Genomic DNA, 288,358 nt, shown 5'->3' with positions numbered 1-288,358 from the left:
ATATATACTGGAGAGTGTTAGAAGAGAGGAATGGGAAGAGAGTCACAGAGGTGTTGCTACTGAAATAGAAACTTGAAAGATGAATAGGAGTTAAATTGTCAGGACAAGAGAGCAGAAGACATTTGGGCAGAATGCCCAAAGGTGTCAGAAAGCTACCCTACTTCAGGGGCTCTGGGTAATGAGTGTGGTTTGCCTGTAATTTAAGGGACACAGGAAAAAGCGTATTTCTTCATCTGCTTGAGTTACCATATTGCCACTTCCTTGCTAAGACATCATTTCATACTTTCATGTAAATAACTGATACCCTCTTTCCCCTTCAAGATGAATACAATAACAAAATAAAACAATATTATTCTTTAATGCCTTTTTCCACTTTCACAAAAAGAAAAGTACAATCTGTCAAGGTCATGCTTCATTTCTTGGTAGTCTTTTCCTTCATATCTGTCTTTGGGGAAAAAAAGTTTTCTTATATGTATACTTTGTTGGAGAGTAAGCCCAACTTTTCCCATATGTGTGTGTGTGTGTGTGTGTGTGTGTGTGTTTTAATTATTCACTGCTCTGTGATACACGCAGAAGTTCTTTCTTAGGATTCTTGTTTGCCCAACTACACTTTAAATTCCACAAATTCATAAGAAAAATTGTCTTATTAAGAAAAGCAGAGGTCGTGAGTGTACTATGCCTGAGAGTTTATAGTATAGAGAGAAAACAGGGTACAATTTGAGCATGGAGATTTAGGCAAGTGTCAGCTGTTTAAAAGCCTTGAGCTTTTCATAAAGAAGTCATTTGAAGGAAGCAGCATGATCATATTTGTATCTTAGAAAAAGTTTGTGGGGAATGGACTTTAGGTGAAAAGACTGATAATGTGAAGGGAGACTAATTATAAAACTGCTGCCTTGCAGCTCAGCTGGTAAAGAATCTGCATGCAATGTGGGAGACCTGGGTCAGATCCCTGGGTTGGGAAGATCCCCTGGAGAAGGGAAAGGCTTCCCACTCCAGTATTTTTGCCTGGAGAATCCCATGGACAGAGGAGCCTGGTGGGTGAGTCCAAGGGGTCGCAAAGAGTTGGACAACACAGAGCAACTGAGCATTCACGCATGAGTAGAGAAAAATACTGAATTTAATTCTGGATATTTTTAGCTTGAGTCCCTTATGGGACAATCAGATCACTATTCTTTTGGAATATTTCAAAGCCAGTAAAAGGTGCTATAGGAGCATATTCAATTTTTCAAACACTGACAGTTACTTTAGAAGTGGAACTGTTATGTAAGTGTATTTGGTGTGAAATTTTCTTTTGTTTTTGTTTTCTTTTCTTTTATAAAAATCAGTTACATATGTGTTTTTTATAACCTTACTATAATGCAACTTACTTTTGAGCCCAAGTTGTAGCATAAACTAAAGACTCATGAAAGACGGGTATGCTTAGGCAATCAAAAATGAGATTAAATGCCTAGAGTCAAAAATAAAGGAAAAAAATTAGCCGAATAAAGACTACTTCAGTCAAACCTCCTCCACTTCCCTTTCATCTGCTTACTCAGTGCCATGCCATATTTTTATCTGTCAAGTCTCAGGTAATATTTCCAATGAAACATTGTTTCTTGACACTTCATCATGTCTTCCACAATGAGATAAAATTCCTTTAGTAACGTTCCATCTCCTTTTTGCAGATTCTAAAATAAGAAGACTTTAAATAATAGAAGAGAAATGCATTCTTAAATATATAAATTCAGAAAGTGGTCAGTCTCTTAGGAGTTATGAATAGCCTACTTTCATGGACTATCATAAAGAATTATCTGAAAATTACTCTGAATATTAAATTGTAATTATCTATATGAATAATGATGAGATCTTAAAATACTATATTTTTCTTCAGGGGATTAAAAATAAGCAAATGGATGTACATTACAAATCTCTTCATTCACATAGTCAAGGTCATCAACCACTGTAGAGAAGCTATTCACACCCAGTAAATATTGCATTTCCAAAAGGAATAAAATTGTTGTCTTACAGCTTTTTCAGACTGGGTTATGGGTGATATTCTCAGGAGACTTCTGCTTGGCAGAACAAGTGATGGTTGTATTAAAGTTTATCGAAATGCCCAATAGTCTAAAACATGGAAAATAAATAGAGGATGGCTATATAGTGTAGAATTATAAGAAAGTTTTAAATTCCTAAATAATAACTTTTAAGACTATAGATACTTTTTACCCTGAAAAAATGGATAAATTTACTATGGTATTCCCCAAGTCTACATTGCAGTCTTCTATTGATCCAGTTTCTATAAATATGTAGTATATTGGAAATGGCCAAATAACAGTCTTAATTTATAAATTCAATGTTAAATAAATATTTGGATTTCATATAACAATCATATGGAAAGGAGTAAGTTTTAAAGTCTATACCATTTCATAAGGCATATGAAGTGATATGTTCAACAAGTTTTTAATAAACATAGAAATACATTTATGTAATAAAAAAGGCAGTGAAATAAGAATTAAGTCTTCCTCCCTCCCCATCCACCCGTACCCATGTTCTGCAGCCTCCCCAACCTTCCTCTCTACCAGTCTACCCTGGAGGACCTACTGTCATCAGTTATGAGTTTTTTCATATACTCTACTGGAAAAATCATCCAGATATACAAGTATATATCTTATCTATCTATAGATCATTCAGAGATAGATCTACCTTTTTAACACAAATATAGGCACACCATCACTCATTATGAAGTTTAATTTTATTTTTAATTAATATATCTTTAATATTGTTTCATATTAATTAATAAAGAACTACCTTTTTTTTCATAATGAAAGCATGATGTTCCATTGTATAAATGAGCAATGATATTAGAAATAGCCTTTTCCTAATGATTGGGCTTCCCTTGTGACTCAGCTGGTAAAGAATCCGCCTGCTATGCGGGAAACCTGGATTCGATCCCTGGGTTGGGAAGTTCCCCTGGAGAAGGGAAAGGCTACCCACTCCAGTATTCTGGGCTGGAGAATTCCATGGAATGTATAGTCCATGGGGTCGCACAGAGTGGGATACAACTGAGCAACTATCACTTTCCTAATGATTATATAGGTTTGGCTAGAAACTAAACTAGCCTTTGAAACTCAAGAGTAGAATATCCACTTGCTGTTCAGGTCAGTAGCAATTCCACTTCACTTCTCTGAATAATTTTATAGGTAAAGGAATAGTCCCCTCAAAATATAGGAGTCCAAAATATTTTCCCCCAAAATATAGGAGTCTCAGATACTCTGCTCTGCTTTGGGGAGTTTTAATCTTACAAATACTGACTTTCAGAAAACTTAGATCCCTGCCATGTTAAATTTTAAAAGTCTTTGTAATAACAGTTAGATATTTCCTCTCTCTTTGTACTTAATCTGAACCTTTGAAATATTTTATATTGAACATAATATTCATTGGGCAACTTGTTTTTATAAACAATAATAAAATAAAGAACTTCAAGAAGATTGCAAGGTCAGGGGAAATTCTTGATCAGAGGAAGTTCATGCATCTGACTGCTCACAAGAGTCACAGATGCCGTTGGGCAGCTTCTGCCTGTTGCTTAATAGACTGGGATTCTTGAGTCAGGAACTGAATTCCTGAGATAAATAATCTGTGGGAATTTCTGTGTCTTTCTCAGATTCTTTTTTGAAGACCATCAGCAGAAATGATTTACCATAACAGAACTTAAGGAGAGAACTGGTCTCAAAAGTTGACTCAGTTTCTAAGCTTCTATGTCATGAATCCACAAAATCAACGCCTACCATCAGAGCTCACAGACCAGTAAAAATATCACAGACCTGCTCTTCCCCAGACACTTCTCAGAAGCCCAACAATCTGCTTTGTAAAGATCCTGGCTCCTCTAATTTAATAAAACTGGGAATCTTGTGGGACAGTGTGTTTCTCTGACAATATTTTTCTGCATAAATTTTCCTTTTTATTGTCAGAGAACTGATCGTTCAATAGCATTTTATTGAAAATAATACTGAAACTTGATAGTATAGGCTTCTATTTTGAAGGATTACAGACGGAGAAAAAGAACTTGGTGTGTATGCAAGCATTCCTTTATTTGGGGAGGAAAGAATATTCCTAACCGCATAACCAATTCAGTACAGCTAATACTTGAAGTATGTCCCCTTCCCCAAAAATTTGGCTTTCCATATGTTTCATGTTGAGCCAGACTATTAGAATTCAGCCTGGGTTTCCTCACCTAGGATTCAGTTGTTCATTAATTCTTCTAGATACCAGTGGTTTTCTATCTGGCAGTGAAGTCTACTGAATTCAAAGCTGAAGGATGTGCTCCTTTCCTGGCTCTGTATCCTGTCTCCACACTTCCTGTCCTCTGTTCTCCTATGTAGAGAAAGTTCTCCTAATGTCCAGTATTTGTCAAGAATTCTGCTACATTGCTGAACCCACTAGGCTAAACCACCTGCTATTAATGAACACATATGTTCATGGGAGCTTGCTATGCCCATCAGGCACTATGGATTGGGCAGCCTATGCATGGAACAGTTTGCTGAGGCGGTTATCTGTGGCTAAATGAATTTGCCCAGTTCCTTCCATGCCTTAATCTTTGATGAGATATTGATTACCTTTTCCTTAACACCTTGTGTTATCCCAGTTGTAGAAAGTAAAGTTCTGAATTTACCTGAGTTACCAAATTCACATTTGAGGAAATTCTATATAATAACTAGATCTTCCTTTTCTGACCATCAGTCATATCCAGAGCTGGCAGTATTTCAGTTGATAAAACCATGTTCTCAAGAAAGCTATTCTTGATCCCGTAAGACAGGACTGACTGCCTTCACTGTTTCTGCCGAAATACCTTCTATTTATGCCAGTTGGCCCTTATCACATTGTATTGTAACTGACTGTCAAAACTGTACTCTGCTCACCATTAGAATCTAGAGTCCATCACAACACCTGGCTTGTAAAATGCTCCATGAATATTCACGAAATGAGTAAGTGAATGAAAGTTGGAGTCAAAGAACAATCAAAGAGAGGGATATAGGAACAGAGAAGAATAGAGGTGGGACATAGCCACCGCAGATCATTTCTCTAAAAGTATGTTTACGTTAGAAGTTAGTCTGACACATAACCGTGAGTAAACCTTGTAAAAGCCTGTCCATATATGGCAATATGGTAAGTGAGGAAGTGAAATGGATTCTGAGATAGAGAATGGGGCGAATTTTGAGAGAAAATGTGTTATAAAGAACAGTTGGAGAAGAAATATAAATGCACTTTATCACAGATTGTTTTAAAGGCATTAACATGCAAGATGGCAAAATGATATTTAAAGAACATGTAATCTTATGTGATTTGTGTGTGTGTTTCTTTTGGAAGTAAAACTTTAGTGAAAAAAGTATAATATAATGTTAACTGGAAAACAGTGATGCAAAAATGTGCAAATGATCCAAATACCTCTACCACAGCAAAAACATATGTGCCGTGAAATAAAAGGGAAACATCTCAAAATATTAATAATATGTTTGGTAAAATAATTATGGGTGGCATTTTTAATACTATTCAGTATTTTCCAAATTTTATTACTAAGTATATACTGCCTAAGCCATTTCTTTTCTTGCATAGGTTAATCTAGTGAACAAAAGAATGTAGTTCCCATAGCAACTAGACAAGTTGAAAGTCTCTTATTTTAAGTAAACATAATTTAACAGTTGACTGTTATCAACACAAAAAGCAGTAAAACTTCATTTAAATAATTGTTAATGCTAAAACCAAACATATCATATCTTTAAGATAAGTACTATATTTATTATTACCAAAATAATTTGTTAATGTTGTAAGTTGCTTGCAGGCAGAGACCTGTATTTTTTAATTTTTAAATAACAAGGGTCTCCAAGAAGATGGGGCACCAAAACATAGTGAATAAGAGTTCTCACTTATCTTTTCCCATATATAAATGCACAATTATGCAGACATAGACATAAACACATAACACAGACATACTGCAAGTGTCATATATGAATACAGTGCTCATTTCAAGAAAAGAGACAGTGTATAAATGGGATTTAGTTGAGCAAACAAACTACCATACCCATACTCTGAGTGAACATATTTTATATGTATATGTAGATACTCTGTGAGCAAATTTATCTGTATATGTGAATAGACAGATGTATATGAGATCTAAATATATCATAAGATATATCAGAATAAACATTTCTCAACTTTTATCAAAAAATAGTCAAGATTTTTGTTGTTTTTTACTACCAAATTTGGTTTGATTTTTTTACTACCACAATTTTACATTACGCCCACTTATTTTTAAAATCAAGTTACAGAAGCTTTAAAAGAAAATTCTAATTATTTATATAACATAGAACTATTGATTCTGGTCATAATATCATAATGTAACCACAGATAATATCATTTCAGGCAAATGTCACTTGAAATATGGTCTTACTTGTACAGCATTTTGCTCACCAGCAAAATTACTAGAACATCAATTAGTAGAACATCCTTCTTTTTAATAGTTTTAAAAACTGTAAATTTCCGTTCTGACCATTCATTTACAGAAAAAAAAATTCTTGAATTTTAATGGCTTCTGTAATACATACTCTGGCTTCAATAATTAAATTTCAAACCGACAAAAATTAATAGGTTTTATAAGGGAAAATCATAGAAGTTAAAGTTTTTAAAACACATGGAAGAAATAATATAATGATATTAAACTTTATCTTTGAGATTTAATTAGAAAGTGCATGAATATCAGGATATCATAGCTAATCCATAGAAAAATCAGAATTTTCCTTTTAGCTTGTGTGGTTAATATGAATTTTATTAAATAACTTTTATGAAACATTTTGACAATTGACTAACAAACTTGTGAATTTTATTCTCTTCACATCATAGAAGTTTCATGTAATCGTGTGATTCTAGTGTTTTATCATTTCTGCATCAGTGACTTCCCTCCATCTGATGTTTCAAGGGCCCTGTATTCTTCTACTTTATGTCTCTTCACCTCTAATATTTTTATAAGAAATAGCAAATTTCATTTACACACAATATCAAAATGGAACTCATATATAAATATAAATTCAGTAGTAAAGATTTTGTTTAAAAAAGTAAAGTAATATTGCCTGCATCATGAAGTAATACCTTGTGCTTCTTTGAAAGTCTCATTTTTGAAGTTTTCATGTGTGAAATTGTTTCTTCATTAGTGTTTTCAAATGCTTACAATATTAGAAATTATAATGCTTACAAATATTAGAAATTCGATTGCTATATCACACATTTCTATCATGTAAAGAAATAATTACCAAATGAAAAGTCAATTTTGTCTATTGGCTAATAGTTCTGTTTTGATCATTTTAACCTAAGGACTTCGATAATCTCCATCACTGTGCTTTAGATTTGAGCTAATTTAAGAAAGGGTTGCTACCTATTTGACGATTGAGTTGCCTGCATTAGGCCATTAAAAACATTATTTAGGAATGACTAAAAATTTGCAAAAATGCTGAAGTTCTATTTTTTAACAGACTGGTTAGAGAACAATTAACACACACACATTAAAAATAGGGAAATCATTATTTCTCTTTTCTGTGTCTCCACATTATCATTTTTTATTCTATAATTGATCTTGACCAACTAATTAATGTCACCTTTTAAAGGGTTTATCATTTTCTAGTGTTTGAAATCCATTAAGTTTGCATTTGGCTGCTTTCTGCAAAAAACCAAGCTATAGGGGTTTAATCAGTTAGAGTGTTCATTTTTCTCATATAACCATTTGTCTGAGGGTAGCAGTCCAGACTGATGAGGGAGGTCTGTGATGTCATCAATTCCCCCTTTATTTTCTGCCTCCACCATATGAAACATATATGTTTCCATCCTCATGGGCGTAAGCTGATCTTATACCTCTAGTCATCATGTCTGTGTTCTGGGCAGGAAGCAAAGAAAAACACAAATAACAAAAGTGCTTTATCATAGCAAGCTTTGCCTTTTTATTGAGAAATGAAATCCTTTCCGTAGGGTCCTCTCCTCTCTGTAGGGTCCTCTCCCAGTACATATAATCTAGTAGTGGGTCTCAAAGCCACTTCAGCTGCTAGGGAGTTTGTTTTCAGCTGGACATATTATTACCTTAAAAACAAGAATCAGAGTTCTCTGAAAAAGAAGGATTCAAGTAGTTAGGGTATTTTGTTTCTTAAGAACCATATTTAACATTTTGACAATTTCTTATTAAATTTTATATGGAAAGTTAAGATAAAAACATGCAGCCACATCTTCCTGAATGAGAATAATTTATTATCCTCACTTTTCCTAGATATTTGCAAGTGTATTGCAGAGTTGTCTTTGAATATATTGTATGTTTTTCAGATATAATTTTTTGCCATTTTTAAACTTTTCTGAAAAAGCTAATTTAATGAGAATCAAACTTAGATTCTATGAAAACTTAATTTTGATTTCTCAATAGGTTATTATGTCAGTCCTGAAATGGATTTTATAATTTTTATCAAAATCCTTTGTATTTGTATGTCTTAGGCTGTGTGTATTGAAGAACCTGCCATATTCTGACTGCTTATGTTCAATATGTGCCCAAATGTTCACAGTGTAGTAAATTAGTATGTAAATAGACAGAATACACATTATTATCTTATAATTCCAATTTATTGCCTTTTAACCTGCCTTTTTCTGGTTTTATTCTATAAATAAGAATGAAAAAGTTAGGTTTACATTTCATAGGATCATCATGATTATATTGTCACAAAGATTAAAAACATAGATAGTCCTGCAAAATTCTGGAAAACAGTAGTAGATGAAGATGTTGTAGGGCTATATGCTGAAATTTATAAAGAAGATGCAATTTTGAGATAATCTCTGCATTTAGTGTATGTCAAAATAGGCCTTACCATCATTGCTGAATGTGACCTAAATACATACACAAGTCCGATCTAATTACTTTTTATATGTGGTCAAGGAGTTAAGTGTTTCAACTTATCTTGATGCTGAAGGCTTGATTCACATTTTAAGAAGACTTCTTTGAGTAAATATAAAAAATAAAACCAGAAAGGAGAAAATTTTTGATCAATAAGACATGGCGCTTCATTTCTGGTTTGTTCACTGAAGATTATTTCTTGAGAATATACAAATTGGCATGATTTAGCTCCAAGTATGGAAAAGGAAATGGCACCCCACTCCAGTACTCTTGCCTGGAAAATCCCATGGACAGAGGAGCCTGGTAGGCTGCAGACCATGGGATCGCTAAGAGTCGGACACGACTGAGCGACTTCACTTTCACTTTTCACTTTCATGCATTGGAGAAGGAGATGGCAACCCACTCCAGTGTTCTTGCCTGGAGAATCCCAGGGATGGGGGAGCCTGGTGGGCTGCCGTCTATGGGGTCGCACAGAGTCGGACATGACTGAAGCAACTTAGCAGCAGCTCCAAGTAAAGTCTCAAAAAATTATAATTACTTTTGGTTCATGTTTAATTATTTTTAGGTAAGAAAGAGTGTATTTTCAGTGACTGACCACCTATTTTTAGGTTCAATTCTTTATATAGATGCTCTCAAAGATTTTTCCTTATAACTAATACTTAAATATTCTTTGTTAGCTTGGGTAAGAGTTCAACTTTGGAATTATGAGAAAATTTCAAACTTGGTCATTTTAGTTAACTTAAATTCTCCTTGGTTTCTACTGAAAAGTATACCATGTATTGCTCTACATTTAAATAAACTTAAATATGTTATTAGTGGTCATTAGTTTTCCTACATGTTTTTACATGTACAACAATAGAAAGATAATAGTACCATTTATTAAGTATTTTCAGTATGTCAAGTCTTGTGTTAGGTACTTCACATAAGTTATTCCATGTAGTTTTCACAGTAGCTCCGTGTATAAGAATCATTTTTAAATCCATTTTCCAGAAAAAGAAAACCGGTGCTGAGAGGACTAGGACAACATGGCCAAGGTCACAGCTTATAAGAAACAAGGTCTATAAGAAACTATAAATTTACAAGTTACAAGGAAACTGTAAATTTTATCCCTAATCAATCTAATTCGATAATAAAAACTTCAAGAGGTCTGGAGAGATGAGTGATGAAAAACATGGCTAATAATTTTGAAATTATCTCCATCTGTTGATATATGAACTATATTATGAAAGTTTTGCTTAATCCTAATCTGATGCTGGGAGGGATTGGAGGCAGGAGGAGAAGGGGACGACAGAGGATGAGATGGCTGGATGGCATCACTGACTCAATGGACATGAGTTTGAGTAAAGTCCAGGAGTTGGTAATGGACAGGGATGCCTGGTGTGCTGCGATTCATGAGGTTGCAAAGAGTCGGACACGACTGAGTGACTGAAATGAACTGAACTGAACTGAATCTTAAGAAAAGGACATAAAGGAAATGATTATGATACGGAGAAGGGTATTTGGTTTTTGAATCATGAAGACAAGCCAGATAATGTTCTCTCCAATTATATCATATTTTAATGAACGTTTACCCTAAGGTTGTTGTTGTTCAGTAGCTAATTCATGTCCAACTATTTGCAACCCCATTAACTATAGCATGCCAGGCTTCCCTGTCCATCACCAACTCCCAGAGTTTGCTAAAACTCATGTCCATCGAGTCAGTGATTTCATCCAACTATTTCATCCTCTGTCGTCCCCTTCTCCTGCCCTGTATTTACCAGCATCAGAGTCTTTTCCAATGAGTCAGCTCTTTGCATCAGGTGGCCAAAGTATTGGAGTTCAGCTTCAGTAACAGTCCTTCCAGAGAATATTCAGGGTTGATTTCCTATATGATTGACTGATTTGATCTCCTTGCAGTCTAAGGGACTCTCAAAAGTCTTCTCCAGAACCACATTCAAAAGCATCAGTTCTTTGGTGCTCAGCCTTCTTTACGGTCCAAATACTAACGGATTTTAAGAAAAATCAAGGAAATATGCATAATAGAAACTGTTCCACAGGTATGAATGTGTATTCCTACAGACTAATACCTTTTTCTGATCAGGTGACTTTGGGAGCACTCTGAATTCTGGAAACAGAGGGAAAGGAAGTAACATAGAGATGATCTATAGGAATTCTACAAGCTAAAGAGAAGCTATTTTATTTGCTCATTCTTAGAAGCTCAAATCAGAGAAGGCAACGGCACCCCACTCCAGTACTCTTGCCTGGAAAATCCCATGGACGGAGGAGCCTGGTAGGCTGCAGTCCATGGGGTCACGAAGAGTTGGACACAATTGAGTGACTTCACTTTCACTTTTCACTTTCATGCATTGGAGAAGGAAATGGCAACCCACTCCAGTGTTCTTGCCTGGAGAATCCCAGGGACGGGGGAGCCTGGTGGGCTGCCATCTATGGGGTCACACAGAGTCGGACACGACTGAAGCGACGTAGCAGCAGCAGCAACAGCAGAAGTCCAAATATCTTCCCACCAGATTCTAAGACTAGTTCTAAACTGTCACATCTTTGTGTAGCCTTGGGTTTGCAAGAGCAGTAAGGGAACAGGGGCTGCTTCAGCATCCTTCACCTTAGGTACGCAGCTTAAACTGGTACTGAGGCAGCTTGACAACCAATAACTTTTGGGGCAGACCTTAGCCTGGGGAAATATTTAATTTTGTAGATGTCTGGATTGTTTTCCCATGTTACTGAAAGAGTGGAAATCTGGAAGCTTTGTTCCTTGGGTCATTTGCCCAGACTAGGAATCAGGATATTAAATTCAGATATTCAATACCCTTTTGACTGAACTGCCTTATCTCTGACTTCTATTCCTCTAAATTGGAATTTGCCAATATGTGAATGTCACAGCACGAAATACAAAATAGATTTACAGCAAAAAGATTGGAGACTGAGTTCACATTTTTTAGGTGGTGAAAAATAAAGGGGTAGACTAGCAAGATTTCTTGTTGTTCCATTGCTCAGTCATGTTCAACTCTTTGCCACCCTTGCACCATGCCAGGCTTCCCTGTCTTTCATTGTCTCCTGGAGTTTACTCAAACTCATGTCCATGTACTCTTGCTTAAGAAATCTGATGGACAGGGGAGCCTGGCGGGCTGCAGTCCATGGGATTGCAAAGAGTCGTACATGACTGAGTGACTAACATTTTTTTCTTAGTCACTCAGTTGTATCAGGCTCTTTGTCACCCTTTGAACTATAGCCCAGTCTGCCAGGTTCCTCTGTCCATGGGTTTTCCCAGGTAAGAATACTGGAGTGGGTTGTCGTTTCCTCCTCCAGGGGATCTTCCCAACCCAGGGATCGAACTCTATTCTCCTGTGTCTCCTGCATTGCAGGCAGATTCTTTACCCACTAAACTATCAGGGCTTCCCATTAATCATCAGGGGAAATGCAAATCAGTACCACAATGAGCTGTTACCTCACACCTGTCAGAATAAGTAAGTAAGTAAGTGAAGTCGCTCAGTCGTGTCCAACTCTTTGCGACCCCATGGACTGTAGCCTACCAGGCTCCTCTGTCCATGGAATTTTCCAGGCAATAGTACTGGAGTAGATTGTCATTTCCTTCTCCAGCGGATCTCCGCAACCCAGGGATCGAACCCGGGTCTCCCGCATTGTAGACAGACGCTTTACCATCTGAGCCACCAGGGAAGTCCAATAGATATCATCAAAAAGACAAGAAAGACTAAGTGTTGGTGAGAACTTGGCGAAAGGGGAAACCTCATGCACTATTGGTGGGAATGTAAATTGGTGCAGCCACTACAGAAAACAACGTGGAGGCTCCTTGAAAAGTTGCAAATAGAAACATCATACGATCTAGCAATTTCACTTTGAGTATTTTTTTAAAATACATACAAATACTAATTTGAATAGACATCTGAATTCCCATGTTACTGTTTACAGCACTAAGACATTGAAGCAATCTAGGTGTCCACTGATGGATGAATGAATACAGAGAATGTGGTATATATACACAGTGGAATACTATATAGTCTTAAAAAGAATGACACCTTGCTGTTAGGGCTTCCCTGGTGGCTCAGCTGGTTAAGAATCCGCCTGAAATGTGGGAGACCTGGGTTTGACTCCTGGGTTGGGAAGATCCCCTGGAGATGGAATGGCTACCCACTCCAGTATTCTGGCCTGGAGAATTCCTGGGCTGTATAGTCCACATGGTTACAAAGAGTCAGACACGACTGAGTGACTTTCACTTCACTTGCCTTTTGCAACAACATGAATGGACCTTGAGAGCATTGCGCTAAATGAAATAAGTCATGGGAGTTCTCTGGTTGTCTAGTGGTTAGGATTCTGGTCTTTCACTGCCATGACCCCAGGTTCAATCCCTGGTTGTAGAACTGAGATCCTGCAAGCCAAGCAGTGCAGCCAAATAAATAAATAAATAAATAAATAGATGAATGTTGGCATGCCCAACCTTTAAAAAAGATGTCAAACAAGGGAAGACAAATACTATATGATTTCTTTCTTTTTTCAATTGAAGCATAGTTGATTTACAATGTTGTGTTAATTTCAGGTGCACAGCAGTGATTCAGTTTTATATTCTTTTTCAGCTTTTTTTATCATAGATTATTATAAGATATTGAATATAGTTCCCTGTGCTGTTTTTTTTTAATATAGTAGTGATCTTTTATATGTGAAATCGTTAAAAAAAGAAAAGAAAAGAAAAACAAGCTCAAATCATAGATACAGAACAGACTGTTGGTTGCCAGAGGCAAAGGGTGAGGGGGGGTTGAAGAAATGGGTGATGGGAGTCAAAAATAGAGTAAAACTTAAATATGGATTCTCCAGTGGCTCAGTAGGTAGAGAATCCACCTGCAAGGCAAGAGACACGGGTTCTATCCTATGGGTTGGGAAGATCCCTTGGAGAAGGGCCATAGCAACCCACACCAGTATTATTGCCTGGGAAATCCCATGGACAGAGGAGCCTGGTGAGCTACAGTCCAAAGGGTCACAAAGAGTCAGACATGACTAAGTGACTAGGCACGGACACACATAGCACAAAAAAACGTAGATTTTTCACTGCCATTAGCCAATTTTGAAGTGTTCACCAGCCATGTGTGCCAGTGACCACCTTATTGGACAGCTGAGGGAGACCATTTCCATCCTTGCTGTAAGTCCAATTGGACTAGTATAGTGAAAACAGTACAGGTTCTGAATTTAGACAAAATTCAATATCAAAATCAAGTTCTGCATCTATAACACTTATTTGGGGCTGATTCATTTGAGGCACAATTTCAATTTTTAATACAGAAATATTGTTTTCTGCTTTGTCATTGTTATTAGGATTAAATGTTGTGTCATAGATCAGGAAAGCCCAGTTTAGGGAGGCAGTATTGTCAGAGAGTTGGAAGCATGGACCCTGGAATCCAAAGAACCTGAGTTTGAATCCAAGTTCAGCTACTTACTAGTTCTGTGGTTTGGGCAAAATACTTAATTTTCTAAACATTAATTCTACTTTATAAGGGTTTTATATGCATTAGGGGATTATCTGAGAAAATACAAGTATAATACTTTATACATCAGTTCAGTTCAGTTCAGTTCAGTTCAGTTGCTCAGTCATGTCCGACTCTTTGCGACCGCATGAATCGCACCATGCCAGGCCTCCCTGTCCATCACCAACTCCCGGAGTCCACCCAAATTCATGTGCATCGAGTTGGTAATGCCATCCAGCCATCTCATCCTCTGTTGTCCCCTTCTCCTCCTGCCCCCAATCCCTCCCAGCATCAGAGTCTTTTCCAATGAGTCAGCTCTTCGCATGAGGTGGCCAAAGTATTGGAGTTTCAGCTTTAGCATCAGTCCTTCCAATGAACGCCCAGGACTGGTCTCCTTTAGGATGGACTAGTTGGATCTCCTTGCAGTCCAAGGGACTCTCAAGAGTCTTCTCCAACACCACAGTTCAAAAGCATCAATTCTTTAGCACTCAGCTTTCTTCACAGTCCAACTCTCACATCCATACATGACCACTGGAGAAACCATAGCCTTGACTAGACGGACCTTTGTTGGCAAAGTAATGTCTCTGCTTTTCAATATGCTATCTAGGTTGGTCATAACTTTTCTTCCAAGGAGTAAGCGTCTTTTAATTTCATGGCTGCTATCACCATCTGCAGTGATTTTGGAGCCCCCAAAAATAAAGTCTGACACTGTTTCCACTGTTTGTACATGGTAAATATTTAAAAATACAAGCTAATACGTGTTATAATGTTAGTCACCTATCATACCCAAGGCAAATCTGTATGCTACAAAGAACTTCCATAAATCCCATAAGCAAAAATATAAAAACTATGAAATGCTACCAAGTACAAAAGTAGCGTTAATAGTTGTCACTGCTATTATTGAGTGAGATGTTCTATTAATTCAATTAGGTTGCTACTAAAACATTTTCCTCATATCAATGTTTTAAATAATGCTTTTTATTTCATAATTAGTTTACCCAAAAGAAAGTGACAGTGTTAGTCACTCAATCATGTCCATCTCTTGTTGACACCGTGGACAGTAGCTGGTCAAGCTCCTCTGTCCATGGACTTCTCCAGGCAAGAATACTAGAGTGGGTAGCCATTTCCTTCTCCTGGGGATCTTCCCGACTCAGGGACTGAACCTGGGTCTCCTGCATTTCAGGCAGATTTTTTTACCATCCAAGCCACCAGGGAAGCTTTACCTTAGTGAGAATAAATTAATATATAACCATTAAACTGATGTTAAAATAAACTCAATAAAGTAGGTTTTCTCTGCTGTAGTGGTACTTTTAAGTAAACTTTATTTTTGAGTATGCTAAAGTGTCTACACAGATAATGGGCAGTTTCTATACCACATCTCAGTTTTGAAGGATGACTTGTACTGTAGATCTCATGACCACAAGAGTTACATTTTGAAACGATGCACGCATGGGATTATTTTATTTTTAGGTACTTCCATGCATGTACATTAAGTTTACTCCACAGAAAGTTCTTCAGTGGCTTTAAATTTTCTTTGGAAAATGCTTGAAACTTAAAAAGAAAGATTTCCGTGTGTTGGTTGGTTTGTGGTTTTACCACCATGATTTTTATATGTGATGATTCTTTAGAGATGGTATTTAAACTTTACACTATGTACTTTCATGTTCTCCTTTTAATCTGTAAATCTTTTACACTGTATATACTTTATTAACCATATTTGTGTGTGTGCATATGTGCATAATAGCTTAGAGCAATAAACTATATAAGAGAAATTTAAGGTAAAAAAGAAGTGATTATCTGCTTATTAAAAATTGTAATATTTATATAGTTTATATAAAAAGAATATTTAAAGTGGAAGATAAAAGCAGCTTTAAATTGTAAAGTCTTACTAGAAAATATGGGCAAAGCATTTGGCAGAGTATAATTATTTACAAACACTATTTTGAAAAGAAAGAAAAGAAAAAAAATCTGTGGTGTTAGCAATTCAATATCATAGTTTCTAACATGGAAATGAATACAATCAATACTATGGTAAACTTTCTTAGCTTAATTTGGAACACTCATGTTTAATGTCCTCCAGAAACAGTTACTTCCTGAAATGAAAGATTACTACTGCAGTAAAAGCCAACTTAAAGTTTCCCAGGACTACTATTTTAGTACTGACAGTATATATTATTAAATAAGATAAACTCCATCTTTATCCAGTCTTTGGCCAGTTTATGAATTACATGTCATCTTTGAGTAGAGAAAAGCACAAATTTTAAACAAGTGTCTGTTCTCATTATTCCTAGATCATAATTTCAAAATCCTGCTCTTATTATTTGTCAGTTTTTTAAGTGAAGCATTCTTAAAAGGCAAAGGAGGAAGACTTCATAAAATCTTATTTTTTGGTTCTCTTTTCAAAAACTGTCTCTGAAAGATCATTATATAATACATAAGAAAGTATTTTCCTCTATAGACTGAAGTTACCAAAAAAGAGAGAGAAAGGAATGAAACAATTCGTTAAATATATCAATTAAACATCATTTGTGTTCAAAACCCTGATGTTAATCACTATAGTCTATACAGTGATAAATAAGAAAGAGTCCCTGGACATAAAAGGGTAGTCCAGAAAACAAAAGTAAAATTTGAACTAGAAGGGCAAGAAGTAATAGGAGGAGAGTGTTATAAAGTCCTGGAAATGGCAAACATGAGAGATGTGCTGGGTATACAAAATATTTCAGTTTGATTGGAACATAAAATGTTAGAGAATGTTTGAAGTTAATTGAGAAAATGTTCAAAACTCAAGATCATAGAGAACCTCCATACTGGGTGCTATATTGAGTAGAAAGTTAAGAATCCTAAAATCATTTGGTCGCAGGAGCAACAAGAACAGTGTTCTTTGGAAGCCTGAAAGAAACATTAAGGCAAGAAGAGATTAGATCTGAAACTTAATTGGGTGATTTTGCAACAACCCAGAGACAAGGTGGGGTAGACCGCAACCAGGAGGATAGTGGTAATGGCATTGAAAAGGCATGTGGAAATGTGCTCTGGAGGTAGAATCAGTAACACCTGGCAACCAATTAGATATGGGTAGCAAGAGATTTCCCTGGAATTCCCTGGCAGTTCAGTGGTTAGGATTGTGTGCTTTCACTACGAAGGGTACAGTTTCAATCCTTGGTTGCGGAACTAAGATCATGTAAACTTTCTATGTAGCCAAGTTTGGGGGGCTTCCTGGGTAGCTCAGACAGTAAAGAATCCGCCTGCAATGCAGGATACCTGTGTTTGATCCCTGTGTTGGGAAGATCCCCTGGAGAAGGGAACAGTTATCCTCTCCAGTATTCTGGCTTGGAGAATTCCATGGACTGAGGAGCCTGGCAGGCTATAGTCTATGGGATCACAAAGAGTCAGACACAACTGAGCAACTTTCACTTTCAGTTGAAAAAGAGAAAGAGAAGCCAAGGAAGTCTGACCATTTGGGCCTGGCATTTAGGAGATAATGGGAACACCAACAGAACGAGAGAATTCAGAAATGTTAAGTGCTCAGGGATGAATTGATGTGTTGAAATGATGAGCTTAATTTTTATTTGTACTTTTAACAAATATTTATTGACTTCCTATTATGTGCCAGAAACCAAGCTAAGTACTGGGGATAAAATACTGAACAGGAACAGATAGATTATATTGTGTTAGGGGTGACTGCTGGGCTATTTGATAATACAGACAAATATAAACTTACAAGTATAACAAATGTGACAAGCACTACCAAAGGGAGATACCTAGTTACCTTTGAGGTGACAGTAAAAGGAGTGCTTTTGGTGCCTCTAGGGGTGTGCTTCTCCCACTAGAATGACTGTTTATCTGATATCTGAAGACTAGGTGATGGGAGCCAAATAGAAAAAGAGAGCAGCAAAGGGCCTTTGAAGTTGAGTGTGTGTGTGTGTGTGTGTGTGTGTGCTGTAAAAATAACCACTATCACTGCTACAGCACCTTGTGGAGGAAAGGAGGGTGGCATGTGTGAGAAATGGGAAGATGGCCATGTCATGTTGCTGAAGTGGAGGCCGTGAGAGAAGGTTGGGTGTGGGAGGGTAGGTGTGATGTTGGACAAGAGGGTCAAGAAAGAAGTTATCCATGCAGACCTTTGTTGTTGTTCAGTTGCTAAGTCATGTCCAACTCTTTGAAACTTCATAAACCAGCACACCAGGCCTCCCTGTGCCTCACCATCTCCCGGAGTTCACTGAAGTTCAAGTCCATTGAATGAATGATGCCATCCAACCATCTCATCCGCTGTTGCTCCCTTCTCCTCCTGCCGTCAAACTTTACCAGCATCAGGGTCTTTCCCCATGAGTCAGCTGTTTGCATCAGCTGCCGAAGTGTTGAAACAGACCCTTATGGTTTGTGTTAAAGCATCTCTGACCCTAAAAGCAATAAGATGACTTGAAAATGTTTAAGCATGAAAGTATCATAATCAGGGAATGAGGCTGTAACACAGACTAGTGTCAGGGTAGGAGGCAGGGGAGAAGTGAGCTTGTTTAAGAAATACTTCAGAGGTAAAAAGAATAGAACTTTATGATGGTTTGCAAACTGACCATTAGGGAGAAGGAAGGGTCGAGGCGAGTTTCTATATTTTTGTATCATCCAATAGGATGGATGAGATGGGCATTAGTGGACAAGGTCACAGAAGAGGAAGAAACTGTGAGCTAAATTTTGAACATATGCAATTTAAGGCACTAAGAGGATTTCCAAATAGATGTATTCATAGCTATTAAAATTGAAGAATCGATGTCCCTGAAACAGGTGAAAAATGCAAGTGAAGACTAGAAAGTGACTGACAGGGAAGTGATAGTTGAAGCTTAATTATTAGAATAAATAAGACCCTAAAATAGATCATAGAATGAGATGAGGGAGATCAAAGACAGAACTTTAGGAAATATCTGCACGAGGAAACAGAAAGAGACAGAAGGTGGCAGAGGAGGAATAGTCACAGAGGTAGAAGTAGAGCCTGAATAATGAAACACCATCGAGCTTCATGAAGCTATAATTGCCCACTGTTGATGTGTAATCCCTGTTATTTACTTAATGATACGAACAGTTTCAAAATGTGCAAACATTGCCTTTTCTTATCTTCTAGCCACCCTTTCCCCACCACTCCAAAACACACACACACACACACACACACCCTGCTGTTAGTTAACTATGAATAAATGGTTATGAAATAGGGTTCTGTTCCTCAATAATAGGTCTATATTCAGACCAACAGGTTCTTCCCATGTTTTATTGTGATCTAAAAAATTAGATTAAACTGAAAAATTACCTCTAGCATTAAGTATCAAGAGACTATAGCTATTATTTGTCTAAGCTTAACGTGTTGAGATATTGTGGCGTAGGGCCAGCTTAACTGAACAATGGATGGTATCATCATGTAACAGCAAAGTCACAGGCTCACATGAAAACTATAAAAGGATACTCACTGTATTGTTCATGCCCTTGGAATGCTTCTTCCTTCCTTTCCTGTTTTGTTGCTGCCGTAGGATGTCAGCTCAGATTTACTGTTATTGTTGTCATTTGGCCAGTGTATATCATGAAATGTAGTAGGCACTTAACCTTGGGTGAGTCCATGAGCAGACAGTCTGAAGTCTGAGTCCTCTAAGGAGGTTATCACATTGACTGAATGTTCTTGGAATACAAATGTGACAGTGAGGGTCGTCTTTTTTCATTGCCAAGGGAAATGCACCCTTCAGAACTGCTTTCCATCTTGTATGAAAGTTATAGCTTTGAAGAATATAACCTGCCTTCTCACAGATTTTCAAAACTCACCTATAGACTTAGGTAGCATCCTTATATTTCATAAAAGCTCCACTAAAAACAGAGACCTATTTCCATGGGAATAAACCTAAGGCCAGGTTTCTTAACCTTCGCACTGTTGCGTCTTGGGCCAGATCATCTTTGCTGTGGGGGTTTGTCCTGTGCATTTTTGGATATTTAGCAGCATCCCTGTTAACTGTCATCTACATGTTAGTGGCACAACTCTCCCAAGTTGTGATAATCAAAAATATCTCCAGACATTGTCATAGTTTTGCTGAATGGAGGACCCCTTCCAGGGCCCGAAACTGGGCTCTTGTCTAACACTTGGAAATGAATTGTCCAAGGAGACACATGTGCTGACAAATCAAGAGACTTTATTAGGAAAGGGCACCCAGGTGGACAGCAGTAGGGTAAGGGAACCCAGGAGAACAGCTCTGCCGCTTGGTTTGCAGTCTCGGGTTTTATGGTGATGGGATTAGTTTCTGGCTTGTCTTTAGTCAGTCATTCTGACTGAGTCCTTCCTGGTGGTGCATGCCTTGTTCAGCCAAGATGGATGCCAGAGAGAAGGATTCTGGGAGGTGGTCAGACATGTAGTGTCTCCTTTTGACCTTTCCTGAACTCTTCCAGTTGGTGGTGGCTTATTAGTTCCATGTTCCTTACCAGGACCTCCTGTCATAAAACAACTCACGCAAGTGGTTATTATGGTGCCTGGTCAGGGTGGGCAGTTTCAGTCGGTGTGCTTCCCCTAACAATAGGTCCCTGAGGTGAGGCAGGGGTACAAAATCACCTCAGGTTGAGAACCGCTGGCCTAAGAGAAGTGCCTTAATATAAAGTAAGAGTAAATAGATTTTGTAAGATATACATTGTGGAAACATAATTTCCCTTTGTCTTTCCGTCATTACAAAGTATAATTGTACAGAGGATAAATCTATGGATAGTAATAACTTCTTAATCTTTTCTGTCCTAATGAACAATTAGGTAAGCAGTCTGAGGTAGTATTTTTCCTGTACTGTTTTTTATGTTTTATATAGCAGTTTCATTCATTGATTCATTCAGTAAGGATTTGCCAGGCTCCCTCTCTGCTCTAGTTGTTAGATGTTAGGGAAGAAACAATGAGTGAGATAAACTACGGTGCTGCTGTTCTCAGAGCTTAAACTCGAGTGACAGAAAATACAGGGCACAAATAAAATGCAGAGAATCAAAACAGTTTGGTGTCATTGAGCAGGCATTGGCAAACTGTGTTGACCTGCTTTTGCAGATAAAGTTTTATGGGAACAAAGCCACACTCATTTATTTACATATTGTCTATGGCTGCGTTCCTGTTGCAACACCAGTCAGTTAGTTGTAACTGTGAACATGTGGCCAGCAAAGCCTAAAATATTTGCTATCTGGTCCTTTATAGAAAAAAATTGCAGACTTCTATAAGAGTGTGAGCTTGAGGGGGGCCATTTTTGATTAAATAATTGGAGGACAGTTTTTATATTGAGATCATTGATAAATATGTATTTGGTCTTTGCCTGTCTTGGCAAACAACTCCCCAAACTCTTGGAATTTCTTAAGTGGTTAGAGCTATAAAGGTGTCTTTTGCTATTTAGAACAAGCCCCTTTCAACCACACCTGGTTATTTATGTTAATGAGGAGACTTTGGAAAGTCCCAAAGGAAGGGGCTGACTGTTGGGGGAACAAACCGAGTAACTAGACATGATTAGATCCGCTTCAACCATATAACCCCACTTCTCACCTGTTAAATGAATAGAGAGTGACTTAATCCCCAATGGCCAATGATTTAATCAACCATATCTTCATAATAAATTCTTCATTAAAGACTTAGAAAAGGATGAAGTTTCAAGGAGCTCCGGATTGGTGAACAAGTTTGACACCCCCAAAACTCCACAGGGACAGAAGCTCCTGTGCTCTGGACACTTCTATACATCACCCTGTGTATTTCTTCATCTGAATGTTCATTCATATCCTTTAATGTTCTTTGTAATAATAAACAGGAAATCTAATCAGTAACAGTTTTCTTGAGCTGTGTGAGCTGCTCAAGGAAATTAGTAAAACCTGAGGGTAGGGGTGGAGGGAGGGGGGGGAATCAAGGGAAGCTCTGATATCTAGCCAGTCAGTCAGGAGCACAGGTATCCATCTAGATTTGTGATCTGTGTCTCAGGTGGGGGTGAGGTGGGGTAGTCTAATGGGACTGAGCCTCTAACCTATGGAATCTGATGCTAACTCCAGGTATATGGTGTCAGAAGAAATTGAACTGTAGGACAGCCAGCTGGTGTCCATCACAGCTGCAGAACTGCTTGATATGGGGGGGAAAAACTCCCATACACTTAAGAGTACACAAGTATTGAGTGAGTAGTAGGGAAATAACAGGTGAGTTTTTCCTAGACAACAGCATACTGCACAGATGACATTTAAACTGATAGCTGACTAGAAGGCATCCATTTTGAGAAGATGAAGGCAAAGAAGAGGCAAAAGGAGAAATTGGAATGAAATCCCTAAGATAAAAATAAGCTAGCATGGGAGAGGGATAGGAATGGTCTAAGATGAAATCTGAAATAATTGGGGCCTGATTAAGTAGGCCTTGTAGGTAATACTAGAGATGAGGGCTTTTACTCCATGTAAGAAGGGAAGTTGAATGAGATAGGAGAGTTTTGTGTGATGTGAACTGTCACATGTTAACAAGATATTCTGGCTGTTTTCTGCAGAAACAGGATATAGGAAAGGAAGGAAGATAATTAGGATGCTCATAGTCAAGCCAAGAGACAATGGTGTCTTGGGCTGGGCTGTTAACAACAAAGACAGAGAGTGAGCATGAATTTGGAGTAAGTTTTGAAAGTAGAGTTTACATGACTTGCCAATAATGAGGATTTGAAGGATGAAGAAAGAAGCAGTGTCAAGAGTAATTTCTAGATTTTTGTCTCAAGTATTTGCATGAGTTGCAATGCTGTTTATTAATGGTGGGGGTGAGGGACTCAAGGGAGGAAGTGTAACCAAGCAGGACCCTATGGGGCCTTCTTGGGGAAGACCCTTTCCCCATATCCTCTGCTTTAGCTCTGCTCTGAAGGACCTAGGTAATAGCTTCTGATGCCTATTTCCTGAGTTTTTCAAATGCTAAAATACGACCAAATGAAAGAAATTCACTATTCAATACTTGAGGATCATAAGCACATAGCCCCCAGACCTTCTAGCACCTAAGGACTGATGACCATCAACCAAAAATCAGAAAATTGTGCATGAGCTGATCACACACTGGGACACTCCTGCCTCACCTTGCCTTTGAAAATGTTTAGCTGAAACCCTTGGGGATTTCAGGGTTTTTTGAGCATGAGCCACCTGTTTCTCTTGCTTGACACAGAAGTAAACCTTTATCTGCTCCAACTCAGATGTTTCAATTTGTTTGGCCTCACTGTGCATCAGACACACGAACTTGTGTTCATGAACAGAAGTAGCTTTGAGAATCTATGATTATCAGAGGTTCTGTTTCAGGCTTATTATTCATTAAAGTGGAAATATTAAATACATACTTGGTTATATGTGTCTGGTATTGCAGGGAGAGGTCAGAGTTGGATGTAGGTATTCAGAATGGATATATGGATGGTATCTAAGTCAATGAGAGTAGATGAGGTTGTTTAAAAAGATGTTGTAAATGGAAAAGGGCAGGAGGTGGATACAGGAGAGAACACTAGTTAGTTCCACATTAGAAACTATCTATAAGAGAAGGATAAAGTGGAAGACAAGGAGTAGCTGGGCAAGCAAAAGGAAAACTAGGAAAACTGTCATCTTGAAATTTTCATTCAACAAACAAAACACTCCATCGTCTTGTAAGACCAACATTTATGTTTTCACTTTACAAAAAACCTGAAGGTTAATGCTATTGGGTAGCTGAGTAGAACGTAGTGGTCAGTAGTGTGAGAGCTAGTTTCACATCTTACTCACCTTATTTCTTATAACCACAAGATACCTGAAGGAACACTTAGTTGTTGTCCAGTTATCATCTAGACCTTTCTACTCCACTCTCACTCCATTGAGACTCGAGTGAGGCCTTCTGTTCAGCTCTTCTCCTTTCTGGCTCTACGAACTGTTTGGGGGATGGATTCTTTATATAAACCAACCTAATCAGAGTCTTCTCTGGGAGCTCCCTCAAACTCATTGGACAACAGAGAGAGTTTTCACAGGGATAATAAGCTGTGAGAATGAGAAAAATTTAGAATTGCCAGTGGCTAACTTATTCCCATATGGGGAGAGCTTGCTTACAAGTAGGACCAACACAATGGGTGTTTGAGCACCTGGAAACCATGTAAGTCTGAGCCAAAAGCACCATTCCCTATACCCTCTTTCCTTATAATTTTACTTAAATGGATTTGAGTTGGGGTTTTACTACTTGATACCAAAAAATTTTGAATACATACTTTTTCTTGTTGACTCTTTACCAGCATACCTCCATTTGTACGTAAAAGGTGCCCAATAAATGTGCATTAAATAAAATTGAAATGTCAATGTTTAATGATAGTAACATTTTGATTTAAAATTAAGCAATCAATTTAGCTATTTAATATAGATAAATTAAAGAATTTTGAAAGCTTTTCTTCCCATTAAAACTCAGAAATATTCAGTGATGGGAGAAAAATAGCTTCAACCAAAATTGTTGGTCTATTAAAAACATCAACATTTTGAGAATGGAATAGGTTAATTTCATTTTGATTTAACACCACTCTCTTCTTTTCCTCCCCTTTGATTTTATAGTTTGATGGACAGACAAATAAATATTTTGAGGCAACATTCTCCTGATGGTTTCATTTGCGTTTCTATCCAATCTTTAAAAGTTTACTATCAAATTAACTCTCTTTCTTACCATTGCTGCCCTTAAGGTCCTCATCATGCTTTTTGATCCTTAAATTGAAAATAAATTTATAAAAGGCAATTAATGTTATTATGACTGTTGACATAATGTTACCATTATTATTATACCCAGCTGTTGGCCTGAAAATTCTGCTTCTGTAAGCCTGTATCAATATACTTTCAGAGTGAAGATAATTAGAAGTACAGGTGATTCATTGTTTAGAGACTGGAATAGGATTTTCAATTAGTTATCATTTCATTGAGATCATAGAGAAAAATCTGATTTCTGTATCTAATCTAAGTTTCTGTCAATCTCAGGGTAAATATTTGTACAATTGCCTTGGTAGCATTATTTCCCTTCTGAAATTATAGACACTGTTTCCTTTTTTGTTAACAGGGGAGAGTAATCCGCTAATTTCTGGGACTATTTTTAGGGCAAAGATAATAAAATTTTAACACCCTATAGAATCTTTACTTATAAGTGCCCATCTCCAGGGCCTGTTAATATTCTGATTCTTCCTACCATAGCCTTTATATTTCTAATGTCTTTACATCAGAAACTAAAAATTAATCTGGTTTCTGGCTATGAACAGTGTGGGTTCCATTGAAGTGCAAGAACCACAAACCTCTACAATCAACTTTAGTCCCTATATAGCTCAATCCCTCTGCAGCTATGTCTTTTTTAATCTCATAAAAAGTTATTAATTCAAGCTCTATTCACACTTCTTCTGGCCTAATCTGATTCAGTTTTGTTTTTTTTTAACTTTTTATTTTCTATTGGGTTATAGCCAGTTAACAAGGTTGTGATGTTAACAATGTTGTGATAGTTTCAAGTAACAGCAAAGGTACTCATCCATACATATATACACACCCATTCTCCCCCAAACCAAACTCATTCCATCAAGTCTGCCACATAACATTCAGCAGAGTGCTATTTGGTAAGTCCTTGGTTATCCATTTTTAATACAGCAGTGTGTAAATGTCCATCACAAAGTCCCTGACTATCCCTTCCTCCCATACTTCTCCCTGGCAACCGTAAGCTTGTTCTCAAGTCTGTGAGTCTGTTTCCCTTTTGTAAGTAAATTCATTTGTATCATTTGTTTTTAGATTCCAAATAGGAGGGATGCGATGCAATATTCTCCTTCTCTGTCTGACTTTTATTTTTAGCATGTTGGGTTACTGATTAAAATTACACTGAAATAAAGAAGTTTCTGTCAATCTCAGGAACCCTCTCTAATTTTTTCATTATTTGGAAAAGCTAGCATGTATTAATGGAGAAGGCAATGGCACCCCACTCCAATACTCTTGCCTGGAAAATCCCATGGGCGGAGCAGCCTAGCAGGCTGCAGTCCATGGGGTTGCAGAGAGTCGGACACAACTGAGCAACTTCACTTTCACCTTTCACTTTCATACATTGGAGAAGGAAATGGCAACCCACTCCAGCGTTCTTGCCTGGAGAATCCCAGGGAAGGGGGAGCCTGGCGGGCTGCTGTCTATGGGGTCGTACAGAGTCGGACACGACTGAAGCAACTTAGCAGCCGCAGCAGCAGCAAGTATTAAATACTTATTTTCACATATATTGTGCTTTAATGGCTGTGCTTAACCTCTGTTCTATTTTAGCATGTATTTTATGATACAAACATCATTAAGACCTCTTTGGAATGAATCCCACTCTTTCCATTTCAGACCTCAAGTAAACATTTTGTTTCTACAATGATATGCTTCCCTAACTAGTTAACTGTTACATATTAAAAGCAATCCTAAAAGAAGATGCTGTGAAAGCGCCGCACTCAGTATGCCAGCAAATCTGGAAAACTCAGCAGTGGCCACAGGACTGGAAAAGGTAAGTTTTCATTCCAGTCCCAAAGAATTCTTTGGCAATGCCAAAGAATGTTCAAACTACTGCACAATTGCACTCATCTTACACGCTAGCAAAGTAATGCTCCAAATTCTCCAAGCCAGGCTTCAACAGTATGTGAACCGTGAACTTCCAGATGTTCAAGCTGGATTTAGAAAAGGCAGAGGAACCAGAGATCAAATTGCCAACATCTGCTGGATCATTGAAAAAGCAAAATAATTCCGGAAAAATACCTACTTTTGCTTTATTGATTATGCCAAAGCCTTTGTGTGTGGATCACAACAAACTGTGAAAAATTCTTAAAGAGATGAGAGAACCAGATCAACTGACCTGCCTCCTGAGAAATCTGTATGCAGGTCAAGAAGCAACAGTTAGAACTGGACATGGAAATATAGACTGGTTCCAAATCGGGAAAGGAGTCTGTCAAGGCTGTATACTGTCACCTTACTTATTTAACTTATATGCAGAGTACATCATGTGAAATGCTGGGCTGGATGAAGCACAAGCTGGAATCAAGAGTGCTGGGAGAAATATCAATAACCTCAGATACACAGATGACACCACCCTTATGACAGAAAGCGAGGAAGAACTAAAGAGCCTCTTGATGAAAGTGAAAAAGGAGAGTGAAAAAGTTGGCTTAAAACTCAACATTCAGAAAACTAAGATCATGGTATCCTGTCCCATCACTTCATGGTAAATAGATGGGGAAATACTGGAAACAGTAAGACTTTATTTTGGGGAGCTCAGGATCACTGCAGATGGTGACTGCAGCCATGAAATTAAAAGATGTTTGCTCCTTGGAAGAAAAGCTATGATCAGCCTAGACAGCATATTAAAAAGCAGAGACATTGCTTTACCAACAAAGGTCCATCTAGTCAAAGCTATGGTTTTTCCAGTAATCATGCATGGAAGTGAGATTTGGACTATAAAGAAAGCTGAGTGCCGAAGAATTAATGCTTTTGAACTGTGGTGTTGGAGAAGACTCTTGAGAGTCCCTTGGACTGCAGGGAGATCCAACCAGTCCATCCCAAAGGAGATCAGTCCTGAATATTCATTGGAAGGACTGATGCTGAAGCTGAAAGTTCAAAACTTTGGCCACCTGATGGGAAGAGCTGACTCATTGAAAAAGACCCTGATGCTGGGAAAGACTGAAGGCTGGAGGAGAAGGGGATGACAGAGGATGAGATGGTTGGATGGCATCACCAACTCAATGGACATGAGTTTGAGTAGGCTCCAGGAGTTGGTGACAGGGAAGCCTGGTGTGCTGAGATTCATGGGGTTGCAAAGAGTCAGATACAACTGAGAGACTGAACTAAACTGATGAAAAAGCATAAACCTAAAATATCTATTCAGAATTAAGTATATTCTTCTCAAATCCTAAGTCAGCACACCTCTTTATGTGCTATGTATATAGTTATACGTGATAGACCACAGTAGTGGCATAGAGGCTACCTTGGTATTAATAAGTCATAGTCTATAAAATGGCTAAGTCCAACTACCCTCCATAATGGTACCATATTTGCGAGAGCCTTCATATCGGAACATTTTTTTTTTTTTCAGATTTAAGAAACTTAGAGCAGTTTTAAGTTTATAGCAAGATTGAGAAGGTACAGATATTTTCCATATGATCCCCTTGCCCCCATATATGGATAGCTTCCCCCATTATCACCATGCTTTACCAGAGTGTACATTTTTTACAACTGATGAACCTACATTGACACTGTAATCACCCAAAGCCCATATTTTATCAAGATATCTTGCCTATTTACATGTGTTTATTATTTTAAGGGATAACAGATAAATTGGAGTGTGGTCAGAGAAGAAACACCAAAAGGACAAGGATAAAAACCAGATACTTGAGGACTGACTTAAAGTCATTGATCCTAAAGACTAGAAGGTTCAGGGGACTCTATGCTGTTAAATTAATATACTGAAGAGCTTTCAACCAAAAGGAAACTTGCATTTTTCTCTATGTTCCCAATGACAGGATTGAGGTCACCGAGGTATCTCAGGGTACACAGGATGTGGCCCTGTATAAGGAAAAGCTTTATTCTCACACTCAGTAGCTTTATTCCCACATCCACATGGGAATGGGATCTCCCCTTAATTTGTTTAACCAAAGGCTATTATATCACTAACTGGGGTTGTGTATATTGAGTTGAAGCTTGGTCTTCTTAATATAGAGATTTCTTCTATCATATTTCCCCATCTATTAGATGGGTAATTATTTAGCCAGTAGATATTATGAATAGAAGAAGACAGCGAATCTCTGTGAAAAAGACCTCATTTAAAAAAAGTTTTTTTAATCATTTTTTATTGAAGTTTAGTTGTTTTACAATGTTGTACCAATGTCTGCTATTTAGCAAAGTGGCCCAGTTATACATGTATAGATATTCTTTTATAAATATTCTTTTCCATTATGGTTTATAACAGGATATTGAATATAGTTCCCTATGCTATACAGTAGGACCTTGTTGTTTATCCATCCTATATATAATAGTTTACATCTCCAATCCCACACTCCCAGTCTTTCCCTGCATCCCCCCCTCCACCCCACCCTTGGCAACCACAAGTCTGTTCTCTATGTCTGTGAGGCTGTTTCTTTTTTATGGATAGGTTCATTTGTGCTATATTTTAGATTCCACATATAAGTGATATTATTTGGTATTTGTCTTTCTCTTTCTGACATACGTCAGTATGATAATCTCTAGCTGCATCCCTTTGCAGCAAATGGCATTACTTTGTTCTTTTTGATGACTGAGTAATACTCCATTGTATACATGTACCACAACTTGATCCATTCATCTGCTTCTGTACTTGATCTTAGCCAAAAGCCCAAGAAGTGATCCATTCATTTGTTAATGGACATTCAGGCTGTTTCCATGACTTGGAGCTTGTGACTAGTGCTGCTATGAACATAAGGGTGAGTGAAGTGAGTGAAGTCACTCAGTCGTGTCTGACTCTTTGCGACCCCATGGACTGTAGCATACCAGGATCCTCTGTCCATGGGATTTTCCAAGCAAAGGTACTGGAGTGGGTTGCCATTTCCTTCTTCAGAGGATCTTCTCAACCTGGGGATCGAACCCGGGTCTCCCACTTTGGAGGCAGATGCTTTACTGTCTGCAAAAGACCTCTTTTATCACCTAAGATAGTCTCAAGCCTCAGTTCAGTTTAGTTGCTCGGTTATATCCGACTCTATGCAACCCCATGGGCTGCAGCATGTCCAGCTTCCCTGTCCATCACCAACTCCCAGAGCTTGCTCAAACTCATGTCCCTCAAGTCGGTGATGCCATCCAACCATCTCATCCTCTGTCATCCCCTTCTCCTCCTACCTTCAATCTTTCCCAGCATCAGGGTCTTTCCAATGATCCAGTTCTTTCCATCAGGTAACCAAAGTTTTGGAGCTTCAGCTTCAGCAACAGTCCCTCCAGTGAACACCCAGGACTGATCTTCTTTAGGATGGACTGGTTGGATCCTCTTGCAGTCCAAGGGACTCTCAAGAGTCTTCTCCAACACCACAGTTCAAAATCATCAATTCTTTGGTGCTCAGCTTTCTTTGTGTCCTGTTCATTTTCTACCAATAAAAAGATTTAATTGTGCATTGTAATCTGCATTCCACAATAACATTGATTTCCTACTATATTAGACTAAAAACGTATGTGGTAATTCTCTGTCAGTATCCACAGATAGGAGGAAGTGCTTCCATTGGGTGCATTATAGCTGAGAGGCACAGGATAAGTTATCTACATCAGAATTTAGACAAGAAGTTTGCTTGAAAGCTGAATGAGCCATATCAATTTGTTGTTTTTAGTTCTACCAAGAAAAGCTCATTTTGTGCAAAAATTACCTTTATCCTGACCCAGGGCAAAGGGTCTCTGGCTCTTTTCTATATACACTGATGCAACAGTAAAATTATTTAATGCTTTAAAAACCAAGAAAAGAAGAACACAAGAAAAAGAAAAGAGACTTACAGGCTAGGAAGAATTTTGCTTTGCTTCATTCTCAGCCCTCCCACCCACCCCTGCTTTCTTCCTTTCTTTGCTTTCTCATTCTTTCTTTCTTCCTTTTTTTCTCTTTTTCCCTTTCTCTCTTGTTTCTTTCTGACTTCTTTGTAGCTGGAAAAAAAGACTTTAAAGATTTAACCACCAAGAAGAGATGAAATGTTTATTTTCCCCTAGAATTTTTATAAACTTTTTTTTCAAATTCTCCTTTAGGAAATTGACTAAATTTTGCAGGTAGTAGTTAGTCTCTCTCGCTCTCTCTCTACTGTTGACATTCAATCCAAACAATCCTATCATTTATCCTTTTATGTACATTAAAAAAATCAATGTTCACAATTTTGATTGCCTTCTTAGCAATCTTCTGGTGACCTGTGAGAGTAAGATGGAAATTGAAAAGAGGTCATTTAGAGAGCAGGCGCAGGGAAAAGAAGAGTAAGAAATCAATTATGTTCATCACCTTACTCCCTTCCCAGAGGATGCCTTCCAAAATGCTACCTTTTATTTTTGAATTCATTTTTCTTCAAACTTAGATGCAACTGCAGCTATTAAGAGAGCTTTTGATCTATATTTCATAGGTAAATATTACTCATGTGTTTTCCTTTTCATTACTATAGAAAATATAAGCTGCACATATCTCCTGGCTGAAGTCTCTGCCTCTTTTCCTTGCCTGCTAGCCATGAAACTGTATTTTTAAAATATGCTTGGTTTCATATTAATAACAAAAATTAGATAGCAACATGAAGCCCTTGTGATCTTCCTTTGTAATAACAGAAATAGATATTTTCTTCTGGTCGGCAGGCAGAACAAAAACAAGATGTGACAGGGAGAATAAGAATGTAAGTGGGCTAAGTGACTTCCTTTTGAGGAGGTGTCTGATGTGATGGTGATGGTGCTGGAGGGGTGCATGTAACCAAAATTATCAATCCTACTACCCAAGCCTGACACTGAATAAAACACTACCCAATGAGGACATCTTTATTATCCTGGAATAAATGTAATTACTTGGAAAAAGTAATACTTTGATCTAGGATGTAGGAGAATGGGGAAGATAGACGGAGGAAGAGAGAGAAGTGGAGCTACCCTCAAAAAAATCGAATACAATCTGAATACAGGGTGTACAGTGGGGGTAAACTGACATTAAAGAGCACAGATAGATGAGTCCTAGAAACTTGAGACTGGTTAAATAAAGTGGATTTGTTCAGATGGGCCACACGAAGGCGTGAGTGTGTGTGTGTGTGTGTGTGTGTGTGTGTGTGTGTGTGTGTGCTGCGATGCTGGTAAATGTGAATGGGGTAACACTGTGAAGTGAGGATGGAGTGCTCAGTGGGAAACCACTGATAATGACCAGATGATTTCCATCATATTGAGGTTCGGTTCTTATTGAAAACACTGGAAATCTAGTTCATAAGTGGTGTAGTCTGATAACAAGTCTCTTGAAAACTGCACACAGTTGATGGAAAGAAGAGTTTTGATGATGAACTTAACACTGTTGATGTTTTTAGATGATCAGATGAGAGAGACTGGGCTTGATTAGTATTCCTTCTGATTCTTCAGCATGCAGCATCCAGTTAATAGAAATGAATGTGTGTTAGTTTCTCAGTCATGTCCTACTCTTTGTGACCCCATGGACTGTAGCCCACCAGGCTCCTCTGTCCATGGGATTCCCCAGGCAAGAATACTGGAGTGGGTTGCCATGTCCCCCTTCAAATGGAAAGGAATACTGCTGGTGAATATATGCCCTTTATTCATAGGTCAAGGAATTAAAATGTCACATAGTTGGGCATGCAGATGGCAACCCACTCTAGAATTCTTGCCTGGAAAATTCCCACGGCAGATGAGCTTGTCAGGCTACAGTCCATGGGGTTGCAAAGAATCGGACACAACCGTACCAGTCAGAAAGAACTGGCACAACAAAGCACAGCACAGGGCATGCAGTAGTCCAGAAGGTTGTCCGTGGTGTATCCTGTTTCTGTATGCCTTCTTCTAAAGCCACTTTCTTTTTATGTGATTATTGTTTGATATAGCATCATGAAAGGGCATGTACAAAGTTCACTTCAGTTCAGTCACTCAGTTTTGTCTGACTCTTTGCAACCCCATGAAACGCAGCACGCCAGGCCTCCCTGTTCATCACCAACTCCTGGAGTCCACCCAAACCCATGTCCATTGAGTCGGTGATGCCATCCAACCATCTCATCCTCTGTCATCCCCTTCTCCTCGGCCCTCAATCTTTCCCAGCATCAGGGTCTTTTCCAATGAGTCAGCTCTTCACATCCGGTGGCCAAAGTATTGGAGTTTCAGCTTCAACATCAGTCCTTCCAATGAACACCCAGGACTGATCTCCTTTAGGATGGACTGGTTGGATCTCCTTGCAGTCCAAGGGACTCTCAAGAGTCTTCTCCAACACCACAGTTCAAAAGCATCACTTCTTCTGTGCTCAGCTTTCTTTATAGTCCAACTCTCACATCCATACATGACCACTGGAAAAACCATAGCCTTGACTAGACAGACCTTTGTTGACAAAGTAATGTCTCTGCTTTTTAATATGTTGTCCAGGTTGGTCATAACTTTCCTTCCAAGGAGTAAGCATCTTTTAATTTCATGGCTGCTATCACCATCTGCAGTGATTTTGGATCCCAAGTGGTTAGAATATACAAATGGATAAAAAGTGAAGCCTTTTGGGCTTTAAAATGTCTTTTATAATCTGGGGCAACTCATACATTTACAAGTAGTAAAATGAATTTAATAGTTTTGTTTTTTAATGTTTTATTATTTTGTGAAAAACATATAGCCACAAATATTTTAAAGCAATATTTTATTAATGTGAGAAAGTATCTTATTTTCTATTTTACTTGAATCACTGGAATATAAAATTTTCTACAAAAGAAATGTAGTATTTAAAAACATTTAACCATACATAAAAGTATCTTGAGTGAAATGAAATGCCATGTGTAATAATGTGAAAATTTTACACAAGTGCATGCACACACAATGACCAAGTGGAATAATTTCTTTTGGGGTTAGATTATTATGAGATGACTTTCCTGGGAGGTTGAGGTATTGCACCCTGTTAAAAAGATAACTTTCTTCTTTTCTATGGGCTGTTGCTTCCTTCCTGGCCCATCTCGATCCCAATAGTTCATCATCTGTACTACTCTTTCACCAAAAGCCTTGATCTCTTTCATTCTTGTATTGGGTTGGCCAAAAAGTTAGCTCAGCTTTAGGTAAAACTAAGATACATTTTTCATTTTCACCAAGAACTTTAGTGAACAGTGTATTCACTAACCGAATGAACATTTCAGCCATCCCAATATTTCTGCAGCACCTGCTCAATCAAAGTACAAAACTGTTTTGAAGCTACAACCTTCCTTTTTCCCAGAGCCTGGCTGGAGAAACTTATAAATCCTGCTAGGTTGGCACCACTACCCAATGCCTCATCTTCAAACTCCATTGTATCTTTAGAATAGATTCTCAGTCTTTTATTTAATACTTGTCCTTTTCCTTAACTCAAGGTCTTCATCATTCTCAAGTTTCTTTCAATCTGAGAAGACAATTTTCTCTGTTACTTCATCCAGTAGAATTGGAAGCCATTGAGCATGGTTGGCATCAACTTCTTACCATCTCTAGAAATGTATTTATAATAAATCTACGCCTACATAGTTTTATAGATATCATTATTTATATATTTCCCTGTCTCCACTTTTTTTTTTTGAATTCTCAGAGGTCTTTTTGGTTCATTCTTATGTGTCCTTTAATCTTTCTAATTTATCTCTAAGCATAAACATTCACACTGATATTTCTCTCATTTTTCCATCCTTATACATATTCCTTAATAGACTGCTGCTGCTGCTGCTGCTAAGTCGCTTCAGTCGTGTCCAACTCTGTGTGACCCCACAGATGGCAGCCCACCAGGCTCCCCCGTCCCTGGGATTCTCCAGGCAAGAATACTGGAGTGGGTTGCCATTTCCTTCTCCAATGCACTAAGCTCTGCCTTTTGTTCATCTCCCATTCTGTCACGGAGAAGGCAATGGCACTCCACTCCAATACTCTTGCCTGGAAAATCCGATGGACGGAGAAGCCTGGTGGGCTGCCGTCTATGGGGTTGCACAGAGTTGGACACGACTGAGCGACTTCACTTTCACTTTTCACTTTCATGCATCGGAGAAGGCAGTGGCACCCTACTCCAGTACTGTTGCCTGGAAAATCCCATGGATGGAGGAGCCTGGTAGGCTGCAGTCCATGGGGTCACGAAGAGTCGGGCATGATTGAGCGACTTCACTTTCACTTTTCACTTTCATGCATTGGAGAAGGAAATGGCAACCCACTCCAGTGTTCTTGCCTGGAGAATCCCAGGGACGGGGGAGCCTGGTGGGCTGCTGTCTGTGGGGTCTCACAGAGTCGGACACGACTGAAGCGACTTAGCAGCAGCAGCAGCAGCAGCATTCCTGTCAATCCATTCTTTAATTAACATTGTTCCCACCAAGGTCCCAAGTGATCTCTCAATTGCTAATGCCTTGGATATTCTGTAATCTTTTTTTTTTTTTTTAATTGGACCTCTTCTGGGTTGTTGTTAGCCTCATGGAAACATTGTACTTCCCTGGTTTTTAGTATAACCACACTCAACTGGTTTCTTGTGTGATCTTTTCCGTGTGTGTAATTTCTTTTTTCTCTGCTTTTCTCTGAATGTTGATCCTCAAGGTTCAGCTCTCAAGTCTGCTCTCTGCTTACCCCACACAATCTCTCTTTATGACTTAAGTCTCAGGTATTAGTCACTTGTCAGTGTTGCCAAACCTCTGATTATATATATGCTATCATTTAATTAATTATCCTTCAGTTTATTCAATAGATGTCTTACATTTTTTATTTTTAGAAATCAAATTAGTTCTCCCTTTTCCCTAACTAGACTGTCTTTTCATATTCTTTATGCTAGTTGTTGAGGCTGTCTTTTGCCAAGTCATTAAACCTGGAATATTAACCATCATTCCCGACTCTTCCGTTTTCTGCACTTTTCCTATTTCTGTAGTTATCAGTGACTACAGAAATCACTATAGCCATCATGGTCATGTAGCCATCATGGTCAACAAAAGAGTCCAAAATGCAGTACTTGGATACAATCTCAGAAATGACAGAATGATATCTGTTCATTTCCAAGGCAAACCATACAATATCACAGTAATCAAAGTCTATGCCCCAAGCAGTAACACTGAAGAAGCTGAAGTTGAACGGTTCTATGAAGACCTACAAGACTTTCTAGAACTAACCCAAAAAAGACGTCCTTTCCATTATAGGGGACTGGAATGCAAAAGTAGGAAGTCAAGAAACATCTGGAGTAACAGGCAAATTTGGCCTTGGAATGCGGAATGAAGCAGGTCAAAGACTAATAGTTTTGCCAAGAAAATGCACTGGTCATAGCAAACACCCTCTTCCAACAACACAAGAGAAGACTCTACACATGGACATCACCAGATGGTCAACACCGAAATGAGATTGATTATATTCTTTGCAGCCAAAGATGGAGAAGCTCTATACAGTCAGCAAAAAACAAAACCAGGAGCTGACTGTGGCTCAGATCATGAACTCCTTAGTGCCAAATTCAGACTTAAATTGAAGAAAGTAGGGAAAACCACTAGACCATTCAGGTATGACCTAAATCGAATCACTTATGATTATACAGTGGAAGTGAGAAACAGATTTAAGGGACTAGATCTGATAGACAGAGTGCCTGATGAACTATGGAATGAGGTTCATGACATTGTATAGGAGACAGGGAGCAAGACCATCCCCAAGGAAAAGAAATGCAAAAAAGCAAAATGGCTGTCTGAGGATGCCTTACAAACAGCTGTGAAAAGAAGAGAGGCAAAAGCAAAGGAGAAAAGGAAAGATATAAGTATCTGAATGCAGAGTTCCAAAGAATAGAAGAAGAGATAAGAAAGCCTTCTTCAGTGATCAATGCAAAGAAATAGAGGAAAACAACAGAATGGGAAAGACTAGAGATCTCTTCAGGAAAATTAGAGATACCAAGGGAACATTTCATGCAAAGATGGACTCGATAAAGGACAGAAATGGTCTGGACCTAACAGAAGCAGAAGATATTAAGAAGAGGTGGCAAGAATACACAGAAGAACTGTACAAAAAAGATCTTCATGACGCAGATAATCATGATGGCGTGATTACTCACCTAGAGCCAGACATCCTGGAATGTGAAGTCAAGTGGGCCTTAGAAAGCATCACTACGAACAAAGCTAGTGGAGGTGATGGCATTCCAGTTGAGCTATTTCAAATCCTGAAAGATGATGCTGTGAAAGTGCTGCACTCAATACGCCAGCAAATTTAGAAAACTCAGCAGTGGGCACAGGACTGGAAAAGGTCAGTTTTCATTCCAATCCCAAAGAAAGGCAAAGCCAAAGAATGCTCAAACTACTGCACAATTGCACTCATCTCACATGCTAGTAAAGTAATGCTCAAAATTCTTCAAGCCAGGCTTCAGCAATACGTGAACCGTGAACTTCCTTAAGTTCAAGCTGGTTTTAGAAAAGGCAGAGGAACCAGAGATCAAATTGCCATCATCCACTGGATCATGGAAAAAGCAAGAGAGTTCCAGAAAAACATCTATTTCTGCTTTATTGACTATGCCAACTGTGTGGATCACAATAAACTGTGGACAATTCTGAAAGAGATGGGAATACCAGACCACCTGACCTGCCTCTTGAGAAACCTATATGCAGGCCAGGAAGCAAGAGTTAGAACTGGACATGGAACAACAGACTGGTTCCAAATAGGAAAAGGAGTACATCAAGGCTGTATATTGTCACCCTGCTTATTTAACTTCTATACAGAGTACATCATGAGAAATGCTGGGCTGGAAGAAACACAAGGTGGAATCAAGATTGCCGGGAGAAATATCAATAACCTCAGATATGCAGATGACACCACCCTTATGGCAGAAAGTGAAGAGGAACTAAAAAGCCTCTTGATGAAAATGAAAGAGGAGAGTGAAAAAGTTGGCTTAAAGCTCAACATTCAGAAAACGAAGATCATGGCATCCGGTCCCATCACTTCATGGGAAATAGATAGGGAATCAGTGGAAACAGTATCAGACTTTGTTTTTTTGGCTCCAAAATCACTGCAGATGGTGACTGCAGCCATGAAATTAAAAGACGCTTACTGCTTGGAAGAAAAGTTATGAGAAACCTAGATAGCATATTGAAAAGCAGAGACATTACTTTGCCAACAAAGGTCCATCTAGTCAAGGGTATGGTTTTTCCTGTGGTCATGTATGGATGTGAGAGTTGGACTGTGAAGAAAGTTGAGTGTCGAAGAATTGATGCTTTTGAACTGTTGTGTTGGAGAAGACTCTTGAGAGTCCCTTGGACTGCAAGGAGATCCAACCAGTCCATTGTGAAGGAGATCAGCCCTGGGATTTCTTTGGAGGGAATGATGCTGAAGCTGAAACTCCAGTAGTTTGGCCACCTCATGCGAAGAGTTGACTCATTGGCAAAGACTCTGATGCTGGGAGGGATTGGGGGCAGGAGCAGAAGGGGACGAGAGGATGAGATGGCTAGATAGCATCACTGACTCGATGGATGTGAGTCTGAGTGAACTCTGGGAGTTGGTGATGGTCAAGCAGGCCTGGCGTGCTGCGATTCATGGGGTCGCAAAGAGTCAGACACGACTGAGTGACTGAACTAAACTGAACAGAAATCACTAATCTGGTTAATTAACTGATCTGCCTCAGTTTCTATGTAGGGTCACCTGGGAAGCTTTAACATCATCCTAGCTCAATTAAAGAAGAAACTCTGATATTGGGGGCTGGAAATTTGTTTTTCTAATGGGCTGCTGCTGTTGCTGCTAAGTCACTTCAGTCGTGTCCGACTCTGTGCGACCCCATAGACGGAAGCCCACCAGGCTCTCCCGTCCCTGGGATTCTCCAGGCAAGAACACTGGAGTGGGTTGCCATTTCCTTCTCCAATGCATGAAAGTGAAAAGTGAAAGTGAAGTCGCTCAATCATGCCCGACTCTTCGTGACCCCATGGACTGCAGCCTACCAGGCTCCTCCATCCATGGGATTTTCCAGGCAACAGTACTGGAGTAGGGGTGCCACTGCCTTCTCCAATGCATGAAAGTGAAAAGTGAAAGTGAAGTCGCTCAGTCGTATCCGACTCTTCGTGACCCCATGGACTGCAGCCTACCAGGCTCCTCCATCCATAGGATTTTCCAGGCAAGAGTATTTCTAATGGGCAGACAGGAATAAAAACCACTTTTCTCAATATTTCTCACAAGTGTCACTCACTCATCTTTCATCTCCAGTTCCACTGTCTCATTTTCGGTCATCATCATTACTTATTGCCTGTGTCCTGACCAGCTCCCTGCCTCAGTCTCATCCTTCTGCAATCCATTATCAATCTGACCATCCTGTGAACATTTAGAAATATAAATATTAAAGTGCCATTTCCTTTGCTTTTCTAATGCAATACACTCTCCCCTGGTCCAAAACACGTAATGACTTCCCATCAAAAAAAGGATCAAACCCAAGTACTTCAGCTGGGTACCTGAGGCCTTATTTTAATTTACTCATCACTTGACACATTTTGCCTTTTATTTACCTTTCTCTGCTTCCCACGAAATGGACCCACTTATTCCTGCACATAATGTGCTTATGTTCTTTCTTTTTCGCCCTTGCTCGTGAGGTCTCTGACTAGAATACCCTTCTGTGTTTAACTTTAATCCTATTTACTTTGCAAGTCTTGACTTTGTGATCACTTTTTTCCAAGCTGGCTTAAGTGGCTTTACTCAGTTTCTTGTGATGATCTCTGCCTGAAGAAATTACTGTTTTTGCTGCTTGATTTTATAATAATCTTTTATATGCCTGCTTTTTTTTTTTTCTGAAACAATGACTGGTACTTGATCATCTTTATATTCCATGGGGTCTAGCATATATCAGATGCTCAAAAAATATTTATTGAATAAATGAGTCAGTGAGCAGTTAGAAGTTATAGCTGATAAGATAAAGATGGATGCCTAATAGATCTTGTGTCCTGAAACAAGAGATTTAAAATAGAAAAGGATAATTATTGTACATTGAGAATAGGAAACTTTGAAACCAGTAGAGAAGACTTTCTGTAGGGTTAGAATATATTAGATCTTTATTGACATTATTAGAGTTACTCCTGCAGATAATTTATTCTGATTTATACATTCATTTTGAGAATCAGTAGTCTTTATTTGTTTTTTTGAGAAGAAAAATGAATGTATAACTGGTCTGTATTAATAGTGGTCTGATTAGCAGTTATATTTCCCACACAATTGTTTTTTATACTACACATTAATCTCCTGTGAATTTGAATTTATTGTCTATGTTTTTTTAGGGTCCAATCACCTTGAATAAGTTTGTCAGTTTCCAGATTTGCCAAACTTAGTAATGTGATCAGCACTGTGATCCCCTTCAGCCTTGAAATTCTGAATTTACATCTGGTTTAATTGAAAACTGAAAATTCAATGTTGTATCTGTGTGTTATAAATCAAAAGGTGTAAGGACTGTAGATAAATTATTGTGACACATTCTATCACATTTCACATTTTTCACACAAACTCTTGAGGGAAAAGAAAATTATCCACATTTCCCTGAATCAAGGCATTATTGGAAAATGTACTGTGAAATAAAAAGAATGCAATCGGGATACAAAAGAATACAGACTGAGACAAAGCAGTAGGTTTATTTGTCACACATATACTTATATGTACCCTGTATATTTAAATATCTTATATACATCTCATATATAAACAAATATCAGTTCATTTCAGTCGCCCAGTCATGTCCGACTCTTTGCGACCCCATTATTCACAGCACACCAGGCCTCCCTGTACATCACCAACTCCCGGAGTTCACCCAAACTCATGTACATCAAGTCGGTGATGCCATCCACCCATCTCATCCTCTGTTGTCCCCTTCTCCTCCTGCCCTCAATTCCTCCCAGCATCAGAGTCTTTTCCAATGAGTTAACTGTTCGCCTGAGGTGGCCAAAGTATTGGAGTTTCATCTTCAGCATCAGTCCTTCCAATGAGCACCCTGTATGTTTATATATATATAAACATACTATATAAAACATATATATGTTATTCTTGTATTCACACATATATATATATAAACATACTATATGAAACATATATATATTATTCTGGTATTTCAAATTTTTATTATCTCATGCCACCTTGCAATCTCAAGTTGTTTTCAGAACTGATCTAATAATCATAAATTTATTTCTTGAACAAGACCTTTGTAATAGTATTTGCTGGTGTTTTGCTAAACATTTATTCACTTCTTTCTCTTTAGAAACAAAACTCAAAGTTTTAGCTGGCTATATTGTTTTCTGTAATAAAAAATACATTGCTTTCCAGACATTTTAGCAACTGAGTTTGGCCATCAGACTGAATTCTGGACTTAAGCTATTAAAGACAAATATCTGTGGGAGTTCTCTTAAAATTACTTAAGGAAAATTGATTCAGGGAGGAGTTTGATATACCCTTCTACCTTTCTTCTTAGCTTTTAACCTGAAAATAAGTGGTGATAGCTAGAGCACCAGTGACCATTTTGGAACATAAGGTGATCTGAGGGTGAGAAAGAAGGTGCTGGGATGATACAGAGGAAAGACAGGAACTTGGGTCCTTGGAAAAATTGTGGATCCATTATCCTTACCTGTACTTCCCAGCTTCAGACATTTTCTAGGTGTGAAAGAAATAAGATTCCTCTTGCTATAGCATTGTTATTTATTGTTGCTTTTGTTGCTAAACAAGAATTCCAGTTGATCCCAAACTAGTATTCAGACTCAGGTAATATCTGATAAGTTCATAAATGAGCGTCCCTCACTGCTAGCTACTGTACGTGCTGTTAAGGAATGATGGAAATCTATTCTCCTTAACAAGGTGGCGGTGGTAGTTTAGTTGCTAAGTCGTGTCTGACTCTTGTGATTCCATGGACAGAGGAGCCTGGCAGGCTACAGTCAATGAGATTCTCCAGGCAAGAATAATGGAGTGGGTTGCCATTTCCTTCTCTATAACAAGGTAGACATGTAAACCAAAATATAACTAGGTCATAAGCCACTTATCTGTCTCTAACCTGTGAATCTGTATACCTGGGGGATTAATGTTTTGTGTTGCGTCATTATGATTTTGAGTTGGAGGGGCACTGTAAATCTACCTGGTAGGAAAAGTAACATCTTGTTTGAAATTGTGAATAAAGTGGACTCTCCATTACACAGAAACAGGAAAACTTATACTTTCTACAGAATAACCTTAAACAGTCAATTCATTCAACAAATATTTTTTGAGAGGCTATTTATAGATCAAATAAGTTACAGGGAGACTTTGTTATTTAGTCAACTGGTCTAATATCACATGGGTCACATGTGAATTTGGAGAAAGTAGAAAGAAGAAAAATTGAATCAAATGGAAAAAACTGTAAATGGTTTCCCTAATAGGTATCTTATTTTTAATTCTTTTTCTCCAGGTTTAAAGACAGGATTCTAAGCTGAACTTTCTCAAATGGCACCAGCCTGTACAAGCATTAATGTCAGGTACTAATGCTCAAATAACAAGGGTTCATGTCTGCCATTATAGTTTCTCAGCACCACTGCCATAGCATCTCCCAGTTTTTCTCTGAGAATCCTGAGGGAAGGGTCTCACATAAACTTACAATCAGCTTGTTTATATTATTCACTTCTTGGCTGTTAGGGTGCATGGAAGGAAGGCTCTTTGTTAGGAGTTACGCCATTCTCCCTCATGCCAGGATCCTCCAGGAGAACACTCCTCTCCCATAAAGGTGTCACATCCAAGTTCTCTCTAGGTCACAAATATCCGTGTTTCTGAAGAGTAGCACATTCACCTTAAAGTGCATCATGTTTGAGATCGACTTATACATGTAGAAATTAGCAATGTATTTATCTAGCCAATTCTGTCCCCTTGAAGTACTACTGCTTATGCTCTGAGTATCACAACGTCTCCTATGAAAACATTTCTTTGTGCTTTTATTTATAGCCCTCAGCATGCAGTACTTTATTATATTCTATCTCTTCTGTCTTCATTGGAAGCATCTGGGATGTGAAGTTTCAACCCAGCAGGTCTTTATTCTCCCACAGATATCAACTACTCATGCTAATAGTTTGCAGGGAGGGCTACCACTCTCTCAGTTCATCAGACACAAGCAAATCCTGAATCCTAGTTCTGGTTCAAATGGGAGCCCTGCTGCTGCTGCTGCTGCTAAGTCGCTTCAGTCCGACTCTGTACGACCCCATAGACGGCAGCCCACCAGGTTCCTCAGTCCCTGGGATTCTCCAGGCAAGAACACTGGAGTGGGTTGCCATTTCCTTCTCCAATGCAGGAGAGTGAAAAGTCAAACTGAAGTCGCTCAGTCAGGTCTGACTCTTTGGGATCCCATGGACTGCAGCCTACCAGGCTCCTTTGTCCATGGGATTTTCCAGGCAGGAGTACTACACCAGAACTTAACTTAGACTCAATATGATTTAATAAAATACCTGGTGGAGAATGAAGCTGTAATTTTTTGGTATTATTTATAATATATAAAATAAATTATGTGTGCATTGTGTATATGTGTGTTATATATATATGATATATAATATAAAACCATATGCTGCAAAATTTGTAATTTGTATCAATGTGATATGCTTGATACCATAGTCAGTGCTATTTTCTTACTAAGTCATCTCTTTTAGTTGCAAAGCTAACACCAAAAGAATGCCACATGCTATAACATGTATTTTACTTATTCTGCATTTATCTAGATATGAATATGAGTGTAATATTAGAGTATATGAGTATAGACTATGAGTAAGAATGTATATACTTAGTTGTAATGTTTCCTTAAGCTACTCTTTTCCTACATGCTGAAAAACCTTCTATACATATATTCTTTTGGGATTTATTTAAAAGGTGACCCAATAAGTGGTTTTTTTTTTTTCCTTTTGAAGTCTCTCTTTAGTAAATTTAGCTACTGTCACTATGTGTAAAGGAGATCTGCATGGGTAGAAGAGATATGGAGAAGCCAGTTCTTTTATAGATAAACACAATGTGAAAACAAGGAACTACTCTTTAATTATTGGCATAGAAATAATGGCAAAGAAACAAAATTACTTCCTGAACCACATTTTATCACCTGACCAGCTGCAAAGACCACGTTTTGCCTGTTTTAATCAAATGAAAACTTTAACCATCTGTATTGCGGGCTGTAAAGAATGTTAACAAGAAGTCAGGATCCTTGACAGTCATTATCACTGGACTCAAACGGTTATTTAACTAGAAAGTGGTTAGGACCATTAAGAAACATCTTATCAGGTTAACTGGTTAGAGAAATATTTTGAAAATTAACAAAATGTTACAACATCTGAGAAACCCAAGGTGTAAAGTTTATTCCACACTGCCAACTGAGGTGGAAAAAAATTCTGAAGCATAACAATCCAGAGCAATTGTTAGTAGCACCTGTGGTGGGGCTGGAACTAATAGAAGACATTTATTTAATCTATGATCTTGTTGAAAGAAGGACCCCAGAACAGTAGCTTTTTCTTTTTAAGACTGGTCAGATATGGGCTTTTCTAAAGACATTGGGGTGGAGCCACAGCAAGATTACAAATGCTGGGAGAGAATGGCAGACACAGAGTAAAGGTGACTCAGACAAAATACAAAAGCCGTTTCCTCTTCAGTCATTTACACAGCAACTTGCAGTAAATAAAAAGGTGCAGTGTATACTTTAGCAGTTCCTATAGTCTGGTTCTTTTACTCCCCAGGCATGATTAGTGCAGACAATTTGGCCTGCGTTGTCAATTGTTTACTTTTTCAACAACCTGATGTCTGATCAGCAATTCCTCCAGAACTAAAAGCAAAAGGGAAACAAGCTCAGAAATTAAGGAAGTTTTGGTTGGCAATCAGGTGTTAACCCTAGTCTATTCTCTGAAAGGCTTATACTTCATTTTAGAAGCTGAATGACTGTGTGCTGTTTTTTGCTAGTCCACAAGAAGCCATGCTTTAGACTCGTTTGGCTGCTGTCCTGGGTAGAAGTTTGGCAGCCCTAAGGAGATGAATTCTTCAGCCTCGTATCCGCCCAGAGTAAAGAAGCAACACCCTCTCAGCCACTACTCTGTTGCTATGAAACAAAAGACTAGGAAGGTGAGCGAAGCAGGAAGTCCCGCCTTTTAGCCAGAGTCCGCTTTGGCTCCGTTTCCCAACGCTCACGCCCACCCGCCCACTCCTTATTGGTTAATTCCCTAGTGCCTTGCATCTTTGCTTCCATTTCCTTTACGACTTTCGTTCTCGGGTGAATCCAGTCCCCTCATTTGTCTCCGAATCCTTTTCCATTTCGGACGTGTAGCGAGAGGGCCTTCCTCTGGGGCCATTGTGTACTGTGGGAGACGTGGACCGGGTGGTAGTGCGAGGAGGACGGGCGCCTCCCGTCCATTGGCGCCGCCCGCTGTCGGGTAGGGCATGGGTGCGCTGGATTGGCCTAGCTCCGAGCGGCCCCGCCCCCAGCCCCGCCCCACGCCTGGCTCTCTGTGTGTATCCTACAGGGGTGGGGTGGCCAGCGAGTGGTCTCCTCCTCCGGCTAGTGCTGCTGCGGCGTCCCGTGGCCTCCCTGAGAGTCGGGCGGGAGGGGAAAGCGGGCGTGGATTGGTTTTGACGGTAATTGTTGCGTTTCTCCACCTCGGTGGCCGGCGTCTCTGCGTCGCTCCTTCCTCGGGAGCGGGGCTTTTACGGTGATTACACACACCCTGCCGGGGCTACCCACGCACCCTGGGCTTGTGCGCGTAGAGTCGGACCCGCGCACCCGCGTGTCTCTACGGCGCCGGGACGCCGGGAGGGAAGGGGGTGCCGGGGAGGCTCGGCGCTGCTTTCCGCCCAAGGGGCTTGGGGCAGCCCTACGTGGGCCTCGGAGGAAGAGGGGACAGCCCCGGTTTCCAGCTGCTGTCGCCGCCGCCGTCACACTTTGAAGAGGGGTATTTAAAGCCGGGACCCGGGCTGGGCCGGGGAAGGAGGAATAGGGAATCAGGGGAGCCGGGGGGCTGGGATTGCAGACAACCCGGCGAGGAGCGTCCTCCAGGGAGCTGAACGCGGAGCGCCCCAGACGCACGGAGGTGCCCGAGCGGGAGGGGTTCTTCGTCCTTTCTCTGTCCACCTCCCCCGCCCCGCCAAGCTGTGGTCCGAGAGTGGCAGGGGAGGAGCCTGAGCCGGGAGGCACAGATGTCCCGAGACAAAGCTTTGGACCCCCTACCCCCACCCAACTTGGATGAGATGAAATGCAGGAAGCCTGAGAAATGAACTCTCTCTCCTTTCTGTGCCCGCTCTTGTCAGTTTCTCACTCTCTTTTAAAATGGGCTGTCTGTTGGTTCGTTTGGCTCTTAACTTGGGAACAACTCCTCAACCGCGTTATTTGAAGAACTGTGTGCTCGTGTGTTCATGAGTCCGAACTTGGTGGTTTTAGCCGGGAAAATCCAAGTCCTCAGCCTTTGTTGACAAAAGTCGTGCCCTTTCTGCTCCTGTAGAATAATCTTTACGTTTATATAACTTGGCGAAGTCAGACAGTTAAAGTGCGGTTTTTGAGTGAGGCTTCCAAAGTGTTTTCTAGGGGCTTCAGTTCTGGTCTTTTGAACTGGGGTTAAGTCAGGGAGAAGGGAAAACCGATGTGTTCTTACGTAGTTAGAGGAAATCTAAGTTTTTGTTACTGTTTTTTCTTAACTGTGTATTAATCAAACCTTCACTCCTTGCCATGTGAGAATGATGCATCTTTAACTCTTAGTGTTCCCAAAACAGATCTAAGGCCATTGCTCCTGAACCTGTGTGTTGTGTGTAAAGATTGAGAGTGAAAAATTCACACGCTATTGAAAAGTGGCATCTGGGACCCTGGATTTTGTTTTCACTGATGGAGGAGGATGTAATGGGTACAAGTTAACCTGTTTACTGTTGCATAAGTATTTTCATGACCAACTAACTTTTTTTTTCCTTTCAAAGAGCTAAGATTCCAGATGGCAAATTCTATGAATGGCAGAAACCCTGGTGGTCGAGGAGGAAACCCCCGAAAAGGACGGATTTTGGGTTTTATTGATGCTATTCAAGATGCAGTTGGACCCCCTAAGCAAGCCGCAGCGGATCGCAGGACCGTGGAAAAAACTTGGAAACTCATGGACAAAGTGGTAAGTTCTGTCTGACTGTGTCTGTACAACAGCAGGGTTGACCCTGGATGTGGTTTCTCCAGTTTTGTTTGTACTGTCATTTAGTAATAATTATTGGTATGGCAACAGTCTTTTGATTCAGATTGACCATGTTTCTTATATCCGCTCTGGGTGTTTTGAAAAGTTGGATTCAGAGCCAAGGCTTGTTTTTTTTTTTTTTTTTTTTTAACTCTTGTCCTACTCTTCAAGGTTCAAAGTTCCTCTATATGACTCAGATATGCAAAGCTTTTACTGTTGGCTGCTCTTTGTTGGTGCATGGCTTAGAATCGTTTGGAAGTGTTTGTTCTGTCTTATGTAAGGTTGTGTTGCTCTTAGATAACAAAAGAGTGCATACAAGTAATTTAAGAAAAGTCTCCGATGGACTACTCATGACATCCACAGTGTGTGATGCTGAGAATGATTACTGGGGAAAGAACCATATTAGTCTTTAAGTGAGGAAGCAGTATTTGAGAGTTTCCATTTTCACCTTTGAGAATTCATCTTCATTAAGGAACTTTTTGGTTGTTGTTAATGGTAGAGTCACAGTTTGTTTCATCTATTCCATTTTGAAACAGGAAACCTTTTTGATTGCACATTGTTTATTGTGAAAGGAAAATTCATGATGGAGGTGGTGGGACTGAGAGTATCAGAAACCTCTGTGGTTTTTTCTTGTTGCTTTCAGATGAACTACAAGTTAACAAGAAGAAATGGTGCTGGATGTCAGTACCCAGACAAGTCTAGGAAACCTGAATACTTGACAGAGGTCTGCTGAGAAAACTGTAGCTGTCACTGTCCTGTCTTACTAAGTAGGATTATGAAATAAATATGATTAAGATGTAGCTTTAGTCACTAACTCACGACCATATGGACTGTAGCCCACCAGACTCCTCTGTCCCTGGAATTTCCCAGGCAAGAATACTGGAGTGGACTGCCATTTCCTTCTCCAGGGGATCTTCCCGACCCAGGGATTGAACCCCAGTCTCTTGCATTGGCAGGTGTGTTCTTTACCACTAAGCCACCAGGGAAGCCTAAGATGTAGCTTGCTGCTGTGCAAAATTAGTAGTTTTGCTTTTGCATCAGTAGTACTATAAGCTATATATTGGTAGATGTTTGTAGCCCTTTATAGTTTCATTTGATAGATATTTGGGACTGATTATAAAATTAATTGATGCAGGGCTGTTGATATCTTTATACCTGCAGAAATGGAAGTTTTTAAAAAATATTTCTTTGTAGCTGTGTGCTAAAGCCTTCATGAAGTCATATTATGAAGAGTAAAAAGTAAAGCAGTTACCTTTACTTTTTTCGTAACTGTTCAAATATTTTCCACGAAAAGCCACTGTTGGTGGTGGTAGCAATACTGGAAGGGAATAAGATTTACTTTATTTTTGTTTATCCTTATGAAAAGCACAGATGGGTAGATGAACGATAGGCCTGGCATTCTATGGCTGGTGGCACTAAAGGCAGAGCCAGAATACTTTTGTCAGATAAATATCCTTAGTTTTGGGCTTCAGTGTGACCTATTTAAGCTTCTGCCAATTATTCAAATTGTGATTTTAAAGTACTTCACATAGAATGATGTCATAGTGTCAGAACATTGCAACTTGCTGCTTGAGGTCAGGTTTTCATTTTAACATTGGATACTTAAGAATGAGGAGCATGCAGTTGGAAAAATTGTGTATATTTGGCAGGCACAATACTAGCTGTCTTTGCTTTTCTGGGGAGTAAGCAATTTAAGGTCACTCATGCTTGTATCACTAGTTGGGCTTAAGAGAAGGAGAGTCAAGGTTTTTCTTTAACTTATCTGTTATATGAGTGGGCAAAAATGGGTTAGGTTATACCGGGCAGGTCTCCTCTCTCTCCACCCCCTTCTTGGAGTGGTCAGAGTTTGTAATATTGTAAGGAAATAGTAGAACATTAAATGAAAAAGATCTGTATGAGGAAGTGGTAAACTATGGTTAATAGAGTCATTGTTTTTGAAATGTAATTTTGGCCTGTAACTGATTGTTGACCTAAGTTTTATCCTCTTTTAATTATTTCATCATGGGTTATGGTAAAATAGATGGCTTATGGGTTATGGTAAAAAAAAATGGCTCCTGCCATTGTTTATTTTATTAACCCTTTTTGTGGGTTTGCGTTTAGCCTCTCCAACTGAGAATCTTGACTCAAGAGGAAATCTATTACCTGAAGTCTCTATTTAGTGGAATGTGGGTACAGGTGTTGGCAAAGGTGCATTGTGTGGCTTTCTCTATTTGTCTTCATTATCTGTCAAGGCTGAAAATTGTTGTGTTCGTTTATGTATGCATTTGTGGGCTTTGTGGAGGGAAACCATGTAAATCATTATGAAAGTCTAGTACGTTTATTGCTACTCTATCTCACAGTAATAAAAAAGCACTGATAGGTACTAATTGGAAGAATATTTTATTTAATTGTATAGTGTAGAAGAACCCCCCACATGTGTTTATCTTTCTGCTTGTCAGTGGTGAAGGAAGTGATTCATATTATGAACACTGTCCTGGTGATTACATCAGGAACTTTATTATTAGTCCAAAAGGTAATCCCTTGACACATTGCCTAACTGTTTTGTAAAATAACTGCCATAGCTGGAGTTTAACTTGTGAATGACAATAGTAACTTTCAAATCGAACTGGTAGTTATGTAGAAGAGAGGATGAGGTATTCAGCATTTTTCTTTATAAAACCTCTTCAACAAGGTCAAATCTTCGAAGTGTAAATTTGTAAACAAGCTCCAAGTACAGTATATCTCAGCTACCTACAAAGTAAAATAACTTATCTCACAGGGCTTATGAAGCAGTCTTAGACTGTAGGGGAAAAACCCAGTAAGTGTGTAGTTACACCATTCCCTGGCCTCTAGAATTTAAAACAGTCAACTGAGATTCCAGTTCTAGCTAACTGTTATGTTTTCAGAGGGCAGGCTTTCTATGCAAGGTCACTGAGAGTAGGAGGGAGTAATTGCTCAGTTGTGTTCCTTGTAAGATGTAAAGTGTTTTGAAAGAAAACATCAGTGGCACAAACTTAACATGGTACATTTATTGAGGAAAAGAACAGTAACATATCTCAAAGCATCTCATTTATTTTAGATATCTTTTCTGGTCTTAGCTCCATGTGTCAGTGGAAGTCAATAGCTGACCCAAACTGTTCAGATCAGTGGATGCCTCTCTGATACAGAGAACTATTAGTGATGAATACACAGTGAGGTTCATATATACCTGAAATGTGGAGTCTGTTCCAAAACCCTTACAGAGATGGAGGTTCTTAAACACTTAAACATTTATTGAGGACCTACTGTGTTTCTATGAAGTTCTTGTTACCTGGAGATGCAAAGCTAGACAAGATATAAATCTGCCCTAGACCTGTCAAGGAAGCTCCAAGACCATTATCAGAACCAGGCATGTAAGTGGGTAATTGCCATGACATATGGAGAGGTCTGTAATACAGACCTATACAAAGTACATTGGAAGCAGAGTCAGGAACATCTGCCTTGTTTTTCTTCTGGCCACTGCTTAGCCTGTTGTCTGTCTGGGTTCTGCTGGCCACTGCCTTTAGGAAAGGCATTATTGTATTCTTGTTGAAAATGCTGTGGTGAGGGTAAGGAAATGATTGCTAATCAGTGTGTAGGAGTGATGATTTATTAATGTGAGGTTCCTGAGTATGGTTTTCACAAGCATCTTAGCCAGGTGATGGAAAGTGGAAGAAATAATTTTCCATCTAATAAATACTAAATGTACTGAGCATACATGGATGTTCAGGAAATTAAAAAATAATTAATTGATGTCAAAGAGCAAAACAAGTTGAGTACCTGCCTATGTTTTTGTCTTGCTGTCCTTGTCACTTATTTGAAATTATATTACTGACAGTTTTAAAAGCATTTAAAAAGTGATGATGCCAAACAGCCTTTTCCTGCCTTTTATCCTCAGTGCATTTAATACATTTGCAAGCTTGGAATTTAATTTATTCTGTCTTTGTAATCTCATTTCAACTATAATATATTTTAAAGCTTTTCCGTCAAAATGTCTTAAAATACATACAGCTATTAAAAAAGTCAGTATTCTTTTCTAAGTTAATTTACTCATACCTCTGAAAAATATTGCATGTAGACTAAAACTTTATTTTTGGATGCCAGTTGTTTGTGTTTGATGGGTTTGAGGATATCACCGTCCTTGGGCTCTTGGAATAGAGAATATCATTTATTTGAATTATTCTTCACATATTTCATTTTCCTCAGTGAGGTTGTTCTCTATTAGCAGGATCATGGGCCCAAATAGACTTGGATAGAGGATAACGCAATACATATCTGGGTTATTTTGTTTAGTACTGAGTTAGGTTTTTGAATTTGTGCTTAGATAAATGAAGTGATCCCAAAGTTTGCTTCCTGTCCTTTCTAGGTAAAACTTTCGGATAAAGTAAAAGATGTAAAGGAATCTTCCCAAGAGTTCCCTGGGTTTATTCTTGTGATATAGAGCAAACCTTTAATAGGGGGGTTCATTAGTTAGTTATCATTTAACTCCTATAAAATTATAACCATTCAGATTTTTGAACCTTCTTTCAAATTTGCTTGCTATGCTATTAATGATTTCATCATTCATTAATTATATGCCAAGTATGGAAAGATAGGCAATCATAAATAACCATGTTATCCTGGAAGATATAGTAAGTGCTGTAATACGGTGTAAATAAGGATGGCATCATCTACTCAATGGACATGAGTTTGAGCAAGGTCCAGGAGATGGTGAGGGACAGGGAAGCCTGGTGTGCTGCAGTCCATGGGGTTGCAAACAGTCTGACACGACTGAGGGAACCACAAAGTGCTGTAATGTAGTATGTGAGTATCGTTTGCTAGGGTGGAAAGTTGGTGTAGGCAGTATGGTGTAGTATAGCTGGTAGTATTATCTAGCTGTTTTTTAGAGGATGTTTTGGATTCCAGTGAGGTGGAGGACACATCAGGCTGAAGGAGAGATGGGTAAAGGGAGATGATGGAGTGATCGAAGGAAAGTTAGAGAAGGTTAAAGAGACTTTGAGTGTTTTGTTAAGGAATTTGGACTTTTATTTAGTAGGCAGAGGACCACTGAGATGTTTGAGCATAATGAGAGAATGTCAAGGCTGTGTTGTCAGTTACTCTCTTGACTCTAGAAAGGATGAGTTAAGAGGGGGGAAACCCCTTTAAAGGTAGAAATAATGACCAAGAGAAATTAAAACAGACTGGGTAAGAAATAATACAGGGCTGTGCTAGAAAATTGACAGTAGATATAGCAAATGTGGGAGACATTTTGGAGTAAAACCTAAGGTCCTGGTGACCCTTCAGAGATAGAGGATGAAGGAGAAGTTGAAGTGAAAGTGGCTCTTGAGGTTTTCAGCTTAGTTGACTCTAAAAGCAGTGATGCCCTTAATGAGATAAGGAACATACGAAGAAAAAGAGGAAGCTTGGGGCCTGGTGCATGATGTTTGTTTCTTGGCCATGTTGAGTTTGACATGCCAGAGTGAAATATCCATTTTGAAGTCACAAAGTTGAATATGCAGTTAAAGAGAGAAATTAAAACTAGAGGTGTGTGTTTGGTAGATATGCCCATAGCGGTGGCATTTCAAGCTGTAGAACAGCAAGAGATTTGGAAGGCAGACTAGAAGGTGAGAGTTGGGGAGAAAAAGTCAGAGATTGGAATTTTTGGCTGTATTGGTTTTATATCTATAATTAGATGGTGGTGAAGGAGAAAGAATCCTACAAAGAACAGTGATGGAACAGATAGGAAAGGAATGAGAGCATATTGATTTCCTGGGTAGAGAGAGCTTTATAAGGAAGTAATTTCAACATCTAAGAAAACTAATAAGCTTAAATGGAAAAATCCAAGCTGAATGAAAATTTAAGAAATCATTACATTTCTTGAGTCAAGGCCATTGTTTATCTTTCCATGTCACATCAACGACAGCTAGATTAAATTCAGTATGTGAATTCAACAAAATTGTTCTAGAACTGGGACAACTAGCATAAAGAAAGAAAGTTACGGTAGCTTGAGGATTTGAGCAGAGCACAGCCTTGTGTGTGTGGGGATGCTATTGTAGAGGTTCATAGAATTGAGGGGAAGGAATATAGGTAGGGAGCGATTTAAGATGGAAGAAGAAGTAATTGATAAAGTAGTATTGTGGATTACAGTGTGGGAGGGAAAGGCTCAGAACGAGTAGAAAGGTAATCCTTGGTAGGTAACTATTTATGTGTAGATAAGAGGGAAATGAGGAAATATACAGCAAAGTTATGGAGGAATTTGTAAATTTTACTTAGGGTTGCCAGGAAGTGTTTTAACTCATATTTGTAATATTTAAACCATATTTTCAAATTGCATATTATAGATTAAACAATATATATCTAAGCTAGTTTTCCAGCAGTTAACTGTGTAGGTAAGTTAAAAAAACTGAAATGGAAATCAGTCCTGAACCTTTATATTAAGATCACCTTAAAACATGCTGCACCTTAAATGACACCACAGTATTGTTTGTATCTACTCTGCTTGGGCACATATTTAAGATTGTTTTACAAATTTATTTGTAAGATTCTGATTTTCTCCTAGTCATTAAAGAAATGCTTGGAAAATATCTGACGAAATTTTTAGCTGTTTAACACATTAATATTTAAATAATTGTTAAGCTTGCACTATTTTTCATTAGGAATTACAAAAATACTACTTCAGTATTCTACCTTTCAAAAGATTCCAGATCAGCTGAGTACCGATGTACTGATTCCACGTGAGGAGTAGTGACCGGGTCTTATTTGCTGCTATTCTGCCCAAAGCAGGAGACCTTGTAAGGATTTCAGGTAGTATAACAAACTTTAGGAACTAATTATGGGCTTCAGCAATGGCTCAGTGGTAATGAATCTCACCCACGGGAGACGTGGCTTCAATCCCTGGGCCAGGAAGATTCCCCCTGGAGGAGAAAATGACACGCCACTCCTGTCTTCTTGCCTGGAAAATCCCATGGACAGAGTAGCTTGGCGGTCTATAGTCCGTAGGATGCCACAGAGTTGGACATGACTAAGTGTGCACATGTCTACACACACATGCGCTAAATGAAAGAACTCTTAATGATCCCCAACAAGGTGGCCAGTGCCTCTGGTCTAATTCTCCTTCCTTTGCAAAACCTGCAGTGGTTCTGCTGTATTGTGGTATAATATGGAAGGGGAAGAAATCCTAAAAAGTTGCCAGTGCCCACTGTGTGCCAGGTGTTGTGTTGAGCACTTACTTTTCTTTTTCTGAGACTTTGTAACATCTTTAGAAGTTTCCATGGTTTCCTGAAGAAGAAACTGGCCCAAGGTTGTAAAGCTAGTGAATGCCAGGGCTAGATCCCAGGTCTGATTGATTCTCAGGCCCGTGTTCATGGTACGAATATTTAAGCACGTGTGACTTATGCTCATGATATGAAGATTCAAGTATGTATGACTGACTCTTCCTGTTTATGCGAGAAATAAAAGGACCTTTACCTCTGTATTTGTAATGATCAAGTTCTCCAAGCTTTGTACTCATGTCAACAGATTTATTCAGTATAGATGGGGATATTCTTTTTGTAATATTACTTCTGAGAGGTTCCTCCTTATTTCGTTTCTTTCCTCCATATCTTCCTACTTCCCTCCATTGAAATTTTTTACACCTACTATATGCAGGATCTTATATTACGTGATGGAGAAAGACCAGTGAGACAGATATGCCCTTCACCCTTAAGAAGTTCCATTCTCATATGGAGGGATAGTGAACAAATGAATAAATAATTGACCTCAATACAACTAGACAGTTGTTTAATGGTGCTTTTTAATATATTAGTCTTCTAAAGAAAACTTTGAAAACCATAAAAAAAGTTGGTGGTTTTCCCAGATCCTACTATGAGTAACTTCCAGGTTCATAACCAATTATATGTTAACCTTCTGGTTTTGCCCAGTTAATAGTCTTATGTAGAAAGAGTTCTATTTTATTTTTCTATTTTTTACATTTTATGCTGTACAAGTTCTTATACTTTTATATACTTAGTGGTGATTTGCTGAGATAAAATGTAAAGAATCTGAAGAACTCATAGATACTTATTATTATAACAACATGCTGTTAAGTAACTGCAATAAGGAATCTCTTAGAACAGTTAGTTACCTGGGAAGCACAAATAAGGATTTCTTTCAGACTTCCCATACTGTCTTTAAAAAATGGGATATTTCACTTTGAAGGTATAATACTTGATTTAATACAACTGAGTGCTTCATGAAGTGAGGTGTATGTTATAATGAATGTCTGCTGTGGTATGCACCCAGTTCCTTGCTGTTGAAGTTTCCATTTACTTAAATAAATTTTTTTTCATAGATTTCAGGGGCTGGTTTGAATCTTGTTTGCAGGAAATATGTTAGCTGACCTAATACTTCTTTGTTACCTTTTGGTTAGAAATTTTAATTAAAGCACAGTCAGGAAACTGTTTAAATGCGAGAATGTTCCAAAAATAAACGGCTTTGAGAATTCTTATAGCACTAGTAAATCCTGTGTTTACATTTGTGCCTTTGCATTGATATGTCTGAATATATATTTTATATATCTGAATACATATTCATGTATTTATTGAAATACACAGTGTATATATAATATATATAAAATGTATTTTTGATGTGTGTGCGATGATGTATATATAGACATATACAGAGAGGTCTACTTAAAAATCTTTAAACACATTTCAAGAATTACATCAGGCAGCTGTCTACCTTTAAGGAGAAAGTGCCTCACTTGTAAGTTCAGAAGGCGGGATTCTGAGCGGTAAACTCCACTAAGTTCCATTTCTGTGTTTAAGTGTTGTCATGTCACAAGGAAGGAGTTGGTCTTGGTGATCTCCAAAGTCTTCTTTAAAACCCTTTGAGTCACTGACTATAATGGAATTTTTAACCCAATTCCAACACTAAATGTTTTACCTTTCAGTTCAAAAGCGAAGAGTAATGAATCAATCCTTTTGTGTACCAGTTGGTGCCTTAAAAAGTCCATCATTGTATAATGTGACTGTAGATTTGTTCTCTGTGAAAGTTCTTCTGTGTTGGGACCCGCTGTCATTCTAGGGAGCAACTTAGACAGTTCTAGAAGACATCTAAGTCATTTGAATTTGAACTTGAACCTTGTGGTGAGCTTGATTTTTCTCCTTAAAATACTGTTTTTATAAAAGCATTTTTTATCTCCCTGGCTTTCGCAGTTCCTTGCACATAGCAGGCACTCAATAAATATTTATTGAATTGAATTGAATTTGACCTGCTTAGAAGTAGTAGTCCTGGTATAAGGTTATTCATTTTCTGCAGGAGCTGTCATAAATCACAGAGTTTAATACTAACCCAGCTGATGAACTGCACACTTAGTGGCCTACGGTAGTAGTTCAGCATTTTATGTTGCACTTGCCCAAGTGCAGATTTAGAAAACTGTGTGGCCTACAAGGGCTGAACTGACTCTCGCCTATTTCAGAGCTCCTCATTCCACTCACCACGGGCTTCCTCTGTGTCCACCTTTGAGAGTGATTGCATTGACTCATTTTCACACACCCTGCTCTCGGGGGCCTCTCAGCCTTTGCACATCCCTTTGCCTGGAATGTTCCTTTTGCAAATTTAGGTATGCCTTACATGGTCCTGCCACATGGACCTGTCTGCTTCATTCCTCCTCCAGCACTTTGTACTCGCCTCCATTACAGCGCTCCCATTTTCCTGTCATTCTTTTTCAAGCCACTGATTTTTTTTCACTAGAAAACTCCTTGAGGACAGGTCTTTGATTTATTCCTTGCTGTATTCCCTAGGGCTGGAAACAATGCCTGATGCACCAACATTTGTAGAATTAACAAATGGGTCCTGAAGTTCATGTAAATTCACAAATGGAATAAAATAAAAATGTAAATGAGTTTAGCCAGGGATCATTAATTATATGCCCAATTCTAATTAGGTTGTGATATAGTTAAAAAGAAGACCAGCCTGAGATTCATAAGATGCAGACTCTTGTGTTGGATTAATGATTTTTTAATAGTCCTTTAATCTTTGTAGTTCTTAGTTTCTTTATCTGAAAATGAATGGATTGGACAGGATCTTTACTAAGATCCCTTAGAGCAAGAATTACATTGCTCCTAAGTTAATTATAGAGAACTAGGTCTCTTCTGCCAGACTTCTTAAGGCAGGAAGTGTGCTCTAGTCATCTATAATTTCCTGGCACTGAGCTCAGTACCTGGTATATAGTAGTTATCAAACAATTTTACTGAATAAAGCAATAAATTCTCAGATGGAATTACAGTTTAAATAGAGCAAATGAGAAATAAGTTCAGGTAGCAAATAGGAAATGGAAAATCTGTAATGTTTAGAAGAATCTATTAAATTACAGTACTTTGCAATGTCTGAAAAAAATACCTGAGAGAATTTTTTTTATTTATCAGTTAAAAAATTCACCAGTTAGAGGAAATGAATTTAAAACTGCCTGGTCCCCTAACTGCAGGTTAATAATTTATCAGTCTGGTGACATATTGTACAAAGTTTTATGTTGCTAAAATTAAATTACCTGTTGTAGTATGTTGTTGGTGATACTTCTGAAATTTGTGTGTATTTGTGATACTATCTTTTAGTTTTAAGAATTGAGAAACGTTCTTGATTTAACCAGGATTTGTTAAGTCATTGATATATTTGAGACATCATCAGTCTTTAGGGGAAAAAAAAAAACAATTATGTATAATTCAGTCATGAAAATGAGAAAGTAATATAATATTTGTGTGTAAAAATATATATAAAGAATTTCAGAATCAAATCAACCAACCATTTATACATCCATTTATTAGTTCTGTACTACATGCTGGATAATCTTTAGGAGAAGGGGACGACAGAGGATGAGATAGTTGGATGGCATCACTGACTTGATGGACATGAGTTTGAGCAAGCTACAGGAGTTGGTGATAGACAGGGAACCCTGGCGTGCTGCAGTCCATGGGGTTGCACAGAGTCGGACATGACTGTGCGACTGAACTGACTGATATGCTGGGTAATTATTTTAGGCACTGTATACAAAAAGGAGGGAGATAAAATGCCCATTGTTAATGTGAGAAATGTTTGTCTTAGGAGCTGATGCTTGATAGTTAGAGTCAGATTTTTCTCCTCACAAAAGATGATATGGTTATTTCTCAAGAAAGCAATTGAGAAAGTAAGTTTAAGAGAGCTTTCTTCATTTGTTGTTTCCTTGATTCATTGTGTTTGTAGTTCTTAAACAACTCTTTTTCATTTAGTCCCAGCACTTTTATGGGTACCCAGAAGTGCATCCATGTTTTGTGGAACCTGAAATTTAGAGTGGTCCTTTTAAAGAGAAAAAGAATACAAAATTGGATGTGAAAGTGTATTTTTTTAGAACAATAAAAAGTCACAAGTTATAAATTAAAAAAAAGTTAAGTCCACAAACATCAGAGAAATAATCTAGGCTCTGTACACTTTATGCTTTGACTCTCTTACATTGCTCACATATGCCACCAGTCCCGGGTACCAGGAAATTCACACGTGACCTTTCTACTCCTGTGCTGGGCTGGTCAGCATCAGAGACACTTGAAATGTTCCTGAAGCCATTCTTTTATCACAGCTGCTGGCAATGATATAACTAGTTTCAGAAGTGACTGTGTTCTTTACATTCACTTTCCATTAAAGTCAAACTAAATGTATGTTCAACCCAAATTTGCATTAGCCAGACTCCAGACATGACCCTCACCACTTCAGTGCCACCCAGTAGAAGGCTCGGTTTGACAGAAAGGATGTCACACTGGGAAAAAGACAGAAATCTTAGCCAGCTGTGTTTAAAATATCTTGCTCTTGAAAACTTTGCAGAAAGATTTATGATGAAAGCTTTAGAAGGGGGCCAAGTAATCATAAGCTTCTCAGTAAATCTGCCTTTAGGTGTACATTTTGCCTTTTGTTAAAGTGGGCATCTTTATGTACAAACTCATGCAGTTCCCAATGATTACATTTAAATGTTTAATTGGATGGCTCTTTATACTGTGGTTGGAGGGGCAAGAATGAGATGGGTTGACTTACTCTTGACTAAATCACATGAACGTGTACCAGCGAATGTAGTAGTAGAATTCAGCCTTTTTTTTCTAACAGAAGGTATTTTCAGTTCTGCACTTAGCCCTGAATGCCCCAGTGGTTGGGTGACACCTGATGGAATGACTGAACCGTTATGTAGCAGGTGTTTCTAAGCCTTGGATGTAATGTAAAGAGGTGGAAAAGACTTGTTCTGACCTAACACCCATTTGCTACTTAATAATTTGGTTATTAAAATCGTACCTGTTTTAGTCTCCTCAGTGTTTGGGAACAGCATACCAAAACATAAAATCAATCAAATAGCTTTAGTTGGGAAAATAATATCTGAATGTGAGACATTAAGATAGGCCAGCAGGTAAGGCCTGTTCCCTCATTTTTGTTTAAAATAAAGACTGTTAGTGATATACAATAACTAGCATGTTGGTGTTCTGTTAAGCTGTGAACAATGGGATATTGAAGAGAGGATGAAAACTTTGGGGTTGAGAGTAAAGGTCTGACAGAGAAACTGAATGAGAGCAAAAGAAAATAGGATTTAATTGAGAACAGATGGGAATTTAATTCTTTGTAGGTTGGTGATTATAGTTTTAAAGTCAAAATTTGTTTTATGGAAAGCAAAGAAATAGTACATAGTTTGATAATTTTTCAGTTTTTCTGTGGAAGAAGGTGTTGCAGTTCACATGAAAATGTTTTATTTCTGTCCTTGTTTCTTTTAGGTCAGACTGTGCCAAAACCCCAAACTTCAGTTGAAAAATAGCCCTCCATATATACTTGATATTTTACCTGATACTTATCAGCATTTGAGACTTATATTGAGTAAATATGATGACAACCAGAAACTTGCCCAACTCAGTGAGAATGAATATTTTAAAATCTACATTGATAGCCTAATGAAAAAGTCAAAAAGGGCAATAAGGCTCTTTAAAGAAGGCAAGGAGAGGATGTATGAAGAGCAGTCGCAGGACAGGTAAGATTATTTCAGATTTTATTTTTCTTAGTGTTAGTCGATGTTGCTTTTTGTTTCATGGTTAGGATAAATGTCACCATGTGTGTGTTTGAAGGGAAATATTGCATTTGTATATTTGCTTTTCACATTATTTAAACCTTGTAATTTTATACAAGGTTTGCACAAAATTATCTGTGTCAGTAGCTAGTTCATGAGACGGTGTTCTTATTTTCCCGAATAGGCATTATTTTTCAGAGAAGTTTTAGTTTGCAGAAAAGTTGTTCAGAAAGTAGAGTTCCATTTACCTCCTTCCTCCAAGTGCCAGTTTCTTCTTAACAGCTTGCCAAGTATGGTACTTTTGTTATACTGATGAACTGATGTTGATACAGTATCATTAACTAACGTTCATAGTGTCTGTTAGGGTTCACTGCTTGTGTTGCATGGCTCTATGAATTTCCACACATGTATAATAAGGTCATGTATCCATCTCTGTAGGATCATGGAGAATAGTTTCACTGCTCTAAAAATGCCCTGTGCCTGACCTGTTCATTGTTTCCTTATCCACCTGCCTCCACCACACCTCTTGAAGCCCTGGCAGTTGTCATCTTTTTAGTCCCTATCATTTTGCTTTCTTCAGAATGGCATATAGTTGAAATCATGTAATATGTAACCTTTTTAGACTGGCTTCTTTTACTTAACAGTGTGTATTTAAGGTTCCCCAGTATCTTTTCATAGCTTAATAGTTGATTTCTATTACTGAGTGATATTCCATTATGTGGATGTAGTACAATTTGTTTAACCCACTCATCTATTGAAGGCGATCTTGGTTGCTTCCAAGTTTTGGCAGTTATGTATAAAGCGGCTATAAATACAGATGTGTAGGATTTTGTGTGGACATAAATTTCAGTTTCAGCTCATTTGAGCAAATACTTGGGAGCATAATTACTTGATATTATGATAAGCCTAAGCCTTTTGTAAGAAGTTTCCAGATTGTTTTGCAAAGTGGCTGTTCAGTTTACATCCCCACTGGCAGTGAAGAGTTTCTGTTGCTCAACTCAGCCAGCATTTGGTATTGGACAGTGTCTTTAGGACAGAGTCTTGATTGGATGTGTGATGTGCTAGATATGAGTGGCAGATGTAACTTCAATTCCTAATCTTTGTTAAGCAAGAACCTGGAGTGTTGATGCCTGAAGTAACATCAACTGAATCCTCATTTCATAGCCAGAATTTTTGACTTGTAGATTCTTCATTAAAGTTTGTTGTTTGGCTTTTTCAACATTAAATTTCATGATCTGTCTTTAGCTGAATAGAATAAATAATAGCGTTTTCCGTTTCTGGGACATTATCTAGAATATATCTAGATAGTGATCGTCTATTTATATTTCCGGACTGTAAAACAAATATTAATTAAAGTATATAATGTCTTAATGTAGTTGAGGTGAATTTTAGTTTAAGACTCTTAATGTCTTTGGATTTTAGTTTCTTTAGATATTGGAAAAACTTCTAAGAAATTTCTATTACAGGTCAGAAACAGTTGCCTCTTTTAGTCTAATGAAATATAAGATTGTATAACAGAAAATTCAGTTATCTATGTATGTAGACACTGAAGTTGTAAATACCAGCCAAACAAATACCCAGAGTGAGTAAAACCATCAAATTTAAATGTAGGAAAACCCTCTGCCAAAGGTAAAATGGCATGAATGTTTACTTATTTATAATTTGCTCTCTAAATTAGTGATGAATCCTAACATAATCATAGGAGTCTAACCAATTATGTAACTGTGGGCTCGTCACTTAATATTATTGGACCACAGTTTACACATCTTGAGGGTGGTGAATCTTCCAGTTAGTTGCCTTTTAGCTTCAAGCTCTGAGACTCTGTCCAGGCCTATTAATGGGAATTTGAATTGCCACAGGATTCTGGAAATAAGGAAGAGAACTATCATAGTGTTGGTTTCTTACAGACTTTCCAAGAATGGTCCAAGGTTATGGAAAGGCACATGTTTGTGTTTAAAACTGTATTTTTACCTTGTAATTTTGCCACTGAGCTAATAAAATTAAGTTGTTTTAGAAATATCTTTCTACATCTTAAGCAGATTTGGTAGCCCTGACATTCTTAACCTAGTAGTGCCGTCCATCAAATTTTACTTTTTAGGTTATCAGGTCAGTGAGAAAGTGTATAACTTCTAGGATCTAGGAATTCAAGTGAATACAGTGTTTTAACTGGATGTAGTAGTATTTAATGGGGTTAGCTTTATTTCACTTTATATCATTTTTAGAAACCTGAAATATTTTTTAGCTCAGGAGATGTCTTATAATTACCATTTCATACATAAGTTTTGATTTTTTTTGGCTTTTTATGTGTGAGCATATCATGGTGAAATTTTATAAATTTCGATTGATCATGTATAGATTTCCATAGATGACAGATTGCATAATGTTAAGTGATCATATTGAGGCAACTCTGTAAATTCTGTGTTTTAAGTATTCAAGTGAATTTTGTCACTGTTTGAAATTCAACCCTACACTTACTAGCTTCTGTGCTGGTGTAGCATATTTCTAATTGGATTTTTCTTTCATCCATGTTCCATTTTCTGATAATGTTCAATGGCCGCTGTTTATCCAAAGCTTGCATTTGATAGATGTTTGATCATAATTCATAATGATATACTGTCCTTGGTACAGTGTAACAAGATGCAGATTTTCTATTTGTGTTTCTTTTAGTGGTAATATATTTTTAAACAATTCATTCTGTATTTCCTTAGTTTTTCAAATGTTAACTGAGGCTTAAGCATGCTATTGTACTTGGAGCTCTGGGATGTCTTACTCTATAGAATTTGAAAGAAACTTAGAATCTTCTCATTGTTGTTAGCCATTTGAGTATTCTGTTTAGTATTATGACTCTTACCTAACATGTATGATACACTGATTATTGGGAATATTATAAATTCTCTGAACAATATGTTTTTTTAAGTTTTGTAAATAATGTTGCTAGGGACATCAGTATTTTTAAGCTAAAAATGAAGGACAGTTAAAGTAGAAATAGTAATTTGGAGTTCATTGACGAAACCAGCATTTCCCTGAAAGATTCTGTACTTTATTGAAGAAAATTGTCCTGAATGAATACATGAATCAAAATTTTATTTTAATGTTCCTGTTGTATCAAAAATAAACATCTTTGTGGATTTCTTTTAAATGTAGGGATTAGTGGGGAAAAAAATCAGACATCAGTTTTGAACCAGCTGTGCTTTAACTGATTGCTTAAATACGAGCAGCCGGAATTTTTAAGACAGTTTTCACATAAATGTGATAAATATAATAACAAATAGAAAAATAAATAGATATAGCAAATGGCATGCAGTGTATTCCCTGTGTAGAGGGTGAGAGGTAGAAATTAAATACATTTATTTGCCATGGAAACAGATATTAAGAGCACATAGTCCAAGCCTCTTGCTTTGAGAATGGGTGGAATAATGCTTTCTGGTAGAAGCAGCCTGTATGTCTCACTTGAGTTTTATAGTAAACTTCTTTCTGCTCCAGAATCACTTTTTCCCCATATCCCCCGTCCCCAAACATTTGAACCTCACACTGAGTTGGTGCTTCCTGAGCAATGTCTACACCATTCTTAACTGGTATATCTGGTAAGAATAATTCACTGGTCTCTGGCACACATAGCTTTTGCAAATGTGGAGTAGGAGTCATGTAGAGAAGGGACAATTTATAGTTTCAAGCACAGAGAAGAGGAGAAACTTTATAACACATTTCTTAAGTTTTAGTGGCAAAAGTCAAAGTGGGTGTGAGGGTAGTTACAGGGTGGCTACAGGTGACAGTTGTGAAGTTGACAGGAGATGCCTCTCTTCAATGATGTGCCTGGCAGTTTCATCAATTGATCATTTTAAAAGAAAAAAGAGTTTTCTTTCTCATATAAAAAGTTATGTATTAATCACCTGTTCTTCACACTGTTTGTTGGGCACTGTTTTTGTAGAACACCCAGAGGTGATGGCATAATGATAATCAGATTTTCCATGTTTTAGAGCTGCTTCAGTGAACCAGAGTGCTACAACCCATTTTTCCCTCCTACACTCTGGTTTGCAACCACTGAAACAAAACCAGAAGTCAACTGAGATGGAAAAATAGCTCTGCGTTTGATAGCCTATGTGAGAAGAAAATAAAGGCTCTAAAAAAATTCATGCCAAAGAGTAATACATAGAAGTTGTCTTATTATTAATATCATGTGAAAGCCCCTGGGCCATTCTTGATGTACATGTATTGTAGAAAACAAGTCATAGTGTGCATAGCTAGTATAATAGTACTCATTCCAAAAAAAGATTTTTAAAATGTATTTTGACATTAAAAACTTAATTCTAGAAAATGCTAGCCTTTGTTTAAAATTCGTGCAGGAGCATCAGGCAAAAATCTTTTTCTGTCTTGACCATTTGGCTGAGCAAAGAAAAATGTATAGCCTGCTCCATTAATAAAGTGCCTTTCTCCTTAAAGAACCACAGATAACTATGCTTGATGTTTATGCCTGTGTTGTAAGTCATGAAATAGTGTACCAAGAACATTTTGAAACTGATACACTAAAGATAAGTTGAATCAAAACAGCATCAGCTACAACAACAGCAGCAACAATAAGGGCAACAACAAAATACAGAGCCACAAACCAACCTGCTTGCATTCCTCATACAGCTGTATGACATCATTGCTTTGGCCAGAGACTAGTTTTGTATTAACTGAAATGTTTAAATTATCATAAACATGAGTACATGTTAGCAGTTTTGAAATTCCTCATGGGTTTTCCATCTCACCATATAAAGATACTGACCTTTGTGTTGTGTGTGGTAGTTTTAATTATTGCTGAACCTCATAGGTTAGTGGCCTTGTTTATAATCCCTCATCAAGTTCCACATTTTCTCCTGGGCAGCCCTGGGCATTGTGAGAAGGACGTGAGGGAAGAGTGCAGGAATCTTGTGGTCTGATGCCATTTCTCCTCCAATATTCTTTGTAACCTTGGTTGCTTTCCTGATTGCAGGATGTGTTTTTTAGTCTTTTATTGTTTTCTGGATATTCACAATATTTGTTGGTTCAGACATTTCAACATCAAAAAATGAGGCGTTTCAAACTGAATGTCCCTGTTGCTCCATTAGTCTCTTAAATATTTTTTCAAATCCAATAGTAGTTTCTAGTAAAAAATGCTGTTTTTTGTTATTACAATAATCATTTGCAGGAGAGTTAATCTTAGGAAAGTTACGTCTTCTGTAAATAATTTGTGCGATATTAAATGCATTCCATTTGTTTCATGAAATACCTATTGTTTAGTGATGCACGAGAAGGAGTGGTTTATCCTCCTTTAAGAAAACAATTTTATATTTTAAATATTAACCTAATCTTTCTATTTTCTTTTTTTTTAAACTAATGGTGAAAATTTCAATTCTTTTGCATTTCATGAGAACAAGGGACAAGCTGCATGTAGAAAAATATGATTTCTAAATAAGTCAAAATAGGTTGTGGATAGATTTTTGAACATAAATATTTTAATATAAACATACTCCATTGCTATTTAATTTTTTATATGTGTCTGCATTCTAGGCATGTTTTCCTTTTCAGTGTAAGAGTAGAGGAAGGAAAAGATTAATTTGTGATATTTTAAAATGATGATATGTAATTTGGATACAGAGGAAAATAGTAATCAGTCCAAATGTGTCTGCCAAGTAGGAAATGGAATTTTCTCTAGAAAAAGTGAGCATCTCCCTGAGATTAATTTATCATGAATGAATAGTTTATTTAGTCTTGATAAGAATGCTTTCACTCATATTTCAAGGATCTGAGAGACAAGGATCTGAGAGACATGAATATACTTTTCTAAAGTTTGGACATGAAGGGGCTTTTTTCTTTAATATTCTATGAACATAGAGGCCACAAGAAAGTTGTTTAGATAAATCTTTCAAAGTTAGACAAAAGGAATCTGTTAGAGTGGGCAGGTCAGAGCTTGCAGAATCTTTGACTGCTAAGGACTTTATGAGCAACTAGATCCATGCTGCTTTTGCTAACTCGATACAAAGTAGTTTGTTGATTTTCATACAAGTCAAAAGAGAAAGGGGTTTCTTGAGCAGTTTCCTCTTTGGGATATATTTTCAGAATGCAAAATAATACAAATTATTCTGCTATCCAGATACTCAAATTTAAAGCTGGATCCAGTGCCCACTCCTTTTAAATTTTAACCGAAATGTTTACATTTAGCCCATTTATTTGGTATTTATTTACTTTCTTTCCCCAGCCCTCTATTAACACCATTCAGTCTATAACACCTGGTTTATTAGGTATTAAACATTTCATTGCAATTTATTTAAATTCCTCCCAGGCCATTATATATATATATTATATACACATATTTTGATTTTAAAATTGGAGAATTTTTACTTGGAGTTGATTAACATTTTTGAGTAATAACCATTGTATCATAAGACAGTAAAGCCAGCTCACACGGCTCAAGAGAACTCGGCTTTATGGTTGAACACCTTTTATGTTTTTCAGTCTTAAGGCAGCTTATTAAAATTGATGTTTTCCTTTCAGTAAATATCCGGTGACATTCAAATTTGATAATTAAAATCCAGAAGTACTCAAGAAAGAATGCCTGTTTTCAGTTTCATAATAACAATACTCCCACAAAGAAGGTTGATGAATGATGTGTTTCAAGTGGCAGATTTGTTATTTATTGATAGTTAAAGTGAGCCCCTTTGGCAGTTTTTTGCAAAACTAAATTGAAGTCTGTTTATAAAACAGAAAAGCTGCAGTGATAATTCTATAGCCTGAAGAATGCTTGGAAATCTTGCCCAAGAAGCATTTCTTTCTTTCTTTCTTTTGGTAATTTAATATAGAAGTGGAGTTTCTGGGAATCCAAACAGATTAGCATCCAGCACTAATTGGTTAGGTCATAAAATAGTCCTCATGTTTCACTGTTTTGAAATAAAGTGCTTCAGGAGTATTCAGTTTTCTAAACCCATTTTTAGTATTAATCTTTTGTCTCTTAAAGATCATTATTGTTAGAGCGTGAGTTCTTGTTGGAGTTTTCATTTATGCATGAGTTGTTTATAGATAGATGTATTAATTGTAGCAGGTTACACCTAAGGTCATTGCAGAAGGTGCCCATTTATAGATTTAAATCATAAAGATTGAGACAGCTTGTCTCATTTGGTAGAACCACTGAGGAAGAGATTAAACTCAAAGATAATTTAGATTTATTATTGACATGTGTTACTTTGAACATCTGGTCATGTGATGTGATGACATGTAATCACAGATGTGTGACTGTATTGATTTCCTAGGGCTGCTGTAATAAACGACCACAAACGGAATGGCTTAAATTGTGGTATATGTTGCCTTAAGTTGATTCTCTCACACTTCTGGAGCCTAGAGCCTGAAATCAAGATGTCCAGAGGGCCATGCTTCCTCCAACCCTCTAGGGCAGTGTGCTTTTGACTCCTGGCAGATTCTGATGGCCCCAGGCACTCCTTGACTTCTGGCCATGTAACTTCAGTCTCTGCCTCTAAAGACTGTCATTGTATGTATGTATGTGTGTGTGTGTGTGTGTGTGTGTGTGTGTGTGTGTGTGTGTGTGTGTCTACAGATTTACCTCTTAGGAAGGTACCAATCACCTTGGCTCAGGACCTAGCCTAATGACCCTATCTTAATTTTATTACATATACAGAGAAATAATATACAAATAAGGTCACATTCCTAGGTAGGGTTGAGGCTGGGATTTCAGCATATATTTTTAGAGGGCACAGTTTACCCATAACATGGATCAAATATAGCAGTGTAAAATTTTTACTATGGAGGTGGAAGAATATTGAAACTTATTACAATATATGTCATGCAAGAGTGAAAAACTGCCCAATAGAAGATAATGCCAAACAAATTACTGAAAATTATTTTTTGAAGGATCTGTAGCTCCAATAATTTTGTAGTTTTTTTTCAGGTTTATAATGAAAAGCTCTGTGAATTAATTTATTAAGTTTTACACATATTGAAAACTTGATGAAATTTGACTTTAATCAGTAATAAATTATATAAGTTGAAATAAATGAATTCATAATTACTTTTATTTCAATGTATAAAATGCCATCTCAAGAAATTATTAGTACTATGAGTATGTATATTTAAGTTATAATATTAATAGCCCTGATTATCCCTTGATTAAGAATCCCTGTTTTATTCTATTATTTTGTGATAAGCTCTGGAGTATTAATTAAAGTGGTTAATTATGACTTGCTTCATTATCATTAATTCTGTTTAGGATGTTTTCTGTATTGCAAATTAAAAAAAAAGATGTGGGAGGTGTTTTCCTTGTTGGTGGCATAGAGGCGGTTATACTTCCATGTTCATTTTGTATCTTTAATATCAGTGGTAAAGAATCTGTCTGCCAATACAGGAGACACAAGAGATGTGGGTTCAATCCCTGGGTCGGGAAGGTCCCCTGGAGTAAGAAATGGCAACCTAGTCTAGTATTCTTGCCTGGGAAATGCCATGGACAGAATAAGCTGACTGGCTACAGTCCATGGGGTTGCAAAGAGTCAGACATGCCTGAGCGTAACCGATTCTGAATTCTGAAAAGTGTGTCACAAGTATGATTTCAAATTAAGATTTTAAAAAATAAACTCAAGAATATTAGTAAAACAAGGGTAAATTATTTCTAAAAATGACAGGTTGAGTGACTTAAACCAGGGGTCAGCGAACTACAGAGCTAGACAGTAAATATTTTAAACTTGCCAGATGGTCTTTGGCAAATAGTTAGCTCTTCTTTATTATAGGAAAGCAGATACAGATAGTATGTAAATGAATTGGAATGGCTGTGTTCTAGTAAAACTTTATTTAGAAAAATATTGTGGTAGACTAAATTAGCCCTGGGGGTTTTGGTTTGCCAACTCTTGGCTTAAAGTAGGGTTTAAATTTTGTCCAGATTTTGGACAGTACAATTTTAAAAGCATTCTGTCAACATAAGCTGAGTATATAAGTTGCATAAATTAGGAATGTGTTTGGATGAAAGTAGTAATATGTGAGCAACAGTTGTTTACATATATAGGGATATGTAACTCTCAGCATGCTGTCGGAGACCCAAGCTCTTTCTGGCTTTGTAGTTTACTTCCTTAGTGTGTTGGGTTCATCTTCATTCTCATGGTTGAAGTCACCTCTCATGGTTGTAGAATTCCTGCTGCAGTGTCATTTTTTTTTCGCCTACAACACTGAGGAAAGAAGAGTACCACTACGTACGCCTGTCCTCTTTGTGCTGTCCATCAAAAAGCTGTTCAGGAACCTTTCTACCAGCTTGCTCCCTCCAAGCAGGTTCTCTTAGGTCTTTTTAGGCCTGAGAAATTGTTGTATCCAGAACAGTAGACATAAGTTTTTTCTCTTCTTGTTGGCTTTCTAGAGGAAGATATTTAAAATTAAAGAAAGGAAGACTAAGACAGTTTCATCTTGAACTCATTATCCTTTAAAAGAGAAAACAATTGTTTTCTGTTTTCATTGAGTAATACCTCATTCTCTTCTAAACTTTGACAACTGAAAACTTAAGTTCAGACCCACTTATTTGAAAGCGAGTAATTAGTTTCAATAGGTAAGGAAGAATGAAATTCTGTTTTATAGGCCTTGTATTACTATCTTTGTTATCAAACATGCCTCAGAGATGAGTGCTAAGTATTCCAATTCCATTTTCTATATGGAGAAACTAAACTGATTGGAGGTTACATGACTTGACAGGAATTGTATATATTCAGATGTGATGTGTTTCTAAATAATATCTTATTACCAGTCAACATGTGTGAGCCTGCAGCTGTCGGCAGCTGAAGGGTATCAGCATTGTAAGCCCTTTTCAACTTTCTTTTAGAAAGACTCATTTGAACAATTAGCACATTTTATACTTGTGAAAAGGGGTATTTCCTCATCTTTATTAAGCCGTTGTTGATATATGTCAAATGGTCAGTAACAGAAACTTTTTTTTTGCGAGACGGCATATATTAGTTAAATTCAGGATTGTTTGTTGAAAGCTTCGTTTCTGGAACATGCTTTTTTGTTGCATTTATCTGTGAGAGAGTGTGTGAGAGACAAAAGTTGCCTGTGACTTTTAAGACTTTTAATTCCTTTGAGGAAATAGGAGAGGTTACTTAAATATTTTTGGCTGAAATATATTAATGAAGGTAAAATGTTAACTCATCTTCAACATACTGAAAACATTTCAGTTTTTGTTCTGAAGGTTTTTTATGGAGTATATTGATTTTCAGTGATAGTAACAGCATGTGGAGCTGTCAGTTTTATTCTTTTCCAGAAAAATGTAGAAAATTTTAATTTGACTAAAGATGTCTGTTCTTGTCAGCCAGGTCTCACTTATCCAGTTAAAGTAGGTTTGCCCGGATTCAGTTAAATTTAGTTAAATTCTTCAATATTTAGTTAAATTCTTTAAATTTAGTAAAATTCTTAATTCTTATTAATTTCTTAAATACAAAACAGCAAATTCCCTTTAACCGTATTTTTGGTGTGGTTTTTTTTTTTTCCTCTGTATAATTCTAATTTTAGTTTATTCTCCAGAGTTGGATATGTAAGATTTTTGTTTTTTTATAAAGCAACTGAAGTAAAGTTGGTAATTTGACACAGTCTTTTCCCCACTTTATCAGTATATGGTAAACTACAGCCCGTAAGCCAGATCCAGCCTGTGCTTCTTTCTGTAAATAAAATTTCAGTGGTACGTGGACATGCCCTTCTGTGGCTACACTGACAGATGTCAGTAGTTGCCACAGAGACTGTATGGCCCACAAAGCTGAAAATATCTACTGTGTGAGCCTTTACTGAGAAAGTTTACTGACCTTTGCACTGTTGATATAATCTTCGATGGTAGTCTTAGAAACTTGGCATTTTTAACTTAAAACTTTTTTTTCTTCCTCTTAATTTTTGTTCTGTTCTGCTAGTGATGCTTTATGCATTGCTGATCCTTGTGATATTCTGAGGACAATAAAATGTTAATGGAAGGGAGTCAATGATTGAGAGCTAAATCTTTATTAGACCCCCATTTTCTGTCTTGTGTCAGTATGATGTATATAAATTGTATAAAGTTTTAATGGGTGATAAATTTAAACTTTTTTCATAGGGTATTTTTTGAAACATGAGATACGCAAGATCTATTATTAATGTTTTTGGCAATCATCTAATCTAGTGGCTTCTGTACATAGCCCAGACCAAATGATGCATTCTCACCCCCTAGAATGGCTAAGTATAGATCCCTGACTTTCTGCAGTACCTCTGCCTTTACCAGTTGAATTCTAAATGTATCCACATTTTTAAAAAGTGCCCTAGTTATTTCTGATATTCTGCCTGCTCTTAAGATTCCCTCAGTCAAATCATCTCAGTTAATGTGTACAGTCCCCTGGGATCATTGAGATGGCACAGGTGAGGCTAGAAGAAGCCCAGATCTGTTCAGCACTCCTTTCGCTTTACTGAACTTCCTTTATCATCACTGTAGGTAGATGACCACTCCCAGTTGTCACTCAGGGTCCCAAGACAGGTAAGTTTCTGAAAGGCTTTTGGAAGAGTTTTGTTGGACAAAAGGGATTGGAATTCTTTTTCATATTTTTCACAGATTGGCCTAATCGCTGTCCTTAAAATTTACCTTCACATGCAGCCTTTTAGCCTGCTAATTCCTCTTCATCTTCCTATGCACCCCCCATTTCTGCAGACCTTTTCTATTATTATATAGCTGAAGCTCCCACTCTGTCCCATCCCTATCTTATTTCCACATTTGCTGATCGCTCCAGTATCTTTTCTCCTCCGGTATTTATCAAGACCTTTCATGTGACCCTTAACCACATATTGTCATCTTTTTAAAATGGTGATAAGACAGATCATTTAAAGTGCCTCAGAGTAAGTTGTTTAAAAGCAAAAAGCACTCCTGTGTTTCTCCCACAGTATCAGGAACAGTGCTCCAGAATTGGCCAACACTCATAAAAGTATAGGATCGTTTCTCTGGAATTAGTGTAAACTTATTTGAAGGTTCTGATTTATTCCTTGTTTATGAGCTACTAGGGCCTAGAAACATGAGAAAATAAAAGTGTTACATGGTGGAGGGGGAGGCCAGTGAAGTGTCCAAAGGCTTAGTTTTTAGAATTTGTAGATAAACTCCGAATGTCAGCTTGTTCAGATTTGGCAATAAGTGCCATTGATTTTAGAAGGAAAACTGTCCATAAGCACAATAATACCACTATTTATTATAGAATGGTTATATTTTACAGCAATTCTTAATTCCTCTCTCTCTCTCTTTTTTTTTTGACTGTCTGGCTTGTGGGATCTTAGTTCAATCCCTGGATCGAACCCATGCTCCCTGCAATGAAAGTGCAGAGTCTTAACCACTGGACGACCAGGGAATCCTCAATACTTAATTCTATGTATATGCAAAAATGTCCTTAATGTAGTGATATTTTTGGAGAAAGTTGGTAAAATTGCTTCAGTTTGTAAGCACTCTAATGGAGTGTCTTTATGGTTACCCTTAGTACCTGTGATATAAACCCCTGAAAAACCCATTGTGTCACCATTCTGCTTGTTGCTGCAAATTGCACATGGCAATGAGCATATTTTACAGCTTTTCTATTGACATACTAGTTCTCCATCTGAACTCCTATGTTTTCACTTCCTCTTCCTTTACCATTTCTTCAAAGACTGTTTTTGTTTTTATGCTGTGTTGTATTTATGACCCTGAATACCCAGACCTTCTCAGCAACTGGGGAATCCTCCAGAAATCTATGCTTTTGACATGAATAGTCCAGTTTCGTTTGATATATATTATTGACAGAAGTGCTTTATCCTCTTTACAGCTTGCTGTGCAGCAGATGGTTGTTAAAGTATTTCATGACTCTTCCGGGAGTGCATAAATACATGTGCACAAATGAAAAAAGTCTTTATTATGGTGGTCCCCTTGTGTTTTTACTGATGGAATTCCCTGTTACAGATAAGGATTTTCAAACTTGAAAATTAGTTTTCAATTTTTAGCTAGGAGGTTTTTTCTGTTGGCATTTATATATATTTCCTTAACTGCTGTTTTTTTTTCCTTCCCTTTTAAAGGGCAGGGTTGGGCAGTTAGATCTGGAATTCCTGCTGTATAAGCGGAAAGCTTTTTTCCTTTTTTTTTTTTTTTCCTTTGGCATGAGCATACCAGCTCAGAGGGACATCTGAGACATTTTGAATATGTAGACAGGGCTTTTAAAGAAAGGAATTGCTGTTCTCTTACATCAACCATGCAGACTTAGAAACAGACTTTAAAGGAAAACAGAGACATGTGTGTTCTCACTGTGTATTATTATTGCGCCCCCTCACATAGCTGTGAGGTTTTGTCAGCAGTTTGTTTTGACTCACTGTACCAAGGTGGGGGTGGTTTTGTGTGTTTTTGTAAGTTAACTAGTGTGGGATGTCAGTAATCTCAACTTTACCATTTTGATTGGCCATGATCCATCCATTTCTAAGGCCATATTTTAATACTGAAACTTGCCTGAAAATCTTTGCAAATACTTTTCCTCTTCCTGTAACTGTGGAAGTCCTTAAGATTATAACCTTTTGTTTTTTTGTTTTCTGTTGCCTCTGTGATGCTTTCATAGCATCTCCTCAGACTAATTTAGGAACCTCTTAAGTTGTTCTTTTCAATTTATCTTAATAGTTCTTCTTACATAATAAAATTTAGTGTTATTTAGTCAAGATTGGGGATACTCCCAAATTCACTTTTCATTTCCAGGGAGGTGGTTTTAGACACAGATAACCATGATAAATTATTTTGATCCTGGATGAGGAAGTCTTTAGTGGCATCTGAAGGAGAGGACATGGCTCCTGGATTTGACTGAATGGGTCTTCTGATTTCAGAAACCATTGACAGAGGGAAGGTGGCCTAGGCAGATGTGTCTTGATGCTTTTACTCTTTCCTAAGGGAAGTGGTGCTCCAGGAAGTTGTGCAGCGTGGTGGTTCTAGCACATGTTTGGCATGACTTTAAGGCCGGAAAGTAAAGTCTTGTAAATGAGACACAAAAGGCAAACATTATTTTCCTCTAGTTACCCAAAATACCCATTACATTTAAAGATAGTGTGGATGTCTTTTGTCCCTGATAACTTTCCATTATGTAACTGCTCTTTATTTACTTGCCGTGCTATACATGTGGCATGATTCCCACAGCAAGTTGAGAGTCTTCTTGGTATGCATTTATGGTAAACTGTCATTTATGTGGGAGTAAAATAACTAGAATTCTTCTCGCATTTTCAGTACTTGACATTTAAGAAGGAGACAGATGGCAAGTAAACAAGGTGAGAACGGGACTTTATTTGCTGTATTACAATCCCAGGCTACTGTGAAGAATTTTAATTAGATGTTATTTCGGTAAGTTTCCAATTCACTGCAGGTCACTGAAGCTTTGAAAGAAGCAGAATGTACACCCAGTATTTTAATATATCAGCAGTCTACTGCATGTAGTTGAGAGTTCATCTGGAACTAGTAGGTTATATCCTTAAGGGTGTGAAAATTTTCCTGGGTCTCAGTATGCCTTAGAATGAAAGTATTTTTCTTTGTAATTTTAAATTATGTTATTTAAAATTTCTGGTTGGAGTTCAGAATTAAGTTGGTTTAAACGTTTAAAATTTCCTAGTGTTGTCTTGCCTCTCCTTTTTAGTAAGGTCATGTTCATTTTTTTTCATGGTGATTATTTTTAATTTTCCATAGCTCTACTGGAGATTTTCTTCACTATGAGATAGTAACTGTTACAGATAATTCACAATTCAATTCTTTGGTTTTCACAAAGAATTTCTGTGAAATATGACCTAAGGTTTTTTTTTTTTTATTTTGAAGATAGTTTTTAGAATGATTTATTATAGGAAAATAATTCATGTATGATGCCTTCTTAGGTTATTCTTTGTAGAATTACATATTGCATCTATACAAAGAATATGAAGATCTCGAATAAACATTTGCTTCTCACCATTAAAGTAAAAATAAAGAGCCTTGGAAAATGGCTGGGGCTGAGAGTTCATGGGGGTTAACAAGTGATAGGCAGAAGGCAGACTGTCCTTCAGTTGCAAAGTGTTAACAGTTTGTACAACTGACCAGCACTGGAGATAACATGTATTCATAGTTTAATTGGTAAATAAGAAAGCTTCCAATGAAAGTTCCAGAAGATGACTTTTCCCCTTAAGATTATAGCATTTCTGAAGAATGTAGACTCTCTCATGATAAGGTATTAGTAAAGTTAAGATTGAAAAGCGACCTTCTTAATTTGTATACTCATATAGAAGATAACATAATTTCGAAAAAAGAATGCATGCACTGTGCGTGTGTCTGTGTGTGTCTGTGTGTGTGTGTGTGTGTGTGTGTGTATGTATGTGTTTTTAACATGATTGAGTCCTTTTTGTTTCCCATCTTGGGTTTGTAATTCACTTACACAGTGAATTTTCTGCTAAAAATTGTAAATACCACATTGTATCAATATTATATAGCCCCCTCCCCTCATTTAGTTATTTACGCTTCTGGTTTCTCTTCAGTTGTTAGGAATATACTTATGTTTCCTTCGGCTCGTTTGTTGTTTTGTTTGTTTGTTTGTTTTGTCTTTTAAATTTTGTTTATTTTTGGCTTCTCTGGGTCTTCTGTTGCTATGCAAGGCTTCTGTAGTTGCAGAGAGCAGGGGCTGCTCTAGTTACAATGCGTGGGCTTCTCACTGTGGTGGCTTCTCTGTAGAGCACATAGGCTTTAGTGGTTGCAGTCCTTGGGCTCTAGAGCATAAGCCCAGTAGTTTTGGTTCACGGGCTTAGTTGCTCTGTGGCATGTGGGATCTTCCCAGACCAGGCATTGAACCCGGGTCTCCTGCATTAGCAGGAGGCTGCTTTACCTCTGAGCCACCCTGGAAGCTCTTCTTTTGTTGATATAAGTAGCACTAAACATTGCTTATCTGAGTAGTACCACCTGCTGTGTATGACTTTGTAAAAAAGTAGTTTTTTGGTTTCTGAGTGAAAAGTTTAGGAGAATTACCATCAGAAAGTTTGCTGTACCATTGAATATTACAGAATTTTAAGAACTATTTCTCCAGATGAAGTCAACACAGCAAAAGAAGTGCAGAGTCCTGACATTCTTATTAAGGCTTGATTTTGCCTATGTAATCTTTTCTTTCATTTTTAGAGGTTCAGTTCAGTTCAGTCGCTCAGTCGTGTCCGACTCTTTGCGACCCCATGAATCGCAGCGTGCCAGGCCTCCCTGTCCATCACCAACTCCCGGAGTTCACTCAGACTCAAGTCCATCGAGTCAGTGATGCCATCCAGCCATCTCATCCTCTGTCGTCCCCTTCTCCTCCTGCCCTCAATCTCTCCCAGCATCAGAGTCTTTTCCAATGAGTCAATTCTTCACATGAGGTAGCCAGAGTACTGGAGTTTCAGCTTTAGCATCATTCCAAAGAAATCCCAGGGTTGATCTCCTTCAGAATGGACTGGTTGGATCTCCTTGCAGTCCAAGGGACTCTCAAGAGTCTTCTCCAACACCACAGTTCAGAAGCATCAATTCTTCAGTGTTTAGCTTTCTTTATAGTCCAACTCTCACATCCATACATGACCACAGGAAAAACCATAGCCTTGACTAGGTGGACCTTTGTGGCAAAGTAATGTCTCTGCATTTTAATATGCTGTCTAGGTTGATCATAGCTTTCCTTCCAAGGAGCAAGCGTCTTTTAATTTCATGGCTGCAGTCATCATCTGCAGTGATTCTGGAGCCCCCCAAAATGAAGTCTGTCACTGTTTCCATTGTTTCCCCATCTATTTGCCATGAAGTGATGGGACCAGATGCCATGATCTTAGTTTTCTGAATGCTGAATTTTAAGCCAACTTTTTCACTCTCCTCTGTCAACTTTCATCAAGAGGCTCTTTAGTTCTTCTTTGCTTTCTGCCATAAGGGTGGTGTCATCTGCATATCTGAGGTTATTGATATTTCTCCCAGCAATCTTGATTCCAGCTTGTGCTTCATTCATCCCGGCATTTTGCATGGTGTACTCTGCATATAAGTTAAATAAGCACGGTGACAATATGCAGGGTTGACATACTCCTTTCCCTATTTGGAACCAGTTTGTTGTTCCATGTCCAGTTCTAACTGTTCCCTCAAAATCTGTTCTCATTATACGATAGTATCTGGTAGAAATGAATGAAACTGTGATGGCTATAACCTTGAGTAAGCATTGTGCAAAGCATTGTTTATTCATATGAGTGTGTGGAGGAGCTGGAAGGCTTTAAGCAAATACTGAAAATGTATTTGCTCCACTCATGACAAAGGTTGGAAGCTGGGACGAGCATAACAAAGGGTTATGAGTGTTCACTGAGTGCCCAAGGCTGGGAACGGATGATGAAGGGTCAGTAACGCCCGGCCTTGAGGCGTTCGAAGGCTTCCTTCTGACCAACTGTTTCTGAGAGCAAGGACTGTTGTTTCATGATAAGACTCCCTTTAGAGTTTCACCAAAGCTATGTTATGGCTTGGGCAGTAGGAACTGTATTTTATGCTTGAATGTTTTAATGTTTATCTGGAATGGCTACGTGCAAGTCAGCCTTATGCTCTATTCCCTGAAAATTATAAAACTACACAATTGGATAAGAAACTTTGTCAGTCCACTAGAGGCTGTCCCTGAGTGTCCTTTTCAGAGTGCAGTTCTCTGAGCCTTACATGAGTGGTTTATCTTTTATATTTCTTCATTCTTGCTTCTCTAGCCCCATCTCAAATTAGTCTTCCTCAAGTCTTTTTGCTCCATCCACTTCCCATCTTTCAGTGTTCTAGGCCTGCAGGACAATATCCACATCCACATCTTTATCCATCTGAAATGTTTTCTGCTATCTATCTCACTCTTTCTCATCCCTTCAGATTGTAACTTAAAATGCCATTTCCTAAGAGAGGCCTTCTTTGACAGATCTCACTAAATTATTCTGCATATTATTTTCTGTCATGGTCCTCTATTCTCTTCTTTCCAGATACTGTAATGAACTATATATAAGGTTCCTTCTTGTCTTTGCCACTTTCTTCCCAGTGCCTACTCTGGTTCCTGCATATCGTGGCTGCTCAATAACTGTGTATTAAAGGAATGAGGGAGTGAATATACTCTGATACCAACCTAGATGCTATTTAAGCAGCATCATGAAACTTTGTAAGCATCATTAAATCTGTGCACAGACAGGAGCTGTTGTTAGTTTTTATTATTGTTCAGTTTTGTTTTCTTTCTGGGGATGGAATCAGAAATTTAGTAGTTGTTAAGCTGGAGAAATTTCATTACATTGGGTTTGTTAATCTGGTATGGTCCAGAGTTATTTCTTTTAATCAGCTGAGGATTATGTTTTCATGTGATGTTTTAGAAAGGATGAAAAGGGTCTTGCAGCCACATGCGTCACTCTTTTGCCTGCTGATCATAATTAGAACCAGGGTCCAGAGTCTGTTTTAAAATAAAACCAAATAGCACAGAGACATCAGATTTACAAGTGAAACTACTTTCCACATATTTAATTATTTGTTGTACGTTACTTAAATGCTTAAATTAGCATACGCTTAAAATTAGCATATTTAAAAGTTGTACGGAGAAGCATGAAACTGGAGCTTGATATATCCATGTTATATTTCTTCTTAATGCAAATTTCATAAAGTTTCAAAATCCCTGTGACAGAAGCACTGTTGGGTGGTTTCTTGGTTATTACTCTGAAGTTTATGAAATATATGAATATACACAGATGTCTTTGGTACACAAGTCTCTTCATGAGGCAGGTGAATAGTATTCAGGTGTTTATACCTTTTTGAAATAATTGTCATCTCTTTAAAAAATAATTTTATATCATGCCAGATTATTTTTTTAAACAATTTTTTAGTTGTTCGTTTTTTCCAGTTGTGTCAGTCCGAAACACTTTAGCTTTTTGGCTCCATCCTACATTTCTGAGCCATATTTTGTACTTTCAACCATTGCGCAGTATCTCATATGACGGTATTCCCTTCTTATAACTTTGTTTGGCTGTTAGTTTGAAATTGTTAAAAAATATCTTGTCACTCACTTACTTAACTCTTGAATAACTTTTAAACTTTAGCCTCACTTACCTGATTTCAGTTTCTGGATTTTGCCAAGACTTTTTCTACCTTGTTGCCTCTTCAAATTGCTTCCACTTCCTGAAAAGCTCTTCCTCTGAGTCTTCACATTTTTAGAGTAGGGGCAGAGATCCACGTGTAAGTATCACCTCCTTAGATGGGTCTTCTTTGACTACTCTATCTAAAATAGATTGTCCCACTCAGTAAGTATTTTGAGTGATTATTGATTGGTTTTTTTCTTTTCCCAAGTGTGTTACCTATCTTTAAAGAAATAATTGAAGTTCTTATTTTTGAAACATTTTCTGAATAGTGAGTGCTAGCATGTGAGGTGGTTTTTTTTTTTTTTTTTTTCGCTATTTGTCAAAGCATTGTAGTTGGTAGTGTAGAAGCAGAGTTCATTCTTGGTTCTTCGATGTATGAAAACTGTTAATATTTGAGGGACACTTAGGGTCCTCAGGACTCACAGGAGAGTAGCTGAGCTCACTTGCCGGTCAGGGAAGAGTTGGGTGAGGAGTTACGTAGGAGTAGCAGCTAGATACAGGCAGCAATTGTGTTATGGAAGATGTCGTAAAGGAGTATGGGAGGTCACAGCTAGCTCGGGAGTGTGTGAAACCATACTGTGTTGGGGTTCTGAGGTGTTAGGTATCTCAGCAGGATGGGCTTCTGGGCATTTTGGTTGTCTTTTTATACTTTTCTCTTTCTCTGACCAAGCTATGAGGATGGTTACGTTTCTGATGAAAGGTAGAGGGGAGAGTATATATCAAGAAGAAAAGGTAATTAATAGTGTATCATACAGTTTCACATTTAAATAACTTAAGCTTTGCACTTTGGGTATTCATTGTTAGCTGTTCATTTTGAATTTTGGTGGTACTGATTAGTACGTTTGGTGCTTCACTCGTCGCTTTGTACTAGATCACGTGCCCTATACACACAGGGGATTCAGTGAGCATCTGAAAGAATAGACCCAGATTTTGAGAACAGAATTTGCCTTTTAAGTTTGGTGAGTTTTCTTCATTGTGCCCTAACTCAGTTTACACTAGACATTGCACTTTCCATTAGGCTCCACGTGAGATAAGCATTTGATTATATGCAGATGTGTATCTTACTCTGAAACAGTTCTGTCTCTGAAATGATACAGCCAGATATTTTTCTGTCTTGTAACTTCAACTTTAAAATTTTATCTTAGCCTGCAGGATTGTCTGTTTTGAAATAAACTTTCAGAGACAGAAATGGTTCTTTAAAAGAAAAAGAAATGTAGTTCTTATTTGTGGCCTGTCTCTCACAACATAATCTGATTGATCTTTCTTATTAATTCTATGATGTTTTCTATGTTTGATACTGTATCAAGGTTACCAACACAGAAAAACTTTCAGATTGTTGTGTTGCTGATTCAAGGGAAGTATAATATTACATACAGAGGAAAATCCTTGGATAGGAAATGTTGCTTCCTCTAGGAAATGAGGTACGAGGATCTAATGTCTGTCATATAAACAAGGCCCAACCTTATTAGGCAGTTTTGGATACCTATTCAGTAGTTTTATTGGAAGGCTTTTCTTATCATGATTCTTGAGGATTTATGCACTGATTATACCACAGACAGTCTAACTAGTTGTTTTGATGTTGACAGCAGTGCATTATGGGAGAGGAGGAGAAGGTACAGATTATAACTGTACATTGTTGCTCTCTTATTTGTTTCTTAACATCTAAAGCAGTAGAATTCCTCAGTAAGGGTTCCAGTGAGAGTGGAGGCAAGTCAACCACATTTGATTGTTAGGGTCCTTGAGTTTATAGGTGTGCTGACTAACTCAATATGGAATGAGGTATATCCCTTTAAGTTAAAGCTGTCAGTATGTGCAGATACTATTTAAAATACTGTTATTAGGACTGTATTGAGTTAAATTTCCAGCAGTGATAAATAAATTTGCAACTCCTTGTAATGTTTTTCAATGCAGGAATTTCTCTTCCATGGGGATAATCAATAAGTGTGAGGAAATGTTTCCAAAATAGTAATAGTGTATCTTAAAAATATTTGTGTACTATGCTAGATTGATAGGAAATTTTATTTTACATGTTTATTATTTTTAAAAAATTTTATTTAATTTTTGGCTGCCCTGGGTCTTTGTTGCTGCACATGTTTTTTTCCCTAGTTGCAGAGAGTAGGGGCTACTCTTGGGGTTCATGGGTTTCTCACTGTGATGGCCTCTCTCATTGCACAGCATGGGTTCTAGGCTCACAGGGCTTCAGTAGGTGCAACCACGGGCTTAGTTGCTCTGCGGCATGTGAGATCTTCCAGGACCAGGGATCGATCCTGTGTCTCCTGCACTGGCAGGTGTATTCTTATCCACTGCCATTAGGGGAGTCCAGGAAATTTTAAGTGAAAGTAAATGCTAACTTTGAAAGAGTTTTCGTTTTAGAATTTAGGTTCACCCTAAAGATAGAGTTGGGAGAATTTTGAAATAATACAAGATTAGGAATTACTAATTACTACTGATACTGGGTCTTCCCACAGAAACTGAGAATAAAGAGAGAATTTTGATTTTAGAAGATCTTCCATATCATGAAGATAGCTGCAGTTTTTGTGTGTAGGAGTTGATCTTCCACCTTCACTGTGAGAAAACAGCTGTATAGAAAAACAATATTCATTACACTTATTTCACCTGAGTGTTTGATGTTGAAGTGTTCGTCATAAGCACAAAACCAGATTGAAAAGGTTACTTCTATTTCCTGAAGTAGGCATATTTCATGAGCCTTATAAAAATAATATTTAAAAATTTTATCATTAGAGGATATTACAATGTCTCTTTAGCAGTTACTGTATAAGAAGATGGAAGAAAAAAATTGATCCCTTAAATTGTTCTTTGTTTGCGGAAAGGCAATAACATAAAAAGGATTGGAGCACGTTGTTCATGTTAAATTTTCTGGTCTAGAAATTTGGCATAGGAGTTCCCTAGAAGCTTCTGTTCCATTGTGGTTAAAATGTTTTCTCACCTTTGTGAATGACCTCATTACTGCCGATGTAGGTGAGATGTTGAAATGTGCCTGGAGAAAGTGGTGTAAAACTTCCTTTGACCTTTTCTGGACTCAGGGCTAAGATACCTTAGACCTGCTGCTTATTTTTAAAATCAAGTATGTTGTGTTCAGATGGTAAAGTTGATTTAAGAAACTTCAATTTGTTTTATAAATAATCATCTTTTGCTTCTAAATTTATCACTGAAAGAAAGGTAAAGAATATTTTGCCTCAGGGTCAAGAGTAATGTTACTTAAATTTATTGATGCATAGTTGTTTATTTTCTATTCTATGCTAAAAAAACCCCTTGAGACTAAAATGAGAAAATACTCATTTTGGTGGTAATAAAAGTGTTGTAGTATTTCTTATAATCATGCTTTTAATGTAGTTTGGCATCACTGAATTTTTCTTTTTTGTTTTTCATTTAAGGAAAGACAATCTAGTTTGGCTTATTTCACTCAGTGAAATGTCATTTAATGTCTAATGAAAATCATTTTGGAATTTCCATTGCTCTCTCTATTAAAGACAGCTGCTAATTATTCAGAAAACTCATTTTGCTACTTTCTTTCGTAATGTGTTCCCCCATTTTCATCCACCCATAGTAAAGAGTATTTCCTGGGCTCGTGTGGACCTGATGTGGCCTTGTGAGTAAGTTCTGACTAACTGGATGTGAACAGAAGTGAGGCTTCTAGATCATGTCCTTAAGGGGAGTCTACATGCCCTCCTCTCCCTCTGTTTCTGGGTCGCTGCAGGCTACAGTGAGTTGAGTCACCTTGGGCCACATGGAGGGGAGCTATGGCATAGGAATGACCCAGATCCAAGAAAGAAGGAGCCCCAGTCAGTGACTGTGAGCTCTCTTGCAGACGAGAGCTGCTATATACTTTTAGGTGAGAGGGACAGAAACGCCAGTGGAAGCTGCTACTATTCTGTCTCTGCCACACCCAGCCAAAACTAGATGCCAAAAGTCACCACTCTGCTGAGTGTAATCATCGTTTCTGCCGCATTCTTTTCAGATTGTTTCAGATTTGTGTAATAGGAATAAGTGAAGCCGTGGCCATATGAAGTAGAGCTTTATTAACTGTGCCTTGCTTAGCTAAAAACTAAGCACTGGATTCATGCTAATGAGCCTCTTTAGTATTATATTGTTGTGATTTATAATGCACATTGAGTCTACGTTAAACGAATTTATGACCATCCCTAGTTGTTGGGTTTTATGGCACATTGAGGGTTTAACAGGATATTGTCTACTGATGGTCCAGATTTCCTGTGTTTTTGTCTTTGTGTCTGCTCTCCTATACCTTCCTTCCTTTATTTTTGTCCCCAGGTCTTTCTCTTCTACTTCTCTGTTTGGCCGGTGTCTGGGGAAGCTTTTGGTGCATGCTCTGCCTGCCCGGTTCACCAGAGCTCCAGGACCTTACTAGAGACCAGGTGCCTGGCCCTGATCCTGAACACATACACACTGGTGAAATTCAGCTACTTGCCTGGGGAGTTGGCGGGCTTCTATTATAATGGATGGAAAAATGCCCTCTGCTTTGCAACCTTTTAGACTAAATAATACCACTTACAAGAAATTATGAATGTTATAGGAACCACCAACTGTGTGGGAGATGAGTACCAGGAAAAAAAAAAAAAGTTTCAAAATGATGAGTGTGAAATTTTCAGAAGGCATTGTTTGGTTTGTCATTTTCAGTCCAAAAGGCAACTTACATCTTTGCAGGGGAGATGGGTAGAGCTTCATTGAATGATCTGGTTCAGTCTCAAGTAATTTAGTTACGTTTCATTATAATATTAAAGTACTTTGTCCTTGCAAAGTAATCATGAATTATGTGTGAAGCCCTAGGTGGGGAAAGTTTGAAGGAAGACAGTGTTATAAGAACAACCCAAATCCTCTTGTTAATGTCCTTTCTCATCTCTTATTTTTATGGCTCTGCCAAATTCCATCGCATTCTGTATGCATATATATAATTGCATGCAGATGCCGGGCATCTTTCATTTTAAAGAAAACTAGGGGATGGCCAGATGTAATCTTCCTTGCCTGTGATTCATTCACATTTTGAAATTTAGTGTATATAGGAACGGGAAAGAAGGAACATTTCATTCCACATCAACCTGTACAAACTTTCAAGCACTATGGTCTATATCCTGATCCTTGAGCAATATTGAAAACCTCTCATTTTGCTGGAGCAGCTTATAGCCCAAAACTCTTCTCTTCACGTTCAGGAAGTTTTCCTGTCAAGGCTTCCAGAGTCTTCTGACTCCCATTGCAGTCACATCCTTGGAGATGTCAATATTAGTCTTCATTGTGTATTCTAGTGTTTAAATGGGACTTTGCCCTACAGTCTTTTTGACACTTCAGATGCAGCTGTGATTCTCAGCTTGTTGACTTCACTGTCAGGAACTCTTGTCGTTATTCTGCTCAGCCGTGTGTATCCCTGGCCAAGTCCTGCTACCCACAGGAATCTTTAATTCCAAAATCTCATTCTGCAAACTCACCCATAGTCCTTCTGCCTCTCTTATTTCCTTGTACCCATAAAATCTTCCTTTCAATTTTATTGATATCCTCTATTATTCGTATTCCGTTCTGTGGTCTTTTGAATGTCTTCAGGCTTCTTTCATTTCCATACTCATTTTGGATCACACTAATCATTAGCTAGACGGATCTGAGTTCAAACTCTAGTTCTCTAAGTTATTTATGGTGTGTTGATCTTAATAATATGGCTGATTCATGTTGATGTTTGGTAGAAATCAGCTTTACAATACTGTAAAGCAATTATCCGACTAAAAATAAATACAAAGGGCTCTCAAAGAATAGTAATTTACCTAGCTTCTCTGCATCTCAGAATTCTTACTTGTAAGAAGTATATAATATCCATCTTGTGGAGTGGTTGGAAGTATAGGATACAGAAAAGTGTTGGTTAACTGCCTAATATAGTTCAAGGCCATTAGTTGTTATTAATGTGAGCTGCTTTTATCTTCAATATTAGTTAAGAGAATGATAAATGAAGAAAAGGTGAATGAAGTTGGGGCAGAATAATACAGAGCTAAGGAGTATAGATTTGTAAGTTCTTCAGCAGTGAAGTAGCACCATTTAAAATTCATGTGAGAGGTTTTCCCGAAAAGCCAATTTGTGTGATAGTAATAAAGACAAGAGAACAGAGTAGGAAGTTTGTTGCATGATATTTCCAGGTTAGTATATCTTGTTTCATATTTTATCTTTTAAAAATATAGATCATGTTCGATACTGTACTGTTACATTTTGTACCACATAGTTTTATTCTTTATGGCTGACTTAATAGAGAACATTTTATGTATGTGGTAAGTGTGAGTTTATTTCTGTAGTCAAGGAGATAATGGGTTTCTTTTGATGTATCTACTGTCTTGTTGCACTAATTGAATTGTACGATGAACTTGTGTCTCCATAACTAAAACTAGGGACCGGTCATGCTGGAGCCACTGAAATGCCTAAAGTGCTTGACTTTAAGTTTCCAAAGCATTTGGATATGTTGTTTAGGTGCTAAGTCAAAGCAGTCTCCTCAGGAACGTCAGTCTTATTAAATTGATGTCTAATCTCTGTGAATTTATATGTTATCAAAATGCTTTCAAAGGTGACATTCATATTTGAAATGAAATATGAATGAAAAGATTGGGGTTCACTTGATGATGCCGTACATTGTTTACTATACTGCAGAGTGAATGCTTAACATCACCCTAGGATGGTGATGTCATACTTTCTTATACTACTGTTTTCACACATTTTCGTCAGGATAGGTCAGTGAGAAAGGATAAGAATTTCAACTAATGGCAAACACTTTGTACCTTTTAATAAGTTGTTTTTAATTTGAAAACTGAGAAAAGAGCTGCATGGCAGCTCAGTTGTTAGTTTATCTTACCCTCAAACTTTTATGAATTCATTTATTTATTGATTGGTTCCTTAAAATGATTTATTGAACACCTGCACTGTCCTGACTCTGTTGTAGTTACACAGACTAGTTGTGAATTGTTGAGCCTGATTCCTCTTCCATACGGATTAGAGAGTGGGTAGAAAATACCAGAAAACCTGAACAGTATCTGCATTTTGCTTTGAACGTTTTTTTTTTCTGTTCTCCTTTTCCTTCTCCCTTTCGCCCTTTTCCTCTCCGTCTCCTTTCCATCCCAGCGCTTCCTTTCTTCCCCATCTCAGGGCTCAAGAGATGAGGAGATGGGACCTTGGAGGGGAAGACTGGTTTAAGGGAACTGTTTTCCACCCGTGAGTTTGAGTCTCATCACAGTATCTGATAAGCCATTAGCTGCAGAACTTTGAAAAGAAAAGAGCCATGATTGACTTGGTCTCTTCATTCCACTCTTGTCTGGTAAAGGACACTCAGGGTGCCAGTTATGCCCCTGGCTTGAAGAGTCACTGGTAAAACTGTGCCGTCTGTCCTTGTGGAGTAGACATTCTACTGGGAGAGACAGACCACAAAATCAACCTACACAGCATGTTAGAATCTCACTTGGTGATACGTTCAAGAAGAAGAGTGATCTCTAGGATAAGAGGCTGGGAGGTTACACTCTAGGATTGTTGGCGTGGCTCTGTCATTTCCTAACACTTGCCCAAGGTGTGTGGACACGTCCTCTTCTTGTGAGTCCGAGAGAGAGAAGGGAGAAGAGTGAAACCTCCCTCTCAGGGGTGATGTGAAGGGGAAGAAGGTTGGAGGCTGATCCTGTTCTCACTGCCTCCGCCACCCCATCGTGGTTCCTGTATCAGGCTGAGCTGTCAGCTTCTCCATTTCCACCACCTGGATGTCCCCAATTCATATAAAAATCCTCTTTTAAGTTGTTAAGCCAGTTGTGAGGAAGAATGGGCTAGATGATGGGCACCAGGGAAGGGTACAAAGAAGAAAGGGGCCCAGAGAGCAGAGGGTGGAATTCACTCAAGACAGCCTGAGTCTGCATCACAGTTGCCCTGAGCCAGTGCTGTGTTTGTGCCATTCAGCCCTCTTAAAGTGACAGAAATACGTGGCATTTGGTTAGGTTCTGTTGACTGACTGATAAGTATAGTTGATCTACAATGTCATGCCAATCTCTGCTGTACAGTATGGTTTAGGTTCTTGGTACACGTTTGTTGACTGTAGTGGCCTTGCATAGACAGAAGAACACCAGCCGATTGTCCATTGTACACATATAAACGGGGGTGTTTGACATTTGATTTCTAGGCTGTGATTACAGTCTCCACAAATTGTACCCTTTGCAAGGCCCCTGAAACATAAACTTGGCTTTTAAAGAAAGAAGATGCGGCTATTTCACATTCATCCCTGAAGAGTGACTAGGGCCATAGAGGGCGTTCCAGGGGATTTGAGAACCCATAAATGTCGAGTATGGGGAATACAGGAAGAAAACACTACTAGGCTTAGGTTTGAAGATTCCCAGTTAACTACCTGCTTCTCTGAAGACTGGTGATGGGGAGAAGAGTCGTGAAAGAGGGGGAGTTTTAGGGAACCTTTGAGTTCAAAGGGTAAAGTAGGAACAGAGACCATATAGGAAGAAATGGGGAGAAAGAAGCTTATTGATTTTTTTTTAAAGAAAGTGAAGCGTGGCAGGGACATGGAGAGTCGGCTATTTAGAATTAGTAGTAGAGCCAGAGCTGGGGAGGGGCAGGCATTGAGGAAGATGGATAATAGAGAAATGATAAGCCTGGAAGCTCACAGGCGCCCTGCAGGGTGCTTCCTACCCTGAGCTGGGGAGAATTTCCAGGCTCAGAGTTTAGGAGACCTTGGCAAGTTAGAGCTCAGCACTAGAGAAGATTAGTTGCAACTTGAAATACAGAGGGTAATTGTGAGCAAGACAGGAAAGCATCCTCCTTTCAAAGGTCAGGACTCAGCCCATGGTGGGCAGTCAAAGAGTAACCGAGTTGGAAAGGCATTCATAGCCCAATTTCAAAGTGTGCAGGTGACTGAATGGGGAGGTTTGAGATAGACTGATTGATTTAGAAGTAGGATAGAAGCTATCCAATCCCGTAACCTGAAACCTTCTGTGTGTTCCTTAAACTGGTTACTTTGAACTCGAGATTTTGGTATAACGTAAATGTGGTCTATGGAACTGAAGATGTCTGTATTGAACTGCTTTGGGCCAGACAGGGGCCTGGGGTACCAAGAGCAGTGCCCATCCTAGGGGTTCTGTCTAGAGGGGAGACTGTCCTTCTCCGACTTTACCCTTAGTGGTGTGAGCAGAAGGTCTCCAAGAGAAGCAGAGTAGAGGTCAGGCCAGGGAGCCTTCTGTGCTGTGTGGTTTTGTCAGTGACACTGATCATAGCCAGAAGCAGCTGTTTTAGTGAAGTTCAAACTTGCTGCCTATTTTCAGTAGAAGCAGGAAGAATGTCAGGCGATGTTTGAATTTTAGGGCCTTTTATAAGGGCCTAAGATAAAACTGTTTAGGTCTTCTGTCCTCTGTCATTTCACTTATCAAATTCAAGCACAGCCTTTTAATTTCAATACACTTAGTTTCTGGAGATGCATAGGGCACTGAACGGGTTCTATAAACAAGTACATATTTCTGAGGCATAAACAGGAACACGAGCAGCACAAAGAGCATGTCAGTAGGACAGGGGCCGTGCTGAGAGGGACGAGGCTGCAGCCCTTTCTTTGCTCCAGTCTGGGGAAGCAACTCTGTTGTCCTTGATTTAAGGAGCATTGAAGTTGCAAATCAGGAAATGCTGATGTACCTACCCACCATTAGTCAGGTCTGCAGACAGTGCCACGGGGAGATGATATATGAGTAATATTATAGGCTGATTAAACACACGTTGCTTTTTAAAGAAATCACAAGATGAAATGGCAAAACAAAATGGATAGAATTGTTAGGGTACTAAGAATAGTGGAGGAGACTCTGAAGAAAATTTATACTTCTGTCACATGGGAGGTCTGTTTTTTCATCCTCCTCTGAAAAGGTCCCTTCACTCAGTTTTAGATTTAACTTGCTTCCCTTGGCTCTGATTGTGTCTAGCAGATATAACAGAGTGAGAGCATTATTTGGGTTCACTCTCAAGAGGATGAGATCCCATTCGTGGTACCCCAAATTGAGAGCCCCAGTTCATTCCAAAATTGGCCAACCATGGAAGGACTTAGCATCTTTGCCTTAGCATCTTTGCATGCTCATCCTCAGCATAGGACCTGAGCTATTGGAGTTGTTAAAGAATTATCATGCCTGAGAACTGTCAAGGCATTTTGTTTATTTCGTATTCATCACCTTTTCTTGAGCAGTTTTCCTGTGCCTCTTGTGTTTAGAGATACTGTTTAACATTATCCCATTCAAAAGTGTAATTTGTTGTTAAATAGGTTAAATGCATGTGACTACATGTGTGTATGTGCGTGAGCGCCCCACCCACACTGTATTCATATATAAATGCATGTGAATAAGATAATTATAAATTAAACTTGTAATTTAGCAAATCACAGCGAATTCATTAAAGAAATTATCTGTCAATACAGTGAACATTTATTGATACATTTGTAAAAATAAAGTTGTATCTGTATTTGCTGGTAGAGAACCATTTTTAAAGGTTTTATAGAAATAAAAACACAAAGCAAGGTGCAGCAGTGTGTTTAGTATGATAACGTGATGTGAACAGGAATATATACAGACACGTTCACATCTACGCTTGTTTACATTTGACCACGAGAAGAGGTAAAATGGGATGGAGTCATGACCTTGGAAGTGAGAAGCTCTGTTTCTTAGTAGAGAAGAAGAAGTTGAATAAAGATATAGAGAAATATTGAAATACTGAAAAATTAGTTGAGGAATAAAAGAAGGGAAGTTAGGGCAAATTCTGTGTGTGTGTGTATTTTAAATGCACATCTTAATTTGTGGGACTTTGGAGAAGGCTGGGTCATTGGTCGGATGATTGCAGCACCTTCTTCCATGTTCAGGTAAGAGTACAAATACATGCTGGGCACTTGCATGCTGAAGTGCGACTCACCATTGTAAATCAGTTTCTTTTTCTACCTGCCTTGCAGAAATTTTCTTTTCTTTTTTTCCTTTGCAGTAACATTTATATGAATCTGTATTCTTACTGTGAAATTTCAGCATCCGGTCTGTAGACTGTTTTTGTGATAGGATACTGCCTATTGGTAGAACTAGAAATGGCTTGCTGGTTAGTCATTTTCTCTGGTATTTGACCTTTAGGAGGGTGAATGTGTAAACCTTTGAAACTGTTTGGCTCTGAAATATTGATGGATCTCTTAGGCAGATAAGTATTTGAATAGTAGGTTATATGTGATCTTTAAGGGACTAGGATTTTGAATAATGTTAACCAAGCACTGAAATTATTTTGTGTTTGTATCTGAGGGATAGCAGAATGACTACCCAGATCACTTTTCTGAATCTCATAAAATTAAGAAAATAGCTGCTGCTGCTGCTAAGTTGTTTCAGTTGTGTCCGACTCTGTGCAACCCCATAGACAGCAGCCCACCAGGCTTCTCTGTCCACGGGATTCTCTAGGCAAGAATACTGGAGTGGGTTGTCATTTCCTTCTCCATAAGAAAATAGAAATGATGGAATATTTAATTTTTATTTGGCATTTATATAAAAATTAAACGTTGGCAATCACTTCATGTCCTACCTTTAAGGACCTGGTAAAATTTAACCTGGATTTTTATGAACTTCCATTAAAATTGTTGGATTATTGGGTTTGAAATTAAAATTTCTTTTCCCCCACTAAAGAACAAAATGGAATGGGGAGTAGCAAAGTTGGAAAACAAAGTTTCTAGGACTTTTAAAGCCATATGAATGCTCATCTTATCAGTTCTGTTGATTTTCTTGGTGGGACAAAGTCTGGCTTTTCTGTATGTATTTTCTTGATTTTTACAATAAATGATTCTTTAAAATCATCCTAATGAATTTTTTTCTGTAATTCTTGAGGTTTTACCTTTTTGTGTGTGTGTGAGATTCATATAACTTAGTTTTGATATTGGGTTTAGAACAAATGAGTTGATGTTCCCTCTATAAGCACAAACAGGTTATTTTCCTGTGTCATTGCAAGAATAAAGAAGGGGGTGAGTGGGGTAATTGGGAGAGAACTGCTAACTGATGAGGATGAACTTTGATATCTTAGCCATGCATTTATATATGACATTTTTTTCCCCTAGAATCAAATTATATGTCATTTCCCTCACTCCCTCACCAGTCTTGCTTGTACTACTTTAAACTTTTTCTGCTAGCTGCTTCTTTCTAATAGCTTGCATCTGTGGATTTCATATATAAAGATAACATTTTCATCTTAGAAATATTTTTTCTATATAATAATAGGAAAATAGTATATCAACAGAATTTTGGATATATTTGATATTCCATATGTAGGGTGGGTAAAACTGAAAGGAAACATGGTATCCATTTAAAGAATTTTGCAGTGTAGTGATTTGGTGAAAAGTTCTGATGATACTGTATTTCTAGAAATGAAAACAAAGTTTTCAGGAGCAAGGAAACAAAGATACAAGAAATGCAGCAACAAAAAAACCATACTATTGATTACTTCTGGCCTGAAGCTGAGTTGTAAAACCCCTCAGGCGTGTAGAAACTAGTATTAGCTACTTCCACCTTATGTGTTTTTGGGTCTATTCATTTGATTTTCTGCGAAACTTCATGCCTCCACTTTAAATATTTCTGTTTATACTTTTCAAGTGGTTTCCACAATGGTTGACTATATATAGCTAATATATGAGTCTAGATTTAGTTAAGTTATAGCTAACATTTTACCTAGTATGTTGGAAGCATATTGGCTACATGTAAGTAGAAGGCTGACAGAGGTTGAGATGGTTGGATAGCATCACTGATTCAATGGACACGAACTTGGCCAAACTCCGGGAGATAGTGAGGGATGGGGAGGGCTGGCATGCTGCAGCCCATGGGGTCGCTGAGTCAGACATGAGTTAGCGACGGAATAGCAACAACAAGTAGAAGGATTTCTGTTTCACAGATTGACAGGTGCAGTTGTGAAGTTAAGTCAGAGAGAGTTAAGTTGAAACAAACTTTTTCATTTTCCTTTTGCACTTGAACATAACAGGTTTCTCTGAGGATTCTTTTTTTAACAAGTTAGTAGCACCAAGAGATCCTTATTTTCTAAATCTCACTCTCTAGTCTTTAAGTTTTCTATGTCCTACCCTATACTTCATGAACAAAGGCTTCCCAGCTGGCTCACTGGTGAAGAATCCACCTGTCAGTGCAGGAGGTGCAGGAGATGTGGGTTTGATCCCTGGGTCGGGAAGATTCCCTGGAGGAGGAAATGGCAACCCACTCCAGTATTCTTGCCTGAGAAGCCTCTGGACAGAGGAGCATGGTGAGCTGTAGTTCATACGGTTGGAAAGAGTCAGACACAGCTGAGTGACTAAGCATGCACACATACATACTTCATGAACTGTTAACTTAAGATCTTAAAGTGAGACAGTGGCTTAAAATAACTGTATATTTTATTGTTTACGATTGTTTCTCACATTAACCACTTTTCTAAACTTCTCTAAGCTTTTTGTAATTATTAAATAATTCATAATTTCTGTTGTGTTTATAATTATTTAAATAGTATTTGCATTAAATTCATTGCTGATGCACTATTGAATTTATTATTGCCTTAATTAAGAAAAAGTCTACTGTTTCTCAGCATTTGTATGATGTACAAAAACTGTGTAGTCATTGTGCTTTATTTTTAAATTGCTTTCTTCCTTTCAATGGAGAACCCATTCCATTACCTTTACAATGTCTTTCAAGTTTCCTTAACTGCAGTGTAAATCAATACCTGGAGATTTTATGTCTTGGCCGTACTTTTGTTAGTATGGGAATATAATCTTAATAAGTTGATTGTTGATGATGGTGAATCTTAAAATTAATGGCTTATTTACTGTATTGAATTATTATGGCTTTAAGTGTTTTTGTGTTTAAGTGTGGTATCTGATTTTACAAGATAATACCTGTAAATACATTTTTATTATTACCAATTTGTTAGTTTCCATTTTTTGTAGTAATTTTGTCTGAAATTTTTTCAGGATAAGTTTTCATTAAGTTGACCGAGTTAGTGGTATTGTGACATATTTAAATGAAAACACATGGATTTCTGGAATCTAGGATATTTTAAAAAGCTATAATTTAATTCAACCTTTTGAAACAATAATTGTTTATTTTCACAAATGTATTTTTATTCCTGGAAACAAGTTTCAGCATAATGATTTAAAATGATAAATTGATAGACATAACACATAATAAGGCAAATTAGATTTTTATTGACTGTGTTCTTTGCTTTCTGTAAATATCTATATATCTTTCTATATAATACTTTAGACATCCAAAATGCTTGTTAAAAACCAGCTTCTTTCTCATATCAAGCTGAAAACTTGCATCAGTCACTTTTCTGCCTACCTTGATTGCTGAACTAGTGGTGCACACAACTCTTCAAATTCTCCTAAACAATGCCTTATGTTATTTCTTGGATTGGGGCTTGTTATATTCCAGTTTCCAGAACTTGCTGTAAGATTTCCTTTGACCTCATGGTTCACCTCAGTGGCTTGGCCTCTGCTGCACTGCTTACTGCTTTGTGAAATATTCAAGACTCTGGTTTTCAGTAATGTTTATCTGTCTTAATTCCTTTCTTAGCTCTAAACTATTCCACTGGCATTCCTTTTTTGGAATTCCTAAATGCTGGTATTCCCCAAGGCTCAGTCTTCAACTCAGATCTACCTTTTTCTAGGTGATTTCATTTAATTCTCAACTATCTTTTTGTCATGCTTATGGTTCTCTTGTCTCTAATCCTTTCTGTTCAAACTAAGTGCTTGTTCCATATTGCCTATAAATACATATGCTTGGAAGTCATCACACTGACTCAAATTAATGGGCCTGAACTCCTCCTCATACTACCTGGTCCTTGCTTCTGTTAGTGTCATCAAGCTTCATGTCATCTGTGACTACTTGTCCTTTATATTTATTTATCCTATTCATGTAGTCCTGATTTCTGTTGAATCCTATTTTAAAAATAATCTTTGCTGCTGCTGCTTGTTCCCTGTTCTTGCAAATGAGTAATTTCAGCCTTCCTTCACTCATGGTTAGATCACTGTCAATGGCTGGCCTTTAGTATCTGGTTCCTCCATTGTGCTAAAGCTAGGGGAGTCTTTTTCTTTTAACACTTCAGTCCCCATTGGAGGCATTTGCCTTTGTTGCACAAGATTAAACATCTTCTTTGTAAGCTGGTTTACCTATCCAGTCTCATTTCTCACTACTTCAGACTTGTCACCATCTCTTTTTTTATTTGCTCATTTTCTTAGAAGCATGTCATGCTCATTCTTGTCTTTTTGCCTTTGGTCATGATTTCCCCTCCCACCCATCTGGGATTTCTTCATCATACCGACCCATTTCTTGTTCCATTCTTCCATGAGTCCTTAGACCTTTCTGATTTCTTCTTTTCCTGAAAGAATTTTAGCTCTTAAAAGCTGGATACTGATGTATGCCAAAGTATACTTTATTTTACATCGCTTGCGGTTGTAGTAAACCTGTCACTTTAATTGGAATTTGGATTTCTTTGGAGAAGGTCATTTATTTCTGGTATCCCCTTCAGTGAGGCTTCCCTCGTGGCTCAGACCATACAGAATCCACCTGCAACGAGGGAGACCTGAATTCGATCCCTGGGTTGGGAAGATCTCCTGGAGGAGGGCATGGCAACCCACTCCAGTATTCTTGCCTGGAGAATCCCCGTGGGCAGAACAGCCTGGCGGGCTACAGTCCATGGAGTTGCAAAGAGTCGGACACGACTGAGCGACTAAGCACAGCACAGCGCAGCAACCCCGGAGATCCAGTAATGCTGGATCTCTGTTTTGGTGCTCAGTAAGCCTGGTGGTTGATTTAATTGATTAAGGAGGTGATAATTCAACATTCATATAGACTTTGTTTCTTAAAAGTATTTGGCTGGATATTGGGTGAACAGACCATGTGCTAGACAGACACATAAAGCAGAATTAAATTTATGCACAATTGACTCCTGTAGCTACTTCTAAAAGATACTTTATGCCTGTTTTGAAGTTTTTTCCTGGAGCGCTTTTTTTAAGAAAATGTTTTTAGCATAGGGAATGATGAATAGTCTTTGTAAGAGCTCGTTAATGTACTTGGAACCCTAGATGTACTAAAAGAACTTAACAAGGAAAAATTAAATTTTGAAGGAGTGAGGGCTTAAGTGCTAAATATGAAGATTGGGCAAACATGCTTAGTAGTTGTCTAAACGGCTTAGATGAAATTGACAAGTTTACTTGATGTGACTTGGAGGTAGTCAGCTTGCTCTTATTGATTATATAGGTTAGCACAGTGGAAGTCAAGACTGTCAGAGAAGTCAAATGACTACCATGAAATCTTTGTATGTTTCAGTGGAATGGATAAAAATTATGTATTGATATTTCATTGTAATATAAATCTACTAATAGTCTTTATTCCAGTGGTTTTTCTTGGCATTGTTTGAATGAGATGGATGCTTTTATTTCTCTCCTTTCACTACTACACTCAAAGGAAGGAAAGATATTTTTATCAATCATTTAATAAAGGCATGGATGTCTATAAGTGTATAAGGTATATTCTCCCTAGATTTGAAGCTCCTTGATATCTGAAGGAGATATCAATCTGGAAAATAATGTAGGTATACAAGGGACATTATGATTTTGTGTAGAAGGGTGCTGGTAATTGATTTGAAAGAAATACAAAGAATAAACTCCTGAAGAGGGAGAGATTTCTTGTGGCAGGCTCGCTTGTTGATGTAGAGTTTTGTGGAGACCATTTGATTTCATCTCATGATGAAGTTTCATCTCATGAGGAAATCAAATCACCATTTGATTTCAGATGAGCTATTGGTGGGTAGAGGATGGGAGATGGAGGGACTGAACTGTGTCAGCCACAGGTACAGCAGACACGAGGTTTGTTGTGGTTCTGGGGCGGGGAGGGTAGAAGATTTGGCTCTGCAGGTGGCCAATACCAAATCTTGGAGGTCCTTGAATCTTAAACTAAGGAGTATGTCTCATTTTCATTAGGACGTGAGAAACAGTTGAAGAGCAGTGATGTAACCAAAAGTGTGGTTATGAAGATTGGACACCTCTCTGCAGAGTACACTGGAATCTGATGAAGTTGATAATCAAAACATTTAGATACCGCTGTGCTGGTGCTATATGACATGATTGATGCCTACATTTACGACAGTGGCAATGAGAATGGGAAGGAAGGGATGAGCACAAGAGTGATTCCAGACGAATCTGCCTTGGTGCCGCATCCCTTTACACTTCCATGAATCTATTTAATTTTTTTTTAGCACTAATTGTGTCTCTGTGTGTGCTCAGTCATGTCTGACTCTTTGTGACCCATGGACTGTAGCCCACCAGGCTCCTCTGTCCATAGAGTTTTTCAGGCAAGAATACTGGAGTGGGTTGCCATTTCCTTCTCCAGGGAATCTTCCTGACTCAGGGATCAAACCCAGGTCTTCTGCATTCTCAGGTGGATTCTTTACCACTGCGCCACCAGGGCGTTTATACATTTATACTATTCTCCTCAAATGTAGCCAGTGGTGGAAGATACTTCATTGATTAAACGATTTTACTAATAGCATCAAAGTCTGTTTATTCTCATGACAAATAACTTAGATTTGTCACAACATTTAAATCAAGTTAAATATAACACTTTTATAACAGCACATAAAACTTTGAGATAATTTAATCCTGTCCAAAATGCTTTACTGATTTTGAGTCTTACTCCTGTTTCTCAAATTCTGGGGCGTGACTTTGAGTTTAAAGCCAAAGATGATCTTTCTTTTCATTTTCATTAGAATTAAAAAAAAAAAAAATCCAGAAGTGCCTCACTGAACTTCCTTTTAATCTAAACAGCATTTACGTTTCAGTATACTGTCAATCAACTTTCTCTCTCCTAGGATCTTGCTTCACGGGGGAATCTAATAGGCTTTGCAGGCAGAATGTAAGACAGATTTTGTTTACTGAAATGCTGCCATTGATGAGAAGGAGGAAAGAAGCATATATCCCAGGAGAGGGGAAAACTAGCAAAACAGTCACAGTTTTCTAAAAGTAGTTGAGTAATACCCAACTTGGAGTTCTTGTTATTGATTTTTTTTTTTCCTTTTTTTGGTATAGGCTTACCAGTTATTGGTTCTGTATGTGTAGCTGTTTACTTGTGCCTCAGATGGAAGTCTTCCTTCGCAAAATTATTTATTTTCTAATATTTCCATGACAAACTATAAATGCAGTACTCTTTTTGGCCTTTGGGGACATAACCTTCCAGACCTTGAAAGACAAATTTGTTATTTGGACTAATTTTACTCATTTTTTTACTCTGTATAAAAATTATGTTATAAATAAAGTGGTTAAGAAGAACCTATATGTATCTAGTAAAAACTCAGAATAATCAAAGATACTGTCTGCGAAGTGGGATTTTTTTTGTTCCCACAATTGTCTTTATCAATACTTTAAAATACTTTTCTCCACACAACAAGCCAACAGAGATATGCTCGAAGAGACCCATGTTGTTTTGTTTGATCTAATTAATTTGACTTCTTCCTGTTTTATGTTTGTATCACTCAGAAAGAATATGCTATTTATATAGTGAAATGTTTTCCAGAGTTTTTCTTAATCATTTTATCGTCCTTCTTCCTTCCATAGAAAATGATCTACCATTGTTTCCTTCTTGAATTTGATGAGCTAGCTGAGTTTTACCCATTTAAAAATAATTGTTTTGGTAGGTTAGTTTTGATAGTAGTTGAAAGGGTTTTGAATGCGTAGACCACTATATTATTTGCTTCATCCTTTAAAATGTGATTTTCCATTTAATTCTCTCAGTACCTCTGAGATATAAATGGGCTTGATGACTTTATTTACATTTTATAAATAAGAAAATTGATAGGCTGTCAGCTTAAGTGAGCTGCATAAGATGACTAAGTTGAAATTAGAAATTAGAGGACTCTGAAATTAAAGTATTGATTTTATTTAAGTTAGTTGTCAAGGGGAAGCTTAGCAGTCTTCTGCATACATTTTTTATAGAAATGGGAAGAACAAAGAAGAACAATTCCAAGGCTTTGGTAGGTCTCAGATCTGAAACAACCTGTAAGGGCCTCCCAGTTCTGTCCCTTGTTACCTACCCCTCTAGCTTCATCTTGGCAGCAACTTTTTTTGTTTCTTTGGGGCGTTTATGCTGACTCTTTTTCTAGTCCCTTGGAATCACAGAGCTTTTGAAAGTGTTCATTTCTCCCTGGAGCAGTCATTGTTTTTCTTTCAGTATCAGTAACTCCAATCTATTTCTCAGATCTGATCTTTCTCAGGAAAGATGTTTCAGACTTCACCAGTCGGATTCTTTTGAATAGTCTTTGGTCTGGTTGCAGTGGTAGTTCCATAGTAGTTGCAGTGCCTGATAGTTTGACTCCTGCCTTTCTTATACTGATCTGTTAGTTCTTTGAAGACTTCTACGTTTGTTTTTATTCCCTCTTGTACCCTGGGGGTGACTGGCATAGACACTGAGACGTAATGGGTGCTCAGTAAGTATTTTTTAGATGAGTGGATAGGTTTATGAGATTAAGTTTGCTGAAGTTTCCACCGTAACCTTTTAAGATTTATAATCAACCAGTCATCCTTATCGGTTTCTGCATTCACTTATGAGTGCCACTAGCAGCAAATCAGGAGTGTAGCTAATACTAGTAGGCTTAAGTCATTGGAGAGTAAGTTCAAACGGCAAACAAACAAAAGTTTAAGAAAAGGGAATGGAAGAAAGGGAGGGAAACAAAATAGAAAGAAAAAAGCAAGTGATTTTTATAGGGTTACAGAATTTCAGAGCTAGATGGAACATTGGGATTTATCTAGGCAAATCTCTCCCCCCCCCCCAGATTTTTATTTTTATTTCATCCAGCTTACCCTAGTGTTAACATTTTGCATTACTGCAGCACAGTGTCAATAGCAGGAAATTGGCTTCATCCATGGATGGAGCTTGTTCAGATTTTTCTACTTAAGAGCACACTCATTTAAGAGAGTGTGTGCGTGTTCACTCTTGCATATGCGTACATAGGTCAGTCATTTTTAACATGAGAAAATGGGAACTTACAGACTTGTTTCAGTGACTTGCTCAAGGTCACCCAGCCAGGAGACAAAATAATTTGTAAACTCTGTGTTGCTATATGTCCATCAGCCATGAGTTCTAGCGTGGAATTCTGCAAGTATCAGGATTGTTCATTAGCATTAGTGCCAGAATTGGACTAACTTTCCTATATTGAAAGATATAACTATGCCTCTTAGCCAACTATGTTCATATGGACTCAAAACATTTAGGTTTATCAACTTGGATCTGTGTCAAAAATTGGAATTGAAGACCTACTTTTGTTTTTACCCAGCAGGAGTCCTCTGGTATTCAGGGAAAGGCCTAATTAAGGTTTCCTGAAACTACTCTTTAATCAGTTGGATTCAAATAAAAAAGAAATGTTTTTAATCACATATGTATCTGCTAATGCTTTTCTTCTGTAAGTAATTGCTTTGATAATATAAAGTAGTAGTAAAAGTGGAGGCTTAATGGATTTTAAACATCTGGTTTTCTGAACTATATGTTATAGAAAATGCATATTTAATACATTAAGCAGTGTTTTAAACTTACACCTATGAAGTGCTTAAAGTTTAAAACTGATTATTGGGCAACGTCAGCATTTCTTGGAAGTAGCAGGCCTTTAATCTTAACAAAAAGTATAAAGAAATTATGAGTTTGATTTGATGTTGGAATCTGATATAAAATCAAATTCTTCCTGTGTTGCAAGTAATTCTGTTTAATCATTTCTACATTTTATGATTATAGAAAAATGGCTTATAACTATAGATTATTTTCTTAAACTGGGATAAGCTTTGATTTGAGTAGTTAAGTGTTTTACCATTTGGCATGATGGAGACAGTGTTTAGGCTTCTTTTGATTTTCAGTTTTGAGGTTTAAAAATAAAGTTTTACTAGGTTTGGTTTATTTCTCTCCTAAATTCAAAGTACACCTGTACAATAGCTTCTAATTTTTTTCGATTTCACTAGGATAGGCTTCTTGGTGAACTACAGAATACAGCTTGTCTTTTAAAATGTGTGATTCTTATGAATTTAAAATAAAAATATTAAGCTGCTTTAAATAAATCTAATTCACAGAAAATAATTCTGTTTGTTTCAACTGAATGTTTTACTTTTTTGTAAGAAAAACATTTTAAAGAGTTTGGGCTAAGAAACTTTTATTTTAGTAATAAAATAGAGAATACTGTATTGAATAGAATCAGAAATATAAACTATGTCATTAATTTCATTGAATAAAAATGAGGGAAAAGCATTTCCCAATAGAAAATGTCTTTGGATTATCTCTGTTTCCAGGCAATATTGATTTTAAATGGGCATAAATCCATAGCAAAACCAGTCTCACTTAATTTGTAGCACTCCCAGCAAGACTTAAAGCATATTTCTAGATGTACTTGGTGTAGCATTAGCTCATATTTCTTTCTTTTTGAAGCTAGTGCAGGAAAAAAAAATTTTTTTTTGTTTCTTCTGATATCTACAAAAATATCTATGAATTTTAGACTTGCTATTTTTGATATGCTATCTAATGCTTTATTAGAGACTGCTGGTTCCCTGTCTCTAAATGTCCCATCTTTATTTTTTACTGAGTCTCTTCATTTCAGGTGAATAATAGTAAGACATTAATATCACATGTCGTTTACCATTACTTTTTTTGTTACAAACCATTAAACAGTGTATGTGGCCTTTGCCCCATCTGAGCCCTATCTGTTTGACAAAGAAGTTAAGCAGCCAGAATTTGCAAAGAAAACAGTAGGAACAGTGTTTGGCAGTTTGCTGTGTCTGCCTGGGGTTTGTACACATTCCTATCTCTAAGTCCTTGATTTTATGACTCACATAACCGACAACAACAGTGAGCTAAAGCAGACGTTTTTATTAGATACGTTAAAATTAAAAAAAAATACAAGACAGTGATGAGATTATTATTTTTTAATTGACTGTACTTTTTTAGGTTCACCGTGAACTTGAGGGGAAGGTACAGAGATTTCCCATATACTCCATGCCCTCACACATGCATAACCTCCACCATTATCAACATCTCCCACCAGAGTGGCATGATTTTTGTAACTGATGAACCTACACTGACATGTCATAATCAGCCAGAGCTCATAGTTTACATTATATAGTTCACTCTTGGTAGCATACGTTCTGTGGGTTTGGACAAATGTATGATGACACATATCCATTATTATAATTGCATAAAGGGTATTTTTACTGTCCTAAAAACCTTCTGTGCTCTGCCTGTTCATCCCCCTTTCCATCTCCGCTCCTGGGTTGCCAGCCCCTACACCCCTAGCAACCACTGATCTTTTTACTATTTCACTAGTTTTTGCTAATAGGTGATTTTTTTGCCTTGCTATTCTTGACAGACTATGTGTATGCTTAAAAATAAGAAGTCTGAAGGCAGTGTTCATAGACTTGTGGGTAGCCATTACAAATGGCTATGCAGTAGAAACATGGTATGAGCTGGTTGTGTGGTCTTCTGTGAACAGTCAGCTTTTAGGCTTTGACATAGAAGTCAAATGACTATTGACAGAAGTAATATTTTCCAAGTAATAGTACTGGTTTCATGTCATTCAATTGGACTGTTAACTCAAGTTTTATATATAGTTATTTCCTGAGTTCTTTGTAGATGGAATATGTGCTGCTTATATATATATATATTTTAAAACTACCTCTGATTTTGTTGTAGCAGAGTATAATAAAAACCAAAGTTATTTTTTGTCTGTTTTCATCGGATTCTCCATCCATTCACTTATCCAAGTATTTTATGTACATTCACTGCTATATCACTGTTGACCAGAAGTGTGGTTGGTGGATGACTCAATAAATATTTGATGAATGAATGAATGAGTGAATCTACTTAAATGGTAGGTTATTTTGTTTTTTTCATTTATCTGTAGGGAGATAGCATTGATTCTGATCTTATAATCTAAAAGCTACAAGGATATTAGCTAATACTTAGTTTTAGAATATTTTTCTTAGTTTACTTTCAGCAATCCTAGTATTTCAATAGAGGTTAGCCTTGGATTTGTCCTAAAATGATTTTTTAAATTGTCACATGAAAGCATTTGCATCAGTAGTTATTGACTTCTTTAAAGAAAATAAAACCAGCTAAATCAATAATAATTTAATATTTGGAAATACTGGAAACAAATAATATTTACTAATGTTCTTCTTTAAACTACTTTAAACTGAATGGATGTTATTGTTGGTGGCTCAACAAGTGAGATCTAAGTCATAGACTCTGTGAGAAGTGTCTTTAAGACCAGCTAGTCAGCAGTTACTCTGTACAAGGCATGTGGGGCAAAGCAAAAAAGTAGGAATTCTGATTTCCTTATGAAGCTTAGGAATATGGTTGGGCAGAGTGCAGTGACATAAAGTTGAAGATGGAGTTACACTGCATGATCTTCAAAGGCCTTTCCAGCTCGATATTGATGTATTAGAGTCTACTTTAGAAGCAGTAATTTTGAATAACCTCGGTATTAACAGCATAATCCTGAGGTGGGGGGCGGGAACCTCTGATTTTTAAAAAGCAGATAAGATTTTTTATTTTTTGGTTTTGTTGTAGATTTTATTATGCTTTGTGCTATGTGTCTATGCATCTATGCTGTTTTCCCTTAATTGTGTGTGTTTCTCTGAACACTGTTAGGTAATTTCAGAAATAAAACTACGTGTGTGTGTGTGTGTGTGAACATTGTTAGGTAATTTCACAAATAAACTCGTGTGTGTGTGTGTGTGTGTGTGTGTGTGTGTGTGTGTGTGTGTGTTTTGTCGTGTCTGGCTGTCTGTGACCCTCTAGACTGTAGCCTGCCAGGCTCCTCTGTCCATGGCATTCTCGAGGAAACAATACTGGAGTGAGTTGCCATTTCCTCCTCTAGGAAACTACGTAAGAAACTATTAAATGCTTACTAGACATATACAATTCCTTGGGATTCTTTACAAGATTATGTTGCAAGTTAGTACAAGAATTGAAAGTGAAAGTTGCCCTGTCCTATCTGACTCTTTGCGACCCCATGAACTATACAATCGGTGGAATTCTCCAGGCCAGAGTACTGGGGTGGGTAGCCTTTCCCTTTTCTAGAGGATCTTCCCAACCCAGGAATCAAACCGAGGTCTCCCGCATTGCTCTGAATTACTGATAATGGAAAATATTCCTACCCATCATCATTTTTAATGAAAAGTAGAATATTTAGGAAAGAAAGTGATTGATCTTTCTGTAAAATTTGATATAGTTAAATTTATTCCAGTGATATTTAGATTTATAAATAGAAATTTACTTAGAAAATGTAAAGCTTTCTAATAGTATTCTATTAGATATATGTATGAGGGGCTGTTATAAATATTAATTGACTTATTAAAGATTTAGTTAGATATTTGTTTAAAAATATGGTTGGACAGTGAGTAAGCTTAAAATAATCTGGATTTGTTTCTCTTAGTAGCTTAACCAAAAAGCTCAGTAATTCATATGGTTCTACTTTAAGATTTGTCATGAAAATGAGTTCCTTCAAAATAGGGTTTAAAAAATTTCTTTTGGAAGTTAACAGGAATGTTTTACACAAATTCATATTTAGTTTCTTCTGGTTAAGTTAAAATTTAGTTTCTAAACGTGTCTATTATTGATTTATATTTTAACAGTTTTCAATTTTTTTTTCTTTTTGTTCTATCTCTATTTTGAAAATTTCTACTCATTAAGTTTTAGCTTAAAAATATCCTGGTATAACATGTGCTGTTTTCTGTGACATATCTTTTTTTTTTTTTGCCTTTCAGCCTGCTATTTGGCAAAGCCTAGTGAGGGTTTAAGGCTCAGCATATCTTTGTGACCTTTAAAAAGAATATCCGCTTGTTGATAACAGATAAGGATCTCAGACTTTCTATCTCTGCCTTTTGTGAGATGTTTTAATGAGTCAGTTCATTAGACTATATGAGTAAAGTATCAAGTTCTGCTTTTACTTTGAAGTGGAGTTGGTGAATAGTTGAGAACACAGGTAGCTGCCCTTGGAGGACTGTGTTTATTATCCTAAAATTTCATTTGTGCACTAACCTGGTTATGTTGTAAACAAGGTGTCTGTCTACCTGAGTGTATAGAGAAGCTAAATCATTTGTTCATTAACTCAACACGTGCTATACATAATGCCAGGTTAAAGTGAGAATTTAAATCTCTTTGAATTTCTAATTTTTTAAAACCTGAAATTTCATTCACATTGTTCTTCATTGAGCAAACATCCTATTGAGTCCCTGCAATGTGCAGATCATGGGAGTCGGCACTATAGGAACATAGTGTTTCACATGATCTGCTTCCTATTATTAATATTCTTTGGTTTGTTTCTCCCTTTCTCCCTCTCTTCCTTTCTCCTCCCCCCTTTTCATTCTTTCATTTCTTTTTTTTTTTCTTTTAAAAAAACTCACAGCAGAGGAGAGAGAAAATGTGAAGAGAGTACAAGGGAAGAAAAAGTATAGATGCTGCACTATTTATGCTGCACAAAGGGAGTATGGGACTTCAGAGTGCAGACAGTGATTAAGTGCAGCGTCAGGGACCGGAGGCAGCTTCACTATGGGATGAGTGGGATTTTCCAGCACCCAAGTGAGGAACGACTCTTGCAGACCGAAGTGTGTGCAAAGGCCTGGGGTTCTGATTGTACCTAGTTACTCCAGGGAATTCTAAGTAATGGTATAAAAAGTTAAGTCAGATATTTTAAGAGATGTAATGAAAAATGTGGCTAGGATTGTCTGTTCAGGCTAGAGAGAATGGATACTCTGCTCAGAACTGTGGGCTTTATAAAAATATGGTTGACATTTATTCCAGGAGGTGAGTGAAGTGATCTGACCTGTGCTTTAGAAAGGTGATCATGGGGAAAGTACATAAATAAAGCAGCAGGGCTAGATTGGAGGCAGGGGCTTGCATGCTTGTCCTTTGTATATGAGATGGGGAGGATCTGAACTCGGAAGAGCCATTGTGTGGGAGATAACGGAAGTTACTGCATGGTGAAGAAGACCGTCTGACTAATATACCAATTGGGTATTGGTAGTGGAGGGTTGTAGAAATGAAATGCTTTCTCACTATGAAGTGACGATAGAGGAACAACTGTTCTACAATACAGGAATATCTAAGTGGATTCAAAGACAAGTGAAAACTGAAGAAAAATGTAAACAAAGCCATAGATACAACAAAAGGGGGATCAGATGAGTTCCAAGGGCAGTGCGGTCCAGTAGAAGCACATGCATTTTTACATTATCTGCTAAGTCACTTCAGTCTTGTCCGACTCTGTGTGACCCCATAGACGGCAGCCCACCAGGCTCCCCCGTCCCTGGGACTCTCCAGGCAAGAACACTGGAGTGGGTTGCCATTTCCTTCTTCAGTGCATGAAAGTGAAAAGTGAAAGGGAAGTCACTCAGTCGTATCTGACTCTTAGGGACCCTATGGACTGCAGCCCACCAGGCTCCTCCATCCATGGGATTTTCCAGGTTAGAGTACTGGAGTGGGGTGCCATTGCCTTCTCCATTATGTAGTAGCTGTTAATATATTTTAAGTAAAAAGCAGCAGATGAAATTAATTTTAAAAATGTAGTTTGTTTAACCTAAAATGTTATCATTTCAGTGTGTAATCAAAATAACAAATTCTTAATATTTTACATTTTTTCCCATACTAATTGTTGGAAATAGAGTGTGTACTTATTTGTGCTCACAGCAGATCCCAAGTTAGACTAACTATACTTGAAGTGCTCAATAGCTTATGTGCCTAAATACTGTCCTTATAGGAAAGTGAAGGTTTAAGATTTTTCCTTAGGTCGTCAGCAGTTTATACATATTAACAGTGCTGGAGGCAGGGACTTTAATGTGTAATCAGAGTCCTGTGTGAGAACCACTAATTTCTAATTAATAATTAATATAGTGGAATAATATTTAACTTAAGAGAAGACCCGTCACAGGTTCTTGGGTGAATCGGAGAAATTTCCAGCATTAACCTAGTTAGCTTTAGTATCTAGTTCTAGTAACTATTCCTGGATTCAAATATTTTAAAACCAGCAGTACCTTTTTTTGGAGGAAATGTAACTTAAAATAGTGTAATGAGAAAACAAGTAAGTGGCCATTTCGAGGGATAGAACATCATAAATTTCAGTTTGTTCCATTATCTTTAAGAACATGTACCCAACTTTATTAACTTAGTTGTATGAAACAACTTCTAGATTATTTTAGTTTCCACTGAGAATGCACCCCATCGCCACATTCCCACCTGCAACTCATTGGAATAAAAGAATAATAAAAAGTAGCACTTGAAAGAATTCTGGGATGCAGCTGAGGAAGGCATAGCAGAGCCACACTCTAGTCTGGGCCACTTGACCTTCCACTCCAGGAAAATGGAAAGCATGAGCAGACCTCTTTTTACCGAGCTTTGAAAATCTCGAGGGGGTACTTCACTGCATGAACATAAGCTGAATGTCTCTATGAAACCTTGTTACTTTGAAAGTAGGTGTATTTAATAACAAATAGCATTTATGGTGGGGAGTCAGAGACATGCAAACTGCCATACAGAGGTAACTTAGTGGGGGCTTACGAAGTGAATCTCAAGCCTCATAAAATTTCTCTTCTCAAATGCTGAGCCTAAAGGAATAAATAGAGGTTCCATAATTAGTCTACAAATTGTGTATTCTAAATCTCTTGGGTAATTATCACAACTAAAAATTACACATTACAGTAATCACAACTAGCAAATTACCTGGAATTGCTTGCTCAGTGAATATCTTCAGTAACCAAAATTTGTGCATGAAATAACTATGCATGAGTGCTATTTATAATGAAGTGCTTGCTAGCATTGGCTGATGCGAAGACTTGGCTGATTTCTATACTTTTCATCAACACGACAGATTTAAATGTAACTTGCCTCAGTATCTAAACCAATGAGTTGTCCTATTTTTAGAATAAAGCATTTAAATTGGTGACATCAAATGCTATATTAAATTATATACATTTGTTGTTCAGTCACTACTTCATGTTCGACTCTTTGCAACCCCACGGAGTGCAGCTTGCCAGGCTTCCCTCTCCTTCACTAAAATGTATACATAGACCTGTATAAATTCCAAGAAAATATTAACTTCTTTCATATGTTAATATTTGCTAGCTTCATTAATTTTTTCCATTATTAAAAGGAAATTTTAGTGTCTTCTAAATGTTTTAGGGAACAATTAATTTAATGGTAGAATCCACTGATACACTGTAACGTGTCTGAGCTGCTTTATCTGGTTGGTTTCTTCCTGGAGTGTGACCAAAGGTATATCTAGATGGAGCCAGCTAACCATCTCCCTCTTCTTCTGTCTTTCTGACCTTCCATCCCCACATGGAGGGACACATGATTGGTTTTAAGACTCTGTTGAGATTTGAACATTTTTATCCTCTTTCCATCGTGGTTGTGAATCGCTTGGAAATTCTGTGGTATTTGCCCTGGTGACAGATGTTAAAATCTGGGACTTTAAATGTTTGGTAATTGGCGCCTACACATAATAAAATTTTCACTTAACTTTTTAGTTGACAGCTCTGAAGAGCACTGGTTCCTAATCTGGTAGAGATCTATGAAATTTTTTTTTTTTTTCCAAAAAAAGATGGATGTAAGTTCATGAACAATTTTGCATAAGGCCAAGGAGGGATTAGGGAGACTAAGAAGCAAACTGGGGACTATTTCAGCTGGAGAGGATTGGATGTAAGAAGGAAACAGAACCATTGAGATAACTGCGAGTTGTGTGTGTGTGTGTGAGTGTCAGCTGGAGAGGATTGGATGTGAGAAGGAAACAAAACCATTGAGGTTACTGCAAGTTGTGTGTATGTGTGTGTGTGCAGGATTCCAGTCTAATGTGGGTAGGTGTGGGGGATTGAATATAAGAAGGAATCAGAACCATTGAGGTAACTGCAAGTCGTGTGTGTGTGTGTGTGTGTGTGTGTGTGTGTGTATGTGTGGGTATGGTGGTTTCTCCACGTATGTGATGTGTGTGTGTGTGCATGCGCACACAGGAATCCAGTCTAATATGGGCGTCTGTGGGTGTGAGAGTTTCTCCTTGAAGTGTTGTAGATTTATATCACCAGTGGCTTGCTTACAGAAATACCTTGAAAATTATTAATACGATTCAGCCAGTTATTTTTGGCAGATTGCTATTTTAATCATCTCTGATTCAGGTGTGTATATTTCCCTTTATGTATATGAAGAAATCTGTTTCTGTTCCCTTTTACAACCCAGACAACCTCCTCATCTTACCCCATACATTCCTGGCATCGTTCAGGATTCTGTCCTGGGCTACAGCTTTCAGGTGTCCTGTGACAAAGACGGAGTCCTGAGCTTTTCACCACTTGAAACATGTTCTTGTGTAAATGGGATTCTTCATTCTTTTAACAAATTGTTGTTGTTGTTAGCACTCGGTTAGCTTAGAGTTGTACCTTGCCATGCCCAAACAGTAACAACAACACAGTTTAAGTTCAGCAGTGGGCCAGGTCCAGCCTGTTTTAGGAAGTCCCCTGGCTGTTCATTGTACCACACAGAGGGGAGGAAGAAGACCAATGCATGTAAATGAATTCAGTGATGTGGTTAAGCACAACAAAGTTCTTTATTAAATGAAAATTAAAATTGTTCAGACCTGTCTTAGTGTTTAATATGTACTTAAAAGGCTAAATGACTAATTTGACTAGTCATTTAATTTTTTAGAGGATTTTTTAGAGGATTACTCATTTTTAACCTTTGAGTTCATTATCCTTTAAGTAGCCAAACATATTTTAAATTGTCTATAATACATTGAAGTATTAAAAATACGATACACTTTCTTATTAAAAATACTATCTTTTTCCACTTTTATAAGCATGGTATTTAACACAGTGATTAAGTATCATTTAGTCTCCTATACCTGAGCTTTGAAAGCTATTAAAGTTATAGACCATTTATGCGTGAATAATGGCTGCTGCTTCTTGTTATGTTATTTTCCTGGGTGTTTTAAAGATTACTTTTATTAATAACCCAATATTTCAGTGCCAAAGAAAGGGTAAATCCTCTCTAAAAATTAGCTTTCAACCTGCTCAAGTCATGAGTGATTAAAAAAATTTTTTTCATGAAAATGCATTAGTTACACATTCAAGAAGTCTTCAGTGTTTTAAATCTCTTCCCAGGGTGTTTTTTTTTTTTTTTAAACATGCTGAAGTAACATTCTCTCCCTCTCTGTCTCTCTCTAAGTACTTGAATAAGCCAAATGGATCAACGTTATTTTCTCATAAAGTATGCATTTGACTGTCTTTCACAATTTTGGGGCTTATTTACTAAATTTGACTTGTGCAGTAGTTTTCTAAAGCCCAAATTATGTCTTTACACTTGCTCTTTCTATTTCTATGCCAATATGCGCAGCAGCATGCTATAATTGTAATTCCCAGTTTCCCAGTGAGTCAGGTCATATCAGGGATTTCTTTCATAATTATCCATGGATGTCCAAAGGATGTTACTTGGTTTATAGTTTCAGGTTGGGGTTCATGGTTTTATGTATATTTTGTTTTTCTAGAAATTTGTATGTAATTTGAAGTTTTTATCAACATACCTGTTACCACCAGATAAGAGCTTGTCATTGAAAGAATTCAAAAGTTAATTTTTCTATAAATTGGACGTGTGAGTTGTGACAGTGTTTCGCCTCCACAGTGACACATTAGAATCATCTGGAGAGCTTTCAAAGTGGCACTAGTGCCTGATCTGCTCTGAGACTCAGATCGGCTCTAGAACTTCTCAGGGGACTCTGATGAGAAACCCTCCTTGAACCGCTGAGTGATAGAAGGCACCTCCAGATCCTCCTACTCAGTTTTCAACCTTGGCTGCACACTGATGTCATTTGGGGATCTCTCAGCAACTCTGCTCTGTGGGTTCCACCCCCAGAAATTCTGATTGAATTGTTCTAGCATTTTGCCCAAGGCATGTGCTTTTATAAAACAGCCAGGTGATTGTAATACAAAGGCATTTTAAGAACTGCAGGTCACCAACTCCTTTTTTTTTTCAGATGAGGAATCTGAGGCTCAAACCAAAGAGTTTAAATGTCATGTCCAAGATCCACTTAACAGAACCAGAATTCTCATTTTTAGACTGGGAGTCAAATGTTTTTACCATTACATATGATATTTTTATAGAAGTGTAGGTTTTGGTACGTCAGAAGGACCCAGAAAATCATGTTCCTTGGCTCCTTACTCCAGAAAACAACAAATATTTTCTCTTTGAAGTTCATAGCCAAGATTCAGTCATGACCTCAGTTATGACATAAGAAAAATTAAGAGCTAAGAATTAGACATATTCATGCTTTCTAGCACTTGTGCACATTATCTGGAAGGAAATTAGGCAAAGAGATAATCCAACTGACAATAAGTTAGGGCGGGTTAACCCCATGTCATCATTGCGGTAGCAGGGGTTATAGATGATTGTGTTTATAAAATAACATGAGTGGTTCTTTAGGAGAGTCTCTGCAGTTAGAGTTACAACTATAATATATGTTACAAAGTGTACTTTACCAATAACATTAGTAGCAAAGATGAAGATTAGAGCAGCTGTTAGAAATATAATTTTCTGTATGTCACAAAAGGGGAAAGAAATATTGACAGAATATAGGCTAACTGTGCAGTCTCTTATTTGAGAAACAAATGTGTATTTGATACTCTTAGGGCAGAGGGAGAGTGTTAAGTTGGCTGTTATTCTTCAGCCCACATCTAATTACCTCCCAAACACACCAACAAGCCTTTCTCTCGGTGCACCTATAGCCTCATAACACCTGTACCTTCCTTTACTTACTAGTTTTCCTTTAGTCTGTAGCCTGGTGCAAAGCCTATGCATGAAGTGTTAAGAAGTATTTGTTGAATGAATCTTGGAAACTATAAACTCTAAGGGCTGTGTTGGGCAAAATGTGATCTGCTGATCTGCAGAATTAGCAGCAACTCTTGGGAAGGAACCTGATGGAAAGGCAGATGTTCAGTCTCTACCACAGAGTCACTGAATCAGAGACTCTGAAGTGGGGTTCAGTCATCAGTGATTTAAGAAACCTTCAGATATCTGAAGTTCCCTGTTATGTGGTGAGGATTACCATACCTTTTTGTATTCTTGGAAGGATCTAGAATAAAGAATAAGATCATAGTTTTTATAAAGCAGTCAGGTACTATGTTGGATGCTTTACAGATATTATTAGGGTGTTTAGTACTTAGAATCTCTGTCAGTTTGCTTTTGCTGCATAGAGAACCTAGTAGCTTAAGAGAACAATTATTATTTCTCATGACTTGTAGGCTTGGCTGGATGGTTCCTATGTTGTGGGCTACTCAGCTGAGGCTGCATGGCTTAAGGTGGCTTCATTTTGCGTGTTTGGGACCTCAGTGGGGCTGCTGGAGCTTCTCTTCACATGTCGTTTGTGATAGCCTAGGGATGATCAGGTGATTGCATAATGGTTCCCAAAAGCAGGAAAAGAGACCCACCAATTCACAGGAACTTCTAGGCCTGTTGCATTTACTAATGGCTGATTGGCTTAAGCAAGTCCCATGACAAAGCCTTGATTAAAGGGGTGGAGCAAAAGATTTACTTTTTGTGGAAGAAGTGATCTGGTCGCAAAGGTACCTGCATATAGGGATGAGGAATCTGTAGCTGCTTTGCAACTTAGTCAATAAGTATTTGTTGATTTGTTTGTTCTTTGTAGAATATTAATAGTCTAAAGGTGCAAGATAAATATCCTTTGAAAACAAAAGGATGTTTTAAAAGAATTATCTTTGTGATTATTTTTTAACATCTTGGACTTCCCTCATGGCTTAGATGGTAAAGAATCTGCCTGCAGTGCAGGAGACCTAGGTCAGTCCCTGAGTCGGAAAGATCTCTTGGAAAAGGAAATGGCAACCCACTCCAGTATTCTTGCCTGGAGAATCCCCATGGACAGAGGAGCTTGGCAGACTGCAGTCCATGGGGTTGCATATCTTACTTTTTTTTGCAATGGAGAACTGATTTATTCCTGCTTTCTGCAGAAACAGTGTCTTTGCAGACACCATTTTAAAAAAATGTGGATCTGTAACAAAAATGGGTATAATAAATGACAGGTTCAAATTCTGAAATATTTCAGTATAGCATACTTCTTGTTTTCCTCTAAAAATATGATCATATGGATGTTTATTTTGGAGTCTTGGCGAAGACCTTCCTTAAAGTAGGTTTATCAGTTATGACAATAGCCAGAAGAATACACATACCAGATTCTAAGTTGGTAGTGGGGAGGGGTGTTTGGTATAGACACCAATTAAAGGTATGCAGTAAAATCTTAGTTGCTAGGAGGACATTTTTTCATGTGGTGCCACCTCAGACCTCAAAACTGAACATTTAAAAATAAATTTGATTCCTGTTTGGATTATACATACCAAGTATATGTGTCTTAGTTGCTTAGTTATGTCCAAAACTTTGCAACCGCATGGACAGGCTCCTCTGTCCATGGAATTCTCCAGGCAAGAATACTGGAATGGGTTGCCATTCCGATTTCAAGGGGATCTTTGTGACCCAGGGATCGATCGAACCCAGGTCTCCTGCGTTGCAGGCAGGTTCTTTACTGCTTGAGCCCCCAGGGAATACATACTCATTATAGAAAATTCGGTAATATGAGTATACAAAAACAATAAAATTAAATAACATATATGTAATCTTATCACCCAGACATAACAGCACAAAATTTTTTTTTTTGTGATCAACTGCTGAAGTACATTTTATTTTTTGATTATTCAAGTATTTTAATCATGGGTGGGACTAGTCTGAATTTATAAGATACTAATGCTGGGCTGGAAGAAGCACAAGGTGGAATCAAGATTGCCGGGAGAAATATCAATAACCTCAGATATAAGGATGATACCACCCTTATGGCAGAAAGTGAAGAGGAACTAAAAAGCCTCTTGATGAAAGTGAAAGTGGAGAGTGAAAAAGTTGACTTAAAGCTCAACATTCAGAAAATGAAGATCATGGCATCTGGTCCCATCACTTCATGGGAAATAGATGGGGAAACAGTGGAAACAGTGTCAGACTTTATGTGTTTGGACTCTAAAATCACTGCAGATGGGGAATGCAGCCATGAAATTTAAAGACGCTTACTCCCTGGAAGAAAAGTTATGACCAACCTAGATAGCATATTGAAAAGCAAAGACATTACTTTGCCAACAAAAGTCCATCTAGTCAAGGCTATGGTTTTTCCAGTGGTCATGTGTGGATGTGAGAGTTGGACTGTGAAGAAAGCTGAGCGCTGAAGAATTGATGCTTTTGAAGTGTGGTGTTGGAGAAGGCTCTTGAGAGTCCCTTGGACTGCAAGGAGATCCAACAAGTCCATTCTGAAGGAGATCGGCCCTGGGATTTCTTTGGAAGGAATGATGCTAAAGCTGAAGCTCCAGTACTTTGGCCACCTCATGCGAAGAGTTGGCTCATTGGAAAAGAGTCTGATGCTGGGAGGGATTGGGGGCAGGAAGAGAAAGGGACGACAGAGGATGAGATGGCTGGATGACATCACTGACTTGATGGACGTGAGTCTGAGTGAACTCCGGGAGTTGGTGATGGACAGGGAGGCCTGGCGTGCTGCGATTCATGGGGTTGCAAAGAGTCGGACACGATTGAGCGACTGAAATGAACTGAACGCTTCACAATGCAACTATTGATTTATTTCACAAATGTGTACCAATATGCCTATTTTATGTAGTTAATAAAAATGTAAAGACTGCCATGAGGTAGCATTAACATACTTATATGTTCTTTTTTATAACTTCTACAGTAAACCCTTGTTTATTTTTCGCTACCCTCTATTTTTCTCAATTTATTTTGTTAATTCCTTTTTGGTATTTTCCCTTTAAAAAATTTTATAGGATACAGTGACTTCTTTCTTTTTTTGCTCTTCATTATTCATCACGTGTTATTTTCTCCCACTGCTGTTTTTCTTTCCTAGTTTTCCATCTTTATTCAGTTCAGTGCTCAGTTGTGTCCGACTCTTTGCGACCCCATGGACTGCAGCACACGAGGCCTCCCTGTCTATCCCCAACTCCTGGACTTTACTCAAACTCCTGTCCATCAAGTCGATGATGCCATCCAACCATCTCATCCTCTGTCGTTGCCTTCTCCTCCTGCCCTCAATCTTTCCCAGCATCAGGGTCTTTTCCAGTGAATTAGTTTTTTGCATCGGGTTGCCAAAGTATTGGAGTTTCCGCTGCAACATCAGTCCTTCCAATGAATATTCAGGATTGCCTTCCTTTAGGATGGACTGGTTGGATCTCCTTACTGTCCAGGGGACTCTCAAGAGTCTTCTCCAACACCACATTTCAAAAGCATCAATTCTTCAGCGCTCAGTTTTCTTTATAGTCCAACTCTCACATCCATACGTGACTACTGGAGAAACCATAGCCTTGACTAGATGGACTTTTGTAGGCAAAGTAATGTCTCTGCTTTTTAATATGCTGTCTAGGTTGGTCATAACTTTTCTTCCAAGGAGCAAGTGTCTTTTAACTTCATGGCTGCAGTCACCATCTGCAGTGATTTTGGAGCCGCCCCCCCCCCAAATAAAGTCTGTCACTGTTTCCACTGTTTCCCCATCTATTTCCCATGAAGTGATGGGGGCAGATGCCATGACCTTAGTTTTCTGAATGTTGAGTTTTAAGCCAACTTTTTCACTCTCCACTTTCACTTTCATCAAGCGGCTCTTTAGTTCCTCTTCACTTTCTGCCATAAGGGTGGTGTCGTCTGCATATCTGAGGTTATTGACATTTCTCCCAGCAATCTTGATTCCAGCTTGTGCTTCATCCAGTCCAGCATTTCTCATTTATACTCTGCATATAAGTTAAATAAGCAAGGTGACAATGTGTAGCCTTTCCTGATTGGAACCAGTCCATTGTTCCATGTCCAGTTCCAACTGTTGCTTCTTGACCTGCATACAGATTTCTCAAGAGGCAGGTGAGGTGGTCTGGTATTCCCATCTCTTGAAGAATTTTCCACAGTTTGTTGTGATCCATACAGTGAAAGGCTTTGGCATAATCAATAAAGCAGAAATAGATGTTTTTCTGGAACTCTCTTCCTTTTTCCATGATCCAGTGTATATTGGCGATTTAATCTCTGGTTCCTCTGCCTTTTCTGAATCCAACTTGAACATCTGGAAGTTCACGGTTCACATACTATTGAAGCCCGGCTTGGAGAATTTTGAGCATTACTTTATTAGCATGTGAGATGAGTGTCATTATGCGGTAGTTTGAGCATTCTTTGGCATTGCCTTTCTTTGGGATTGGAATGAATACTGACCTTTTCCAGTCCTGTGCCCACTGCTGAGTTTTCCAAATGTGCTGGCATATTGAGTGCAGCACTTTCACAGCATCATCTTTCAGGATTTGAAATAGCTCAACTGGAATTCCATCACCTCCACTAGCTTTGTTCGTAGCGATGCTTCCTAAGGCCCACTTTACTTCACATTCCAGGATCTGGCTCTAGATGAGTGATCACACCATCATAGTTATCTCGGTCATAAAGATCTTTTTGTATAGTTCTTCTGTGTATTCTTGCCACCTCTTCTTAATATCATCTGTTCTGTAGGTCCATACCATTTCTGTCCTTATCGTGCCCATCTTTCCCTGAAAAGTCTCTTCAATTTTCTCGAAGAGATCTCTAGTCTTTCCCATTCTATTGTTTTCCTCTATTAAGCACTGATCTCTGATAAAGGCTTTCTTATCTCTCCTTGCTATTCTTTTAAACTGTCCAGCAGAATAAGACTAATCTTTATTTCTCTGGTGATTTTTATATATTTCATTTTTCCATCCAGACATCTTGTTTATTACATCTTGACAGATGATCAACAAATTATCACCCTGGAGAGCTTATTTTATCTTCCTCCATACGTGTGTGTGTGTGTATCTTTCTGTATATATTCAGAAACTGGGTGCTTCCTGGCTGCTTAGCTCTACCACTATGTGGTATTCTTCTGAGGAGTCCAACTTATCAGTTTTTGTATTTTTTGTAATTCCCTGCTGCTGCTGCTAAGTCACTTCAGTCATGTCCGACTCTGTGTGACCCCATAGATGGCAGCCCAGCAGGCTCCACTGTCTGAGATTCTCCAGGCAAGAACACTGGAGTAGGTTGCCATTTCCTTCTCCAATGCATGAAAGTGAAAAGTGAAAGTGAAGCCACTGTCATGTCTGACTCTTTGGGACCCAGTGGACTGCAGCCAGGCTCCTCCGTCCATGGGATTTTCCAGGCAAGAGTACTGAAGTGGGGTGCCATTGCCTTCTCTGTGTAATGCCCTGCTGCTGCTGTTACTAAGTCACTTCCATAGTGTCTGACTCTGTGCGACCCCATAGACGGCAGCCCACCAGGCTCCCCTGTCCCTGGGATTCTCCAGGCAAGAACACTGGAGTGGATTGCCATTTCCTTCTCTGTGTAATGCCCTACCGTCCCCCAAATAAAATGAAGCCAAATCATAAATGCCTCCTTAAATTCCTGACCTCCCTACATGCACACATTCACTAACAGTTAAGAGGTTTTGGCATCAAGGCTGCAACTGTTTGTTTGAAACCTTGTATGTTTGCATAAACGCATGTCACTCAAAATAAGCTGTAAGGGGGACAAAAGGGTAGTTATTGGGTTTTAAAAGAGGAAGTTTCCTTCCTTGCCCCTAATCTCAATCTCTAGCATCTGGTTCTGACTACAGATGGGGGGAAAAAAACACACTTAAATCCCCATTCAGCCTGCTCTTAACCCCCAAACAGTTTGATTTGTGATAACATTTCTATTTTTATTGTCATCTGTAGGGTCAGATATTTGGTTAATGATTTGTAACAGGAGATCTGAAAGTTTTACCTAACGCCTTATTTCTCTGAGTGTTTGTAATGTAACAGGCCAACATTTCAAATCTCTGAATAGGGTTAAATTTAATCATCCTTTTAATGAAACCGAAGGAAAGAACTCCATGTGTTTTTGTCTTGTTTTAGAGACGACAAAAACCAGACACATTAAATTCATCTGAAGGCATTTTATTTTTATTTTTTTAATATATTTTAACTTTTGCATAGGTATTACATTCACAGGAACAGGCTTCAAATGGTGGTATGGAATATCTGTGTATTTTTAAAACTCCACTTTAAATTTTTTTTTTTTTAACTAGTCCTTATACTTCTTTGTTCAATATAACTAGTTTAAATTAGCATTTTTGAAAAGGAAATGTTTTAGAATTTCCTGAGATTACTGTGGAGGTTAGCTTGTATCTTTCATGCTGTGTGCTAAATCATTTCGTCATGTCTGACTCGTTACGCCCTTATGGACTGTAGCCCACCAGGCTCTTCTGTTCATGGGATTCTACAGGCAAGAATACTGGATTGGGTTGCCATGCCCTCCTCCAAGGGATCTTCGTGACCCAGGGATCAAACCTGCATTTCTTAAGTCTCCTGCAATGGCAAATGGGTTCTTTACCAGTAGCACCACCTAGGAAACCCAGCTTATATCTTACAAGAACTAAGTGTGTGCCTGCTTCTTACAGTGGATGTCACCTTCAACTTTGGGGTGACCAGAATGAGGTAGTCTGGATCTGTTTTACATCTGACACCTGAGTGCAGCTCAGTAATTAGTCCTTGCTGTGCTTTTCCCATTGCAGTGGCTGCAACCGGGGTAACTGCTTTGCTCGAGTTTCAGTAGGTTAATGAAAAGGAAAAGGCTTCCACTTACCATTATTTTTTTCTGCTTCAGTGTACAGCATTAGGGGTTGCCTGAGTTCATACCAAGAAAATCCAGTTCTTCTGATATCTGAGTTTATAAATTAGAAACTTAAATTAGGCCTAAGTTTACCTGCATTGTTTTCCATGTTTATATTAGAAATATAAAAGTACTTTATGGGAAAAATGGAATTTTTATTGAAATCTAGAGTTTATTATAAAATTGACTGACTGGGTCTTTCTGTGGAAGTTAGATTTATCATAAACAAACAGACAAAAGTATTATGACACCCATGATGGCAGGTTGAAAAAGTGATGACACAGCTTTCTGATATTAGCTTCAATTTATGGACTCTAGCAGATTCACACTTTGCCCTAGGGTTGTTAAAATCTAACCTGAGGCATACCAAAAATTGTGAGAGTTGATTTGAGCAAAATCAATCCAAATCTGGCATCATCCAATGTAGCAGAAGAAAAGGAGTTCTGAGGAGTTGTTCAGAAGGAAGGACTTCTTCAGGCAGGCAGGAGCAGAAACAAGCAAGTCATACTAGGCAGAAAAAGTGGGTTGATTGTTGCAAGGTTACTTTCCTTTAGGGGATGGCAGGGGTCTCTGGCAGATAACTTTGCTAGTGATGATCAGATGATTCTTGATTGACTGGTTTAAATTTCTATTTCTAGGTGAGCCAAAACTGTAATTTTCATGTTGGTGACATGGGATTTAGCATAAGCAACTCCACTTTGGGCCTGTTGTCTTGTTTTTAATAGGGGTTAAGCTAGGATTGGAAAGTAGCCTATGGGGAGATTAATCTCTTGTGGTTATAAACTTTAATTTCAAGGAGTGAATGTGAAGAGAAGAGGAAAAATCTCTCTTTTACCCAGAAAGTGGGGGAAAATAAAAAAATATATATACATTTTACCTACACATTTAGCATGTCTATTCACATATTTATGGATATCTATGTCCGATAGTTGTTAATATAATCTGAATAAGTAAATACTGAGAAGTGAAATCTCATGGTAGAGACTTTTGAGCCTTGGTTCCTTTGGCTCCACATTATGCTTGAGAGTCATCCTTATTACACATGTTGTTGCCGTTTGTTCATTTTCATCACTGTTTAGTGTTCCGTTTTATGACTATTCCATACTTTATCCCTTCTGCTATTAATGGTCATTTGACTAGTTTTGGCTTGAGTAATAGTGCTGTGCAGGTTCTGGAACATGTCTTTTGGTGTACATACCCTTGTATTTATGGCTGATATACATATCAAAGAGTGAAATTTCAGATTCATAGGTTATACATGTATTGTGTCTTAGTAGAATATATGTATATATTTTTAACATGTTTTAATACATTTGTAAACTTTTCATTTAATTAAAATTAATTAAAACTGTTAATTTTCATAACAGGTAGTAGTGGAATATGCAGAAATCTATTTGGTTTCTTTAGTATACAACAATGATTTTTAGTGATAGTCTAATTCACCTAAAACCCATGTAAAGGAAAAAAAAATCATTAACATTGGAACAGTTATCATGAAGTTAACAGAAAATACGTGAAATTAATTTATGGCACTAAATTTTACTCTCCAAATAATTTGATAATCTGAAATTTCATGTCCATAGAATCTTTGTATTTTGTGTTAAACTTTCATTTGAATCCAATGAATTAAATAAGAATGGTTGTCTTCAGTTTTAGTTTTAGTGTTGGCTTTGTATATTTTAATAGTCCATTCTTTTTCAAGGCCTTTGCCCATGTATAATTCGTATTTGCAAGTCATTTCCAGAGTAGGAAAAAAATGAACTAATATTTCATAAGTGAATGGTAACTACTTATGAGCAGTTCATACTTAATGCATTTTTGTGAGAAGTTTCTTTTTCACTTTTTGTTTCATTTCTTTTTCAAAGCTTGTAGTGTGTGTCCCTAGCTCAGTTCTTCATCTGTGATTAGAGGCATATGAAAGTACCTTGGGCTGAAACCTGCATGGTTGGACTGCTCCTGATGGGTTCCACTTATCTGTGGCCTGGTATTGGAAGTTATAGTAAGCATTTTAGTGAGTCTTTCAGGAAGTTAAATTTATCCATTTAAAAGGAATAATTCTTTATGTTCTGAAATTATGTCCCTCTTGTTCTTGTGGTGTGAAGATATTTCATGTCAAAAGATGATAATTTTGGTATTAATAATCTTTTGGTGAAATAGGAATCCTAGGTTAGTTTTCTCTATTTTTGTTTAAAATTGAGTGTTGTTAAACATTTCAGGAAAAATTATTTTCTTAAATAAAGGTGTCTGGGAACCAGTAGTTTATAAAACACCTTCCTTTTTATATTGAAAAGGGTAGCTTCTATGCATCAGCTTTGCAGAGCCCCTTTGTTACCTTTATCCTTCATTTATTACTCTAGGTCGACCTTGCAGGGTGCTGCAAGCTCTCATGTTCTGCCCGGAGTCTGTCTCTGCCTTTCACTTCCCTTCTCTCAGGTACTGGAATGGAGCAGCATCACCCAGGCTGCTCAGCTGTTCCTTTCAAACCCCAGCACTCCTGGCCTCGTTCCAGCCTCTGGTGTTGCATTCATCACTCCACCACAGGCAGTGCCAAGATCTTTCTCTCCCTGATTAGAGGTTCTCATGATAAAATTAGTCAGCCGGGCTTGATTGACGTTTTCCAAGGATATTTCTTCTGGTGGGTAGGCAGGCAGGCCCTGATTGCTTTTTAATAATTAAGTTACAAGGAGATATATAGCATTGGGCAAATTCAGTTCTAGGAGGAAATAGCACCTTAATGGCATTTAAAGAAGGTGTTTTTTATTTCTCAGCTGGCAGGTCTTTCTTTTTTTTCCAGTCTTGCTATTCTTAAGGAGGTAGAACCAAACATAGCAGATGAAATCCTTGAATTTAGGGATCTCAGAGGGTAGTAATGATAGAGGAAGATGATTGAAGGGAGAATAATTTGCTCCCTTCTCACATTAGGCATAGATGAGCCACACTTGCACTGAACTAGTGATGTGTGTGGTTGTCTTCTATTTCCTGTAGTAGGAGGAGGCAAGCCTGCTCCCTGACCTCTGGCAATGTGTTAACCAATCACAAGAACTTAGTACTTCTTCCAGGGTAAAGATGTGGGGGCTGAACTGGGGTGTGGTGATGAGGTTATTATCAGTCTGATGTTGATACTTACAAATGGGAATAGTACAGGCTGTCCTAGGTTGGAGCCATCAAGGATTAGGGGTGAGTTCTTTGGGGTTATTGAGCAAGAGGGATGAGAAATGAGAGTCCCATCAGCAGTTAGCCTTGTTGAGGTCTGTCCTGGAAAAGAAACTAAATCACTCAAAACAAGGATGTTCCAGCCCAGTAATGATGACTGTGACTCCCAGCATGTTGGCAACATCACGGGAAGCACTGACGGATAGTATGTGGTGAGGGACAACAGGGTGGAATCTCTTACAAGAACCTTTAAAAAAATACTTGGACCTCAAGGCTGCTTTAGATGCAGTTTTACATAGAGGCCTTCCCTGATGGCTCAGCAGGTAAAGAATCTGCGTGCAATGCAGGAGACATAGGAGATGCCGGTTTGATCCTTGGGTGGGGAAGATCCCTTGGAGGAGGACAGGCAACCCACTCCAGTATTCTTGCCTGGAGAGTCCCATGGACTGAGGAACCTGGGGGGCTGTAGTCCATAGGGTCACAAAGAGTAGGACATGACTGAGCACAGCACAGTTTGGGGCCTATAGTGCTACTGCAGAAAAATACTTAAATACTTTACATAGATGCACCGCAGTGAAAAATATCCTTTGAGGTTCCTGCTAACAAAGTGCTTTTCAGATATTAAACATGCATATGAATCACCTGAGGGGCTCATCAAAGTGCAAATTCTGAGTCAGCAGTTCTGGGGTGGGGCCTGAAGGTTTGCATTTTTGACAAGTGGTGGAGTGATGTTTAAACTGTGGTCCAAGGGCTGGATTTTGAGCATAATTGTTAGATATTTATTTTTGTTCTTGCCCTGGGACTAGACTGCCAATTTGAAATCTAAGGCTCACTCTTATCATTTATTCTTCTTCCTATTTAGCTTTCTTTTCACTTGACTATGAAAAGGCTATTGACGTGAAGAAGATAATACTTTATTTTTCCCGGTGGTATGTATATTATAGGTACTGTTGGAAGACCAGTGATTAATAATAGATATTAACAGGATCCAAATTAAATCTACCAACCAACATACTGGAAATTCTTTCTGATCAGAAACCAAGTGCTAGGCTGTGCATTGCTATTTTCAGACATCTCCATGTAGTACCTTATTCACATGTGTGTTGTACCAAACAGATGTCTGAGAAACAGATTTTTGTGACAGATTTTGACACAGGAAATGCAGCAGGCTCCATAAAACATAATGGAAAAATGTATTGCTTAACTACAGTCCATTTTTAAAGAACAGATTGCAGTGCTTTTCAGTGGAATCAAATGAGTCTTCTCTTAAGAGCTTTGGCACAGTCTCCATACCCAGAGAATTAACTTTTGAGAATGTCGCCTGGTGGGATGGTACTTCAGGGATTATTGATAATGTTGTGTTCGGAGGTTGGAGTTGGTCAGCTCAGAGTTCTACTTTAGATCATGGAAAAAAAGGTTATATTTCTTTACGACACTAAATATTTATCTGGTGAATCATTTCTGGAAGTGAGGGAATTACTGTGGTATTTTGAAATGGGAACACATCTTCTCAGATGTGCCTTTGCAGTGTGATCTATGAGTGGGTTTCAAATGGTAATACACCAGGGGCGGAAAGTCTGCCAGGGTAGAACATCTGCTTCTAAGACATAGGCTTCTGGAGCATTCCTCTCTGAGAGCTCTTTTCTTTTGCTTGTTTTCTCCATTTGTTAAATTTAGATTATATTTCATCAATGACACAGGAAAGAAACCCTCAAAATTCAATTACTATCTTACCAACAGAGAAATCTTCAATGAAAGCTTTTAAATTTGGCTGAAGATGTGTTCCTCCTTATTAAATTATAGCTTGTGATACATTTTATGGAAAGTGGTTTTGTTTTTCAAACTCCCCTTGGCTGGAGTGCTCCCTGGTGGAGTCATGGTTGGATATGCAGGCCACTGCATCCTTGAACAGCCTGGGTAGGTGATGGGCTGTGCTGGTTTAATGCACAGGGCTACAGGATGAGGTGATATCTACAGTGCGGTCTTGCTGCCCTAGCCATCTCTTTCCTGAATACAGATCACTTCTGACCCTGCAGTGTGTCATATTGCGAGGCCAGTCTACAACCACATACTTTGGTGTACCAACCTTGCTGCTTTTACCTGGCATGTTCTCTTGCTTTTTTCCTGCTTCTGAACCCTTTTAAAGAGGGCCAGAGTTGAGTACATTCTCCTGTGGGCTCCTGTGTTGGCTGAAGAACCTTGAATGTATTATACTTTGTTTGTACAATTACACTGTATTGTCGCTGTGCATTTTTATATCTGAGTTTTATAAACTCCTGAAGTCAGGGAGGTGGCTGGCTTTCATCTTATTAATCCATTGCCTAGTGTAGTGGCAGATTATTACAGAGCCTCAAAAATATAATATTTACTAAATGGAAAAAACTTTATTTTAAAGTCATTGGAATTTCATATATGTAGATCTCAGTTTCTGTACATATAATATCATTCTGAAAAACAGGGAGAACTTATTTTTGTGCCATTAATGTAGACTTTTCAAGAAATAGCATGTTTCATCATAAATAATATGCCAGAAAATGAAAAGATTAATTGATGCTGCTTTTACAGCCTAGTCTTTGTCAATTATTTGTAGTTTTTTTTTATTTGTCTCTTAGTATTTGGTTCCTTAAGAAATACTTGATTAAGCAGGAAATAATTATACAGGAAATAAAATTTTCTTAAGCTAATGCATGATTATTCTTTCATCATTCTAATATTTAATTGAAATATTATAAGTGATTTCTCTAAATATTTGTAGTTTCTTTTTTCTGTTAAGCTTTAAATGATAGGTATCACCAGGAGAGGCATAATGATTGATTCTCATGTTTAGTGTATAAATTAAAACTTATAGTTCTTGGGTGCAGTAGTACATCTGTTGAATAACCATTTCATTATTTACATGGTACAGTGATATATTTAACAGTATCCTTAAATGTCTTCTAAAGATTATTATATTGATGGTTTAGGTACAGCTGGAAGCCAAAAGAATTATTCTTTAAAAAAAAAAGTCATTGTGTGTACTTCAGTGTTGATAAGTAAGGGATTATTACTAGCACTTGACTTTTGAACAGAGACCCCAGTCAATAGAACTAGACAAGCCAAAATCCAGAATGATTTCTTATCTAGACACATGTCAAATCTAGTTAATGTTAAGTCGTATTTAGAAAATGTGATTTAAATGGCAGTTCAATTAAAAAGACTGCTATCAGTCTATAAACATTTCAGATCTTTGCTTACATTTTATGTACATATAATATTAAGGGGATTCTCTACCTTTGACTGAGCATTTAAGACTTGTAGAAATTAAGTCTGTTGTCGGTATAAATCAGTGGATTAGCCTAATGATATTTTCACACTTCAGTTCATTGTGTGGTTATCTAAATAAGTATGTTTTGGAAATTAAATTCCTTCTCCTCCAGATCTGAGTAGGCTAACTTTCCAATTAGTACAGTCTAGATTTCTTCCAAAAAATCTCTTTTGGTTAGTTTGTTTTATTATCAAGGAAAATACAGAAGATGTAAATTTTGCAGTTTCTAATGTAAAATACTTTAAGTAGGAATACAAGTTTTATTTTAAATAGTGTTTGATTCTTTATCCATAAGTTATGTACTTACATTGACAGAAGAGTGTCCCAACCTTTCAAACTGCTACTGTTGATGACAATAATGATAGGAAGTTGGTAGCATGAATAATACTAGTAATAATGATAAAAGTTTATCAGATGCCTGCTGTGGCTTATATTTACTGCTGTGTATCAAACCACATAAAATTCAACAGCAAAGCATGGTTCTGTGGTGTTGGCTTCTGCTTTATGTGGTATGGGCTGAGGTGTTGGATTGCCCCCACATGCCTAGCATTTGTTGCCCCCTTGTAACTGAGGACTCACTAGGGCCTTTCCACATGACTGCTTGGGTTTCCTCACAGCATGACCGCTAAATTCCAAGATTGTTTTCCAAAATGCAAAAGCAGAAACCACAGATCTCTTAGGGCCCAACCTCAGAATTTACACGATGTAATTTCTACCACATTCTACTAATCAAAGCAAGGCACAGCCTAGCCCAGGTACGGGGGTGAGGGGAATAGACTCCATGATGGGAAGAGTAGCAAAGGAAGTTTGCCTATCTGTAATCTTCCACAAATCCTGTACGTGCTATTGTAATTCATATTTTAGAAATGAAGGGTTAACTGAGTATGCAAAGTCATTCAGTTCCTGAGTGATTTAAGCTCATGTGTAGGTTAATTTGACCCTAGAGCTGGAGCTTTTAACTCTTGTAATGTTTGGTCTTCAGAGTGTGGATAGATTAAATATGTTTGTCTTTCTACTCCAAAGCCACTGTCTAAGGGTGGTTTTATTTATGTGGTGGTTATTCCATTTGCAGTCAAGACTAAAACAGCAGAGAGAGTTGATTCATATTATTGATCAGCTATCATGTGGTAAACATAAGTCTCTCTAAGATATTTCTAAACTCTCGACTGAGATGAAAGTTAAAAATTCTTAGATGTGATATTGTAATTTGCTTACTGTTAGCAGATTTCCTTATCAAGAACAAATAAATAAAATCAACTTTTAAGCCATGTTTCCCATTGAGCATACTCTGTTCTAGTAGTCTGTATTTTTCGTATGGTTTCAATATTCTCGTGTTTATTCATTAACATGAAAAACAGAGCTTTTAAGTTGCCTTTTATATATTTATTTTTTGTTATTTCTGCTGCTTTGTGGTTTAGTTTTGGAAGACAATGTTATTTAAGTATTTTACTTTGTTGAAAAGGAAAGAAAACATCAGAGATGTCTATTATAGTAATGAACAAAATAAAAATTAAGGCTTACCAATGTAATTTCAGTTTTCTATGTTAGATTTTTCTATCCTGAGTTTAGGATTTCTTCAGTCTTAGACTAAAATATATTGAGAAAAGTTTGTAAACTTAAAATGGTATATAACACCTTGTACTTCATATTAATTGTAGATTGTGACATATATTCATAATTTTTACCTAAGGCCTATGGGCTTTGCGAGCTATCTAGTCACCTACAAGCCAAAATAAAAGTGATGACAACTCTGTGGAATGTTATGGGGCCTCAAATTATGTACCTGTAGTCTTCTCATTTTTATAGAGGACAAAACTTTGGATTAGAGGCTTTGAAGTAAGAGACAGGCAGTACTGTGTCTAGAACTTTTCGCTCCCAATACTGTGCTTTCCTCCACCATATTCCAGTATTTCCTTCATGAGACTTGACATTGGGGGTGTAGAAACCACTTGTCTGCAAGGTCCTATCACCACCACTGGGAGCAGAATAAGCTAAATGCAGTTTAACTTTGGCAAATTTAAGAAAATCTTAGACCTTTATTTTAACTTAAAAAATATACTCATTGTTGCTATACTCAGAATGTTTAACAATTTTTTATCCATCCATTAGAGAAGGAAATGGCAAGCCACTCCAGTATCCTTGCCTGGAAAATCCTGCAGACAGAGGAGGGCTACAGTTAATGGGGTCACAGAAGCATGGCACACTACTGAGCAACTAAACAACAGTGGGTCCAGGGAAATTGTACAGCTAACATCTGTTACAGCTATGTTCTGTGATTATTTCACCTGTTCTTCATTTTGAAAGGGAAAGAAAAAAATCCCAGTACAGTCAGTCTCACTGCTTAGAAAAGCACAGCATTTCTTTCTGAGGTTGTAGATCTAAATTAGCCCCCTTTTCTAGAATCATTATCATATGTTTTGTCCGTGTCTGGTATGCTGAAGGGAGAAGGTGGACAGCTGAATGCTCTGGTCATATGTCACTGTACATTTCTTTTATGCTGTTGCATGACAAGGATTATATGTGGTGTGCTAATTAATCTGTAATAACTATCAGGCAGTCTCTTGCTCCTGAACTTAATTCAACTTGAATGGTGTATTTTTTAGATTACCGTAAAGGTAGGAGATAATGTCACAAACTAGATTTAAAAATAGTGAGACTTAACCAGAATGAGATGATTTCCACATTTAGTTTATCAGTAGCTGTACTCTGACCTTTGTATTCCCTGCTTGATATCCTAAAAATGTGAAATTATACTATTGTGCCAGTGGTGAATATTCTGTGGTAAAAGGGTTAATGGTTTCTAGACAATTGAAAGTCAGTGCTCAAGTAAAAGGTTTGAGGTGACTGTGCACCAGAGATAGCTCTGGACCTGAAAGTCAAGCTTTGCAGCCTGGATGCTAGTGGGGCCTGGCAGAGGTTGGGTTGTTGCAGTAGGCATGAAAATCTAGTCACTCTCTCTCCTTCAGGCACCTTGCAGATTTGCCTGAGAAAGTCAGTATAATGGCTTGTAATATTTTTGAAAATAGGAATATTTAAAGAAAAAAATAGGCAAACCATTTTTAAACTATCCAGAGATTACTACTGTTTATGTCTTTTACTGTATATTCTATATTCGTTTTCTATTTGTCTGTATTGTGATACTTAGCTTTTAAATAGTACTTAGTACTGGGCATCCTATTTATTGTTTTGCCTTTTTCACTTCACACTTTTTATAGAGCATGTTCATGTGCGTGCACACACAGACACACACACACACACACACACTGTTATTATGTGGTATCCATATCAGATTATACCAAAAATAAACGAGAATTGCTTGGCAAACTGAAGTTTATATTTGCCTCAACCATTTCAATAAAGATAATTGTAACCCTGGGGGAAAGATGAAATAAATGTCAGGTTTGTAGTTTTCTTGTCAGTAATGCACAACATGAGCACCAGCAAAGAGATGAGCTCTCTCTCTGCTCTATGGTTCATTTGTTTTTCACTTGTTCCATTTCTGGGGAGCTCGGTTGAAGTGGGACAAAGGTATCAAGGAGGAAACTCCAGAGCCAAAGGAGGAAGTAACTGTCAGGGAACAGGTAATGTGATGGGAAACTGTGTTTATACTTCCTCAGAAAGTATGACAAATGTGATCCGTTTACTTGAGATTCTGGAAACTTCACATTAATTTCCTATTGCTTGCTGTTGTTATATTTTGTCATTCACAAAGAAGAAAAAGATAGTGAGAGAAAAGATAGTGGAACTCACAAAGGTCTTTTTTCTTTTTCTTACTCAGTGTCAAACACTAGATTTTTAATTCTCTCTTAGAGCAGCTTTTGGTAAAGTTGATGCTTCACTCTCTAGCGTTCTATAAACTGTTTTTATGTACTGCTACTATCGATCTGTTTAGGTCAGGAAATTCTGATGTATTTATTCTTTAAATATTTTAATGGTCTTTAGCGTTAAAATTTATTCGATATCTATTATTTGTAAGAAGCTGTTACAGGTATAGTAAGACTTTTTCTTCTCCAACAAAGGCCTTTGCTTTGATCCAGGTGAGGTGCAATATGTATGTAAAATAACTGTGGTGCTTTTCAGAGAGAACTTTCTCCTATGACAGGTGGTGTGAAGCGGTGGCATTTTATTTAATTTATTGGCTGCACTGGGTCTACGTTGCTGCGCACGGCCTTTCCCTGCTTGCGGTGCATGGGCCTCTCACTGCAGCAGCTTCTCTTGTTGCAGAGCGTGGGCTTTAGGGCACAGGGACTTCAGTAGTTACAGCACTCAGGCTCAGTTGTTACGGTGTACTGGCTTAGCTGTCCCACAGCATGTGGAATTTTCTCAAACCAGAGATTGAACCCATGTCCTCTGCATTGACAGATGGATTCTTAACCACTGGACCACTGGAAAGTCCAAGTGGTGGCGTTTAATAGCCTGATAGATGACATTCCAGAAAGGGGGATGGAAAAGATACCATGGCCATACTACCTTAACATAAAGCTGGTGCAGACGAAAGTTCAACAAGCTGAGACGTAGGAACTAGCTGAGACATAGGAACTTCCAATCAGTGAGGAGGAAGAGATGGCTTAATCCAAAGTGTGGATCAGAAAGGGCAGGATGCCATTCAGATGCCCAAGGAGGAAGCAGAGAAGTGGTGTGAAGAATGACGGAAGGTAGCTTGGTCCCACGGCCAGGAGAAATCCTGGAAGAACGTACTATTGTAGAAAAGACTTGTATTCTAATAGAGTATTCTGTGACTCTGTCCTACTGAGTAAAAGTAAAAGCTGTCTCTGAAATGTGAATGTGACAAAAAATAGAAATAGTGGTGTAGGGACTGTAGCAAGTAAAAATAATTAAGAATTTTCAGTAAAAGCAGTAAGTACTGACTTAATTGATATAATTCAGATTGCTACTTCATTATAATTTTTTATGGTGATCTGAGAAAAGAACAAAAATGAATCTATTAATAGATTTAAAAATTAAATTGTTTTCATGGCCAAGTTTATTTGATGATGAGACTGTTCTTTTATCAAATTACCCCAGGACATAAAAATATAGTTTAAACTTCCAGTGTTTCTTTTTCTTTAGAAAAAAAGCCTATCCAAAAAACAAAAATACACCACGAAGTTCTACTGTGATTGCTTCTGGTTGCTTCTATTTGAGTCACTGTCATGACAGCTTTCCACATAGTCACAGAAATTTCACTGTATTTTATGTTAAATAGGAGTGCAAGAATAGATATGTTTTTCTTTTCTCTCTCACGTAATAGAATGGTCTACATTTTTAAGAGTTCTTAAAAAAAAAAAAAAGGTTTCATAAAAAGATACTTGCTACCCTTTAGGTTTAATCAAAAGGAGTCCAGCGCTAAAGACAAAAGTGTTTCTTTTTTGAAGTAGATGTTGTTAAGCTTTTAAACCAGATGAAAGTATGAGTGATCATATCATACTGTCATGGTTTCTCACAATAAATTTTTCATATAAAATTATTTGTTGAAATTATCAAAGAGATAATCCTGTGTTGGCATAGCTGCAAAGTTAAAATAGCTGACATTTAAAAAAGATTATATGGGAAGCTTTATTGAATGTATTGAGATAAGGCTTATTGTAGTTATTTTTCTTCATGCAAACTGCTGTCATAGTTGTAGGAAATTCAAAATCCCATGAAAGACCCCATTCACCCTTGGAATTATCTAATCCCTTCCTAATTCACCTTTACTGTCCTATTCCTACCCACTTCAGGGCTATATTCTGCTGAAAACTGCATCCATCACCCCCAAAGTTGTAGACTCCTCTGTCTCTCTTGCTGATTACTACCTTTATTCTAGTTCTATTTCAGTTTTATTCCCACTACATTGTTCTGTACCTTTGGCAATCTCTTAGTCCCTTAAATTCATTAAAAGTATATGAACACTTAATGAATTCATCAAGAGTATATGACATAGTCTAGTAGACACTTAGGATATGCAGAATAAATGAATGGATTAATCAAATACTCTTTCATTGTTTGCTGTGAAATTCTAAGAGGCCACCATGACAATTGATGATCCTAATATGGGATTGGTGATTTTTACCTTATTGAGATAGCCATCAGTTTAAATGACAGTAGTATTATATGGGGAAATTAAAGGCTAGGATATTTATACTTTTAAACAGAGGTGGTAGGTAGAATTAATAATAATAATAATAATAATAATGATTATTTACTGAGAGTTACAAGATGCGTTAGGGTCTTACCTTTATACCTTATATACTCCTCACAAGACAGGCATTTTTATTTAAAATTTTTAGAGATAAGGAAACTGATTCAGAGAGAGGTTAAGCAACTTGTTCACAACTACCAACAGAGTAAGGATATGCACTCAGTATGTACAGTTCAAGGCCAGTTTCTTTAATATAGGATAGCTGAAGAATTAGACAGAATATCTTCTTGGTATCTCCCAGGAACTTGTCAAAGGATATTACATTTGAATGTGATGGGAATATTTCATGTTTTTGTTGTATTTAGGTAAGACATTTGTAAATTGTCCATTTAAAACTGTTTATTTCATAAAGCAAATTCATTTACCCTGAAAGCATCATTCTTATTTTGTGGGATAGGGTCTTGCACTTATTAGACTTATGTAGGCAACATGTTTGAGATTAATTATACTGCAGAGATCAGAGGATGCCCAGGGTTCAACCTTCCCAGTCACAATTTTGCACTTGGTCTCCCTAGCCTTGTTAGTGGTGGATGATTTATCTTTTAATGAAAGGGATAAAACCTTCCTTGGTTACCTATTTCAATGAAGCTTTTGGACTGACATAGTTTGCTAAGTGAGCAGTTCAAGGAAGTAACCTGGAGCAGCTTGAAAAATTACCCTACTGCTTGTGTCTCAGGTTAGAAAGTTTCTGCTCATACTTCTCTTATGTCTTAGGGTAGACTCTGGGACTTGGGCTTTTAAGATTGCTTCATATTCCTTGTAAATTGATGCAGTCACTATGGAAAACACTATGGGGGTTCCTTAAACTAAAAATAGAGTTGCCGTATGATCCAGCAATTCTCCTCCTGGGCATATATCCAGAGAAAACTATAAATCAAAAAGATACATGTACCCCAGTGTTCCTTGCAGCACTATTTAAAATAGCCAAGACATGGAAGCAACCTAAATGTTCATCAACAGATGAATGGATGAAAAAAATACGGAGCATAGACATAATGGGATACTACTCAGTCTTAAAAAAGAATGAAACAATGCCATTTGCAGTAACATGAATGGACCTAGAAATTGTCATATTAAATGAAGTAAAAAAAAGACAAATATCATATGATTTCACTTATATGTGCAATTTAAAATATGGCACAAATGAGCTTATTTACCAAAAAACAAAAACACAAAAAAACAAAACAGACTCACAGACATAGAAAACAAATTTATGGTTATCAAAGGAGAAAGGGGGTTGCAGAGGGATAAACTAGGAGTCTGGAATTAGCAGAGACGAACTGCCCTATATAAAATAGATGAACAACACAATCCTACTATATAGCACAGGGAACTAGATTCAGTATCTTGTAATAAACCATAATAGCAAAGACTATGGAAAAGAAAACGTATAGATGAATCAGTTTGCTATACACACAATATTGTAAATCAACTATACTTGAATTAAAAAAAAATTTGCTTCTTATTCCTCTTAGTTGTGTTGAAAACTTTAAAACATTTAGGCAGGGGAGTGGATGAGATCCAGTTTTATTTCAGACTCTCGGGAGTCATCTTAATAATAGTCTCTGTTCCCAGGATGAGGAAATGAAAGGTGAGGCTTACATCACCCTAGTATCCTTACTTTGTTAGGAATCAAAATGTTCCTAAGGTCAAATACAGTGTGAAATAACTCCCTAAACCCATCTTGGAAGGCACTACCTCAGAAATAGAGTGAATGGAAATTGCTCTTTAACTGGGTGTGAGTCTCATTTTTAGGGCCACTGTTTATATTCTTTATGTCTTGCTTTTCTCTTTATGTTGAATTTGTTTCATCTTGTAAAGATTACAAAACACATGCCCTAGCTTTTAAATGTGAGAATTGAATTGTTAATAGTTTTTGGATAAAAATGTTGTCTCCTATTTCTTCTACCAAAGGCGGTAGATTCTCAGAAACTTTGGAACTCCCTGGTATGAAGTGTTTTCACTAATTCCACACCTAAAACTTTTTATTTCCTACTTGATTTATGACACAGCTGCTTCTTGAATTGAGAAAATGCAAGGACTACATGCGATATAATTAAATTGCACTCTGTAGGTGTCTCCTACATTTAGTGGAGGCTACGAATCAAATCTTTCGATGTATTTTTTATTCATTTTTCAAATTCCTCACCTCAAGATGCCTGTTGTCTTGAGGAGCTCGTGCATTGTTCCAGCTCCTCCTTGTGTAGTGTTAATATTGTCATGTCTTTTTCTCCCCTGTGCTCTCAGTTCCTCAGTCTCATCTGACTCTTTGTGACACCATGGAATGTAGCTCACTAGGCTCCTCTGTCCATAGTACTTTCCAGGCAAGAATACTGGAGTGGGTTGCAATTTCCTTTTACCCTACTATGTAATAAATTTATTAAGGGTAGAATTGTATCATCCTGCATCAAATCTTGTATACCTTCACTATATGATGCTGGCTGTAGCTACTCAGACTTATTCATGAACAATGATGCTATATCACTCCAACTTTATATTCTGTGCAGTAATGTAACTTGAGAAATTGATTCATATTATTTTAAAGAGAGTTTTACATAAATGAATCCAGGATAAAAGAAGCACTGCTTCTTAAGTGATATTCTTGACATTGCTGATGTATTTATTATACTTATTTTATTGGCGTATACTTGATTTACAATGTTGTGTTAATTTTAGGTGTACAACAAAGGGAATCAGTTATATGTATACATGAATCCACTCTTTTTTAGACTTTTTTTTTCCATGTAGGCCATTACAGAATATTGAGCAGAGTTCCCTGTGCTCTACAGTAGGTCCTTACTAGTTATCTATTTTATATACAGTAATATGTGTATGTCTATCACAATCTTCCAGTTTATCCCCTTCTTACCGCTGGTGGCTATAAATTTGTTTTCTTTATCTGTAACTCTTATTTCCGTTTTGTACGTAAGTTCATTTGTAGCCTTTTCAAAGATTGCGAATGTAGATAGTTTTCTTTATCATCTCTACCCTCTCCTTTGTCTTTATTCCTCTCTCCCTCCCTCTACTTCTAGGCTTCTTTAATATATTAACATCTTTACTGGTTTAACCAGTGTCGACATCTAGAAGCTACTTTTTGATTACCTGGTGTGTCAAAATACTTTCATTTCAAAATTATTTCTTAAAAACAAAATCTCACACCAAACAAATTTTAAAAATGGCTTGGGGATTCCTACTATATGGATTTCTCTGGTGGCTCAGATGGTAGAGTGTCTGCCTACAATGCAGGAGACCCGGGTTCAGTCCCTGGGTCGGGAAGATCTCCTGGAGAAGGCAGTGGCAACCCACTTCAGTATTCTTGCCTGGAAATTCCCGTGGATGGACGAGCCTGGTAGGCTACAGTCCACAGGGTTGCAAAGAGTCAGACACGACTGAGTGACTTTACTGTAGGGGTGGCAGAAAAAAATGACTTAACTTGTGATTGTTAGTGGGAGATTAATGTGGTAGTAATTAGTCAAAATAAAGTATCTCTTATATTGAAAGTCAGAGTGTTCAGAATTTCTTGTAAAGTTATGTTTAAGATTATTGAGTCTTTGTTGTTGTTGTTCACTCGCTCAGTCGTGTCCAACTCTTTGCGACCCCATAAGCTGCAGCTTGCCAGGCTTCCCTGCCCTTCACTATCTTCCAGAGTTTGCTCAAACTCATGTCCATTGAGTTGATGATGCCATCCAACCATCTCATCCTCTGTTGCCCCCTTCTCATCCTATCTTCAGTCTTTCCTAGCATCAGGGTCTTTACCAATGAGTCAGCTCTTCACATCAGGTGACCAGAGTGTTGGAGCTTCAGCTCCAGCATCAGTCCTTCAATGAATATTCAAGGTTGATTTCCTTTAGGACTGACTGATTTGATCTCCTTGGAGTCCAAGGGACTCTCAAGAGTCTTCTCCAATACCACAGTTCAAAAGCATCAGTTCTTTGATGCCCAGCCTTCTTTATGATCCAACTTTCACATTTGTACATGACTACTGGGAAAACCATAGCTTTGACTATATGGACCTTTGTTGGCAAAGTAATGTCTCTGCCTTTTAATATGCTGAATAGGTTGGTCGTAACTTTCCTTCCAAGGAGTAAGTGTCTTTTAACTTCATGGCTGTAGTCACCATCCACAGTGATTTTGGAGCCCAAGAAAATAAGAGTCTGTCACTGTTTCCATTTTTCCCCATCTATTTGCTGTAAAATGATGGGACCGGCTGCCCAAATCCAGTCAGATAAATTTTATTTCCTTAGTTGTTTAGTGAAAAAGATACATATTCTCAATTAGGATGCTTCAAATCCTTAATTAAGTAGTCATCACTTTTGGTCATATGATGAGAGGCAATCAAGTGGGCTTAGGGAAAATTGGCAAGGTATGGAAAAAATATCCTAATAGAAAATTCATCTACAAAGAAGGTATGTAGTTGTTGACTTTGTTCCCACTGTGTCTAGATGATTAGAGGTGACTGTATTCTTGGATATCAGTTTCAAAATTGGAAGTTATTTATATTTAAATTGGTATATGAAAGTGCATAGTAAAGTGGGGAATTAAAGCTTATAATGTAAAGCAAAATATAGTAAACAAACTCCCACACAGTTTATAAAAGACAAACTCATTTGTTGTGACAGTAAGTTTAAATGACAGCAGCCGAATTAGCTGTAAGTTATTTTCATTTCTTTGTGTGAGTTGCAACCTCAGTAAGTCAATCTTTCAGATAAAGGATTTCCAGAATAATCATTTACATGTGTATGATCTGCATTTTAAAAAAAAATTAGTTAGAAAATGTATGTTCTGGTATATGTGAAAAATAAGGTAACAGAAAACTTGCATTAACATGTTTTTAAGAACTTGAATTTCCATTTCTTTAAAGATTAAAGGCAAAAGAGATTTTTCCATTGCTTTAGTTTGTACAAAAAGTCAAATAGAAATGTAATCTTCTTGTAGGAAGAAGAAAATTGAACTATACACACAGTTTATAATTTAACAGTGATTGGTTGTATGGGTAGTGATACTAGGGCTTCTAGACTGAAGATTATAAAGTATTACTATTTCTGTTTTAAAGCTTAGTGCCTACATAGCCAGTGGATCAAATATCCAAGATGGATAATCACTGGTATTGTGCTTCAGGCTTTAGATCTAACAAATAAAAATGAAAGACATTTGGATATGATTAAAGAACAAAGAAACGAGGGGATGGATGGAGAGAAACCAATTCAGAAAATAAGGAACAGTTGGTTTACCCTAATTACAGCCATCCTGATTTTTCTTTTTTGTTTGTATCAATTGGAAGTTTGGTCAGAAATTAACTCTTTTGCCTAATTACGGAAATAAATTCGTTGCAGCTTTTCAAAAGTGACTTTATGTTTTTCTTTAAACTCAAATTTCAAGAGGCAGTTGCAGTTGGTATTGGCTGCATTGGCCACAATTCTTTCCTTTGATAAAGTTCATCAGTTCGCCTTTCATTTCCTAAGACTGAATCTCTTATATAAACTATCATCTAAATGAGGATGTGTTGACATAAATGAGAAGAACAAAGATTCAACTAATTAAGAGAGTTTTACCTTTGAATTAGGCTGAGTTGTACGGAAGGGTGGCTGAATCTAAGATGGTGAAACATTTTGCATAACCCAACCATAATGATTTTGCAGATTGTTTCTTGTTGCCAATCAAGCACTAAAATAAGGCCTAAGTTCTGACCGTCATAAATTTCTTTCTCATAAATAACGAAGGATATGGAAACAGCGACTTTCTGGTTTTTCAGTAGAGAGGAACTTTTTGAGATGTCAGTTACTTTATTGCTTTCTTCTTTCCTACTTTTCCCGCTTTCTATCACAAGTACTTTTATTTATTCTGTGTTCATCTGATATAGGATACATGCTTCTTTTCATTAACTACTGAGAGGTACATACTATATAATCTCTTTGGTATGTAGCATGTCTTTTTGTTTGTTATTTGAGAGTCATTAAATACAGGTTCATGCGTAAAAATGAGGCAGATAGCCACAACTTTCAGTGTCAGAGTCCTTCTGAAACTTTGTATGGCATTATATGCATTGCAGATTTGATGGCTTTCTCTATTTTTCCCCTGTATTTACTTGCCTCCTACCTGCACTTGACCTCTCAACACATACACAAAAGCAGCTAAAGCTTCAAAATGGAAAGATATTATGTATGTGCCTATTGTGTTCTGGTGACTCTGAATAAGCAGGAATATAAAGAGGCAAGGTCAGCTGAAAACTGAGAAGTTCTTTTGTATTTTGTCTTTCAAGTGCTTCCTTATTATTTGCAGGAACAGTTTGGGGCTGATTAACACAATATATGTTGTAAACCTATGAAAAGCTTGGAAGGAATGTAGATGATATATTAAAGTATGAATCATGATTTGAAGCATGCTGTAAATCACATCAAAACCACCAGAACTTAACATGGAAGTTGGAAGAGACAATACCTACATTTCCCTCACTCTAAACCATTTTATCCATACCATAACCTTTTCTTTCTAAAAGCAGAGGCTTGATCATGTCCTTAATCTTTTAGCGCACTTGGGCTCCCCATTCCTTATCACAGTAGTCTTTTATGGGCTACCTAGAGAGCTTCTGAAGTACGTACATATCTGAGGCTTATCATCAGAAACTGATTTTTAGATAGAAGTGGCAAGTGTATTTGACAAAATCTGTTCATTGGTTTAGATGGCTCTTTGTCATGTCCCATCTAAACTTTCTCATCCCATGTCAAGCCATCTGTTCCCCTCACCTTCAGCTCTTCTTTAGCCATGGTAAGCCTAGATCGTATCCAGATAGTTCTGTTTCACACCTCTCTGCTTCTCTATACACTCTTCCTACTATTCAAAATTCTTTTTTCCCTCCTGTCTTTCCCCCACTTTCCACTCTGAGTCTTTCATCTGTCGAACAACTGCTTATCTTCCTAGATTCTCCGTAAGTGACACAACTTTCCTTATTACCCCATGTAGAAATAGTTACTCATTTTTTATTAACATTTATATTTGATTATGAGTCTTCTAGGTGTCCATCTCTCCCATTAAATCCATGTAATTTATCTTGTTCATGCTTATATTAAATGAATACATGGGTGATTAATAAAAACCCTGTTATGAATTTAAATGTATAGTTTCTATGAACATTGTTCTTAAGGGCTTTATTGATTTGACCTAGGTTGGATAATTTCATTTTTCATGATATATATTCCCATTGAAACTAATGTGCCTATATATTTACTCTTCTCTTCATTTTTTCCCCCTTTGTGTCTACAGACGAAATCTCACAAAACTATCCCTTATCTTCAGTCACATGTTGGCAGAAATCAAAGCAATCTTTCCCAACGGACAGTTCCAGGGAGATAACTTTCGTATCACGAAAGCAGATGCTGCTGAATTCTGGAGAAAGTTTTTTGGAGACAAGTAAGTACAAATCATTTTATAATTTGGATCCATATTTGAAGAATGAGGAGATCTGTCTCCAGTTCCAAATGGTATAGATTTTGCCTGAGTATTTCTAGAATGTTCTTCAGTGTTTTCGATAAGTGCTTTTTGATTGCTTTTTTCCCCTGTTTAGCCACCAAAAATATACCTTAGTAACTGAATAATTTTGTTATCACCAAGTAGATATTATGATATATATTTATTTGATGTGCACTCGTTGAATTAAATAGTTTGCTCTAAGAAGCAGAGGTATGTGAGATACAGTATACACGAGAAGCTCATAACTTTATAATTCAGTGAACACATAAAACACATATACAAAGTAAAAGGTAGAAAAGGAAAGATACTTTAAAAAATGGCATAAATAAATTGTTCTGACAATTCAGAGAGGGCAACAGTTGCTTCAGAATTGTAGCCATCAGATACTACTTCCTAGAGGAGGTGGAACATAAACTTGATGAAGATCTGAAATTGAAGTGAGAAAAGGCCTTTATCCCGGGGATTCAGGTTTTCTTTGTGTCACTGCACAGAAAGTAAACATGTATAAGCAAGGTACAGAAAAGAGGATAATGTTATCACAAAGTTGCATTATCTCACAAAACAGCTAAAGGTATTTTCCTCTAGGTATTTTCTCTCCAGACACAAGCTCAGGTGAGCTTGGTGAATAATAGGAATTAAATAGCTGAAGTCTGCATAACTTAAATAAAACTTGCAAAACTTTTATCAAGAATCTCGTGGTAAGATGATCAGGACATGAGCCTCAGGAGGCAGATGGTTTCTTTAGTAACCTTTTAAGGATCCCTCAGTGTGTCTTGAGTATAGGCAGAACCCCTAGCTTAGAGTTAAAAGTGATTGCTTACACTCAGACTGTTGTGTTCTTTTTGTAGTTAAATTCTGTATTTATACATTAGCTGATGAAATAAGACATAAAATGTTGGAATACACAACTGTCAACAATCTGAGTCCTCTGACACTGATGAATTAACTGTAACGTTAGGTTTCCCTCATTTTTCTTCGTGAAGTGCTGTGTTTATCTATAAGCTGCTATGTGATTAGGGCACATACAGAGCAATGCACATTTGATTAGATATACATATTTTTTTTTACTTCAAAAATATTAATGTCTTTATCCCACCTCTTAAATAAAAAGTATTCTGAATTATTTTTAAGCACTACTGGAGGTAATACTACTTTTAACCCTGACGTTCTGTATTCCAGAGATCTAGCTATTTGTAATGCTCCTATATCCATTCACAAATGAGGACTTGAAAGAAGAAAACATTCATCCTCCTTTGAATTAGCCTAACATCCAAGAGTGTACTAATTAAATATACGTGAATAGTAGAAAGCAGAAAGGGATTGCAGAGTTCTGAAAGTAAGAATTGAGGACTTCTTGAAGTTACAACTCATATATTAGTACTCTGAGCTTAGTGCAAACAGTTGGTAACCTTCAACACAAACTATCTTAAAATTTTAAGAAAATCTATCAGATGAATTGCTTGTGGTATTTCTTTTTGAAAACTGAAAATTCTGGTGAGTTATAAAGTTGTTTGCTAGTCAAAAGGCCAGTGAAAAATGGAAAGATTCCTCACATTTTTCAGGAGAGGAGTTTGTTTTGCCGTTACCTCAAACCACAGAGAATTATGCATTTGAGACATCTTTACTTCCCTTTATTTACATCCATAGACATTAAGGGGCTGAAATTTCTGTCCAACTGCTGTGTGAGTGAAATCGCTACTAAATCAAATGGGGGATTCTTGAAATGCTGATGAAACATGCTCCCTACCTCCCAAAACCCTTGTAACTTTGTCTTCTCCTATCTTTGCTTACTTGAAAAAGCTTCTTAATTTGTCTTTAAGATTTTTACTTTTGGGATGAGAGCTAAACTTAAAGCGTCTTCTGGAATGCAGACATATTTCTGTAGTAATCAGAATTATGGTTCTTTTATTAAATCATTGGAAAAACCATCTTTGTATTCTCTGGGTTTTCACCTTATAGTTCCACGGTATTTTATTGAATTAATGGACGAATGAATGATGTAGTGTTTTAAAAGGTTGAATCCTTTTATCTTTTTTATACCCTAATACTAGTCTGCATTTTTGCATAACTGGGTTCTCATTCAGAAGTATTCCTGTTATTTATCTACATATTGAGGGCATATGACAATGCTTTCATTTGACCTAACTAGTGCCTTTAAACCTGAATGTATTATTGTTTCATAAAACTGAACTATTGAATGGTTAGTTCTACAAACAGCCAAACAGATTATGATTTTTATAAACCAACTTTAACTTAAGGAGTATTATTGTGACATTTTCCCCAAAAGGGAAATAAGAAAAAGTCAATAAGAACACAATATTCAGATGGAGTTAAAATTGGGAAAAAGTTATTGTTCAAAGGAATTTAGGAAAATCCTAAAGGCAAATTTAGCACGCATACCTAAAAACCAGGCAGCAGACAAAAATCTTCAGGTATCATGTTCCTAGGGCTTCATTTCTGTGCTTGTCAATCTTTGGAAGTCATGGCAAGGCCAGCCTGTCTGCTCAAGAGCCAAGCCCAGCTGCCAGGAGATTCCGCCTATCAAAGTCTTGAGGGGATCAGTAACACATCATGTGTCAGGGTAAACTGGTTGGGAAGTTCTGTAGTTGTTAGATTTGGGGAAGTCCTGTAGTTGGTAGATTTTTATGTGAGGTTATTGAATGTTTTAATAGTTGAGTTCTGCTTTTGCTTTCTCAGTCTATTTGACAGGAGATAGTAGAAGTATGTGGAGAAGGCGATGGCACCCACTCCAGTACTCTTGCCTGGAAAATCCCATGGACAGAGGAGCCTGGTAGGCTGTGGTCCATGGGGTCTCGAAGAGTCAGACATGACTGAGCGACTTCCCTTCACTTTTCACTTTCATGCATTGGAGAAGGAAATGGCAACCCACTCCAGTGTTCTTGCCTTGAGAATCCCAGGGACGGGGGAGCCTGGTGGGCTGCCGTCTGTGGGGTCACACAGAGTCGGACACGACTGAAGTGACTTAGCAGCAGCAGCAGCAGTAGAAGTATGTAGGAAAAGAGGAGTGGCATTATTGAGTGAATGTTTCTAAGTAAATTCTGCTAAATGAGACCAATACCAGACTGAATCTTTACCCTCTGGGTTAGTAGTTTATGATCCAGAAACTTTCAGCGTAAGGCTCAAAAAATTAAGGAAAAGATTCATATGTGATTAGACTCTGGGTAGCAGTCATTTTTCCAATAAGCAAGTCAGGTAGCAGTTTCCAGGCTCTTCATGCTAAGGATTTCATGATGTTGAGATTCAGACATGTGGTTCCAACCAACTTGAAGATTTTATCTCTGGCATAAAAGTTCTCACTGACTCCTCGGTGTTCCTCTTGCTCTTGATTTTGTCCCTTATTATACTGGATCTTTTAGTTCTTAAATTCACATAAGCTCTTGCTCATCTCCATATTTATCATTTTTCATTGGCTTTTTTGAAGTTATTTGTCTGGTTTCTTCCCATTAGATTATAAGCCCCATGAAATCAGGCTTATTTAATCAGTGTTTGCAGTTCCCAAGGTAGTTCAACACAGTGTCTCATTTGGGGACATTCGGGAGCAGTTGTTAATTTAATTCGGAGGAGTTGAGTAGAGGCATGTGTGTAAACATGTGCACGTGAACAGACAGTGCTTGCTTGGTCTGGAGGCAGTGTCTTAGTTCCAGCTTGCAGCTAGGTCATCCATGTTCAGGTTCTGACTGCAGCATTTGCAAGCGTTATCCCTTTGGACAAGCTTCTTGGTTTTTCCATGCATCAGTTTCTTCATTTATAAAAGGTAGATGATAATATTGCAAAATGTGGATGATAATAACAAGAATACCTACTGTGTAGAGTTATTGCAAAGATTAAAAGAGCTAAAATTTACCTATCAGGCAGGTAGGACAGTGTCTGGCACATAATAAGTACTCTGTGTTGTGGAATAATTAAACACCTTAAACCTTTAATCTTGCTCAGTGTCCCAGGAATATATTTATTGTTAATTCTACAAATAATAAAATTAATATTCAACTTTACATGACAGAGATGCCATGGTCTCTAGAACTCTAAAAGCAGAAATCCAGGAAAAGTTAATAAAAGTTTTCTAAACGTGTGTATATGCTATGTAAAAGTGGGGTAGAATATAAGAAACTGTCCTGCTGACCATGTGGAAAAAAAAAATGCTCTGTTTAAAATTCAGTTCATTACATCTACCTTTGATTTCCTGAGGAAGTTGTAGGGACCTTTTGGTTTCCTGTGTTTTCTTTTCACTTTTAATTAGAAACAAATATGCCATAAAATACGTTTTTTAGCATACTAACTAGATCAGTTTTCCCTCTAATCAAAGAAAAGGCAACTTAGTCGTATTTAATTAAATAATGCATGATAGAAATGAAGAACTCTTACAAGGAGAAAAAATAAACTGAAATATTCTTTTTTAAAAAGAATTATTTAAAAAAAACCTCAAAGAGCTTCTATTTAATATTTCTGTTATTTTGTCACCTCCTGTTGTTGCCTATTTTAAAACAACCAAGTATCTGTATATCATAAAGGAAAATAAAATGACAGGGCTATTTTGTTCAATTCATTGTAGGAAGATCCCAGATAGAAAAAGCAAATAACATGTAAAAGTATAATTTTCTACCTCTAAGCAGTATGTATTCAAGTTGGGGGATACAGAATATACAAAGATGATAAATAACTTAAAATCAGTTCTGTCCCATTACAAAAGTGCTTAAGAAATGTCACAAATAGTGAATTGTTTACTAGAGTGATCAGAATTGTTTACTCGGGCTCCATAGAGGAACTGGTGTTCTATATGAGTTGCACATGTGTTGAGGAGGAGACAGAGGAGAATGCTCTGAGGGAGATGAAATTTTCATGGTGTCTGCTGTCTTTCCAAAGAAAGATGCAGAGTAACTTGAAGTTTCCATAAATGGCACTTTTTATTGTTGTTGTTTTCTTTTACCTTCTTTTCCTTACTATGAACTCCTCAGTAAGTGACATTTACTTTGGTGAAGTCACCATGAATTAAGTTCTGGTTCTTAACCTTGAAACATGGTTTCATCATGAGTATGTCTATAGACTGGGTATATGTTACTGAGCTTACAAACTTGATCTATAATACAGAATGATACTTTGATTAATTTACAATGATCAGTGCTACTGTAAAGCAGATGGGAATGCTCTCATCACTTCGATAAATTATATGTGGAGCCGTATCATATCCAGAACATTCTTTGGTGAGCATGGAATCTAAATATGGGGTGGTACTGTAGAAATTCCCCTGCCTCAAGGTCCAAAGTACTTAAAATTGTCACTCTCTCTTGGACTGTACTTTGAAAGCTTTGTTTGTTTCTGCCTCTTTGGACTTCTTTTTTTCCCGTAGACAAAGTTACACCTTTTTAAAATTGAAGTATTTTTTTTTTTAAATTGAAGTATAATTGATTTATAGTGCTGTATTTCAAGTGTACAGCACAGTGATTCAGTTAGACATATATGTTTTTACAGATTCTTTCTCTTATAGGTTATTATGAAATATTGTGTAGTTTTCTGTGCTATGCAAGTAGATACTTGTTATTTATCTAAATTATAGATAATAATGTGTACATGTTAATCCCAGACTCCTAATTTATCTCCCCCCTTTCCCATCTGGTAACTGTAAGTTTGTTTTCTATGTGTGTGGGTCTGTTTCTGTTGTATAAGTTCATTTGCATCAGTTCTTTAGATTCCATATATCAGTGATATCATGTTATTTGTCTTTCTGGCTTACTTAGTATAATAATCTCTAGGTCCATCCATGTTGCTGCAAAATGGCATTATTTCCTTCTTTTCTAAGGCTGAGTAATATTCCACTGCATGAATATACCACATCTTCTTTATCCATTCAACCTTTGATGCACATTTAGGTTGTTTCCATGTCTTGGTTGGGCTTCCCTGGTGGCTCAGATGATAAAGAACCTGCCTGCAATGCAGGAGACCCCGGTGCAATCCCTGGGTCAGAAAGGTCCCCTGGAGAAGGCAGTGGCAAACCACACCAGTGTTCTTGCCTGGAGAATTCAATGGACAGACTGGCAGGAGTACATGGAGTCACAATGAGCTGAACAGAAATGAAAGTCACTCAGTCATGTCTGACTCTTTGCAACCCCATGGACTATACAGTCCGTGGAATTCTCCAAGCCAGACTACTGGAGTGGCTTGCCATTCCCTTCTCCAGGGGATCTTCCCAACCCATGGATCAAACCCAGGTCTCCTGTATTACAGGCAGATTCTTTACCATCTGAGCCACAATGCCCCCTCCAATTCATTGCAGTCCTTACCTGGACCTCTTTACTTATTTACATTATCTGCCTAGTTTCCAGTTACATGAGTTTGTTATGTTTAAAAACTGTGTGAAGCCATTTGACTAGTTGATGGAGACCAGGGAGAATGCAGAGGACAGATTCTTAAAGAATTCTCATGAATGATCTATGCACCAGGGAAATTTAAGGAAGTGGAGGCATCACCAGAAAAGTAGGCTTAAAATGTGGGGAGTGTGGAATTATAGATGCTAAAGGAGGGTAGGCTTTAAAGAAAGAAAGAGGGAGATTAGCCAGATTATAGTATTGCAAATGAACTAGATAAAGCCTAAAAAGTTTTCATCAGATGTGGGGACAACAAGGCATTTATAACTCAATTTATTTTCTCTTTTTAACATTCTGAAAGTCTCCTTTATAACCAGAGTCTTAATAGGCTCCTCTTGTTGCACTGAATAGGCACAGTGGATTTTGCTATCCACTCAGTTGGTAGATTAATGGATCTGGCCTCCTTTTAATACCATGACTGCTGGTGAATTATATCTAGCATCCCTAAGAGGAAGAGTCTGAAAATAACTTTTTTATTTTGAAGTTCCTGAGGTCCCCTTGGGTTTCCCTGGTGGCTCACCTGGTAAAGAATCCACCTGCAGTACGAGAGACTTGGGTTCAATCCCTGGATTGGGGAAGATCCCCTAGAGAAGAGAAAGGTTACCCACTCGACTATTCTGGCCTGGAGAATTCCATGGATAGTCCATGGGATAGCAGAGAGTCAGACACGACTTAGATCCCCTTGGCCTCTAAAGTTAAACCTGTTTGTATCCAGATTTTGGCTACTTATTTTACTTCTCCATCTTGAGAAGTATTTTGTTTTTAGGTTTTTTTTTGTTGTTTTTTTTTTGGGCATTTTTGCCAAATGAGAAAAGTTTGCTGAGACCATTAATATTTCATGAATACTTCTGAGTATTAAACCTATCATTATAAATTTTAAAAATTGTATTTCTAAGCTATCATTTAAAAAAGTTCTGTGCATGGCCCTGGGTTTTGTTTTGTTTTGTTTTTTAAAAAAAACAGACTTCACATTTCTCCATCTCTTAGTTTTAGTCACCTGCAGTTTGATTTAATCAAAATCGTTTTAAAGTCACTTATCACTTATATTCTTGTTCTCAGAAGTCTTTATATTGTATTTAGAGAAAGAATTGTTTTCTTAATGAATTATTTAATAATGTGTTCCTGAAATCGAAAAGTTCCTGGTTCTTAGCCCCTCTGCACATGTATTCCTTTCTCTGTGGGATGGTTCTGCCTTGATAGGCGAAGAGACATTTTCTCTTTCTGAAGCAAAGAGCATGTTTGCTTAAAGCCTTGTAACTTAAAAATAGTTTTCTCTGCAGATCCAGGGACAAGTATACTTAGTGACCATTATGAAGTATTTGGGCTCCCTAAAACCTAGGTTCAACTTCAGTTACAAAAGTCACTTTGTGAATAGGTGTCACTGCTCTTTGCATCATCTCGTGGGAATTAGAACTCAAGGAGTAAGTTCAAGAAAATGCTGGAATGCTGACCACTACTTCCTATGAGTAGCAAAGTCTGTTGACTCGGACACTCTGACCCACAAATCCTGTATGTTCTGCTAGCATCCATGCAGAGGTGATAGGCTAACTTGTTAGCTTACAAATAAGGTAGAACCCTTACAAAAAGCTGTTAAAAGAAGGGAAGTTAAAAGCAAAGGAGAAAAGGAAAGATATACCCATTTGAATGCAGAGTTCCAAAGAATAGCAAGGAGAGATAAGAAAGCCTTCCTCAGCAATCAATGGAAAGAAGTAGAGGAAAACAATAGAATGGGAAAGACTAGAGATCTCTTCAAGAAAATTAGAGATACCAAGGGAAGATTTCATGCAAAGATGGGCTCTATAAAGGACAGAAATGGTATGGACCTAACAGAAGCAGAAGATATTAAGAAGAAGTGGCAAGAATACACAGAAGAACTCTACAAAAAAGATATTCACAACCCAAATAATCATGATGGTGTGATCACTCACCTAGAGCCAGAATCCTGGAATGTGAAGTCCAATGGGCCTTAGAAAGCATCACTACGAACAAAGCTAGTGGAGGTGATGGAATTCCAGTTGAGCTATTTCAAATCCTGAAAGATGATGCTGTGAAAGTGCTGCACTCAATATGCCAGCAGATTTGGAAAACTCAGCAGTGGGCACAGGACTGGAAAAGGTCAGTTTTCATTCCAATCCCAAAGAAAGGCAAGGCCAAAGAATGCTTAAACTACCACACAATTGCACTCATCTCACATGCTAGTAAAGTAATGCTCAAAATTCTCCAAGCCAGGCTTCAGCAATACGTGAACTGTGAACTTGCAGATGTTCAAGTTGGATTTAGAAAAGGCAGAGGAACCAGGGATCAGATTGCCAGCATCCACTGGATCATGGAAAAAGCAAGAGAGTTCCAGAAAAACATCTATTTCTGCTTTATTGATTATGCCAAAGCCTTTGACTGTGTGAATCACAATAAACTGTGGACAATTCTGAAAGAGATGGGAATACCAGACCACTTGACCTGCCTCTTGAGAAACCTGTATGCAGCTTAGGAAGCAACAGTTAGAACTGAACATGGAACAACAGACTGGTTCCAAATCGGAAAAGGAGTACATCAAGGCTGTATATTGTCACCCTGCTTATTTAATTTCTATGCAGAGTACATCATGAGAAACGCTGGGCAGGAAGAAGCACAAGCTGGAATCAAGATTGCTGGGAGAAATATGAATAACCTCAGATATGCAGATGACACCACCTTTATGGCAGAAAGTGAAGAAGAACTAAAAAGCCTCTTGATGAAAATGAAAGAGGAGAGTGAAAAAGTTCGCTTAAAGCTCAACATTCAGAAAATTAAGATCATGGCATCCGGTCCCATCACTTCATGGCAAATAGATGGGGAAACAGTGGAAATAGTGGCTGACTTTATTTTTCTGGGCTCCAAAATCACTGCAGATGGTGACTGCAGCCATGAAATCAAAAGACACTTACTCCTTGGAAGAAAAGTTATGACCAATCTAGACAGAATATTGAAAAGCAGAGATATTACTTTGTCAACAAAGGTCCATCTAGTCAAGGCTATGGTTTATCCAGTAGTCATGTATGGATGTGAGAGTTGGACTATAAAGAAAGCTGAGTGCTGAAGAAGAGATGCTTTTGAACTGTGGTGGTGGAGAAGAATCTTGAGTGTCCTTTAGACTGCAAGGAGATCCAACCAGTCCATCCTAACGGAGATCAGTCCTGGGTGTTCTTTGGAAGGACTGATGCTGAAGCTGAAACTCCAATATTTAAGCTACCTGATGCGAAGAGCTGATTGATTTGAAAAGACCCTGATGCTGGGAAAGATTGAGGGCAGAAGGAGAAGGGGACGACAGAGGATGAGATGGTTGAATGGCATCACCGACTCGATAGACATGGGTTTGGGTGAACTCCGGAAGTTGGTGATGGACAGGGAGGCCTGGCGTGCTGTGGTTGATGGGGTTGCAAAGATCGGGCATGACTGAGCAACTGAACTGGACCTGGAACTGACTCTACAGTTCTTCAAAGCAAAGTAAAGAAAGCTTTATAAAATAATTAGTATTGATTTTTCATTAATAGATTCCGAATGCTTCATCTTCCTGTTTTCCTTATTCTGAATGTTGGTTATCAGTAGGAAATGACAATAATAGGTTTGCTGTGTAACTTTGTTCTTGCCTTGTTTATCTGCAGTCATTAGTTTTTTCCCTTAAATAAATTTTGGGGAGCCTACTTATGCCCAATATTATGTATGTAGTTTCTCCTGTGAGAATTTAGAGGTGTTATTGGAAATTGTATATTTTTGACCTCAATTTACCATATATATGTAGCAGACTTTACTGATTGCTTGTTAATGGATTGACCTATGTAGAGAGATTTGGGGGGAATTTTTTCATATTTTTACCCAGAAAAAACATTAACTTATGTTTTATTGACTACACGAAAGCCTTTGACTGTGTGGATCACAGCAAACTGTGGAAAATTCTTAAAGAAATGGGAATACCAGACCACCTGACCTGCCTCTGAGAAATCTGTATGCAGGTCAAGAAGCAACAGTTAGAACTGGACATGGGAAAACAGGCTGGTTCCAAATAAGGAACGGAGTACATCAAGGCTGTATATTGTAACCCTGCTTGTCTAACGTATATACAGAGTACATCCTGAGAAACGCTGGACTGGATAAAATGTGAACTGGAATCCAGGTTGCTGGGAGAAATATCAATAACCTCAGATATGCAGATGACACCACACTTATGGCAGAAAGTGAAGAAGAACTAAAGAGCCTCATGATGAAAGTGAAAGAGGAGAGTGAAAAAGTTGGCTTCAAGCTCAACATTCAAAAACTAAGATCATGGCATCCGGTCCCATCACTTCATGGCAAATAGATGGGGAAACAATGGCAACAGTGACAGAGTTTATTTCTTTGGGTTCCAAAATCACTGCAGATGGTGACTGCAGCCATGAAATTAAAAGATGCTTACTGCTTGGAAGGAAAGTTATGACCAACCTAGATAGCATATTAAAAAGCAGAGACATTACTCTGTCAACAAACGTCTGTCTAGTCAAGGCTATGGTTTTTCCAGTGGTCATGAATGGATGTGAGAGTTGGACTGTGAAGAAAGCTTAGCGCTGAAGAATTGATGCTTTTGAACTGTGGTGTTGGAGAAGACTCTTGAGAGTCCCTTGGACTGCAAGAAGATCCAACCAGTGCAACCTAAAGGAGACCAGTCCTGGGTGTTCATTGGAAGGACTGTTGCTGTGCTGAAACTCCAATACTTCGGCCACCTCATGCGAAGAGTTGACTCATTTCAAAAGGCCCTGATGCTGGGAGGGATTGGGGGCAGGAGGAGAAGGGGACGACAGAGGATGGGATGGGTGGATGGCAGCACCGAGTCAATGCACATGAGTTTGGGTAAACTCCGGAAGTTAGTGATGGACAGGGAGGCCTGGCGTGCTGCGATTCATGGAGTCGCAAAGAGTTGGACACAACTGAGCGACTGAACTGAAGTGAACTGAGATTGTTAATACTAAAGAGAAGATCTTTGGCCGGACTTTCTAATTTTATGGTGTATAATTTACCAACTTTTTAAAATCTGACCTCAGTAGATTAGAGGCATCTTGCTATGATCCATGAACTATGTTATTTCACATATATTATGAACCTACCAAGTATCATTGAACATGTAGAGCAAATATTCTGAAGAAGAGTCTTGCTTTACGAAGTAAAGAACCAATACCCAGTATTTCAAGCCTGCATCTTTCTGATTTTCTCTGTTCAGTGGGTACTATGTGGAAATTTTTTATATGGAATTTTGACATATTTTATGGATTATGTTTAGTTTCTCTTCCGCTAATAAATTATATTTTCAAAGTTGGGAAATAAGTCAAATTGCAAATTATAAAGGAAAACAAAATATACTTTCCTGGTTACGGTAAGTTAACCTATTTACTATGTTCAAAAGTTAGATTGTGAGACTAGAAATTATAAATACCATCTCTCATGAGTGAGTTAATTTTAAAAATCAAGGATAATACTTAATAACCTGTTATTTCTGTAATCTTAGAAAAATGTTTTATTCTACATCTAAGTTTCAGAACATGAGCATGAGAATACTTGTCCCTTATACATGGCGGTAATGCTTATCTATGCTGTAGACAAAATGTTATAAACTTTTTTGACAACGAAGAAAAATTGTCAGAAATACCGAGCATCTTGAATCTTTCTATATGTGAGTAAGGAATTTTCACTCATGAGGAAGATAAGTTAGATCTAATCACAAATATTCTCAGTAATCCAGATTACCATCCTGTCTACAATGAGTTGTAAGGCAACTATTTGACCACGGTGATTTTGATATCTTCTGTCTGTGGGTTGCTGGAAAATAATTGCGTTTCTTTAGTGATGGAAGAGTAAAAGGTGTAATAGCTTGTTAGCCATCTGTTTTCATTTCCATTAACAAATAGTCGTTTCAGAATAAGATTGGATTTAAGGAAAAACTATATACAGAATATCAACGGACTTAGGATCATATTTTATGAGTACTTAAGTACTCATATTTTATGTAATGAAAATCCAAACATATTAAATAGCTTATGAATAATTTATCTTCTGAACAAAAGCAACTTAAAGGTAGTGCCACTGAACACATCTTTGATTCAGGTGAATTTTCTGAACAGAATTTAGATGAAATTGAAAATAGTAATGGGTTAATATAGTACAATAGATTTTTGTTTTGTCTAAAGTGAACATGGAATATCCCTGACTTAGAATGGATTTTAAACAGCTGCTGTCACAACACCATCAGTCCCACAGCAACAAAACCAAAAACCAACAAATGTTAATTTCCTTGTTTATATGATGGCAGGTGCTTTGTCCATTCCTACATCTCTTACTCTATTTTAATCTTAGAATTCTAATATAAACTTTTTTTTTTTTAGGTTTGGTTTATTGGCTTAGCCAAAAAGTCCATTTGAGTTTCTGTAACATCTTACACTATGAAAAAAATCTGGCTTTCTTCACTCTTTATTACATTTATGAAATTCATCCACATTCTTGCATATAGCAAGTCTGTTCCTTCTCCTTGCTCCATTGTATTGCTGTACCACAATTTACATAGTCATTATGCTGATGTTGGACATTGGATTCTTCCTCTTTTGGATTAGTCTCAGTAGTGCTGCTGTGGATATTTTTTGTATATTTTAAAAAACGTGTACATTTCTCTGGTATGTATATCTAGTAGTGGTATTGCTGGCTTCTAGTTTATGCTTAATTTTAGCTTTATTAGCTCTTAGTAAACCACCAAAGAGTTTACCAAAACGATTTGCCACCCTCATCACCTAGAGGAGTACCTGAAGTTTCCTGTTGTTATATATCCTTCCCAGCATTTTTTAATATTTGTCTTTTTAAAGGTTTTAATAAGTTACTCTGGTGGGGATGAATGGAATCTCATTTGGCTCTTAATTTGCATTTGAATGATAACAGATGAAGTTGAGTACATATTTGTGTATATATTGAATAATTTGATTTTTTGTGTTTGTGACTATAAAAATTATTTGCCCAGTTTCTGAGTAGTAAGTAGTAATATTTAAAAGTTTTTATGTATTATAGACGTGTTTCTTTTATGTTTATTGCTCTCCCAGTATGTGGCTTTTTCACTTTGTTAATGACATTGTTTCATGAACACAGGTTTATAGTTTACCTTTTCCTTTATCCTTAGAACATTTGAGTTCCTGTTTAAAATTAAATTATTTGCTTGTGCCAGAGTAATGCAGATACCCTCTTCTGTTTCTCCCAAAACACGTTATTGCTTTATCTTTTGTACTTAGGTCTAAGGTTCATCTAAAATTGGTTTTTATATGATATTAATTCAGGATCAAGATTTGTTTTCTTCCATTGGTATATTCATTTGACCCAGCAACATTTATTGAAAACATCATCCATTCTTTACTACTGTTTATAGAGACTTGTTACATATCCAGTGTTCAGATATGATTGCATTTGTTTCCAAAATTTGTTCTATTGTCTTTGCTGTGCCAATACCATGCTGTCTTAACTAATGTAAGGACTATATGCTTGCCAATGTTATTCTTATGGAAGTTTGGCTTGATTTTATTTGGCTGTTGGCATTTCCCGATGAAGGTTAGAATTAGTCTGTCAATTCCTACTATGAAAATGTTTCCTGATTGGGGTTGCAGTAAATCTGTGAATCAGTTTGTGGAGGACTGACCATACATCTTTATCATACTGAGTCTGCCAGTCCATTCAGACATATCTCTTTATGTCTTTTACATCTGATCATGTATGTGTGCATGTTTATGCTGTGACTTTGCTTGTACTTTGTTAGCTTTATTCCTATTTATTTGATATTTCAGATGCTCTTGTAAATGTTTTATTTTCTTATTATGTATACTTATATATAGAAGCACAACTGATGTTTGTATATTGGTTTTATATTCAGCAACCATGTTGATTTCTGTTGTCATAGTTTAATCCGTAAACTTTTTTGTGTTTCTTAGGTAAACTATTTCATTGGCAAATATGATTTTGGTTTTTGCTTTTAATTGGTTATTTCTGTGATTACAAAATACACTTCAAACAGTTTTAGTGTATCTTTTACTCCTCTAAGCCATTAGAGAATATTAGAGATATTCTTAAAAACCTGCCTATAATCCTACCATGATCTGCTGTTTGTTGATCAGTTGCTAAGTCATGTCCAACTCTTTGCCACCCCATGGACTGCGGCATGCCAGCTTCCCTGTCCATCATTGTCTTCCAGAGTTTGCTCAAACTCTTCTCTATTGAGTCTGTAATGCCATCCAACCATCTCACCTCTGCCTCCCGCTTCTCCTCCTGCTCTCAGTCTTTCTCAGTATCAGGGTCTTTTCCAATGAGTCAGCTATTCACATCAGGTGGGCAAAGCACTAGAGCTTCAGCATTCATCATTCCCATGAGTTCAGTTCAGTTCAGTTGCTCAGTCATCTCCGACTCTTTGTGTCCCCATGAACCACAGCACACCAGGCCTCCCTGTCTATCACCAACTCACAGAGTCCACCCAAACCCATGTCCATTGAGTCAGTGATGCCATCCAATCATCTCATTCTCTGTCGTCCCCCTCTCCTCCTGCCCTCAATCTTTCCCAGCATCAGGGTCTTTTCAAATGAGCCATGCCTTTGCATCAGGTGGCCAAGGTACTGGAGTTTCAGCTTCAACATCAGTCCTTCCAATGAACACCCAGGACTGATCTCCTTTAGGATGGACTAGTTGGATCTCCTTGCTGTCCAAGGGACTCTCAAGAGTCTTCTCCTATACCACAGTTCAAAAGCATCAATTCTCCGGGGCTCAGCTGTCTTTATAGTCCAACTCTCACATCCATACATGACCACTGGAAAAACCATAGCCTTGACTAGACAGACCTTTGGGGACAAAGTAATGTCTCTGCTTTTTAATATGCTGTCTAGGTTGGTCATAACTTTCCATCCAAGGAGTAAGCGTCTTTTGATTTCATGGCTGCAGTCACCATCTGCAGTGATTTTGGAGCCCAGAAAAATAAAGTCCAGTGTTTCCCCGTCTATTTGCCATGAAGTGATGGGACCAAATGCCATGATCTTCATTTTCTGAATGTTGAGCTTTAAGCCAACTTTTTCACTCTCCTCTTTCACTTTCATCAAGCGGCTCTTTAGGTTTTCTTCACTTTCTGCCATAAGGGTGGTGTCATCTGCATATCTGAGGTTATTGATATTTCTCCTGGCAATCTTGATTCCAGCTTGTGCTTCCTCCAGCCGAGGATTTCTCATGATGTACTCTGCATAGCATGTAAGTTAAATAAGTAGGGTGAGAATATACAGCCTTGATGTATTCCTTTCCTATTTGGAACCAGTCTGTTGTTTCATGTCCAGTTCTAACTGTTGCTTCCTGACCCGCATCCAGGTTTCTCAAGTGGCAGGTCAGGTGGTTTGGTATTCCCGTCTCTTTAAGAATTTTCCACAGTTTATTGTGATCCCTTGAGGAGGCTGGGTTGATTTCCTTTAGGATTAACTGGTTTGATCTCCATTTTGTCCAAGAGACTCTCAAAAGTCTTCTCCAACATCACAATTTGAAACATCAATTCTTTGGCTCTCAGCCTTTTTTATAGTCCAACCCTCACATCCATACATGACTGCTGGGAAAACCATAGCTTTGACTATACTTTGTCAGCTATACTTTTGACTATACTTTGTCAGCAAAGTGATGTCTCTGCTTTTAAATGTGCTGTCTAGGTTTGTCATTGCTTTTCTTCCAAGAAGCAAGCTGCTTTTAATTTCATGGCTGTAGTCACCATACTCAATGATTTTGGAGCCCAAGAAAATAAAATCTGCCACTGTTTCCACTTTTTCCCATCTATTACCAATGAAGTGATGGGACCAGATGCCATGATCTTAGCCTTTTGAATGTTTTTTTTTTAAGCCAGCTTTTTCACTCTCCTCTTTCACCCTCATCAAGAGGGTCTTTATTTCCTTTTCACTTTCTGTTGTTAGAGTGGTATCATCTGCATATCTGGGATTGTTTATATTTCTCCTGGAAATCTTGTTTCTGCGTCTAGACATCATCAGTTAAAATTTGTGTTCCAGATAGTTTTTATCATTGAGTCATAAAGGACATACCTTTTTTTCTTTTTGGCCTCACTGTGCAGCTTATGGGATCTCAGTTGAATCCCAGGCCCTCAGCAGTGAAAACACGAAATTCTAACCACTGGACAGCCAGGGAATTCCCAAGGCCATACAGTTTTAAAAATGCTATTTCCATTTAAGGACACAGACACTTTTCTAGAATAGTAAATGTTTTTTCCATATAATTTTTATTTGTTGTAATATATTCTACTCTATGGATATATGTAGTATTGTTACTTCTGAACATACTTGTTTTAATTTTTTGGTATTATGGACAACACTGTTAAAGAGACATGAATGAGTCTACATTGCTATGCATTTTAAATAATTTCCTTTTTCAAATCCTTAGAAGTAGGCTTTCTGAGTTAAAATGTTATAGATTTTTGAAACTTGCTGCCACATTGCCTTCTAGAAATGCTGCATAAATTTTCGTTCATACCAGAAGTACACGAAAGTTCCTGTTTCCACACATCCGACCTTTGTTCAGATTCACACTTTTATGATATGGACTTTTTTTCCAAATGAGTTAAAAATAAAACCTAAATAATCTTTTATGAACTTGTGATTTAAAGGAAATGTTTTGTCCTTTTTTCAGGTATCAATCTGCTTACTTTTTTGTCTTCTGTTCCTTATACTTTTGTGTTAAAACTCTAGGGTTTTAAAATTTATCAACTTATTGTCACTCCTGACATTGTGCAAATAGACTAGCTCCTGCCCCCCAACTTTAAATTATCAAACCATTTCTGAATAGTAGAATGGTGTTCAGTTCAATTCAGTTGCTCATCTGTGTCTGACTCTTTGCGACCCCATTAATCGCAGCACGCCAGGCCTCCATGTCCATCACCAACTCCCGGAGTTCACTCAAACTCATGTCCATCGAGTCGGTGATGCCATCCAGCCATCCCATCCTCTGTCGTCCCCTTTTCCTCCTGCCCTCAATCCCTCCCAGCATCAGAGTCTTTTCCAATGAGTCAACTCTTTGCATGAGGTGGCCAAAGTACTGGAGTTTCAGCTTTAGCATCAGTCCTTCCAAAGAACACCCAGGACTGATCTCCTTTAAAATAGACTGGTTGGATCTCCTTGCAGTCCAAGGAACTGTCAAGAGTCTTCTCCAACACCATAGTTCAAAAGCATCAATTCTTCGGTGCTCAGCTTTCTTCACAGTCCAACTCTCACATCCATACATGACCACTGGAAAAACCATAGCCTTGACTAGACGGACCTTTGTTGGCAAAGTAATGTCTCTGCTTTTGAATATGCTATCTAGGTTGGTCATAACTTTGCTTCCAAGGAGTAAGCATCTTTTAATTTCATGGCTACAGTCACATCTACAGTGATTTTGGAGCCCTCCAAAATAAAAGTCTGACACTGTTTCCACTGTTTCCCCATCTATTTGCCATGAAGTGATGGGTCCAGATGCTATGATCTTAGTTTTCTGAATGTTGAGCTTTAAGCCAACTTTTTCACTCTCTTCTTTCAATTTCACCAAGAGGCTTTGTACTTCCTCTTCACTTTCTGCCATAAGGGTGGTGTCGTCTGCATCTGAGGTGATTGATATTTCTCTGGGCAGTCTTGATTCTGGTAGAAGGGTGTTAATTGCAGTCAAATATCTAGCTTCCTCCTCTGTGAAGCCCTCACTTACCCACCATAGACACAGTTTAATGTCAGTTTTCATACTCTTCTGTATTGGGTAAAGATGAATAAAAGATGATTGCTGTTTGCCAGGACCTCCATTCCTTTGGATTCCCATAGCCCATGAATGTTTTTCTATGATACCCTTAGTCACATGGCACAACATAATTTACTTATAAGTCTTTGCACTTATTAGACTATGACTTTATTTATATTTTCCTTCTGAACCTAGCCAATGCCTGACACATATAAGGTCTTTCTTGGGTGAATACCTTAACCTCTTTAAGCCCCAGTATCCCCATCTCTGTCATGACGATTAATATATTATCTGCCTAACATTGTTACTATGAGAAACTCAGTACTTAATTTGGAGATTGGCAGATAGTAAGTCAACAGTAAATGGCAGCTCTCATTTGTATTCCTATTGTAACTGTAAAGATCCTGAACTCATATTATTATTATAGTGAGATCTAACATTATTATATTACCCATTGGTCTTTTGTCCAGTTCTTTGTGGATTGATGGCTACTTCTACTTTTCGTTGGGTTTTAAAGTTAATTTAATTCATAATTAAAATGATTTATAATTGTAAGTGGCAACAGAACAAATTTAAAGTACTTCTGGAATGGTGAGAGCTTGGAGCTTAGTTGGCCCTTTTATATTCTGTTCCTTTTCTCTCTCAGCCTCTTTTGCTTTCCTAGATCTCTTCCAGTACACTGAAGTTTCTGTTTATCTGTAAAACAAAAATTGGCCATTAATATCTTCTCTCACTAGCTAATCTCTAGGGGAAGAGGTGGTAGAAACCACCACTCTGTGGTATTGCTACAGTTTAATTAAAGGTGTGAACAGTCATCCTCTGCCTTTCCCCCTGCCCCCACAAACCTCAGGAAAGAATGTGGTGGCAACTTGAAATCCTCTTTAAAAAGTTTAGATCCTTAGTGCAGCACTGTTAGAGCTTTTTTTTTTAAAGAAACCACTGTACTCTGTTTCTCTTCTTCCCATCATGGATATTTGGCTCAGCTGATCAAAGGAAGGGTGTCTGTTGTATATACTTTTATATGTAGTGAGTTAACCAAATAAGGCCCTTTCTTTTTCATTCCTGTTACTACCCTTAATTAAGGTTCTGATGAATGCCTGTTTGTACTTTACACTTACCACAAAGGAGCTTGGGAAAGTCTTATTTGCACAAGTACTGTGGAAATGTAACTTGCCCCTTTGTAAATTGTTGTTCCAAAGTAGTAAGTTAGACTACAGCATTAGATGTTTGTGCATTTTTTAATAATTCACTGTGTGAAATCACTGGGTATTCAAAAGAGTTATGATCTGCCTGCACCTTAAATACTGGAAGAAGGATAATTTTTTTATGGTAATTGATATCAAATGGTGTCTTATTTGGCCAATCAGTTTGTTTTTTATACTATATACACGAGACAGAATTCTCTTAACATTTCCGTACAGAAGAGAAAACACATACCCTTCTTAAATCAGTAGTTCTTTACTATTTTAAAAATTTTGAATATTATGGTTCATGTCCCTTTTGTGTATTAAATATTTGAAACTTTAATTTGGAGAAGAAAATGGCTTCTTAGGCAGTGCTTTTAAGTTAATTGTAATGAAGTTGGACATAATTGCATACTTACACTTCACCGTAAATAAAAGGCCTCCTCATATTATCAGAAGTTTTCATTGTTATTTTAAAACAGCAGCATCTTGTTAACCTTAATCAGAGCCTGACGTGTGTTTCTTCTAAATGGCTTCTGATGTGGTGTCTCTCTTCAGTTCTCTGTGGTTTCCTGTTTTTTTCATACATAGAGCAAAGCCTTTTGATGTATTCAGCCTCATTTTTTTTAATGGCATATCAAACATAAACTTTCTTATACATACAATATAGCATTGTTAGGCTGTCTCAGCACTCATTTATTCATCTTGCCACAGACCGTTCCTTCTCTGGAATTCTTCCAGCACTTCCCTAATACCCCTTCTGTAGTCTTTAGCATTACAGATTTATTTCTACCCTGAAAGTGTGTGTTCTTCAAGGACAGAGATAGTATCTCGTATTTCCATAATTGTATTTCTCCACAGTGCCCTGCCTTAGCAATTAATAGATACAATAGATCAGTGACTTTCAAAGTGTTGTCCCCAGCAACATCAGCATCACTTGGGAACTTGTTAAGATTATAAGTTCCAAGGCTCTGCCTCAGTCATACTGTATCAGAATATCTTGGTTTGATCAGTTTCTGTGCTAACAAGCCTTTCAGTGATTTTGATGCATGCTCAAGTTTGACATCCACTGCAGGAGATAATTACTGAATGAATACGAACCTTTTACCTTTATGGTGATACTTCACTGGAAGGATTAGTATCACACGGGGCCAACCAATTTAGTCCATTCTGCTTGAGTCTTAATTCTCAAGAGATACTAGTAAAAGAAAATCTTTATTTAAATATTTGCAATCTTAGAAGAGAGTGTATGTAGCTTTTATCAGTTCAGTTCAGTCGCTCACTCGTGTCCGACTCTTTGCGACCCCATGAATCGCAGCACGCCAGGCCTCCATGTCCATCACCAACTCCCGGAGTTCACTCAGACTCACGTCCATCGAGTCGGTGATGCCATCCAGCCATCCCATCCTCTGTCGTCCCCTTCTCCTCCTGCCCTCAATCCCTCCCAGCATCAGAGTCTTTTCCAATGAGTCAACTCTTTGCATGAGGTGGCCAAAGTACTGGAGTTTCAGCTTCAGCATCATTCCTTCCAAAGAAATCCCAGGGCTGATCTCCTTCAGAATGGATTGGTTGGATCTCCTTGCAGTCCAAGGGACTGTCAAGAGTCTTCTCCAACACCGTAGTTCAAAAGCATCGATTCTTTGGCGCTCAGCTTTCTTCACAGTCCAACTCTCACATCCATACATGACCACTGGAAAAACCATAGCCTTGACTAGACGGACCTTTGTTGGCAAAGTAATGTCTCTGCTTTTGAATATGCTATCTAGGTTGGTCATAACTTTTCTTTCAAGGAGTAAGTGTCTTTTAATTTCATGGCTGGAATCACCATCTGCAGTGATTTTGGAGCCCTAGCCATCCTGTTATGAAAACTGGTCCTCCCTGGTGGCTCAGATGGTAAAGAACCTGCCTGTCAGTGCAGGAGATGTGGCGTCAATCCCTGGGTCAGGAGGATCCCCTGGAGAAGGAAATGGCAACCCACTGCAGTATTCTTGCCTGGGAAACCCCATGGACAGAGGAGCCTGATAGGCTTCAGTCCATGGGGCTGCAAAAGAGTCGGACATGATTTGGTGACTAAACACAACAGTTATGAAAACTGCAGCTTAAAATTTTCAATATATGAATGATTATTTTCTTCCACTTGTTCAGAAATAGGCATTTAACATTCCAAAAGGAGGAAAAGTGAAGAACAAGTAATGAATGTTATTCATTTTCATGGTGGACAGGAGGTGGGTGTATGTTGGAAACTGGTCAGGTAGAGAATGAGTTGGGAGACTTTCCCCTGGGTACCATTCTATGCTCTTCAAAATTTTTGAACCATGTAAGTGTAAAAAATGTTGATGCAAGGGTTTTAAGATTAAGTTGATCATGAGTGTTGAATAAATAACTATCCATTTGCTAGCCAGTGGGGTTGGTTAAAAATTATTGAAATTTCCCTTTGCATTAGTATGAAAGGTTAAGTAAAGTGGTTTTCCATTGCTGTAGAACATATCAGGATGGTGGCAGAAATATCTTGATGACTTTCTGCCTGAACTTTCTTATGCAATGAACAAAGAATTCTTGCTATTATGTGAACACATCATCCTGTTATTACTTTAAGAAAATAAAGGAAGAGGTCAGAAATACAGGACTTTGATCTAATACCTTCTTTGGAAGCATTTTTAGAAATATCTTGATAGTCGAGGACTGTTTGAGAGAAAAATTGATCTGCATTTTGGTCACATTCTTAGCAAATGAAAAATAATCCATTTAGCAAAACCCATTACATATGTTCTGAATTATAAACAGTATTCTCAACTATTTGTCTTTTAGTACAAATACAATTATATTAATGTTATGATTGAATTGTGCTGTTTCACTGGAAGGTATGTCTTAAATGACACTTGATTCAATTACTTTTCTTTTTTTCTTGTGCAGAACTATTGTACCATGGAAAGTATTCAGACAGTGCCTTCATGAGGTGCATCAGATTAGCTCTGGCCTGGAAGCAATGGCTCTAAAATCAACAATTGACTTGACTTGTAATGATTACATTTCAGTTTTTGAATTTGATATTTTTACCAGACTATTTCAGGTAAGCTTTGTATTTGCTTAATCCTGCCCTCTCTTCTACTCTCTCCCTTCTCTGCGTATGTGTGTCTTTTGCACATGCATGCATAATGTATGTGGAAAATAGTCTCAAATATATGGGAAATAGTCTCATTTTTGATAGTCTCCCATTTAAAAGCAGACTTCCCTTGTGGCTTAGCTGGTAAAGAATCTGCCTGCAGTGCGGGAAACCTGGGTTCGATCCTTGGGTTGGGAAGATCCCCTAGAGAAGGGAAAGGCTACCCACTCCAGTATTCTGGCCTGGAGAATTCCAGGGACTATACAGTCCATGGGGTCTCAAAGAGTCAGCCACGACTGAGCCACTTTCACTTCACTTCATTTAAAAGCAAGGTGTTGGTCATTGCTCCAAGTTTAGAGTTTAAGTTTGGGATATCTGGTGTTCTGAGCCTGGAAGTTGCTTATTATCTTTGAGAAGATTGATGTAAAGGAGCTTTGCTTTATAAAAAGTCCCTATTTAGTTTCTCACTTTACTTTGTTGATCTTTCTAGCCCAGTAACTGACAGAATGCGAGTGGGCATTTGCTGAGGTATCTCAACAGCTCCCTTTACCTCCCACATCCATTAGATGAGAAGGGAAATAGTAAGCTTTGGAGTAAATAGCAAACTTAACCTCTTCTGTATAGGAGATTACTGTGATGTATACTGATTCTACAGCTAGCTTTGCTCTTTCAACCATATGTTATAAACATTTTTCAATGTCAGTAAATATTTTCATCAGTGTAATTTTCAGCTTTCAGTTGCTACAGAATATTCCATCAAAATAGTCTGTTATTAATTTAGCATATCTCTCATTTGGGAAATTTAGGTGTTCCTGTTTTTTTCCCTAATATCAGTGACTTTGAGATTAACCTTCTTGTCCTATTTATTGGTTTTGTTTTTCATTCTTTTATAATTGTCTTCACATAGCTATTCAGAAGTAGGTATCATATAATAAAAGCTGGGTATCATCATTTTGTGGTTTTGTATGTGTAGACAGAATTACCCTAAACATGAAGACTTGCAATTTGCTTTGAATTTGCCTCTGCCATTAAATTGCATATCATCTCTGAGATTCAAGTGGTCATAAAATGAGAATCCCACCTAAAATCCCTGTGATTCTGATAATATAAATTATATAGCAAGTGAGGTTTAATTGATCAAAAATGAGCCTTGCTTATATTCCAACACCGTTTTTCTTTCTTTTTTCATTTTAGTCTGCAGTAAGATTTATTCTGTTTGAAACACACTTTCAGCAAATGTTAGAGTATACTATTGGTTTTCATGTTTCTCATATTGTAAGAATTTTGCTTCTCTGATCTATGACTCTGCTTGGTACTTGCCTGCAAGGATCGGGTAACTGATTTATGTAAGAAAACACGATTACATGGGATTAACTTTTAATTTATAAAAGAACCCATTAACAGAGGGCAAATTAACTCTTGTCGACAATACTTACAGAATACATTTTACTTTATTACAACTTTATAATCATAATTCTACCTAGATGTATAGAATAGAAAAGTAGATAAGTAACTGCAGAAAGTATGCTTTTGATTGTTTTCAATTTACAGTAGTTTCGTGATTATTCCCTTGGTATATGTATGTTGTCAGTTAATGTTTTTCCAACGACTTTAAGATACATTTTAGGAAAAGATTGTGTTATCTGATACTGATTATTTTATAGTGGAACTTCTCGTTTCTTTAAAAGTTTCTGATAATTTTACATATACTTACTGACCATGATACCAAGATGTTCTAATAGTAGGCACACTGCTTCTTCCCCTTGGGAGGGAAGAAAACTAAGTTTTGTTTTGTTTGTTTTTTCCCGCATACATTAAACCTAACTGTTTATTCTAGAAAGAGTGTATTTTTTGTGAGGAACCTGGATGACTTTCAGTCAGAATGCTAAATATTAGAAAGCCTCAGAATTATATATCAAAAGTATGATGGCAACTTAATGTTGGTTAAACACTTACCCAAACAGCTGCTTAATATGTACATATATTTTCTTGTAAGCTGTTTCACTTTAAAATAGCTAAGTAATCTTAACACTCTAGGGTGCATATATCTTATTTATGCTCCAGGGGATGGGAGAGGAAAAGAATCTTTTAAGTAGAGCTACTGTGAAAAGTATTAGGTAACAAAACAAAACAAAACAGTACCAGTGGACCAAAGTATACCTGATGTCTTTGAAAACCCACGCTTACAGAAGTAGCTAAAGAACTCTTGTTAGCCCCTGTGTTTTTCTAAGATTCTTTACCTCTCCTCATTTCATTATGCTTATACTGTAATCATGTATGTGTTTTAAAATACAGAAAAATTGGTTTTGTGGGCAGAAAGTGGATGTATTAACTTTTACTGATTTTTTTATTTTTGTATAACTTTAAAAATTGAGTAATATTTTCCTCTTATAGTTGTATATTCTATATCAAAAATGTTAAGTTTTGTGGTTACTATTACTGCATGGACATATGTTCTGCTCTACTTGTGATATAGATGGTAAAGTGGTTGTGAATTCTTCTAGCTTTAAACTGTTGGGGATGGAGTATTTAGCAGAGTGGGATCTGAAAGTGGGCAGAGGACACCCTCAGGATTGGGGTTTGTTCTAGAGATCTAGCATCAGGTTTGAAGAAGGTGTCAGTTGGGGCGAGGAGATGGAGTTGAGACTTGTCTGGGACATGGAAGAAGAAAGCTGGAGGATTCTGGTCTCCCCTTTCTTCCTTTCTTCCCTCATCCTGATATTTTGCCAGAACTTGAACAGTGCTGTGAGTCCCTGGGAAGATCTTGCAATGGCTATGTTCCTCTGTCTGCCTGTTAGCTTATCCATTTCCCCTCCAGGTAGTTCAGAGATGCTGGGAGTGGCAAGTGCTCAAGGCCCAGGTTGGAAATATAGGGCTTTCACATTCTTCTTTGCTCTCCCTCGGGCTGCTGCCCCTTCCTCCTTCCATTTCCCCTTCTCTTCTGTAAGAGAAGACTGGATTGTTGAGAAATGGGGCAGTAAATGGGATGGGTAAGGTGGCAGGATAAGAGGTGAGTGATTTGAGGCTATATACTAGTGCCTATGGAATGTGCAGCATTGTGGAATAGGGAGAAAAAGAGGTGAAGGAAGTCATCTGTTGCAGTGAGGATTAAGAGAGAATCTGGGCAGACCAGCCAAGGTTCTGCTCCCAGGGTAGGTTGTAAGTCAGTAAATGAGTGTTCCTGAACACGGTGACCTTGGAGAGAATGGGGGGACTAGTCTTCTTAATATACTTCATTGGTTTCTGTGGTCATTTAAGCATCTCCAAATAGGGGCTTCTCTGTGGCCCAGTGGTGAAGAATCCGCTTGCCAGTGCAGGAGCCACGGGTTCGATCCCTGATCTGGGAAGGTCACACATGCCATGCAGCAACTAAGTTCATGCGCGACAACTGTTGAGCCTGTGCTTCACAGCAAGAGAAGCCGTCACAATAAGCAGCCTGCGCACGGCAGCTAGAGAGCAGCCCTCACTCGCCACAGCTAGAGGAAAGCCCACACAGCAATGAAGACCCAGCACAGCTAAAAATAAATAATTTTAAAAAGAGAATCTCCAAATAATTTTGTGTTTGGTGTGTGAAAAAAGATTTCCTATAATCTAACAACAAATTGCAAAAATAATCACTCTTCAGAGCACTTTATTTTGCCTACTCTTGTCATTCTTTGGCAACATGCTTTAAACATGCACACACAAAATACAAAACTACCACATGTTTCTGACTGTGGGTTTCATTCTCAAGAAAAATAGTGCATAGACTTCCTATTAAGTATATATATTTGCAGTTAGAAGCTAGCCCTTGGAATTATTACCAAGAAATGGTTGCTACATGGCACAGCATTTGGCTCAAAACTCCACTTGTATTTGGTCTGTGCTTTGGCTGTCTATGAAGTTCAGCATTTTTTTTTTTTTAAAAAACAGCGTTCATTAATTTGTGTGGATTCTAATGGAAGTGACCCAAATATTTTATATTCTTTTCATCCTTGTCCTATATAGATGAGGAAGCAAAACAAAACAAAATTCAGTGACTCCAATAGTTATTATTCAGTTTTTTTAAACACATGCTAATACTCTTCCAAGTATTGTTTATGTAATTTTTAGTCATCCCTTAAGAAGAAAATTAAAAACATTTTTTTTTCAAGTACATAGACAGAACCTCTCATAAGAGTGTTCTCCAGAGCTCATTTTTCCCCAATTAGGTATTTTAGTATGATAGGGAAATACCCTAAAGATTTTTCTTGTTATTTCAGCAAAGGTTAAACTCTTCATTACTAAATCATTCTTAAATCATTCTTTCCCTTGTTATCCTCCTCTCAAGGGATATAATCCTAAAAGAATTCCGCCTTGTAAATTTGAACCTTGCTTAACAATAACAAGGAACAAGTCTCAAAACAAACAGAAGTAGGAGCCCTCCACCAGTAATCGAGTCTAGGATAACTGTTTCGACAACTTTCACTTGGCAACACAGAATACTTTTTTTTTCTTTTAATTAGAAGATTTGAGTTAATAATTTGGCACATTAGATAGAGTATGCTGCCAATTCCTTGGAATAAATGTAGCTTCAGCCTTAAAGATACAGCAGAGATGATTCATTCAACACCCTCAAGCAAAGTTGTTTATTACTGGCTGCCTTTTTTCCCTTGCCATGATTTGGAGGGACAACTAATCCCATTAGAGAGAGTGATAACAAACCGTGTGTGTGTGTGTGTGTGTGTGTGTGTGTGTGTGTGTATTTCTGTGAAGGATTTCTGTAGAATTCACCTCTAAACTGAACCTTTTCTGATTTTCTGATTGTACAAGGATGAACCAGATGTTAGAATTGTAGTGTGTTACCGTGTGTGTTTGTGTGTGTGTGTGTGCGCATGCGTGCGTGCGTGTGTATTTCTGTGAAGGATTTCTGTAGAATTCACCTCTAAACTGAACCTTTTCTGATTTTCTAATTGTACAAGGATGAACCAGTTGTTAGAATTGTAGTGTGTTACCGTGTGTGTTTGTGTGTGTGTGTGCGTGCATGCGTGTGTACTTCTGTGAAGGATTTCTGAGGAATTCACCTCTAAACTGAACCTTTTCTGATTTTCTGATTGTATAAGGATGAACCAGATGTTAGAACTGTAGTGTGTTATCATGGGAGTCAAGGCTTTGTAGACAAGTCAGTCATCAGATAGGCTCTTCACAGCAGCTGTCCTGGTTGCTCTGCTCTGATGCTGCTTTAGTGCTGGTCTCCCTTTGGGAAGCAAGACAGGCATGTTCCTTGTTCTTATGTAGCTTAGGGTCAGTGTGTAGACTTTGCCAAATCACTTATATTCCATGATAGTCTTTTGTTTTACAAAATGTGATGTCTAAATGTTAGAGTAGTGAATAAAACAGACACACAGAGAGATGAGGCATGAGATGAGAAGTAGTGATTTCGGTCTGAGAAGGCTGTGTTGAGGAAAAGATGTTTGAAGAGGAAGGAGTCACATGCATACTTGAAGAATTCAGGTAGCGGGATCAGCACATTCAAAGGCTCTGAGGTGAGAGAGTATAATTATGTTCAAGCCAGCAGCAGTGTGATCCGCGGATCTAGAGGAAAGGCAGAATGTGAGAGAGTCACAGCAGATGGGGATACAGGGGAACTGGGTCTCAACCCCGTAAGGTCCTTCTAGGCTATTTATAAGAACTTTGGCTTTTAGTCAAAGTTGGAGAGTTTTGAACCAACGGGTTTTGTGGTTTATGTTTCAAAATGATCGCAACTGCTGTATTGGGAATAGAATATGTGGAAAAGAGATTATGTGGTTTTCCTTTTTGCTTTCAATATTTTTTTTTCCTAAAATCTGTTTTCTGCATAATTATATTTCTCCAAAATGAAAGTAAGTAGTTTTATGTTTGCTTTTGGATAATATAAGTTGACCTAAGCCATGTAAACTCATATTCACTTTAAAAATATCCAGGAGAATTTTAGTATGTGTATTAAATAATGGCTTGGTGTGTAAATGATAGTTGATATTCTCTAGGTAATCTTTTAATTTACTTATACTTTTAGCCTTGGGGTTCTATTTTACGGAATTGGAATTTCTTAGCTGTAACACATCCGGGTTACATGGCATTTCTCACATATGATGAAGTAAAAGCACGGCTACAGAAATACAGCACCAAACCCGGAAGGTAAGACTTTTTGGCAGTAATATTATGTGATGTATGTAAAAATGGAAAGTCCTCGGTGGTTCATTCCTAAGTAAATCAGTTATCCACATGGGGTTGAGGGGAGGGAAATGCTAATAGACCAAAACAGTGCTTCCTAATTCAGTTACTCAAATTGGTATGTTATGCTTGTTCTGAAACTTAATGTTCATAAAGTGAAAGAGGATATGGTAATATGTAATTTGATGAATTTAGAGAATAAGTCTCAGAGTTTAAAATTGGAATAAGATATTAGGATATTAACCCTTTTTATGACATGTGTTTGTGTATAGAATTGTATATTTGAGTTCTTGAATACTGTGCTAATGACAAATCAGTTTCATGTTCATTATTTTAGGGTATTTTTCAAGACATTCAGTTTGGTTCTATGATAATCATGTAATTACGTATAAATACGTATTAATGCATATAAGTACATGTAAGTGTACAGATACATGATGAATGTGTAGCAAGTTCATAACCATATAAACCTGTTGCTAACACTCCCAAGGAGTGTCATGTCCTTGAGAACTTCTTCCATAATCCCTCATGCCTGGTGTTGAAATGGAATGAAACTCACAGAGCTTACCTGTGTGATCAGCCTCTCTGGCTTTGTCTAAGAGAGCAGACTTTATTAATGGCATATGTGGGGTCAGAAAATCTCTCTCCCTTGGTGCAGACATTTTCCCCACAGCCAGTCTAGAAATGGGCCAGGCACATAGTAGGCATTTGTGCTGTGGCATGCAGTCTGCTGGATGTGATGGTCATGACAATGAGACTGCCCTACCTTACTTAAAGCATTTAGTAGGAGACACCATCCCATTGTCCATGAGAGCACTGATGTTTATATGGGGTCATTTCATTTTAGAAGTTGAGTATTTTTCAAGTCTACCTTTTTCTTCTGATACCGTTTTTATTTGATTTTTAGTGCGAATGTCATTTGTCCTTTAAGAAAGTCTTTTCAAATGGTCAGTTATGGATGATTTCTTCCCTCTTTACCATAATGGAAAAATTTCCACCTCTTATATTTCTAAGAATTTCTATTGCATATTAGAAGGTGGTTGTAGGTACAGAAAGCAGTGTGGCTCCTGTGGAGTCACGGGTTTAGACTGAGAACTGGTTCTCATTGTGCCTACAAGAGCAGGTCAGTTATTGTGCACATTGACAGTGGCTTAGGTGCGTCATTTTGTTTCATTCAGGGATCTCTCATAACCAAATTTTTCCATGAGTTTTGCTCTCTTGATTGGCATCAAAGCATCATCTTGTTCCTGGAGTATGATTTGAAAGATACAATACCATTGGAATCATTCTATCATACAGATTTAACATAGAAGTCATTTGGGAAATTATCTCCAGTTCTAAAAAAAATAATAAAGTGGGTCCTTTTTGTGTTCTCTTGTTCAAGATCTTGGAGATAATTAATGACCATGTTGGAAGTATTAATGAAAGCCAGAACTCATCACCATTCGAATAGTGCTTTTAAGATAGTGCTCTCTGAAAGGATGTCTTCTTTTCTTTCCCTTCTTGCCTTGTATCAGTTATTTCTTCTAAGTTTTCATCAGTGATGAAATGATCAGTCTGTGGTAAACTGTTGTATGTACATGTGATAGGGTATTTAAATGTGTTTAGGAATATTCAGTGAACAGCCAAATGATTTTAATAAATATTTGCTGGAGTGGTCCTTTCTCTCAGAAAATGGCTCATCTCTTTGGCTTCACGGTAAAGAAAATAGTTGGGTATATTTCAAGGACATTTGAGTTCTTAAGGTTGTACTTTATTTGGATTCAACTGACAGTCATGTCTGTGTGGAATTATTTTGGATGATTATGATTAAGGATGCTGAGAGGTTGATATTTATTTTTCAGCTTTCTAGGAGAATGTTTTTAGACTTCTTGAAAAGTCCTTTCCAACAGTTCCAAAACCAATATGAAAATCACTTCTTCCTTTCTTTAAAGAGCCCAGTTTTCTTCAAAGATGAAACCACATTGCAGTACAGTAAATCTAATGGCTGTGTAGCTGTTGTATATGCTAAATTATCTGTTAAAGTTTTTATTACAGTACTTGTTTGATCAATAGCTAATGTAATGAACAGATGCTTATTTCTACCACATACATATAGCAATCAGGGTACTCAAATATAGCTTAAGTTGGCCTACTTTTGATCTGCTTAAGGTGTTATAAAATCCAGATATGGATATCATGAGTAAGATTGAGTGTAATACACTTAAATTCAGGGAAATGCTATAAAGTGTAATAAGTTGATAATTCGCTAATCATAGTAAATAATAATGAATTTAAAACCAAGTCAGTGTCTTCTGACATTGTCATTAATTTATTTTATATTTTAGAACTATTTTTATTTCCTATCACAAGACACTGAACTTGACAGGATTAGGGGGAGACCATGAACTTACCTAGTTTGTTTTCCCATTAATATAGTTCAGCTCTTTGATCTTTTGTTTAAACATGAATGGCTGTAATACTTGAAAGAAAAGTATTATTTTTAAACAAGTTTTTAACACCTAAAAGTGTTAAAAAGTGACAAAAGAATGTATTGAATTCCATAATAGACTGGCTCCATTTCTGTCTGAGCTAGCCAAATTAATTTTTACTTCCTTTATTTTTGCTTTCCAAAAATGTCACAGCTGTTTCGCACCACCAGCACTTTCATGCAGAGCAAACCTCTAATGATGATGGTAGTAAATTATTTGATGGTTTACAACTTCGATTATTTTTTCACAGAACTCTAGCAATATTTAAATGGAATTACTATCATTATTTCTTTCGCAGATCAGTAAATGGAGAAGGAGAAAAGTGTAAAAATAAGTTTGAAGATAGAAATCCTAAATGACTTTGTTTATTTTGCTTAAGAAAAATCTAACAATTGTTTGATAGTAGTTAGCGAGCAGACATTTTGAAAGTGTTTAAACATAATTTTCTTATGTTTCACAGCTACATTTTCCGGTTAAGCTGCACCAGGCTGGGGCAGTGGGCCATTGGCTATGTGACAGGGGATGGCAATATCTTACAGACCATACCGCACAACAAGCCCTTATTTCAAGCCTTGATTGATGGCAGCAGGGAAGGATTGTGAGTATGAGACATGGGAGTTGGAGTGTTTATTGTTCACAGATGTGGAAGATAGAGGCTCCTTTTGATGGTTGGCATGGACAGTGAGGCTGATGGTGTGACTGGTTTTTATTTTAAAACTAAGAAATGGATGATCCTTAGATTTTACTGTTCATTTCTTAAAATAGTCAATTTAAAGTAACCGAATTATTTGATTTTTTTTTTTTGGCATGGTCCTCACAACCTTCAGATCGCAATATTTCCTTAGAGATATTAGAAAATACATTAGTTGGAGAGTGGATGAGCAGAATGATTATTTGATTGTTCCATAGCTAGCTCTGCTCCTGTGCTCCCAATCTGTACTCTCAGTCAGTATAGGGTCTTTTAATCCTGCTGTTGGGATCATGGGCAGATTCTGATAGGCTCTGTTCTTAGACTGTTAGTAAAGTTGCAAAGAAGCTCCCATTGTGGGATTGCCACAGACAGCTCACAAAAGCAACCACCCCCAAAGAGCCATCCATCTGCTCTTCTGTCTCAGAAAAATACAACTGGTTATTCAAGAGGCCTGGAATTTCATTTCCCTGGGGAGCACTCTGCTCCTGTGTCTCTGAAACATGCCTTGCTTCTCTCCCGCCCTCCTCTTTCACTTCCTCTCTTTTGTCTTTTTTTTAATTAAAGGATAAGTGAGGTACAATGTTAAATGTTACAGGTGACCAGTATGATTCACAATTTTTAAAGGTTATGCTCCGTTTGTTGTTGTTGTTGCTCAGTCACTCGGTCATGTCTGACTCTTTCCTTGGACTGCAGCATGCCCAGCTTCCCTGTCCTTCACCCTCTCCTGATGTTTGTGCAAACTCATGTCCGTTGAGTCAGTGATGCCATCCAAACAGTTCATCCGCTGTTGTCCCCTTTTCCTCCTGCCCTCAATCTTTCCCAGCCTCAGAGTCTTTTCCAGTGAGTCAGCTCTTTGCATCAGGGGCCAAAGTATTGGAGCTTCAGCTTCAGCATCTGTCCTTCCAATGAATTTTTAAGGTTGATTTCCTTCAGGATTTATTGGTTTGATCTCCTTGCTGTCCAAGGGAGTCTCAAGAGTCTTTTCTAGCACTGCAGTCTGAAAGTGCCCATTCTTCGGTGCTCATTCGGCTCCATTTATAGTTACTGTAAAATATTGACTATATTCCTGTGATAGAAACCTGAGAGGGGGAAGTCTACCAGAAAAAGAAAATAGTTTCCGTAGCAAAATGTTACTTTGCCAAAGTAAGAACAAAAAAAAGAAAAGTGATGGGCTCCATGTGAATGGATAGAAGTTGTGAAATTTTAAGATATAGTTATGTAAGAATGAATGGCAAACTGGTACTAAAAGTCTGTATTTCTCCTTTTTTTAATTATAAATTTGCTCTTCCGTTATTTATACCTTACCTCTAGTACATCAAGGATTCATATGTGTGGCTTTCTATCCACTGTAACAGGATTTTTGCTTTGAAGAAAATGTACATCAGAGTTTTAATTTATAAAAAGAGATCACAAGTGGGCAAATCTGTGAATGGACTAATTTTGATATATCTTATTTATATTGTGGGCTTTTCTGGTAGCTCAGAGGTAGAGTCTGTCTGCCAATACAGGAGACCTGGGTTTGATCCCTGGGTCCAAAAAATGCCCTGGAGAAGGAGATGGCAACCCACTGCAGTATGTTTGCCTGGGAAATCCCGTGGTCAGAGGAGCCTGGCTGGCCACAATCTATGCGATTGCAGAGTCAGACATGAAACAACAGCAACAACCAAAGATCAGTAAAAACACAGGATATCATCTGTCCAACTATTTCCAACTGTCAGGTTCATTTGTCCTTTCCTTATAGTTAATCTGATATTGTTGGACATAAGTGATAAAGAAGTTTACTTTGATAACTAGCCAAGATTCCTTATTCCTTCAGTACCATTGAAAGGGACTCAGCAGCAGTATTGAAGACCATAATCATTGAATTGCTCCTATACAGAATTTTTAAACCTGTTCTCTTGCAAAATTATTGTCATTTTGTAATCTTTTATTTCTGAATTCTCCCTAGAATTCAACATTTTTGAAGTGTGGTGAACAAGTATAAAAAGAAAGTTACCAACTTTTGCTTATCACTTCTGTAACGTTTGTAGCATTTTATCCTACCCCTATGCTGCTGTTGCTGCTAAGTCGCTTCAGTCGTGTCCGACTCTGTGCGACCCCATAGACAGCAGCCCACCAGGCTCCCCCGTCCCTGGGATTCTCCAGGCAAGAACACTGGAGTGAGTTGCCATTTCCTTCTCCAATGCATGCAGTGAAAAGTGAAAGTGAAGTCGCTCAGTTATGTCTGACCCTTAGCGACCCCATGGACTGTAGCCCACCAGGCTCCTCCGTCCATGGGATTTTCCAGGCAAGAGTACTGGAGTGGGGTGCCATTGCTTTCTCCGAACTCCTTTTCCTAAATCTTAAAAATACAACAACAAAAAAAACCCGCTCACTGATTTTCTTCTTACCATATGAGAATTGTCTGTCCTCTAGGTTTATTTTTTCCTGGTTTTCTTGTAGAATTTTAAACACTAACAAATTTATAGACTATTTATGGATAAATATTTTTTGTTACTTCACACAATAGTTGTTGTATAGTTTTGCCCTTTATTCACCACTGTAGTATTATATTCTTAAGGTATCATTCAAAAATCTAAAACAAAAAGTTAATAAACAAAATCACCTGTAACTTAATGAACTGATGAAATCCAGCAGTAGTGTTACTTATTTCCTAATCTAATATAGGTGCTTACCAACATGGTCAGCTTCATTTTTAAAGATGGATTTCTTAATAATTAAGCACTGGTTTAGCACAGCAAATGGCATGATAATTTAAGTTCTTATTTTGATTCTCTCTAGAAATGGAACCTTACGTTTATAAACCATTCTGTTGGTAGCTTCATTTGAAATAAATGAAACCTAGAGTTGTAACCTTTGTGTATGTGCACGTATGTATGTGTGCCAGGGTAAATGGAAGGTGAAACAGAAAGGGAATGGGAAACTAGAGAAAGAAAACACCACAAAAATGTTTGGATAACTTTTACGAGAAAATTGTGGGCTTTAATTCTATTTTTGTTTTGTAGTGGTACTAAGCATAGTGTAAAATGTAACATTAATTGTGCTTCATGTGAAAGACGTAATAATTGCAAATAGGTATATTTTCTGAGTATTTTGGAATAGAACATGAGTAACCAGTGGAAGTGTCAGTCACTCAGTCATGTCCAACTCTTGTGACCCCCATGGACTGCAGCTTGCCAGGCTCCATAGAATTCTCCAGGCAAGAATACTGGAGTGGGTTGCCATTTCCTTCTCCAATACATATAGTGAAGGTATTTAATTGAAAGTGATTGCTTAATGGCTGAGTCCATATTCATTGTATATTTCTTTTGTTTCCTAGATTTTAAATTTCCTAAAAATAACTTGTAGTATTATGGAAACAGTGATAGAATAAATTCTTGATGTAAGATACATAAAAAGGAGACATCTAAATGTGCATTTAAATATAGAAGAATCTGATTACATAACCTTAGAGGCAATTAAGACTTGTATGTAGTTATGTAAATAAAATTTCTGTTTATAATTCAGCTATCTTTATCCTGATGGGAGGAGTTATAATCCTGATTTAACTGGATTATGTGAACCTACACCCCATGATCATATAAAAGTTACACAGGTAAGGACAATTTCTGGAGACATATTTAAAATTAATAAGTATCTGTCATGCCTTTGAAATAACATTCTTAATAATTGGTAAAGTCATGTACAGATATTTAATGCAAAATATATTTAAGGAATTCTAAGAGTGTTTGAAAAGAAATTATAGAACTTTCTTCATTTTTTGGATAAAAATCTCTTATTAATCTTTCTGCTTCCAATATAATACTGACATTTATGTGGGGAAATTGATAAATCTGTAGATAGGCAGATCGATAGGAAAGGAGAGACATTTAACTTTAGAAAACTTCAGGGAGGATTAGAATAATTGTATGCATTAGTTTTTAGAGTCAAATGAGTAATTGAAACCTATTGGAGACAATAAATTGTATTCTTGTAAATCCACTGTTGGCACCCTCATAGGTTGTGACTTGGCGGCAGGGGGTGGGGGGCGGGTAACTTGGTAAAGTCTTTCTTGAGGGTGATATTCAATAGTTACCAAAACCTAAACATGTTTGACTCTAGATTCCATATACATATCACTTGAATATACACACAAAGATCTGTACACCTGGATGTTCACTTTAGCATTTTTCTTAAAAATGAAATATTCAGTTCAGTTCAGTCACTCAGTTGTGTCCGACTCTGCGACCCCATGTATCGCAGCACGCCAGGCCTCCCTGTCCATCACCAACTCCCGGAGTTCACTCAAACTCATGTCCATCGAGTCGGTGATGCCATCCAGCCATCTCATCCTCTGTCGTCCCCTTCTGCTCCTGCCCCCAATCCCTCCCAGCATCAGAGTCTTTTCCAATGAGTCAACTCTTTGCATGAGGTGGCCAAAGTATTTGAATTTCAGCTTTAGCGTCAGTCCAATTACAGTATACCAAATAGCTATATTCAGTCTTAGGTTAAATACCATAGTATACTCATACTTCATTATCTTGTAAAGTCTTTAAGAGGAAGGTAGCTCTGAACACTCACATGGGAACTTCTGCATCTTATTATGTAAAAAAGTTATGTAAAGCTTAATTATGTAACATTTGATTTTGTAAAATGACATTATGTAACTTCAATTTTATAAATAAAAATTATCATTTGTGAACATGTGAATGCACTTTAAAAAAGTAAAAATGAAAAACACTAATTTGGCAACAGTCTTTGAGAGAGAACTTCCAATATTATGTAGCTGTAGTTAAAATTTTTTTAAAAATTTTATAATTTGTATATTTTGTGCTTTTTGTAATAATAAAACTGTAATAAAACCAAATGATCAGTTTTAGGGAAAACAGTAGATAATTTTTCATTTCTGCTTCTTCAGATTTCAATGGTTTTGATATTTAAAATATACTTGTTGACATGTGTACTATTTTGGGCAGTTTTAAAACTTTAATATATGAAAGCCATTTAAAAAGTTATGTACTGATTCTGTGTTTTCTAATGTATGTAAAAAGACACAGGAGACAATTCCTTATTATAAAGCCATTGTTTAAAAATTGTTTTAAAATTCATATTCAGGAGTAGTATCATTCTCTTAAACTACTCATAAATATTTGAATAGCTTACCTCTTAGGTTGCATTGGCTTCTGCAAGTGTGATTGTATCATATTTTAAATTTTTTGTTAATTGTAAATTGGCCCATTGAATTGCATAACCAATATACGGGCTACAGTCTATAGGGTCGCAAAGAGCCAGACACGACTGAAGTGACAGAGGACACACACACATAGATACTTATCTAATATTTTAGGGATTTCAGTCATATATATGATACTTTGTACTTCTTTTCCATCTTGATCTACTCTTTCCCTTAATTTATTTTAAAATTATATAGTCACACATATACCATGGAAGACAGAATTTATATATGAATGAGTGAGTATATGGGTGTGTGTATCTATGTGTTTCTACATATATATTTTTTCTCACTGAGATTGTAAGATCTTTCGCTAGGCTAGGGATTAAATATTGTCATTTATTCATCCTGTCCAAGGCCATTTATGTAGTACATACTTACTAGACTAACACATTGCCTTATTTAAACAAATTTTTGTTTCAGTAACCCCTTTTCTTTGTATCCCTAGTAAGTAACACTCTCTGTTCATACTTTCTCTATACTTACCAGTGTATCTGAATCTTCTTTGTGACAGAGATCTTTTCATTATTTGAACATTGAGAATTTAACTATGCCGAAAGCATCTAAACTAGTGAATAAAGAGAATAGATTTTTAATAAAACAGTTTTTGGTAGCTGAAATGATTAGGTTTTTGATCATGTTAGACTGGGAAAAGAGTATGCAAATAGGGGTTTAATATAGAATTTTAGGTAAATAATTTATACTACTGAGCCTCAGGTTGTTTTTTTAATTCAGTGTATCTTATTATACTTTGGAGATTATATGACATAGTAAATGTGGACAACAGTACATAGCATGCAGAAAGATCTTGGCAAATTTTCCATCCTGAAGTTTCCTAGATAGATGTCTAAGAAATAAAATTGTCAGTATTTCAGTTTTGTCAAAACTGTATTGCAGTTTTGACATTAAAATTAGGTGAGTATTTAGTATTTACAGAGAAAAGTATTGTTTTTTATTGAATTTAAAACCATACGTTTGTCTCTTAAATCACCCTGTTGATGCAGGTACCTTCCTAAAGGAACAGTACAAAATGTTAAATAATCCAAAGTATTAAAAAAGCTTACACAGTTGCTGATAAAATCTTTTTAATTTTATAGACCAAATTGTGACTACCAATTTAAAAAATATCTTAAATGGCCGTTTGATCTGACAGAATCAAGTATGAGGAATTTACTGTGAGTCATGGTATTTGAGAAAATTCAGTCTTATCAGTTCATGCAAAAAAATACATTAACATTACCTTTTTTGCTCCCCCAATTCCAGGAACAATATGAATTATATTGTGAGATGGGTTCCACTTTCCAGCTATGTAAGATTTGTGCTGAGAACGACAAGGATGTCAAGATCGAGCCTTGTGGGCACCTGATGTGCACCTCTTGTCTTACAGCCTGGCAGGTATAGTCAAGATTTAATTAGTCACATTAATGTCTTCCTTACATTCCCTATGAATATGTCTTTTTTCAGTTTTCTTCATCTTAAGGATTCAAAAAGTCATACTGATAAGTGTTTGTTTGAACGGTTGATTTTTTAAAAATCTCATATGTTTGAGTCTTTCACTTTTACAGTTTGACTTTTTGTTGGGTTTTCATGTTTTCCTTGTGCCATGCTGTGCTTAGTTGCTCAGTCATGTCCTACTCTTTGTTACCTCATGGACTGTAGCCCTCTCTGTCTGTGGGGATTCTCCAGCCAAGAATACTGGAGTTGGTTGCCATTCCCTCCTCCAGGGGATCTTTCCGACCCACGGCTCATACCCAGGTCTCCCACGTTGCAAGTGGACTCTTTACCATCTGAGCCACCAGGGGGGCCCAAGAATTCTGGAGTGGGTAGCCTATCCCTTCTCCAGGGGGTGTTCCCAACCCAGGAATCTAACCAGGGTCTCCTGCATTGCAAGTGGATTCTTTACCAGCTGAGCTTCCAGGGAAGCCCTTTCTTTCACTATTATTTATTTAATATATAAAAGTAAAATAACTTAATCTTATAATATTAATCATAAGTAGTTCTGCTTCTATAACACTATTGATTTCAGAATATCACCAGTGTTGCAAACTAACTGTATTTATTTATTGTAGCCCAGATTCTATTTATAGTAGATCAGCTTCTCAAGCAAAGTAGACCCTAGTAGATAAATCTTATGTTGATGTTGCAACACTTCTCTTGAGAAGGTATGGCTCCTGTCTCACGTATGTCTCCAATTGCTCTGTAAGGCTAAAACAGGAGAATCAGACAGAAAGTTTCCCAAATGTCCATAGTTCCTTTAGTCACTAAAATTTCCAATTTACAAGCCAAAGCTGCCTTCCATTCTGTAGGCATTCAATAAATAGAAATTGATTTGCTGTTTTAGAATAAGACCTAGAAAATAATTGGTTTCCCCAAGGGCTTCTTTGAAATATTTCTTTATCTGTAATAAAGGTTGGAGATTTTAAAATAGATCTTTGGACAGATTTCTAGTTTTGTGTATTTGGAGGATTCACAGAATATTTTGCTCAAGCACTTTTTTAGCTACTCTGTTTTAACATAGTCAGTGTTGAAGTCAGTATGGTTGATTGGATTTAGAAAACAAATCATTAAACTTTCAAGCCTGTAAAAAAATTTGCAGTTGAGAGTTATCATGAGTATCCATATTTCTGAACCTTTCCAGCCCAGAACCTGTGTATTTCCTCAGGAAGGATGGCCTCAGGGGATCAAAGGAGCATTGATGTTTGTTGAGCTCATTACTTGATGATAGAATATTAATGATTTTCACATTTTCGCATTCTTATGAAGAGGGCCTCTTTTTACCTTTGGGGAACTTTTAAAAATGGATGAAGAAAAAGAGGAAGAACTGGGAAATGAATTACAATTGATTTACATTTACAGAGCCATTTCTGAGCTCCCAGACATCTTTCCTTCGTTAGTAAAAATTGTTCAACCTCCCTACATGGCTGTCTTTCAATATGCATTTGATTTATATTTTACCTGAGGTTTTCCTTGCCCTCATTTCCCTTTATCCCTTCATGATGCTTGTGAATTTTGTGTAGGACAGGGAGAAGTTGGAGGAAAAGCAATGCCCAGTATCGCATCAGCAAACTCGCAACATAAAGTTACTTGATTGCTGTTTATGTTAACAAATAATAGTTCTGCAGCATAGCAGTGCCTTTTTTTAAAAATAAATGTTTCAATAAATTTAGTTACACTGGTAGAAGATAAAACTGTCAGTTTGCAAATGGATTTCAAATGTATCAGTAGAAAATATTATAGAGATGTTATTAACTCAGTGCCTGGCTGACAGGGAGGGGACCACTTTAAGATTATTTGCTTTAAGTATTTCAGGGCAAGTATTAAACTGACAGAGGCCAAATATGTTTGTCAAGCCCTTTAGATTGAGTTACGTCTTCAGTACAGTAGTATGGTTCTTATAGGTTTGAAGAAAGGAAAAGTTTGCTTTTCTCCCTAAAGAAAACCAGAATTTTAGGCTGGTCCAGGCTCCCAGCACTCTACCTCCACAGATGGCCTGTGTACTTCAGCCCCTTCTCTGTGGTCCTGGGCTTGGAGCATACAAATGCAAGCATATTGCAGGACGTAGCATCTTCATCTTGAAACTTAGCGTTTGGAAGTTCAGAGGAAGTTCCCACTATGTTGGTGGAAACCTTTGGTTAGTAAAGATTATCATTTACAGTGTCATTCAAAATAGCTGTTTACCTTATGGCTCAGAGTAAGTGAAAGAGTGGAGCTGAATGTAAAACAAAGAGGTTTTACTTATTTTAGTTTCTATATTCTTCTTAAATGAAACTAATCTTTAAAACTCCAGGGCCAGTGATATGTATTTAATGAGTCTGTGCACTCCTTGCAATAGGTTTGTTATGTGCAAGGACACAGGGGGGTTTCCCAGTCGTCATGGCTGTGTTATTAATCCTTCGCCCTTTACATCGCCGCAGCTTTTCTATGTTTTATTCTGTAGTCTCCAAGTGGTACCGTTCTTCTTTATGATTTTCCATATTGATCTAATGGCCTTATATTAAGATAGGTTCAGTCAATTTGTAATTGCTCATATTTGAAATTTTTTTCTTTTTTTTTTTTTAATTCTTTAGTACTTCTTAGTCTTAGAGATTGAGGAAGTACATAAATTGTCAAGTGCTAAAGATTGTCTCAGTAAAATTTTAGGAGAAGCTATGTGAAAAAGTAGTAATAAAGTAGTAGTTGAGTAAGTTAAGTAGGAAAAAAAAATTGACAAATTTGAAAGTGCTTAGAAAGTTGAAATAATCAAAATAAATCACACTCATGTCACTAGTGATGTGGCTCAGACAGTAAAGAATCTGTCTACAATGCAGGAGACATGGGTTCAATCCCGGGGTCGGGAAGATCCCCTGGAGAAGGGAATGGCAATACACTCCAGTACTATTGCCTGGAGAATCCCATGGACAGAGGAGCCTGGTAGGCTACAGTCCATGGGGTCGCAAAGAGTCGGACACGACTGAGCGACTAATCTCAATCTCAATATAATCATAGAATTTTGTATATAGGTTAATGAAAAATATGCAAAGGCAGTATTTCAGCATCTTTAAAATTCTTCCCACACAGGATGTTTAATGATTAATAAGTATTTTTCTGATACATTTTTGTATATGTCTCTGTAATCTGCATGTTATTTAGTCTCATAGTGAAAAGTGAAAGTGAAAGTCTCTCAGTCGTGTCCAACTCTTTGTGACCCCGTAGACTGTATAGTCCATGGAATTCTCCAGGCCAGAATACTGGAGTGGGTAACCTTTCCCTTCTCCAGGGGATTTTCTCAACCCAGGGATCGAACTGCATTGCAGGTGGATTCTTTACTAGCTGAGCCACAGGGAAGCCTACGTTGTGTCCAACTCTTCGCAACCCCATGAACTGTAGCCTGCCAGACTCCTCGTCTGTGGGATTTCCTAGGGAAGAATACTGGAGTGGGTTGCCATGTCCTCCTCCAGGGGATCTTCCCAACCTAAGACTGAACCAATGTCTGTTATGTCTCCTGCTTTGCTGGGCAGATTCTTAAGATCTTCCCTGGTGGCTCAGATGGTAAAGCATCTCCCTGCAATGCGGGAGACCCAGGTTCGATTGCTGGGTTGGGAAGATCTCCTGGAGAAGGAAATGGCAACTCACTCCAGTACTCTTGCCTGGAAAATTCTGTGGATGGAGGAGCCTGGTAGGCTACAGTCCATGGGTTCACAAAGAGTCTGACATGACTGAGCGACTTCACTTTTGTATGCTAGATAATATAAAGAAAAGAGAACACTAGGACTAAGATTGTGCTAAATCGCTTCAGTCATGTCCAACTCTTTGTGACCCTATGGACTGTAGCCCTCCAGGCTCCTCTGTCCATGGGGTTCTCCAGGCAAGAATATTGGAGTGGGTTGCCGTGCCCTCCTCCAGAGGATCTTCCCAACCTAGAATTGAACCAGTCAGTGTCTGTTATGTCTCTTGCTTTGGCAGGCAGATTCTTAACCACTAGCACCACCTGGGATGCCCAGAACTAAGATGACAAGTTAAAAGACATTGATATTGAAGATCAATTGTCAAAAAGCCTCCGTAATGTCTCCATTCTGTCCATTTCTCTTCTGAAATGTATCTGTAGTCTTTTCAAAGACTCTTTAGCATGCTCCAGATCTGTGAATGAATTCTAAGAATTTCAAGCCTCAGCTCCATTTGTTCCATTCAGTCGCTGCTGAGTGATTCCCTTCAACTTTTCACATTTTGGTTTTTTTTGCACTTTTTTATATTGCTGGCAGTATTATTGGTACTAAACCTATAGCCAGGAAGACCAAGTTTCTATTTATTGCTTTTTGTTTAACACCAATAGACATGCACAGTGATCTCTGGTTCAAGTTTTCTCTACCCCAAAGAGAACTGTTGTTGGGTCAACATTTGGGAATTTCAAAGTGATATTCAGCAGTCTGTATCTCAGTGAAAATTTAGTCGTTAAAGAACCTTCAACTTGTGAACATTTCCACTTTTGGATAACCTGAATATTTCTACATGTACATATAGATTTCACTCAGTGCTTCTTGCTGCCAAACAAAAAATCTGTTTTGACAGCTTTCATAGTTTTGTATGGACTGCAGTATTTGACAACCTTTTAAACACATTATTGCAAAATACCCCTGTTATTTAATAAAAACAAAGGTCTTATACAGTGAATCTAGTTAAAACAGTTAACAAACATCAGCTAAACTAACTCCTCACATGAGTGAGCTGCTCACTGAATTTAACCTAATTGACTGTCAAAGTGAGGACAAATGAACACAAGTATGGGACTTTTCTATAGTTCTATACTGTGCTGCAAAACATTGTATATAAGCTTGTAGATGTAATTGGAAATGTTATGTGACTCTCTGGATATGATTACATGTAGTAATGTGTGTCTTTTTTCTTTTTTTTTAACTTTTTCCTTATTCAAAATGGTAAAGGGCTAGAATGTGTTTTGTGACTTTAAAGACAGTGTTTTGGTTTCTATATGCTTGTTTTTCCGAGAGAAAAAATTGGGTTTTCAAACTTAATTGTGCACAAGAATAATTTGATATCCTTTAACTTGCTTGGTACAAGCTGACATGGAATGACATCCATCATTCTTTAGTATCTCAAATCCATTGTTATTTATTTAGGAAACAATCTTTGAGCATCTTCTCTGTCTGAGCTTCTATAGTAAAGACCCAGTCCATACTCACAAGAAGTTAAAATTAAATCTAAAAATTTTATAGAGGGGCACAGTACTAATAATCACTTGAAATGAATATCCTGTTATCTTTCAAATTTAATTATGGATGGGAAATATTTTTGTTACTTTTTTCTGCTACTTTGGTTGGGTGTATTGACATGAAAAGGATTTTAAAAGCTGCATGTCTGCCAAGAAGCTCTGATAAATCAGAGTGCAATAGGAAATATTAAACCCAGACCATAAAACATTTTGTGTTTAGCCATTGTGAATCTTTAGCAAGTCGCTCTTCACTAACTTCTCCTTCCATTTGATGCCCTACTTTGGTTTAATTGAAATTCATCGGAGACTTAAAGTTTATGTAATTAATGGAAACCTAAGACATGCACAGTAGAGGTGTCAGTCAGTTGTTTCAAGCTGCAAGTGGTTACTCTAATTGCTGTCATAATGGCCCATTAGTCATGCCTCCAAAGAGGTGTCAGATATTTTCTTCTCCTTCTGAAACATCTGTGTTATTTAATAAATTGAATAAGCAAGCCTGAGTTTGCACAGAATACTAAGTAAGCTTGAGTAATCACCTCTCTAGAGGCATTCTTTGAAGCAATATCACTGTGGGTGAGGCATTTCTATTCTATCCTTGGCAGTGAAACTTGGGAGAGTTTTGTTTCACTTCTGCACTGTTCCACGGTTATTAACAAACCATTTTCTTCTTTACCCTGAACTCTTCCATGTCTTCTGGTTTGTAATAGCACATTATGTAGAAGTGATGTTGCAGGGTTACTATGTAAGGTGTCAAGTAAGGAACTGTTTTTATTCGATTTTTCCTTTCAGAATATAGAAGATATCTTCTGAGCTCATGATGAGGACAGACTGTAAACTATGTTCTTCAAATTTTCCTTCCAAAATGAAAAATGGATATATATGTGTATATATATATATATGCCAGTTGGATATGCAGCCTTGTTTTTAATTACTGCCAAGGACTTTAATTCAGTTAAAAATAAAATTAATTTTTTCTTCTAGTTATTCCTCTTGCATATTTTTTCAAAATAATTTAGAGGAAAGATATTGGAATATTCAAAATGCTTCATAAAAAGTCAATAGATGAAAATTAATAAGCCCTGATTTTAACATGTGATTAAAGAGATTTATATATGTCCCATATTTAGAGAGCATTATTGGATAGGAAGAAATATGTAACTGAGAGGTGAGAAGTCAGCTCAAAGGACCACATTTAAGGCACTAAGAAATAATCTTTTAATATATCTTCCTTCAAAAGCAAGCAGGCTTCAAATATCTAGCCTCAGTGAAACTTTTTAGGCTTAGTACTACAAGTACTTAGTACATGATAAAATGCTGAAACTCCTCTTTCACTTTGAGAGTCATGTAATGGCCGCGGTTTCCTCACCTATCTTACCTCTTTTGTTTTGTTCCTGAGACTATTTTTGTAGTAATCATAACAACCAGAATTTGCATAGCACTTTGCAAAGCTTTGAATTAATTTTTCTTACTTTACCTTTCAGATATCCCTTAAAATGTGCATTGTTTCATTGTACCCAACAAATAAGATGACATGGCTTACCCAGTGTCACACAGTTGGAGTTTGTGGGTATAGGGCTCTAGTCCAGCCCTCCACATCAGAATGTCTGTACTCCAACAAATAAGATGACATGGCTTACCCAGTGTCACACAGTTGGAGTTTGTTGGTATAGGGTTCTAGTCCAGACCTCCAGATCAGAGTGTCTGTGCTCCTTTCCTGAGTCGCTGTTTTCATGGACCTCCCAAATTAAAACTAGAAGAGGCTAGATTCATCTCTGTCATTTCCCCTTGCCCGCCATAAAAGAACATCAGAACTAAAGATTCTCTCTCTGTGTTACTTATTCTAATACCATCATTAACTGTCCTCATTCATTCTTTTTGTTTGTTTTTTAATTTATTTTTTCATTGAAGGGTAATTCCTTTACAGAATTTTGTTGTTTTCTGTCAGACCTCAACATGAATCAGCCATAGGTATACATATGTCTCCTCCCCATCAGACCCCTCTAGGTTGATACAGAGCCCCTGTTGGAGTTTCCTGAGCTATAGAGCAAATTCCCATAGGCTATCTATTTTACATATGGTAATGTAAACTTCCATGTTACTCTTTCCATACATCTCACCTTCTTTTCCCCTCTCCCTATGTCCATAAGTCTATTCTCTATGTTTTTTTTCTCCATTGCTGCCCTGTAAATGAATTCCTCAGTACCATTTTTCTCTATTCCGTATATGTGCGTTAGAATCTGATATTTATCTTTCTCTTTCTGACTCACTTCAGTTTGTATAATAGGTTCTAGGTTCTTCCACCTCATCAGAACTGACTCAAATGCATTCATTTTTATGGCTGAGTAATATTCCATTGTGTATATGTACCACAACTTCTTAATCTATTCATATGTTGATGGACATCTAGGTTATTTACATGTTTTAACTATTGTAAATAGTGCTGCAATGAGCAATGGGATACATGTGTCTTTTTCAACCCTGGAATCCTCAGGGTATATACCTAGGAGTGGGACTGCTGGGTTATATGGTGGTTTTGTTCCTAGTTTTTTAAGGAATCTCCATACCATCTTCCATAGTGGCTGTATCAATTTACATTGCCATCAACAGTGGAAGAGGATTCTCTTTTCTCCACACCCTCTCTAGCATTATTGTTTGTAGGCTTTTTGATGATGGCCAGTCTGACTGATGTGAGGTGATAACTCATTGTGGTTTTGATTTGCATTTCTCTAATAATGAATGATGTTGAGCATATTTTCATGTGTCTGTTAGCCATCTGTATGCCTTCTTTGGAGAAATGTCTGTTTAGGTCTTTTTCCCCCTTTTTGATTGGGTTGTTTTTCTACTGTTGAGTTGCATGAGCTGCTTGTATATTTTGGAAATTTATCCTTTGTCATTTGTTTCATTTCCTATTATTTTCACCCATTCTGAGTGTTGTCTTTTCACCTTGCTTATAGTTTCCTTTGCCGTGCAGAAGCTGTTACTTTTAATCAGAACTCTCTGCCATGACCCATCCATCTTGGGTGGCCCTACTTGTCATGGCTCATAGTTTTATTGAGTTAGACAAAGTTGTGGTCCATGTGATCAGATTGATTAGTTTTCTGTGATTGTGGTTTTTATTCTGTTTGACCTCTGATGGAAGAGGATAAGAGTATTTTTAATTTCCGTAATTGTGTTGTCTCTGAATGTTTATTCTTTAATTCTTCTAGGTCTTTGTTAATTGATTCTTGCATTTTCTCCATTTTGCTTTCAAAGGTTAAGATCATCTTTACTATCATTTTTCTGAATTCTTTTTCGGGTAGTTTCCTCTTCATTTATTTGGACTTCTGTGTTTCTAGTTTTTTCCTTCATTTTTGTAGTTTTTCTCTGTCTTTTCATTTTTTTTTTTTTAACTTATTGTGTGTGAGGTCTCTTTTTCCCAGGCTTCAAGGTTGAATTCCTTCTTCCTTTTGGTTTCTGCGCTCCTAAGGTTGGTCCAGTGGTTTGTGTAAGCTTCTTGTAGGGTGAGATTTGTGCTGAGTTTTTGTTTGTTTTTTCTCTGAGGGGCAAGGCTGAGTGAGGTGCTAATCCTGTCTGCTGATGACTGGGTTTGTATTTTTGTTTTGTTTGTTGTTTAGATGTTGTTTAGATGAGGCATCCTGCACAGGGTGCTGTTGGTAGTTGGGGGATGCTGGGTCTTGTATTCCAGTGGTTTCCTTTGTGTGAGTTCTCACTATTTGATACCCACTAGGGTTAGTTTCGGAGAAGGCAATGGCACCCCACTCCAGTGTTCTTGCCTGGAGAATCCCAGGGACAGAGGAGCCTGGTGGGCTTCCGTCTATGGGGTCGCACAGAGTCAGACACGACTGAAGCGACTTAGCAGCAGCAGCAGCAGGGTTAGTTCTCTGGTAGTCTAGGGTCTTGGAGTCAGTGCTCCCACTCCAAAGGCTTAGGGCTTGATCTCTTCAAATCCTTATGCTTATGGTAAGTTTTGAACATATATGATGAAAATTTTCAAGAATATATGCAGTGGATTCTCTGTTTAATTTCCAAGTGTATCAGGGCTGGCTGAGGAGACTCCTTAGGTGGACACCAGAAATGCCAATGAGAAGGGAAGACAACACTGAAGCCTCTGGGTTCCTGATTACCGTGTATAGCTCAGAGAATCCTACCCAGTGCTCTGTGGAGACCTGTGATTGTCTCTTGTAGCCATCCTCGAAAACAGCCAGGATATTAGATGTAATCTGTGCGAGGTCTCTGGTTGGAGGGGCGGGTGGGAGTCCACAGCATATATGGGGAGTCCCCATGTATATGGGGGCCAGCGGCAGGTCGCACCAGGCCACCGGGCTGTCTCCTGCAGTCCTGGCCGCAGTTTGTCCAGTAGTTTCAGGCTCCCTGGGCTTTGGCTGCAGGGAGAGCCAGTTTGCTTCCTGGTTCATTCTTTTTTAAAATAATTTTAGTTCTTTATTTTTGGCTGTGTTCGATCTTTGTTGCTACATGGGCTTTTACTCTAGTTGCGGCGAGCATGGGCCACTCTGTGTTTGTGCTACACAGGCTTCTTATTGCTGTGGCCTCTTTTGTGGCTGAGTACGGGGGTCTAGGGTGTGTGAACTTCAGTTGTTGCAGGGCATGGGCTCTAGAGCACAAGCTCAGGAGTTGTGGTGGATGGGCTTGAACCCGTGGGTTTGACAGGGCTTGAACCCGTGTCTCCTGCATTGGTAGGCAGATTCTTTACCACTGAGCTACCAGGGAAGCCCTTATTCTTTATAACAAGAATTTGCTGAGTTTTTGTGAAATAGATTGTGCTCTGAAAATGCTTAGCCTGTACCCAAGGTACTGTCAGTATATGTATGTGTATTTATCTACTTGGTTAGTTATTTTTTTTATAGTTGTTTCATGTTGCAAAAAAAAAGATTTATGGTAGCTTCTAATCCATGTGAAGCATAGCACGGTAATATACATTAGAAGTTACCGAGATGGGAAACACAAACGCACATAAAGTAAAAATATAAAATGCATTCCAAAATGGGACTCATGAAGTACTATGTATTTTCTGGGACCCTCATTTTATGCTGTATTTGCTGGAAGGCATGAAGTGATTGACCTTAAAGTATGCCTCCAAATAATTAATCATCCAGAGAGCAAAATAAATTGTACTATATATTATATTTACCTTTAAAAAAATAAAAGAAAGTATGTAAGAGATAGTATAGATCTGAACAATATTTAACCAAAGAATATGGAAGGTGACTGATATATAAACTTGCAGTATTTATTGTTGCCAAATGAACCTTAGAATTTTATCATGAGCATCTTACATAGTTTCAGAGACTGTAGAACTGGCTGTTAACTTTCTGTCTCTTTTGGTTTGGTAGGATTTATTTGAGGAAGTGAAATCTACTGAGTAAATCAGAATGGATGGAGTCCAAGTACTTCCTCTTAACTTTCTCATTATGTGAATTTTTTGGAGCTGATAGAAGGAGTTATTTATTGGTTCTTCTTCATTAACATATGTTCTACCATCTTACGTTAAATGCATGTTGACAGAAGCATTATTTTAATTATTAAGGTGCAATTCTGATAATTTTTATGTCTGTTGAAGACACTCTTTGTGTTTAATCAACCATCTGACGAAACAAGGGTGAAGTACTGAAATAGCACCAAAATTTGAGAATTTGAGTACCAAATTTGAGAATATGGTCAAGCCTAATTTTCATATGACAGTAGTCAGTTTGTAGAGAAAGTAGTGGATGAAGTCATTTTGGAAGAGGCAAGTTGTGTGATCTCTGTTTGCAAATGAAAATTTAAGTACATTGCAGCTGGATTTTGATCGTAGTAATTAATGTAAACTCTCAACAAAGATAAAACTTAACAGAAAATATATTTTGTGACATATACCCATAAAGCAGCTACTCTCACATTTGTATAGCATTATTCTTGAAGGTAGGAAAGATGGCCAAAAACCTAAGTTCAGTTTTAGATGAACTGTTCCCAGTCTTTCTTGTACCATCAAGATACTGTTATTGCATATCACTTTCTCCTCTTTCCAAACACAATCTTTCCAGTTGTCCTTTATCAGGAAATAGATCATGTAAACTGGAAGTTATCTTTAACCAGACAACATGCAGACTGACCTTGGAGGTTCTAAGGAATCCTTTGTAGGGGATGCAGTTGCTTATTCATTCTAGCCACTGTGCTCAAAAGTAATATGACTTTAATTATTTAGATTGGCTAGATTAATTGTAGTTATGATAACTGTATGTTAGGTCTTAAAAGATTTCCTGTTTTCTAGGTGCTTATACTAAAACATTTCCAAATGATTTATGTGACGTGTAAGCCATGTCACCAGGGCTTCCCTGGCGGCTCAGATGGTAAAGCGTCTGACTGCAATGTGGGAGACCCAGGTTCGATCCCTGGGTTGGGAATATCCCTTGGAGAAGGAAATAGCAACCCACTCCAGCACCCTTGCCTGGAAAATCCCATGAACAGACGAGCCTGGTAGGCTACAGTCCATGGGGTCGCAGAGAGTTGGACACGACTGAGCGGCTTTATTTCACTTTATGTGAAGTGTAGGATTTACTTCAAGGTTATCCAAGGCTGGAGGGAGCAAGAGAACAAACATATAGCTGAAATAGGATTGAGCATTAATTGATAATTGTTGAAGTTGGGAGATAGGTACATACAGATTTATTACACTTTTCTCTGTGCTTCTGTTTATGTTTGGAAATTTCTAATACTTTTAAAAAAATGTCTAAATGAATGAAGTGTCTACCTAGGCCCCAGAGTATTGCTTTCCACCCTTCATGCATTAAAGACACAGAGAACATCAGCTGTTTTATACTTTAATTGTTTACTTAGTGGCATTTAGCTTCCTTAAATTAAAGAAAAAAGCTGTATACCCATTTCCCCCACAGCCTACTCCATCGCCCACTCTCAGTCTCTGGCAACCACCAATCTGTTCTCTGTATCTGAACTTGACTTTTCTTTTGAGTTAATTGATCTTTAGATTTCATGTGCAACAGAGATCATATTGTATTTGTCTTTCTCTGGCTTATTTCTTACATACTGCCTTTGAGGTCCACCCATCTTGTGGCAAATGGCAAGATTTTGTTCTATTTTATGGTGAAATTATATTCCATGTATGTGCATGCCACAGTTTGTGTCCATTGAAGGACACTTGGGTTGTTTCCATATCTTTGCCACTATAAGTATTGCTGCAGTGAACACAGGATGTGCATCTATCTTTTCTAATTAGTGTTTTCATTTTCTTCAGGTAAATATCCAGAAGTGGGATTTGGATGGATTGTGTTAGTTCTATTTTTAATTTTTTTGAGGAACCTCCATACTATTTTCCATAGTGCCTGCATTAATTTACATTCCTGTCAGCAGTACACAAGGGTTTTCTCTGTCCACATCCTCACCGACACTTGTTATTTCTAGTCTTTTTGATAATAGCCACCTAAGAGACGTGAGGGGATATGTCACTGTGGTTTTGATTTGCATTTCCCTGATGATTAGTAACACTGAATATCTTTTCATGTTCCTGTTTGCCATGTATATGTCTTTGAAAAAATGTCTATTCAGATCTGTCCATTTTTAAATCAGATTGTTAGTAGTTTGTTTTGTCTTTTGTTTCCTGTTGAGTTGTATGAGTTCTTTATATATTTTGGATGTCACTTGCAAATATTTCCTTCCATTCAGTAGGTTATCTTTTCATTCTGTTGATGGTTTCCTTTGCCATACAGAACCGTTTTAGTTTGATGTAATCTCACTTGTTTATTTTTGCTTTTGCTGCTTTCAATTTTGGTGTCAGGTTAAAAAATTCATGCCAAGTTCTATGTCAAGGAGCTTACCACTTAAATTTTCTTCTATCTAGAAGTTTTATGGTTTCAGTTCTTACTTTCAATTCTTTAATCCATTTTAAGTTAATTTTTATATATGGTATAAGGTAATAGTCCAGTCTTTATTAATTTATTTATGCCATGTGACTCTCTTATTTTCCTGACACCATTTATTGAAGAGACTGCCCTTTTCTCACTGTATATTCTTGGCTTCTTTGTTGTAAATTAATTGACCGTATATGTCCATGGGTTCATTTCTAGGCTCTGTTCTGTTCTAGTGACCTATGTGTCTCTTTATGCAGTTCCATACTGTTTTAATTACTGTCGATTCGTATTGCTCTACTTCGGGCCCAGAGTACCAGTTTCCATCTTTCATGCATTAAAGATGTGGAGAACATTAGTTCTTTTGCATCTTGCTCTTTCATATTAGAACTATCTATTTGAAATTTTCTTACGTAGATCTATAGGAAAATTCCCTGCAGGAACACAGTGTGAACCCCTTTTGACTTTTATAATGAGGGGATTATACCTGGATGATAACCTGTATTGAATATGTACTTACACTTCTTATTATCAAAAGATAGGAGAAAGGTTGAGTTTTCCTTAAATATTTGCTCCTGTGTTAGAAAATATCAGTAGAAGATGGGAGAATTAAGTAACAGTTTTATTATCTGTAAAATGATGGAGCAGATAATTGAATTGCCTTGAAGCCCAGCAGACCTGAGTACATGTGGCAGTAACCATCAGGGAGTTTTGTAATAACCTGTCTATATCTCGTCAACTCTTTTACCATTCCAAGTTTCTTTCCCAAATTACATAAGCAGTCGGTGAATAAAAAATTGTAGTTTTGTTTTGTTTTTTTAATTAACCAATCCAACGAACATTTGTTTTTCTTGTTTTGACAATTTGTTTGGGAAAGGAGATGTTTGGTTTGTTAATCAGAGTAAGGCTTGGGAAAGAATAGACCCACCACAGAAATCTACCACAGAATCTGACACAGAGTGTATTCTAACTCGTCCAGAGAGAGGAGAGTGAGAGTGTTACTCCACCATTGATTAGAGCATCACGGGAGGGCAGGTAGATCACCACGTTCCCATCGTACCAAGCAGATAGGACAGTCTTAAGTACTGAATGGTTTCTTTAAAGATGTTAGCCCTTTTTATTCATAGTCTTATCTCTAAAATGATGCTCATTCATGTCATTTCTGCCTTTAATATGATCTTGTATTTGTACTGTTTTTACAGTAATAAAGTACTAAAGTCAGGGTATAATACAGAAACGAAAAAATGGTGGTGAATGTCATATGCCATCTGTCTCTAAAAGTCAGCCTTATCTGCAGGGCGAGAAAACAGTCATCATATTTTCCTACCAATTGTGAAATCTTAATGTAGTTAGTTTTTTAAAAGTGAAATTGGGAGATTTTCTGAAAACTTCAGTAATTAACTCATAAATGAATTTCTGGCCACAAAGTATTTGCACAGATCTTTTTGCAGTATCTACTTTGGAAGCAAAATGAGGGGCAAAATGTGTTAACTCACATATTACTACATTCCATATGGGCTGTGTCAGGGTGACCAGCTGTTAAGACAATTGTGACTTCTAAATATAAACTTAATTTTTCCCACTGATTGCTTATAAATTAGGACTTCAAAAGACCTCAGCAATCAAAATGGAAATATTTAGCCATAGTTATGTGCACAGGAACTTTTTTCAGAATTGACTTTGAAATGTATTGTTCCAACTGATACTACCACTTTTTTTATGATAGAAATTTTCATCAAAATGTCCTTTTTATCAAATGTTTAATTAGGACTACTGCCTTTTGGTAATGAGGGATATGAGTCAATTTTGAGTTTTCTGCAGGACTGTAAAGTTTTGATGCATTAAAACTGTAAATGAACATTCAGTAAAGCTAGGCTCTTTTTCTTTGGCAAATCAAAGGTTTTTTTAAAGAAATTTCTCTTTGAAAGTTTGAAATAATGAGCATTTATTTTGTTAGCTCTGTGTTCTACTCCACCAGCTTCAAGATTGACCTTCCCTCAACCTCACTGCCTATCTCAAAACACTCTTTTTTCCCCCTAACTTCTTTTTTTATAGTTGTATAGTTTTTCTATAGTTGGCCCCTGTCTGTTTTGTTTTATTTTTGAACAGAGACCAATCAGTATAATTTTTGTGTTTGTTCAGGAGTCAGACGGCCAGGGCTGCCCATTCTGTCGCTGCGAGATAAAAGGAACGGAACCCATCATCGTGGACCCCTTTGATCCGAGGGATGAAGGATCCAGGTGCTGTAGCATCATCGACCCCTTTGGAATGCCGATGCTGGACTTGGACGATGATGATGACCGGGAAGAGTCCTTGATGATGAATCGGTTGGCAAATGTTCGAAAGGTAAACTAGGAAATACAGGTTTTTTTCATGTGTTGTGTGGACATGAAAAAGAAATGATGCTGTCACAAGTAGGGTATGACTGAGTTTGCTTGGGTATGAGAAAGAAAGATTCCGGAATCAAAAGAAAGGTGAAGATACAAGTAATGTTGAAAGGCTGATGGAATCATTGGGCGAGAAAGAGCTAAACTACTCTCAGTGCTCTTCCTGGTTTTAAACTCCAAAATGAGAGATGGTGAGAGCCTTCGTATAGAATTAAACATCATCTGAGACTGGCAGTAACATATCCAAGGAGAAAATTGAAGAAAGGAAATTATTAAAATTAGAAGTGATGATATTACCTTTGTGAAGTTACCATAGTCTGGGGTTTGCTTATCAATATTGCTATCTCAGGAAATTAACTTTGTCAGTTCACTGGGAATGGATGCTACTACCCAGTTTATGCAGACAAGCCCACAGGGACTAGTCAGTGAACCAGAATGCCAGTTGAGTAATTAACAAACGAAAAATGTAATGATCCAGAGAACTGGACTCTGAGCTATCAGGCTATTCTCTGTATAAAAAGATACATGAAATTCAGCTTACACTCAGAAGTGATTGAGTGATATTTGCTCTTAAAATTAGAGAAATAGTAACGAGTGGTATGAAAGGATTGGCACAAACAGTATGAAGGTGGCCCCCTTCCTTCTGACTCAGGTCAGGCATGGCTAATCAGGCATGGTCCTCATTCCTGCTGGGTTCAGACTTGGCCTGAACAGCCTTGTAGAACCTCTGCTCTAATTTGTTAGGATATGGCAGGTGATATGCAACCTGTTTGCCATCTGTGTAGGTAGAGTGATGGTAATGTGTGATGGCTCCAGACCATGTCTGCCATATGCATCTGGGTCTCTGAGTTAGGGAGACACCTCGTACAGGAAACGGATGAGGTGATTGGGGGGTTACTGCTTCTTTAGGGCTATGTCAAAGTTTATTTCTTGGCTCTCCTGCATTTTGTGTTCCAGTGTTCCATGCTTACCAAGTACTTGTCCTTAGGATTTATTTTTACTCTATTTTTGATTGGAGGATAATTGCTTTATGAAGTTGTATTGGTCACTGCTGTACAACAGTGTGAATCAAATTTAAGTAAACATGTATCCACCCCACTCTTGAGCCTCCTTCCCACCCCCCCACCCCCATCTTACCCCCTCTAGGTCATCACAGAGCACAGGCTGAGCACCCTGTTACATAGCAGCTTTCCACTAGCTATCTGTTTTACACATGGTCATGTAGATATTTCAGTCCTTCTCTCAAATTTCTGCATATGGAGATAATATTACCACCACCAGAATGGCTACTCTCAAAGTTTGCTTTGGTATAAGATGATTTTTATTCTTCACCTCACTGTTTTTTCATTAAAATGTTATAATTTAAGAGAAACTACTCTTGATTCTGTCTTTTAATGCTGACAACTATATTCAGTTTTGAAGTTTGTGATCCCTCTGGCCCAAGAGATGGAAGAAAGGAAGTAATTATTCCTCAGTTCCTCAGTAGCCCTACCTAAAGGATGAACAAGAAACAAAAAGCTCTAACTGAAACAGGGAATTGAGACTTAAATTTTAAGATGAACTCTTAATCAGTATTTTCTGCCAGTATTAATATGTATATGAATAAAACTTCTCACACCTTTTATTCTCTCAACTTGAAGAGGAAGATACCCTTCTCATTTTTCAGATAAGGAAATGAGGTTCAGCGTAGGCTTGTGATGTGCTGCATTAGGAAATTTGTAGAGCCAGAATTCAGTTATGTCTGCTGGATAAAAATGCAGTGATAACCAACACTTCATATGTAGCTCTCTCACATGCAATGTGATGAAATGGTTTCTACCAAGTCAGATTGTGGACTGTATCCTAAAGTATTTGTTGTATAGTATTACTTTAATGAAGTAAAATAAAGTAGTAGCATTTATGATTTCAGTGAGCTTACAGTGTTCTAGGTTCTTAAATCTTTGATCGCATTCGATCATGACACCAACCCAGTAGAGAAGCTACTGTTAATGTGCTGTTTTACAAAGGAGGCCATTGAAGGAGGAGGTGCAATGACTTGCCTAAGAGCCAAGTAATACTTTAAGCAGAATTGGTGCTGTATTCCAGGTCTTTCTGATACTTAAACCTTCAGTTGTGTGCATCATGCAATATACCTCTTTTGTCCTTTTTGGAACATGTCACACAAGTTGTACTTGATAGTGCATAGGTACCTGTCTTCTGCAGGTCTTTTCAGTTTCATAATACAATGTACATCATGAATAACCAGAAATTAAAAATAATTTGAATTGTGATCTGTTGGCATTAACCTATAAAGTTACTTACGCCCTAATTGGTCACTGAAAACCTAACTAATTCATTTAGGCCCTCCTAATTAGATGTATAAGTAATTATTATGTTTGTTTCCAATATACTCATTGTATGTGGCTATTTAAATGTTTCTAATTAAGATTTAATAAATTTAAAAATTTTGTCCTTCAGTCACACTCAACATATTTGGAATGCTTAAGAGCCTCTCGTGTCTACCAGCTACAGTGTCGAACTGTACAGATAGAACATTTCTATATATATCAAAATATTATAGATAGATATAATAGAAATACTTAATAACCAGTAGATAATTTTTTTACACAGCGTTATTAGATCATTCCTCCAGGTTCTTATTAGAAGAAGCTAGGTCTTATTGCAAAAGACTTTTCCTTTTAATTTAGGAACCTAATGGTTTCAGCTTGGTCTGAATATTTGACTGATCTAGCACTAAAATCATTAATCTGTGGCCTGTGTTTGTTTTCCTGTGAGCTAATGATGATTTTACATTTTAAATGGTTATATTTTAAAAGGATTTTTTAGTCACCTATGTAATTTCCTTGATTTTGCCTCTTGGTTTGCAAAGCCTAAACTATTTACTGTCTGGCCCTTTAAGAAAAACATTTCCATCTCCAGATCTAGGACACTTTAAAGCATTTAAAGAATGCTTATTGAATGCATGGATAATAGGGGATGACAGAAAAGTATCTGAGACAAGTACAACAGCTGAAGTAGTTCTAGTGAACTAGATGGTGATGTTTTCTAGCTAGGAAAAAGGCATTTTCAATTTTCTTTACTAAATGGGCTTTCTACTTTCAGTGATTCATGTCAGAGGACAGGGAAAAGGGCCATAAAAGTAATTCTTTCAAGAACTTTGTACACCTTACTGGTTGGGAGAAAATGGTATTTACCCTACATGAGTTTGGGAAAGGTTACGGTTTCAGCCTGATTTCCACTGAATTAAGTTGAAGCTGGAGCTTTGTTTCAGTAGTGGCACTGACAATTGAAGGGACTCACTGGTAACATAAAATGAGCACAGAATAGTCAAAGGTAACTGGTGGTTTTCCCTGGTCTTTCACGCACTCTCAAACCATGCATGTTGTGTTCTCTGGCATGCTGGTGAACTTTCTGTTGAGGGAGCTGAGAAATTTTGACAATGATCTTCTCTTTCAATTGAATTCATTTCAGTCGCTCAGTCATGTCCGACTCTTTGCGACCCCGTGAATAGCAGCACGCCAGGCCTCCCTGTCCATCACCAACTCCCAGAGTTCACTCAGATTCACGTCCGTTGAGTCAGTGATGCCATCCAGCCTCTCATCCTCGGTCGTCCCCTTCTCCTCCTGCCCCCAATCCCTCCCAGCATCAAAGTCTTTTCCAGTGAGTCAACTCTTTGCATGAGGTGGCCAAAGTACTGGAGTTTCAGCTTCAGCCTCAGTCCTTCCAATGAACACTCAGGACTGATCTCCTTTAGGATGGAGTGGTTGGATCTTCTTGAAGTCCAAGGGACTCTCAAGAGTCTTCTCCAACACCACAGTTCAAAAGCATCAATTCTTCGGCGCTCAGCTTTCTTCACAGTCCAACTCTCACATCCATACATGACCACTAGAAAAACCATAGCCTTGATTAGACGGACCTTGTTGGCAAAGTTATGTCTCTGCTTTTGAATATGCTGTCTGGGTTGGTCATAACTTTCCTTCCAAGGAGTTTACCCCAAAAAAGAGAAGACTGGTGCTGCTCTCAGACTTTATTGTCCCAGAACTCAGCAGTGTTATTGAACAAATCTGTCACTCCAGTCAGCAGCATTTCTTTACTTTCCAGCCACAATTAGATTGAAGAAACTTAAAGAACTTATAATTACTTGTTTTAAATTGAGGAATCATGTTTCAGTTATATGTATTTATGTGCACTGGCCTGCCCAGTTAAACAGATTGTAAATTTTATAATATTTCATAAATCACTGCCACTTTATTTTCAATAAAACCTGAATTTTACTGTAACTACAAGCATCAGTTCTTTCTGAATAATTGGGAAAAACAGTGTTATGGTATTATGTTCCAATAGCACTTTATAGGTACTTTCATTTCAAGAGTTACACTAAATTGTTATGTTTTATTCAGAGGACTGTGTTCTGCTTTAGATTGTTCTTAAGGCCAGTGCCAATATGTTATTTATCTTTGTGTTTCTTAGTACCTAGACATATATTAAGTGAAATAATAAATGCTCGTGCATGTTCACATGGTCTGTGAGGGCAGTGGCCTGATTTAAGCATCTTTTTCACTCCAGTCTGAAGACTTGGCTATATCTGTGCAAAATACCAAATTACAGATTTTATGCAGTTCTGTCTTCAGCTGAGGTTATAAACAAATACCACAGATCATTTTCACACAATAGCTCTTCTACTTGATTTTCTTCCACTCTGCTATCATTCTGTTGCCTCATTCTTTAAGTTATTCATTTTAGAAACATTTCATTCTCTCAACTCCATGAGTGACTGTCAGTCATTGTCCAGTGTAAGGAATTAATTCTCTTTTATCTGCCATTTCAAATACTCTTCACCTTTCCCTTCTTTTACAACTATATTGTGAAATTGTTCCTGTCTGTCTGAAGCATATTACATTCTTCAAATTAGTAATGCTTCTATCAAAGCATAGAGAACATAGCTGTTTGTATACTCCTGTTGTCATGGTGATATCTGCAGCTGGAATTTAGAAGTAGCAGCATACTGAACATATAGAATGTATCTTTATTGTTTGTTTTATAAGTTTATTTAGTAATGCTAATCTTGCAGAAGCAAGAAGAACCTATAAATCTATAATATAGTGTGTTAGTTGCCTTTCTATTTTATGACTTTCACTAGAAGCTGTTTTAGGTTCTACTTGAAATTGTACCATTGCTTCAGTTCTCGAGCTGTCTGAATTTCTAGGATAATTGGATCTGAGTGAGCCCTTAGAGGAAGTCGTCCAGGGTGTGATTGGTAAGATCAAATCCTATCTGACTTTAGTCAGATCAAAGCTAAGAAAAGGTATCTGTTGCTAGGTCAGAATTTTGTTTCATTTTGCCAGAGGTGTAAAGAATCTCCACAGTTCCTTAGCAATTACTTTGACAAAACATACTATTCACAAAATACATAAATTACAAACAAATGAAGCTTTGGTACAAATAGATTGATAGACTGACCTAGTATATGAACTGAGATTAGTTTCCTTGGTCTTAAACATTATATTATCTTAAAACAATATTTAAAATTTTAGTGAGTGACCAGGTAAGAGGAAAATCAGGTGTGACCAGAGGTCAAAGGAATTATTATTCCTATATCTTTTTTTATACATCCTCCTAATGCTCCCATCTCTAATTAAAATACATATTGCTGATTGAAAATGTAATATATCATTTAATTCTTCCTTTTCCTAATGTGAAGAAAGGATCCATAGTACTCCTATTCTGAGCAAAGAGTTCATGTGTATAGATCACAGTGATTTTGCAGTGTTCTTAGGGTAGTATGACCTTTTTAATGTGACTTAGATTCCAACCACAGGGCTCAAGTCCATGCTGGACCTTAGTAAGGACAAAATTTACAATGAAAGTGAAATTCAAAAATAGCCAGACATTTGAAATGTAGACCATGGTTTTCAAGTATGAGTGAGTTCTACCTCCTGAAGGTATTCAGAAATACGTGGGGATACTTTCGTTGTCACAATGACCGAGAGATCAAGGGAACCACTGACATTTAGTGGCTGGGGTCAGAGATGCAAGCATCCTCCAACCCATGGGACAGACCCATCTAAGAAAAATGACACTGATGCATGCTAGCGGTTCTTATCTCCTCCCGTGCAACACAGGCAAAGTCCTGAATGACAGTAAGCAGTCCACAGTCGCAGGTTATTGTTTGCCATGTAATTGCATTCTGTTTGCTCATTTTCTTAAAGCTCTCCATGCAAATGAGTAGCATTTTCTTTATTAATATGTGAATATCAAAGGAAAAAACTACATTGTCCAAGTGTAATATGATATAGGGGACCTTGAAGACCCTGTCACGCATTCCTCAGAAGTAGTTTGAATGTGTGAGGAGGCAAGCACTTGATCTTGGACTTAGTTTTGAGTTGGCCTCCTATGGTGTAGACTGTGAACCCTGCAAGGCATGCTTTGCTCTTCTTTTCATTCTCAGAGACTTGCATAGTGCCTAACACACAGTGTAGGCCTTTGGGAAAGTTTTGGTTTTCAATTTTTTCATTGAGTTATCAGCGGTGACCCTGTTAACTATACAGTCCTTAAGAGAGCTATAGTCCCTGGCATCCAGCACTCTGGGTTCATGTTCCAGTTCTGCTCCTTAGTATTTGTGTGCCATCCATTGGTTATTTAACTCCCTATGCCTCAGTGACCTTGCCTGTGAAAACGTTAGGGTTGAGATTCAATGAGTTAATTAATGTAAAGCCATTAGAACAGTGCTGGTACATAGTAAACATTAAGTATCAGTTATTATTAACATTTTTCTTTATACAGTGTTATTCAAGACTCCTACCAGGGAAGGCAATGGCAACCCACTCCTGTACTCTTGCCTGGAAAATCCCATGGACAGAGGGGCCTGGTGGGCTGCAGTGCATGGGGTTGCTAGGAGTCAGACACGACTGAGCGACTTCACTTGCACTTTTCACTTTCATGCATTGGAGAAGGATATGGCAACCCACTCCAGTGTTCTTGCCTGGAGAATCCCAGGGACAGGGGAGCCTGGTGGGCTGCCGTCTATCAGGTCACACAGAGTCGGACACGACTGAAGTGACTTAGCAAGACTCCTACAATTATTGCTGTACTTCTGAGAATTAAATATTAGTATTTTTGAGATGTCTATATTTTTTCTTTTAGATACTATCATGTGTCATTGTTTAGAAGAAACAGACATTACAACGGGATTGGTTTGGCAAGAGGTCGGCTGTATTTCTTTATTAATGTATACATAATTATGATGTCATCGGCCACATTAAACTTACTGTACAACTACCTTGTTGTACTAACAGTCACTAAGTACAGTGACTTAGTGTATAGTTACTAAGTCATGTCTGACTCTGCAGTACCATGGACAGCAGCACCCCCCAGACTTCCCTGTTCTTCACTGTTTCCAAGAGTTTGCTCAAACACATGTCCATTGAATCAGTGATGCCATCCAACCACCTCATCCTCTGTCACCCCTTTTTCCTCCTCCTGTCAATCTTTCCCAGCATCAGGATCTTTCCCAATGAGTCGGTTCTTCACACCAGGTGGCCAAAGTATTAGAGCTCCAGCATCAGTCCTTCCAATGAATATTCACGGTTGACTTCCTTCAGGATTGACTGGTTTGATTTCCTTGCAGTCCAAGGGACGCTCAAGAGTCTCTCCAGCACCACAATTTGAAAGCATCAATTCTTCGGTGCTCAAGACTTCATTATGGTCCAAGCTCTCCTATAGTACAACTACCTTGTAGGTTTAAAACTCAGAAAATGCAAAGTTGCCAGCATATCTGCTGAAATATTATCTTAAGGACTAAATAATTTAGATAAATTTACAACAGTCTTATTTTCTACAGAAGTATATTCAAATGATTAAGTACAGTGGATATATGTATAACTGATTCACTTTGCTATATAGCAGAAACTAACACAACATTGTAAATCAACTATACCTAATTAAATAAAATTAATTTTAAGAAACAATCAAGTACATATTCTCTCAAGTAGGATGAATAACTTAAGTAACTAAATAGCAATTGCTTATTGTTCAAAGCAACTGTAGCAACTGTAGTTTGCAAGCATTAGGGCTTTCACATAGGGCATTTTTCAGTGGCTAGATAGAATTCCCTTAATTCCCAGGATGTTCTTGTTCCTTAGCCATTTTTATGGAAATATTTCTGAATTATATGTCACTCTTCCCTGACTTCTCAAAATTGGTTATGCAGCTGAATGAACCAAAGGGCATAAGAAGCCACTATAATCAACGTGACATACTTCTTAAAGCTTACATTTTGCTACAGGATTTAAGGGGAAGTTGCACACAGACAGTGGAACCATAGCTTTGAATTAATATCACATGTATATTTGGATCAGAATGCAAAACTCATATAAATGTTTAAAGTAAAATATCAAACTTCAAAGAAATTTCAGGTTTATGGAGGCTGGTCACAGGCTAGGAGATTATGTCCCTCTTCTAAAAGGCACTTCAGGGAGAGGCAGTATAACTCTAAGTAGTTAATAATGTTTAACATTTTAATGGAGAGGGCCCTTGGGGTTATTCCACTTGTGAGGCTGTTTGCACTTCTTTAAAGTAGACCCTATTGGCAGTTTTATTGACTATCTCCCTGTCAAACCTCAAAGAGATGTTAGCTCTTAATCGAGTCAATATTCCTCCATGTGTAACTTTCTAACCATTTTCCTCCTCTTCATTGCTCGTAATTTGTAGTATCTAAAAAATTTACAGAAGCTATTAGTGGAATGTAAATAATAATAGTAATGTAAAATAGTAAACCTCAGTTTACACACAAATGTAATATCCATATTTTTAGTAAGTTAGCAAGGTGCTTATTTCTTGTTACTGTTGCTAGAGGAAGAAATGCAGAATTTTTCCTTTGAGATGACTTTTCTTTCTTTGATTGGTTTTTGTTTTTTGGAAGACTTTTAGAGCAGTTTTAGGTTCACAGACAAATTGAGAGGGATGTACACAGATTTCTCATGTTCCCCCTGCCTCTCCACACATGGGTAGCCTCCCCCTATTATCAACACCCCCCACCAGACTCATACATTTGTCATAACTGATGAACCTACATTGGCACATCATTACTGTCTAAAGTCCATAGTTTACAGTAGGGTCACTTGTGGTGCTGTATATTCTATAAGTTTGCAGAAATGTATAGTGTCAAGTATAGTATCATGCAGAGTATTTTCACTGCCCTAAAAACCCTGTGTTCTGCCTATTCATCTACCCACCAACCCTCCAGCAACCATTGCTCTTTTTACTGTCTTAATAGCTTTGCCTTTTCCAGAATGTTGTTATGGTTGGAATAATACCATATGTAGCCTTCTCAGATTAGCTTCATTCACTTGAATGTGAGCTTGAACATGTAGTCGCTCAGTCGTGTTCCACTCTTTGCAACCCCATGGACTGTAGCCCCCAGGCTCCTCTGTCCATGAGGATACTCCAGGCAAGGATACTGGAGTGGGTTGCCATTTCCTTCTCCAGGGGATCTTCCCAACCCAGGAATTGAACCTGGGTCTCCCGTTTTGCAGGCAGACTCTTTAACCTCTGTGCCACCAGGGAAGCTCTTTCACTTAGTAGTATGTATTTAAATTTCCACTGTGTCCTTTCCTAGCTCAATGTGGCTCATTTCTTTTTGCACTAATAATATTCCATTATTTGGTTGTATTACAGTTTGTTTATTACCCATTCACCTACTGAAGGACATCTTGGTTGCTTACAAGTTTTGGCAATTATGAGTAAAACAATTATAAACATCTATATGCACTTTTTTGTGTGAACATGGGTTTTAAGCTCCTTTGGGTAAATATCAAGGAGCATGATTGCTACATTGTATGTTAAGAGTATGTTCAGTTTTGTAAGAAACCAAACTCTTCCAAAGAAGAATAAGATTTTTGTTTTTACCACCTCCTTATCAGCATTTGATGTTGTCAGTGGTTTGGATTTCATAGTGATATCTCATTGTTGTTCTAATTTACATTTCCCTGATGACATATGATGTGTAGCATCTTCTCATATAGTGATTTTTCCATCTGTATTATCTTTAGTGTGATATCTGATAAGGTCTTTGGCTCATTAGAAAAATCTGATTGTTAGTTTCTTATTGTTGAGTTTTAAGAGTTCTTTGTATATTTTAGATAACAGTCTTTTTTCAGACATATATTTTCCAAAGATTTTCTTCTAGTCTGTGGCATTTTTTATTTACTTGATAATTTCTTTCACAGAATAGAAATTTTTCATTTTAATGACGTCATGGATGGCAACTTTGGTGTTGTATCTAAAAAGTGATCATCAAAGTCATCTCATCTTTTAATATGGGACTTCTACCATACTATCTTCTAGGAGTTGTATAATTTTGCATTTTACATTTAGGTTTGTGGCCTATTTTGAGTTAATTTTTGTGGAAGAATAAGGTCTATGTCTAGAATTTTTTTGCATATGGCTGTCCTGTTCTTTAGCGCCAGTTGTTGAGAAGAATATCTTTACTACATTGTGTTACTTTTGCTCTTATGTCAGAGATCAGTTGACTGTATTTTGGAGGATCTATTTCTGTTCCATTAATGTATTTGTCTGTTCTTCTGCCAATATCACAGAATCTTGATTAGTGTAGCTTTTTGGTGGGTCTTGAAGTCAAGCAGTGTTGGCCTTCCAACTTTGTCCTCCTGTGCTCTATTGCCTAGGGTCTTTTGTCTTTATCTAAACTTCAGAATCAGTTTAACGATATCTAAAATATTACTTGCTGGGATTTTAATTGGGATTGCATTCAATCTGTAGATCAAGTTGGAAGCACTTTTCTTTTTCACTACAAATTCTTCCCTGAATTCCTACGTATTGAGATTTCTTGAAGTGCAACTGTGGATAAGCAGTCTAAGCATGAAATGACCATATTATTACTCTTATACCATGTTCCTCATGTAAGCATTTGTTATCTAAAAAGGAACAATGGTACGGTACTCCAAAATAGACAACACAATTCATTCAGATGTCTGTCCGAGCATTTTCAATATACCCTTTTAATATCTTAGCAATTCACCCAATTAACATCAAGACCATCCCATTATTTAAACATATTAGGCATTTGGTAATTACTTAAATATTAAATTAGACATTACAAATAACACATGGGTATGTGTGTGTATAAATATTTCTGTAATGGATATCTTCTGAATAATATACTGCGTGGGCTGTTAAAATCTTGATTTTGTTGTTTACAAATGACTATGAGTAAAGAATAACCAAAGGAATAGTTGGAATGAAAATAAAATGTTTTATTTTAATTCTATTTTATTAGAATATTTTACTTAGAATATTATATTTTCTATGATAAGTTTTATCAGTGTCCTTCATTAATTTTCACATATTTAGAGAAATGTTGTCCTTTTAATCACCCTTATAATACTTGTATCTACCTTGTTCAGACATGAAAATTCATTGAGTAAAAATCTTCTTAGAAATGCTATAAATTTGACTTTGATTATCGCTGAGATTGTCAGAACGCTCATCTTATTAGTGACTGGAGAGATTTTCTCTTATCCTGTTTTTAATAATAGCCTGGCAGGGTTTGAAGTTTCTTACTAGATGTTTTCCTATTTCCATAATAATGGATCTTATTAATCAGGCTTTTACAAAATCTCTCTTTAAAAGGTGTGGATAAAATGAAGAGTGACTAAAATACAATGAGTCCTCGATTATTTGTGGTAATTGCTGAACATGCTGAGATGAGCTTTTGACTACTTTACTTCTCGGGCCTTTTCTCTCAGGATTTTCTGTTAAAATTGCAAATTTAGATTTCTCTGTTCTTTGTGATAGTTATTCGTCTCCTATTCTAAGTGCTAAAGAATTCTGTAAATTTTGTCAGAAAAATAAAGAAGAACATTTTATCATTTTATGAAGCAAAGGGTTTGGAGAAATTGGTGAGTATGTAGACACATAAAAGAATCAAATGTGGTCTTTAAATTTCTAGAGCCCCAGGACTCCAGTTTGTTAAAGGCAGCTCATCAACAACCAGTATTAAAGAACTTAAGAGAAATTGTTAGACAAATAGGCTGGTGTGATGATCATATCCCAAAGAAAGAGATAGCCTGGTGTGCTGCAGTCCATGGGGTCACAAAGACTCAGACACGATTGAGTGACTGAACTGAACTGATGATAATACAGGCAGGAATCAAGGCAACCAGCTTTTGTATTTTAAAAGGAGTGGAAATGGGACAGTGGGTGGAAAGAGCATATATTCTGAAGTTCTGAAAACAAGGGTTGTTTTAGTTCAGTCATTCAGCTGTGTCTGACTCTTATAACCACATGGACTGCAGTACACCGAGCTTCCCTGTCCTTCACCATCTCTTGGAGCTTGCTCAAGCTCATGTCCGTTGAGTCAGTGATGCCATCCAAACATTTTGTCCTCTGCTGTCCTCTTCTTCTCCTGCCTTCAATCTTTTACAGCATTAGGGTCTTTCTAATGAGTTGACTCTTTGTATCAGGTGGCCAAAGAATTGGAGCTTCAGCATCAGCCCTTCCAATGAATATCCAGGACTGATTTCCTATAGGATTGACTGGTTTGATCTCCTTGCAGTCCAAGGGACTCCAGAGTCTTCTCCCACACCACAGTTCAAAAGTATCAGTTCTTTGGTGCTCAGCCTTCTTTATGGTCCAGCTCTCACATCCATACACGACTACTTGAAAAACCATAGTTTTGACTGTACAGACCTTTGTCGACAAAGTAATGTCTCTGCTTTTTAATATGCTGTCTAGGTTTGTCATAGATTTTCTTCCAAGGAGCAAGCGTCTTTTAATTTCATGGCTGTAGTCACCATCTGCAATGATTTTAGAGCCCCCAAAAATAAAGTTTCTCACTGTTTCCTTGACTGGATGCCATGATCCTCCTTTTTGATTGTTGAGTTTGAAGCCAGCTTTTTCACTCTCCTCTTTCACCTCCATCAGGAGGCCCTTTAGTTACTCTTTGCTTGCTGTCATAAGGATTTCCATCTTCATATCTGAGTTTATTGACTTTCTCCCTGCAATCTTGATTTAGCTTGTGTTTCATCCAGCCCGGCATTTCATGTGATATACTCTGCATGCTAAGTTAGATATAAGCAGGTGTACAGCCTTGGTGTACTCCTTTTGCAATTTGGAACCAGTCCATTGTTCCTTGTCCGGTTCTGACTGTTGCTTCTTGACCTGCATACAGGTTTTTCGGGAGGCAGGGGAGATAGTCTGGGTTTCCCATCTCTTGAAGAAGTTTCCAGTTTGTTGTGATCCACACAGTCAAAGGCTTTGGCATAGTCAGTGAAGCTGAAGGAGATGTTCTTCTGGAATTCTCTTGGTTTTTTTTTTCTATGATCCAACAGATGTTGGCAATTTGATCTCTGGTTTCCCTGCTTTTTCTAAATCCAGCTTGAAAATCTGGAAGTTCTCAGTTCACGTACTATTGAAGCCTAGTTTGGAAATTTTTGATCATTACTTTGCTAGTGTGTGAGACGAGTGCAGTTTTGTGGTAGATTGAACATTCTTTGACACTACCTTTCTTTGGGGTTGGAATGAAAACTGTCCTTTCTCCTGTGACCACTGCCGAGTTTCCCAAATGTGCTAACATATTGAGTGCAGCACTTTAACACCATCATCTTTCAGGATTTGTAATAGCTCCAGAAAAATTTGAGAATAACTAAAATCAATATAAAGGGATGGAATCGTTCAAATCAGCTAACCTATAACTTGAAAGGATGATTACATCCTTCATAGTTCTTACAGTTGCCTCTATATAAATGATTTTCTTTATACTGTACAATAAATTCTATGCAGTTAATTCTGTGTCCACATCCTACTTTCTACTTCCTACTTTCCTAGTTAATCTTTTCTAGCTTTCCATTTACTTGTTCTAACCTAATACTGTGAACAGAAAGAAATGGAGTAACTAAAAAGGATTTCATGTAAGGCTATGCAAAAAGGATAAGATCCTTTTAAAAAACCATTGATTAGTATGCCTTTTTATTATACTAATTAATTTTATTTATTCATTAGAAGCTTAAAACCAGCAGTAGTAAAGTCTCTTCTTTAAAAATAAAATTTCTGCTATTAAAAAATTTAAAAGACAAAATAAGAAAAAAAATTTTCACTACTGTTAAAACAGATTAGAGGTTCACTATCCTAATATATACAGAGCTCTTTCAAATCACTGAGGGGTAAATAAAAGAATATGATAGATATTAGGCAAAGAATATAGTGTGAGCGGGCTTGTGAAGCATTGTATAAGACTTCTTTTCTTTTTAGACTTTCAAAGAGGAAGGGAAAAATATAATTGATTGACCTTTAATGTGACCATCTACTAAAAATGTTCACAAATATTCATAGTTAGCATTTGAATTGTCCCAGCAATAAAAGTTAATACAAAGTTTCCCTATTCTAGTTTCAGAATTGTTCACAGAGACAACAAAAAGGCTTCAGCAAAGAAAAAGGCATTATTATTTAAAGGGCACTATTAGACTCTACTCTTACATGGGAATTTTGATGTGATTTAGGAGAACTCTGGAAAATGAATAAGTTATGGTAAATTTAGACCACATAATCAATAAAGGTAAAAAAAAATTTTCACTACTGATATACACTCCATTAAGTACTTATGACTAAACCATCTTACAGATACTATAATGCTTCAAAATACAGTAGTCTTTCAGGAGGACAGTAGAAAATCGCTTTGAGAGTGTAGTATGAACTATTCTTAAGATTTGCTTCAGATTACATTCACAGAATTGTGGAGAGGGTGCTTGTCTGGAAGGAGTGTAGATGTTCAGGATTACTGCTGCACCATACACCTTGGTTTGGATGTCTGTCTGAGTATTTTCAGTATAGTCTTTCAGTATCTTAACAATTCACCCAATTCAAAACAAGTGCATCCCATTACTTAAAAATACTAGGAATTTCAGTTCAGTTCAGTTGCACAGTCGTGTCCAACTCTTTACAACCCCGTGAACCGTAGCACCCCAGGCTTCCATGGCCATCACCAACTCCCGGAGTCCACCCAAACCCATGTCCGTTGAGTCCATGATGCCATCCAACCATCTCATCCTCTGTCGTCCCCTTCTCCTCCTGCCCTCAGTCTTTCCCAGCATCAGGGTCTTTTGAAATGAATCAGCTCTTCACATCAGGTGGCCAAAGTATTGGAGTTTCAGCTTCAACATCAGTCCCTCCGATGAACACCCAGGACTGATCTCCTTTAGAATGGATTGGTTGGCTCTCCTTGCAGTCCAAGGAACTCTCAAGAGTCTTCTCCAACACCACAGTTCAAAAGCATCAATTCTTCGGCGCTCAGCTTTCTCTATAGTCCAACTCTCACATCCATACATGAGCCCTGGAAAAACCATATCCTTGACTAGAGGGACCTTTGTTGACAAAGTAATGTCTCTGCTTGTTAATATGCTATCTAGGTCGGTCATAACTTTCCTTCCAAGGAGTAAGCGTCTTTTAATTTCATGGCTGCAATCACCATCTGCAGTGATTTTGGAGCCCAGAAAAATAAAATCAGCCACTGTTTCCATTGTTGCCTCATCTATTTGCCATGAAGTGATGGGACCAGATACCATGATCTTTGTTTGCTGAATGTTGAGCTTTAAGCCAACTTTTTCACTCTCTTCTTTTACTTTCATCAAGAGGCTTTTTAGTTCTTCTTCACTTTCTGCCATAAAGGTGGTGTCATCTCCATATCTGAGGTTATTGATACTTCTCCCGGCAATCTTGATTCCACCTTGTGCTTCCTCCAGCCCGGCGTTTCTCATGATGTACTCTGCATAGAAGTTAAATAAGCAGGGTGACAATATGCAGGCTTGACATACGCCTTTTCCTATTTGGAACCAGTCTGTTGTTCCATGTCCAGTTCTAACTCCTGCTTCCTGACCTGCATACAGATTTCTCAAGAGGCAGGTTAGGTGGTCTGGTATTCCCATCTCTTTCAGAATTTTCCACAGTTTATTGTGATCCACACAGTCAAAGGCTTTGACATAGTCAATAAAGCAGAAATAGATGTTTTTCTGGAACTCTCTTGCTTTTTCGATGATCCAGCAGACGTTGGCAATTTGATCTCTGGTTCCTCTGCCTTTTCTAAAACCAGCTTGAACATCAGGAAGTTCATGGTTCACTTATTGCTGAAGCCTGGCTTAGAGAATTTTGAGCATTGCTTTACTAGTGTGTGAGATGAGTGCAACTGTGCAGTAGTTTGAGCATTCTTTGGCATAGCCTTTCTTTGGGATTGGAATGAAAACTGACCTTTTCCAGTCCTGTGGCCACTGCTGAGTTTTCCACATTTGCTGGCATATTGAGTACAGTGCTTTCACAGCATCATCTTTCAGGATTTGAAATAGCTCAATTGGAATTCCATCACCTCCACTAGCTTTGTTCATAGTGATGCTTCCTAAAGCCCTCTTGACTTCACATCCCAGAATGTCTGTCTCTAGGTGAGTCTGAGTGACCACACCATCATGATTATCTGGGTCATGAAGATCTTTTTTGTATAGTTCTTCTGTGTATTCTTGCCACTGCTTCTTAATATCTTCTGCTTCTGTTAAGTCCATACCATTTCTGTCCTTCATTGAGCCTGTCTTTGCATGAAATGTTCCCTTGTTATCTCTGATTTTCTTGAAGAGATCTCTAGTCTTTCCTATTCTATTGTTTTCCTCCATTTCTTTGCATTGATCACTGAAGAAGGCTTTCTTATCTCTCCTTGCTGTTCTTTGGAACTCTACATTGAATGGGTATATCTTCCCTTTTCTCCTTGGCTTTTCGCTTCGCTTCTTTTCTCAGATATTTGTAAGATCTCCTCAGACAGCCATTTTGCTTTTTTGCATTTCTTTTTCTTGGGGATTTGGTATGGCTTAAATGTTAAATTAGTAATTAAAGCAGAAGTCAAGTTTTGATGGTGACAGTGGGCCGTTGACTCTCAGAATTCTCCTTCCTGTTCCAGGTAATTAAGGAAGCAGGCAGATAGTTGTGGAAGAAAAATGCGTGGTGGAGCATAGATAGTCTTTGCAGTGAATGCACCTTGTTGTTGTTAACTTGCTAAGTCATGTCCGACTCTTTGTGACCCCATGGACTGCAGCACACTAGGCTTCCCTGTCCTTTGCTATCTCCTGGAGTTTGCTCGGTCTCCATTGATGTCCATTGAGTTGACGATGCTGTTCAACCATCTCATATTCTGTCACCCCCTTCTCCTGTGAATGGACCTAGCACTGAAAAATTTCTCTCCAAGTAACTGAAACAGTGACATGCTCTGTATTCTCTGTGTGTGTTTGTATATATGTAAAACTTACATAAGATAACTTTGTTTCTTGAATCTTTTTTTGTAAAGAATAATAACCAGATCAGTTTTGCTAGTTCTCAAATAATGTAATTTATCCTTAATGGGAATTGGGTAGAATTAGATTTCTGGTGACCTCTCCTGATCTGAGTTGCTTTATACTGTGATTCTTGTAGTTTGACATCAGGATTTTTTTCTGTTGTGTGATCATTTTTGATTGGTTTTACTCCGTCAGGTTCAAATTCATGACCATCTGAGGCTCCATGGCCTTTGGGGTAAAACTGTTGTTTTACTAGTAAGAGTGACTAGCTGCATTAAAATCAGGTTATGACTCTAGAGTTTCTACTTTTTCTCCTTCAATTAAGTAACAGTTGAATGTTTTGCCTTATCACAAGGTAAGAGATATAAAGAGAACCATGAAATGAGTAAAAAGAAAATGTTCTTAAAATTTGCATGTGAAAGTACATCAACATTTATTGACCTGTTTTTCAGTTATTTGGCAGAGAGTAGAGAGGCAGAGGATTGGTAGTTTAGTGATTTCATGACAATATTCAGGTATACCTGAAATATAGTGTGGAAGCTTCTGCTCAGACATGCTTATTTTTAAAAAGCAAGTCCCAACTCCTTTGATGTGGGCTTCAGGTAGTAACTTTCTTGCAAAGAGTAGAGTAAGGGAAAGGGTAGAAAAAGTTAATTTTATAGTGTAGCAACCCTGACAGTCAATGCCTTAACCAGGTAGTCAAGGTCAGCATCAGTAGCGATGAAATCACATTGATAGTGTAGACCCTTGATGTGATGTGATTAAAGTGTTAGTTGATCAACATGGTCTTCCTCCTAGAAACCCATAAGGCTAGTCTTAGTCATAAGAAAAAAAATCAGACAAACCTCAATTTTAGTAAATTAAAAACGAAAACCTTTCATGATGTAACTTAGTGTGGATGTGAACACAAATTTATTATCTCATCTCAGTTAAGGAAATTTCTCACTGCTGCTAGAGTTGAAATTAAATTGACAGTTGACATTGACTACTCTTGTAAAGGTGAGTAATGTTAGGGAGAAAATGGCTTAAACACAAGCTTCAAATTCTTCATAAATACTCACAGTAGGAAACAGATGAATATCAAAGCATGTTAGATTAATATTAAGTATCAAGCATAAGCCTAGATCTCCAAATAAATAGGTAGTAACTTAGCCTTGAAAAGAGAACTGCCTGGTATTTCAGAATAGAATATTGTTTAATTAGGATAACTTTTATATCAAATATGGAAATCAGGGTATGTCTGACGCACACACGTACACACACTCTTTTGAAATAGAAAAGGTTACATGACAGTGAATTCGCTCAGTTGTATCTGATTCTTTGTGACCCCATGGACTGTAGCCTATCATGCTCCTTGGTCCATGGGATTCTCCAGGCAAGAATACTGGACTGGGTTGCCATTTTCTTCTCCAGGAGATCTTCCTGACCTAGGGATTGAACCAGGTCTCCTGCATTGTAGGTAGACGCTTTACTTTCTGAGCCACCAGGGAAGTATATACATACATACAAATCAGAAGGATTACATACATACATACAAATCAGTACTTATTGATGGCTTTTTGGTGCTCTTTTATCTACCAAATAACATGGAAACCCTGTAATAGTATCGTGTTTTAGAAGTACAGAGTTTCCTAGGTTTAATTGTTTTTAAAGAACATTTAACTTGAGGATTTAATTTCTATGCGAAGACTTAGGGGGAAATATTTGTTCTTAAAGCTGTTTATTATAAATATACAACTTAAGAAAAACCTGTCTGATTGTATTCATTAAAGTAGATTATACATTAGATGTTATGCATATTTTATATGGAACAGAAAGATTTGTACACTAAGAAGATTCTATAACACCTAAGAAACAGCTAAGAAAATTCTATAACATAGATAACCAAGAGCAATGTACATCACTGCATTGTGTTTTTATGGAGACTGGTTTCTAGAAGAAGGCCTGCATTTGATTGTCTTCAAACTGCACTTCGGCTGCTTTTTTCCTCGGCCCCTTGTGCAATATGTAGGAGAAACTAATCTGTTTATTCTTTACATAATACTGCCCTTGGGGGAACAATGTGTGCTCTTTCCATCTATTAATCAGAGTAAACTAAGTGAGTTTATTTTAACAGATGTTCAATGGCAGATCCCTTCTCTAAACCAAATGTCTTAAGAGCTGAAAGGTACACACTTCACACATCACATAAGCAGCATCATTCTCTTTCTGTATTCTAGTGCACTGACAGACAGAATTCCCCAGTCACATCACCTGGGTCATCTCCCCTGGCACAGAGAAGAAAGCCACACCCAGACCCTCTCCAGATCCCTCATCTAAGCCTCCCACCAGTGCCTCCTCGCCTGGACCTAATTCAGAAAGGCATAGTTCGGTCTCCCTGTGGCAGCCCAACTGGTTCACCAAAGGTAAATCAATATTGCTAGAAACACAGATAATAGTTTTATGTGATGATTATTGACGGCTCAGGTTTTTAAATCTCCATTAATCATATTTCTTATGCTCTTGTTTATGAGCTACTTTGATGGGTTTCTCATTTTGTGTATAGCAATTCCACTATTATATTCCTTGCCTTTATTACTGTAAGAGTTGCATAATTATTCAAAGAAAGCACGTCTGTAACAGCCCCCTGATTTGCTAAAATAAACAGTAGAGTAAGTATAGTTATTCTGTAAAATGGATTTAAAAGGTCATTATATGTATTAAAATAAATTGCATGTTCTTATTAAATGATATTTTGTACTCATTTTCATAGTGTCTTGACAAGAAAAATGTTACGGAAGTGTATTTGCATAAAGGCTTAAGATGTGATAAATTATCACCCATGTTTCAAGGTGACTCAGAAGAGGGAATTGTATGTACCTTTTATATATGAAGGAATTAATTACAAAGAATTAGAGTATTTTCAAAGTAATTATGTTACTCTTTAATATTAAAGACATAATTCTATCTGTACATTTAAGCCCACAGTTTATTTTAGTTCTGTGCAGATTTTTTTTTCTAAATTTGATAAGGGAATATTTTGCTTTATTAAATATAAGATTTTAAACATTAATTCCATTTGGTGATATGCTTTACAGCGTAAAACTAGTTGGAAACACAGTGTTTTAGTAGTACTGGATTTTTCTACATTACAATTAGCATAGTTTTAAGATCATATTAAGACTTTTTAGGATGTTACTTAGTCAGAATTATGTAAACACAACACATTCCTTTTTTCTGCAATATTTTCTAACAATGAAAGCACAAATCATTTGTCGGATGAACTGTGTAAATGAAAATAAAGCCTGCGAAAGTCACATAGATCAGTTTAGCAGCTTATTCCTTTATATTTCCATATAAGAACAAACTGTTTTTTTTCACCAAGGATCAGTACAATTCAAGTAAGGTCTATAAGTAACGCTGCTCTATTATTTGTGATTTTTCATTCTTCTGGTGTGTGTGTCTATGCTCAGTCACGTCCGACTCTTTGCAGCCTCACGAACTATAGCCTGCCCAGGATCCTCTGTCCGTGGAATTTTCTAGGCAGGAATACTGGAGTAGGTTACCATTTCCTTCTCCAGGAGATCGTTCCCAGCCAGGGATCGAACCCGCGTGTCCTGTGTCGCCAGGTGGATTCTTTACCACTAGCGCCACCTAATGACTGATAAAGAACGAGAGCACCTCTTGCCCTTGTCAGTTGCTTTGTATTATAGAGGTGAAAACAAAACTTAACAAAACCAACATTTTCTGTTTTTCAGAGATGTTGCAAATCAAAGTGCTCTTTTAAAAAGCAGAACAACAACTTCTTGATGGTTTCTGCTGTCTCTCTTAAATCATAGAGATGTGCAAATAAAATACTTAGTGACTCATTATTTTAATGTCAACTGGTCAGAATCATCATATAATTTTGATATTCTGCTTTTTTTCCTGTAGTCATTATAATCCTAAATTTTGAGTTTACATATTCATTTTTTACAAAGAAATCTTAATGAGATATATTTGAGTCTTTCATAATTTTTTAAACTTTCATTAATTGGTGATAAAAGAAATTCGTTAAAAGAAGGCATGGGAATCTAATAAAGCTCTAGTATGGCTTAGAAAACAAAAGCAGTAATATGTTCGTCTGGAAGGTATTTCAGTGCATGGAACACCTTTTCTTTTTTCCTCTTGTGTTTCTCCAGTCTTCTCCTTGCATGGTGAGAAAACAAGATAAACCACTCCCAGCCCCACCACCGCCCTTAAGAGACCCTCCTCCCCCTCCACCCGAGAGACCTCCCCCAGTGCCCCCTGACAACAGACTGAGTCGTCACTTCCATCACGTGGAGAGTGTGCCTTCCAGAGACCAGCCCATGCCTCTTGAAGCCTGGTGCCCGCGGGATGTGCTGGGGACTAATCAGTCGGTGGGATGTCGCCTCCTTGGGGATGGCTCTCCGAAGCCTGGAATCACGCCTGGAATCACGGCGAGTTCCAATGCAAATGGACGGCATAGTCGGATGGGCTCTGACCCAGTGCTTCTCCGGAAACACAGACGCAATGACTTGCCTTTAGAAGGAGCCAAGGTAAGAAATATACACAAAGAAGCAGCTAAACAACCTGCTTATAATCTTCTGATAGGAGGTAGTATAAAAGGTTGGGCCGTGTTTTTTTGTGTCTAGTGTGACATTTCCCTGCAAGTCTTTAATTATCTGCAAGTTATAAATAATCAGAAGCTTATTAAAACTTGAACCTAAAGGAAGTCAGGATGAAAAGTATAAATAATGATTTAATTTTCATAGGAAGATACTAGACAATTTGCCAGAAGTTTAGTATACCTTCTCTTATTTCATCGGCATAATATTTTCCCATTAATAAATTGTCATGGGAGAATTAGCACTTTTTTGACTCTTCTGAAAAAATGGAAAAAGTGTGGGAAAGTGCTAGTCACTCAGTTGTGTCCGACTCTGCGACACCATAGACTGCATTCTACCGAGCTTCTCTGTCCATGGAATTCTCCAGGTAAGGGTACTGGAGTGGGTTGCCATTCCCTTCTCTGAGGAATCTTCCCAACCCAGGGATTGAACCCGGGTCTCATGCATTGCAGGCAGACTCTTTACTCTCTGAGCCACCAGGCAATCCCAACTCTTCTAGTTCCATCTAATTTGAAAAAGTGCTGTATTATTATAGCATATCGGCAATCAGTCCTTGGAATTATCGTTGCCTGGGAGAGTATACCTTAGACAGGTAAATTAAACTTCTCACATACATCAAAACACCAAGTTTTTTAGTTCACTGTTACAGAGCAAGCTCTTTCTCTGTAATACTGAAAGAGACCCTCACACATAATGAGTAACACGATATATATTACCACTGTCAGTTACATGTACAGGAAAGAATTTAAGCACACAGGAAACCAAGAGGCAACAGCAGAAATCATTGAGTGTAGACCCCTCAGTGGGCCCTTGACAGAGCTGCCCTGTCATGTTTCCTGGTATTTGCTTCCATGATGTTTTTGACTCTGGGATTAGATTGTCACCATCTTCCTTCAGCTGCAGAAGGCTTTGCCTCTTTTGAAGACTGTAATGTTAAAGTGTTCCTATCTCTTTTGATCTTAAGTTGTTATTTTAGGGGAGTAGACTGTTCCTTCCAGACGATTGTTTGTAGTGGGTGAGTTAATCAAGAAACAAGTGTGAAACATGGCTTGCACTAAATTCCTCTGTGTATGTGCACATATGTGTGTGCATGCACATGTGTGAAGGAATACTTTGTATAATATTATTAGTTTTCCTAATAATTAAGTATTATTAGAGTGGCCAGGATAGCAGGGGTCAAAACTGACTACTCTGGCACTCAAAACAAAGGGGAAGAGTGGTGACGGTTTGCAGAAAGTTTTTGTTAGTGCCTCCTGTTGGTATCTTCAGTCTTTCATCTATTATAAATATGAAGATCTTTAAAGATTTTCTCCAAGGTCATGTAAAGGTGGTGTAAATGGAAGAGATAGCACTTGTAAAAGCATTTTTATAATGTTCTCTAAAAATGGAGACTTCATCCTCAAAAGTATGTTTCTACAACCTAGAATCTTGGTAAGAATGACTTGTCTTTTTTTCCAGTGATTTTTTTCCCCCCTTTAGTTTCTATTACTTTTCATTCATACATGGTCACACTTGACTTTAAGAGAATGTTCAGACAAGCTCTGACATGAATAGTTATATCTTAGCAACATATTACAACTTATTTCCTGAATGAACTTGAGAAATACTTAAAATATAATAATTATACTATCCAGTTCATTGAAGACCTCTTGTTTCAGGGTTTTTCTTAGATAATATGTTATGTAATCTTAACACTAATATAATCTTGCCCTTCTAAGCCCTAGAACATAGGCTATTAATTTTTCTGTGAATGGTGGTAGTTTTTAAAATTAGAGTTATAATTGCTTATAGGTAGGGAATTTTATTATATTAACTATAATTAACTATAGGTATAATAACTTCACATATAATAGTGATTTCAACTATAAAGATTCCTTTACATGTTTTTTTCTGTGAACTTTCATGTCCTTGTCTTTGATACATGTTAATATCCCAGAGGACATTGAATAAATTGCAAACTTACCCTCTTATTGAAAGCTGAATCTATTTAGTTCTATCTAAATAATCCTAATTAAAATTCTTCAGGGTCTAATCTCATATGTTGTATGTATTAGCATTGCAGTGCTTATAGTCTCAAATTTAATTACATGTTACAACTAGACTGAATATTTTAACCCAAATTAGACATGTAAGATTTCTCATTTCAGTCTAGTTGTTTGACTCTTAAGGCAGATTATAAAGAAAGATTTATATATAATGTATTAAATGCCATAAAACAGAGCATGTCTGCCCTTAGTCTCCTTTTTTATTATCTTTTTAAGGAAACATAGTTCCACTTTGGTAGACAACAGAGCATGTAACAACTGACATAAAGTAGAAAAAGCCTAATTCTTCTCATTTCACTGTTGGGAGACGTAAGAGTCTGACTTCAGCAGGTGGAAGAATGAGTCCATCTAGAATCCTGTAGTTCCGTTCTGCATGACTTTGGATTGGAGTTTGGTTCTCATTTTATGTCTTTGTAGTTCCTCAATCCAGACTGATTTAATTACTTAATATATATTTGTAAATACTTTCTACATGCAAGACTTTCCAGGCGATTAGTGTAACCAGTTTCCCAGTGTTCTCGCTCCTTTCAAATTTAACAAAGTGTTTTTGTAGAAGAGTATCTGTTCAACTGCTTTAGTCAGAAGTAAAAATGATAAGGCAAATCAGATAGCTGCATTTTAACAAAAAATCTGATCAACACAGATCAGCCATGCTCTGGAATCAGGCCTGAATTTTACTTCCTGGCTCTAGAACTTACTGGCTTCGTGTGTACAAGCAACTTACTACATCCTTGCTTCCAATTCCACTTACTTCCCTTACTTAATGAAATGAACCAAGAATAGTACTTCATTTCTAGGGGAATAGTTATCTATTCCCTCCAGATATCTGAATCTCCATATCCCTTGGTTCTGGAATAAAACCAAACTAGGTAGGAAGTTCATTTTCATTTACAATAATTCTCCTTATTTTTGTTTTTAATTTAAAACCGAAATCATTATCTCTTTCTCCCCTTCCTCTCTCCTTTTATTCAGCATAGTTCCTAATGAATACTCCAAAGGCACTCTATAACTGATTGCTGAGTTATTACAGTGCTGAAACTGATGATGGAGGTGGGCAGTGGGCACGAGTCAGGCAGGAAAGGGCTTGGAGGATGAGGACGGTAATGGTACACTAACAGTATGAGAGGTCTTTTTTTTTTTAATGTTTTGTTCCAGCACTGGCTTTCAGCCAAAAGTAGAATGTTAATTTTTGTGTGTGTGTTTAAAATAGGATTTTTTATTCTTTTAGACAAGCAGTCATTATACATAGGTAGTCACAGTAAGAGGGAGACAAAGGAGAAGGGATGAAGGACTGGAGAATGATTTTGATTTAAGAAGACTCATATATTAATGAAAATGCTAAGTATTACAATGTATCCTCACCCTACATACATTGTGTACAGTTTTTAAAAACTTTTTTTAAAAACATATTATCCTGGGAATAAAGGGTATAGGGACTTGGATACTTGGAGACTGATGTATTATCTTCATATAACCCAATGTATTTTCTTAGTTGTCTCCAAAAGTAAGAAAATAATGTTTTTGTGTCAAATAGTAACAACTATCATTCAGACTTGTTTTATTAAAGGAAATTTCTCAAATATCATCTTCCCTTTTTAAAGGTAAGAAAATTTAGATGAGTACTAAAAATTTAAAGTTAAGTGTACATATGGAGCACCATAAAGGGAATTCATAAAACTGAACATTCTGTAAATGCAGTGAGGACTCGCTCCCCTTTGTCGTGTCCTCTGTCGACGTCCCAGCCCCCGTCATCCATTAGAACTATTTGCACTTTTTATTTGCATCTTCACTAGATAAATGGTGACGGCAGCAAGAATAAATTAAATGCTAATTGCTCTTTTTGCTAACTGTAGAGAGCTCTGGGGGGAAAAAAAAGCCCTCTAATTCATAGTTAAAATGGAGTGTAAGAATTTTCTGTGACTTTCATTTACTCCCCATTCTCTTCCCCCTCCCACCTAGCATAATCAAGTGAGCTAAGGTACTACTCTCCTTTTAACATGAAACTTGCAAGCTAAGAGTTATCAGGTTGCTTTATTTTATTGGTATGAGATTTCTTTCCTATAGGACTGTTTCTATTCCCTCAAATTCCAGCCCCATTATGAACCTGTTCCTTAATTCATATTATGAATATGAATAGATATTTGTTTATTATTGCTGGTTCATTTGTTTTAATTATCTGAGGTAAAAATATTCACACTAAATGTTTTAAGATATTGGGAGCTTGAAATGTATCTGCTTATGTACAGATACTGACACTGTGTCCAACTGTCTTTATTTGTTCCTCTTAAAAGATTAAGAATGCTACTGTTTCTTATGTGATTAAACACTATCTCTGACTTGTCATGTTACTTCAAGTGACATCGTTCTAAAATGACCCTGTGCACAGAATCTGTTGAAGATACTGCTAGATAAATACATGGAATGATTCCTCTTTTTGATATTGTGGCTTTTGCTATTTTGGTAGAGAGGCACATGTTTATAAGAATGACCTTAAACTTATCTGTGAATCTTAAGTGTTGTCTTTCAGAAAATATGTCCTCTGTGTACAGTGTTGCAGTTTTAATCTAATGTTGTTGGAGGATAAATTAGAGCGTGTTTTTGGTTTTGTGCACTTGTGGGTTTACATGTGTGGGATGGGGAAAAGGAGGTTGTGTTTCAGATTTTGTATGTTAAAAAAGCTTTTTCTTAATTGTGCTAGCATTATCACAATAGTGTTTTCCCTACATCTCCAGGGCCCCAAATGCTTTAATGTTAATTTTTAGGCGATATCTGAGCCATAAGAAAACATTTCAAACTTCAAAGTTAGGATACAAGGCATGTAAAAAATATTAATTTTAATATTTATTAAAATATTAATAAAATATTAATTTTGAGGCATGTAGAAAAATATTAATCTAGGGTAACCTAGAGTTGATAATAAATTTTGTGATAACTCAGATTATACTTCTTCCACAAGTGTAAATTCCCCTTAATAAGTATTATTCCTTCAACCTCTTTGAGTTAAATGAGTAGGATATTCAAGACACTGAGGAGAATACAAAAGAAATCAAACAGAGTCTAGTGAGGATGAGACAGATACACAGGTACCTAACAGATGAGGCCTAAGAGAAGCATCTAGAAAATACAACGTGGGATCTCCAAGGAGGGAAAACATTCTAATTGAGATGCAGGGTAGAAGAAGGACTAAAGAAAGAGACTCTCTTCCTGCAAGAGAGTCACTGGTTACTGACCTTAAAGATCAGTAGGTACTGTTTGTGTAGACAGGACAGGAAGGAGTAGCATGTGAGTGGGAACGTAAGCACAGTGCAGGAAGTGGGTGCTGGACAGACCAGTGCATGCAGAGAGTGAGCACAGTCGGTCAAACCACGGCAGCGAAAAATGAAAGCAGTTATGAAGTTTCTTATATTCTAGACTATGTTGCTTTTAATTCGGTAGACAAAACAGTGCTTTTAAAGCTTTTTTGGCGCAGGAATGATAGGGTCGGATATTTTTGTTGTTATTCAGTTGCTCAGTTGTGTCCGACTCTTTGCGACTCCATGGACTGCAATATACCAGGCTTCCCTCTCCTTCATTATCTCTCAGAGTTTGTTCAAATTCATTCCCATTGAGTCAGCGATGTTATCTAACCCTCTCATGCCCTGTCATCCCCTTCTCCTCCTGTCCTCAATCTTTCCCAGCATTAGGGTCTTTTCCAGTGAGTGGGCTCTTTGTATCAGGTAGCCAAAGTATTGGAGTTTCAGCTTCAGCATCGGTCCTTCCAAGGAACATTCAGGGTTGATTTCCTTTAGGATTGACTGGTTAGATATCCTTGCTGTCCAAGGGACTCTCAAGAGTCTTCTCAAGCACCAGAGTCCAAAAGCATCAATTCTTCAGTGCTCAGCTTTCTTTATACTCCAACTCTCACATCTATACATGACTACTGGAAAAACCATGGCTTTGACTAGATGGACCTTTGTTGTCAAAGTAATGTCTCTGCTTTTTAATACGCTGTCTAGGTTGGTCATAACTTTTCTTCCAAGGAGCAAATGTCTTTTAATTTCATGGCTGCAGCCACCATCTGCAGTGATTTTGGAGCCCAAGAAAATAAAGTCTGTCACTGTTTCCATTGTTTCCCCATCTATTTGCCATGAAGTGATGAGACCATATGTCATGATCTTCATTTTTTGAATGTTGAGTTTTAAGCCAACTTTTTCATTCTCCTCTTTCACTTCCATCAAGAGGTTCTTTAGTTCCTATTCACTTTTTGCCATAAGGGTGGTGTCATCTGCATATCTGATGTTATTGATATTTCTCTCAGCAATCTTGATTTCAGCTGTGAGTCAGCAGTATTTTGCACGATGTACTCTGCATATCAGTTAAGTAAGCAAGGTGACAATAAACAGCCTTGACGTACTCCTTTCCCAATTTTGAACCAGTGTGTTGTTCATGTTCTAAGTGTTGCTTCTTGACCTGCATACAGATCTCTCAGGTGGTCTAATATTCCCAGCTCTTCAAGAATTTTCCACAGTGTGTTATGGTCCACAGAGTCAAAGGCTTTAGTGTAGTTAATGAAGCAGAAGTAGATGTTTTTCTGGAATTCTTTTGCTTTTCCATGGTCCAGTGGATGTTGGCAATTTGATCTGTTGCTCTGCCTTTTTCTAAATCTGGCTTGTACATCTGGAAGTTCTCAGTTCGTGTATTGTTGAAGCCTAACTTGAAAAGATTTTGAGCATTACCTTGCGAACATGAGAAATGAATGCAAGTTTGCGGTAGTTTGAGCATTCTTTGGCATTGCCTTTCTTTGGGATTGGAATGAAAACTGACCTTTTCCAGTCCTGTGGCCACTGCCGCACTTCCCAAATTTGCTGCCATGTTCAGTGCAGCACTTTCACAGCATCATCTTTTAGGATTTGAAATAGCTCAGCCGGAATTCCATCACCTCCACTACTTTGTTCGTAGTGTTACTTCCTAAGGCCCACTTGACTTCACACTCTAGAATGTCTGGCTCTAGGTGAGTGACCACACCATCATGGTTATCTGGGTCATAAAGATCTTTTTTGTATAGTTCTTCTGTGTATTGCCACCTCTTCTTAATCTCTTCTGCTTCTGTTAGGTCCTTACTGTTTCTGTCCTTTATTGTGCCAGTCTTTGCATGAAATGTTCCTTTGGTGTCTCCTGTTTTCTTGAAGAGATGCCTAGTCTTTCCCATCCTATTGTTTTCCTCTATTTCTTTGCATTCTCTTAATAAAGCTTTCTTTTCTCTCCTTTCTGTTTCTTGGAAATCTGCATTCAGATGGGTATATCTTTCCCTTTCTCCTTTGCCTTTTGCTTTTCTTCTTTTCTAAGCTATTGGTAAGGCCTCCTCAGATAATCATTTTGTCTTTTTTATTTATTTTCCTTGGGGATGGTTTTGGTCACTGCCTCCTGTACAGTGTTACTTACCTTCATCCATCGTTCTTCAGGTACTCTAGCAGATCTGACCCCTTGAGTCTGTCACCTCCTCTATTTGGAGGTGTTTAAGTTAGTATTAATAAGCATGACAAATGGAATTGTAGTAAATATGTGACAGTGAGCTAGGAAGGCAGAAGAGAAAGAAGTTTCCTTGTGACAGTTAAAGAAGGCTGAATCAAGGAGATTTCTGTGTAAACTGCTTCGGTTGATACTGTCAGCTTTCACATATGAGGAGTTGTTGTTTTCTCCTGTTTGCAAAACGCTTTACAGATTTCCAGAGGACTTAATATATTTATTTTTAGCTCAAAAAGTTGTGACTTACTGCACTCTTTCAGTAGTTTTAAATAAAATGATTTTGTCTGATGAAATAGGTACAGGTGGGAACATAGAATTCAGAATGAAATAATATTAAATCTTGCCATCCAGCCACTTTAGAGAAACAGAAGTGCAAACATCACTTTATTACCTGCATTTTTAGGCCCTTTACTGTTTGCTCATATGTATAATCTATTAATAAGTAGTCAGTATTCATTTGCACTCTTACTATGTGTAAAGCATTGAAGGAATGTCCTATAAAATGAGGAAATCAGTCTTTGTCCCGAAAAAACTCAATGTGGAATACAATAGAAACTTATATTCTGATAGTTCCCTTTTATTTTATAATTGTTGAAATTTTACTAGGTGTCAACAATACATTAGGTACTTGCTCCTGTTAAATAATTGCATATAAACCTATGTGACATTTTCCAGAATGAATTTTAAATGTATTTATGACAGAAACATCACAGAGTTTTGATTGCAGGAATCAAATTGTATCCATTCTGGCAACAATTAATTGCACAGTACTCCAATTAAGGGTGACTTTATATGCCTATTATACAATGAGCATTTGTGGCTTGATACATGTATTTGTTGGTTAAAGGGATTTTTAATGTTTAAAGTTTTTCACTGATCTGTACAAAAGTAATATCGACTTAGAAATTTCTTGTCGTAGCAAAATCTAAGAAACTCTACCTTGTTCTGTTGTTTCATCCATAGTCATAACCTATGATAAAATTAAAGATTTATTGATATTTTTAACATAGTTCATCTCTAGTGTATTGAATGTAATGAGAAATGAAAAACTAGCACAGGGTGTTTTTTTTTAGAGTGATAACTTGAATGATATAAAATTTATATTGTGTAGCTTTGAACTGCAAACATTGATACATTTCAAATGGATTCTTTAAACACGTTCCTATTCTTAAGTTGACAAGGATGAATGTGGCTGTTTGACTTCTAAAGCTTCAACATCATTTTAGAACATTGAGGCAAGGGGAAAGAAATTGGTAGGTTACTCATTGGGTTATCTAGAACTATTCAAGTTACATCACATCCTTAGAGCTTCATGATAAAACCCTAATCATTACTTAACGATCTTAAAATATATTTAATCTGTCTCTTCAAGGTTATTCTTTTCTTTTTTTCTTTTAAATTGCTTTAATTTCACATTGTTGGATTAGTGAAGAGCAGTTGTTCAGTTCCCATAATGTGACTGAGCAACCTGGAAATCAGAATTCCTGAATTCTGAGTAATTAAACGCTGGCTGTTGTATATTATGAGCAAGGTAACAGTTTTGGTTTGTGTTGCTCACACACTGAAAACTATGTTTAAAGTTGCTTGCTCTTTGAAAGTCAGACCAGATCTCTAATTGCCAGTAGTGCTGAAGCTTTGACCTTGAAAGAACAAAGGCATTTCTGATTATACTCCTGTGTTATTTTGTCAAGAACTTTAGAAATGTTCTGTTAACCCCAGAGAGATATAATTTATTTGGGAGGAATTGAAACAAGAATTGCACCCAGTGCTCCTTTTTTCCCTTATTGAATCCTTACAGAGAGTGCTAACTTTTCAATAAAAACTCATCATGTTTGGAAACTTATTATCTAGTTAATCTGTATCTGATTTATAGAAACTATAGCATCTCCCCTCAGTATGTTTAAGAATCATGCTGTTTGTTTTTTTTTTTTTTTTGCACATAACTTGGTAGTATTTTGGGTAGTGGCAGAAAATCACTATGGTTCTTCTAAGTAAATTATATGATATTCCACTTGTTCGAATAAGCTGAAACGATACATTCTTTTCAAAATTACAGAATGTCTGAGAGCTGCTATTGTTTTAAGCTCCTCCAGAAGTTAAAATTCTAAACTAACCCTTTGATTTCCTTTCAGGTCTTTTCCAATGGTCACCTGGGAAGTGAGGAATATGATGTTCCTCCCCGGCTTTCTCCTCCCCCTCCAGCTGCCACCCTTCTCCCCAGCATCAAGTAAGGATTTCTGGATTTGGAGATCAATTTTCCATGCATAAAGTTGCTGTCCAGAGTGGTTTTGAGGTTCTCAGTATGAAAAGTACAGGGTGAATAAAAGTGCATCAATGAAAATGAACCAGTTGGATTTTTAAAGTAAAGTAACAGAAATCAGATCCTTTCTGATTCTTTGCTGATAATGACAGCATTTTTGAGACTTATATGCACTCTGAGATTACACAGAAACCAACAGAGAAAAAGCTAAGTCTTCCCTACATCCAGACGGAGGCTCCAGTAGCACAGTGCTCTCCTTCCCACCCCTGTCTCTTCCTCAGAAGTGTCACATTTATGCCAGCTACCCAGTTTGACATCATAAAATGATGTTTGGTTCCTCCAATATTCTCATTTCTCAAATCCATTCAGCCACCCATCCCTGTTGATTGTTCTTTTGAGTTTTTCATATTCATCTAATCTTCCCCTTTGCACTAGTTTTGGCTTATAACAGGCCAACTGAAATAGCCTTCTACCTGATCTCAGAATTAACATCAATGGATTTTAAAGCTAGAAAAATTAGTTTAACCAAATGTCTCATTTGGAAAATAGGGACACAAGAAGCACATCAGATAGTTAAGTTATAGTGTCTACCCAAATAAAACCTGGAGAAAACCAAATCTGATTGCCATTCTCCTCCTCCTTATATTAAATCCAGCTGCTTGTCTCCCATCCAGTATATGTTATTCATATAGCTGATTTAATTTAAATTCTGCTTTCCACAAATCACTTTCCTACTCAAAACCCAACACTGTTCTTTCTTTCCTTTTTAATTAATTCTGTGCTCTCCTGCTATCAGTAAGATCCACAGAATTCTACTCAACTATTGTTCGGGAATTCCTAATGCTTGCCCTCTAACCTTGTCTTGATTTTTTTCTGGTTTTGTGCATCCGTACAGTTCCCTCCTATGCACCAAACTTTCAGAATCTTGATTCTCAAGATCCTTATGAAAACTTCTGAGACTTCTGTTATAGTGATGATAAAAAGACCGAATCTCATTCCTCTTCCTCCTCAAGTTTATTTTCTACACATTTAATTATGAACTTTAGTGTTTTCTGATATTAAAGTGCTTCTCCACATTAAAAAGATTATAACGTTTTAAGGGCAAAAACGTTTTCTTGTAATCTCTGCCTTTCCTTTAATACCTTACAACAATTGTTATTTAGTGAGTATACTAAGAATGCTTTGTTGCTTCTATTATCTGCCAAGTCCCTCATTTCTAATTGAACATCTTAGAGCATCTTCAGTCCTTCTTCTGCTGGTCACTGAATGCAAAAGAACAATAAACTAGATACCATGCCTGCATGTTAAGTCATTTTAGTTGTGTCTGACTCTTTGCAACTCCGTGGACCGTAGCCCACCAGTTTCCTCTGTCCATGGGATTCTCTAGGCAAGAATACAAGAGTGAGTTGCCATTTCCTCCTTCAGGGGATCTTCCTGAACCAGGGATCGAACCTGCATCTCCTGTATTGGCAGGCGGGTTCTTTACCACTAGCCCCAACTGGAAAGTCCATACCAGCTCCCAAGAAATTTACAGTCTGCTTTAAAATAAAGTTAATATACATAAAATCACAAAAGAACATCATGCAGTAAATTGTACGAATCTAACTTGTTAGTTTTTGTATATGCTTGGGGAAGAGTCCAGTATAGACTTAGTAAGTCAAGGATGTTTTTAGAGAAGTTGGAGATTTACTAAGTCATAGAGGATGGGCACGGGTGGGAAGGAGTGTCCATGAGGAAAAGCAGAGTGTGAAACTGACGTCATTTAGGGGAGAGTGGGGAACTAAGCTAATTGGACCATCCTCCAGTGGCCAGTTTTCCTGGAGCTGCCAGATATGTAGAAGACATGGAAGTTAGAAGCAAATATACATATTCTGTGTAGTAGGCTCTACATCAGTAATAACATATGATATTATAGCCCCAAATGAACTCTGGATATATGTATATACAATTAAATTCAGAGAATATCAGAAAATGAAGTACATAAAATCTGGCTACAATTAGAGATTAAAATTTTGCATTCTGTTTATTAAATTCATATTGGCAAATGGGATAAAAGGCAGAGGTTACAATTTGCTTCATTTATATTTAATATGAAGTGCTTGTTTTTCCTAAAAATAAAGAACAACAAGTTCATAGTAAACTGCATTTAATTGATATTTTTCTAACATTTCATTTTGTATATGTAGGTGGATATATTTTTGTCCCATTTACTCTTGATTTTTTTCCCTCAGAAACAATGTAGTTGCTTTATTTAACAGAAAAATACTTTAACAGTGCATCCTTAATAGCAAATTAATTTCCTATTTTGCATGCTGCAAATTAACCATAGTTAACATTACAAGTGTTGGCTTTTAATAGCATGTTTATCTCTTCATTTTATTATTTACTCTGATGTATGGGTAGCAGTTATTCATTGTAGAAAATATGGAAAATATATAAAGAAAGAAAAAAATTAAACAGATATATAAATTCAAGCATATACATACCCCAAATATCAATCAATGCCCAGCGTCTTAACATTTGACTTTTTTCGACTTTTTTACATGATTTAGATTATATTGTAGAGATACTTTCATGCTGTCCTTTGTCAATATTTTAATAAGCATTTTTCTTAATTATTTATACTATACTGTATTTATTATGAAACCAGGATGGAATTCTGAGGTGAATATTAGAATATTAATAAAATCAGACTTAGTCCCAGAGATGACTCCAGTATCAAGTATTTGTCTATCTTTCAACAAGGTAACTGCTCTGAGCCTCACTTTTCCTGTCTGGTAAATGAAGGGATCTGTTTATCTTAACTGATCTCTCAAATCCTTTGGGCTTCCGTGGTAGCTTGGTAAAAAACCTGCCTGCAATCCAGGAGGCGCAGGTTCAATCCCTGGGTCAGGAAGATCCCTTGGAGGAGGAAATGGCAACCCACTCCAGTATTCTTGCTTGGATAATCCCATGGACATAGAAGCCTGGCAGGCTACACAGTCCATGGGGTTACAAAAGAGTCAGATACAACTTAGCAACCAAACAAAATTAAATCCTTTAGAACTTCAACTTTTTAGGTTCCATGCAGTGGTTTTCTAAGAGAAAGTTATCTAAAGTATTAATTACAGATGCATACTTGGCAACTTGAATGTCCATTTATAGTTAGTTAGTTGGTTGTATCCCATTTTTGAAGCCGGTGTAAATTGGATTACTACTCTGGGTTTTTTTATTTGCTTGCTTTGTTTTTGGTTATTTCAGCTTCATTAGAGTGTATAACCAGAGTACAATGAGTACAGATTCTCAGCCCTGGAGAACTATAGAACTGAGGTCTTAGCAAAATGTCACTCAGTGATATAAGGATATTGGATATTCAAGTCCCTGTTTCCACATTAGTGTCTTAGTGCATGGCTCAAAATTAGGCCAAAGCAAAATAACCCACTGCTACCCAACATAGGGGCTTCCCTGGTGACTCAGATGGTAAAGAACCTACCCAACACAGACTTTTGACAGTCCTCCCACATGTTGAAAGCCCCAATGGTGAATTCAATAATGCCACACCTAATATCTACTTTTAAATCTATACTGTGTTATTAATATTTACTGAAGTGTAATTGTCAAATTATTTGATGTTACTCTGATTCCCATTATATTGATGGAAGAGGTTACTCTGTGATAGTGTTTACTTTCTTGTAAAACAGTATGATTTTGTGAATTTTATGGTGTAATTTATCTGGTGACCTAGAAGAATATAGAATTAATTTTTAAAATATATTCTCGTAAAAGTAAGCTGAAACTACTAGTGTGTGTGTGTGCTTAGTCGCTCAGTTGTGTCCAACTCTTTGCAACTCTGTGGACTGTGGCCCACCAGGTGCCTCTGTCCCAGGCAAGAATACTGGAGTGGGTTGCCATGTCCTCCTCCAGGGGATCTTCCCAACCCAGGGATCGAACCCAGGTCTTCTCCCTTGCAGGTGGTTCTCTACTGTCTGAGCCACCAGGGAAGCCCAAAAATACTGGAGTGAGTAGCCTATCCCTTCTCCAGGGAATCTTCCCAAGCCAGGAACTGAACCAGAGTCTCGTGCATTGCAGCAGATTCTATAGCAGCTGAGCTACAAGGGAAGCCCAACTAGTGTGTATAGATTTATTTACTTTTTCCTTAAATGTTTCTATTTAAGATGATTGACACTTAGCTATAAATTCTTAAATAAATGCTTGAAATATGGAAGGAAAGTTATGACCAACCTAGATAGCATATTCAAAAGCAGAGACATTACTTTGCCAACAAAGGTCTGTCTGGTCAAAGCTATGGTTTTTCCAGTGGTCATGTACGGATGTGAGAGTTGGACTGTGAAGAAAGCTGAGCGCTAAAGAATTGATGCTTTTGAACTGTGGTGCTGGAGAAGACTCTTGCGAGTCCCTTGGACTGCAAGGAGATCCAACCAGTCCATCCTAAAGGAGATCAGTCTTGGGTGTTCATTGGAAGGACTGATGCTGAGGCCGAAACTCCAATACTTTGGCCACCTCATGCGAAGAGTTGACTCATTGGAAAAGACTCTGATGCTGGGAGGGATTGGGGGCAGGAGGAGAAGGGGACAACAGGATGAGATGGCTGGATGGCATCACTGACTTGATGGACATGAGACTGGGTGAACTCCAGGAGTTGGCGATGGACAGGGTGGCCTGGCGTGCCGCTATTCATGGGGTTGCAAAGAGTCGGACACGACTGAGTGACTGAATTGAACTGAACTGAATGTGGGTAATTGTAATTTAGGGGAAGAAGGAAAAATTTATGTAGATTCTTTTCATTGTAGTGTCAGGTTTTATCTTGAGATAATTTGATTTTTCAAAATTAAATGAAACCTGAGAGTTGGACTGTGAAGAAGGCTGAGCACTGAAGAATTGATGCTTTTGAACTGTGGTGTTGGAGAAGACTCTTGAGGGTCCCTTGGACTGCAAGGAGATCCAACCAGTCCATTCTGAAGGAGATCAGCCCTGGGATTTCTTTGGAAGGAATGATGCTAAAGCTGAAGCTCCAGTACTTTGGCCACCTCATGTGAAGAGTTGACTCATTGGCAAAGACTCTGATGCTGGGAGGGATTGGGGGCAGGAGGAGAAGGGGACGACAGAGGATGAGATGGCTGGATGGCATCACGGACTTGATGGACATGAGTCTGAGTGAACTCCAGGAGATGGTGATGGACAGGGAGGCCTGGCGTGCTGCGATTCATGGGGTCACAAAGAGTCGGACACGACTGAGCGACTGAACTGAACTGAAGTGAAACAATTAAAAATATTTGTTTAACTTTACACAAGATGTTGGCCAATAAGCAAAAGTATTATTATGGGTATTAATGAAATAATTACTTCAGGTAAGATAATGTTCTGAAATGCTGAGGAATATCATTTTTTAAAAGAATATTCTTTTTGTTTCTTGTCTTTTATAAATAGACCTTTTGTACTTTTGACTTACTAAGCTTTTAAATATACAATATTAAATTGAATCAATATTACTTCATAGTTTCGTAAAAAAGGTTTTTTGTTGTGGGAGGTGGTAGTGTTGAACATTGTTATAGATTTTTCTAAACAGTTAAGGTGCTAATGTTTTCAGTTCAGTTCAGTCGCTCAGTCGTGTCCAACTCTTTGTGACCCCATGGACCACAGCATGCCAGGCCTACCTGTCATCACCAACTCCCGGAGTTCATTCAAACTCACGTCCATCGAATCGGTGATGCCATCTAGCCATCTCATCCTCTGCCGTCCCCCTTCTCCTCCTGCCCTCAGTCTTTCCCAGCATCGCGGTCTTTTCAAATGAGTCAGCTCTTCGCACCAAGTGACCAGAAGTATTGGAATTTCAGCTTCAACATCAGTCCTTCCAATGAACACCCAGGACTGATCTCCTTTAGGATGGACTGGTTGGATCTCCTTGCAGTCCAAGAGACCCTCAAGAATCTTATCCAACACCACAGTTCAAAAAGCTCAATGAATAGAGAATACAAGTTTTGCCTTACTATTCTGTTTTCCTTCAGTTGCATGTACTGACTGGAGATTCAGAGTCAATAAGATAAAGTCCCATCCTCATTGGAATTTGTGTTCTAGTTAGGGAGAACAGCAAGTAAACAAACAACCATAGTATATTGTCAGGTTGTGGTAAGTGCTGGAAGGAAAAATAAACCAGGGAAAGAGATAAATAGTGATAAGGAAGGTTTATATTTTGGTTGAGGTCATCAGGAAAGGTAATACTGAACAGAAACCTGAAAGAAGGCAGCAAGCATTGAGGCTATCAGGGTGAAGAGCATAAAGGGTTAGAACTCGAGTACAGAACAGTGAAGCAGGTATATCCCTTTGGCATATCTGGAGAAGAGCAAGAGGGACAGGAGAGCTGAAGTTGAGTACAGTAGGCAGGAGCTAAATCATACATTGCCTTTAAGGCCGTGAGAGAACTCTAGTTTGATACGTTTTAGGATCGGACGTGACTGAAGCAACTTAGAAGCAGCAGGAGCCATTAAGGGCTTTGATCAATGTTGGGACTTGATGCTGGTTTGTGTGTTTAAAGAGCTTCACTCGGTGCTATGTGAACCATCTTTAGGACAGCAGAAATGGGAGCAGAGAGACCAGTGAGAGTGTAGTCGTCTGATGCGGTGACCCAGTAAGAGATGGCCAGGGCTTTGACCAGAATGATGCTGATGGAGTTACATGGCCCACCTTGGGTTGTATTTTGATCCAACAGTACCTGTTAATAAACTGGATGTCTGTGAGGTATGATAAATCAGGGATGATTCTTGTATAGGTTTTTTTGTTAAAGAAACTGAGTGAATGGGTTGGTGCCATTTATCAGATGGAGGGAGATTGGAGAAGGAGCAGGTGTGGCTGAGGGGGCAAAGGTGGTAAATTTAAGACTTAAGGATTTGTTGAGTTTCAGGTGCCAATTACACACATGTGTCCAAATAGTGATCCTGAGGGGACAGTTGGACATACTATCAAAGCTTTAAACTTTATATTATATATAAGCAAATTCATGGGAGAAGGGATATTTTTGTTTTGTTTTGCTTGGTTTTGACTGGGGAGTGAAAAAGAGAAGAAATTACTATGCCACAGCAGCTATTAAAGCAAACATCGCATTGTAATTTTTAAAAACTTAAGGGAAAGAAGCTTGATGGAAATTTTTCATCTTCTATAGGGTGCGTACCAGGCTTCATTGTTTATAGTTAACGGCAAAAAAGCAGGAAAACATGTTCTGTTATTGTTCACTTGAGGATCTGTGTAGACAGTATGCATTTCACTTTTACCTTAATCCTGTTTATATTTAATGATAAGATTAATTTCATTGATTTACAGATAAGATGGTAGAAAACTTCAGATGGAAGATCAAGTTGTAATTAAAACTACTCTTTTCTTTACCCTAGTGAGTGAACAGTGATGCTCTCTTGTTAATTTTTGAACCTGCTTTTATTCAAGTAAAAATATTTTCAATATTTGTCAAGACGATGCATTAGATTGTTTCTTTTTTGTTTGCTTTACCTTGGGTAGATGGAAAGTTGCACTATTATTGAAGATGGCAGTTCTTTGTAAGTTACAATTGACCTAATGTGTAAGGAATGGTATCACTGGGTCCTTCTTTTCGGTTTGTTCACTATGATTGCTGTGGCATTCTCTCATTGAGTATTGTGTAGAAATGCGTGTGCATTTGGTTTTGACTCACTGATACAACTCAGTATTTGAAACTCAGACTTTATTTTTTTCTGCATATTCCTGTTGATTTATAAATTTTGTTCAAATCTCCTGCAAAGCAACTTGACCATCCTAACATGTTTTCTAATGTTTTGTGATGGATCCCTAAAACCTACTTGTTGACACAGTGATGAAAAGAATTGAGGGCTACAAGTGTCTCAACAGAAAGAGAATATATGGAAAAGGTAAAAAACACTATGGGTATTATCTTTCTCCTTTTTATTTTAGTTTTATAATATCTAAATTCATACAGTATTATAATCTCTCTCTCTCATCCTTTGAGGGGAAAATGACATTTGGAGGATGGCTATAATCTGGGTGTGGGAATGCCACTAATTTCACTAATCTTTCATTTTCTCTGAGTGAAAGCTAAGATGAAAACTGGTATTAACATTAATCCCAGTAATCTGACAAATTTACTTGTAATTTGCTATACAACTGATTTATGCTCACAAATAATTAGAAGCCTTAGACAGAAATGTGAGCCACTACATTCTATTTAAATATACAATCTAAACTATATTCCTCATACTGTCTTTTTTTTGTCCCACAGAGGCATAGTTTATCATATATTCTCCATTTACCCATGAATATATTGATCGTTCATAGAAAAGGCATGTGGTTAGAATGAGATTTTTATTTTCACATTAAGCACAGGCATCTTGACGTATTCCACCACATTCGAACATTTCTTGTTTCTGTCAACATTTCTCTGTAGGTGCAAATAGAATTAGATAAGTAATTTGAAAGCCACTAGGGATATTAAGCATATTTGTGAAAGATGCCTATCTGCAATATCTTAAATGAGTTAAAGTGAATTTATGAACTTTAAATGAAAATTTTCCAGTTGTTAAAGCATAATTTTCTACAGTAAAATTCACTCTGCCTTATTAGGGTACAGTCTTGTGAGTTTTGGCAAATTCTGAGTCATGTATTCACCACCACAGTTCAGAACAGTTCCTCACTCCAAAAAAATCCCCCAGGCCCTGTGTCAATTTCTTCCATTACCCACCCCTTGGAAGTTATCAGTCTGATTTGTGTCCATCTAGTTTTGCTTCTTCCAGAAGGTCATATAAACAGAATCATACAGTTAGTTACAGTCTCTTTTGAGTTTGGCTTCTTTCTACTTAGCACAGGGAATCTGACATTCATCCAAGCTGTCAAGCTTATCAATAGTTTGTTTCTTTTTTATTGTCCAGAGTAGGTATTCCATTGTAAAACACAGTGTGGTTTACCCGTCCCTCTACTGAGGGACATTTGAGTTGTCTCAGTTCAGTTCAGTCGCTCAGTCGTGTCTGACTCTGTGACCCCATGAATCGCAGCACACCAGGCCTCCCTGTCCATCACCAACTCCCGGAGTTTACCCAAACTCATATGCATCGATCGAGTCAGTGATGCCATCCAGCCATCTCTAGTTATTGGCAATTATAAGTAGTGATACTTTTAATGTCATTGTGAAGTTTTTAATGTTCAACATGTTATTGGAAGATTAGATTCTCAAAAAGAAAGTTTTCTGAACATTTATCGTTCTTGATTTCTAAAACAGTCCCCTTGAAGTGTTAGGAATGAATATTGAGCCTGGATAAGTTAACGTAAAAATTAATTTAAAATTTGTTTCTCCAGCTTAAAAGAAAGTTAGTAAAAGTGTTTATACTTAAGGCTTACATTTGGCCTAATAATATACCACCCTGATTCTTCTTGATGTCATGAAAAGAATCCTCAAAATAGTATGTATGTTTATAGAGCACACTCTGAGATGCTGGGGAGATGGCTTACAGGTGGCACACATGTAATCCTCATATCAAATACAGCTGGATTATGTGTTACCACTTTGCTGGGCTGTGATTTCTCTGAGTTGGGTGTTTTCTCTGTTAGGACCAGGATAATTAGTATAAGACCTCTGGACTAACGTATATCCCAGGCTCTGAATATTCAACTTTAATAAAAGATATTTTTTAAAACCTTACCTTCAGAGATTATTTAAAGCTTGTTACATGTAGAAAATAAGCAAAATAATATATTTCAAACATTTTCTACATTATAAAAGGATGCTAAAAATAGCTTTCTTTCTTATAACAGTTTGGCCATGTATCTCTCTAACAGCCTCTCCTTTTTGTCTGAAAGCCGTGAGTGCTCTGTGGGACACAACCCGCCAGATCTTGGTTGACTCAGGGTCTAACCTTAAGCATTTTGCAATTAAGACAGAAAAATAAGGAAGACATAGATTACTATATAGAAAACACAGTGTCAGTGAATGAACATTTACTAAATACACATAATAGAAAATATTAAAATTCAAAGAAAGTTACTGTTTTGTGGGGCAACGTCACAGGAGGTTCATCTATAAACCGTAAAGATGGATGTTCCTACTTTGCTTTGGCTCTGGAAAAACTGTTGAACTAATCAAGGTATCAGGAACTGCTCAAATAAAGGGGAAAAAGTACTTAGTAAGGGTGATGTTTGAGGTATAAGTTATATAGGTAAAGCCAAAGGGCTATGCAGATGGTCACCCCTCTGATTATATACCTGTGAAATCAGGAATGTTGAAGGCTGTAGAGGAGTATATCTGTGAGCCTTCAGTTCAAAATGCAAAAATCACTAAGAAAAGCATTAGAAAATATATTATTGTTCTGTTTCAAGTGTGCGCACGCAGAAAGTGGATGTATTTCTCACTAAAGGTTTAAATAGCACACGCTGAATTTAACGAGAGGTGTAGGCTGTGGGAAGGATGGCTGTGTATCTTCAGTACTGTGTGTCCTTGTGCATTACCAGTGTATTAACTCAGAAATGACAGCCACAGTGCAGAGCACTCTGTGAATGTATGATGATAATAGAAAGGGAATGAAGTACTGGCTGTAAATGGAAGGATGGTTTACCTGGCAGCTTTAACTTGGAACCAGCCAAATAAAATTGCTCTATTTTATTCCTTTGGTATCCTAAAAATTTCCCATAAGCTAAATCAATGAGTGAACCTTTCCCCATGTCACATAAATTATTTTCTCTACTACCAGAAGTAAACATACATGATAGTTAACAAAAGTTCTTAAACTTAATTTTACCACTTACCTGATTGCAAGTAAAGCTGAACCTATATTTTGAATGAGTTTTTGAAGGCAAAAAAACACACAAAATTCCAAAAATAATTACAAATAGTGTAATAATTTTCATAAATTGAGATTTCTTTTGTGGTATTTTATATACAATAAAAATTTATAGACAAATTTACAAATTTTATATGAAAATTATCTGTTCATACCTTTCTTACTAATATTTTAATTTTATTGGAGTATAATTGATTTGTAGTGATGTGTTATTTTCAGGTGAACAGACTAATTCAGTTATATATTCATACATCTGTTCTTTTTTGGATTCTTTTATTAACACTTTATTTTTTAGAGCCATTTTGATTCACAGCAATATTCAGGAGAAGGTACAGATATTTTCTGTATAGCCCCCACACATGCCTGAAAGTGTTAGTCACACAGTTGTGTCCGACTCTTTGCGATCCTATGGACTATAGCCTGCCAGGCTTATCTGTCAGTGGGATTCTCCAGGCAAGAATACTGGAGTGGGTAGCCATTCCCTTCTCCAAGGGACCTTCCCGACCCAGGGGTAGAACGTGGGTCTCCTGCGCTGCAGTGAGATTCTTTAACTGTCTAAGCCACCAGGGAAGCCCCTACACATGCCTCCCCATCTTCATTTTCAATGACCTTCGTCATAGTGGCCAATTAGTTCAGTCGCTCAGTCGTGTCCGACACTGCGACCCCATGAATCGCAGCACGCCAGGCCTCCGTGTCCATCGCCAACTCCCGGAGTTCACCCAAACTCATGTGCATCGAGCTGGTGATGCCATCCAGCCATCTCATCCTCTGTCGTCCCCTTCTCCTCCTGCCCCCAATCCCTCCCAGCATCAGGGTCTTTTCCAATGAGTCAACTCTTCGCATGAGGTGGCCAAAGTATAGTGATAACTTCATTAAAAATGGTGAACCTGCATTTACACATAATCACCCCAAGTTCACAGTTTACATTCCTTTTTTTAAGTGATAGCAATTGCTTTTATTTTTCCCTTCAGAACTAAGATCAATTTTGTATAAAAATTTACGTAATACTGAATAAAAGCACTGGAATAGTATTCTTATATATTGGCTTATTTTTAACTAGAATATTACACTGATATAAAAAGTCTGCATTAAAAATACAATAAAGAAGAGAAATAAAGTCTATTTAGAACTTTATTAAGATGGTGATAAGTGGGATATCAGGATATCTAGGCCTTTTTTTAGATTTAGATACGAAGCAAATGCCAAAGACTTTCCTTAAAGTACATTTAAGCTAATTAAGGCGATGGCACCCCACTCCAGTACTCTTGCCTGGAAAATCCCATGAATGGAGGAGCCTGGTGGGCTGCAGTCCATGGGGTTGTGAAGAGTCGGACACGACTGAGCGACTTCACTTTCACTTTTCACTTTCATACACTGGAGAAGGAAATGGCACCCCACTCCAGTGTTCTTGCCTGGAGAATCCCAGGGACGGGGGAGCCTGGTGGGCTGCCGTCTAGGGGGTCACACAGAGTCCGACATGACTGAAGCGACTCAGCAGCAGCAGCAGCAGCAGGATAGCTCAGCTGGTAAAGAATCTGCCTGCAGTGTGGGAGACCTGGGTTCGATCCCTGGGTTGGGAAGATCCCCTGGAGAAGGGAAAGGCTACCCACCCACCCCAGTATTCTGGCCTAGAGAATTCCATGGACTATATAGTCCATGGGATCACAAAGAGTCAGACCCAACTGAGTGAAACACTTCACTCCACAGTAAGTTTTAGCAGTAAAATATTAGATGCCCTTTGCTTTTGCATTTTCTTCAGGATACTCCATCTATTGATTTGCAGCTAAACAGGGGGTGGGGTGGGGGGGGAACTACCTTGATTAAATTATCATTGAAGAGAAAATCAAACATCCAGATTTGATCTCAAAAATTGTCCTTTCTCATGTGATAGTACACTGCTTCTTTGAAAACTGTTAAATCTTTAGAATTAAGCTGGAACAAGCAGATAGAACATTCTTGACAATAATGAGTTTTGAATATTTGGTCAACAAATCTTTTTCTTTTATACAATATATGCCTCAGTTTCCTAGGGAAAAAAAATTCATTGTTCATGAAAGTATGTTAGGACATAGAAAGTATGTTTTTTTCATTTCTTCTGCTAACAGAACCCTTTCTGGCCATTGTGTTAGCTAAATTTATATCCATGTTTATAAGAATTTGTGAAACCTTAATGCTTGAAATCCCTGCTCTGATTCCCATCAGACCACCATTTCACAGTCCGTGTACTCAGTGGCCCTCATTCGGGATGTACATCTGTCTAGGTTACACCGTGGTAGGTGTGACCCGTAGGTTACAGGTATGTTAGCCTGTGCTCTGGCTGGCGACAGTGGAGTCCTGTCACCGCATCACTGTGCTTTGACTTCACCCTGAGCTGTCACTTTGAACTCCACGGTCGCTCAAACAAACAAGAATTCAAAAATCAGTATTGAAAGGGTCTTCGAAGATGGGCAAAAATAGACTTGAAAATTCATCTCTGAACCTCCTGGAGACTCTGATATATGGCTGAAATTTGAGAACCTTTAGGTTTTTCAGAATGTCTTCTTGTAATTGGCAGGGAGAAAAAGTCTTAAAGTTGTTTTCATTCAAACTAGTAAGGAGAAATAAAAATGAAAAAATTATTTGTCTTAATGGCTCATATACCAAAGGCCTCTTGCTCCCTCTACAGAAGGTGTTGCAAAATTGCAGTCACAAAGATTTTAAAAAAAAAAAAAAAGAAAGAGAAAGAAATTAATTATCTTGAGGTTCATGATTCACAAAATGTTTTGGATCCATATGTACCTCCAGTGTCTTGCAAATTGGTTGGTTGTCCTAAAGTTGGTTACAGTAGGTTTCTATGTTTCTACTTCAGTGTTTTTCAGTGGTGTCAGCAAGGGTTTAGAGTAAACTCCATTAACAATAACTGTTAAAAAAAAAAGTACTTTTTTCTGGGCTTGTTAATTGACTTTGTTTATTTACTCATATGAATGAGTAAAATGCTTGAAAAAATTTCTTTTTAGGAATTGCTTTACATATTTTCATTCTTTTTTATATAGCCAGGAAATTTGCACCATGAAAACAATGGACTCCACTTAAAGACTTAAGTTCTTTTATTATCTACTGCTAACTGTCCCAGTCATTTTTAGATCTTAGCTGTTGTTGGGGCAAAAATTAACAATCTGAATTGTAACTTCGCAGGAGAAAGAACTGTTTCATTAGTGAAATTGGATTTTTTTTGACTGTATGTAATACAGGAGACTGAAAGTTGACCTATAAATACTTAATGTATAAAACAACCATCCATGCATATATATCATCATCATCATTTACAAATTTAAGTTGGAACAAAATGTTAATATTTTACTAACTTTGATGTAAATAATTTTATGCCTTCACTTACAACTCTAGGACTTTTTCATTTTATTTGATAGGTTACTGGTTTCTCTTATTGTGTCATTTTGAAGTTAGAAGTATGAAAATGCTTTTATTTCATCAATAAGGTCTTAACAAAAGATTAAAAATCCTTTTCATTTGTATTTAGTGTAAGAATAGCCCTTAGGATGTTACCCTGTAATTAAAAAATGAACCCAAGTGACAACATAGATTCTTTGATTTAAATAGGTCACATCAGAGTTGCCTGTCCTAAATTATTATGCTAAAACTAGACTGGATTTTTTTTCCCACTCTGGTAGGTGTACTGGTCCATTAGCGAATTCCCTTTCAGAGAAAACAAGAGATCCGGTAGAGGAAGATGACGATGAATACAAGATTCCTTCATCCCATCCTGTTTCCTTGAGTTCACAACCATCTCATTGTCATAATGTAAAACCTCCTCCTAGGTAAGAATATGGTCCATTTTTTGGTCACCTCACATCTGGATAAGCATTATCATCTGTGGTATTTATTTTTAAACTGAATCACATGTGTCTACTGAAAAACCTTTTATTTCTTGCTCAAAACCTCTTCCACCTATAATACTGTTTTTCTCCATGACTTTCAGAGAAAACAAAAAGATGCAGATTTCCATTTAACTAGGAAGCCGTCTTACTAAATTAGTTGATTAATAAGTCTGATGGAATAATTTGTTGCCCCCCCTCCACAAAAAACAAATTATACTCTAGTAAAACTTTGCTGTAGGTTACATATAGTGGTGATTAATTCATGGATTTTCAAAAGTAAGCTCTTTTCAATGCTTTTTATCACTTCTAAGCACATATCTCATGAAGAAAAGCTATTACTTAGAAACTAAGTTACTATACCAACCTTCCTTAGAATTTTTCTTCATGATATAAGGACTAGTATAACATATTTATTTTCCTTTTTGATGTGCTACCTACTTCAGATCTCAAAGAATAGAAACAAATTATTTCACTTAACTGTTTTTACCAGGTACTATTTTACTTTCCCTTGGATTAAACAAGCATGTGAGGAATCGTGTTTGGCTTTCTTTTCTTCTTGTCAGCTGTTTATTCTTCCTCCTATGGAGACAGCCTCAGTCTTTGTTATTAAAAATGGGTGGTGTGTATCAAAATATTAGATTGTCTTTATGATTCTGCATTTATATGATTGAATTAGTAAATCATAATCTAGAAATACTTTGCCTTTTTTTTTTTTAACGTCTGACTTATTAACATTCAGTGAATGCTCAGTCATGTCTGACTATTTGTGACCCCATGGACTATAGCCTGCCAGGCTCCTCTGTCCGTGGGATATTCCAGGGAAGAATACTGGAGTGGGTAGCCATTTCCTTCTCCAAATATATATTTAGTACTCAAGAAGTCAAATCTCAGTTTCAGACTTCTTTCCTGAGCTCCAGTTTTCTTTGCATAATTACATCCCTGGAGCTCTGCCTGGTGTATGTGGAAGAGGGCTCAGCTGCTGCTCATGTCCCAGCCTTCTTGCCTTGCAGTATCTCTTTATTGACTGAGGAATAGGAGAGCTGTTGAACACTTCAGTCATCTATGTCATCTTTACTTAGTATGCCACTTCTTTTTGAGGTCAAGTCAGTCAACAGAGTGTTTTATGAGTGGAGTGTTCCTTTCTTTCCAGAAGAAATAACTAAAAAAAAATCTTTTGATGCCTTTCTTCAAGTATTGTACTATAATATTTGGGAAAAGAGAAGTAAATTTCCATTTAAAGCAGAGATCTGCCTTAATGAATTTCATGGTTAGAATTATCACAATTCAGCACTCTACACAATTATTAACCAGGGTTATTAACACTTAGCCGTCCAGCGCTTCATATTTCAAAGTGTTATTCGCTCAGTCATGTCTTTTGTGACCCCGTGGACTGTTGCCTGCCAGGCTCCCCTGTCCATGGGATTCTCCAGGAAAGAATATTGGAGTGGGTTGTTGTTCCCTCCTCCAGGGATTCTTCCCAACTCAGGGAGCAAATTCAGGTCTTCCACATTACGGGCAGATTCTTTACCGTCTGAGCTCAGAAGATCCTGGGTTGGGAAGATCCCCTGGAGAAAGGGGATGGCCACCCATGCCAGTATTCTTGCCTGGAGAATCCCATGGACAGAGGAGCCTGGCGGTCAACAGTCCTTGGGATCACAAAGAGTAGGACATGACTGAGTGACTAACACTTTCACATTTCACAGTGAAAACCAAAGTGTTCTTTTGCAGATTGCTGGCCTTTAGGGCATTTATTGGTAAAACAGTATCATTGAGAAGACAGAGAAATAACTGAAAGATAATAATTTATTATGTTAGAAGAGCAAAATATCCATTGCTCTTATTAGAGAAAAAAGTTACTCCTTAACATCAAATATCCACTGTTAAAATTTTCAGTTCCCTTGGCTCTTAAAAATTTGTAGTAATTTTAAAAACTGAAATAAGATGAGATTTTGTTTTTGATCTCCTTGGGATCTCACTTTTTCCCATCACTGGGTAAGTAAGGGGTGTAATTGACTTTAAATTTTAATTGTCACATCATATTGGATGAGACTTTTGGTGACAGGCCTCTGAAATCCTGAAATAAATTTGATTTATGGCTACCATTACCATCTTTCTACATTTATAGAGAAGTAATAAAGGTTGATAATCCCTAAATTTAATTGGAGTGAATTTTTTATTTGATTGTTCTTGAGAGCTGATGGATGAAGTATCTTCTTAGGTCCTCTACAAAGCACTCGAAACTTAGACAAGTTCTTTCTTTCTGCATTTTTCCTCTCTTTGGAATATCAGGAGAAGTAAATTGTCAATATATAGAAAATGTTAAACTGTAGATGAATAATTCAGTTTCAGTAAAAATCCATCATTTTATGAAAATACATGATAAATATTTTTAAATGAACCATCTCTGTCCCCTTAAAGAGATGTGGCCACCAGAGAGAAAGGAAGTGAATTTCAGATGAAGCACTTTGCAATAACTATTCAAATGTCCAATATCTTCTCCATTATATATGTACTTTTACTTTGCCCCACGAATTCAGAGCAAATTGAACAAAAGTAAAATATAAACTCTGCTTTCTGTAGCTCTTTGTGAGCAGAGTGAGCAGATAGTCTGCCGCACAGTTATATTCTGAAGACAAAATAAGTCTCTGCTTCTGTTCGTGTGCCTTGGACTTATCTGTTGTGTTCAGTTTGATTCCGAAGCATTAAAGCCAACAACAAAAATACCTGTTTAGTAAGTATTGTCCTTTTAGACACACCCAGATTAAAATATTTGTTGTGTACCCAAGGCCTTTGCTAAAGTCATTTTTCTACTTACTTGAGAGAAATACCAGAGTTTTGTTCATGGCAATGGTGAAATTATGCCCCAGGCTCTAGTTCTTTGAAAATGCCTATCTGAATTTTCATGGACTTTCTGAATATTCAATAAATTCTCCTTCCTTGATAATTCCCTGATAGCTTAGTTGGTAAAGAATCCGCCTGCAAGGCAGGAGACCCCAGTTTGATTCCTGGGTCGGGAAGATCCACTGGAGAAGGGATAGGCTACCCATTCTAGTATTCTTGAGCTTCCCTGGTGGCTCAGCTGGTAAAGAATCTGCCCGCAATGCGGGAGACCTTGGTTCGATCCCTGGATTGGGAAGATCCCCTGGAGAAAGGAAAGGCTACCCACTCCAGCATTCTGGCCTGGAGAATTTCATGGACTGTATAGTCCATGGAGGTCACAAAAAGTCGGACACAACTGAACAACTTTCAGTTTCTTTCTTTACTTGATAGGTTCCAGTTTTCCATAAGGAAAGCTTAAATTATAGAAACATAAATACACTGTTAAGTATCACTAATCAATAATAAAGTCACTGGGACTTTTACATATTTTTGCCTGCATATTACATTTTTTTTCTTCAAAAACTTGATAAGGTAATATGGAAATCTTTCAAAATGATATGTTAGTTCCACAAGTGTGTTTAGGGTATGAACAGTTTTGTGCCCCTTCTAATTGTTGGTTTCACTTTAAAAAAAAAAAAGAAAAGATTGTCTTCTATGGAATATTTACTTCTGCTTTGTAGAAGTATTTAGTAATAGTATGTAGATAACATACCTGCACTTTTTCCAGAAAAGTAAATTAATTATATTTGTTTTCCAACTTTATCATATGAGCAAGGTTGCTGGTTCCCATCATCTCCACCCCCAAATGACTTTTAAATGGAAAGCAATGACCCTTACGATTTTTGTCCTTTGATTTCTGCTCTAGATCTTGTGATAACGGTCACTGTATATTGAATGGGACACATGGCACATCCTCAGAGATGAAGAAATCAAACATCCCTGAGTTAGGCATATATTTAAAGGGTATGTATAAAACATTCTCTTTGTATTCGACATCTTAACGGTCAGAATTTAAAGGCAAAATTCCATGCCATTGTTGTACTGAAGATACATTAAGATTTTGTGTTATCCTCTAGGAGATGTTTTTGATTCAGCCTCTGATCCAGTGCCATTGCCACCTGCCAGGCCTCCAACTTGGGACAATCCAAAGCATGGTTCTTCACTCAACAGGACGCCCTCTGATTATGATCTTCTCATCCCTCCATTAGGTTGAAACCTTTAAAACAATTTCAAACAAGCCACTCTGCCATCTCTTTCAATTAACATCTGAATTATCAGAATTCAGGGTTCAATGCAATGCAGACTTGTTGGGTTCTGAAATTGTCTGAATTAGAATCCAGATTAGAATCGCCAGGTGATGGTGACTCTCAAGTTCATGTGACCATTATTCCACTTAGATGATTGAAACAGTGGTGTAAGTAGCTGGCATTGGTCAGGGTTTTATCAAGTTGTCTCTTCATGTAAAAAATCTTATGCGGGCACTGTTCATTCCTTCAGGTGCTTGTGCTTCTTATGGATTTGGAGTATTCTTCTGAGATTCTCTTGAAGTACAATTCTTACTGAATGTGTATTTACTTTTTCTTTCAGTATATAATGACCCATTTCCACTTAGCTAATTACATTATGGGGCATTATGTCTTTTACTGCAGAGAGCCAAAAACAAATTCTCTCTTATAATCATTGCAGCTAGAAATAATCTCAATTTGTTTCAAATTTTGCTATGAAGTACACTTAATGTGTGTGTGTGTGTGTGTGTGTGAAGGTACACACAGGTGTATATGTATATAAAAGTTGTCTGGTGCAGGTGTCTATTTCATTAATTTTAGGTAGGAAGCTTCTCACCCTATTTTTAGAGGAAGACAACTTTTGGAAGTTAAAGCTTCACAATAATGTGTCACCATAACATAAAATAATGTATGATGAAGGTTCTTTTGTGAGCTTAATTATTAGGCTACTGGAAATGAACTTTTCCATTTTTTTTCCCCCAAAGACACCATCGTCTGGTATTTTAGTTACACAGTTGAATGTCCTGCTCCTATTCTTACTGCAATTCAGAGCTTTACTGTCACCTACATGGATTACAAGGGCCTCCCAACTTCCTTCTTTATCTACAGTCTTTTTCTTTTCTTCTGCTTCTTCCCCTATCCTGGTTTTTTACCTGTTACCCAAGTCTTTATGACTAGATCAGCATTGTCCTATAGAACTTTATGTGGTAACATAAAAGATCTATCTGTATGACTGTAGAACTGAATTTTAGTTTATTTAAATATCTGTATGTAGATGGTTACTGCCATATCGGACAATGCAGAGAAACATTCCAACCTTCATTTTAAAATTATTTTTAATTGGAAAGTAATTGCTTTACAGTGTTATGTTGGTTTTTGCCATCCAGCAACATATAACTCATCCTTCGGCTCTTCATGTACATCTCATATTTTATTTATACTATTCACTCAACCTAGAAGATACCATCTTTGTATTTGATGTAAAGTCACTCAGTTGTGTCTGACTCTTTGCGATCCCCTGGATTGTAGCCTGCCAGGATCCTCTGTCCATGGGATTCTCCAGGCAAAAATACTGGAGTGGATTGCCATTCTTCACAGTGTATTTGATGAACAAATGTTTTTGAGCCCCTGATATCCCAGACCTTCCTGTTCTTGGTAACACCTTGATGAATGCCACTTTCTACCTTCCTCTTCCCTCTTACAAGGCATCTCTTTCTCTGTCTGTGTGACCTATGGGACTTTCACCTCTGAATCATTTGTGAAGTTTTTTTAGAACTCTCTGTAGAATCTAAGGTCCTCAGGTCAAGGCCTTATGATTTTGATCTTCACATTATCCATGTGCCTAGCATGGTATACAGGAATATCAGGGTGGGGAAAATAACAGTAGGGGCAGATAAAGGATTTGAATAAATAAAGAGTGTGGAAGATAGCTAAAAATTCAAATGATACTAAGAACTAAGCTCTCTCTCCTGTACTTTCATATATTTTACATTAGAAAAGTTTCTCTAATAATCATTAGAGAAAATATTCGGAATATTTTTCCCAAAGCAAGCTGTATGAGTGGTGAGACCATTTGTATTTAAATATACCTTTATATTCAAGTCAATATATTTAAACGCAGAAGAATATTTATTACTAAAATATGTGGATATTTATACTCCGTTCCATTCGCAAGTATTTGCGATTTCTTACAGAAATACATATACTGCAATTTTATTTTTTAAACAATCAAGATGAGGAAAACTATGAATAGGAGATAGTAAGATGTGGCAGGTGAAACATAAGTAGACATAAAAATCTGCTGCAATATTTTATAGTTACAAAAGGTGGGAACTATGCAAATATAAGTAACTAGCTTTGGGACCACCACAAGAGTTAGTTCTATATTTAACTGTCTCTCTAGAGATATCTGGTAAGTAGAAAAAGATGGTATTCCTATACTGCAGGTACATTTTCTGTATATTTTGATAATGAAATATATGGGGAGCATTAGTTTAAATGAATTAAAATCCAGTAGAGCAAACTTTACAAGATAATTTAAATTATTCTATGACATTAAATTTGTGTGCATGTTGTGATCTTCCAGTTAGACTGGGAACTCTTACTGTTACACAGAAATTCTGTTTTGATGATGTTGATCTTATAATATTTAGTTCAAACCTCCAATGTCTTAATATTACAGAGGTTACAGATGAATAATAGGCTGTTTCATACCCTGCCATACAACTTTTTAACAGAAAGGCCTGAGAGAAAAAGTCTGCATGTACCCATGTGTGCTTGTGTGTCTGTACTTCTCTCCAGACACTCCCCACAAAATAATCAGCTCCCGTTGTCAAAGTCGGTCAACTGCTGCATAAACACTGCAGGTGAAGTTCATTATAAGCGGTAAGAGAAAATTGTTAGTTTTGCCTGAAGTTCTGCTGCTGATACTGACCTTTCTTTAAATGCAGGCGAAGATGCTTTTGATGCTCTGCCTCCGTCCCTCCCACCTCCCCCACCTCCCGCAAGGCACAGTCTCATTGAACATTCGAAACCTCCTGGCTCTGGCAGCCGACCATCCTCAGGACAGGACCTTTTCCTCCTTCCTTCAGGTAGGAGAGAAAACCCAAGCAAACGTTTCACTTGAAGCAAAAGAATTTCTAAGATCATACTGTCAAATAAGCATTAGTAATTCACTGATTTCTAGCTCTCAAGCTGAAAAATCCTGGGGGGAAAAATAGCAGTTGGGTGGGTTTGTCTATCAGTTGTTTGGTTTATTGCCAAAAGAATTTTTTAAAATGAGGAAAGCAACAGGAATCACAGAATTTAGAAATGTTGCTGTATGCTACAGATAACTCCTGTATGCTACAAAAGGCATCCCTGAGAGCCAGAAGGGCTCTGTGTTTGGGCCAGTAGTGATGGGGACAAATTTAGACTCACTCCTAATTCTGAGTGTGATATTTCTAATAACATGTGTAAAAATTTTTACTAAATATGCTTTAGGGTCATTATTTTATTCCAAAACATAATATCTTGGTAAATTATACTGCTGTAACATTAGTAGGTGTGTTTTTTTCTGAAATAGCTACATTTTATGGGGTTACTGTTTTTATTTTTAATGCCTTGGTGTATTTACTAAAATTATTGATCTTTGAGGAAAAATTAATATATAGCTTTTTGTAAATTCAAGTGAGGAGTAGAAATAAAAAGACTTAGTAAACCATCCACTTCACTAGTCAGAATTATCAGGAAAAAAAAAAAATTCAGTTATATTGAATCTGCTCATATTAACTGTTCCAATCAGCCCTGTTGGTGATACTGTGATCTATACTCAAACATTTGCTTCCTCAGTTTGGTTTGATTAAACATAGGATAAAGATTTTTTCTTAGCAACTGCTTTACATACATGTATGAGATAAATCAAGAAAGCCTTTGAAGAGTACTAACTTTGTCCTTTGGCCACCTATATGCTTCATAGAAAACTTTGGGATCTTTTACACTTTTCTCATGGTTCTTTTTTTCAATTTGGTTTGATAATTTAGAAGTTTGAGGCAGTTTGTACATGACACACAAAATTATAGACATATAACTTGGAGTATATAATAGCTTTAGTTCCTAAAGGCAGTTTATGTTCAAGGAATAATTTTGAGTTTAATTTTTTGTCAGTAAATACTGAATTGTCCTGTGTCACTCACCTTGTGAAATGCCTCCCTGACCTCATGGATCACATTAATTTACTGAATGCTACCAGTCTGAGTTACATTTAAGCCCATTGAGTGAAAGCTCAGTGAAGTGACTTCTTTTAAAATTAAGCTTTCTAGGAGTTAGAACATTTTACACACATGCTTTTACCTGTTTCAAAAGAGTCAATTGTAATTTATTTCAGTTCTTTATCATAATTTCATTGTTTGTTGTGTTTTGTAAAAATCTTCAAAACTTTTTTCCTCACGATTAATTACAAGAAAAAAATACTTCAAAATGAAAAGCCCCCTTTTTTATTAGACAGAATGAAACTGTTGCATAAACTGTTTTATTTCATGTATAGCTTTGCTTGACTGCCAGAGAGGCTCAGGAGCAGTTATCCTTAGCCTATGGTGTGAGGCTAATATGAGACCAGAGCAGGGTCATTTGAAACTGTTGACTCACTCTTGACCTGCTTTTGGGTTTTCCTAATGGCTCAGAGGATAAAGAATCTGCCTGCAATGCAGGAGACCCAGGTTTGATCCCTGTGTCGGGAAGATCTCCTGGAGAAGGGAACAGCTACCCACTACGGTATTATTGCCTAGAGAATTCCATGGACACAGGAGCCTGGCAGGCTACAGTCCATGGGGTCGCAGAGAGTCGGACACGACTGAGCAGCTAACACACACACTTGACCTACTTTTATACATGGAAGTATTCTAATTCCATTCCAAATCATATTGACATCCCTTGATACTAAATACTTCTAAGAAGAAAAAAATGCAGCTTTCTTCCCCATTTCCAGTCTCCTGTCATTAACAGGACAAATTTCTAGTCTGTTGCCAGTTGCTTTATGAGATCCAATGAGTCGCTGTTTTTATTCATTTTTAAACCACATGTATTAGACCTCCTCTTTATCAAAAGAAGTATTTTAATTGTTCTTAATGGAATATCATAGAACACGAGGGTTTCTTTCAGCTTATAAATAAGTACTTTGTATATCATTCTGCAAAGTATTAAAACATTATAGTGTCTAAAAAGTGTAATAGAAAATTCATAAAATCAGTTCTTCACTCTGAATTGAACTTCCTGAAAGAATCCTCTATAAATACTAAACCAAAGTTTAACTCAGTAGTTGTAGAACCATATAAGGTAAACAAAGGTGATTGCTAAATTTAAACAGATATATGAGCATTTTACTGCCATTATTTCCATTATAGTTTAATCTGTAAAATTTTAGACCAGTGTAATGATAAGCCTTTCCTGGCATTACGGAGATTTGGTTTCCTTGAAGAAATCCGTATCCCTAATTACAGACAGAGGTTAGGTATCGTCATGATGTTAAGTACCTCTTTAAACCAGCCTCTTTATTGCAGCATTCAGTGCCCTGCACACCTGAGTCAGGCCCACCTTTCCAGCCTTACAAGCCCACTGACTGCTCTATAATAGTGATTTTTAAACTACAGGGCCCAGTGTTTTGCAAAAGAGCCTTAGGGCTGCTATACGATCAAAAAGAGGAAGTGAAGCAGGGACATAGCTCTGATGCTGCTTTTATCTGGTTTCCATTTTAGGCCTTCATGCAAGATTTCTTTTGGCAAAATAGTAATGGCCACCCCGCGGTACATGAGCCATCTACTCTGGACAAGCCAGTCATATCTTAACAAAACCTGAAGAGTCCTCAAAACAAGCTTTACGCTTTCCTGTCTACAAACCCAGGGCTACTGCTAGCACATATATGCTTTTATGTGCACTACAAAAAGACATTTCTTTTGTGTTGGTGGGTTGAAATAGGCATGCCTCCCTCTGCTTTGTGCTAGAGCCAGTGCTCCGGGAACAAAGCCGAGGCTGTAGTTATGTCTGTTCATTCCCAGTACTGCGTCTTTGTGCAGTGCACAAAATACACAATGTATCTGGCAGCACTTACTGAACCTTTCCCTCACTATATTTCTACCTGGAATCTTCTTTTGAAGTCCTTATCCAATCTTAAAGTAACAATTCAACTCTGAAAGCTAGCCAAACTGACTTTATTAGAGATAAAGGAAAATTTTTCACTGGGATCCAGAAATGCAATTGCATAAGTAAAGTACAGAAAAGGCTTGGATCATTAGCAACAGTTACTGGGAATGCTTTAGGGGTTTGGTTGTCTATGACCTTTATGAAGCACACCCATGACATGGTTTCCGAGGGTGCTCATGCCCTTTGATGGTTGCCCTCAAAGAGTTCAGGTCAGAGATCCAGCAAGGCGAGGTCCTCCCCAGGGCATAGCCAGTGTGGAGACTACTATGTCTCAGTGTTGAAGGATTCATGGGGTAGAATCGTGGTTCTCAAATTGTGGTCTTGAGACCAGCAGCATCAGTATCACCTAGAAATCTGTTAAAAATGCCAATTCTTTAGACCTACTCAAGACTTACTAAATCAGAAACTCTGGAAGGAAGACCAAAAGTCTGTATTCTCACAAGCCTTAGGGGTGATTCTGATGCATCTCAAGTTGGAGAAACCCAAGACTAGCTTATTCCTGGAGGAATGCAGCTAGCGTGAGAAAGGGAAATAAAACGACACCATGTGAACTATGGTACATTAAAGGAAGTGAAGGTGTTTTAACCAAGAGAATCAAAGATCTTGAATATATTAGAGTTGCCTTCAACCGCTGTATTTGTGAAAGAATGATTAGATTTCTTCCATGTTTCCTCAAATGATCAAAGACTGACCAGTGAGAAGAATTAGGAGTGAAAAAATGCATTCCTCTTAAGCTTCCTGAATTAATAATAATTCGTATATCTCAGATGGGTACTGAATTCTCTAACACTGGGGGACTTAATCAGTGGTAAATCACTACATATGGGGATTTTATGAATATGAGTTAAAAGAGTGAGGAGTTTTGTTTCACTTCAGTAGCTCTTTAAACCCTATTACAAGCCTATCAGTTACATCTAGCATTGATAGTCTTTTAAAACTTTCAGAGTATTGGATCAGTCTTTGAGATAACTTTTGGGCAATATCTTTGAGATAATTTTTGGGCAGTCCAGAGGAAAGATGCCATTGTTTTAACTGTTCAAATTGCCTCTTTTCCTACACTTGAGTAAAAGATTGTAAGTATTTCAGATAGTGGGGAAAAAGAATTAAGAAAATTCCATAATGCCTCCTCCCAGAGAAAACCTCTTGTTAGGTTTCCTTCTTACACAGCATTATTTTGATTGATACCTGTTTCTGCACTTTAAAGTGCAGAGCAAACCTTTTCCTCCCAGTCTTTTTTCAGTTTTTAATAATCTCTTAAAATAAGTATTAAAAATTTTCAATTTAGCATTACCACACTGTAAATCACAGACAGTAGTATCCTGCTTTTTAGAGTAGACTAACCCCATCATGTTGATTCATTCGTTTCTGAAACATGTATTACTATATATAATGATACTCTGGCTATGGTATTTTCACTTTGTATGTTTTAATCCTAAGTGTGGATATAAAATTTTATTTTAGTGGATTTTTGAAGAATTTATTTTTAAAAACTATTGATTTTCAAGTTTGGTAATTATTGTACTCTCTGTAGTAACCGTATCATATGTATTTTCCCATTGAAGCAGGAACCCTTCCAACCTTACAGTTTGCTGCAGAAGCCCAGGTTACCCTGTACCTGACCAGTAGCCAAACTTACCATGAAGCATCATAGTGGTTCGGAATTGAATTAAATATTCCATGCTATTTATGTTCACATTTTACTATACCCAGTGACTTTTTAGATGCAGTAGATTAATGGTACAATATCATACTACTATATATTATGTAGTCTATTTATGACTCAGTAATCAGTCTGGAATCTAATATTTAGCCTTCAATAGATGATTAGAAATAGCTTAGGTATATCTAACAAAACTAAATTTACCCTTAAGGAAACAGAAAAGTTTATGTATTATAGTAGACAGTCTTTTCTCTGACCCAATATTAAATCTGATGTTTTAGAATGAATAAGAACTAAAAGTAAATTTTATTGAACATTTAACTGTAAATCTTTGGAAATTTTCTATATTTATGCAGAAATAACCATATTTGGTCCCTTTGGTTAGCCTTCCAGAATCAAAAGATTAATATTTGTTGCATGGAATTTATCTTCTTACTCCTTCCTAAAATGTTTCAGCAAAATTAATGAGGCTGATCTATTGACTTTTTAATTATTGAAAACTCAGAATCTAAGACTCATTTTAATTTCAAAATTAATGAAATCAAATTAAGTAGCCTTGGTTAGGTTAAAAAAATGTCTCTAGCAAAGCTGGGGATAATTATTGTATTCAAATAAGGGAAGAAAATAATGACTTCAACTCTTGCCTTACATTGTCTAGTCAAACTTTAGTCTATGCATTTCCTTCTTAAATTATCAAATTCTTACATGTTTTTAATATCAAACTCAAATGAAATTTGAAACAATGAAATATCTGTTCTTCTTTAATAGTTAACATTTTTTAGCCTTATGTTAGCAATACAAATTTCACAGAATTTAAATTTATGAAAAATCAGAATCTAAATTAGTTTTTGGTAGTTAAAAGTAAGTATTATGAAGTGCAGGCTATTTACCAAGCAGTGTGCCTGGTACCGTGTTTCTGTTAGGAGATATAATTCAAACACAGTTGAGTATAAGATAAAGTCCCTGTCCTTTAGATGTCAAGCCCATTTTACAGATTATGTCTGCCTAATGCTTGAGAGATATTAATTGATATGATAATACTATAACAGGCAAAATTCAAAATCCACTTTTTCTTGTTGACTTTACAACAGTTTCTATTCATTGTACAGGACAAATTGGGGCATAAAATTAAAATTGGAAACAGTTTTTATCATCAACAATTTTACCATCAAATAAGAGATCTGAAAGATACAAAATTAGTAGTGTGCATCAGTTAGGAAAAACAGGGAAAAGCATTTTTGACCAAGTGATGAATAAAATTCGAAATATGCAGGCAGGTTAGAAATGGTTACTATCAGTCATGAAATGTTTTCTTATTTTCAAAAATTGATCTTTACAGAGAATTTCTAATTGTTTTCTTCAGCCAGTTGGCAGAGATAATAGTTTTAATCTGAAAATTATCTTTATTTTTAAGATCCCTTTTTTGATCCAGCAAGTGGCCAAGTTCCTTTGCCTCCTGCTAGGAGATTACCAGGTGAAAATGTCAAATCCAACAGAGCATCCCAGGACTATGATCCGCTTCCTTCATCTTCGGGTAAGTTGGCTAATAATACTAAGAATAATACCTTACATTTGCATAGTGCTTTTTAGAGCACCTTTCATTCATTATATAATTTAATGAGTGCTGCCAGCCTAAGAAAGTATTTTTATCACCTTTGCATTTGCTCTTAAAGCATGTATTATGTGAAGAATCCCTATAGAATTGTCTCACAGAAAATATTAAACTAAGCCTTAATATTAATTTTAATCTGTCAGTAAGGCATGTTCTGTGCCTCAAAAATCTATTCATTCTCTAACTGAGCTCATGGGAAGATCCAAGACAGCCAAGTAAGTAAATATTTCATTTTCTAACTTTTGTTTTGCCATATCAGATATGAGAAATGGGAAAGATGTCTATATACACTGAAATGTTGCATTCTCTTATTTTTCCATTAAAGGAAAAAAAAAAACTCTTTAGAATTACTATTAGCACCAGACTGTTAATTTTCAAGCTTATTTAGGGCTATCATGCAATGTTCAGCTGCCAGTCAGTAAGTGCTGGGGTGGTCAAAGGGTTGATTCAGGATTTTGGTACGATGTTTCAGAAAAACCCAAACTTTTTTACCAACCCAACAGAAGGATGTACCATTTTAGTAACTACAAGTCATACTCATAGCCATTATTAATGAAATGCTGCTGATCTGCTTCTTCAGGATGCCTTCCTTGACCCACCATATCTAAAATAGCTCCCCCTACTTTACACAGTCACTTTCTATCCCCTTCTTTTGCCTTATGTTTCTTAATACTGCCTTCCATTAATTTGTTTGCTTGACTATTTATCTCCTCATTCGAATATTAATGCTTTAAAGATATATGCATGATTTGGTTCACTGCTATATCCCCAAGTGTCCAGAGGAGTGCCGAGCACATATTTCTTGGATGAGTGGCTGGATACAAGGGAGGAGGGAAGAGTAACTGATAGATGTTATGCTGAACATACACATATTAAAGAATTAAAACAATATATTTGTCTCACAATTAGAAGCATCAGAAGTTTTTCCTATGTAAATTTTTGTCCTATATCAGTATTTTTTAAACTGTATTTTGACTTTTTTTTTGAAGTACAGTTGATTTATAATATGTTACTTTCAGGTATATAACAAAGTATTATATAACTGAATATATATATGTGTGTGTTTGTGTGTATATCAGTTCTGTTCAATCACTCAGTTGTGTCCAACTCTTTGCAATCCCATGGGCTGTAGCATGCCAAGCCTCCCTGTCCATCACCAACTCCAGGAGTTTACTCAAACTCATGACAGTTGAGTCGATGATGCCATCCAACCATCTCATCCACGGTCGTCCCCTTCTCCTGCCTTCAATCTTTCCCAGCATCAGTGTCTTTTCCAGTGAGTCTGTTCTTTGCATCAGGTGGCCAAAGTATTGTAGTTTCAGCTTCAGCATCAGTCCTTCCAATGAATATTCAGGACTGATTTCCAATAGGATGGACTGGTTGGATCTCCTTGCTGTCCAATGGACTCTCAAGAGTCTTTTCCAACACCACAGTTCAAAAGCATCAGTTCTTCAGTGCTCAGCTTTCTTTACAGGCCAACTCTCACATCCATGCATGACGACTAGAGAAACTATAGCTTTGACTAGACGGACCTTTGTGCCAAAGTAATGTCTCTGCTTTTTAATAAATTGTCTAGGTTGGTTATAGCTTTTCTTCCAAGGAGCAAGCATCTTTTAATTTCATGGCTGCAGTCACCATCTGCAGTGATTTGGGAGCTCAAAAAAATAAAAGTCTGTCACTGTTTCCCCATCTATTTCCCATGAACTGATGGGACCAGATGCCATGATCTTAGTTTTCTGAATGTTGAGTTTTAACCCAAATTTTTCACACTCATCTTTCACTTTCATCAAGAGGCTCTTTAGTTTTTCTTTGCTTTCTGACATAAGGGTGGTGTCATCTGCATATCTGAGGTTATTGATATTTCTCCCAGCAATCTTGATTCCACCTTGTGCTTCATCCAATCCAGCATTTCTCATGATGTACTCTGCATTCAAGTTAAATAAATAAGCAGGGTGACAATATACAGCCTTGACATACTCCTTTCCCAATTTGGAAACAGTCTGTTTTTCCATGTCCAGTTCTCACTGTTGCTTCTTGACCTGCATACAGATTTCTCAGGAGGCAGGTCAGGTGGTCTGGTACTCCCATCTCTTGAAGAATTTTCAACAGTTTGTTATGATCCACACAGTCAAAGGCTTTGGCATAATCAATAAAGCAGAAGTAGATGTTTTCCTGGAACTCTCTTGCTTTGTCAATGATCCAGCAGATGTTGGCAACTTGATCTCTGGTTCCTCTGCCTTTTCTAAAGCCAGCTTGAACATCTGGAAATTCACGGTTCATGTCCTGTTGAAGCCTGGCATGGAGAATTTTGAGCATTCTTTACTAGCTTATGAGATGAGTACAGTTGTGCAGTCATTTGAGCATTCTTTGGCATTGGAATAAAAACTGACCTTTTCCAGTCTTATGGCCACTACCGAGTTTTCCAAATGTGCTGGCATATTGAGTGCAGCACTTTCACAGCATCATATTTCAGGATTTGAAATAGCCCAACTGGAATTCCATCACCTCCACTAGCTTTGTTTGTAGTAATGCTTCCTAAGGCCTACTTGACTTCGCATTCCAGGATGTCTGGCTATCTATGTGTGTGATCACACCATCATGATTATCTGGGTTGTGAAGATCTTTTTTGTATGTGTATATATATGTACTGTGTATATATAGTATGTGTGTATATATATATATATTCATCTTCAGATACTTTTCCATTATAGGTTATTACAACATACTGAATATAGTTCCCTGTGCTATGCAGTAGGACCTTGTTTTTTAATCTGTTTTATATATAGTACTGCTGCTGCTAAGTCACTTCAGTCGTGTCCAACTCTGTGCGACTACATTGACAGCAGCTCACCAGGCTCCCCAGTCCCTGGGATTCTCCAGGCAAGAACACTGGAGTGGGTTGCCATTTCCTTCTCCAATATATAGTACTATGTATCTGCTAATCCCTAACTCCTAATTTATCCCTTCCTGCTCCTTTCCCCTTTTATACCAATTTGTTTTCTATGTCTGTGAGTTTCTGTTTCATAAATAGATTCACTTATATCACTTTTTTCAGATTCCACATATAAGTGACATCATGTGATATTTGCTTTTGTCTGTCTGATTTACTTCACTTAGTATAATAATCTCTAGGTCCATCCATGTTGGTACAAGTGGTGTTATTTCATTCTTTTTTATGGCTACCTAATATTCCATCGTATGTATGTATATGTGTATGTATAGTCTCTTCTTTATCCATTCAGCTGTTGATGAATACTTGGGTTATTTCCATATCTTGGCTACTTTAAATAGTGCTGCTATGAACACTGGGGAGCATGTATCTTTTTGAATTTTTTTATCTTTTCCAGATATATCCCTGGGAAATGGGTTGCTGGATCATATGGTAACTTGATTTTTCATTTTTAAGGAATCTCTATATTGTTCTCCATAATGGCTGCACCAGTTTATATCCTCCCCTATAGCGTAGGAGGGTCCTCTTTTCTCCACACCCTTTCCAGCATTTATTGTTTGTAGACATTTTGATGACGGCCATTCTGACCTGTGTGAGGTGATATATCATTGTAGTTTTGATTTGCATTCCTCGAATAATTAGCAGTGTTGAACATCTTTTCATGTGCCTCTTGGCCGTCTGTATGTCTTCTTTTGGAAAGTGTCTCTTTAGATGATCTGCCCATTTTTTGTGTTTTGTAAAAATTGATCTGGATGAGTTGTTTGTATATTTTGGAAGTTAATCCCTTGTTTGGTTTCCTCTAGTTTTATAATACCTGGTCTTTTATTTAGGTCTTTAAACTCATTTTGAGTTTATTTTTGTATATGCTGCTATTTTAATTTCATTCTTTTATATACAACTGTCCAGTTTTCCCAGTACCACTTATTGAAGAAACTGTCTTTTCTCCATTGCATATTCTTGCCTCCTTTGTTATAGATTGACCATAAGTGTATGGGTTTATTTCTGGGCTTTCTATCCTATTCATTGATTCCTATTGTCTGTTTTTGTGCCAGTACAGTTCTATTTTGATTACTGTAGCTTTGTAGTATAGTCTGAAGAAGTCAGGGAGTATGATTCCTCCAGCTCCATTCTTCTTTCTCAAGATTGTTTTGACTACTCAAAGTCCTTTGTGTTTCAGTACAAATTTGAAAATTATTTCTTCTCTGAAAAGTGCCATTGGTAATTTGATAGGAATTGAATTCAATCTGTAGATTGCTTTGGGTAGTATTGTCATTTTGACAATATTTATTCTTCCAATCCAAGAACAGAATATATCTTTCTGTTTGCATCACCTTCAGTTTATTTCATCAGTGTTTTATAGTTTTCAGAGTATGTCTTTTGCCTTCCTAGGTAGCTTTATTCCTAGGTATTTTATTCTTTCCGTTGTGACAGTAAATGGGATTTTCTTAATTTCATTGATACTTTATTGTTAATGTATAGAAATGCAACAGATTTCTGTATTTCAATTTTGTATCCTGCAGCTTTACCTAACTCATTAATAAGCTCTAGTAGTTTACTGGTGGCATCTTTACAGTTTTCTGTGTATAGTAGCAAGCTATCTTCCAAAGTGACTTTTTTTTTTTAACTTCTCTGCTGTGGCTAGGACTGCCAAAGCTATTTTGAACAAAAGTGGCAAGAGTGGCATCCTTGTCTTATTGATCTTAGAATGCTTTCAGATTTTCATTGTTGAGTATGATGTTTGGTTTGCCCTGTATGTTCTTCATTATGTTGAGGTATGTTCCCTATATGCCCACGTTCTTATCAGAAATGGATGTTGAATTTTATCAAAAGCATGTCTGTATCAAGATGATCATATGGTTTTTAGTCTTTAGCTTGTTAATGTGATATATATCAAACTGATTTATGGATGCCGAAAAATCCTTGCAATCCTGGGATAAATCCCACTTGATTATGGTGTATGGTCCTTTTTAACATATTGTTGCATTCAGTTTGCTTTCAAGCTCAAATTTCAGCTCACAGATTTGTTAATAGTGAGCAGTTGTCCATTCTGTAACATCCAAATCAAGGTAGATAGCTATTTTGAGAATTATTAACACAATAGCTCTGTTCTTGATGACACGCATGGGAGATGCATAAAAATCCCTCTGTAGTTTCATAAGTTTTCATACTTGAATATAACTCGGAAAATTTTACTAACTTTTTCAAATTTTGGTCCATGCTGTCTTTACCAGTTCACTTCTAGCCAGTCCAATATTTCAGATATATCCATGGATACCCACTGAAACACTATTTTCAGTTGAAAGGGAGAGAATCCTAGGAATGGGGGAGCCTGGTGGGCTGCCGTTTATGGGGTTGCACAGAGTCAGACACGACTGAAGCGACTTAGCAGCATATATATATATATATATATATATATATATATATATATATATTAAAATAAAGCAAATTCCTTGAGATGTTAAAATACAACTTTGAGAAGAGTGCCTTGACTGATTTAAAAATAACATTCTGTATCACCAGCTCTGTATTAACAGAAACATATTCTCAAGTTACAAGAAGGATTGTGGCCTAAACATTCTATTTTCACAGCTTTCTAGTTTACACCATAGCATGCAGGTATTATTGAGCCCAGAATAACATCATTTACATATATGATTTCAACTGGTAGAAATTCCAGTTAGTATTACACTAGAAATTTCACGGAAGAACTTGGAGTGACAAACCCATTGAAATATCCCCAGATAGGCATTTACCAGAAGCCTGAACTGGCTTTTTACCTGAGTGAAAAACTAGTCTTGATATTACTTTGAGGGTCTCAGCTAGCTGTAACATCAAATATTTCAACTGACTCCTTGAACTCTCTTTACAAACACAGTCAAACCATGGAAAACAAGATACTTTTTTTCCAGTAAGATACTTGTTCACATGCTCCTTCACAGGGCTACCAAGCTGTCCACTAGTTTATTTCATACTAGAAGAGGGGCTTAGCTTGCCTTCTGGATTAGATCTTTCCATCAAAAACTTGAGACTGGATGATATGTGCCTTTAGTATACTAACAGCACTTACTTTGCAGTAGCATTTTTATACTTTTTAAGATGACTGTTGAGGATTCCGGTATAATTTGCTGCATCTTATAAATTCCATTTCTATTTTTTATGATGATCTAGTTGATGGTGACTAATTTATGTTAATAAACTTTATGAAAAGAATATTTCTAATTCCAAAAGTTTGATTTAAAATTATTTTCCTTATACACTTACCTTAAAAAGATGTGTGCATGTCTTCATATATAAAGAGCCTTCTGAATGTTTTATTCCTCCCCCTCCAAAAGTTTATAACTCTCTAGTTTTTAGATGTAACAGTATTTAATGATATGAATATGTTATAATGATAGTTAATAACTGGATTTTACCAGCTGTGTTAAATTCATATATACCTGTATATGGGTGACATATATTAGCAAAATTATTATTTTGCTAATAATCTGCTTATTTCTTCATGTGGGGTTCATGTCTATACTAGCTATGCAGGAGCTTTGACACATTTTTCAGTTTGCTTTTCTCTTGTAACACACATGTGCTACAGTTTGAATACCATTCTTTAAAAACCCAGGGCATCCAGCTGACAGAATACAAAGTCATAATGATGTGTTTTTGCTCATGCTGATGAGTACAGCTGAGCTTTTTAATATTCTTAGTAGTTAGAAGGACATTTAAGGCAACACTTAATGCTAGAATTTCAGCACATGATTTGTATTAAATGTGTTTGTAACAGATATTATTACCAGGTATACCTGCAAAATAAAGAAGGTCTCATAGAAGGAATTGATTCCAGTACTACTTTTCCTTCATTAACTTAAAGGAAAAGTGATCAGATGTTGAATGAATTTTATATTAAGGCCTCAGTTGGAAACTATGGCTTCATTTCACATAAGAGTTGGAATTGTGTATTGTTATTATTAGAGATGTTTTAAGATAGTGTTTTTAAGGTTTTATGTTCCAACAAAGGAAATTGCAGTGTTATATATAGAGTTTTACTTCAGTTCAGCTACCTAAAATATTTTTCCTTATACACAGCTTCAGGTTTAAAACCACAGAACATAGTGTTATTTTTCTTACAAAGATAATACTAATATACTAATACTTCTTCTATAACAATTTTCTGAATGTATTAAAGTTATAACCTAGGCTCTGTTTTTAACAATCATAATTACCTACTATAGTGTATGTGAAGATATTTGTAATTTAGTAAAAACTGTGTACCTAAAACATGTCCTTCTAAAATTAGATAGTATATCGATAGTGGCAGCAATTCAAGTTTACATAATGAGTTTCAGAAATAATTGATCCAACTTATGTGTCAATAATAAAATGAGATTTATATCTTAATGAGTTATTTATTTTTAATACTCAGGTACTGTTATACATGAAAAAATATGTATTCCAAGACTCTTGATGTCCATCCCAAGTGTTGTCAGTGAATTACTGAAATAATCTTAGAAATTATATCTCAAACTTTAAAAAAGATTATGTGCAGTTTAGCACCTATAATTTTAAATATAAATAACAGAATTTAGTTTAATGTGTTTTGAGTAGTTTTTATTATGGAAAAAAGATCTAGCCATAACTTAAATGGGTGAGACACAACAATGTTTAGTATTGTACCCAAGGTCTCAAAGCTAGTAAATGATGGGATTTGATTCAGTAAGTATGCAGCCATTTATACTGTTATTAGGTTTAAAAACTTAACTCACTCATTCATATAATAATGATTGCTAAGCTGAGTTTGGAGATACTGATGAGAAAAATCAAAAACAGGAGCTAAGGAAGAGGGTACTAAGAAATCTAAAATTGTAGGAGAGATTTCAAAACTGCCTTATGATCACATGACTTTAGGGAGATACTGTGTGCTTTCTGTACTTTTTTAAGATTCTTAAGTTTCAGAAGCTCAAGATTCTTTAAGATTCAGACTTGTAAAAAGCACAGTAGACAGAATCTGAAGCTTTGTTTAAAATTATTAAAGTAGTACATGGACATTAAAGAATAAAGTAGAATTTAACGAAGCAAAAGTCACCTGGAACGATTTCATCAGTAGAAACAGTATTGCCATTTTGGAGCCCTTCTTTCTAATGGTTGACCATGCACACATTCACACAGTGGAAATCATACTCCACAGTATAATATAGTATCATACCTTTCTTACACATCATTAAACTTTTTTTGAAATGTCAATGTCACTTTAAATTATTGTATGGTAGTCCATCGTTTTGGTATACTGTCACACTGCTGCTGCTGCTAAGTTGCTTCAGTCGTGTCCGACTCTGTGTGACCCGATAGATGGCAGCCCACCAGGCTCCGCCATCCCTGGGATTCGCCAGGCAAGAACACTGGAGTGGGTTGCCATTTCCTTCTCCAATGCATGAAAGTGAAAAGTGAAAGTGAAGTCGCTCAGTCTTGTCTGACTCTTGGTGACCCCATGGACTGCAGCCTACCAGGCTCCTCCGTCCATGGGATTTTCCAGGCAAGAGTACTGGAGTGGGGTGCCGTTGCCTTCTCCAATACTGTCACACTAGCACTTCTCAAATCTTTTTCCCCACCAAAGAGCTAACTCTGAATGACAAGGGGATTATGTCTAACTAAATAGTGGACCGTCACATGCAGGGAATTGCCTTAAAAATCTTTGTTATTTCAAATATGTCTACAAATTTTACATTTTACTTGGTATGTCTACATTTCCATCTTTAAAAACATTAAGTCTCTCATATCCTTGAGTAAAACTAGTGACCAGGAAGATGTACGGTTTGTATCTGGTGGCGCCACATCTTCTTGCACTTGCTTGGATATTGTTGCCATTGCTCCTAGGAGTTCAAAAATACCATGAGCATGGACAGTGACCCCAGAATAAACACATGTGCTTCCAGTCACATTTTTAAGGATACATGTATTCAGGTACAGAAATCCCCACAGAGCTTGTAAAATTCACAGTCATTCCAGTGCACTACAAAACTACAAGATAACTCCTTTGAGGGAACTCTAAGATCGGTTCATCTGCTCCTTTCCATCACCTACACATTCCAATATAAGGACCTGGTGTCTCCTCTTTTAGACACTGAGAAAGAAGTGGAAACAGTGAAGGCTGCCCATTGAGTTTTAGGAAGAGGTGTCTAGAGAGGGGGGTTGGCTTTAAGTGATATAATCATCAGCATGAAACTTTTTAAACAGTTTTTTTTTTTAAAGGTTACTTTTCAAGTTGTAAGAGATCTTGCTTATTGTTATCTTGCTTAAAAGTTTATAAGAGCTCACTACAAATTCCAGGGTTTTTTTTTTCCTGTTCCACACTTGAATCCCTATTGATTTATAGTAATTGCTTTTCTATACAGCATTTGAGTATAGTGGTTACTATTACAGATGTGAATTCATTGTCCTCTCTTTTTCAAAGTCTCCTTAGCACATATACCAAGCATTACATTAATTCACATACTACCTGAGAAGAGATAAGTTACACCTCTAAAAATGGAGACAAAAAAGTATATTTGCAGAGTGAGAAGGATAAAGCAAACTGCTTACTTAGCTGAAAGTCACTCTAAACCTTAGTGGCCACACAGAGATGAATCTGTCTCTGAGTGGTGCTCCTCATTGACATCCTCACCTGGAAAAGTTGTAGCTGTCAGTTGCTGGTGCAGAGCTACACTGTCCAATTAAAACAGTCAAACAAAAAATTAAAACATTCCAAATTGAATAAAATATTCAGCAATAAATAGAAATTTATATGTAACAGGTGGCAAAAAGTTACAACATAGCTTCCACTTACTTCCATTCATGGGCTCTAATACATGATACTGTTCAACTCAGGACATCTGTAAGATTCCAAAGACATGTCAGGTTAGGGTGGCGAGGACTAGGGTTAAATAGGTCGGTATATGTAAGAGTTTTGTATTTAAAGAAAAATATGTATTTGTGGACACACTAATCTTTGCTTCAGAGGTTTCTCCTTTTTACTGAAAATATATCCAAAATCTATTGTGATTCTTTCCACAAGTGGTTTGAATCATTTCCTCTAGTTGAAACTTTTATTTCGACCAGAGATCCCTTCACTCCTCTAGTTTTGATTTAATCATTTTGTTGGGTGTTTTATTTTCCCTAACATTTGGTTTAACTTAACTTGGGCTTCCTGAATTATGCTTAGTACTTATGATTTTTTTAAGAAGAGAATAACTTTCTCAAGAAAAAATTATCATCTGCATATTCCCATTACATTTGGCCAGTATTACCTGTAGCAGCCTCACAGAGTGAATAGATTTCTTGGGGGTTTTCCTGGTGATAGATGTCATATTTTTTAGAGTCATCTACCAAGATCAAAGACACGTGTTTATTAAGTCTAAAATCTACAAGTTCTAAAACTTAATTTTTTATTATACCATGAGATGTCTTGCTGTTACAGCATCTTTCCCAGTTGAGTAGTCTACACAGCTATACGTATCAAAAATGCTTAATAGTCATGTGCCCTTCTCAGTATTTTAGATAGGAACAAAAGAACAGTATTGGAAAAATTCTTCAAAAACTACCAGTACAAGGAATTTAACTTTGTATTTACTTCTAGGTCCTTTTCACACCGAAAAATAAGCCAGAACAGACAGTATTTCAGTGTATAAATTTCGTGGTAACTGATTAAAGGAAGTCTTGCTAGAATCTCTAATAGTTTTTTGGAAGGGATTAGAAGCAAAGCATAATTTATTGTCCATCTCTGCATGACATTAATGGAAATACTTAATAGAAAAATAAATGAAACCTCAATAGTAAGAAATGCAGTTTACTAGACCATAATAATTTGAGATGTTTAGTTACAGATACACAAAACAACACAGACTTTACCAAGAACCAGAAACTAATGTGTGCTCTTATGTCTGAGCAGAATGAGCTTTATCTATAGCTATAATATCGGTTCAAACTAGATATTATTCTGTAAGAAAGAAACAAAAATAAGACTATCATCCAATTTTGTGTAGAACTAAATATTTTCATCCTGGAGGCTTTTGTGTCTGTTATATTGATAGTGCTAGAATTGCAAATAGAATTTTTTTATTACCTTCTCAGACAAATATACTTTTGAGAAAATATGAAATAATGTATCAGATGATTCTTGGATTTACATTTATTATTGAAAATATCAGCTTACAGCGTTTTCAGACGCCAACAGGAAAGTTGGCAAGGGAGTGGAGATCAGGAAGGACAGGCCGAGCACAGGAGTCCTGAGGCATTGTGTTCTAGCCTCACTTCTTTGTTTATTTAACTGTGTCCCTGAATGTTGCACTTGTCAGTCATCTAAGGAAAAAAACATTAAATAAATATTGGTGTCTGTCTTGTCAAATTTATGCCATCAAACATTTATGGGTTTAAGACAGCTTTCAGTCTCTTTTTAAAATCTAGGCTTTTACTATTACATACCATATACAGATAAATGGAAATCTGTGATAAAAATGTCCCCTTAAGTTACTAGCCCACTTCCTGGTGATCTGCATGATGGTGGCCTATATTTTCTTTGTTCTTAATGAGATTACTTTCCATTTTTGGACACCAGCGTCATTTGGTTTAACTTTGAGAAACGAGTATCAAGAGACTGACCTGGAACCCAGTTCTCCACTAATGTTTCTGCTGGCTTTGCTTATTTTTCAAGCTAAGCTTTCTGCATTGGAATCTGGATGAAGTATTTCAGCAAAGCACCAACCTATTGACTAACGGCTGTCGCGAAGCATCTGCTATTTCATTATTTCCCCCCAGCATCAGTAAGGCCTCACTTTCCAGGATTCTAACTGGAAAAATATGCTGCAAAGTGTATTTCTCTGAAGTCTTGCTTGTGACATGGGGTGGGACGTAGGACCTGATGGGTATGTTCTAGCAGGAATATCCTTGAGCTTGTAACAGTTTCTTTAGTAGAAACTTCCCAGAAAATTATCTCCACCATAGTAGAGAAGGGTTACTGTATTGCCAGAGTGAAAGCTTTTCTTTTTCAGTTATTTTTTTTCTTCTATATCTTTTATTGCATACGATTTAAAGAATATATAGAAGTGGGAAGACATTTGTGTTCTCAAATTTCCAACACACCTTGCCTTTGTTTTCCTGACATTCAAAATAGGGACAATATAACCTATTCAACCACAGTATATAAAAATGTTTTTTGTAGAAACAAAAACTATTTAAATATAAAATAATGAAATCCTACTGATGTATAATGTCTTTCTTTTTATCTCTTTATTTAAATACTTCTCTTTAAAATCTACTCAGATGGTTCACAAGCACCAGCCAGACCTCCTAAACCACGACCCCGCAGGACTGCACCGGAAATTCATCACAGAAAACCCCACGGGCCTGAGGCAGCATTGGAAAATGTCGATGCAAAAATTGCAAAACTCATGGGAGAGGGTTATGCCTTTGAAGAAGTGAAAAGAGCCTTAGAGATAGCCCAGAATAATGTGGAAGTGGCCCGTAGCATCCTTCGAGAATTTGCCTTCCCCCCTCCAGTCTCCCCACGTCTAAATCTATAGCAACCAAGATCATAAAGACCAGAAGGCGAAGCAATCGCTGACTATCCCAGGCGTGTGGAGAGAAAAGTGAGATGGGATTCAAGAGAGAAGCTTTCTCCTCCTCACGTGGCATCATTGAGAAGAGAGGCTTGGAAGTGGCTGCTTCTCAGAAGACAGCTGCTGCTTGCTCAGGATGCCAAGGGCTGTGGCTTCCTTACTTCTGCTAGCCATACTTTTAAATCAGGGTTGAACTGACAAAAATAATTTAAAGACGTTTACTTCCCTTGAACTTTGAATCTGTGAAATGCTTTTCCTTGTTTACAAGTTGGCAAAGTTGCAGTTTGTTTTTACTTTTGTTTTCAGATTTTTGGTTTTTTGATACCTGTGCTGTGTTCTTGATCAGCCCTCTGTACAGTGGTCAGGTCTGCTGTAACATTTCCTGCCAACTCCCTTGCTGTGTGCATCAGCAGCAAAGTCACATATTCATTGTGATTGCTCCCATCCCAGCCCCCTACCCAGGTCCAATTTCATTTCTCCCGTTTACAAGATGCTTTAAAGGTTCTGATTTTCAGCGTATCAAACTAATGCAAAACAAGTGTGTGGCCTTCACTACTGAGTCTTTTCTTTGGAAACCATCACTGTTGAGAGATGGGGAAAATCTGAATGTCTAAAGCATTTTTTGGTTAATGAACTGCCTTTTATAAGGGATTTTCATATAATATAGAAGAGCTTCCCTTTTTGGTGTAAGTTTTGTGATCTTTAATCTTCCACACTCTCATCTTTGTCATCCTCGAGGTGTAATAACTGTTTAAAAAAAAAAACAAACCTGAAATATTGGAAAGCAGCTACTGCAGAGTTGGGAAATATACACTTGCACATGACAGTGCCATACTAAAGTTATGTAACGCGGTCCCTTATATTTATGCCTGCATTACTTATGAGGCATATACTGAATAAGAGGCCATCTCCCAGAAGTGTATTAGTAATTTTCAGATAAAATTATGAGCATACCTTTCCCAAAGTGGAACAGACTTCATTTCCTGTTTGAGTGACTACACTCTGGTACCTAACAAGTTTAGGAACCAGTTCCTCTTGCAGTGGAAACAGCAAATCTTTGATGCACTGTTAAGTGCTAATGCTACTGTGGCAACGTGTTTTTTTGTTTGTGTTTTTGCAAAATTCTTAATAGTAATTTTCTCTCTACCATCAAATTAGAGCTCATATTTAATATTTAGAGTCTCATTCATTGCTCCACATTGTTCCATCCAGTCAGGTGAAAGAAATTTATATAGTTTTGCCTTTTTTGCAAAATGAAAGTAGGTTCTTCAGAAACCACATTATTACTTTTAAACCTACAGATATTTATTGGGCACCAGTGATGTGCTCCGTGCTGTCAGGCACTGTGTTCTTAAAGCACAAACCATCACAAAGTGATTGGATTGTGGTATTCTGTTATCCTTTATCCACACTCTTGATGGTCAAAAAGTGTCTCTGCTAGACAAAAGCATGGAAGGTTTCCACCAGTGCTTCAGAATTTTCAGGCAGTCGTCTTTTTAAATTATTATTTAGTAAAGAATTGAGACGAAACCAGGTCTGTGTTAAATGCTTGACCCACAGGTGGTTTTCTAAATGTGTACTGCCTGCGAGTTTGTGCACATTTCTGTCACTCGTTTAACTTCACACAGTGTGATGTAAAAAGATGCATCTGGTAATGAGTGTCTCTTTGGGACTTGAAAGCATGTGACCAAATGTGTAGCAGAGCCAAAGGAAACTAAGTCAAGACTTGAATAGTCATGTTGACCTGGGGAGGGAACCAGCACATTTCTTTGTGAACTGACACGTGCCCTGACTTGACAACTTGGTCTAACATGAGGTACTTGAGGAGTCATAGGCCTTGGATAGTTTGTGCTCATGTTTTAATTTCTTCATCTGATTCTGAGCTGGTTCATGTCCCTGGAAGAGAATTTTTAATTTGCCTTAACTGTTCTTCCTGTAAGTAAGTATATAAGGGCAGTTTTTTATGTTTTTAAAAATTGCATTGGCTAATTCTCCATTGCTTTATGAACTCCATTTTATATCATCATGATTTTTCATTTATTATTTTCTGATGTCATGCTGAAATAGCACTGTGTTTGGGGTTTTGTTTTTTTTTTTTTTTTCTTTATGACTTGCTGATCTTTGGTACAGTCTAAAAGCCAAAAGTTGCCACTTCATTGTGATAGCATTCTTAATAGATCAGGGAAGGATGTAAAATGTGAGTGTTAGAAAGCATACTATAATCTCATTTAAACAATCTTAAAAATGAGTGAACATTTCCAATGAAAGTGAGAAAAAAAATAGTGACAATATAGTAAGTTTAGACCTGAAATTTTTAAAATCTATTTTGCAAGAAAACTTACTAGCCTGCACCAAAATCTCTCTGTACCTAGTTCTCAATAGCAACCATTAGTTTTACCATGAAAAAGACCAAATCAAAAATTTGTATGGAATGGAAAGAGGGAAACTTTCTATCAAACACTGTCATGAAAAACTTACTGCTACCTATTACTTAACTCAAAAAAAATTTTTTTTGAGGAATAATTAAACAAAAACACAGTTTTTAATCATAAAAGTGACTAACCATTAATGGCTGGAAATGATCCAGGTTTGGTTTCACTGTGATCCAAAAAGTTTGACATTCCTCCCATTTCTCAAGATTTGGTAATATGATTAAAGCCACAACAACATACCATTTATATAATTAAAACAGATCATGGCCAACATTAACCTGCTCTCCCCTGTCCCCTAACATATTCTGGGGCAGAAGTACTTACCTTTAAAGATAATCCAGTAAATTATCACCATAATCTCTTTTTTCCCTTGATGTCTGTAACATCTATCCTGGCCCAATTTTCTAGAATTGAATCAGCAGTGCTTATGGTCAACTTGAACTTCCTTCCACAAAGGTGACCCCTCCCCATCCATATTCCCTTGCCTATATTGCAAATAGTCTTAATAACAGAACCCTAATTGCCCATGAACCTCAGAGGGCCCATTGGTTAACTCAATATTCCACACACATGAACACTTGCAAAGATTTCTTCATAATGTGAATTTTTTTCTTGTTCAGTGCCAGAAGCATTTCTTACAGTTTGGACATTATTTTTCCTCTCAGATCTTCAACTTGAAGCTTTAATTTGCACTGAATTGTCTAACCCAGTTAAATTTTTCAGTTTTTTTTCTCTTATGCTGACAGATTTGAAAGCAAATTGCAGTATGTTTTCAACAATACAGGTACTGCCTGTTGACCTGGAATTTTAGTGCTTCTAGGAAGAGTTTGCAGAAAATGACAGCAGTTGAGTGAAGGGTTTTCTTCTCAATTACTATTTTATTTTTAATACCTTTTTAAAACTTGTCTAATGTGGCAAAATAGCTATGTGTTCAATTAATTTATATTTTATTCATCCTTTTTCAATTCTGGTTATTATGTAAACTCCAGTACAAGTTTATCTGTTCTTTTAAGGTATTTTATAAAATGAATGTTAACAAAAACAGAGTTGGTATATTATTTTTCAAATGAATGCAAACATTTCAGAGCAGTTCTGTGTTGTATTTTTTATCTTCACGTTCAGAGCTAACAGTCAACGTCGTATCAAATACCCATCACAAATGATTCAATTATTAAATAACAAAACCATATCATTTAAAGGTATTTCACAGTAGAGAAGCTACTCCCATGCCTTAGAACTGAAAAGTTAGTTATATTAAGGCCTTAAGTAAGAAATACCAAATCTGGGAAAAGCTGATTGTCTTCTAATGACATACCATATAATTGATGTTTCTTAAAAGTAACATCTGTTCTTTATATTCTTTAAATTCTTGATTTTTCTAATCATTTGTTACTGGCCAGTACATATCAGGGAGAGGACAATGGAGACAAACCATGTTAATAACTGCTTTTGTATCAGAAACCATAACAGAATGTTGTGAAGGTCACTGGTACATGCATAGTAGTAATAATTATACTTTCAAAGAACACACAATTAAATGGGAGCTACAAGCACATAATTGCAATACAGAGAACACTGTACAGAAGTTATCACATTGTACTGGCATTATGTACATATGGTAAGCGCTGAAGAACCCAGGCCTCCTGCATTGCAGGCGGATTCTTTACCAGCTGAGCCACCAGGGAAGTCTAGGAATACTGGAGTGGGTGGCCTATGCCTCCAGCAGATCTTCCCGACCCAGGCATTGGACCGGCGTCTCCTGAATTGCAGGTGGATTCTTTACCAGCTAGCTGAGCTACCAGGGAAGCCCCGGAACTATGTTGGGCCCTTAATATATGCAAGGAACTTAGTGTTAAAGCATTTAATCCTTTCAACAACCATCATGCCTCTTCTAGGACTGTCAAAGTAGGGTGTGATATGTTCCTTCTGAAAAGTCAGAGAAATAATAAGACTGAATAGCATTTTGTTAGCCTAAAGAGAAACAAGGTTGTTGTTAAGAAAGAACTCGGGAGGTAAAGCTTTTCAAACAGGAACAGCACACATGATAGAACACTTGTTATTTAGACAGAGGTGAAAAGTAGTAGGACGGTTGGAACACAGCAGAGACTAGGGAGGGCGCCTTGATGACCGAAGGTGAACAACCATGTGGCGTCTCAGACCCTAGGAATCAGGTTAGGAATCACTTGCTGGAACTCAGATAATAACATCCATGAAAGCGCCTAGAGATTAGGGTGTATTTAACAGGAATTGCCACATCAAATGATAATCCAGCTATAAACTAAAGGGAAATTTAATTTTCATGCCTCTCTTTTATGTCCCTCGTGATTTTCAAGAGAAACTTGGGTGGTATTCTTAATTACCTATTTTTGCTGCTGCTTCATCCTCACTGCCACCACCCTCTTTGGGGTCTTAATTTTGACTCCCCTAGAATTTTTAATAGCCTGTAATTGACCTCTGTGGCTCTAGTGCAAGGCAGACTGAAGTTTCTGAAATTCAAATTCAGTGTGATGCCTCCATGTAAAACCCCTGAAAACTCTACGGTAGAGATCCCTTCTCTGCATTCCTTTTCCTACTCACCTCCTTTCCTAGACCCTCACCTCTGCTGAGCTGGCAATTGTCCAAACAGGCTCCACATCTTTATACTTGCTAGTTCTTCTGACTGTTCCTTTCCCCTTTTCCAGCCTAGCCAACTCATTCTTTAAAATCTACCTCAAGTATTTCTCCTGTGAGGCATTTCTTATCTTATCCCACAGTGTGAGTTAAGCATGTCATCGTCTACATCTCACATGGCACCAGTATTCTAATGCTTATAGTGTGGTTTTTGCAGATACTTCATTCCACAGATGGCCCCAACTAGACTGAACTTCTTTATTAGAGGAAGCATGTCTAATACATGTCTATGTCCCAAGCTCCTATAGAGCCTGGTACATACTAAAAAAAATTCTTCAAATAAATGGAAATGGCACTCTTACGCAGCCAACAGTGGAGACAGTCCTGAAAGCTGGTAAAGCTCTGCAACTAGCTCCCTGCATGCAATGCCATCTCTTTGATTCTGCTTTCTTCACCCATGGACCAGGAGATAGATAAGCCTACTATTACAGTAGATGCCTAGGTTTTTCTTCACTGTTTGGATGGGGAGCAACAGTTATTTAATAAAAAATCAGATTCACAAACACTAGATTTAAAAATTTAGAGATAATTTTTTAATTTATTCTTTTTTAGTAACTTAAGAATACTTAATTCTTCATAAAGAGTTTATGACAAACATGTCCAAGAAACTACTACTCACACATTCCCATGACGATGCAACAGTGATTAAGAGTACAGGCTCTGGAGTCAGACTGCCTAAGATCAGTTCCTACCTCTGCTCCAAGTTATGACTTAGGTGTCCTAACTGCATTGTGCATCAGCTGCTTCATCAGTAAAATAAGAATAGCAACTAAACCTACAGTAAAGGATTTATAGGGGGCTTGTGAGTCAATACTAATAAAGAACTTAAAATGTATCAGTACCATTGAATGCTCAATAAATGGCAGTTCTAATTATCACATTCCTTAAAGAACTTAAGCCCCATTTCATCTCTTAGGATCTGCAGAGTAGATGGCAAAGAGAAGTATGTCAGATTTATCCTGTTACTTCATATAGCAAAAGGTAGACAACAAAGGAACAAGATTGTTCTGGCTAAACAGAAAACTTTAAACTCTGAAAGGTAATGAGCTACACATTCTGTTGACAAATTGTAGAGTTGAGTTTTTTAACATAAAACATCTACTATCATTATGTGCACTTCCTGTACTTGGTACACAAAGCCCAGTACAATGAAAGTAGAGATCAGAGATGGTGATGTGGCTAAATCTCCACGGTTACTCTGGGTTCCTCAAGAGCTACGTTCTCCCACGTTGACAACCCCCACTCCCCCAGACCAAATATTCAGAAGCTCTCATCAATAGATGAAAACTTTTTTTAAAGTTTAAAATGTAGCTCAAGCACAACAAATAAATTTGTCTTTGGGATATAGAGAAAAGCATAACTAGTGGGTTCCTTTACTCTTCATACTAAACCAGAGGTTGAAGAAGACTCCCTAGAAAGAGGCTAAAACCCCAATGCTGAAAGCAACAGGTATTAACTAAATGCCTCCATATTCTAAAACCCACCTAGCAAACCTCTGCAGGATTCATTAAGATGCTAATAGCAGCACTCATCCACAGCCCTCAAGGTATATACAAAGAAGACTCAGGGGCTGACCTGGGAGAAGTGAGTAATGGGTGTGATGTTGGACTGAATCCACCTCTCCCAAGCCAAACAATGTTATGTCCAGAAAAGAGTCAATTACAGAGATTAAGAAACATTGCATTCCACTGAATATCTGCTTACACAGTGGACTTACTGATGTGCTGTCTGTGTCTGAGCAAAGTGAAAACAAGACAGTGAAGAGAGACTGGCACCGAATCACCTGAGAAGGGCCTCACCATTTGCAGGGCAAGGATGCATATTCTTACAAGACAAGCAGACCCCTGTTGAGACAGCTGACCTTGAGCCATCTTGTCACAAGAACACAATACCCCAAGTACAAAAAGACTATGATTTGTATGCCACTGGACCAGGCATGAGGGAACCCTGCCACTGAATATTTTCTGTCAGATAGTAACAGTGAAAAGAAAAAAAAAGTTAAAAGCAGCAAGAGAAAAAACATACAAGGGAACCCCCACAGGGTTGATTTTTCAGCACAAGTTTTCAGTAGGAGTGCCATGATATATTTCAAGTGCTAAAAAGAAAAACTACTACCAAGCATTCTCTATTTGGCAAGGTTATCACCGAGAATTAAAGACAGAATTTCCCAGACAGGCAAAAAACTTTTTAAGAGAGTCCATCACCACTAAACCAGCCTCACAAGAAATGTTAAAGGATCTTAAGGAAAAGAGAAGAGGGTACACCCAGAAATAAGAAAATATATAAAAGGAAAAAAGCTTATATCACTGGTGGGCAAATACATAGTAAAGGCAATGGATCAACCACTTAAATAGTGAGTATCAAGGTTAAAAGAAAAAAACCAGCTATCACTACTAGGAGTTAAGGGATATAAAAAATAAAAATATTAAATATGATGTCAAAAGCATAAAATATTGAGGTAATGTGGTAATACAAAGAAAAAAAACCTAAACCTTTTAGAATGTGTTCAAACTTAGGTGACTACCAGGTTTAAACAAATAGACAGACAGGCATGAACCTCATGGTAATCACAAAGCAAAAACGTATCATAGATACGCAAAAAATAAAGAAACATATGTAACATTAAAGAGAGTCAAACCACGAAAAGGAAGATTTAAAGAATAAAAAAGAATTACAAAGGCAACCAAAAATCATTTAACACAATGGCAGTAAGGATATATTTATTGATAATCACTTTAAATAGCAATGGACTGAATGCTCCAATCAAAAGACACAGGGTGACTGAATGGGTAAGGAAACAAGACTCATATACACTGCCTACAAGAGACTCATTTCACTCACTTTATGACTAATTTAAAGACCCCCAAAGGCAAAGTAAAAAGATGGGAAGATATTCAATGTAAAACAAACAACAACAACAACGCTAAGGTTTAAAAAAAAAAAAAAAGTTCAGATAGCAATACTTATGGAGCTAGATGAAACACAAACTGGAATTAGGATTGCTGAGAGAAATATCAACAACCTCAGATATACAGATGATACCACACTAATGTCAGAAAGGGAAGAAGAGCTAAAGACCTTCATGAAGGTGAAAGACGAGAGTAAAAATGCTGCTTAAAACTCAACAGTTAACAAATATCACGGCATCCGGTCCCATCACTTCATGGCAAATAGATGGAGAAACAATGGAAACAGTGACAGGCTTTATTTTCTTAGGCTCCAAAATCATTGTGGACAGTGATTGCAGCCATGATATACAAAGATGCTTGCTCCTTAGAAGAAAAGCTATGACAAACCTATACAGCAGAGACATCACTTTGCCAACAATGGTCTGTGTAGTCAAAGCTATGGTTTTTCCAGTAGTTATATATGCATATGAGAACTGGACCATATAGAAGGCTGAGCTCCAAAGAACTGATGCTTTCAAGCTGTGGTTTGAAACTGGTTTCAAACTGTGATGCTGGAGAAGACTCTAGAGAGTCTGTTGGATTGCAAGGAGATCAAACCAATCAATCTTAAAGGAAATCAGTCCTGAATATTCATTGGAAGGATTGATGCTGAAGCTGAAGCTCCAATACTTTGGCCACCTGATGCAAAGAGCACACTCATTGGAAAAGACCTGATGCTAGGAAAGATTGAGGGCAGGAGGAGAAGGGGGTGACAGGGGATGAGATGGAAGGATAGCATTATCTACTCAAAGGACATGAGTTTGAACAAAATCTGGGAGATAATGAAGGAGAGGGAAGCCTGATGTGTTGCAGTTCATGGGGTCATAAAGAATCAGACATGACTGAGCGACTTTCACTTTCACAAAATAAAAACAGACTCACACATACAGAAAACAAACATGGTTATCAAAGGCTAAAGGAGGTAGGAGAGAAAAATTAGGAGTTTGGATTTAATAGATACAAACTACTACATATAAAATAGACAAACAGAGTCCTACTGTAGAGCACAGCAAACTATATTCAATATCCTTTAATAAACCATAACAGAAAAGAAAAAATACCTTGAAAATGAAAACAGAAATACAACTTTTCAAAATCTATGAGATACAGCAGAAGCAGTTCTAAGAGGAAAGTTCCTAGTAATGCAGACCTACATCAATCAAGACATAAAAGAAAACTAGAAGAACATAACTTTACATTTAAAATAGTTAGGAAAAGAAAAATGATCCCCCAGAGTTAGTAGAAACAAGGAAATAATAAAGATCCAAGTAGAAATAGATAATATCAATTAAACTAAGAGGTGGTTCTTTTAAAAGATAAAATTGGCAAACCTTCAGACAGATTCTTCAATAAAAGAGGGCCCAAATAAAAATACAAATGGAAGAGCAGAAGGTACCAATGATATTGAAGAAATAAAATTAATCCTTGAACAATGTAAGAGTTAGCGTACTGACCCTCCACACAGGCAAAAATCTCTGTACAACTTATAGTTGGTCCTCCTTGTTCATTATTCCTCCATATCTGTGGTTTCACACCCAAATTCAACCAATCATGGGTCTTACAGTACTGTGCTGCTACTGCTAAGTCGCTTCAGTCGTGTCCGACTCTTAGCGACCCCATGGACTGTAGCCCACCAGGCTCCTCCATCCATGGGATTTTCCAGGCAAGAGTACTGGAGTGGGGTGCCATTGCCTTCTCCTGTAGTACTGTAGTATTTATTATTGAAAGAAATCCACATATAAATGAACCCATGCATTTCAAACCACTGTTTTTCAAAAGTCAATTGTACAATCATAAGAGACTACTACAAACAATGATATGCTAACAAATTGTACAACTAAAAAATGGATACATTCTTAGAAACATAATTTTCCAAGACTGAATCAAAAAAAAAAAATTGAAAATCTGGCCCAGCCAATTACTAGTAATGAAACTAAATCAGTAATCAAAAAAAGCAGAAGCTCCCAGAAAGCAATGACCAGAACCAGAAGGCTTAGCAGGAGAATTCTACCAAATATTTAAAGAGGAGTTAATACATATCTTTCTCAAATTGTACCAAAAATAATCACAGAGAAGGAACCACTTCCATACTATGAGACCAGCATTACCATTATACCAAAACCAGACAAAGATCAGACAAAACAATTACAGGCCAATATTCTTGATAAAGATGGATGCAAAAATTCTCAACAGAATATTAACAAATGGAATTCAACAATACATTAAAAAGGTCATACATACGTGAGCAAGTAGGATTTATTCCAGGGATCCAAGGTTGATTCAGTATTCACAAAATCAATGTGATACACCACATTAACAAAACAACAAACTCACAGCTAAATCATACTCAATGGTAAAAAGCTGAAAGCTTTTCCCCTAAGATCTGGAATAAAACAAGACATTCACTGTCACTACAGGGGACACAGGTTCAACCCCTGGTCTGGGAAGAGTCCAAAGCTTCGGAGCAACTAAAACCTGTGCATCATAATTATTCAGTCTGCACTGTAGAGCCTGCAAGCTACAACTAGTGAGCCCACATGCTACAACTACTGAAGCCTGTGTGCCCAGAGCCTGTGCTCTGCAACAAGAGAAGCCACCACAGTGAGAAGCTCATGCATGGCAACAAAGAGTAGCCCCCGCTTGCCACAACTAGAGAAAGCCCACGTGCAAAGACCCAGCACAACCAAAAATAAATAAAAATTTGGAAGGGAACAAGTAAAGCTGCCACTATTAGTACACGACATACTATATACAGAAAACCCTAAAGACTCCACCAAAAAACTATTAGAACAATATCATATATTTGACATAGTGACTTGATATTTTTATACATTACAAAATAATTACCACATTGTACCACTACAGTACACAGATTAATACACTGAAATCTGTTCAGTTTTATACACTAAAAACTATCAGAAAGAGAAATTTAGGGGAAAATCCATTTGCAATTGCATTTAAAAAAATAGCTAGGAACAAATTTAACAAAGATATGAATGACCTACACTCTGAAAGCTATAAGACATTAATGAAAGAAACTGAAGGCAATATAAATAAATGGAAAAATATAACATGCTCATGGATCAGAAGAATTAATATTTTGAAATATCCATACTACACAAAGAAATCTACAGATTCAATGCTATCACTATCAAAATACTTGAGGCATTTTTTAATAGAAATAGAAAGTGAAGTCACTCAGTCATGTCCAACTCTTTGCGACCTCATGGACTGCAGCCTACCAGGCTCCTCCATCCATGGGATTTTCCAGGCAACAGTACTGGAGCAGGGTGCCATTGCCTTTTCTGAATGTAACCACAAAAGACCTCAAATAGCCAAAGCAGTCTAAAGAATAAACAATAGAGTTGGAAGTATCACACTCCCAGATTTCAAACTGTACTACAACACTATAGTAATCAAAGCAGCATGGCATCAAAACAGACACACAAATCAATGAAACAGAATACATAGGCCAAAAGTAAACCCACATTTATATGGTAAATTAATCTCTGACAAAGGAGGCAATATATAATGGATACAGGATTCAATATTTAATGAAGAAAAGACAGTATCTTAAATCAACAGTAAAGAGAACTGACAGGTACATGCAAAAGAATGAAAGACTACATTTATACACCATATACAAAAATAAACTCAAAGATCAGTCAAACACTTAAATTGAAGACCTGAAATCATGACACTCCTAGAAGAAAACATAGTCAGTATGATCTTTGGCACTGGTCTTAGCAATATTCTTTTTGGATCTGTCACCTTTAAGCAAGGGCAACAAAAGCAAAAATAAACAAATGGGACAACATCAAACTAAAAACCTTTTACATAGCAAAAGAAAACATCAGCGAAATAAAAAGGTAACCCACTGAATGGGAGAAGATAGCTGCAAATGATATATTCCATAAGAGGTACTAACCAAAACATACAAAGCACTCATAACTCAACGAAATAAATAAATAAACAATCTGAATAAAAATGGGCATAGGACATAAATAGACATTGTTTCAAAGAAGACATACAAATGGCCAACAGGTACATGAAAAAATGCTCAATGTCACTACTCACCAAGGAAATGCAGCTCGAAACCACAATGAGATAGCACCTCATACATCAGACAAGAAACAAGTATTGCTGAGGATGTGGGAAAAAGAGAAACCTCAGGCACTACTGGTGAGACTGCAAATTGGTATGGCCACCATGGAAAACAGTACGGAGGCTCCTCAAAAAATTCAAAATAGAACTACCACACAATCTAGCAATTTCATTTTTGGGTATTTTCCCAAAGAATACAAAAACACTAATTTGAAAAGATATATGCATCCCCCCATGTCTATTGCCGCATTATTCACAATAGCCAAGGAATGAAAGCACCCTAAGTGCTCAGTGCTAAATGAATGGATAAAGATATGGGGTGTGTGTGTGTGTATATATATATAAATATATGAAATATTACTCAGCCATAAAAAAGAATGAACTCGCCATTTGCAACAACATGGATGGACCTAGTGGGTATTATGCTAAGTGAACTACATCAGACAAAGACAAATACTATATGATTTCACTTATATGTAGGTTCTAATACACAAACACAAACAGAACAGAAACAGACTCACAGATACAGAGAATAAACTCACCAGAGGATATGGTGGTGGAAGAATGGGCAAAATAGGTGAAGGGGATGAAGACGTACAAACCTCCAATTATAAAATATGTCACAGAGATATAATAACTTGGTATACTAACAGGCAGTAACTAGACTCATAGTGGTAATCATTTTGTAATATATAAAATAACAAATCATTATGTCCAACATCTGAAGCTAATATTGTCAATTCAACCTCCATGAAAAAAATAAAAGACAATAACCTAGTGAGTGACCTCCTAAAGAACTCGGACATTAACTCAATGACAGAGTTTACATTTAGGGACTTACTACATACAGGAAGTAAAAAATGCACTTGTGAAGCAAAAATAATTTTGCTCTCTTTACGCTTCCTCCCCTGTCCCAGGACTGAATAATCAGAAACATAAATGTGAAGAGGAAGAGTAGGAAAGAGTAAATCTTGCACCTTCTCTTCTCCAATCCCTGAAGTTGAAACCTGGCAGGGCTGGGAGACAGTGGACAGGGTAGATTGAATTAGAATGTTAGTGACCAGACAAGAAAAAAAGAGAACCAATCATCAAAAGTAGCAATTAGAGAGAAAATATCATACATTATTATCTTCACAGCTCATTAGTTTCAAAGTGCTCAGTTAATGGATTACTAAAAATAAAGCAAAAATCCTTTCACTTCAAAGAGATTTCCAAGGTTTCCTTAGCTTAAAAAAAAAAAAAAAATCAAATGCAGGTGGCCATCTTTAGAGGGTCCTTCTCTAGGAAGATGCTGTGAGCTGGGTGGATCCATTTTCTTTCTCTGGAAAAACTTCCTGCCTGGCAAATTCAATCGTCCAGCCCTTGAGCTGCAAACTCTGGCTAACTGCCACCCCCATCCACAACAGTCTCTTCACTGGAGATCCTCTCCTCCTTGTCACCCAACAGTTTAGGGTCCACTCTCATCCCCAAATCTCCCTTCACTGCAGACATTCCTTCTCCTCCAGTAACTATGCAAAGCTCATGTGTTAGCTTGTTTAGGGAGTAAATATATGGGGCCTAAAATAGAACATCTGGCAGCATCTTACCCAGAATATCAGTGACAGTGCTGAAATTACTCTCAAAAAGAGCTGAACTTTTCCCTGAAGAAATGTTCCAATGTAAAATGCAAGGTATCTTTGCTGAAAATTAAAGTTAATCACAGATACCTCGGCCCTAAGGCTATTCAGACATGAGTTAAAAACAGCAGTACCAAGGTACTTACTTGTATGAATGTTTAATCAAGAGCAACTGGCAATATTATTTATCTGGAATTTCTTGCAAAATAAGGGAGACTTGATGGTCAAAAGCAAGACTAATGTATCTCTATTGGGCTTTTTAATCAGTGCTAACATCATTAAACATTTATACAGCACTCTGTCCTTGGGAAAGTTTTAGCTTTCGTTTTCAAGGTTATATGTTTCCCAAATATCTTATGAAATGGGAACAATACACTTGGTATATTCTCTTCGCACACAGACAGAATTCATAAGCCAGAGAACAAAAATAAATTTCCCTCAGTCACTCGACCAATTTACAAGAATAGACAGTTATAATCCATCAATTAGTCCCACTCTACACACTAGATATTAAAAACAGACCTAAAAATACTGAGGCAAGATCTCAGCAATCCTTCTGCGGACAAGAAAGGGAACTAAAAGTGAGCAAGTTGCCTTCACCTCTTACTGTAGCAGGTGTGGGCCAGGACTATCAACGTGTTTGCTTCCTTACTAGTTGTAGTTGTTTCGCTCTTTTTTTAAAAAAAAATTAAGAATGATTTGGTAATTGGTAAACAGTATCAGCAAAGTAAACAGAATCAGGTAGCTGAAGGTGAACTGTGCACTGGAAGTTCTGCAAAGTGATCAGCAATTTGAGAAATGCAGAACAATCTGCATTTCAAAGTGGCCTAGCACTATGGGTCATTCCAGCTAGCCATGGTCAATGTGTATAAATAGCTATTTTGTTAGTAATCGGCTGTGTATGTTAAAAAGAGGCAAAGAAAAGGGTATGTTACAGCATGCCATTTCTCAGCCAAAGTGGTTAACTGCTTGATTCAGTGAGAAGCCAATTAACAGGAAAAGGGAACAAATTAATATTCTCACAGGTTACATCAAAAAGCATCTGTTTCATTTGTGAAGCTCCAGTGTGTAACATAGAAGCACTTTTGGCCGCCAGGCTGTTAATCTCTGAGAGGCTATAAACTTGTCATGTTAAGGACACTGCAAATTCAGCTTGAATATACTTTGCTTTTCGCATTAATAGCATGTAAGGACACTTACGCCTCTCACCATCACTTCAGCACCTTGAGAAGACCAATATTCTTATTCTCCTCTCAAAGGACCACTATTACTTCAGTGCGTGACTTCTCAATCCTTTGTGATGTTAACCCCTTAAAATAAACTCACTTGGAATTGAAGATTGGCTCAAGAGCACTTGCTTTCCTTTAGAGTTCCACCTGGAAAATTCAGAAGTATTCAAACCCTCCACTGTTGATTCAAATCTGTTCTGCTATCAATAAGGAGAGTCAAGCGTTCATTTACTCAGGAGAATGGTGGGGATTTGATAAAACATCGCAGATAAAATGCTACATTACAGCAGAGTTTAGCAGTGCTCCTGCTCTAATTTTGAGTTATTTAGCTAAGTGAAACTGCAGCATCCTCAGATTTTACTTCATGTCCACATTTCCACACCTAGAGAGAAGAGTTAATACAGGAAGTCCTCTACATAGGAACAAGTTCTGTTCCGAGAGCACATTTTTAACAACAAAGTTAGCCGAGGTACCCAACTAACACAATTGGCTACATAGTACTGTACTGTAATAGCTTTATAATACTTTTCACACAAACAGTGCATAAAAAAACAAACACACAAAATAAAGAAAACATTTTTAATCTTACAGTACCTTACCTTGAAAAGTACAGTCGTACCAGCCACATCACCACTGCTTTTATGCCTGCATCTGGACATCCTGGGCTTGAAATAAAGATGCTGTACTACTGTACTCTGTAAACTACACAAAAGCACAGTCGCTTGTAGAGGATGCACTCACCCGACAATGCATGCCAGACACAGGAACCAACTTACATGAGTGGACATGCGAACACAGGTTCTGCTCAGTTGCTCATTTGAGTCCGACTCTTTGCGACCCCATGAACTGCAGCACGCCAGGTTAACATCTTCTAAAGTTCGCACCTTGAAGGCTGGTATGTAAGGGGCTTACTATATGGCAGAGTGAAGTGAGTGAAGTCACTCAGTCGTGTCCGACTCTTTGCCACCCGCGGACTATAGCCCACCAAGCTCCTCCGTCCATGGGATTCTCCAGGCAAGAATACTGGAGTGGGTTGCTATTTCCTTCTCCAGGGGATCTTCCCGACCCAGGGATCGAACCCAGGTCTCCCACATTACAGGCAGACGCTTTAACCTCTGCACCACCAGGGAAGCCCCGTATATACAGAGACACGGTAAAAATCCATGGGCAAGTTTAAAAGACTTTAGTGATGCTCTCTACATTTTTTAAAGTATATATCCTTAAATTATTTACATGTTTTTATTTTTTACAAAGACCAGGAACCAGAACTCTTTCATTGGTTACTTATAGACTTTTTTTCCCAATTGCTCTAACAAATTGTCTCCACAGATTGTTCCACATCTCATCCAAGTTCTTAGACGGCAATTCCAGAAACTTGGTCATCTCAGTGGGAAAAGCCCTGAGAAAGAGTTCTTGTCTCCAACAATATCCATCCATAAATTCAGAAGTCATTAGTCCATGATCTCCTTCTTGTCATATAAAGACACAGGAGAAATGTTCTGCCTTCACTCAAGTCAGATCAATGACTGCCATTTTTTTGTTTTTGAAACTCTAAGCAAGTCATATCATCTCTCCAGGCCTGTTTTCTCATCTACAACACATCAAGTTTCAACTAACTTTTTCTATAGATTCTTTCAAATCTATATATACCTGGGGAGGAGGACATTACCAAAATGGCAACATAAGAGGCTCCTGATTTTCCCAGCTCGCACAGATGTACTGAATATATATCAGTACACAATCCAATCTCTCTAAGAGAAATCCAGAAACTAGTTGAGTGACTCCTACACATTGGACAACTGAGAAAATCTAAACACATCTAAACAGAAAACCTAATACACACTCTTGCCAAAAGCCCAATAATGGCCCAGCACCATTCAATCCCAGAGAGAAACCCCAATTTCAAGCTTCTCCTTGAGTAATGAAGGGGTTGATAAAAGGGTGCAAACTTCTGGTTAGGAGCTAAATAATGTATAACAATAGAAAACGAAGATCATGGCATCTGGTCCCATCACTTCATGGGAAATAGATGGGGAAACAGTGGAACCAGTGTCAGACTTTATTTTTCGGGGCTCCCAAATCACTGCAGATGGTGATTGCAGCCGTGAAATTAAAAGATGCTTACTCCTTGGAAGGAAATTTATGACGAACCTAGATAGCATATTCAAAAACAGAGACATTACTTTGCCAACAAAGGTCCATCTAGTCAAGGTTATGGTTTTTCCTGTGGTCATGTATGGATGTGAGAGTTGGACTGTGAAGAAAGCTGAGCGCCGAAGAATTGATGCTTTTGAACTGTGGTGTTGGAGAAGACTCTTGAGAGTCCCTTGGACTGCAAGGAGATCCAACCAGTCCATTCTAAAGGAGATCAGTCCTGGGTGTTCTTTGGAAGGACTGATGCTAAAGCTGAAACTCCAGTACTTTGGCCACCTCATGAGAAGAGTTGACTCATTGGAAAAGACTCTGATGCTGGGAGGGATTGGGGGCAGGAGGAGAAGGGGACGACAGAGGATGAGATGGCTGGATGTCATCACTGACTCGATGGATGTGAGTCTGAGTGAACTCCGGGAGATGGTGATGGACAGGGAGACCTGGTGTGCTGCAATTCATGGAGTCGCAAAGAGTCAGACATGACTGAGCGACTGAACTGAACAGTTGATAATATTGTATTATGTAACTGAAATTTTCCAAGTATGACATTTGTTTTCACCAAAAAAGAAAGGCAAATATAAGAGGTATGGATGTGTTGACTAACTTGATTAACTTGATTGTGGAAATGCTTTCACAATGTCGATACATATGAGATTATCAGGTAGTGTGCTTTAAGTATATTACAATTCTATTTGCCTGTTATACTTCAGTAAAGCTGAAAAAAGAGACATGAAAAATATATCTATATGGCAAAAACATTCTATATAAACTAGTTTGGAGAAGGAAATGGCAACCCACTCCAGTGTTTCTTGCCTGGAGAATTCCATGGATGGAGGAGCCTCGTAGGCTACAGTCCATCAGTTCACAAAGAATCAGATATGACTGAGCACACACACAGAAACTGCTTAGCCTTTTGATCAGGACTGTGAAGACAATTTTGAAAACTTGCATTTCCTTGACATTGGAGAACCGGTGTTGTTGTTTTTCAGTTGCTAAGTCATGTCCAACTCTTTGCGACCCCATGAATTGCAGCATGCCAGTCTTCCCTGTCACTATCTCCCATAGTTTGCTCAAACTCACATCCATTGAGTCATTGATGCCATCCAACCATCTCATCCTCTGTCAACGCTTCTCCTCCTGCCATCAATCTTTCCAGAAGGGGAGAAGTTAGCTCAATGACACAAGAGTTATATACACCTGATCTGATTGTTGGGACCCCTATCAATAATAAGAAGCACATGCATGACATGTTTTAGACAAACGTACACTTTCAGTTGAACTTCAATAATGCAGGAATTTAAAGTCAACAATTTAAGGCAGAACTGCTGGGAGACTTCTGTACCAGCTTTCACCTCACTACACGGATGTCTCTGGTATGTTATTAGGGTGATTAACTTTAGACACTTCCTAGTTTAGTTGTGAGCAAGATGAGTGACCTTTTGTTTCCATCAAGGCTATAGGTTTGCTATAAATCCCTAAGTGTTAAGTTCTGGGAGCCCAGAGATAAGTAGCAGCAGCTGAGGGCTTTGCAGTCTCTTCTTTGATCTCAAAACACTCATAGCACATACTGAAAAACCTACGCACTTGAAGAAACCTTTAAAGCAAATGTGCCAAGTGTGAACTTATTTGAGGCATTACTGATGAGTTATTTTCATGGATGGATAGACCCGGAAGGTGTCTCAAGAGCTCATCCTGTTCGGCTTTCCAACCTCATTGCTTTGTCCTTGTTATCTTAAGAGATATGCACACCACGTGCCATCCAGACCCAAGCTTGCCTGGATTTCTTGACTAAGAGCTGTTTGCTATTCTTGGTCACTTCATAACATTTCTTCCAACTCTAAGATGGAATTCATAGCCTGCACAGTAATTTTTAATTATGTAAGTTGAGAGCAAACACATATTCTTAACAGATGACCCAAACTTCTGGTCATATGAAAATTTTTAAAGTATCAGTGGTCATGATTGGATGTGAGAGTTGGCCTGTGAAGCAAGCTGAGCACCGAAGAATTGATGCTTTTGAACTGCAGTGTTGGAGAAGACTCTTGAGAATCCCTTGGACTGCAAGGAGATCCAACCAGTCCATCCTAAAGGAGATCAGGCCTGTGTGTTCATTGGAAGGACTGATGCTGAAGCTGAAACTCCAATAATTTGGCCACCTCATGTGAAGAGTTGACTCATTGGAAAAGACCCTGATGCTGGGAGGGATTGGGGGCAGGAGGAGAAGGGGACAACAGAGAATGAGATGGCTGGATGGCATCTCCGACTCGATGGACATGAGTTTGGGTAAACTCCGGGAGTTGGTGATGGACAGGGAGGCCTGGTGTGCTGCGATTCATGGGGTCGCAAGGAGTCAGACATAACTGAGCGACTGAACTGAACTGAGATACAATTATGTTTCCTTAATATATAGGTTAAAATATAAATATTCTATATATATTCTAGCTCCCTGTAAGTCAAATATTATCAATGCTTCCCTGTGAATCAAATATTATCAATGTTTCACCCACTAAGATGGATTATGTTTGATTCACTGGTTCAAAATTGGAAAAGAATTACATCAAAGCTGTATATTATCACCCTGCTTGTTTAACTTATATGCAGAGTACATCATGAGAAATGCTGGGCTGGATGCAGTGGAAACCGGAATCAAGATTGCCAGGAGAAATATCAATAACCTCAGCTGTGCAGATGACACCACCCTTATGGCAGAAAGTGAAGAGGAACTAAAAAGCCTCTTGATGAAGGTGAAAGAGGAACTGCCTTAAAATTGAACATTCAAAAAAAAATGAAGATCATGGCATCCAGTCCCATCACTTCACAGCAAATAGATGGGGAAACAATGGAAAGAGTGACAAACTTTATTTTCTTGGGCTCCAAAATCACTGTGGAAAATTACTGCAGCCATGAAATTAAAAAACGCTTGCTCTTTGGAAGAAAAGCAATGTCAAACCTAGACAAAAAAGCAGAGACATTACTTTGCCTATAGTCAAAGCTATGGTTTTTCCAGTGGTCATGTACAGATATGAGAGCTGGACAATAAAAAAGGCTGAGCACCAAATAATTGATGCTTTCAAACTATGGTGCTGGAGAAGACTCTTGAGAGTCATGTGGACAGCAAGGCGATCAAACCAGTCAATCCTAAAGGAATCAATTCTGAATATTCTTTGAAAGGACTGATGCTGAAGCTGAAACTCCAATACTTTGGCCACCTGATGCACAGCACCGACTCATTGGAAAAGACCCTGATGCTGAGAAAGACTGAAGGCAAAAGGAGAAGGGAACAATAAAAGATGAGATGGTTGGAAGGCATTGCCGACTCAGTGAACATGAGTTTGAGCAAGCTCCAGGAGATGGTTGAAGGACAGAGAGGCCTGGTGTGCTACAGTCCACGGGGTTGCAAACAGTCAGACATGACTGAGTGATTGAATAACAACAACACACACACACACACACACACACACACACACACACATTCTGGTTCCTGTGAGTCAAATATTATCAATGCTTCACTAAGGTAGATATTTTTGACTCACTGTTAAATGTAAAATTCCACACCACATACCTTTACTGATAAAGTTTAATATTAGGGACAAACAATTGTAAGCTCTCTATAGTAATTTTACATCAATTAACTGTATGTGTGTATATTTCAGTGCATTGAGAAAGGATGTAATCTGAAATTGGTTTAATGGAAAAATATCCTGAAATACTAGCTGTGTCATCATTAATGATTCTTTACATGATGATAAGAAAGATAACTGAACTATTTGTGACCTAGTTTCCTTATCTATAAGGAAAAATTGGTACTACAGAGTCTCATTGATTTAAAATAACTTGCGAAAAATTAAATAAACATTATCTTGAAAAGTTCTGAAAACACTATGCAAAACTCATTAATAATATCATGGAAGATGCATTGCTCTGACCACTGTGAGTGAGTGTGCTTGCACATGGCTAGTTATTCCATCTTTAAAGCAAAGGTAGGACGTCTTTCTTGTGAGACAGTCACATCCTTACTTGAGGCACCTTCCTCCCCGATACTAATCGGCATACAGCAAATCTCCTCTTTAGTCGGTGTTAAAATTGTGACAGTCTGCTATGCCTGCTGTCTTGACATAGCAATTACAGTGCAAGAACAAGACATTATTATCAATCTCTAGCTGCTGAACCGGTGACAGTCCCCCCAAAAAGAGAGTAAATCAGAAGAAACTGAAGAAAAAGACAAGGAGACAACTGCATAGAGCAGATGAGAGTAAGGGAAGGCAAGACACAGAGATAAAACAAAGCTCTAGAGGAGAATAAAGATATTAGAAGGATGGAGAAAAGATGGGACCAAAAATCCACTGCTGAGTCTCATTTTATTATCAACAGGCATCTTTAACATATTTGATTAGAGTTAATAAATAAAACTTATCAGAACTTGTCAAGTAGGAAGTAAGCCTGCAATTTATTTTCCACCATTAGAGATTTGAAATGAGAGTAGGAATAATTTCAAGGAAAAAGTATAAAGGAGGACAAGGTCATTTGGGAAGATCTTTCAGTCCTTTCCATTTAATTCAACACACATTTGTTGAGAGTCTACCCAGTGTCCCATATAAAATAATGGAAATGAGACACAGTCCTTACTTCAAGGTCTGGGGATGTGGTGGGAAACATAACGAGTTAGAATGGAATGAATCAAGGATCTACTTGCAAGTGTGAACAGTCTCCTTGTTGTTGGTAACACTTAACCCAGAGGATGGGTACCCTCAGGGCAGCCATCCTCAACTACACACTCAGTGTTAGAGGTCCTTTTTAGCTTGATTCTTTTTGGCAATCCCCCATGCTCTGGAATTTTCATGTCTTTAGTATCCATGTCCAAGAATATTCCTGGAAATTTCTTCAGGACCACTGCTGCCTACTACCTGCCAACATAAAAGAAACTTCATATTGTAACCTAGGAGCATCATCTAGAAATTTAACATATCTAGGAATTGAATGTATTGACTTGGAGTCAGGTAGCATGTAGTCAAAAATCACTGAACCGTATCTTACTACTTTCATGATTTTTGACAAGTTACTCATGTTAAGTATTTTCCATAAAATAGAGATAATATGTAATTGTATTTACCTCATAGTAAAGTTGAGAAGATTAAATGAGAATATAGTAAACACTTATAATGTTAGCTATTATTTTCTATTTGGGGGCTTGTATTAGTTTGCCAGGCTGCCATAACAAGATTCCACAGACTTCATGGCTTAAGCAACAAAAATTTATCTTCTCACAGTTCTGGAGGGTGGAACTCCAAGATCAAGGCACCATCTGGGTTGGTTTCTCCTAAGACATGTCTTCTTGGTTTGCAAACGATCACCCTCTTGCCACCTCTTCACAGGGTCTTCCCTCCGTGCACACATAACCCTGGTGTCTATGCATGTCTAAATTCATCTTCTAATAAGAATATTTGTTAGAATGGATTCACATCCACTCATATGACCTCATGTAACTATAATTACCTACTTAAAGATCTTATCCCCGAATACAGTCACATTCTCATGGAGTCAAGACTTCAACATAGGAAGTTTCGACTGAATTCAGTCTATAACAGAGTGTGTAACAAGCTTACGTAAATTTACACACACACACACACACACACACACACACACCTGTAACTACATCTTAGAAGATGGCATAGAAATTTTTCCTTCATTTGAAATGCTCTATCATGTGCTATCCCAATCATTACTATCCTCTCTTCTAGAAATTACCATTATTTTTTATTTCATCATGATAAATTTTACCACTCTTTGAACTTCATTTGGGCTTCCCTTGTGGTTCACAGGAAAAGAATCAGCCTGGGAAAGCAGTCTATAGATTCAATGCAATCCTTATCAAGCTACCGATGGTATTTTTCACAGAACCAGAACAAATAATTTCACAATTTGTATGGAAATACAAAAAACCCAAATAGCCAAAGCAGTCTTGAGAAAGAAGAATGGAACTGGAGGAATCAACCTGCCTGACTCAGGCTCTACTACAAAGCCACAGTCATCAAGAGAGTATGGTACTGGCACAAAGACAGAAATACAGACACATGGAACAAAAATAGAAAGCCCAGAGATGAATCCACACACCTACGGACACCTCATCTTTGACAAAGGAGGCAAGAATATACAAATGGAGAAAAGACAATCTCTTTAACAAGTGATGCTGGGAAAAGTGGTCAACCACCTGTAAAAGAATGAAACTAGAACACTTTCTAACACTATAAACAAAAATAAACTCAAAATGGATTAAAGATCTAAATGTAAGACCAGAAACTATAAAACTCCTAGAGGAAAACATAGGCAAAACACTCTCTGACATAAATCACAGCAGGATCCTCTATGACCCACCTCCAAGAGTAATGGAAATAAAAGCAAAAATAAAAAAAAAAGGGACCTAATTAAACTTAAAAGCTTTTGCACAATGAAGGAAACAATAAGCAAGGTGAAAAGACAGCCTTCAGAATGGGAGAAAATAATAGCAAACAAAGCAACTGACAAATAATTAATCTCAAAAATAATATGTAAGCAGCTCCTGCAGCTCAATACCAGAAAAATAAATGACCCAATCAAAAAGTGGGCCAAAGAACTAAACAGACATTTCTCCAAAGAAGACATACGGATGGCTAACAAACACACACAAAGATGCTCAACATCACTCATCAAAACCACAATGAGGTACCATCTCACGCCAGTCAGAATGGCTACTATCAAAAAGTCTACAAACAATAAATGCTGGAGAGGGTGTAGAGAAAAGGGAACCCTCTTACACTGTTGGTGGGAATGCAAACTAGTATAGCCACTATGGAGAACAGTGTGGAGATTCCTTAAAAAACTGGAAATAGAACTGCCATACAACCCAGCAATCCCACTGCTGGGCATACACACTGAGGAAACCAGAACTGAAAGAAACATGTGTACCCCAGTGTTCATCACAG

At 37.4% G+C, this 288,358-nt stretch overlaps 1 protein-coding gene across 1 annotated transcript; it reads left to right on the top strand.

The window, feature by feature from the left end:
* The first annotated feature begins 45,540 nt into the window (after positions 1-45,540).
* CBLB (Cbl proto-oncogene B) lies at positions 45,541-264,470 on the top strand. Its single transcript, XM_052645842.1, has 19 exons — positions 45,541-45,602; positions 46,855-47,036; positions 59,828-60,078; positions 137,837-137,983; positions 160,284-160,440; positions 166,487-166,608; positions 169,576-169,713; positions 173,314-173,401; positions 176,282-176,413; positions 191,723-191,926; positions 211,508-211,693; positions 213,449-213,826; positions 223,578-223,672; positions 238,182-238,328; positions 242,134-242,231; positions 242,345-242,476; positions 245,224-245,364; positions 251,524-251,643; positions 263,954-264,470. Exons 2-19 carry the CDS (start codon positions 46,869-46,871, stop codon positions 264,211-264,213), a joined length of 2,964 nt encoding a protein of 987 aa, XP_052501802.1. The 5' UTR covers positions 45,541-45,602; positions 46,855-46,868; the 3' UTR covers positions 264,214-264,470.
* The last annotated feature ends 23,888 nt before the right edge of the window (positions 264,471-288,358 follow it).

The sequence above is a fragment of the Budorcas taxicolor genome, chromosome 1 (assembly GCF_023091745.1).
Source record: "Budorcas taxicolor isolate Tak-1 chromosome 1, Takin1.1, whole genome shotgun sequence".
Lineage (NCBI taxonomy): Eukaryota > Metazoa > Chordata > Mammalia > Artiodactyla > Bovidae > Budorcas > Budorcas taxicolor.
Note: the sequence above shows the minus strand (reverse complement) of the source record. Positions and strands in the feature narration are given on the sequence as shown.

Excerpts from the sequence above, each read along its gene's own strand:
- CBLB (XM_052645842.1), top strand. The coding sequence starts at position 46,869 with ATGGCAAATTCTATGAATGGCAGAAACCCTGGTGGTCGAGGAGGAAAC. Across the intron at positions 176,414-191,722 it reads CTTGTCTTACAGCCTGGCAG|GAGTCAGACGGCCAGGGCTG; the intron begins GTATAGTCAAGA and ends GTGTTTGTTCAG. Across the intron at positions 251,644-263,953 it reads TCCGCTTCCTTCATCTTCGG|ATGGTTCACAAGCACCAGCC; the intron begins GTAAGTTGGCTA and ends AAATCTACTCAG.